Raw genomic sequence first — 272,218 nt, forward strand, 5'->3', positions numbered from 1 at the left:
CAGAACAGCTGTCTGCCACCATGAATTACCTGACCTCACATACCAACGGCACCAAAGTAGAGAAATCGTGCTTTGGGTGAACATGGTTCACAAAGTTGGATGTCCAGGCCAGCACCTATATATCCTGAAACTTCCATGTCCAATGTTAAATGTCCTGGACCTCTAAGCAGATGGGGAAGCCATGTGAAGCCACCTGGAAGCTGTTGACCACACATACCAGAGTTCAGCTCCTAAGACAGGAGCTGGGGAGGGAAGGTGAGCAGCTTCCCAAAGGAAATGGAACTGACCATAGAGGCTGAGATTGCCGGTCTGACTTGCCTCTGGCTAACCTTGGGGCAGCCCACTGTGATTAACCATGATTGCCCCATCTAGCCTATTCTGCAATCCCCCTACGAGATGACTTGAGAAGCTATGAGTGGGGCAGATTGACAAGTTCATCTATCACTGAGGAAGTCTGACACAGAAGCAGCAGCACAGGGGCCAGAACTCCAGCTGGTTTTATCAAGTTTTTTTGTTTTTGTTTTTGTTTTTGTTTGTTTGTTTGTTTGGTTGGTTGTTTTTTTTTTTTTTGCATCTGATCCCTGTACTCTCTGAGTTTGTAGTCCCTCTGTGAAGCTCAGTTTTCTCTTCTGTGAATTGAGAATACTAATTGCCAAGTTTTCATCCCTATACTGGGTCACTGTCTCAGAATTTTAGCACCAGTAAAAAGTATGGACACATCTATTGGCAAGGGAGACTTGGTCTTGGTAAGGGACAGAAATGGGAAATAAACTCAGATCAAACCCTTGACCAACTGAAGGTTAGAGATATGCAGGTATGGTGAAAAAAAAATGAGACCAGTAAAGGGGGCGGAGGGACTCATCCTTTCTAGGGATGGCAAGGATTTGGATACAGCTTTTATGGTTTCTCGCCATTGACAACTGTCATGGTGCTGGAGGTAGGCATCTTAAGAGGCTCGATAATGAAGATGGAGGTCGTCCTCTGTTCTGTCAGTCATTGTAGATACAGCCAGTCTTGGTAAAGTCACCTGAAGAAGAGATTGATTGAAGGCCTTTGAAAATCCGGTCTTTACAGATAAACAAGCTTATAATCAGGTAGGTAGAGTTGGAAATACAAGATTAGAGGAGGGTCCCACATTGGCTAGGATTAGTGAAAAGATTAGAAGTAGTGTCTATATATCCCCCAGTGGCTCTGGTTCTTGGTGAATTCTGATGCACAGAACCACCCAGCACAAGGCTAGGCCCACAAATAGTCATTTATCATACCACATTATTTGCTTTGTTATTAAATGCACAGTACATCGATGAGGGCTATGTGCTAGGTTCTAAGGAAATCGAGAGGAAAAAGACAGGCAGGATTCCTCACTCAGTGCGCGATTTAGAGCTTGACTGTTGTATTCCGTAAGGCCTAGAAAACACTGGGTGGTCACTGCTGGAGGAACTGCTGTGGTGGCTGTTGAAAGAACTGCTTCTCTCTTTAGGCAACAGCCTTGGTTCTGAAACTAGGGAGACTTGGAGGTAATAGGGAACTTCTGACATGGTGACTGGCATAGTAAATGTGGCTGAAGTGTGACAAACCACGACTGAGCCAGTCTAACTGTGGCTACTGTGTGCCAACACCTGGACCATGCTTTGGCTAGTCCGTGTCTGCTTGAGACCAAAGGACTGCAGCTGGTTGAGTATGTTTCTGGACGGGGATATAAAGTGTATAGTTTAATTAAAATCGTTATTCACAATTCGGGAAGTTAAATGAACCAGTAAGAAGAAAATGGCAGTGCTTTATCGTGAGGAACCTGGAAGCACGGGCCATTTCTTCTGAGACCGGGGACTCCGCCGGACTACTTTTTCTGTAGCACCTATCCGGCTCCAAAGCAGCCGAACTTCCGTCCAGTTTCCGCGGAGCCCGAACGTGAGGTAATACGGTGAGTGTCAGCTCTTGGTGCTCCTTTCGTCCTTTGGTTTCGTTAAATGTGATCGGGTCACCTCGTTTCTTGTCTCAGAATCGCGCCGGCGGAGTCTGAATTTGTGATCTGGTGTCTCGGGAGGCCTTTATTTCTGAAAACCCATCTCCAGGGACACCATGGTCAGGCTCTCTGGGGCTCACGAAGTAACTTTTCCCCCCTTTTAACTGTAGATCTTGGGAACCAGAGATCGTATACTCACTGGAGCTGGTTCTGCGTGGCTTCCTGTAAGTCACCCACCTGGCTTCCTGGCTTTATTTAAATGTATATTGTAGTAAGTAAGTTTTAAGCTTCGTGCATACGCTAGGGACCTAGGACTCGAGTTCTGGAGGCATGACAGTCTTCAATCAAGTACACAAAGTTACACACCAGTCACTGGAATTGAAAGGCTTCAAGGTATCCAGAGTATAATCACGGAACTTTTGACTTAGTCCTGGGTCGAGGAGGCTTTACAAGATTAGAAAAAAAAAAAAAAAGTTTGACAAAATGCTGTGGGTAGAGTTTTCTCTGGTTTGAGGGTCAGAAAGAAGCCAGTGTGGTTGGAACAGTCGTCGGATTGGGGTGGTATTAAGTAAGCTGAAGAATTGCCAAAAGTAATTCTTGTAGCATTTTCGGGCCATAGTAAGAATTTTATGTTCCCTAAAGCCAGATAGAGAAGGCATTGAGGACCAAGGACTCTTGCTCTTGGGAGTTGGTGAATAGGCTGAGGAGGTGTCTTTCTGTATTGCAGGGTTGTGAAGAATGCATCCCATTTGTATGTTCCAGACTTTTTTTGACTGAACTACAGTCACAAGACTTTTATGCAGTGACCACGCATAGAGGCACAGGCCTTCATGGAACCAGTCCTATCCTTGTTCCTTGTGGCATTTTGATGGCTTAAAACTTCTCTTCTCAGTGCTGGAGAGATGACTTGGTGGTTAAGTGACTTGCCTGCTCTTCCAGAGAATTTGGACTCAGTTCCTACCACCTTTATGGTGCTAAAACTACCTCTAACTCCAGTTTCAGGGAATTCAGCATCCTCTTCTGCTTTCGGTATAACTTTTTCCATTATTTCAGATTAGCTTTATGTCTAAAAATGATTTCTTAACTCAAGTTATGTCTTGCAGTTTGAAAAAGAGTGCTGATTTAGAGACCTTTCTTCTGTTTGTTTGTTTTTAAGGTAAAGACAATAAAGTGTACGCCTAATATTTTTTTAAAGATTTATTGTATTTATGAGTACACTGAAGCTATCTTCAGACACACCAGAAGAGGGCATCCAGCCCATATTTTTTGTAAAAGGATTTTTGTTTGTTTGTTTGTTTGTTTGTTTTAAATAAAAGAATAGGGGCTGGAGAGATGGCTCAGTGGTTAAGAGCACTGACTGCTTTTCCAGAGGTCCTGAGTTCAAATCCCAGCAACCACATGGTGGCTCACAACCATCTGTAATGAGATTTGATGTCCTCTTCTGGTGTGTCTGAAGACTGCTACAGTGTATTTATAATAATTAAATAAATCTTTTTTAAAAATTAAAAAAACAACAGCAAGACACACTTGATTTTCCTGATTGTTAATTTTGAGGCCACCTCTGTAAAACACAAACATCTGGTTTTCAGTGGTCTTATTCTGTGAATATTTCTTTTTTTTTTTTTTTTTTTTTGGTTCTTTTTTTCGGAGCTGGGGACCGAACCCAGGGCCTTGCGCTTCCTAGGCAAGCGCTCTACCACTGAGCTAAATCCCCAGCCCCGAATATTTCTTTTAGGGCCCAGTAACAATCCCGCACAGTGCCTGTAATCTGAGTGTGTGTCTGTTGGACTGGTGAGTGACTTCCTACTCAATTTAGTAAAAGTCGGAATAGTTGATTGGCTTAAATTGGTTCATGCTGAAAACATTCTTACAAATACTGCAGAGACAGCGTCTGCTACACAATTGTGTTTTACATTGTGTGCATGTGAGTGAATGATGGGGTGGTGGGTCATATGCTGGGGCAAGCATGTGAAGGTTAGACAACTTTGTGGGTTCTCTTTTCTCCTTCTACTTTATAGTATCTGGCCATCGAAGTGAGGTTGTCAGGCTTAAAAGGCAAATGCCCTTACTCACTGAGTATTTGCCAGCAACCCCTGATGCCTTTGTTTTTAACCAAAGGGTCTTTATAAGGAATTTAAATGTGGATAAAATAAAGAATCTAAGCCTCTCCTCAAATATTGTAGACCTGCCATGTCAGTCTTCTCTGGATGAATTGTGGCTCTGTGGGAAACTGTTTGATCCCTGGACTTTAGGTGGTTTTGTTTTGTGATTACTTGCTTGTTTTTAAGACAGTGTCTTGTGTACATATCGCAGTCTGGCTTCCAATTCACTGTGTAGCTGAGAATGACTTTAACGTCTGATCCTCCTGCCTCTGCCTCTCTCACAGATGTGTGTGTGTGTGTGTGTGTGTGTGTGTGTGTGTGTGTGCGCGCGCGCGCGCGTGTGCAAGGATCCTTTGTGTGCAATGGACAATCACTGTACTCAGTTAACTGTCTTCCCACCAGCTGCTTGTTTTCATTGTTTGATTTTTTTTTTTTTCCGGAGCTGAGGACCGAACCCAGGGCCTTGCGCTTGCTAGACAAGCGCTCTACCACTAAGCTAAATCCCCAACCCTTCATTGTTTGATTTTTGAGACAGTCTCTAGCAATCAAGGGTGATCTTGAACTCCCGATTTCTCTGCCTCGGTCCAGCAAGGGTTGGGAATACAGGTGTGTACCACTGCACCCTGCCATGTTGTCTTTAAACTAGGAAACCAGCCCTTTCTTCTCCCTCATTTTCAACGAGGTTGTTGATGAGTGAAAGAAGGGAGTTTGAAAAGCTCTCCTCCACGCCTCAGACTTTTTGTTAACTTTAGATGCTCATGGGAAATTAGGTAGCCAGTTTGATTTGGTCATCTTTGACAGATCTTGTGGTATTCTCCAGTAGCAGGTTTTAGGTAGAATTGTAGCTTAAGATGACTTTTGCATTGTTCTAGTTTAAAATGAGCCATTTGAACCTTTTCCACCTTCCCCTGCTGTTGAGAGAAAGACATCTGATGGGCAGTAGACACAAGCCTGCAGTACCAGCGGGCAGGTTTGCATTTGGTACTGTGTGGCCACCTGTCTTTAAGGGATGCCCCTGGCGTGGTGGAATGAAGACTATTGCTCCTTAAATCACACCCCCAAATCTCTTCGATCCTGATTTTCCTCATCTGTTAGACAGATGCAGGGTTGTCATGGGGATTAAAGGGAGTTAATTTCTGTCAGGATCTAACTCAATATTTGATATAGAGAATGTGCAAGTAATAAAATAGCCTTTCCCCATATTCTGGTCAACTCATATTCATTCACTCTCTCCCACCCCCTGCCTCTCTCTGCTGTTCTAGGAGACAAAAAAGAGTCCTGCTTTTGGTTACCCTCCACTGGCCTCATGGCTTCCATGCAGATGGATCCTGAGTTAGCCAAGCAACTCTTCTTTGAAGGAGCCACTGTGGTCATTCTGAACATGCCCAAGGGGACAGAGTTTGGCATTGACTACAACTCCTGGGAGGTGGGGCCCAAGTTCCGGGGTGTGAAGATGATCCCCCCTGGTGTCCACTTCCTTTACTACAGCTCTGTGGACAAGGCCAATCCCAGGGAGGTGGGCCCTCGGATGGGCTTCTTTCTTAGCCTGAAGCAGCGGGGGTTGACAGTCCTGCGCTGGAATGCAGTTCAGGAAGAGGTAGACCTGTCTCCAGCTCCAGAGGCTGAAGTAGAAGCCATGAGAGCCAATCTCCCAGAGCTGGACCAGTTTCTGGGACCTTACCCATATGGTACACTCAAGAAGTGGATCTCACTCACCAACTTCATCAGTGAGGCCACCATGGAGAAGCTGCAGCCTGAGAGCCGGCAGATCTGCGCCTTCTCAGATGTGCTTCCCGTGCTTTCCATGAGGTACACCAAGGACAGGGTGGAACAGAACCTACCGCTCTGTGGCACCGAGTGCAGAAGCTACCAAGAGGGCTTGGCCCGGCTGCCTGAGATGAAGCCCAGGGCGGGGACAGAGATCCGCTTCTCAGAGCTGCCCACTCAGATGTTCCCAGCAGGTGCCACACCAGCAGAGATCACCAGGCACAGCATGGACTTGAGCTATGCCCTCGAGACTGTGCTCAGCAAGCAGTTCCCTGGCAACCCCCAGGATGTCCTTGGTAAGAAGGAGCTAGGCTTTGGGGGAGGATGCTAGTGGGGGTGCTTAGAATAGAGGCTCATCTTGGCTTATCTGCCCAGTGTTCTTAAAGGAGGTAGGAGGTGGACTGCTAGTAGTCATTGGAATGCATCTTCACCCGTAGCCTAGAGACTTTAAGTCAAGAGCTCTAAAATGGGTCTAGCTGGCTGGCTGTCTTATCTAATGATTTGAGCATCTTACATGAGCCTGTGTACGTAATCCCATGTTTGAAAATTGCTGACATAGCCTACCCCTGCAAAGAGGAAGGATTTGACCAATAGTGGTCACGGTGAGATTGGAGCCCAAGGCTCCTAGTTGCTAGGCCTGATCTGTGTTCCTAGAAGCCTTCACCTAACATCTCAGTTTGCTTTTGAATTTTTTTTTTTTTTTTACCAGAGTTTATTTAGGGCATGGGGAGGGGAGTTGAGGGAATAGAGACAGAGAAAGGCAGAGGTGGGAGGGGAATGGGGAGAGAAGGCTGAGGAAAGAGAATAAGAGAGTACCTCGCTTTTGACTTCTTAAAATGTTTCTCTTTTTACTGGCTTAGACCAGGACTTTTATTTTTATTTTAATTGTTATAGTTTTATTGCTGCTTACACTCTTAATTTTAAAATAATATGTACTTATCACAGAATAAAAATAAAATTTACTCTAAGTCCTATACCTAGAAACAACTATCTTCATGGTTGAGTGCAGTTTTTCTTTTCTTTTTTCTCTTTTTCCTGTGTGTTTCTATGTATTTCTCTTATCCTTTGTATGCCAGTCTTTTCAGTTGAGGTATATTGTAGGAGTGTATGTGGGTTTTCTAGGGACAGGATTAGAGGGCAATGTCCTGTGCTGTGCTGTGCTGTGCTGTGCTGTGCTGTGCTGTGCTGTGCTGTGCTGTGCTGTGCTGTGCTGTCAGCATTTCCATCACCGCTCATCTGCTTTACAACTGTATAGCCCAGAGCTGTGCAACTAGTTCTCAGTGGCCACTCCGTAGACGCTCCTAGTTCCTGTTGTAAATAGAGCCTCTTGAGCACTGTGGTGAAGGTGCCTGGGTTCAGGGTTGGATTGTGCAAGAATTGCCAGATTTGCCTCCTCTCTCAGCAGGTGGTGGGAGACAGTTCATCACCTTTGACAGCACCCAGCATAGATTCTTAGACTTTTCAGTTCAGGGGTTGAAAAGCTGCCATCTTTCTATTTCTGAACATTAGTGACAACAAACATTTTGGCATGCTCTCTGTGTATGTTTGTGCACGTGCCACATATGGCAGCCAAAGGTTAGCCTCTGGGGTATTGTTCCTTAAGTTCTGCCGACCTTCTTCTTTTGAGATAGGGCCTCTCATTGACCTCGAACTCACCAAGTAGACTAGGTTGGCTGGGAGTAGACCCTGGGTAGGCATCTGCCTGTCTCTGCCTCCCCAGTGCTGGGGGTGAGAGCACGTGTACCACCACTTCAGCTTTTTAAATTCCAGTTCTGGGTCCGGACTCTGGTCCATGTTCTTTGCAAGACAAGCATTTCCCTGACTGAGCAGCTCCCCAGCCCCTGTAACACCTCTAATGCCAGTCCTTATTGTCTATAAACTGTCCAGGGCATCACATAACTTCCTAGTGGGGAAGGTTGGTGACAAGTTTGGTTATAGACCTTTTTATATCCCTGGCTGAACTGATGATAAAATGGATATTTTATAGGTGCATCATGGGGCTGGAGAGCTGGTTCAGTGGGTAACAGCACTGACTACTCTTCCAAAGAACCCTGGTTCAATTCCTACATCCACATGGCAGCTCACAGCTGTCTGTGGCACCAGTTCCAGAGGATCTGGCACCCTCACGCTCGGACAGAACACCAATGCACATAACAAATAAATCTTTACTAGGTGCATTGTAATGCATGACATACAATGTTATATGAGTAACCCCTGGATCTTGCTAAACATGATTAGGAATCTTGTTTTCTATCTCTTAAACATTTCAATATGCAAAATATATCCATGCCAGGCATAGGTGGCATACATCTTGAATCCCAGCACAGGGAAGGCAGAGACAGGTAGATCTCAATGAGTTCGAGGCCAGCTGGGACCTTGTTTCAAAAAAAAAAAAATATATATATATATATATATACACATATACATACACACACACACACATACATACATACGTACATACATACATATTCATTCTGTATTCATTTCTTTAGAAGCAGGGTCTTTGTAACCCAGGATCCTGGAACTTGCAGTGGCAGTGATTCCCCTGCCTCCTATCTCCCAAGTGCTGGGATTACAGGTTGAACCACTACATCCTGCTCAGATGCAGTCTGTCTGCCAGGCAGGACCCAAGTGGCTTGCACACGTACAGTGGCTTCCGGATCATTGGGTCTTTGTTGGAGACAGGTATCTGTTGGAGATTGGGAATAGGAGCTAGCATTCTGAGTGCTGCTGTGTGCCCATATTAGTCTGAACACAACATGCACTGTAGAGATTTACCCTTCATTATAACACTCAGATAAGAAAACGGAGGCACAGCAGAGTAAGTAACTTGCCTTAGGTCATACTGCTGCTAAGTGGGAGAGCTAAGATTTGAATCCAGGAAGTTTGGCTCCAGAGTCCATACTCTTAGCCCTCAGCTGCTCACTGAGATGGAATCAGAGCCCTGTGAGTAAATGAACAAAACAAAGCCGACTGGTGGGCTAGCCCTACAAGAGGACCTTAGGGATTTCCTGCTGTGGAGACTCTCAAAGTGTTCCTACCCAGCATCAGATCTGTTACAGCTTTCTTCCATTATTCAAAACATTAGTCATACAGTCTTGGACACACCCTTGACCCCATCTTAAGATGAGAAAGATGCTACCTTTCCTGATGACCTAGAGGAATAGGGCTAAGGACTGTGAGCGTGACGTGTGATGGCAGCTTTTCACCAGCTCTAGAGTTGTTCGTGTCATCTGGGAAACTTAGAAGAGTAGCCACTAAAGGGTGACCATGTCAGTGACTCAAATGTTAATTGTAAAATACTACACTTTAGGGGCTGGAGAGATGACTCACCAGTTACGGGCACTGACTGCTCTTCCAGAGGTCCTGAGTTCAAATCCCAGCAACCACATGGTGGCTCACAACCCTCTGTAATGGGATCCATGCCTTCTGGTGTGTCTGAAGAGAGAGACAGTGCACTCATATACATAAGATGTAAAAGCAAACATATAGACAAAAAACTTCACCCCGATCTTGTTTTTACAAATCCTGGACCCTGTGATCTCTGCTTCTTTCCCCCATATATGAATAACTTTAATGAAATGTGTACACGTTATGCCCATATGAAAAGACTAAAAACTTCTTTCAAAACTCTTGGCACATCACTGCTTACCAAAACCTCTGAGGTGACAAACAGAGGCAGCTTTACTTACTTTCTGTTTTTAAACTTTAGGATTTATTTTATTATTTTTAAGTTGTGTGTGTGTGTGTGTGTGTGTGTGTGTGTGCGCACGCGTGCGTGCGTGCGTGTGTGTGTGTGTGTGTGTGTGTGTGTTAGATATGTGTATGAGTGCAGGTGCACACAGAGACCAGAAGATCCCCTGCGGCGAGAGTCACAGGTGGCTTAGCTGCCTGTAGCAAGTGCTAGAAACTGAACTTCAATCCTCTGGAAGAGCAGCAAATAGTCCTAACCCTGGCTACCTCTCTAACTCGAGCAGCTTTGCTTTTAATGGGATGTAGTAATTCTGATGGGCAGGTTTAGGGCCCACATACTGAAGTGTGAGGTGGGTGTACAGTAGTTCCTCCTCTTCCCTTGTGGCCCAGTGTTGAGTATATACCTGGCCACGGTTCGGTGGCTCATGGTTTGAACCGATAGCAGTTCAGCAAGTGTTTGCCCAGTGCTTATTGGATGAAGACTCCCGTTCTAAGTTCTATTAGATGACAAGGGCCCAGGCTCCCTGGGACTAAGATGTGGTGTGAAGGACGGCATTGTAAATCATGTAGGGAAGTGTCGGCCAGGGTTTCATGCTCTGAGGATCTTAGCCCTTCTCTGTACCTCACAGGTGAACTCCAGTTTGCCTTTGTGTGCTTCCTGCTGGGCAATGTGTATGAGGCATTTGAGCACTGGAAGCGGCTCCTGAACCTCCTGTGTCGGTCTGAAACTGCCATGGTGAAGCACCACGCCCTGTACGTCAGCCTCATCTCCATCCTGTATCACCAGCTCGGTGAGATCCCGGCTGACTTCTTTGTGGACATTGTCTCCCAGGACAACTTCCTCACCAGTACCTTACAGGTGGGTACTCTGCGCTGATGCCAATGTGGTTCATCAGGAAGGCACCCATGTGAGACCACCCTCTGGCGGGTCACCTTTTTCTTTCGCTGTTTTCCATGACGGTTCTGATGTTTCCTAGTTCTCTATCTTGTACTGTGTTGTGAGCACCTCTTTGCCAGAGACCCCGTCTCTACTGTCTGTCCACATGTCACCCACAAAGGGCCCACACTAGGTACTTAGAATCCGTTTCCTCTCCACTGCCTAGCTGGTTGTTTTTTTTTTTTTTCCTTCGGAGCTGGGGACCGAACCCAGGGCCTTGTGCTTGCTAGGCAAGCACTCTACCACTGAGCTAAATCCCCAACCCCACCTAGCTGTTTTTTATTACTATAAGGGAGTATGTGAGGCAGTCTAATTTATCTTTTATTTCTTTTTTTTTTTTCGGAGCTGGGGACCGAACCCAGGCCTTGTGCTTGCTAGGCAAGCGCTCTACCACTGAGCTAAATCCCCAACCCCTATCTTTTATTTCTTAAATGTAGTGTATGAGGGTGGGCACATGCACCATGGGATGCATGTGGAGGTCAGGACACAACTTGTGGATGCCTTGTGGGTTCTGAGGAGTGAGCTCAGGTCATTATGCTGTGCAGTGAGCAATTTATTTATTTTATGTATGTGAGTATGTTGCAGCTGTCTTCAGACACACCAGAAGAGGGCGTCAGATCCCATTACAGATGGTCGTGAGCCACCATGTGGTTTCTGGGAATTGAACTCAGGACCTCTGGAAGAGCAGTCAGTGCTCTTGATTGCTGAGCCATCTCTCCGGCCCCAGCAGTGAGTGCTTTTAAAGGAAGAACTGGCTGCAGCCTCAGCCAAGGTGTATTTAGCTCTTGGCTTTGGAGTCTCAGAGCGTAGGACCTGTTGGCTCTACCAGTGACAACCTCTGTGAAAACCAACCAAGAACCCCACTGTTGCTACATCAATCCTTCCCAAGAGCACTACCCAGTGAGCTAAGAACCTCTCCCAGGCCCCACCTCTTACAATCACCAAACACATGGAACTTCCAAGGCAAGAAAAGAACCCAGGGGCATATAAAGCACAGTAAACCCGAGCGCCAGCTCCTAGTTCTTGCCGAAGCTGAGTTGATGCAGCTGGTGAGGCCGAGTTTTGAAGCCTGTTATTCCCAAAGAAGCATCTGCAGCTCCTTAGATCTCATTTAAGCATTAAAGCAACTTTGATTTCCTGTTCAAACAAAATGTGCCAGTTTCTGCAGAGATTCTCTGACAGAAACAGTAAAATTTGCTTTTAACTTGGCAATTAAATTTTCATTATGAGTGGTAATTAGGGAAAGAGCTTCAAACAAGTTAGAGTCTTCATCCTGTACTATTTCCTCCCTTGGCAAACAGATTCCATTCCTTTATGGACTTGGGACAGCCTCTGTCACTCACATTTTGTAACTCTCAAGTTTTGCAGAGACAGAAGCAGCTAGTTGTCTGTTCCCATAGCTCCTGTGCCAGCCATGTAGCTCTCCTGCGTGTGATGCCCCGTAAGGCCCGTTCCATCGAAGGTGGTGTCTGACTCTTATTATACCCGCCCACAGAAGAAGCTAGTATTTGTCAATGCCGTTGGGTAACAGACACCATGGTTATTGTGTTAGATGATGTCTAAGTTACTTGTTCTGCTGCTGTGACCAGATAACCTGATCAAAGCAGCATAAAGGAGAATTAGCTTGATTTATTCTTGAATTTATAGTTCAAAGTTCCATCCCATTGTAGTGGGGGAGTCCAGCAGCAGGAGTCTGAGGCAACCGCTCACATGGCTTCCACGGTGTAGAAGCAGAGGGTGGATGCCTGTGTTTAGCTCACTTGCTTCTCTGTACATTCCAGGATCCTAGCCTGGGATTACTGGGTCAATCTCTGTGCCTCAGTTAACCTAATCAGCAAAATCCCCACAGGCATGCCCGGGTGATTCTAGCTCCTATCAGATCGGCCCCTGAGGTTAACCATCACATGTGTCTGTTGGACAGATCAGATCGTTCTCATTTTTCAAATCAAGAAACAAACCTGGTAAGTGGTTGCCTAACAGTTTCAAGGCCCTGGGTTCAATTCTCAGCACTGGAAAAAAGAATTAGTACATAGCGCCCCCTGCCTCTCTGTGGATGCTGTTTCTCAGAAGGTACAGAACACTCTTCCAGAGCTGCCATGCTTTTGGAAGGGGCTCTAGTTAGGCAGCATTTGGAGGACTCACGACTGTAGTGATGGATTGTCAAGTGATGGCTTGAGCCTGTTGTGTTCTACTTCAGAAGAATTAAACTGCCCTTTTCTGTTCTTGTGGAACAGACGAGTTAAATCTTTGTTCCACCTCTAGGGGACCCTCCTCACAGCATCACTGAGCTGCCAGGCAGTGTGAGGCGGATATCAAGCGCTAACTTGTCCCCGTTGGTGCAGCTATGGGAAATGACGCAGCCCAGGGAGTGAGGTACTACCCTCACGATGTGAGTGAATACTGTCACACAAGCACAGGAAGGTCATGGGAATCTGCAAAAAATGCCCAGGGCCCAGCTGGATTGCTTGATGCCCGCGTGGGTTGTGTAGGACTGAAAGTTTGAAAAACTCTCTGAACAAGAAATGTAATGTCATTTAGTTGTTTGGGGCCTTTTATTTTTAGACAAGCTCTCTAGCTCTAGTTGGCTTCAAACTCCCTTTGTAGCAAAAAATGGCTTTGAATTTCAGATCCTGCATTGTCTGCGTCCCAAGTCTTGGGATTACAGGTGTGTGCCAGACACCCAGTTTATGGGATACTGGGGATAAAACGTGGGGCCTCACCTACTTACTGAGTTATACCAGCTGATGCCACTGCTGGAGAATGTTTAGGATATATGCCTTTATAACACCACACCAGTAAGTGTTCTTGAACAGCCGTTATGTACTGCATCCCACTGCAATTGTCGAGGAGTGCAAATAGGACTTAGCTAGGGTTCCTGCCCTCCAGGGCTCACTGATTTAGGAGGACTAACTGAGCACCTGCTATATACACGATTTTGTTCTAAGTAAGTACACTTGAACAAGAGTGTCAAAAGTCCCTGACAGCAAGAAGTAAACAGATGATTTAAGTGAAGAATTACCGGTAGTGGTGTTACAGGCCTGCCCTGTCCCGTGGTCAGAGCTCAGGCCTTGGTCTCTCCTAGACTACATCAGCCTCTGTGCTCAGCTCGTTAAACCATCTGCTTCCTGCACTGCTGCCTCTGTTGCTCCAAAATGTAGCTCTGATCCCATTTCTCAGTGGCTCTCAATTGCCTGGGAAGTGTAAGGTGCCGGCCTTGGCCCTGAGGCTTGTTACTGGGCTCTCGGCCTTGTCCCCAGCTACTCTGTTCTCTCATCACCGCAAGCCCCAGACAGGCCACACTGTTCCATGCCCCTTCCCTTCCTTTCCCTCCCCTCCCCTCCCCTCCCCTCCCCTCCCCTCCCCTCCCCTCCCCTCCCCTCCCCTCCCCTCCCTTCCCTTCCCTTCTCTTCTCTTCTCTTCTCTTTCTTCTCTTCTTCTGAGATGGGATCTTGTTTTGTTTCTGAGGCTGGCTTTGAACTCCTGGACGTACGTGACTGTCAGTCTAAGGAACTAGAACATACACACGAGCACTGTGCCTGGTCTCCCTTTGTTTTAATTTTAAAAAGCACGTCCTCTGAGTCTGACTTCCTCTGTCAGCACATTTGAAAATGTTCAAAGCCATATTGACTATAGCTTGTTTTTAGAGTGTTCCCTGGAACTTCATATAACTGAAACTTTACATCCATATGTCTGCCTCCTGGGCAGCACCTGAGTCTCCTCAGCCTGCCCTGTCCTTGCCCGTACTCTGTCTGTGTGAGGCCGTCCCTTGTCTCTGCCTCCTTCGGTGCCCTCAGCCTGTTCCATACTTGCCACTAGCATCCTGCAAGGATCTTGAAGCTAATCCAGCGTTTCCCACAAAACTATAGACCTGCAGTTTTTTCTCATTGGTCATTTTCAACACCTAGTCAACACCTAACACTTTACATTTGACCTGTGTTACTACTTGTTTTTTTCACATGTAAAGTGTTGATAATTCCTTTGATAATGCAGATACATGTGTAAACAGTAAAGTCTGAGTGGCACATGTCCTTAATTCCAGCACGTGGGAGGCAGAGGCAGGTGGATCTCTGCGAGTGCCGGCCTGGTCTACATAGCAAGTTCCAGGATAGACAGGTCTACAGAGAAACTCTCTCAGAAAATAAAAAGCATTCATACACAGAAACAGTAAAGTGTTATAAAGGGCATTGATGCATCAAAAGGGAGGGGCAGATTATGGCTGGGGTTAATATTGAGGGGCTTAAGGGATTCAGACGAGCTTTATGTGGGGGATATTGATATTTCAAAAGCACAGTTGGGACTAGGATATTACAAAGCTTTTTTTTTTTGGTTCTTTTTTTCGGAGCTGGGGACCGAACCCAGGGCCTTGCGCTTCCTAGGTAAGCGCTCTACCACTGAGCTAAATCCCCAGCCCCCCCCTTTTTTTTTAAATGCAGCTCAGTTGGTTCTTTCCTCACGAGGACAAAGTCCTGGGTTCCATCTCCGATACCACATTACCACTAGCATCCTGCAAGGGTTGCGCTTCTTGAAGTTAATACAGCGTTCCCCACAAAGATGTTTTTTTAACACCATCTTGGCAGTGAGAATCTGATCCCCCATGCAGAGGCACTCACTTGGGGAGTTTGTAACTGAATGAATCAGGCCTTAAAAGCTTCCTCAGCTTGCTGTCTCCTCTCTCCTCAGCTCGTCAAGTGGAGCTAACTTCCTTGCTTAGGCACATAAATGTCTGCTGTTTGTGGAGAGGGACTGGTATGTGTGTGTAAGCACTTACAGACATTAAAGACAGCCACATTAGCATGGATAAAATCGGCACCATAATGGCCTCAGCCATTGATTTTTTTTCTCCAACCTTCCCATGTGAGACACTTGAATAAATGCCACAGGCTTTTATAAATCCCTTGGATTTGGCTCAAATAAAAATGATTTGTTTTACAAAAAGGCTTTTTTTCTCTTTCATTTAAAGCAACTTAACTCACCATAATTTCTTTAAAGTCAATGAAAAGATAATCTGGAATTAATAGTGTGTTGGAAAGCGCTGTGCACAGAACAAGGGCTCTGCCCCGCCCACATCGTGTTTAGGCACAGTTACACACCTGTGACCTTGTGTTGTCACACGGCTCTACAGGCGAGCTTCCTGCTCTGCCTCTGTTCTGGGCGCTGTCTCCAGCAATTGTGTCTGTAGGGTTTTGTTTTTGCTTTGTTTTTTGTTTTTTGTCTTATTTTTACGGTGGGTGAGGTTTAGTTTATCTCATGCTAGCGTCAAACTCACTATTAATGTACACGATCTTTAACTTGTGATCCTCCTGCCTCCACCTCCCAGGTGCCAGGTTTCCTAGCATGTGCTACCATGTGCAGGTAATGTGGTATTGGAGATGGAACCCAGAACTTTGTCCTCGTGAGCTGCACCCCTCGTCTCAATAACACCTATAACGTTTTCATAGTAAACTTTAAAAAATTAATGTGTCTGGGAGTTTTGCCCACATGTATGTTTCTGTACCATTTGCATGCCTAGTGCCCATGGAGACCAGAAGAGGATGTCTGGTTCTCTGGAATTGAGAGTTATGGACTGCTGTGGGCTACCATGTGGGTGCTAGGAGTCACGCCAGATCATCTGGAAGAGCAGCCAGTGGTCTTAACCACTGAGCCATCTTTCCAACTTCAGATCATAAACCTTTCTACCTCCTTCTGCCACTGACTGTGGCTTTGTATGCTCAATGTGCATTGTCTCGTTTAGCTCTCAAAACAGGGCGAGACGTTGCATATACGGCCACATCATACGGTACATGCCTAATGTTTTCATTTACACTCATAGAACCAGGGCTGACAGGGCTGAGATCTGGATCTGAAGTCCATTGTAGGAGAGCACACATTTATCATTATAGCTCCAGTGGAAACAACCCGAGTTTTCTGAATTGAGCTTGGAAGACAAGATTCCAGGCTGGGGACAAGGCTCAGCAGGTAAAGGTGCTTGCCACCAAGGCTGCGACTTAAGTTTCATCTGAGAACCCCACGTGGTGACTCCACATGCATGCTGTGTGCACATGTAAATTAAGTAAGTGTAAGTTTTAGAAAAATCATTAAAGACATGAGGCCAGGCATGCTGGTACATACCTCGGGAGGCAGGGCAGGGGCAGGGGCTCTCTCTGAGTTCCGGGCCAGCCTGGACTACATAGCAAGTTCCTTGTCAGCCAGGACCACACAGAGACTTTGTTGTAAAGAAGCAGTGAGCCGGTGCTTTTCACTCTGACTCACCACTACCCCAGTGCAGTCGTCTTTAAAACCACTCGGGTCACAGAGATAACACTGTTCTTCTGGCCAGCTTCTTTTCTGAGTCAGTCACTTGAGCAGGTCTGTTATAGCTAAGGAAGTTTCTTTCCTGGACTAGCCATAAAACTAGGATAAGATAGACTCAGCTATCCTCTGTGATGCAGTCACTGTGCAGACCCCAAGCTTTGTGTTTGAAAAGCATTAATATGGGGTTGGGGATTTAGCTCAGTGGCAAGCGCAAGGCCCTGGGTTCGGTCCTCAGCTCCAAAAAAAAAAAAAAAGAGAAAAAAAAAAAAAAAGAAAAGAAAAGCATCAATATTTATCACTGGAGTTTTGGGGCCTTTTTTTGTTTTTGTTGTTTTTTCTTTTTTCAATTTCATAATAGATTTAATAATTAAAGTTCACACTTTATTTTTATTTTATTTGGGTTTGGGGGGCTTTTGGGTTGTTTTTTATTTGGTTTTTGGTTTTTGTTTTGTTTTAACACACAGTCTCACTGTGTAGCCTAGGCTGGCCTGGAGTTCACTCTGTGGACCAAGACTCTTAAACCTACAAATCCACCTGCCTCTGCCTCCTGAGTGCTGGGACTAAAGTCCTGTGCCACTACCTTACTTGGCCCAATTTTTTTTTTATTTTAGATAAATTCATTCATTTGCAGAATGTGATCGTCTTGTTTTAAAAGTATTCTAAAAAACAGTATCCAAGATTAATTAGCCAAAATTAAGATGATTCATTTTTTCATGGTGCTGGAAATTGTTACTTGATTTTACCTTAGGGAATAAAGTAACTAGATGATTACCAAGTTTTCTAAAGAGAGCATAGAAGTAATCTAAAAATTAAAAAAAAAAACAGAATAAATTATTGCTTGAATACACACACACACACACACACACACACACACACACACACACACACACACACACGGTATCCCCTGCAGGAGGGAGGGTCAGTGAAAATTGAGCCAAGGCCTCACCAGTACTAGGTAATCACTGTTACTGAGTTTTATCCTAAACCCTAACTAAATGTTCTTAAACATCTTTTCTGAATTGTTTCTGAACCATCAAGCAGTGTGGTAACACACTCTGTAGTCCCAGCATTTGGGAGAAAGCCTGAGTGAGGCAGGACTGAAAATCGGAGGCCAGATTGGGCCACAGAGTGAATTCAAGGCCTTGCTAAGACAGTGTCTTAGACAAACTATAAAGAAAAATAGGTGGTAGGGGCTGGGAATGGGAGCGGGGAGGGAGGCCAAAAGGTTTAACTGTACAAGGGCAACACCAGAGCATTTTTAAGGGCAAACAACCTGTTCTGAGACCTAAGTATGGTGAGGCCTCAACAAATCCACAGAGGCTTCCTGCCTGGGGACCAGATTCCGAAAGAAAAGCCAATGCCCATGCGTAATCGTCCACTGGCTGCATAGTTATGGGTAGTCTCCCAAGTCAGACAGTGCCATAGGAACACTTAATTGTGTGCAAGTGTACGTCAGTAAAGCTGGTCTGTCTTTAAAAATGACAGTCACTGTGGTTCTGTGGCCCAGGTTCCAGAGACTGGCAAAGGTGACAGTTGTAGAAGTATCCACAGAGCAAGATTAAGAGTTTAGGATCAGGGGCTGGGGATTTAGCTCAGTGGTAGAGCGCTTACCTAGGAAGCGCAAGGCCCTGGGTTCGGTCCCCAGCTCCGAAAAAAAAAAAAAGAACCAAAAAAAAAAAAGAGTTTAGGATCAGGGATGTATTTGCTTTGTTGAGAAAGAAGGAGGCTGTAGTGGAGAAACTAAGATTGACTGTCCCGGCCTGCTGGGATCCTGCTGAGCACAGTGTAAGGGAGTAGTGCTCGCCTGCCCTCCATGGTGTGGTGACCCAGCATCCTTGTATGAGGGGAGTAGTGCTCGCCTGCCCTCCATGGTGTAGTGACCCAGCATCCTTGCGTGAGGGAGTAGTGCTCGCCTGCCCTCCATGGTGTGGTGACCCAGCATCCTTGCGTGAGGGGAGTAGTGCTCGCCTACCCTCCATGGTGTAGTGACCCAGCATCCTTGCGTGAGGGAGTAGTGCTCGCCTGCCCTCCATGGTGTGGTGACCCAGCATCCTTGTGTGAGGGGAGTAGTGCCTGCCTGCCCTCCAGCCTTCCATGCTATAACGATAGCATAGATCTAATGACAACAAAGACAAAACACTTTTCAACCTAGAAGCTTAATAGAGAAGACCAGAGTCTTCGCTTGTACCTGCTGCTAGTTAATTTTATTCTCCGGCATGTTCAAAAAGGGGGAGGGTGGGTGATGACTCTGGGAGCAGTTTGTTCCAGTGTCTCACTTCCGGCATTGCCAAGTGCAGCTCAGTTTAAATCTGCCTGTTGTTCTTTCTGTTTGGTTAGCATCCCGGGGCCCCATCTAACTCTGTGCCAGGCTCCGGGTAATATTCTATGTTGGACACATAGGTAATTAGAATTCATTCCCTGCTCTTTTAGGCATAAACCACTGTGACATAAGACAGCATGAGAAATGCCATGGGAGAAGCCAAACCTAATGCTAGAGGAGCAGAGTTCAGAGCAATTCATTTCAGCTTAGGCCTTAGCAAGTCACATAAGCCAGCAGCATTCTGGGGCCTGGTGTGCAAGCTCATTCTAGATCATCTCCAGTGCTGTCACATAGTGAACAATTATTCCATGCCAGGAACTGCAAAAGAGCCAAAAATACATTTTCTTTGAGCCCACAGTCATCTTCATTCTTCTGTGCTTTAAACAATTTTTATGTTAGAATACCAGGAGTCCAGAATGCAGGTGTGAGAGAGCCATTATTTTGGAAGGCTTTTCTCTTGGATGAGATCGGCAGTAAATAATACGCCTGTTATTTCAGTGAAATTGAGGTAACCCTGGGCTCAGAGGAGCACACCGGAGCTTTGTTCCCCAGTCGTACTCCTCCAGGAAGTCTCTGTTCTGGCTTGCTATTGCAGTTGTGACCCCACTCCAGTGGAGAAGTTGGCGTTGCCACTTGGAATCAGCTGCAGTCTGTCTGTTGCCTTTGTCAGACAAGCTCCGTAAACCGAGTGGTGGGTGTACAGACCAGCTACAACTGGAGGACACTGAGTCATGGTTGCTATGTCCTGTTGTCATGTCTGCAATAGGACTGTAGGGTAACAGGTCTACAAACAAAAACCTTTGTATTCCCTTCTGGGTAACTGAATTTCTTTCCACCCCACATCCGGGAAGTATACATCCTGAGGGGGATTTGGTGGCACCCACCCTTAATGCCAGCACTTGGAAGGGAGAGGCAGGCTGATCTCTTTGAGCTCAAGGCCAGGCTGGCCAGGGATACATAGTAAGACCTCGTCTTTAAAAATTAATTAATCAATTAATTAAGAAAACAAATAATAAAACCACACTTTGGTGTATTTTTCTCAGAGCATGGAGGAAGTACGGTTTAATTGAAACTTTTTTGAGAACAGTAAGGTTGTTTAAGAAGTAGTAGCTTGCTCTTATTCTCAGGACCTAGACTACCCCTCAAATGTGTAAATATCACTGATCATTAGAGAAACACAAATCAAAATTACAGAGATAGCTGTCAAACCTATCTCATGACTCAAAGGTCATTGTCAAAAGATCAATAAATCAGTGAGGTGAGGAACCATTGAGCAGGCTGCAGAGAAACCGGACCCCTGGTTCTGCTGGTGGTGATGTGCTGTGGTACAGCTGCTGTGCAGTGTCCCTAAGGCAGGGTCGCCATGAGGTCTAGCAGTTCCATGTCTCGGTCTGCACCCACAGAACAGAGAGCAGGGACTCGAATATCTGTACAGCTGTGTCCGTGGAAGCTCTGTGCTCAGTGCCTAAGAGCAGGCACCCATGGCCATTGACAGGCGAATGGCAAGCAGTGTGGACTACCAGAGGCCCAAGAGGTGTTAGGGCTTAATTGCTAAGGATCTGAGTTCAGTTCCCAGCATCCATGTTAGGCAGCTCACAGCCACCTATAACTCTAGCTCCGGGGTGTTCAATGCCCACCTCCGTTCTCTGCAGCCATCATCGTGAGTATGGGTCTTCTCAGACACAGCGGCACAAATACACACAAATAAAAGTAAAACCCTCTTACAAGGTAAACGTGTGTATATAATATATATCACATGTATTATACACACATACACACAAACATGCCAGCCTACGAGTGTGTGTGAATTGGGGGTGGGGAAGCTTAGGGACAGGGTCTTACTGAGTAACCCAAGCTGGCCTTGAGCTTGAATTGCCTCTGCCTCAGCCTTCTGAGTGCTGGGATTACAGATTTACACCACCATGTCTCTTTAGTTTTAAAGAAAGGAAGTTCTATCATGTGCTTCAACATAGGTGAACCTTGAAGACCTGCTAAGTGACATAAGCCAGCCACAAAAGGACAGATACTATGACTCCTCTCTAGTCAGAGTCACAGAGACAGAAAGTTGCCAAACACCAGGGGAGCGGAATGAGAACTGGTGTGTGTGGGTAGATGTCAGTTGGAGAAGATGAGGTTTCTCAGGCTGAGCATTGGTAATGGTTGCACAATGGGGATTCACACATTGACATTGGCTAATCACTTACAAATAGTTTAAATGGAAGCTGCAGCTGTTTTACCACACTTTAAACAATGGTGATGCTTTTTAAAATGAACATTAAAGACACCTTTTAAGAGGAATAGAAGCCTCAAACTGGCAGTCTATGGCCCACTTAGAAGATCAGAGCAGCAATTCAGCCTTGTTGGCTGAAGGCCTAGGACTTTATGAGATCCAAGGGCTTATGGTCTCCCCGAACTTTTCTTTACAACGCCTGGTATACTGTGTTATCGTCTGTATTATTGCCCGGTGCCCTGTCGGTCTCCACACCCCACCCCACGCTGGGTGAGGCTGGAGAGGTAACCCTAGCGATATTACTTGTCATGGGGCATTTGTGCTCAGCGTGGTAATTTTCCATTCCAGTCCTGTTGCAATGTCTTCCTTCTTGGTTTGGGGGTGCAGAGCAGGTGTCCTGGGACGGTGCCAGCAGCAGCTGATCTACTGCCCCAGAGACTACACACCAGGAGGAAAATTCCACAGCTCTCTTGGTCCCTGTTCTCAGGAGTAACTTATCCTCTGTCCCCTGTAGGTTTTCTTTTCTTCCGCCTGCAGTGTTGCTGTGGAAACCACCCTGAGGAAGAAGGCAGAAAAGTTCCAAGCCCACCTGACTAAGAAGTTCCGCTGGGATTTTACTTCAGAGCCAGAGGACTGCGCCCCAGTGGTGGTGGAGCTCCCTGAGAACATCGAGACTGCCTAACTGCAAATCCTCAGGCCATGGGAGACCCCTTCCCTCATGGCTATGACCCAGGCTCTCCCACTCATCTGTCCTAGAATGCCGCAGCAGTGATCCAGTCAGGTCCTGCAAAGATGGACCCAGAGCCTGTGTGCACCAGCAAATACATTCCTCTACTACAGAAGTGGCCACTCGTGGGTCCCTGTAGCCTGGCCCTGCCGCCGAATTTCAGGGAAAAAAAAGGGGGGGGGGGGCTAGATGGAACCTGCCCTGGCAACAGTCTTATTCCTTCTGACAATGAGAAAATGAACATTAAATTCAGAAGAGCTATTCCATAGCTACTAAAGAAGAAAGAAACCAGATCCACCCTGGGGTCTTTGGTATTAAGTTAGTGAGTTTTTAAGTTAAATGTAAGTTTAAAGTTGAATGTGGTTTGTATAGAATTTCTGCCTGCTCCTGGTTGAATGGGAGAAACCTGCCAGAACTCAGGCCACTGACCTCTTAGGAGCTTAGCCTGGGAACGGGTGACAAGGAAGATGGTGGGTTGAGTCTGGCAGGTGGCCGGCTTCATCTACACCTCCTTCTGCCAGAAGCCCAGTGGTTGATACCTGAATTGGCTGCCGGCTGTGGGGCCTACTGCTGCTGTCACCATTGTCCTGAGGCCTCACACTGAAGCGGAACATGGAAGCCTCCCACGTAGCCCCATTTTTCACTAAGGCTACCATGACTCTTGTGATGACATGGAAATCAACAACAAAGGGGAGGCTCTCCTCTGAGCCTGCTTATTAGGCCTATTAAAGTCTGGGCCTTTTCTTCCGAGCCATGGAGATATCTGGGTAGCTTAATTCTCCCCAGTCCTGCTGTGGGGTTCTCATGAGTGCCGTCACGTCTCTGGTGTCAGGGAGTCTTGAGGACACACCCACTGTGCAGTGTGGGCAGAGTTCTGCCTCAAGAGGGTCTCCCAGGCCCTCCGCCCTGACCTCTGCCTCGGCTACTCTGGAATCCTCTTCTGAGGCTCGAGCTCACAGCAGGCCTCTGAGTGAGAGTCCTGCTGTTTAAGACTTGGTTCCTCTTGTTTCCTTGGAGATGTTTGTCCAAGAGCACAATGTACATTAAAGCCTTTGAGTTGGGGCTAATCCCCCTGTATGAGTCTCTTAGAGCTAATCTGCCTGGTTTCCAAAGTAGCCAAGCTGTTGGCCATAGACAACACTTGTACCTGCAGAACCTGCCCGGAAGACCCTGCTCACCCCCTGCAGTGTCTGGAGAAGGCAGGCAGCCAGCTTTGCCTGTGTCCAGTGAGAGAGACGCCCTGTAGCTCTACATTAACCTGGTTTTACCTTGTGGGAATTGCTATTCCTTTTTTCCCCACAAAGCCCACTCATCACAACTACCTGGGGACTGTGTTAAAAGTGCAGATCCCAGCAAATGAATTTCTGATTCGGGCTGCAACATGTGCCTGGGGCTGGGGAGTTGCCTCAATGGGTAAAGTGCTTGGAATACAAGCTTGAGACCTTCAGATCCCCAGAGCTCGTGTGGAAGCCAGGGCCACAGTGCACACCAGTACTGCAGAGATAGGGAGAGCCCAGGGGCTTTCTAGTGAGCCGAAACTTGTTAAGCTGCAGGTTCAGTGTGAGACCCTGTCTCAAAAATTAGGTGGAAAAGTGACAGAAGACATCCAGTATCAACCTCTGACCTCCACACGCTCGCACACAAAGGCACCTAACACACATACCACACATTCACTAACATACAATGTGCTGAGGGAAGGGAGACCAGACTTGTAACAAGCTTTCCTCACGTGCAATACCCAGCATAGGCAGATCCACAGGGTGACAGATGAGGACCGCCCACGGCGTGCCCTCAGAAGCAGAGGTTCGTGGTGGGACACTTGTCAAAGCGTAGACCCCTATCGCACTCCACACAGATTTAAGAGCTTTAGTTAAATTCAGTTTGTGTTTGGGGTGTTTTTTTGTTGGTGGTGGTGGTTTGTTTTTTTTGTTTTGTTTTGTTTTGTTTTTTGTTTGTCTTTTTGAGTGACATTATCAAGCAGCAACAGGTCACATTTGATGGAGGCAGCACCTCTGGGACAAAATGTGTCTCCCACAATCATTCTGAAGACAGCACCTTGCTGTTGGACCATTCCCCAAGTGTACCTGGGTTTGCCCAGAGGCCCCTCTATGAATGCTTAAAAATGCGTTGAGAAAGAGAAGCTGCTGCTTAAAGAATGCACTGTTCTGGGGCTGGAGAGACGGCTCAGCGGTTAAGAGCACGGGCAGAGGTCCTGAGTTCAAATCCCACAACCACGTGGTGTCTCACAACCATCTGTAAGGGGATCTGATGCCCTCTTCTGGTGTGACTGAAGACAGCGACAGTGTACTTACATAAAATAAATAAATAAATCTTAAAAAAAAAAAAAAGAATGCACTGTTTTGTCACCTCACTTAATCCTCACAGCAAACAGTGTGCAGCGAGTCTCACCATCAGTTATCCCTGTTGGACTTGTATGAAAGTGAACTCAGAGAACAATGTTTTTCCAGGGTCACACAACAGTAAGCATCGAGGATGAGAGTCCAGCCTGTGCTTCCGGGCACCCATCGCCCACTCTGTCTTGTGTTCACAGCTATGATTTCCCTTCACTACCCTTTTATGTGTAGGAGAGCCCTCCCTTCCAGCCCCTCCCCCAGGTGCAGGCCTTGGCTTTGTTGACTAGCAACTATGTGACCTTGGACAAACATTTTTGCAAAGGGCCTAAGTCTCTTTATATAGAAGAAAGTTAGCTTAGATAGATAGATAGATAGATAGATAGATAGATAGATAGATAGATAGATAGATAGATAGATTGATTTGGGGGTTCTGATAAAATTTTTCAGGGTCCTCCAAGTATTAAAAGTTGTCCCTGGGTTATCACAAATTTCAGAAAGGAAATTATATTTATACAAGGCAGTGTTCCTGGGGCCTAAAATGTTTGAAGCAGGGGTTGGGGATTTAGCTCAGTGGTAGAGCGCTTGCCTAGCAAGCGCAAGGCCCTGGGTTCGGTCCCCAGCTCCGAAAAAAAGAAAAAAGAAAAAAAAATGTTTGAAGCAGAAATTCTAGAACTCTGGGTCTTTGCATGTCCCTCTGTGTGTGTGTGTGTGTGTGTGTGTGTGTGTGTGTGTGTGTGTGTGTGTGTGTGTGTGTCTGTCTGTCTGTCTGTCTGTCTGTCTGTCTGTCTATTTGTCCCCCATTACATATGTGTGTTTGCATGTGTTTACATGTGTGTGGAGGTCAGGACAACTCTCAGGAATCGACTTTCTCTCACCACCCCACCATGTTGATCTAAGAGGTCAAACTCCACCATCCCGTGTGATAATAAGGAATGTGAAAACAAGGTAATTATTACTGAAAGTTTGCAGTGTTTACGGAAGAGAAGCCACCGAAGTAGAATCGTCAGGATAGCTGATCTCTGAACGCTTTTTTCCAGTTTCAACACATCCAGAAGTGAAGCTATTGGCAAGACCTGCCCTGGTTTCCAGCTCTCAAATGCAGGCCTCCTGGGGTCCGGCTCTTATTCGCAAGGCTGGGTTATCCTATTAACAGAACCAGCAGCAGCAATGACTTGCCAAACCCTCCTGCCGGCCTCCTTAACAACCCCTTCTTCCTCCAAGCCTAGCTGACACGTCTTACCACTTGAATAGTAGAAAACTTCCCTGCCGTTGATTGCCTCTTACTGTCAGTAATTATGTCCCTAACGTCATCCCTTGTAAATATTATTTAATATTCCCAGGGCACTGTGACATGCTGGGCTGTCCAACTCATTGGACTCAAGACATTGGCCTGACTGAGATACCATCCCCTGCTGAAGTGACTGGAAACAGCCGCGGTCAGAACCAACACCGAATCACACTTCCAGATAACGGCAATGCTCGCCAGAGCTGCCGAGGAATCCCCAAACCCTTGTAGTCCCTAACAGTCTCCATTTCCTGCCTACCACAGACATCTCAGACCTTGTGTCTCCCCTGGGCAGGCTTAGTCCCATTAGACCCATCAAGACCTTTCTTGCTGTGAAGCGGCCAAAGTCTGGGTCCTGGTTCTAGCTCAATCTCTCCCAGAGCTCCTGCTATGGGCTGTGGGGAGAGCAGGACACGAGGAGTTCGGGGTCTTAGCGGGGTGAGTGGGCGTGCTTCCATTTAAATGGGGTAATTTTTGAGCAAAGATTAGAAGGAACAAATGGAGTAGCAGAGAAAGCATTCTAGGCAGAAGGACCAGAACACAGGACCAGGAGAGTGGACTGGTCAAAGCAGGGAAGAGAGGACTTGCCTTGGAACAAACCAGACTGTCCGAGGCTCAAAGCGATGTTTGTCGTTGGGCATTGGGGTAGAAGAGAGACATGAACTGACTTGTATCTAGACTGCTGTGTTGGACACAACTGTAGTGTGGGTTAGAGACCGAGAAACCTTCGAGGAGTTAATACGACTCTCCAGGTGAGAGGTGCTCAGGTGGCCCCAACAGGGCAATGACAGACTCCACCTGTTCTGTGTCTTGATTCAGGAAGACTGGGAACCCCCAGAAGGCCACATCACCCCTAATTCTCTTAAGTCGCAGACTCCCTCTCATGGTTTTATTGTCTATTTGCTCTCCCAGTCTCTGCAGACTCTGACACCCTGCTGATCCTCAGGGATCCAGGCTCCACGTAGGATGGCGGGGAAGTGCTCAGATATGGGAGACAGGATGTCAGTGAAGGACTCAGGATGGCTCTGTACAGAAGGCCCAACAGGCTGTGGTCACACCCAAGGGGATGTTCCTTCAGGAGCACTGAGGAAGGCCTGTATGGGGCTAACAGTTAAGAGTGGGTGAATGCTCCTGGTCAGGAACCACTTGGGCATTTCTTGAACTAGCATGTGTTGGGGTCCCTGCTCACTGGACACTGCATGAACACTTTACCTAACTGCCCTCCAGGTCAGAGCACCCGAGATCCAGTCAGGACCAGTGTCTCCTTTCTTGTCCAGACAAGGGAGCCAGAATGAGCAGTAGGGGGACTCCCTCTCATCTGTCTGCCCTTGCCACCCTATAGCACTCCTCAGTCCATTCTAGTCTATCCCAACATTCCACAGGCTCCCAGTCTGTTACATAAGCGCAGAGGTTCTAAGGCCAGCAGCCTGACAATGCTCATGTCGCTTAGCAGGGTGGCAGACAGAGACGCCTGGCCTCTTGCTCAGCTTTCACACCAGAGTCTCTGTGTTCATACCTGACCTGTGGGGACACTGGACCAGACATAGGAGGAGGAGGGAACTCTTGGCTGCAGACAGACAGAAAGAAAACCAAACAGGACAGGTAACATGATTTGCTGATCCCCCTACATGGGAACAGCTCTGAGACGAAAATGTCTTCAGCCAGAACCTCAGCTATGTGCGTCCAATAAATCCTTGGCTACAAAACCCTCAGGACTTGTGCCATCATGTCAAATGGCATGGGTAAACGTTTATGTTGGTTTGGTTATACAGGCCATACTAATTTATAAAGAAAAGCAAAGGCCTCACTTGCTTGAACAGGGAGCAAAGAATCATCCTTAACTGAGCTGTGTTCAATGTACATCCCATACATGTGTTAATGCAGAAATGTATGTTACCTGTGAGAGTCCTATGCTTATGGACACTAGTGAAGTCAGTGAAGCCCTGACAAGATGCACCCTTCAGGCCTGTTTATTCCAGCATCCTGCCTGACCCGACCTCAGACTGCCTCAATAACTGTTTCTTCAAAAGTCTACATCCGTAACAATTTCCAAACCGCTAACTGGCTTGTTCAGCATCGCAGACTGATCCAGCCAGGATGCCAGTCAAACTTTGGACTTTCTCAGCATGCAGAGACTGGACAGCAAATGCCAAGGTAGATTTCTTAAGACTAGTCATTATCCCAAATCTCTCGGGCCTCCGAAAGAAAGACAACACCCAAACCAGTAAGGAAACAACTTAAAGATAATTATGCCCCAGTCTCAAAAGGTGGGGTGGATGTTTTTGGTCATTCTACAAAAGAGCATTAGTAAGCCCAGAACCTTACATTGGTATAGAGCTTTGTGTATTGATACAAATTAAAGTTATATTTAGTTACATTGGTGTAGAGCTTTGTGTATTGATACAAAGTAAAGTTATATTTAGTCACATTGGTATAGAGCTTTGTATATTGATACAGATTTAAAATCATATTTTGCTACAACATGCTATGGTATTTATTGTACCTATGGGATTTTTAAAAATGCAGTGTTAAGTTCTAGTGCTTTTGAAAGTTGCTGTTGCAAACTGATCAGGATAAATAAGAAATGCAAATTAGCTGTCAGGCAACCAAACTCATGGCCATGTTAGAGACTAGTTTAGTTAATTACAAGAATATGTTTCCTAGATTGAACAGATAGTGAATAGCTAGAAACAATTCTGATATACTATAGGTAGATAGATGGTCTTCAAAAACTCAGAGATCCACAGAATATGACATTTAAAGATATTTTTTATTAAAATAAAGCCTGCTTTGACAGCAAGGCATGCCTGCTCCTGGCAGCACCCCCATTCCACTTCAAAAACGATGATGAGCATCGGTGACCTGAATGCTGTCCAAACTAGACAGACAAGACAGGGAAGTCGTCTGCTGAACGTTGCAAGGACAAGATAGGCAAGTCCTTCATAATTTCTGCTTCATAAAAAAAGTCTGTCCGTTATTCAAGACTAGAAGGCTGAAGATGATGCTCCAGTGACATAGAGAGGACTTGGGGAACTGTCCAGGCAGCCAATGCTGTCATCTCTATAGTTTTGGAAGCTGCTTGGTGCATGTCCTGCAGGCTCCGGTGATTTTATTCCTCCTCAGGTCTCTGATGGGGTTGAAGACTAGAGCGTTATAGTCTCCCATGTGAGTTTAAATTGTCTAGGATTTAGAAACATGTTTTAAGGTCTATACAAGCTATGATACAGAATGATTTAGATGCAGAAGTTTATACTCACCAAGATTAGAATAGATGATAGAATACTCTGTCCAACGCTGCAAAGTAAGAAGAGCCTTTTATTGGGCGTAAAGGGGGAGCACAGGTGTAATGTTCTTGTGCCCTGTGTGAAGATTCTTGTATTATTCAAATGCAGGTGTCTGTGCCCGCATATCTGTTTGCAATTCTTATTCTAAGAATCTCATGTCTCAATGTTGTGTAAACATTGATCCCAAATAAAGCTAGCCGATCAGCCAATGGCAGAGCAGGGGAGAGAAGATCAGCCAATGGCAGAGAAGGGGAGGGAAGATCAGCCAATGGCAGAGCAGGGAAGAGAATGGGGCTGGGTTTCTTCCCAGCCCAGGGAGAGGGAGAAGGAAAAGGGGAGGGAGAGAGACAGAGACAGAGAGAGGGGGAGGGAGGGAGGGAGGAAGTGGGGATTTGCTACGGGGACAGAGTCCAGAAGACACCATGAGAAAACGCCTGGAGCCCAGAGATCTAGATCAGTACTAAAATGCAACTATCACTATGATTTGGACTGAGAGGTAGCCAAATTAGCTTAGAGAATTAAAGTAATACTGCTCAGTTGTTGCGCCCTTAAAGCTTATTAAATACATATAATAGTCCAATATCAATTATTTGGGAGCTAGCTGGGTTAAGAGGAAACACTTATTAAGCAGCCACTGACAGGAAGTAGCATCCGACCCAGAGGGAGCAATCTCTGCCCCGCTGCTGTGGGTCTCAGCTACCAAGGGGGTGTGCCTTTGCTACGATGTCCTGCACAGAAGCTTCTCCTCCCTCAGGCCTTGTCCCACCAGAGTTTCTGGAGAGTTTTGCTGAGAAATATATTGCCACCTGAGGGGCCGATTATTTCTTTACTGATGGGATAAAACACCATGGTCAAAGCAACTTCCTGGGACTTAGTGGTTCTGAATGGTTATGTCCATCACCACCACTCTGTAAGCAGGAATCAGAGTGAGCTGAAAATGGTATCTGACTCTTGAAACCACAAAGCCCACCCCCAGTGATGCACTTCCTTCTGCCACACCCCCTAAGTCTCCCCAAACAGTGTCACCAACTGAGGACAAAGTATTCACATGATGGAGACCACAAGGGACATCTTATTCTTTTTTTTTTTTTTTTTTTTTTTTGGAGCTGGGGACCGAACCCAGGGCCTTGCGCTTGCTAGGCAAGCGCTCCACCACTGAGCCAAATCCCCAACCCCAGGACATCTTATTCAAACCATCACAAGGGGCTTCTGAGGGCTGAACCGATGACCAGAGAGGCCTGGCATCTGCTGATCCTCAACAAGAGAAGCACTAATGATCCAAGTGCAGCAGCCCGGACATGGGATCTGTGTGCGCGTGTGCGTATATGTGTGTGTGTGTGTGTGCATGTGTGTGCACTCGCGCACGTGGGTGAGGGGTGGGCAGGAGGTCTAAGATGCTCTATCTGAAGCAGGCGGTATATTCTACATCCTCTTGCAAAATGTCTATTAGTATATTTTTGTCTGGTATCTTTGGGTGGCTTTTAAAATACCTTACAAATACCCTTCCTTCTTTCCCTTCTTTTCTTCTTTCTTTCTTTCTTTCTTCCTTTCTTCCTTTCTTATGTATGTGGTATGTATTTGGCTGGCCCCAAACTCAGAGATCTTCCTGTCTCTGCCTCTGTCTCCCAGGTGTTGGGATTAAAGACATACATCACCAAGCCCAGCATGAGATATCTTAATACTGTAAATATAAATGCCAGTTACTTTGCAGTTTTGTGACGTTTAGAAATGCATGCTTCCCCTTGTGCCACATGCCAAGATTCCCCTTTTGATCTGGTTTTCCCCATCACTTTAAATGCCTGAAAGTCCACTCCCAGTTCAGGATGAAATGCACAGTAACCTACATTTTGTTCCAGTTTTCCCCAGTGCTCTTCTCAGTTTCCACAGTAAAAAAACCCATTTCCACAACCCTGCCCTGCCCGGTCCAGTGCTGCCTCTCACACTCAGGTCCGGTCTCCATTTTTTCCTTCCTGCATTTTAAGTCCAATCACACTGTCTCACACCTCCAGCCTGTGCTTTCCTCAGCCACCAAGGACTTCTCACAAACCCTGCATCCCCTCGTAGTGTTTACACACAGCCAGCCTTTGGGAGTGCAGTCTGGAGGTGCACAGTCCTCCTGATGCTTCTCCACCGCCAAACCATTGCTCACGGCCTGCCTTCTGGACTCTAAGTGAGAAACCACTATACTGAATGGTGTTCTCTCTCTCTCTCTCTCTCTCTCTCTCTCTCTCTCTCTCTCTCTTCCCCTTCTCTCCCTCCAACTCCCCCTCCCTCTCCTCTCTCTCTCCCTTCCCTTTCCCCCTTTCTCTCCCTTCCTTCTTCCCCTCCCTCTCCCCCCTCCTCTTTGCACCCATGTCTTCACAGAGACCCCCAGAGTGTCCAGTGCCCAGTCATTGCTGTTACTGCAGGCTTCCCAGCTCACTTCATCAGATTAACTGGGACCGACCGACCCTGAGGACAACGAGGACAGTTGGCCTCTTCCATCGGATGAGCATTACAGAAGGCTCAAAAAGACCCAGCATCCCTTGGAATTACAGCACTAAAAGCCTCACAACCAGCTCGGCATCCCCATCACAGAAATCACTGTTCCTGAATTGAGCTTAAGGCCCACACAGAAGGAAGCTGACCCAGCTTCCTTGAGAGAGAAGAAAGCGCTAACAGCCCTGGAACACCTGGACTCACCCCTGTCTGCAGCCCACAAACCCAGGCTCCCTTCTCCACAAGCTCATGGGACACCGCTTAATTTAAGCCTCTTTGTAACAGGCTCCTGCTCACTGAAATCCCACTGTTATTCCTAGGGTGGAAGCATGGGTGAGATGTGGTGACTGTCCCTCTCATCCTTGGTGACACTGAGCAGAAAATTCTTCCTCAGCCTGAGCTCAGGGGCAAGGTGAACAGAGAGAGGAACCTGGCACCCTGAAGCCACAGTGCTCACTGGGCACTCAGCACAGAGGGAGAGCAGGAGCCCCAGAGAGACCCCTCCCTTGGAGATAGACCCTTTAGTGTCTGCCCGTCAGCACAGTCGGAGGATGTCAAGAGTCCGAAGGGACCTGTGACTAGTCCCTCCTGTGCAATCCCAGGAGGGAACAGAACTTTTGTCACGTGGTGACCATGAATTGTTCCTGCCCGGGGAAGACTCAGAGCTCCAGCCCTCCCATCAGCACCCTGGACATACTGCAGGCCCCTGTGATGGCTGGAGGGCTCAGCGGCTACTGATCTGTTGTTTGGGGTATGCTATCCAGACACAATCGGTGCTGCCACATACATGCCTGAAAGCCAGGCTGGGACACCAAGACAGCTGCTGTCCCCAACCTGTGGGCCACACAGGAAAGGACAGTGGCAGGCCAGGCCTAGTCCCTGCAGAGTGCTCCCCCAGTGCCAGCTGCAGACCCAGAGACGCTAAGGAACCACCCAGTCTTGTACAACTGAGTCACATGCCAGGTGACCCTCCATCAGTCTGACCTCACTGGCCAAGGTCTTAAAGCCTGCACGGAGAGAGGCAGAGTCTGATGACAACTAGGGCCTAGGCAGATGAGGCAGGCGGGTGGAGGGTCCTGTGAGGACAGAGAGTGAACACACTGCTGATCTCCACACCATCCAGGACAACCTGTTCAAGGCGAATTCCTGGGAGCTTTTAGTTTTTCAAAAGAAGCTGGGAATCTGGGTTTTTATGTGAAACTTCTCTATTTTTAAATGTTGGCAACAAATTGAGATTTCTTTAAGGAAAAAAAAAAAAACACTGCAAGTCAACCAAAGCCTCATTTGTAAGCCAGTGGGTTGCAAATTTCTCCCTAACTCTACACTCTTCCTGTAGCTCGTCCATCTGTCTGTCCTCCCTGTAGCGTCCAGCAGAAGACAGGCTTTCCTAGCTGTGGTTGGATCCACCCCTGGCCTGCTCTGGTGTATGTCCTAGAGGCCTGTGAACACAAGCCGTAGAGCAGGGCGGGGCCTTTGGGCGGGGTCTTCAGGGCGGGGTCTTCGGGGCGGGGCTAGAACAGTTTCAAAGGTTATGGAGGCTGAGAGCCAGTGAGGTGTTATCTGTGGCTCGACCCTAAAGTTTGCACTGACAGCTCAGTGGCATTGTTCCTATACCTTGTTAAGCCGTACATAATAGGCAAGCTCATGCAGTCACAGGTGCTGCTCATGGCCATGTGACTTGCTAGAGGAATCAGGTGTTAGGATGTGAGCCCAGCCCTGCCCTGATGATGATGGTGCCAGGGAATCCAGATTTCTCTGTACAATGGGAGTTGAAGCAGCTGTCGGGATGAACAGCAAGAACCAGCTGTGTACAGAAAGTGAAACATTCCGTACACAGGTAACTAAGAACCAGGACCCAGGGGAGGCTTTGGTGGGACTCTTGGGCTTTGATCCTCACCCTCTTTCTTTCTTTCTTTTTTTCCTTTTCTTTTTTTCGGAGCTGGGGACCGAACCCAGGGCTAAATCCCACTGAGCTAAATCCCCAACCCCCCTAACCCTCTTTCTTTTTTGAGCCAGGTCTCACTACATAACTCTAGCTGTCCTGGAACTCACAGTGTAGACCAGGCTGGCCTTGAACTCACAGAGATCTGCCTGCCTCTACCTCCGGAGTGTTGGGATTAAAGGCATTCCCCACTAGGCCCAGTTCAGCCTCTTTCTCAGGTCACAGTGAATCTTAGGCACCTGTCAGAAGAGGCTGGGAGAGGGCATGGGGAGCTAGTCATCACAGTTCTGTGGGACCAGATATATACCCAAGATGGCAGACCCAGCTTCCCTCAGTGGCTACTATGCTGGGCACAGTGCAAAAGGCCACTGATGTTTGATCTCATCTGCTTATTGTCTCCCATGAGGCAGGATGGGGTTTCAAGGACACTGTGTGAGGAAGGGGGCGGGGCTTGAGGCTCTCCTGCTCACAGGGTACCTCGAGTGGGGAGGACTCTCATGATCCTCTGACGTGGGCAGGTCATCACAGAGATCTTCTGTTCCAGTGAGGTGCCCAGACAGCCACGGCCAACTGAAGGAAGCTGACAGATGACCTGTTTCTCTTTCCCTCATCTCAGAAGTAGGGATATGAGCCCAGAGTTGGCACAGGCTATAGCTAAAGTCACCGGGCGCACTTGTTCCAGGGCCAGAGTCCAAGCCGTCCCCATTCAGAGGATGTCTGCTGCTAGCATGCTAAAGCCTAGGCATAGGAGTCAAGGCTGTCCTGCACACAAGGTCCGTGGGCTCATCTAGACTACCCCAAGCCAGAGACTTCTGCTTTCATCCAGAAGCTGCAGCCCTATAAGCATGTTGTAAGGCTGAGCCTGCACAATCCAGGGCCTCTTTGTAGTGTCCCTAAATTGCGAGGTTTTCTCTGCAAAACAGGACCATTGGCTCTACCTCTGGCTCCCATCAACCCCTAACTCTGCCTCTGACAGCTCCATGTACCCCTTCCTTAGGAGCAGGAGATCCTTGTAGCTCTTCAGTGTGGTAGGCAGGATCGAAGCACCAGGATGCATCGAGCTACAACAGAAACACCCCTGAGTTGGCTCAGTCCTGGGGGTTTGGGGCGTGTGGAGTGAGGAACCGTGCTTGCTTCATTTCTGATCCATGGCCGTCAGGTCTATACCCAGCACAGAGGACAATTGGCAAATGGTTGGCTGAAAAATATCCTAACAGCCCTCGACCAGGCTCCTGTGGATGCCAAAGTCTTAGCATGTCACCTGTCATTCCAATAGCAGCCCTGTGCCGTAGAGGGACCCACGCCCCCCACCCCCATCACCTCTTCAGCTGCCTGCACATCCCTTTTCCCTCTGTCTCCAGAGCCCAAGGTTGCCCTCTGGTTTGAGCCAGTCCCAGCCAGGACAGCCAAATGCTTCCCCAGCATCTGTGACCTAGTGGAATGGTCCTTCATCAGCCTCCCCCAGCTTAGCGCATCTGATACTTAACCTCCCTTGGAAGGGTCCCGGTTCAGCTCTGAGGGCCTCAGAAGGCAAGGCCAAGATGTGGGGTGAAGCCATGAGAGTTCACCTCCAGCCTCAGGAGGGTTAAACACTGACATCAAGGCTGCCTCTCCTAATGGATGAGCTCTGAGGAGTGCACAGAGCCTAGAAAAGCAATTTCTCTTAACTGTGGCTCTGAGGTTCGTTTCCTGTTTTTATGTTACAAGCCCTTCTAGAACTTTCTTCCCAAGCCATTCTCGAGCACAGTATTGGCAGACCCAGTTCAAAGCAGAGGAAGGGGATGCCCAAAGGCTGAAGGTCAATTGTGTGATAACCCAGCAGACGTAGGACCAGGGACCCAAGAACCAAGTCTCCTTCTTCAGAGGCTTCAACAGTCCTCCATGGATCAAGACCTAAAGAACTTCCTAAAACCAACCTGGATGGAGGCTGTAGCCCTGAGCTGGAGGTGGGAGCCAGGGCAAGGTAACTGTGGAAACTGGAGGCTGCAGGTTAGCTCACCCAGAGTAGGGCCCTGGGATCTTGAAGACCCAAACAACAAACCCAGGAGAAGGGCAGGAGTCACATGGGAACTTTCCACACTGTTTCTCCTTGCAGACTCTAGAGCATTCTGCCTCCCTCATCTGCTCCAGACAGACACCCCAGTACTCACAACAGAGCCAAGCGGCACCCACTTCCAAACCCCACACTTTAGGTGTGCAGGTCACACAGACACACACACACCCCTTGTTCTGGAGGCCCTTATCATAGAGCCATTCCTCCCTCTGCCCATGGCCATCCCTGCCCACGGCTTGGTGGGCAAAGCTCAGAGCCCCCTGAAGCATCGTGCCTGGCCCAAGGTTTAGCTGTATCACCAGGAAGCTGGGTACCCACCCGTTACACCTCTAAGACCCTCTGCTCTTCACCTGGAAGGCAAGCAGAAATGTGGGAGGAGCCCCTACTCCTCAGTAAACAGATGGTGGAGCCCGGCGTGGCGAGCCAGTGGTTTGTCACTTGGAGCCTGAACTTCATGGGGGAAGGGAGAGGACAGGACTTCTATGTCTTTGCTAGGAAAGACAGCCTTAAATCCCCGATGAAGACAGGGCTCACTAGAGATAGACTTTGCTGGATTGACTTCTTTTCGCTGGATGGAACTTACAAATTAGCTGAGATTGACCTTGAACTCCATGGGCATACGCCAACTGTACCCAGTTTAATTGGGTTGTTTGGAGACAGGGCCTTGATAACAGAAGACTAGGCTGGCCTCAGATTTCTGTGTTCTCCTGTCTTAACCTCCCAAGTGCTGGCATTTACAGGCTGCACCAGATAGCCTACAGGGCCAGCTCAGGAAGCTCAGACAGGCACAGGGAGCAGCTGCTTCGCTAGGGCTGGTTCCAAATCCTAGCAATTTAATGTCAGTGCATTCTCAAGCCACAATGTAACCAAAACCAGAAGCTCTTGCCAGCACATTTTATACTCTCCAAGACCTCCAAGTACAAGACTCAGAATCTCAAGGCTGTGCAGAGGCCTTGGAGACATCTGGTCCAGCTGACTTTCCAAGACGGTCCTAGAAGCCAGGGGCCTCCAAGTGGGAATACAACTTGGAGTCCATTCCAGTTCCATTTGAGAGAAGAAGAAAATGAGATTCAGAGAGGGTGAGTGAATGGTGCAAGGTTGCACAGCAAGTCAGAGAAGCACTGAGGGTCTTCGTCTTACAGGCTTGGACACAGCCTCTCTATAGGAGACCAGAGGAAGTGTGGGAGATGAAAGAGGAAGTGTTTAGGCTAAAACAAGGACTTTCTGGAGAGCTTTTTTGAAAAATCAAACCCGGGGAAAGCAGTGACTTCCCTTATTTTCTGCCCGCCTTCCTCTGGGCACTCACTGCAGCTCCTCACGGCCTCCAGCTCTGTTCGCAAGCTGCTTCCAACCACCCACGGGCTTCCTAAAAACGGTCTCTGCAAGCTAATTCCAGAGGGTGAATGGCAGAGAGTGCCCGTGGGGAGGGGCGCTGCCTCAGCTGGCGCAGGCACGCAGGCGCAGGGCACCACCACAGCAGCCCTGACCCCCCTCCTTCCCCAGAGGCTCCAGCCTCCCCCAGCCTGGAGGAGTACAAGGTCCTCCCTCTATTGCGCAAGACCTGACCTCTTGATATAGGTGATTTTTCTTCTCAAAAATAACTTAGGAAATTATGTTTTTAGACATACTTACGGTAAAATAAACAGGAAGGCAAAAAGAGAAAAATCTGTAAGTGAGCCCACTGAATGAATCGGCGTCTGAGCATCTCCAGGCTCTGGACCAAGCACACGTATAGATGGGCGGGTTCTGTACATGGTGTTCTAACGCCTGCCTTGCCTTGGGGTCATACATCTTTCCGGGTCCACAATTGCAGCTCTTCAACATGGCTCTCAGGGACTGTGTGGCATCCGGCATATGACTATGCCACTCTGTTCAACCAACCTGGAGCACTGGAGATTGCAGTGTGCGTCCTAAATCTTTGCTTAGGACAACTTCTTGCGACTTGAATTATGGGTCAGAAGGCCCCTGTCTCCAGTGTTTGTGTGTGTGTGTGTGTGTGTGTGTGTGTGTGTGTGTGTGTGTGTGTGTGTTCCTGTGTAGTGTGTACCTCTGCGTGTATTTGTGTATCCATTGTACATGCAGGGGCCAGAGGACCCTGGGCATCTGCTCTATCACGATTCACCTCTGGTTTTGAGACAGGTTCTCATACTGACCGTGGAGCTACATTGGCAGCCAGCGAGCCTCAGGGATCTTCTCTCTGCACTCCGCCCCCCAAGCAAGAGAATTTATCACTTAAGCCATATTCCCAGCTCCTGGTTTCTATTTTAAAAGTCATAATTCTATTACCTCCCTTTCTGTGGTGACCATAGAATAATTATGTAGTGAAGAAACCAGCTAGGTTCTGTAGTAGCCACCTATAATCGCATAGACTTGGGAGAGTGAGGCAGGAGGATTGTTTAAGCCCAGGAGTTCAACCAAAAGTTAAACAACATATTGAGACATTGTCTCAAGAGAAAAAAATTAGAAAATAGATAAGGGAAAGACCTCACATGTCTCCAAACCTTTTTTTAAATTTTATGTTACTTTATTTTATTTTATTGTTACAGGGTTTCTCTGTGTAGCCTTGGCTATTCTGGAACTTGCTATGAGACCAGGCTGACCTCAAACTCAGGGATCCCCCTGCCTCTGCCTACAGAGTGCTGGAATTAAAGGTGTGCACCATCACCACCTGGCTCACTTCTCCAAATCTTAATACCAAGATGTGGTTAATTATTCTGTTGTGATGCCCCCAAGGGTGTGTGTGTGTGTGTGTGTGTGTGTGTGTGTGTGTGTGTGTGTGTACGCAGGCACATGTAGCAGCACTGCACTATGGGGGCTTCATAAAACTTTGATGTGAATGTGCTATGTGTCAGTAGGTTGGCATTTCTGGCTTTATCGGTGGCAGTGTTGTGGGCTGTGACTACCCTGGTGTAACCACTCTCCTTGTTGGGAACTAGACCTCTTCATTTGCACAAGTACAAGCAGCTCGCTAATGAACGTGCTTGGAGAAGCATCTTCATTTCTCGTCCACTTCTCTTCTTAGACTCTATGCCCCTGACACACACTGGATCAAGGAGTTTTTCTACTGATGGCCTGCCCTATGGTCTTCCAGAAGTGTCTGTGGCAGCCATTGGAACTGAGAGAACAAGGCTTCTGGCAGCTAGCGCCACTCTCTCTGGCTCTCTCCCTTCACAGGTCCCCAGAGTCACCCTCCATTCTTGACCTGAGCAGCAGAGCTCAGGGCAGTCCCAGCACCAGTGACGGTACACAGGTACAATGACAAACCAGGCCAAGCAGATCCAGAGGCTGGCTGGACAGGCCCTGTGTTACCCAGACCTCGGCACTTCCGTCTCTGTATTCCTCCTGGCATTCTTTTTTTTTTTTCTTTTTTGGTTCTTTTTTTCAGAGCTGGGGACCGAACCCAGGGCCTTGCGCTTCCTAGGTAAGCGCTCTACCACTGAGCTAAATCCCCAGCCCCTCCTCCTGGCATTCTTGTGTTTGCTCATCCCCTCTGGAGTCAGCCAGCCAGTCCTTCTGAGATGGAGGGATGGTCACAAGGATGGAGCCTCCGTCTTTCTACCCCACACCTACAGACACCTCCTTGGACAGCTACTCTGTTCCCCAGCCAGGCTTCCCTCTGTCACTTGACTCAAATGGGTTCTCTCTCCTGGCCTCTTTCCTTGCCCTGACTCTGCTCTAAGCTGTTGGGAGAGATGGGAGAAGCCTGAACCCAGGCGTGACCATGGAGACAGGATAGCTTCTCATCATTCATCAGGGGAGACAGAGGGACTTAGGAAAAGGATGGGAAGACAGACAGCCTTGGCTCCTTCAGCCATGGAGAGAGAGCACGGCTCCTAACTGAGGTCAAACAAGAAAACTATTAATAGTCAGCACTTAGCAGTTCCCAACGTATGTGTGGTTGCTGGTATGCCCGAATGTCCCTGGCTTTCAGTCTCAAGAGGCAGTCTCTCCATTTCACAGATGGAGAGGTAGAGGGGGAAAGTCATTAACCTTAGGTCTCAGCCAGCAGGTGGCAGAGCTGGATTTAGAGCCTGCAATCGTCACCTAGAGCCTCTGTGGCTCTGCTCCTGCTTTCTATCTTTTAAGCCCTTGGCTTTCTAAAACCTCTCCTCTGGTTTAAACTGGAACCCATGGTGTCTGAAAATGGAGAGGTGCAGCCTGGTGCCGCTGTGTGTATCCAGTAAAGCATGCTCCCCAAGGAGCCTCTGTGACTGGTGTAAGTGTTTGCAGCATGGTTCTACAGAATGAGTGCGAAGAACAGTCCCCAGCAGACAGTGGCATGTAGTTGAACGGTGGCATAGTAGCTGGGAATGCAGTTCAGAGAGACTTTAAAGCAAGATGTCGAACCAGTGCCAGCTGTCCAGCTCTGGACAGGTCACCATTTACCTCTGAGCTTCCCTGTCCCCACCAGTAAAGAGATGACAGGTACCATCTTCCCTTGGTGGGCACTGTGAAAACCCTCTGTGCTTACAGTTGCTGTCACCCAAGGACACCAACAGGATTTGACCCTTCATCCAGCCAGAAGTGGCCCTCTTCCAACTCCACCTCTCTGCATGCCACTGGCAGACAGCATCAGTCCCCTTCAGTCTACATCCAGGAAGAGACCCAATGAGCGCCGTCCCTAGCCCCAGCCCATCCCTGGCTGCTATTCTTAGTCCCTCCCCAATCACTCATCGACAAGCGGTTTTTCCCTCCTAAACTCACTCCGTGTCTCCATAGGAACAGAGCAGGGGGAGGGGGAGAGTCCTCCCCCACGGAAGGGAACTTCATCTGGGGGTGGCTGGGAGTGGCTGGCTGGCAGCGCCCAGTGGAGCTTCCCCCACTGCCCCCTCCCCCCTCCCCAGACCCCTCCACGAACAGCATGTTCCTCCGACTGTTATTTTTAATGCATTTATCCTGATGCTTAATTTATCCGGCATTGTGATCCTATTTAGCGGAGAGCACTCAGTGCTGGGCTTGCATATTCATGAGCCCGTTCATTCATGCTGCCCCCGAGGATGGCAGGGAGGCAGCCACTGACCGAGCAAGAGTCCAGAGATCTTGCTGCTGCAAAGGCTTCTGCGGGCTAGAGGTTAAGTGCAGGAGCTGAAGGCTGTGAGTGCAAGAAACACCATGGTGTCAGGAGTGCCACTGTGCCCAGGCCCTGAAGCCAAAGTGGGTTTAACCCCCTCCCTGCAGAAGGGGTCGGTGTGCCTGCTGGCCTTGAAGGATCAGAGGGGGTCGATCATGTGAAAGGTCATGCTGGTTTCTTTTTTCTATGTTGGGGGTGTGTATGTGGGTACATGTATGTGCTCATGTATGTGTACATGCATGTATAGGTCAGAGATCAACCTCAGGTGCCATTCCTCAAGAATCACCACCTTGCTGTCTAACAGGGTCTCCCATTGGTTTGGAGCAAGCTGACTAGGCTAGGCTGGCTAGGACTCTGCCTGTCTTGGCCTCCCCGGCGCTAGGGTGACAGCACGCGCCACCACGCCCAGCTGATCATGTATCGGTTCTGGAGACTGAACTCAGGCCTCCGGGCTTACACGGCAGGCACTCTGCTGGCTGAGTCATCTCCCCAGCCGCACACGGTTTCCTGATACCTTCCCTGTCACTAGACAGTCACTACTGAATAGTGGTTCCTCGAGGGGTTTAGGCTGTACAAAGAAGGAACAAGGCGAGATGGGCACTCGGGAGTCTGAGGAGACAACGAAGACAGAAGCACCGGGACTTGGGCATGGGGAGTGTTGGGCCAGGCGCAGGCTGAAACACTGTGAACCCTGCCTTAGTTAGTTAGGGTTTTAGTGCTGTGAAAAGACACCATGGCCAAGGTATCTCTTAGAAAGGCCAACCTTATAATAGCTTTAAGAGGCCGGCTTACCATTTCAGGGGTTTAGTCCATTATCATCGTGGCAGGAAACACAGCAGCGTGCAGGCAGGCATGGTGCTGGAGGAGCCGAGAGTTCTACATCTTGATCCAAAGGCAAGAGGAGTCTGGACTTCCACATTCCACACTGGAAAATAAATAAATAAATAAATAAATAAATATATATATATATATATATATATATATTCAAAGCCCATCTCTACAGTGACACACTTCCTCTAATGAAGCCACACCTCCTCCAATAAGGCTGTCACACCTCCTAATAATGTCATTCCCCATGGGCCAAGCTTTCAAGCCCGTGAGTCTATGGGGGTCATTCCTATTGAAACCACCACAAACCCCAGAGGACGAACTTCAGTTCCTGTCAGCCATCCCAAGGCAAAGAGTTGGAGGGTCCCACCTCTGCCCTTCACATTGTGTGCGTGCACAGAGGAAAAAGCAGGGTTCCTGCCCTGGCCTCCTGGTGACTGTGGGAAGGTAGCATGAACTCCACTGAGCCTTGTCAGCACCAGAGCCCTAGTGAAGGCAGAGGGCAGTTTCTCTCAAACCTAGAGGCCTGTCAGGTGCCTGAGATGTGGCATGGTAGCCTTCAAGGGCCCAAGGTAGTAACAGGCCAGAGTTTCAACCAGGAATAAAAAATAAACAAATCAGCAGCCATACTTGGTCATTTACAGGGGTCCCCGCATGGTCTTGGTGGGTCTTCGCGGCCATGGCATGATGAGAGAAAAGTTACAGTTACTTAATTAAGATGGAGACCTGAGGCGCAGAGGAGCCAAGGGCTGAGTTAGCCTGGGGAAGCCCATGGGCTTGTGAAACAGAATGCCTTTGGTACAGCATCCTCCATGTGCCCTATGCCTGGTGTCCTCAGAGAGATGCTGTCTGTGCTCAGTGGCATCCCGTGCAGTTCAGGAACACACCTTACAGGTTCTGAGCAGGCTATAAGAGCGTGCTTGAGGTAACCCATGTGAACTTAGCAGCAACCGTGTGCTTAGCTGGTGCTCCTCAAACCCGCTGCTTCCCCTCACACGCCGAGGAAACCCTTGTTCCTTCTAGCCTTTTTCCCCCCACCCCCAAGACAGGGTTTCTCTGTGTAGACCTGGCTGCCCTGGAACTCACTCTGTAGACCAGGCTGGCTCCTCACTTGGTAGCATTTGCTAATTATTACTGTCAGGGGTGGCATTTGAGAAGCTGCACAGCGCTAAATAAACATTAGATACTATTGTCTGTCTTGGGTCTTCCTCTGTGAAGCACTCAAGTGTCGCCAACATCATCTTTGTCTCTGCTGTGCGTTGCTGTCCACCCGGCTATGCAGAACCGGCATAGGCAGCATAGGGAGGAATACAGCCTCTGTTCAGAGATGGCTGCTAAGAGGTGAGGAGGAGGCTGGGCTCCGGGAGTGGATATCACAACAGCTGTGGACACTTTTAGGCTTTCCAGTGAGACACAGCCTTGGGGACCCTGGAAAGATCTTTGCTCTTGTCACTTGGGAAGCTTTGACGCTTCGGAGACCAGAGAGCCTAGAGCCTGCAGCCTACCTCAAGTAGACTAGGGTAATAGAAGCCACCACCACCAAAGAGTCCCAGGACACATGAGGACCTCATTGCCTGTCTGATGGACAGTGGTTCCCAACCTCTCACCCAGACCTGCAGCTTCTTACAAGAGTTGCACAAATAGTCCCCAGAGCCCAGAGTCTCCAAGTGATTGACTTGGAACGCAAGGAGGCCGACTGCATCAAGCCTGACTGTCTGTCATACCACGTGCAGGAACATCGCTGGAACTCACAGAGCTGGAGCCTCCTTCACCAGCGCGCGCGCACACACACACACACACACACACACACACACACACACACACACACACACAACCGCAGAGTAACTGATGGCGGCTCACTCACCAGAGAGCAACCTGAGTTCCAGCCACAGCCACCCTGTTGATGCTCAGTTTCTGTGACTCCGCCCATCTCTGCCTAAGTGCACTAAGCCTGGGGTCTTCCTTCCTTCCATCAGTTACTCTGCGGTTGGAAAGCAGAGACCCTCCCTCAAACTCAGCACCTTGTGCCTCAGTCCTTTTCATTGACATCTGAAATGCAGGGTCCTGGGACTGCAGGGCAAGGAAGACAGTCAGAATCCCCTGGACAGAGTAAAGACAGATAGCGGGGAGGCAGTTTTGCTTCGGCTCCTCATCAGGAGCCTGCAGCAAATCCTGAGCTGAGCGCTCTGCATTGATCCAGGGAGGTGCTAACTTGTCTTCCGAGTCACCGGGTAAGCACCTGCTGTATACTGAAGATTTAGAAAGGTAAATAAGAAGAGGTGTGCTTATCTAGGAAGTCAGAGCCCACTGAGGAAGAGACATTAGTCGACCTGTAGGTGAAGAATTGAGGCATGTTCAGAACTTGACAGGACAGAGCCATTCATTTCTTTTTAAAGACACATTAAGCCCTTGCTGTATACAAAGCACTGTGGATGGAAGAGGAGAGAGGTGGTGTTTATTAAGCTCCGAGTGTATACCAGGCTGAGCGGGTGCCTCCCATCACTTACCTCAGGTTTTCTCACAAGAAGCCCATGAGCAGGAGCCATTGGTGTCCCCTCCATATGGACGAGGTCCAGGAGAGTGATGTAACTTACAAGATCACAGAGCTGGGAGTGGCAGAGCTGGCCTTCAAAAACCTACATCTGTCACATTCCTAACCCCCAATACTATTTTTTCCCCTAAAATCAGACTAAGGTCTGTGGCTTTTGTCTTAAACACCCACTGAGTGAACCAGTTTTAAAGAGAACAAACCTTGGAAGCAAACCAGGCCAGGCTCCCAGCAAGGCTTTACCTGGGTCCAGCTCCTACAGGAAGCCCTGATCCTCAGCAGGGGGTTGAGCCTGGCCCGTGACCCGCCTGCAGGAATACAGGACACCGGAAGCTGCCCTCATTTCACTCTGAAGGGTCAGAAAGGGGGCTCAGGAGGAACCCTGCTCTCTTTGCCTCAGGTGTGGACTAATTCAAGGTTTAGTAAAGTCCCAGGCTCAGCCACTCCCCATGACCTAGCCAACAGTCGTCATTGCTAGGCCTGCCTGATGGTGGGGGCAGAGTGGCTGGGGCTTTGTTGGAAGCGTCTGTGCCTAGGCTGGTTCCAGTCCCAGCACTGCATAAAACCAGGTATGGTAGCACACACATGAAACCCCAGGGCTTGGGAGGTAGAGGCGGGAAGATCAGAAGTTCAAGGTCATCCTGTCACGGAACAAGTTAGATGCCAGCCAGGGCAGTGTGGGGCTCTATCTTTAAATGACAGCTTAGTGTTGTAGTGTTGTAACCATCCAAAATGCTCACTGAGTCAGAGGCTATGGATTCGGGCAGGGCACAGTGGAGACCTGTGCTCTGTCATGGGTCTGCCCTGGGCAGATTCAGTAGTGAGAGTGACTTGATGCTGGAGTCAATGGTGTGTGATGGCGTCATCAGCATGTCTTTGCCCACATGTCTGACAGCTGCTGCTGCTGCAGGGACTTCAGCCTGGCTGTGGTCCTAACAGCTCTACCGCCCTGAGGCTGGCTCTTTCTGAAGAGGGCTGGTTTGAGCTTCCTCAGGGCACGGTGGGTGGGTTCCAAGAGTAAGAGACCCAGGGCATCATGGGAGTTGTTCGGCCTTCATGAGCTGATCCTGGAAATCACACGGCCACATGATTTCTGCCATCGTCATGGCTCACACAAATGCCACAGACCTCTGCTCAGCGGGGCAGCATGTAGAACTAAAGGTACTGCTGTGGCCTTCTTTGGTCACATAATTTCCTACAAATATCAATGGCCACTGAAGTCAGCAGGTGGTGGCTGGCATCAGATTTGGACCATGTGGGTAAGCAGTGGCCTCTAGGACGAGAGCAGCATTGAACAGGGCAGTCTGCTTGGATGCAGTGTGGCTTGCCGGTGACTTCGAAGATCCAGGCTAAGTGACTGCAGTAGGAAGGCACAGCGTGACCAGTGCTGGGAGAGGGACGGATGCTTCATTTGTTGGTCTGCTCCCCCTTTCATCCACATCCACCCACCTGACTACCTACTCACCCATCCATCCCTTCAGCCTTTCATTTTCCCTGCCCCATCTATGTCTCAGTTACTTATGTTTTGACTCAGTTTACTCAGCTGTAAAATAAAGATTGTTAACTAACCTCACAGGATCATGTGAAGGAGTCAATAAGCCAGGAACTATCAAGTTTGAGGAGTGGTCCCAGTATAAATAGTGAGTGTTAGTACTCAGGAGTGTTACTACCTTGTGAGTATTGGTACTCAGTGAGTATTAGTACTCAGTGAGTGTTAGTAAACAGTGAGTGTTGCTACTCAGTGAGTGTTAGTACTCAGTGGGTATTAGTACTCAGTGAGTGTTAGTAAACAGTGAGTGTTGGTAATCAGTGAGCGTTGGTACTCAGTGAGTGTTGGTACTCAGTGAGTATTAGTACTCAGTGAGTGTTAGTAAACAGTGAGTGTTGGTACTCAGTGAGTATTGGTACTCAGTGAGTGTTAACAAACAGTGAACATTAGTACTCAGTGGCTGTTAGTATTCAGTGAGTGTTAGTAAACAGTAAGTGTTAGTACTCAGTGGGTATTAGTACTTGGTGGGTGTTAGTACTCGGTGAATGTCAGTACTCTGAGTGTCAGTACTCAGTGGGTATTAGTACTTGGTGGGTGTTAGTACTCAGTGAGTGTCAGTACTTAGTGGGTGTTAGTACTCAGTGGGTGTTAGTACTCAGTGATTACAGTGAGTGTTAGTACTCAGTATGTGTTAGTGCTCAGTGGGTGTTAGTACTCAGTGGGTATTAGTACTTGGTGGGTGTTAGTACTCAGTGAATGTCAGTACTCTTGAGTGTCAGTACTCTGAGTGTCAGTACTCAGTGGGTGTTAGTACTTGGTGGGTGTTAGTACTCAGTGGGTGTCAGTACTCTGAGTGTCAGTAGTCAGTGGGTGTTAGTACTTGGTGGGTGTTAGTACTCAGTGGGTGTTAGTAAACAGTGATTACAGTGAGTGTTAGTACTCAGTATGTGTTAGTGCTCAGTGGGTGTTAGTACTTGGTGGGTGTTAGTACTCGGTAGGTGTTAGTATTTGGTACATGTTACTGATTATAATTACTACTATTATTCACCTTTGTTTTTTTTTTTTTTGTTCATATGTGGAAAACCAAGTTAAAAGGCATAGCTGGGCAGAGAGATGGCTCAGTGGTAAAGGCACCTGCTATCCAATGATTCATGTGTAATCTCCAGGACTCAGTAAGTGGAAGGAGAGAGCCAACTCCTGGAAGGTGTCTTCTGACTTCACATATGCACCATGGCATTTTCATGTCCACATATGCCTATGCATACACATGTACACACACACACTCACACACACACGCACACACACTAAATAAATACATAAATCTTAAAAAGTCACAATTTTTTTTTATAGCCAAGGCTACTGAAATACATGTCTATATAGAGTGGGCAAGCACTGCGTGGGGTGAGCAACAGGCAGGCTTCCGTTTGTGAGAGACATTTAAAGTCAACATCACCGGATGAGCACTTGCCTTAAACACACCCTGAAGTAAAGCTTGCCAGGAAGAACATGATGTCAGAGAGATGGAAAGACATAGGGTGCCGAGGGACCTCAAGGAGAGCGGAAGGAACGAGGGACACAGGTTGGGAGAAGGATGGAGTTCCAGTTGAGGGAACAGGGACTTGGCTCTTCAGGTGGTGTCAGTTTCAGACTTATGTGACTGTTACAGAAGAGGCTTCAGAGTAGGAGTCCTGCGGAGGGAGGCACCAGTACTTGGGGGATTCCTACTCTGGGTTTGAGAGCATAAAATATCCTCCAGGGTAGGAGTTAGAGCAGCAGAATGGGAGCCTCCCCCGCTGGTGGCTTCTGCCTGGCACTGGAAAGGGCTTCTCACTGGCCAGAGGCTCCTCAGATCTGTGTGTCTGTGGCAGGCAGTGCTTTGATTTCGGGCTCTCTAAGCTGTCCTCAGTGTTGTTTGTCCTTACACTGTCTAAATGCCATTTTGGAGTTCAATTCCTGAGTCTAAAGATTCTTGTTTTAAAGCAGTTCTGGAAAGTTCTCTCTGATTCTCTGTAGTGTCTAGAGACACCCAATACACATGTTAGACTGTTTCTGCCTGTCCTCCATGTCTATTCAAAACCAAAAACCAAACTCTCTCTCTCTCCCTTCACCCTCCTTCCCTCCATCTCTCCCTCTCTCCCTCCCTTCATCACTTCTTCCCCCTCCCCTCACCCTCCCCTTCCGCTTTCCCTCCCTCCATCTCTCCCTCTCCTCTCCCCCTTCCCCTTCCCTCCCCTCTCTGTCCCTCATTCCCTCCCTCCCTCCCTCTCTCACCCACCCCCATTTCAGATGGCTTTCTGCTGTTCACTGAGGTTCACCTGCAGTTTAACCTTTCAGAGCATTACATCATCAATCACGTTTTTTATTCTCGAAGTGTGGCCTGCTCTTTGTGCAGTCTCCTTCTGTTTTTCTGTCTTAACTTAAGGTGGCTTTGTGTGTGAGAGAGCATGTGAGGTGAATTTAATTTCACTTCCCAGCTAGACCTGTGCCCATGGAGGCTCACTGACCACTGCCCTGGTGCTTGGGGAAGCCATGACTTTGCCTCTGCTGGGCACCTGGGAATATCATGAGCTTCATTTTTATGTTTCTCACACTTAGAACAATTGAACTGTACGTTTGGTTTTTTTTTTTTCTAAAAAAAAAAAAATTCAAGCCACAAGTCCTGGACTAAGGAGTCAGTTCATCTTAGTTGGTGAGAGAGATAATTGGCATGAGGTTCGAAGCACCAGAGTGGAGGCCTGAGACGGAGCTAACACTGAAGCACTAGAATCCTAGCACGGAGGAAGCAGAGCCAGGAGACTCCGGTAGCACTCGGCCAGCCAACCCAGCCTATTTGGAGAGGGCTGGGTCCCAAGGGGGACACTCTGTCTCCACAACAAAACAAAACAAAAACCATTCAAGATGGGGTTGGGGAGATGGTCCGGTGAAGAAGATTGTGTGCCACACAAACATAAGGACCTGAGTTCATATCCTCAGAAGCCTCGTAAAAGGCTGAGGGTGATCACACATGCCTGACATCCCTTCTGCTGGGAGGGCCGGGCAGCTGGGGCTTGCTGACCTCCAGCCTACTCCAGGTTCAGAGAGAGATCCTGTCTCAAAGGGCAATGGAGATCCAGAGCAGGACACATGGTGTCCTCTGGCTTCCACACATGAAATGTTATACAAATAGGACCGTGTAGTGGTGTGTGTGTACACATGTGTATGTGTGCATACATTATTTATACCACGTATATATGTGCACCACAATGTAACATATATATATATACATATATATATCACAACATATCTGTATATATTCTATACATACATATGTACACCACACACATAACACATATATATTACAACATATGTATATATATATTGTATATACATATACACACACGCCCACACAGTGAACAGCTCTTAAGGAATGACACACACAAAGTCAATCTCTGGCCTCCATACAGCTGCACCACACACACATACACACACAGACACACACACACACACACACACACACACACACACACCCATATACATAAACATATAAACACATTCAAAATATACAAGACTTAGCCGGTTTGATGACTATTTGACAAAATATTTAAATTTGGTATTATGGGAGCCATACATATAGTAAGGTGAATTAATATCTTTCCCCAAAAGGATCTCGCTGTGTAGCCCAGGCTGACCCTGCACTCATGACTCCCGTCTTACCTCTGTGGATCACAGGTGTGCAGTACCCACTGGGTAAAGTGCAATGATTTTGAGTGTGCATTGTATTAGGTATATACACGTGTGTAGTAATTCATCTAAATCAAGAGAGAGAGAATTCTTAGCAGGCAGAGGAAATCTCCATCCAAAAAGGAAACCTCTGTTGTGATGCCTACCACGTCACTGATCTGTTACGAAATATGATACAAATTAGGCTGTGGCATATTGTGTGTCTGTGTATGTGTGTGTGTACATGTGTATGTTATGTATGTGTGTGTGGCCTAGACCAGCAGGTCGTTCTTCAGTGACAGATTCCTGAGAGAGAGGGGATCAGAGGACAGAAGATAAAGAAGGTAGGAGAGACGGAGTCAGGAGGTTGAAAAACTTTGCCTTGTGCCAAGTGTGTTTCTGGTTTAAGACAAGGACCTACATCCTTCTCCTCAGGGAAAGCCTCAGATCAGCCTGGCTCCCGACGTGTGTGTGTGTGTGTGTGTGTGTGTGTGTTTGTGTGTGTGTGTGTGTGTTTACATTGCATTTGGATACTCTTGCTAATGCAAGCATGTGGTATGGAAGCCAGAGGTCAGAGGTCAGGGCTTTCCCTCAGTAGCTTCTCCACTGGTTGTTTAAGACAAAGTCTCCCACTGAGCTTGGAGCTCACTGATGTAGGTGAACTGGCTGGGGTTACAGGCACACATGGTACCCCCTCATAGGTGGTGGGAATGTAAGCTCTGCTCCCACTGAGCTATCTCTCAGCCCCATTGCCTTGCATTCCTTCACCTGGTGTTTGTCTGTGAGACAGACTGTCAAGAGACTTCCATGGTGATCATCTGGCCTCCTGGTTTCTGAGCACACCACAGTTCATTCATACAGTTAAAGGACATTTGAGTAGTTTCTAGCTTGTCACTATTATAAATAAAGTTTCCACATAAGACTAGGAAGCACTTTGTGTGAACACGGGACTTCCTTTGCTTGGGTGGATACTCAGGAAATCACCCGGAAATGCAGTACATAGAAATGGGCCGGTGTCGCCAATATTAGTCACGTGGTCGGGCCAAATTCCTGAGACTTTCAAGGGCTCAGAGACCTCACAGTGCTCAGCGTGGCTGGGCTTTAATTCTTGCTATTCTGATGGTTCTGTAATGGGATTTAATTGCAGTTGTAATTTGTATTTTCTCATAATTAATGACACAGAACTGGTTTTTACGTAGGTCGGCGACGCTGACCAATTTGATGTGTTTATGTCTGTCCCCTCCCCCATTCCGTGAATTTTAGATTAAGTGGAATTCTCTGGAAAAGTAAAGAGGTTCTTTTCCCCATCTATGGCTCCCCCAGCTTCGCCAGGACAGTGGGTGTGCTTCTCTGGCAATTAGAAGGTCTGCCCTGTGGCACTGCTTCATTTGCAGAGCTGAAACTTGGAGTGTTGAGGCACTAACTGAACAGCTTACAGCATCTGCAAACGTTTAACAAATGACTCCTTCGACACCCAGCTCCAGGACACCCTTGTGTCTGGGGCAGAGCCTCTAATGAAACTAATTGATATTTCTGCAGCAAAACACGTAAATACTCACACTAATTGGCATAAAACAGCTTTGTATCCATTGAGGTCAGATTTTTGCCCACAAATGAGTCAACCACCAATTAACTGCAAAAGAACCTTCTGTCTGCAGGATCCTTGGGTTTTTCACGCTGCAGGAGAAGGGCCATGGGCTTGCGTCAGCCCCTTGTCCACTCGGCAGATGTGGGTAACTTGGAAAATCCTGTCAGGCTATGGTACTCTGTGGTGAGGATTTTGCACTACATGGTCTCCAAGAGCCTTTCGAGTTCTAGGAATCTACTGCCGGATTTTCAGGAAATAAACCGGACATGCAATGCTCACTGTGAACGCTGTACTAGGGAGGCAGAGCATGAGTATCAGGTCTTAGTGAGTTCAAGGTCAATCCGGGCTATGTAAGACCCTGTCTTAAAAACAAATCGGCAGGTAAGGGAGGCTGAAGGAAGGGGTGTCACTTCCTTCAGTGACAAGATGCAAACTGACATAATTGAAGAAACAGGGTTTCCAGTTCCTTCCCTGCTGCTGGTGGGGACTTTCTCATAACTGGGACCCTGTGTCCATAGCTCTAAGAAACCAGCAGTGGTTGTGTAGAGGGAGTTTACAGTGGCCAGCAGTGGGTCTAAGATCACAGGACTGGAGTTCCAGGCTGGCTCCCCTCTTTCCACCTTGCTCGTCCAAGCCCCTTGGGTCACAGTGCCTGGCTTCTGGAACCTTCAATGCCTCTGTTTTTACATAGATCTATGTTTACAATGAATCTCCTTTTGTGTAGCAGTCATCAAGATTTCACTTTCTGTAGGGACATCATCTAATTTTGGAAGCTTTTACCCCAAACCTCCATCTCCCAGTAGCCTCACTAGCCAGGTTGTGGGTCTGGGACTCTATTCTGCACCCCAATCTACTGCTTCTCCTTTGGACTGTTACTTCGCTAATTCACTTCCTGTAACGGTTTCCCCGTGTGCAGAAGTACCTGTGAGATGCCCACGTGTTGCAGGCGCACATGCTCGCACCGTGTGAGCAGAGGTCACAGGTGTGCAGGTGTACAGAGGCTCACTGTGGGTGTGCACAGCTCCACTACTCGCCCTCTCATGTTTTTGAGACAGGGTCTCTCACTGAACCTGGGGCTCACTGATTGCTAGACTGACCGGTGAGCCTTTCTCGCTGTCCCCCAGCACTGGTGTTACAGACATGTGCTGTCCTGCCTGGCTTTTTACGTGGATGTTGCAGATCCAAACTCGGGTCCTTGTGCTTAACACGGTAGGCTCTTTACCCTCTGAACCATCATCCCCCCAGCACCTGCTAGATGGTGTGTGTGCTTTAAATGTCAGCTTGAGATGATAGTAGATTGCATAGGAGCCGGGAGGGAAAAGACAGCACTCCCATGTTGTCTTTACCAACTGGCTCCCTAACGTCCTGCACACCCACAGTCTGAAATCACTCCGGGTGGTGACATCACTTGGGACAGTGGCGGAGGAGGATCTACTGGCCTCAGATCTCTCCATGTACTACTTTGCACACAAGTATGTGTGTATGGGCTTCCTCCCTTTATCCCTAATGCCCCTGCCCCACAAGTCATTACCAGTTTACCCTCCGCTTCAATGATTCTGTCATTTCAAAGATGTTACATAACTGGGAACATATTACATGTGACTTTTGGGCACTGGCTTTTTTGAAATTGGCATAAATTCCCTTGAGAGTTGCATTCATGGTGGTGTGTGGACCTGTGTGCCTGCTTTTGTTCCTTTTTTATTTTTTATTGCTAAGTAGTATTTCTTTTTCATTTTTCTTAGTTTTTTTTTTAAGTCAGGGAGTCAGGGTCTGATAATGTAGCCCAAGCTGAGCTTGAACTTGTGGTAATTCTCCTGCTTCAGTCTCCCAAATATTGGAATTATAAACATGAGGCATTCTTTGGCCATATAGCCTAGGCTAGCCTCAAATGCTGTGTAGTATGGCGATTGTATGTTTGTTTGTTTTGAAAAGACTTTTCTGTGAATGTGTGTCTGGTGCTAAGCTTGGAGCTCAGGGACTGGCGTGCTCTCGGGCACTGAGCTGCAGCCCCAGCGTAGCACTTTGATGTGGTTTTGTTTTGTTTTGTTTTGTTTTGTTTTGTTTTGTTTTGTTTTGTTTTGTTTTGTTTTAGAGCTGTTTAAGTTCACAGAGAGGTTGAGCCAAAGATACAGTGTTTCCAATGTTCTGTCCTTCCTGTATAGACGGCTACACTTGTTACAATCAAGAACACCGGTGCTTAGTTGACCCCAGAATCCACTGTTGACTTGCATTTCTCTGTGGGTACAGCACATTCTCTGAACCTGATTCATAATGGCCCACATCCGCCATTGTACCATCAAATGGAGAATTTTCACTGCCCTAAAAATACTCTGCAATTGTCCAGTTCATCCCTTCCTTCTCCCCCAGCCTCTGGCAACCAATGATCTTGTTACTGTCTCTATGATTTTACTTTCTACAGATTGCCATGTGGTTAGAAACATCCTAAGCCTTCTCAGATGGTGAAGAGGAATGGCCCTCATAGACTTGTGTTTGAATGCTTAGCCCATAGGGAGTGGCACTATTAAGAAGTATGGCGGGTTTTTTTTTGAAGTGGGCGTGTCACTGTGAGGGAAGGCACTTTGAGATCTCATATGCTCAAGTTATGACCAGTGTGGAACACTGTCACTTCTGCTGCCTGTGGATCAAGATGTGGATCAAGAACTCTCAACACCATGCCTATCTCCACGCAACGACGACTGAAGCTGTAAACCAGACCCATTTAAACGATTTCCCTTATAAGAATCACCGTGGTCATGGTGATTCTTCCCAGCGGTAAAACCCTAACTAAGACAGATGTCCTGTTTCACTTAGTTATATACATTGTAGGCTCCACTGGGTCTGCCTTTCATGACTGGATAGATCATTTCCTTTTTAACACTGAATACTATTCCACGGATTGGCTGGGTCACAGCTTTCTTACTCATTCCCCTCTTTGAAGAACATTTTGTTTGCCTCCCAGTTTTGGCAGTCATGGGCAGATCCACAGTAAACATTTAGGTACAGCGTTCTGCATGGTTATGTTCTTATCCCTTGTGGACGCGTACCAAGGGTGCAGTTGCCCAGTTACATGGGAAGGCTGTGTTGGGTTTTGTGAGACGTGCCAACGTGACTTACCACTTAGTTTTCCCATCAGGAGTGTGTGTTCCTGTGGCCTCACATTCCCAGCAGCATCTGACAGCAGTGCTCTTGATTTCTGTCATTCTAATAGATGTGTCTGTAGAGGTACACGGTGTTGTCATGTTGATTTGTAGACACTGAACCAATAAGGGACTGAGCAGTTCTCATGAACGTACAGCCAGCTGTCGGGGTGGTCTTAAGATCGTTTGCCTATTGAAAAACATCAAGGAAAGGCTAGAGTGGTGCACAAGCCTTTAATCCCAGCACTTGGGAGGCAGAGGCAGGTGGAACTCTGTGAGTTCAAGGCCAGCCTGGTCTACAGAGTGAGATCCTCACCACAAAAGTAGGGGAAATAGTGAAATGACTCAGTGAGTAAAGACACTTACTTGCCCCCAAGCCTGGTGACTGAGTTTGATCCTTGGCACTCATGTGAGGAAAGGAGAGAACCAATTCCCTCAAACTGTCTTCTGACTGCCACATGCTCATGGCACCCTCGAGAACCTATACACAATAAATGGATGTAATCTTTAAAAAACATCAAGCCATCTCTTCTCCCCCTAAACTCACTTAAATTTTTGTATGTATCTAGGATGTATGTGTGGTATATGTCTCACGTGTATGTGCATGTCTCTGTGGGCAAATAGGCATGTGCGAGTTGTGGCGGTCAGAGGACAACATTGCATGTCAGTCCACAACCTTCCACTTTGATTCAGGGTCCCTTTGCTGTTCACTGATGCTAGGCCAGGCGAGCTGGTCCATGAGCTCCTGGGGACTTCCTGTCTCTGCCACCAGTTTTTGCCAGAGGCATCCTAGAGTTACAGATATACACTACCAAATCTGCATCTGGCTCTCCATGGCTCCGGGGATTCAAACTCTGGTCCTATGCTAGCACAACAAGTGCTTCATCTTCTACACCATTTCCCCAGGTCCTCAATTCACTTTTTCATTGCTAGTCTTTTATACATTCTTTAAGGTTTTCCCACGTGCACAGTGTCACCTGTGAAAAATTGTGTTTTTTATCTTCTATTCCAATTTGCACATTTTTCTTGCCTTATTTCATTGACTATAACACAACACGGAATTAATGTAGTGGTGGTAGGCTATTAATCTAAAGGGGAAAGTGTTCTACTTCCCAGTGGTAAGTATGCTGTGGGCTGTAGGGTTTCTTATGTGCTCTTCATAAAATGAAAAAATGGTGCTAACCATTTTTTGAACTATTGATAGGTGTTGAATTTTACCAAATAAAAATTCCTACATCTTTTGAAGTCACTTTTAGGCCATTCTGTTAAAATGGTGATTCTGAGATGGTGGGTAAAGGCATCTGTCTCCAATCTGACAACCTGGGACCCACATGGCGGAAGGAGGGTACCAACTCCGGTAAGAGGTCATCAGACAGCCATATGTGTGTAGTCCCGTCACATCAATAAATACAAATGTAACTTAAAAATGTTACAAGTGTGCTGGGAATGGTGGTGCGCTCGCCTTTAATCCCAGCACTCTGGAGGCACAGACAGACACATTGCTGATCTGGTCTACAGGTCAAGTTCCAGGACATACAGGGCTACCCTAAGAACAACAACAACACAAACAAAACAACCTCTTACACTTCTTTTTGAATGGCAGACAAGTTGGGATACACCACATTCATCTCTGATTGGTATGATTTTTACCTATTCCCAGAATTGCTAATACTAACCTTTTCTTCAGTATTTTTGCATCTTCATTCATAAAAGTGCTATCTTGTAATGTTCAAAACTTCGTAACCAGTTAGGGCTGAACTCAGACACAGAATCAGGAAGTATTTGCACCTTTTCTTTCTCCAGAGGAATCCTCCCACCGCCAACAGGATTTCTCTGTGTAGCCCTGGCTGTCTTGGAACTCAGAGATCCACCTGCTTCTGCCTTCCAAGTGTGGGATTAAAGGTGTGGGCCACCAGTGCCCAGCATCCCCAGAGGAATTTGTGGGGTTGATACACTATTCTCTGAGGTCGGGGGGAGATAAGCCAGTGAGACTTCCTGGCTTTCTTCATGAGATTTTTAAGTCACAAATTTAATTTCTTTACTAGATATAGGGCTAGTCGGTATTTAAATTTTTTCTAAATCTATTCTAGAATGCTATGCTTTTTCAGGGATGTCTGTATCAATTAAATCATTCTATTTCTGCCCTTTAAGATGCTTGTGATATTTTCTCACTATCGTTTAAATGCCTGCAGCAGCTGTGCTGATGGCCTTTCCTCACTCATTGGGGTTAGAACTTAGGTTAGAATTTGTATTATTTTCCTCCCCTTCCCTCTGCTCTGCTCTGCTCTCTAGAACCAACTTTTGCTGATGTGAGACAGAGTCCCACTATGTAGCTGTGGTTAGCCTGGAACCCACTGCATAGGTCAGGCCAGTCTCAAACTCATGGAGATCCCCATTCTGCCTTCGGAGGGCTTGGATGATAGGCCAACCATGCCACCATGCTCAGCTTCCAGGGCCAACTTTAGATGCTCAGGTCCATTGTATTCTAGTTTATTTTTCACTTTAACTTGTAATCTTCAGTTCGAATGCTGTTTTGTTTTGAGACAACGGTCTCTCTGTGTAGCTCTGGCTAGTCTAGAACTCACGGAGATCCAGCCACCAGCCTCTGCCTCTTCTGTACTGGGGTTAAAGGTGTGGACCACCACACCTGGCTTCAGTTTAAATATTTCAAAACCAAATCAATTCTTAAAACTCAGGCATGAATTTGACTGGGTGCCAGCTCTCAGCTTCTTGGGAGATATTTTTCTTTAATCTCACTTAAGCCCAAGGCCGAGACAGATAGATCTGCCTCTGTGTGGCATGACTTCCTTGGGGCATCTACCCCTTAGCAACCTTATAGTCCTTCCCGAGCATACTTGGTGTTACCCCATGCCTTAGTCAAGGTTTGACTGCTGTGAAGAGACACCATGACCACAGCAACTCTTTTTTTTTTTTTTTTTTCCGGAGCTGAGGACTGAACCCAGGGCTAGCTAGCATAGTGGTGCAGGTGTTTATTCCCAATACTTGGGTGGCAGAGGCAAGCAGATCTTAGATCAAGTCCAGCCTGGGCTACGTAATGAGTTTCAGGGCAGCCACAGCTACATAGTGAGACCTTGTCTTTAAAAAAAAGAAAAGGAAAGACAAAAGAAAATTCAGTTTATTTTATGTTTAACTGTTTATGTGCCCATAAGAGTACCGGTACCAAGGAAGCCAGGGGAGGGTGCCCAGTCTGGAGCTAGAGTTACAGGTGGTTGTGAGCCATAAACAGTGTGGGTGCTGGGAACTAAAGCCAGATCTTCTGAAGGAACAGTCAGTGCTTTTAACCCACAGTCATCTCTTTCGACCCCTAGAGTTTGTTGTTGTTTTTTAATCTAACTTTGTGCGTGTGCGTATGCATGCGTGTGTGTGTGTGTGTGTGTGTGTGTGTGTGTGTGTGTGTGTTTCCCACCTTTAGACTTTTTTGCATAGGCCACGCCCTCTGCCTGGATTACTTTCCACCCACCCAGACACCCTTGGTCCCCTTTGCTTTTGCATTTTGTGGCTTACTTCTGTTTCGTTATCATTTTGATTTGGTCTTTGCGACAGAAGTCTCATGGAGTCCGAGCTAGCCTTGAATTGGCTTTGTAGCCGAGGATGTCCTTGAACTCCTGAGCCTCTTGCTTTGCTTCCCCAAGCTAGGATTATAGGAATGTCAGCACTGCTGGGTCCTTTTACCCTTTTCCTTAAACGCTGCCTTCTCAAGGCATTCTGCCTGCTTAGCCCCAGCGCCTCTTCTTGGTTCTTTTTTCTTTCCTTTTCTTTTTTTCGGAGCTGGGGGCCGAACCCAGGGCCTTGCGCTTGCTAGGCAAGCACTCTACCACTGAGCTAAATCCCCAACCCCCCAGCGCCTCTTCTTACTCATTTGTTTGTTTGTTTATTGGTTCATTTTTGAGACAAGGTTCTCTGTGTAGCCCTGGCTGCTCTGGAACTCGCTTTGTAGACCAGGCTGACCTCAAACTCAGAGATTCACCTGTCTGCCTGTGCCTCCCCAGTGCTGGGATTAATAGCTAAATTTGTCATTTCTTAAGGAGTTCAGTGATTTTCCTGGCTGTTTCCTGACTCTCTATCAGTAATCCTGTCCACTCCATGCCTTCAGTCTTCATCTCTGCAGGCCCAGCCGCTCCCTCATTGCACATTTTCCTGCCATTGTCTTCTAAGGTGCTGGATCATGAGGAGACTCCTTGAGAGCAGGAGGAAAGCTTTGGCCATAAAGATGGAATTCTAGCTTCCTCCTGGCCCCTAACCTTCCTCACATCACCCTGCACCTAACCTTCCTCATATCACCCTGCACCTTACCTTCCTCACATCACCCTGTGCCCACCCTGCGCCTAACCTTCTGAGGAGAACGATGGCCTCTCATCCAGCCCTCACAGGACATAGGGATGTTCCAGAGAGACTCCACATGGCTCCTCTTTCTTGCTCTGAGATGCAGAGCCACCAGAAGAATGAGCTAACAGATGAGCCCAAGACGTCATTCGCAGAAGTCTCCGAGTGGACTTTGGGGACTCCTTCCTGTGCCTAGACTCCAGTCCCCCAAACCAGAGCCTCAATTTCTGTCCTTTTTTCACCCCACATGCTCCAGAAGCAGCCATTGTGGACTTGGCTTCCTGGGCATCTCCCCCACTTTTGCCTTCCTCTCCTCACACAAGTGAGGCCTGGACCCCAGCAGCCTTCCTCACCATATTCTCCACAGCCCTTCTCCCACGGCCTCACCCCACAGCCTTATCCCCTCTCCAAAACTCTCTTCCCTATGGCCTCACCCCTTCTCCATGGCCTTCCTCCCTAAGGACTCACCCCCTCTCTATGGCCTCTCCAGGGCCCCATTCCCCAAGCCTCATGGTCTCTCCTCTATATTCCTCCATCCTAGCCTCTGAGAGATCTGGCAAAGCAGAACATGGCTCACACCCTGACTGGGTTTTGAGCCCTAGGCTGGCTCTACTCTGCTTCTGAGATGAAGGTCAAGCCCTTTGCCCTCAGCTGAGGGTCTTTCCAGAGCAAAACTACTGCCAGGGTCTCACCTCTGCCACTGACTTTGGGGATGCACTCGGACAACCTCTGCCTCATGCCAGCCTCTGCCCCATGCCAGCCTCTACCTGCAACCCTTTCCTTCTCTCCCTGCCTTCTGCAGACCCTGCAGTAAGACCTGTCATGCTGAGTATAGCCCATAGCCCTCCAATATGAAAGAACAGAAGGCAGCTGGGAGCCAGCGCACATGTACACACCGATGGGACTAACCAGAAGGGGTGGCTCAGGGTCCCCAGAGGACACATTAAGTTACAGTTGTGAGACTGAAACTGCATAACTCTGACAGAGGCTCGCAGGGTGCTCAAGCAGCTGGGAGATGGATGTTCCTCTGCAGATGCCTGTGTGTGTTTCCCTGGTGACATTGGCTTTAGAGCTGTCTTGAGAGTGTGGGGGCTAGAGAGGGACTGTGGCTCACACCCCTTTACTTCTCCCTTGCTGTGGAAGGGCAAACGGCCTCCCGCAATCCCACCTAGCCCTCCCACCCCCCTCAAGGTTTTGTGTTGGTCTGGGGATGGCAATCTGAGCAAGTGCTCTCTGCCTGAGAGAGTCTCCTGCCTCTGCCACACCCTGACTTTATGCATGAACTCACTTTTTTTTCCGGCCTCGGTTTCTTACTTGGAAAATGGGGTTTGTGAGTCCAGCTGGGGCCTTGGGAGAAGCAGCTGAAATGACTGTCTAGGGCCTTTCTTACTGTTCACGGGAAATCAGTAATAGGCCCTCACTCCTCCCACTCCCCGCCATGTGACTGCTCAAGGCTGGGGATGCTCCACCCAGCCCCACCCCTCCCCAGGACAGTCTCTCAGGTAGGCCAGGCTGGACTCAAACTCACTGATCCTTCTGCCTCCACCTTCTCAGTTCTGGGATTTGGGGTGTTCTGCTGTTCCTCATTTATATTGTGCTGGGGATTGATAGCACACTACCACCTGAGCTGTTAATGTATCTGTGGCCTGAGGCGACTTCGTCTCGTTTTAAACTGAGAAACTCCTCTCATCTCTGCCAGCCTAGGCCTTACAGGCCCACAGAGGTGTTTGGAACTGCATCAGGGATAAGAAGGAACTGGGGAGTCTGGCCATATCTTGGCCAGGACATTAGGATCTGGCCTGAGAACTCTCCTCATAGTCCCAAATATGTCTCTGCCTTTGGGTGCTATAGATCCTGGGCCTGCTTTCTTGCGCCTTGATATGGAAACAGGGACTGTAGGGCTTCAAGGCTTTCTCCGACAGCCAGGAGGTCAGGCCCCTAGCTCAGAATGAGTATAAAGACCAGGCCGGCACACAGTAGGTGCTCAGAATACAGGACTCGACCTCTCCCGCTGCTTTGCTCTCTCCTCCCAAGTTCCCTTTCTTCTGTGAGAGAGATGTCTCCAAGGAAACCGTAGGAATTATTTTAAGAAAAGAGCTGAGGCCTGGGGTGGGAGCAGATGGTAGCTTGGACCTCTGGGAGGCAGAGGCAGGCTGCTCTGGCTCCTGGAGGAGGCAGGGAGACCCAGGTTGCACCCACCACTCTCACCCCATCCCAGAAAGCATCAGGGCAAGACCTGGAGGGATATCTGTATCTGAGGGTAGAGGCAGAAAATGTTCCAGGCAACCCAAAGGACAATGTGTGGCCTCGTCAGAGTGTTGGTGGCCCCAGGTAGTGCCAGCCTTTAGCCCTGTGGCCTCTGAGTGAGCGGAAGGCCCAGCTGGGAGAAATGGGGCAGGAAACAGATTGGATTAAGGCTCGAGTCCTGGGCTCAGAACAGTCAGTATTCCAGTACTGGGTAGAAGTTCTTCACTCACTGGCTTATTCATTACCCTCACACACATGGGCTCCTTCCTCCCTTCATGTCCTCCTCAGAGCATCCTTCTGGTGAGATTTTCTTGTCCCGTGTATACCGACAAGGAAACTCAAGTATAGAGAAACAAAATGAGTTCTGAAGATCATACACAAAAGGCAAGAATTTCTCACTCAGACTCATCCTCAGTCTAGACCCCATACCTCAGGTTCCACCCTTCGTCTCTGCAGAGCAGGACTCCCACACTGTGGATGATGGGTTGGGGTCCCTCTGAGACAGCTGTGTTCCCTCTAGTCTCCAAAGGCCATCGCTTCTGAGGCATAGTCTAGCTGGGTATCCGTGACAATGCTGCGTGAGTGGCAGAATGAAGACAGGGAGCACCGGGGATTTCCCCTCCTAGCTTCAGTTTGTTCTCTAAACATTTTGCAGGCACCTCCTCCATGCCAGGCCTGGTGCCAGCCCTGGGGACAGTGACAGCTTAGCCTCAAAAACCACTTTGCTGTTAGTTTACAAAGTGCTTCTGTTGTGCAGCTAAGTCCCTGCCCCTGCCGGGCAGGTCTTTCTGCTTGTGTCTACTTTCCGTGGGAACTAAGGCCCAGCGAGGAGCTAGGTTACATTGTAGCCAGTTGTGCCATCATCAGGATTAGAACCAAGGTCTGTTCACTCCTCCCACACTCCTTCCACTGGGAGAAGCCAGGGCAAAACCAAGCAGAGGGATCTAGGAATAGTTGGGAAGTGCTGGTGAGGAGAGGGATAGGAAGAGGACAGTCCCTGCTCTCCCCCTGCTAGGAGAAATTTCCCTCATAGTTTTAGAATCTCCTGTTTGTAGGCAATTGAAGACGATCAGTTGGTAAAGCGCCTGCCACAAGGCTTGCCGATCCAACGTTCATCTTCAGAACCCAAGTGGCAGCAAGAGAGAAGGTATTCCTGCAAGTTGTGTTTGACCTCCACATACATGCTACGGCACACACGCACACTGACACACACTGTGGCACACACAAACACACACACACACACACACACACACACACACACACACACACAAATAAATAAATGCAATTTCAGAAGAATTTCCCCCTTGCTTTGACTGAGTCCGTGTCATGAAGTTACACAGACACAAGAGATCTGGTCATGATGGGTACCAAGTCTGACAAGCACTTCCATTGAGAAAAACTTGAGGTAATTCTGAGTCTCAAGGAGCTACTTCCAGACTCATGGAAGTATGTCAATCTGGGTCCCCAAAGCAGACCTCAAACGGAGCACTTGAGTGTCCGTAGTTATCTGGGAGGTGATGGGGGCAGCCTGAGGGACTGAAGGGGATGAGAGTGTGCAGGAGAAGAAGTAAATAAAATGTACCTTAGGGGGCAGGTGACCACCATGGGCCACTGGCCTCTATCCTACATCTTCTGAGGAACAGTGAAGAATATCCCAGAGTCCTGGCTTCCAGAGACTGGAGGCTGGGTCTTTACCTATGACTTCAGATCCTGGGAGCTTTCAAAGCTTATCCTGGGGGGTGTTGACCCTTCCTTGCACCCCATCTGTCTTGGGCTTAAGCTGGGCCAACTCCAACCTCAGCCAACGCTGTCAGGCGGAGAAGGGCAGCAGCATGGGCACCTGGGGGTCAGGGTCAGGAGCTGTCCCCGGCAGCTGCAGCTGAAGTCCAGGGTCAGTGTTTGCTACAGTGTTCCAGACAAATGTATCTTTATTGTATCTCCCAACTGAAACAGATCACCTCTGAGTGGGTGATGCTGAGGCTGAGTCTTAAAAGGCGAGCATGTGATGGGAGAGGAGGAAAAGAAGCAGGTGTCTCAGAGAGAAGCTCCTGAGTCATGAGGTGTCACCAAGAATGGGTTAGGGGAGCTACGAATGCTAGAGGCTCAGTGCTGCCATTCACAGGCTACAGAGTTCAAGCTCTATCCTGGGTACATTTTGAACAAGGATGCCAGAGATGTGCCCAGAACACTTCCTTGGAGGTGGACATGAAGAATGGATTGGAAGGGGAGCCTGGAGTGGGAAGTCAGGCAGGAGATGCCCTGCAGGATCCTGAGATGCAGGATGGCTTGGGAAACCCCTGTCTTCTAATGTTCCTGAATAGCTTAGCCCAGCCTAAACTCTTGTGGGGCTGGCACTAAGCATTCTCCAGGACTGTCTTGACCCATCTGGGTAGAACAGGCCATGCTATTATATAGGAAGACCACCACTGAAATCACCTGCTGCCAAGTGGGCTCTCTGCTGGGACTATTTCCAATCTGGGCCAGGCGTTCCACCCTCCTTCAGGGTCCTTTCCAAATCCCATGGCTCTGGTGCCTGCATGGTGGAAGCTGGAAAGTTCAATGGCAGATGTAGGGGCAATCCTGGAGAATCGGGGTACCATAGCCTCTTCTCTACCTCCTTGCTCCCTTCTAGTCTCTGGACTGGGCCAGACAAATGTCTCCTGGTCTTGTAATTACTGCGCCTTTTGCTCACAGAGCCCTGATTGTTCATGTTACCAGGCTACACTTGGATTGAACAATCCTCTCCAAAACACATATCTATCTGCCCTCACTACTCTGCTCTTTTCTTAGACAGATTTCATACAATAACCTAGGCTATCCTGGAATTTTCAGTGTAACCCAGGCTATCCTTGACTTGCCCTGCCACTCCTCCCCCACCTTCTCTAGTGCTGGGATGACAGATATAAGCCACCCTACTTGGTTCTTCCCCCTCCTTCTATTTCCATAAAATATTTTTAAATTTTTATTTTATGTGTATGAACGTTTTGTTCCCATGTGTGTACCACACGAGTGCCTGGTGCCCATGGGCATCAGGAGAGGGGATCAAATCCCGGGAACTGGAGTTATGGAGATGGTTGTGAGCTGCCATGTTGGGTCTGGGAATTGAACCCCAGTCCTTTGTAGAAGCAGTCAGTGCTCTTAACTGCTGAGCCATCACTCCAGCCCCAGCTCTGTCTCTTTTGATGACGCATTCTGAGGCAAGGGTGATGTGAGGCTTATGAGCACCTGTGACTCTTCCAGAAGATTAGAGTTCAGTTCCTAGCATCAATGCTGGGTGGCTTAGAACCTGTTACTTCAGCTCCAGGGCACGTAACGCTGTCTTCTAGCTTCTCGGATATGCCCACACGCACACAAATAAATATCAGATTTAAACTCACTCATTTATTATATAAATGGATTTCCATTTCAAGCGTTTTAATTATAACTTTGATGTATTTGCCCTCATTTGAGACAGGCTCTCTTGTCACTTGCTGTGAACGCCTGGCTAGCTGGGGCATGAGCCTCCTGTCTCCACCTCCTAGCTGGCTGTGGAGTGCTGGGGTTACAGACACACAGCACCTCACCTTGTTTGCATGAGTTCTGGGCATCTGTGGGACTTCGGTTCTCAAGTGAGTGTGGCAAGCTCTCCATCTGAGCATTCTCCCCCGTGTCCTGTTGTTGTTGTGTTGGAGGTTGCAGGGAGGGCAGGAGGGAGGGACAGAGAGAGACAGGAGATATGTCGTTAGTGTGTGAGGGTGCACGAGTACATGTGGGTGCTAATGTGTGAGCCTATATACGTGTGTCTTTCCTTAGTTAGTCTGTCTCCACGTTCCTTTTTTGAGACAAGGTCTCGCCCTGAACATAAAGCTCATCACCTTGGCCGGGTTGGCCAGCCAATTAGCTTCTGGGATCCCCCAACCTAGCTCCCCTCTCCCATTTTTTACATGGATTCTGGAGACCTAAGCTGAGGTCCTGTAGAGGAGGTGCTTTGCCAACTGAGCTTCCCAGCCCCCCCTTTTTTTAAGTATCTCAGACACTCAGAGCTAACAGCCCTGCCTTCACAATGCGCTTCAGCACTGGTGAGGGCATGGAGTTAGTAGGAACACACCATATTAAATGAGCTTCTCTCTCCCTGGTCCACCTCATTCTCAGACTCATTATGTGCAGGAGTACCCAGATAATACGCCTTTGTGCTTGCTTACTTGTTACTGTATGGTAACAGCTACACCTCGGGTGTTTGTCAAGTGACACTGTGGATGGGAATCTGTTTGTCGTGTGGGTGATTTTGATCCCCTCGCTCTATGGCCATGGCGTCTATACCACTATTTATTCATTCACTGATTTACCCTCCCTGCGGTTGCTCATTGGACTGCCTTCAGCCTTCTGCATTGCAAACAGTCTCTGTGCACCTTCCTGGGCATCTCCCACCTCTGTTCAGTGTGGCGTGGGGATCTTGGGGTAGTAGCTAGCTTCCTTAGGAACTTGGTGGGCAGTCAGACTCCCTGGTCCTGGGGGGGGTCATGCGTGGGCACTGAAGGGATACCCTGCACATGGCACCAGTGAGACTGGTGGATGCCCATGGGTGTCCCAGCTCCCCTTCCTCCCAATAGTATGTCAGGGCTGCTTCTGGTCTTCATCCTCGCTACCTTTTGGGATTGTCATTTTTGCTGGTCCATGGGCATATAACAACATCTGGTCATGGTCTTGGTTCATGACCCCAATAGCTAACAAGCCCAGGTATCATGTCTGCCCCGTGTTTACCCTTTGTGAACCTCCCGATGTTTTATTTCACTTAGCTCAACACTGCCTTTGTGTCTTCTGTGTTCTCAGCTACAGGCATCTCCCTGGGTCACTCCTTGTCACCTCCTCCAGGAAGCCTGCCTAGACTTCAGCTCCTTAACCTCACAGAAAGGAACATTCAGTGTCATTGCCCCTTCGTTTCCCTCCTGGGAACCCCGCCTTCACCAAGGACCTTGGAGTCCTGCACAGCTCAGTCCCACAGTGGTAAAAACATCCTAATTCATTTTCCATCATTTTAAGGAAATGTTTACATTTTCAAACAGTCTAAATTATGTATGTGCATATATATATACATATATATATAATGGTGGGATATACACAGTAGAGTTTCATTTAGTCACAAGGACAGTGAAATTATGTCCTTTGCAGGGAAATAGATGGACCTGGGGATTATCGTGGTAAGAAAATAAAACAGGCTCGGAGAGACAAACATTGTGTGTTTTCTCAAATAGGCAGAATCTATATTTAAATAATATGCACAGTATATGTATGTGATATGAAAGCAGAAAGGGGAGGAAGTAGGAGGCTGGCAAGGGGAGGGGAAGGGAGGGGGAGGGGAGGGGGAGGGAAGGATGAGGTACAGAGACATAGTATATAAAATGTCATCATGAGACCATTATTTTATATATGAACTAAAAATGAATTAAAATGTCTGAACTGCTAGTTTCTCTCAGCAAAATCAGAAGACATGACCTCGCGGGGACGTCTTTCCTACAGGGTGACAGTTTGCTGGTGCAGAGGGCAGCAGACCCCTATAACCCACCCTCACACCCTGTGCAGGCCCTGTGGCCATACTGGGCACTCACACCTGTGATTTCTTTCTCTCAATCCCTCTTCTCCTTCCCTTCTCCTCCCCTCCCACCTCTCCCCTGCACAGCCCCAGCAGTCTCTCTGGCCTTTCTTGACTCTCAGTCGCTGTCCACATCACAACCCTGCTCAAGAACCAACATCGCCTTGACTCCCCGTTCCCTTCCTAGACACCGCCTGACTTGCAACAAGAAGTATTATCACAATATAAATGTATCTGGTTTTCAAACGTCTAGATAACAGCACAACAGACACTCACGCCTGTGTGCGCTGGCTTCAGAAACAAGTCATTTCTGCACAATGAAGCCTCTCTTCCACTCCCGTCCCCTGTCCTCAGGCCACTACTTGTCAAAACCTGCCATTCATCACTCCTGTGCATATTCTTATATTAAATATGCGGGTGTCCCCAGATAATACATAGCCTTGTGTTGCATGTTTTCAAACTACGTGTCCAGCTCTTTCTGGTGCACCTTGCTTTAAAAAAAAAACCATATCATACAATTTTAAAGATCATATTGAGTTCAGGTGAAGCTTACAAATAATAAAGTCCATCTCTGAGTCGTCACAAGCAAAGTGTGGTTCTGTGACCCGTCCTAACAGATGTTTGAGGCTCATGGCATGGGGACAGCCTTCTGTGGTCACTGTTTGTCCAGGCTCCAGACAGCGGCTGTTTAGTCTGTGACCAGCTTCTCATTTATAGTCAGTGCTGTTGTAAGTATTGGTGAACAAGGCCTTGGAACCCTTTTCTGAGGCCTACACCTGCTCATTTTAGCCAACTACACAGTGTAAGGTTACACTGTCCAGCCCTGTCAGAGGCTCCAGAATCCATGAAGATCTTAGCTACCCAAGGGAAGGGCCCTTGTTCCTCTCTACTGACAGTTGCCTTAATCTACAGTCCCCTTCTCCTGCCCTTCACCTTCCACTTTTAGGACTCCAAGCTGACCTCTCCTCTGCCTGTCTTAGCTAGGAAGCCAATTCCGGCAGCATGGGTCAGTAACTGTAGTAGTTGATGGGAGTCCAAGTAGCTTAGCACAAACCCGGGAGGAAGGGATGTGTTTTTTTTTAAGGGAGGGGTATGGGTGGGCCAGTAGTGTGAGAAGCTGGTACATTAAATTGCTCTGGGTCTTGAGGGATGAGTAGGAGTTTGTCACTGAGAGATAGTGGGAGGGCATTGCAGGCTCAGGGAAGAGGAGAGGCTAGGACTAGAATAGTGGGCTAGAGATGTGAGGAGGGTGGGCAGGCAGTGGAAGAGAAGAAAGAGGTCTGGAGGAGCGAGGAGGAGCCTCGGTTGCACACCTAGTATTCTCCAGGGACAGCTGTGTGGGAGCCAGGGGAGGCGGCGCATCCATCTGACACCTACTGAATGCCATGATCCAGTAAGGAGAGCTTACCTAGTCTCGTTATCTCTTCGGCTTCTTAAGGAGGTAGATGTTATGTTGTCACCATTATGCGGGTAGGAAAACGGGCTCAGGGAGAGGCTTCCTAGTCTGTGATCCCAGAGCCCCCGTGAGAGGTAGGACAGGTGCCAGGCTACGAATTCCAGAGACGCGTTAGCCAGGTACTGCTGTTCAAAACAAGGGTTCTACAGGAAGCGGGTCACCGGGAGGGGGCACCCGATCCTAGAGGCAGGAACCCCAACGGGAGAAAGAGGGGTTAGAAGAAGCCTGACTCCCGCAGCGAGACCCGGACCAGCCGCATCTTTTCTGTGCCTGTTTCCCTACCCCACAGTGAGCGCAGCCAAAACACCTTCCTGCCGACCCACTCAACAACCAGGGTTTCCAAGTTCGCGCGCCACCACGGCCGGCGCTGTGTAGCCTCGCTCCGGTAGCCTGCCCTCTCTGGACGACCGGCCGCAGATTCCCAAGCGCTCTTTGAGCTACACACCCAGCGTCCGCAGCCGCGGTGCCCCTCCCTCCCCTCCCCTTCCTTTTCTCCGGCCGGCGGCGGGGGTGGCGCGCCGGGCCCTGAGCGGCCCCCGCGGTCCCCCGCAGCCCCGGGCCCCCGGCCGGATCCGCGCCTGGTTTTGGGCGCAGCCGCGCGGCCCCCTCCCCCGCGCGCGTCTCCCCGCCCTCCGCCCCCTCCCCGCCGCTCTCGGGGAGCCGGGGCCGCGCGGCTCCTCCTCCCGCAGCCGCATCTGGGGCGCCGCGCCGGCCGGAGGAGAGGCATGGGGCGCCCGCGGGCCGGGGCCGGGGCCGGGGCCGGGGCCTAGGCGAGCGACGCTGAGAGCGAGCAAGCGAGCGAGCGGAACGGGCGCAGCGCAGAGGCCGAGTGGACGGAGGCGGTCGAGCGCCGGGCACAGGTGAGCGCGCGGGGGTGGCACGCGTCAAGACCCTCCTCCGAGGCTAGATCTCGGGCAGCCCCCGGCCACGGGCAGCCCCGGGACAGACGCTCTCAGCGGTGGGGTCTCCCGGATCCTCCGACGGGTGGTGGCGCCCGGGCCTGGAGCCCGACGCCGGCCGGCCCCTCCGATGCTGCCGGCCCTTCCCCGGCCGGGGCGCAGGAGCAGCTCCCGGCCCTCCATCCGCAGGCGGCGGGTAGCGGCAGCCCCCTCTCGGCCGCGTGTCCGGCCGGCCCGGGTTCCCTTGCCTTCTGCCTGCCGCAGGCTCCCACTCCCTTCCCGGGATCTCCCCGGGACCGGGCATCCGGGGAGGGGGCGGGCGACCCCGCGCCGCATCGTCCCGGGCGGGCTCTCGTGCCCGGGAGGGGCCGAGCGACCCTGGCACCTGGGCTGTGTGTGTGTGGGGGGGCGCTCACATGGCCACCGGAGGCCCCCACGTGCGGCGCCCCGCGGGAACGGGGGTTCGCGTACAGAGCGGGTGGAGGGTAGACCAGGTGGCTGCGGAGGCCAGCTGGGTCCAGATGTGCAGGGCCTGCTGGGAGGGGACATGTGCTACCTGAGCAAGTGATGGTCCTTGGGCCTCTTTGGACAGAGCCTGCCTTGTTGGATTCCCCATCCAGCCCTTCATCCATCTCCTTTCTCGCGTTCTACGCTGCCTGTGTTGCGGAGAGGGGCTGTCACCGACTGTTGATGTTGTGGGAGAAAATGAAATGGGGGAAGGGTGGTGGGTAGGTGGGTGGGTGAAGGCCAGTTGTGGCGGAGGTACCCTGAGAATGGGGAACCTTACGCTTGGAGGACTGTGCTGATGGCGGGGGTGGGGTGGGGGTGCTGGGGTAAGAGATGTCCCATCACTTCCACCTGCTTGGAAGTAGAAATGGCAGAGGGGGAGGGGGCTGCAGTCCCCAGCCCTAAGGAGGCTGGACTGCCCCGCCTCATACTCTTGGCACCTCCTGCGCGGTGGGGGAGGGTCCGGTCCCTCTGCCTCTGTGGCTTCACTTGAAGGAGGTGATGGTACAGGACTATGTCAGAATGCCTGTTGGAGGAGTCTGTGGAATTCTTTCCCTCAGGTGGCTACCTCTCTCCCCTTCCTCTGGTATAAGGAACTGTGGGCTGCCTGGGCCAAGGGTGGTCCGAGGGGCCTGAGCCAGACTGTTAATGACAGCGGGACTGGGTGGGGCCGCAGAGCTGGCTTCCAGGCTGATGGCTGAGGCTCCGGTGTTAGAAGCCACTGTTGGGGGCCACCCTACCCCTCGGCTGGGCTTCAGCGACTGCTCCACAAGCTCCGAGTATGTTCCCAGTAGCTTCTGAAAATGCAGTCTGTGCACGTGGGGCAGGCGTGTGTGCCTGTGTCTGTATTGGGGTAGGGGTGGGATAGAGTGCGTGGGTTCTCCTGGAGCTGGGGAATGCCCGGTGTGCCAGTGAGTGGTGTCCGTGAAGCCCTCATCCATGTAGGCCAGGTGGAGCTGGGCTGGGCACCGGAGAGGTAGGTGGGCAGGGCCCGGAATCAAGAGAAAGTGCGGGGTAGGCAGGGCCTGGTGCCTGACTTACAGAACCGGGTACCCAGGAAGCATCCTGCTGGTGTCAGCCAGAGATGAGCTGCAGGTTTGAGGGCTGTGCCCCGGGCGCAAGGCTGCTTGGCAGTCGAGCCTGCTGTTTTGAAGGAAGCCTGCGCAGCACTTAGGGGCCGAGGGTGGAACGTGTACTTGGAGCTTCCAGAGGACTCAGTGACGTATCTAGTGTATGGGGCACCCACTGGCATCTTGTTAGGATTTTGTGGCTCACGGCATCTGGCTTCAGAAATGCCAGCGTATCTGCACACTGAGGGACGTTGTCCGCTGCTCGTCACCCAGCAGAGAGCAGGTGGTCTCGCCGCCCCCCCCCACAGCTGTAATTGATGAGGACTCATTCATTTCAAAAATAAAAATAATAAAAAATAGCGTTCTCGGATTCCAGTGGACTTCAGTATGTTCATTTAAACATTACGAAATGGGAATGAATAAAATCTGAATTCCGATTTTCTTTTTTTGGAAAGCATGTAGTTGGTCCACAGCTCCCAGCCTGAAGCCCAACCCCCCCCCACCCCCCCACCCCCGCAGCAACTACCTCTCCGCTGCATCTTGGTCCCCACCTTCTCTCACTTTGGCTCTGGTCTCCATGGCCTGCTTTTCAGTTCCTGGACTGCGTTCAAGTTGCCTTTAGCCTCAGGGTCTTTGAGCATGCTGGGTCCTCTTGCCATACTTACCCCCCATACACCCACATCACCCACTTAACTATTCCTTATCAGCCTGGCCTCGTCCTAAGCATTGCTTCCTCAGTGCCCAGGCCACTCCGTGTCCCTGTCAACGGCTCCACAGTCCGAAGACCTCAGCTTTACTTCCGTTACCGAAGTTGTACTGTGTGATTGATGTGGGAGGACCAGCCACACCTTCCCATTAGCCTCCCTGTGCTGAGGACTGGTCTTGACGGGCTGAGGGAACTTATTTTATTTTATTTTGGTTTGAATGAATGGGTGAGTGTGAACCGGAGCATTCCAAGTGGAGGGCTGGGCGATGGGCACAGAAGATACTTGGCCAGGTCCAGTTGCCCACATAACCATCCCCATGGGTTCCTCGGCCTCCAGCTGGCTCTGTACACCCAGAGGCACTTGGCAGACTTGTGGGAGTTATAGGTCTGTGGCATCTAAAATCCCATGTGTCCCTGGGAGTCCAGAGGTTCCGTCCGGCAGAGACTGAGGTCGTGTTTGGGTAGGTCCAGCGTCTTTGGGCATCCCTGTGGCCCTGTGGTCTATTTGTCCCTGCATCACATCATGGGTTCACATCAGTTTCCTACCTAGTTACCCCTTGTTGCATTTACGGGGGTGGGGGGAGTGCTGCTAGCTACTAGATTCTCGCCTGCCATTCCTTCTTTGGGCCACTAGTGTTTCCTGCTCCACTCAATGCTCAGTGCTGCGGGGGGGGGGGGGGGGGGCAGAGTCAAATCAGAGGAGATCTTCCTGTTCTGGGAAACGTCCCCAGAACATGTGCTGCTCAGGGGTTGGAGGCCTCAGGGATTTGGGAGAGTGAAGGAGCAGGACCCTTCGAGCCGAGGACCCCACTGGCATTCATAAAACCAGGAAGGCAGCCTGCATCCCTGATCAGAGAGGTGGCCCTCCTGAGCGGTCCTCAGGGACACTGGTTATGAAGGTGAGCTGCTTCCGTGTGCACTCTGGGATGCAGGATGGGGCTTGGTCTGCTCTGGTAGGTTTGAAGGACGGCGTGTGTACAGATTCAGGGACATGGTCCACAGAGTGAGAGGGGCTGGTGGTTTCTCCTGATGGATAACCCTGCCATTAAAGAGGTGAAGTGGGCTGGCTCAGGTAGAGACCTCACTGTTAAGTGAACTCTGACTGGGCACATTAAGGAAATAGCGAATACTCAGCAGGGCTTCCTGCGGTGAAGAATGCAAGGACAAATGTATGCTCAGTTCACTGGACTCTTGGTTGGTCTCTTAACTGCACGCGCTTACCTTTCTTCTGTATATGTGGTCTGAGGGAGGGGGCAGTTATTGGCTGATTCTCTGTGTCCACCTACTCAGTAGGCCCCCAGCAACAAACTCAAGCCAAGACTAGAGCCTTTAGGGTATGCTTGACACCCTGCAGTTTGCAGGTCATGTTTAATTTCCACTCTTTCTAGCTATCCCTTTGGTAGGAATGAGGAAGAAATACGTTAATTTGCCTGCCTGGTGGGGAAACTGAGGTGCAGGAGTTGCCCAAGGTCACTAAGAGGCTGGAAAGTGGGTCCACAAGTCCAGGAACCCCCAATCCCTGGGCCCTAGGGGGTAGCCATTGTGTCAGGGCCTCTCTGGAGTAGATGGCACATCACTTCCTGAGCAAGGAGCAGCCTGGATCCTTCTCTGCTTGGTTTCGCAATGCCGCCTCCTCCCCACCCGAGCCGTCTGACGTGGCCTTTTCAAAAACCCAAAATGAATGGAAGCACATTTTGTTTGGAGAATTTTGCTACACCCCTCACTAGGGCTGGTTGCAAAACCAGGCTTGGGGATTCCTGCTAATGTTGACAATGATAATAATAATAACAGCCGTTATCAGCAGCTGACAGTTAATAAAAAACAACTATCTGCTTCATAAAGCATCATTGACCATCTCCCAGAACTAAGAGCGTGGTTCAGGGCCTGCTACTTAGAACCACTGACTCCAAGCATCCTACATCTGCTTCAGCCTCTACCACACCCCATTCTTATTAGCCCCATTTTACAGGTGTGGAAACGGACATGGAGAACTTTTAAGTAATTGGACCAAGGCCACATAGATGGCGAAACCCTGGTACCGGGATTTGGATCTAAATTAGACAGTTTTGAGTCTCACCTTAGCCCCTTCGTCTGAGGATCCTGAAGTGTTCCCGCTTGTTCACCAGCAGGCGATGAGCATGAGGTTTATGGGGATCAACTGCAGTAAGCTCATTCCTGACTTTGGGGAACCAAACACTGGACATGGAACTGACCTGGCAGAGGCAAGCAGGCTAAGGCATCCGCAGAATTCAAGGATCATAGGCAGCAGCCGAGCCTCTCAGCCCTGTGATAGGCCTGGTCTGAACTTTGACTGGCCCCCGCCCCCCACCTGTTACATGCCACCATGTAAAGGAGGCTGTGAGCCACCCTTACAATGTCCTGGAGGTTATATGGATGGTAAGAAGTGACCAACACTGCCAGCCCACTATGGGGGATTTGGTTCCCAGGATCTTTAGGTTAAGAAGCAAGTTCCCTTCCTCTGAAACAGAGCAGCAAGCCTCTAGGGTCCCATCTCCAAGAGTGGCATAACACACGTTCAGAGGGACATTTGGCATTCTACAGGGTTCACCGTGAGAAAGCCCAGGGTGGGGTTAGAATGCATCTGATGATATAGAACTGGGGTAGGAACCCTAGCATGTACATGGAGCGAGACTTGCTGGTGCGTAATTGAGTGCCTACTGTGTACCCAGCATTGCGTGGGACCTCAGACAGGATTAGGAAACCAACCTGACTAGGACACCATGCACCCCAAGTTCCAGTCTTGGGGTATGGAGCAGTTGGCTTCTGGGCTCAGGCATATGTCTTTGTGTAGTGCCAGGCTCCTGGTGGGTCTTGACATCTGTCCGGTGTGCTGTGTGTTTGAGGGAGTGTAGGAAAGACAGTAGATTGCTTGCTGTTCTGTTGCTGTATTTCCTGACTCAGGACCTGCACCTCTCTGAGCTCCACAGTCTCCATCGCTTTTGTGGGGTGGGGGTGCCATCTGAATCCTCGCCTGCTCAGCTCTTTGGAACTTCAGGGGTGAGCTGAGCTGGACTTCCTTCCAGGAGGTCGCAGGGGTCTGGTGTTGTGTTCCCATCCTGACAGCTGCCTGGCTTCCCCACTACCCTCTGTCTCGGAACCCCTGCTGGGGGTAGGGAGCACTCCCACCTATGCAGGCTGACTGGGTGCTGAGGTAGTGACGAAGCCATGGACTGCAGAGCACAGCTTGGAAACGGGGATCAGGTTTGCTCAAAAACGGGGGAAAGTTTCTTCCCACCACTCTGGCACCCCAGCTGCCTGCCTGCCTGCCTGCCTGCCTGCCTCCCCCGGCTGTTGCTAAGCCCAACATCCTTAGCTCTGGGAGGCTAGAGCTCTCTCTAGGCTCTGAGTGCCACAGACTTGCTGGTCCCCAGGCTTCTGGACCCTCCTTTGCTCAGTAGCGTGAACTGTGTGGACTAGGCTCTGGATTCTGTAGCGTTGTGATGACCCCTCCGGAGGCTGCTTGTCTGGATGCAGCCTGCCTTGGATAGAGATGGCTTCTGGTCCCTCTGCCCCAATGTTTTCTATGTATGAAGTCCATGTTGAGGATGTGGGGTACTGTGCTCATCCCTGTTTATGAACAAGGAAACTAGGGCTCTAGGGGAGGCGCATTGAGCCAGAGGGTGGTGGGGTAGGATTTGAACCCAGGTACATGCACCTGACAGTCCAGGCAGGAAGCTAGGACTGAAACTGGAGGCCACCTGGTGACCAAGCGTCTGTGTAGTCTCTAGTCTTAGTTTCCTCTCTGGGTGAGAGTGGTGTGGAGTGCACCCATCTCCAGGCCTCACGTGACCCAGCTGTGGTCACAAGTTAGGAGGTGTCAGCATCTCACACCTTGCCTTCGCAGGGACTTGTAGGCTCTGAAGGCTTCCTAGAGGACCCTTGTGAAACCTCCCAGGGACTGTGTGGGAATGGCAGAGGCAGGCAGCTCCGAGTGGCCCCAGAGGCCCTGCTCAGCCTTGGACCCGAACTATTTTTGCTCATATGTAGGTTTCAACTGGCCTTCCAGGCACTCTGAGAGAGTGCAGTGTGATGGGGAGCTACCGTTGCCCTGGCTGCCTCCGTTGGATGTCCTGCATACAGTGTGCTTGTATGCGTAGTGCGTACATGCGTGTGTGTTTGTATGTTTATGTGTGTGGGGGGGTATGGTGTAGGTATGTGTGGGACATGCTTGCTATGTGGTTCATGGAGAACCTCTTTGAATGTATGTATCTATGGCATGTGGTGATATGTATGTATGGGGAGGGGAGGAGCGTGAGGAGATACACACAACATGTGTAAGGTGTGTGAGGAGGTGAATGTAGTATGGATGTATGGTGTGAATGTGTGGGGCATATGGGGAGGTGTGATACGTGTGTGTGGTGTGCGTATATGTGGTATGTAGGAAAGTGTTTGTTTATATGTGGTGTGTGGGTGAAGTGGGAGGAGACATGTGTAGTATGTATGTATGGTGAGGGGAGTAGGGGTGGGGGTAGGGGAGGGTGTTTGTGGTGTGCGATATACATGGTGTGCGTGGAGGCATCTATATGGTATGTGGGGTATGTCACGGTATATGTGCATATCCGTGACCTTGGGAGGAAGAGTGCCGGCGCATGGGGGATGTATGTGTGTCAGGTATGTGTGAGAGACACTCTGCCCTGACTCCGGCCAGGCTTCTCGTGGATTGAATCATTCTGACACGGGGACAGAGATATGTAGACATTGTCACCCCTTGGGGCTTCCCTTCTCTACTTCCCTTCCTTATTCGTGAGTATTCATTCAGAAAAACACATGTCAAGTGCCTGCTCGGAGCTGGGCTTACACAGTGAACAAGTGGCTGATCCCTGCCCCGCCGAGCCATGATCCTCTTGGGAGGCCTGCAGTCGTTACATAACCTTCCGGATGAGTGTAAACTGAAGGCAGTGACAGGCGCGCTACCGCGCACACCATAGTTAGTGTTGGGGATCGGGGGGCCAGCCTCAGGAACTACCTGAGGCTGGGAAGGCTGGTCCAGAGCCCTGAGGTAGGGGCAGTGTGGAATGCCAAGGTGGCAGGCTAGAGAGAGCAAGGAGGGACTTGGTATGGGTTAGACTCAGGCTGGCCACGTGGTCTTACTGGCTGCAGAAGACTGCTGGCATGTGAAGAAACCAAGGAACAAGAAAGCGAAGCCACCTAGGCAGATCTGAAACCTTGGTGGGATGTGGACTGGTATAGTCTACCATGGCGGTCCATGGCGGAACCCTTGTCTACCGCTGTGTCTGCTCCAAGACATTTGAATGGGTCTTTTAAGGTGCTGCAGAGACCTGAGGAGTAGCAGGACTCTCTCCCGCTTCGATGTGGATCTGGGGTATAACAGGACCCTCCCCAGCCTCCAGCCTCTCCCGGATGCATGCTTCTCAATGAAAGAACCCAGGGAGCCACGGATGACTCCTGAACAGGGCAGGCCCACAGCGCTCCCCTGGCCAGCAACTGCCAGGTTTCCCGGCACTGGCATGGATTGTTGGCTGCCTGCCCACCTGCCAGGGCCAAGACCAACACTGGCCAACCGCTGCTGACCCAGTCTGTGCTCCCTCTGCTGATACTGGCCAGGGCAGGGGCACAAACAGTGGGCAGCCTGGGAGCTGTCGCCGTGGCCCACTACGGCCCAGTGTTTCCAGGAAGCATTTGTAAGGCTTGATGAATGATGGCAAAGTGATTCTCAGAGCTTGGCAGAGAGGCACCCCCTCTCTGGATCCCTAACGGCAGGCCTGGGGTTCAGAGAGGAACCTGGGCTCCTCCTGCAGCCCACAGCAGCCACAAGGCTCCGTAGACTTCCACTGGGTCTGTTTCCATATCTTACACTCAGGTAATGTCTCTGATGGAGGACCACACCCAGCTGCTTCTACCACAGTGGGCCCACAGCCCTCAGTATGACAGTTGGTGTGCTCTGTCACCTGTCTCTTGCAGCCACTGTTCTCCTGAAGTTCCACAAGAAGACAAGGGTATTTGTAATATTCTGTGTTCTCTGGCCTCCCAGCTCCTGCCTCTACTGTTCCCTTAGTCTGTACCGGGTCTATCCTCATGCGTCTCTGCACCCCTCACAGGTGCAGACTGCGAGGGTCTTCGAGCATGCAGGAGCCCTTCCAATCTGATCGCAGCAGTCTCAGCACCAGCAGGCATCCAGTCAGGAGTGGTGTCCAGGCCCTGTGGAGCCTAGCAGTGCACGCAGCTGCAGGGGAGAGGTGGAGGATGGCTGCCATGGTGGGTATAGCACAACGAGGCCAGCGCCACACAGCTATCCGTGCCAATGTGTCCTTTGTAACCCTTTGTGTCCCTCCCTCTGCCTTGGGAACAGCATCCTTTCTGGAGGCCAGTTCCTCATCTGTCTTGTTGCAATGGGCTGGTCTCTGTCAAGCTCACCTAGAAGTCAGAGCTTTCTTTCCAACCTGGGAAAAGCCAGAGTCTCAAAGTCTGTTTCCAGGAGCAAAATATGTTTCTTCTTCCCTTTCTCTTCTTTTTTCTTGATTCCTTGCGTTAGTGTCTTGCTAGTACAGCCTGGGCTGGAACTTGCTGTTTAACTCAGGCGGGCCTGGAACCCGAGATCCTCTTGCCTCAGCCTCCTGGAGCTGGGATTACAGGTTTGTGCTTCCACACCCAGCTTCATTTCTTGTCCTTGTCCTTTGAGCCCTGTGTGTGGCCTGTCTGTTCTTGTGACTGCTACACTGTACGCTCTCCGAGGCCAACTCCCACTTCTGGCAAGGATTGCACCAAGGATTGTTAAAGGCCTGGCAGGGCATTCATCTTCAGCCTCAAAGGGTGACAGTCAAGACCGTTTGAAGATGGACACGGGCCACCTGTAGCTTGGTGCTGGTATGCAGTACTCTCAGAGGGTCAGATCTGTCTGTGTGTCTGTCCACCATCACAAGGAGTAACCCAGGATGAATAAAGTGGGCAATAGAACTCCTATGGTAGAACAGGGATCCTAGAAGTAGGACCTGTCTTCTCCTAGACCCAGGACCGAGTGCCCTCTTGGGGAGCTGATTCCCCATGCATCCATCCTTCTATCCATTCATATATTCTCTTCCTCATTGGCTATCTAGTACTATGGAACTGGACTCTGCAGCTGATGTTATACAAATGTCCTCTCACCCGGGACACCTCCAGGAGCCATCTGAGGGACTCAGTGGAGAACAACTTGGCCAGGCCAAGAGGCGGTGTGGCGCCTGGGTCAGAGCGTGGCCTTTGTCTCTTGAATGACTCTGGGCACGGGAGAACAGTGTCCTCTCAGGAGGGGAAACAGGGCAAAGAGAAAAGTCGTTCCTGGGGTCGCTCACTTAGCAGCTGCTGGTGTGGTGTGGATGGAGCTGAGCGCATTTGGCTTCAGAACCTAGCGGTGCCCCACCCAGGCTGAGAGTGGGTCAGGACATGGAGGCTGGCTGGGGAGACTGTGGGCACCTTCATGGGGTGTTCACCGCAGGCCATTTCTGCCAGGCGGTTTTCAAGAATAGGTTTGTTTGTTTGTTTGGTTTTAAATAGAGAAAGCAAAAAGGAACGGAAGTGGGTAGGTACTCAGTCCCGAGAACCATGGGCCGGGCCTCCGGGAAAACAGCCACATGAGTTTGACACCCTGAGGAAGTGAGGTGATTATGAGGGTCTAGGGGTGAGAGTCTAGTTAGACGAGCCCAAGCGACCGTGAACAACGCTCAGCCTCAGTTTCTCCTTTCGTACTCAGAAGAGTGTCAGAGCACTGCCTGCCTTGAAGGCCTGATTTGTGGGTGAAGTGGGGTCCCAGATACCAACGAGGTGTCTACAACAGAGCCTGGTGCATAGTGGGCACCCAAAAATGGCTGATATGCTCCGGTTCTTGCAGAAGGACCTGGATCTCACTGAGAGACCAGCCTGAGAAGGAAGACCAAAAAGTGAGCACACTGTTTGTAGAGTACCAGCACAAAGAGAAATAGACAGTGAGAATGAGGCAGGGTCAGAAAAACAAGATTCCCGACTAAATCCAGTACTCTGTGTAGGGGGTACAGTGTACGGACTGTGTAAGAGCTTCAGGAAGTAAAAGAGAATTCTTGGAACCACCAGAGTCCCTCGGAACCAGAATGCCTGTACTTTACCCTTCCCCCCAACCCCCAGGCCTCTCTGGGATCCTGCTAGAGTCCTTCTCTCCTTGGAACCCTCTTTTTTTGGCTGGCCTGGTTTCTGCATGGCCCACATTCCAGGTGGCAGCTTTGGGCAGAAGGGTAGGCTGTGAGTCTTTGATTGGAGGGTCTCTGTCAGGTCCAGCCCTGACCTTGGGCCCTGGGGACACCTCCCTCTGTCAGGAGATAACAGCTGTAAGTAGTGGGCAGGTGGTCCATCTTGCTGAGCACCCAGACCTGCCAGAAGCCCACTACACCATCTGGGCACCCAGCTTCGGAGAGCAGATGTATTTAGGCCACTGTACAGATTCTGTGTCAACTGTGCTTGTCACTGGGGAAGCAGGGCTGTGAGCAGCCACACCTGGTACAGTATCCCAGCCCTTCCTGAGCTGTTGACTGCTTGAGGGGACACAGGTGATAACAGTGTGGGGTGGATGGGGGGGGGTCCTCTGCTGAGGGTGGGAGATATCCTTTCTCCCTGTCTTCTAAGGCATCGTCTCCCTGACCCTTCATATTTAGGTCACACAAAAACCCAACTACTTGTTTCCTGCCCGTGCTCCACCTCTGAGCTCCCTGGGCTGCTGCTCCTTCTCAGAACCCAAGCACTTCCTCCCTTGTGAGGGTCCGTGTGGACCAAATGCTAGGGACATGAAGATGAAGGTCTCCGAGCTGGTCAAATCTTAGTCCAGGAGAAGGCTGGCAGACTTCTGAGACGATCCAGGACACCTGTTGACGTCAAGGAAAGTCCTACAAGGGGCACCAGGATGTGGTGATGGTGACCTGGGCCAATATTCTAGGGCAGTAGTCTGTGTTAAATCCTGGGAGTTGGAGACATCAGCCCTCCTGGCTGAGAGGACAGCAGGTGTGAAGACCCACAGTCGAGGAAGGGGCCTGGCTGCTTGCAGATGCGGAGAACCCTCCGGAAGGCAGGGAGACTGTCAGAGTGAGGGGCTGGGTCACCTCACCTGGCCATGAGGGAGGAACTGTGGGTGAGTTTTCAGCTTGCCTATGGCCGGGTCTCGTGCAAGTTTGCCTGGGTGATGGTCAGTCACTGCTTCCCCCTGCTGCTCTCCAGGCTACCCAGACTTCCACAGCAGATGCACAGGGCCAGGCTAGCCAGCTGGGAATCAGAAATAGCATGCACATGCTTGGCGTGCTCCCCCTCCTCAGCGCCTCTCAGCTGTGCCTGCCTGAGTCAAGGACGGCGGCTCGGTGCTTGCGAGCCGGGTGACCTTCTCCCTCCCGTTTATTAATACACCACCCGCTGGGCCTTCGGTAGTGCAGAGAGTGTGAGGGGTGGGACAGCAGGGAAATGCTGAAGCACAGAATTCCACCCGGACACCAGACAGATGCCCAAGATGGATGGAGAGAGTGTAAACAGCCTTCTAGATATCTCTACATCAGTCTGCCTGGCAGGTATACTTATTCTTGAGTCGCCCATCCTGTGCCAGGCTCGGTGATGGGTAGGGACCATGGACCCAGGCTGGCCCTTGGGGAACTCAAAAAGTAAGCAAAGCCATGATGAGGCTCAAGTTGGGAGGCAGCGGGAGCTGAGGGTTCAGCCTGTAGTCACAGAGGCTTGACGGGGGAGGCAACCCCCAAATGATGAAGAGTTAACTACACAGGATCAAGATGAACACTCCTACAAAGGGGCCCCAAATATTCAAATGCAAGTGAGGGGGTCCCTGTGGCCAGGAAATGGAGGAAGGTGGGTGAGGCTGGGTGAGTGTTGGGGGAAAGTGTACAGAGATGGTGGGCGGCCTTGTGTACTGTCGTCGGGGTTTGGGGGTTTACATGAGGGCTCTGCTTACCACCTGACTTCAGACAAGTTTCCTCAGTTCCTTGCCTCTCTGTGTGGAGAGCTCAGCGGCAATCCCCATTCGGGAGACAATTATGAAGGAAGTGCTTGGGGTGGCGCTGGGCCCTCAGCGGGTGCTCAGGAACGGTGTTTTAGGTGATGATTGGAGTTCTCTGTGGGCAAAGTGCAGATATGTGAGTGATCTTATATAAAATGGGACCACATTAGTTCAATTTTTCTGTACCTGCCTTTGACTCCACGTGGATGCTGACTTTTAGTCAGAGACTCTTGAATTTGGGAGTTGAGGTAGTTTGGGTCTTGCTTCCACAATCCCTGGTGTCCTGTGCAGTGATACACACACCTAGCTCTTTTGTCTGGCTACCTTTCCTCATCTTCTGTCAGGAAGCTTCCTCGCTGCTGAGTGAATGGCTACCACACCGAGTGGGTGTCTCCACCTCGTGTCCACCGCTGCTGACAGATGTTTGGGTCACTTCCAGGTGTTGACTGTGGACAGCATTCCTTTGAACTTTCCTCCGAATGCCTTTAGTAAAGTGCAGAGTTGTTTATGGCCAGTGTCCAGCCAGGGCTGGGCTTCCCCATCACAGAGGAGCACACCCAGCTCTGGTAGGTCTGGCCACAGGGCTACCCAAGAGCTTGTGCTGGTAAAATCCCGCCTGCAAGTGACTTCAGCGTTTCCATGTCCTCACCAACACACCAACTCCAGGTGTGGTGAGGTGTAGGTGAGGGAAGAGTCCCTCAGCTACAGGCACTCTCCAAGTAAATAAGCAAGTTTTAATAAATTAATTAATTCAGTGCGTTGACTGATAGAAGAATAAAAATTAAAAAGAAACCAGTAAAGTAAACATTAATAATAAAGCAATGATTGTAAGGATGCCCTCCAGTAGGTAAATGGAAAAACAAACTGTGGTATATCTACATACTGGAATATTATTTGGTAGTTAAAAAACAAAAAACACAAAACCAAAAAACAAGCTACCAAACTGGAAAGCTGGGGTCGGGGAATAGCCCGGAACACAATAACTACTAAGTGAGAGGAAATAGTCTGAAAAAAATGTAAACTTGTGACCACGCTATCATCTGTAACTTTCTGGAAAGGAAAGATTTTTAGAGACAAGGAAAGAGTAGTAGTAGTGGTTGCTACCGATGGGGAGGCGGGAGGAGAAGGATGGGAGGAAGCCCAGGTATTTTGGGGTGAGGGCAGTGAAACTATTCTGAATGATATTGTAGTCGAGGGGTCCGTGCTGCTACACGCGTGTTAAAACCCAGGGGATGTGCAGCTCAGAGGGTGTGGCCAACGCCAAGGACTGCACACGTGGGCTGGTCAGCTGGGGCAGCGACTGTGCAGCTCAGGGTGTTCTGAATGGGAGTGACATTAAATGGGGGATGAGTGTCAGAGGTGCCAGGCTGTGAAACCTGCACTTTCTGCTCAGCTCTCCTGTAAACGCCAAACTTCTCTGAAATACTGTTTATTTAAAGACAGACAAAATGTTAGAAATAATAAAAAGGAAAAAGACAAAACCAAAAGTCAGTGGCAGCGCCTGATGTGACTCGGGGCCCAGGGTTCCTGTGGGCCCATCCCTGTGGAGGTTTTTCTTTTTAAATTGATTTAAACAGCACGTTTACTTGATTTTATTGCGTGAGTCTGTGTGTGCACATGCCGTAGCATTCTTGTGGGTATCGGAGGGGAACTGACAGAAGTAGAGTCTCTCCTTCCGCTACGGGAATCGAACCCATGTTGTCAGTCTTGCTGGCAAGCACCTTTACTTGTTGGGCCATCTTACCTGCCCCAAATCTTTCTCTTCCCTCTCACTCCTGTTCCCTCCTGCTGTCTGCTGAAGAAACACATCCCTCTTACTAAGCACGGCTTTTAGAGCCTCCAGGGGGAGGCGATTTAATCCCGGTGATGGAGTAGGAGCTGTTGTGTTTGGGAACAGACCCGGAGATTGATAAAGCGACAGAGTCGTGGGCTCTGGACTCTGTGCGTCACGTCGGAGCTGACATGATTTAGAAAGGCATCACCCTGCCGTGTGTCAGCTTCTCAGTATAGTTATCTCCGAATGGCGGCGTGAGGCTTGCTGCATTCTGGAAATAAATGATTATGGATGTGTGAACAGATGAGTCTTAAAATTTCAAGGCAATTTTAGAACCTTTAAATTAAAAGAGCCCATGAAGGTGTGTTGCCAGTTTAATCTTTATTTCTAGTATAACCTTGATTTATCTCTCTTTTTTAAAAAAAAAAAGTTTATATTGAGGTATAATTGATGAGTTTCCTTGTCCCTCTGTGATCTTCCCCTCCTTTCTCCCCCTTCCCCACCTTTGTCCACCCTTCTCCCTCCCACCTGTGCCTCCCACCCCCATGCCCCCAAGCAAGGATCCTTTTGCATTTCCTAGCTCTCTATAAAAGTGGAATGACACACACTCTTGTTCTCTGTTTGTCAGCCAACCTTCTCCGGATGGTTCTGGACTGGAGACTTACTCACATCACAGAATCCACTAGTAGTCCTTCCTTATAGCCCTCGTGTGGGCGTGACATCTTTTATTTATTGATGGGCATCTGGGTTTGTTTCCATCGTGAGATGATTACGAAACGTCTTATGGACCATTATAGCTAAGTCTTCCTGTGAATCTGTGCTCATTTCTCTTAGGTAAATGCTGAGAAAATCGGCTAGACGGTATGTCAGGTATGTGCTTAGCTTTTAAAGAAACTACCAGATTTTTCTAGAGCAAGGTCGCCATTTTCGTTCCAGTTCCTCCTCACCCCCTCAACGCTGGCTGAGGTTGATGTGCTGAGACTTGTAGCTTTCGGCATTCCGTGGGTGCAGTACCTCACCACAGTGTTACCTCTCAGTTCCTTAAGGAGCAGTGACGTGGAACATCTTTTAATGCACTAAGTGTCTTCTCAGTTTAAATCTCTTCTCTTTGACTGTTTTTCTTATGGAGACCCAAGTGCCCTTTTTGTATTCTGGATACAAGTCCTATGAAAGGTATATGGAACACCGTGTTTCTCCCAGTTTGTGACCTGTCTGATCATTTCTGTAAAAGCGTCTTCAAGGAGTCGGTTTTCATTTTGATGGAGCCCAATGTATCAATCCATTCTCTGACAAATTGTATCCAGTCGCATCTAAGAAACTGTCTAATCCAAGATTATCATGGGGTCCTCTACAGGATTTTTGTTTGTTTGGTTGGTGGTTTGGTTGGTCGGTTGGTTGGTTTTGTTTGTGAAGTTTTAGAGGTTTTATTAAATTTTAAATTAATTTCATCCAAGCATATGGGTATTTTGTCTGCATGTATATCTGTGTGCTGTCTGTATGCCTGATACCCAGAGACCAGAGAGGGCATCAGATCCCCTACGATTGGGGTTATAGATGTTTTGTGAGCCACCATGTGGTTGCTGGGAGCAGAAACCTAGTCTTCTGGAAGATCAGCCAGTGCTCTTAACCACTGAGCCACCTCTCCAGCCCAGTTTTAGATTTCATAACTGTGGTCCATATTTTAACTGGTCTGTGTAACACGTAAGTCCAGTTGAAGTTTCATGTGTTGCATAGAAATATAATTTCAGTCTAGTGTTTGAGAGGTCTGCCGGGGATGGTGAGATGGCTCAGAGGATAGAGGAGCCTCCAAGCCTGACCACCTGAGCTCGACCCTGGGACTCCCATGGTAGAAGGAGAGAACGGACTCCCACATGTGCACTCTGAGTAAATCCCCAGCAAAACAAATACAAACAAAACAAAATGGTTGGGGGAGAGGAGGGAGGGAAGGATCGAGAGATTGATTGTAATCAGTTGATTACAGCTGGAGATGTCCCCCTGTTGGCAGAGGGATAGCCTAGCCTGCCTGAAGTCCCAAGTTTGATCTCGGAGTACTACATAAACCAACCATGCTTGTGCAAGACTAACTTCAACACTCAGGAGGTAGAGGCAGGAGGATCAGAAGTTGAAAGTCATGGGCTCCAGAGATGGCTTACCAGTTGAGAGAGCTTGTGGTTCTTGCAGAGACCCCAAAGCTCGGCATGCTACGCCTGTGTTAGCTCACAGCTGCCCGTAGCTCTTGCTCCAGTGGACCAGGTGACCTCTGTGACTGACACAGGCAAGTGCACACATGTGCTCGTATACAAACACATACATGTACGCATACTTTTTTTTGATTTCCAAAACTGTTCAAGGTCAGCTGGGTGTGGTGGCACACACCTTTAACCCCAGCACTCAAGAGGCAGAGGCAGGCAGATCTTGAGTTTGAGAACAGGCTGGTCTACAAAGTGATGACAGCCCGGGTTATTCATGCAGAGAAACCAAAAAGGGGTGGGGAGGTCAAAATCATCCTCAACTATAGCAAGTTTGAGGCCAGGCTGGACTATATGAGACCCTGACTGAAAAAAAAATCACCTATTCATGTGCGGGTGAGTCTATTTCTGGCCTCTGTTCTGTTCCATTGTCTGTCTTCTGTCTAGGGTGGTCTTGAACTATTTGGATGCTGGACCCTCCAACATTGCTGTTCAATGCCAGGGTTTCTTTGTCTCTTCTGTGTCCTTTGTGTTTCCCTGTGAGTTTGAGAATTAGTTTATCCATTTTTTGCAAAAGTCTCTGCTGACATTATGGTTGGGGTTGGCTTGACTTGTTGGATCTATTTGAGGAGAATGAGCATCTAAACAATTCAGAAAATATTTTTTAAGATTTATTTTTATTTTATGTGTATGAGTATTTGGTCTGCACATTTCCCTGGTGTCCTCAGAGGCCAGAAGAGGGAATTGAAGCCCCTGAAACTGGAATTATGGACAGTTGCAGGCTGCCAGGTAGGTGCTGGGAACCGAACCCGAGTTCACTCTTGCTGTAAGCTCCTACACCATTTGTCTAACCCAAACTGCATTTTTTTTAACCAGTGGGCAATATTTTCCATATTTTATTCAGATTTTATTTCACTTACTTAGTTGTTGGGGAGGGATCAAAGGCAGGCCCTGGCTTTGTAACTTCATTGTTACATTTCCATTGTTCGGTAACTCTTTCCTTTGCTCCTGCTTCTTCCTTATTTTGTTGCGACTCTAGGTGACTTTTAGACTTGTTTATTTTAGACACTTCACAGCCAGTATAGCAACAAAGTAAGTGTTTGTGTTCTGTGCTCTCCTGCTATACTGATGAGCTCACTGGCTTTTGTAGCCTTTTGTATGTGTAAAGCCCATAGCCCTTCCTTTAAAGCTGAACATGTCCTCCGCAAGCCTCTTTCTTCTAGCTCTGAATGTCTTTTTGCTCATTGTCTTGCTTGATTGCTCTGGCTAGAACTTCCAAAGCATTCTGAGCAGGAGAGATGAGAGTGGCCCTCTTCAACTTGTTTCCTGTCTTAGAGGAAGAGCGCACTCTTCACCATCCACTACAACGGTGGCCAAGTTTTGACATAGACTCTTTTAAAAAACTTTTCCGTCACTGAGCTGGAGAGATGGTTGAGTGGTTTGGTTAGTATGCTCTTGTGGAAGACCTGGGTTTGGATCCCAGCACATGCATGGTGGCTCACAACGGTCCATAATTCCATTTCCAGGGGGATCTGATGCCCTCTTCAGGGATGCTTCTGTTTCTAGCTACACACGTGGTGAACAGACATACTTGCCAGCAAAATGTGCATATACATAAAATTTAAGAAATAGTTCCAGGAGTCTATTACCAGCATTCTAGCAAATTGGAGGTCAGCCTGGTCTACAATGTAAGTTCCAACCAGGGATACATAGTAAGGATCTGTCTTTAAAAATGAACAGCTGGGGGCTGGAGAGATGGCTCAGTGGTTAAGAGCACCGACTGCTCTTCCAGAGGTCCTGAGTTCAAATCCCAGCAACCACATGGTGGCTCACAACCATCTGTAATGAGATCCGATGCCCTCTTCTGGTGTGTGTGAAAACAGTGACAGTGTACTCATATAATAATAAATAAATAAATCTTTTTTAAAAAATGAACAGCTGGGTGGTGGTGGTGCACGCCTTTGATCCTCTCACTTGGGAGGCAGAAGCAGGCAGATCTCTCTGAGTTCAAGCCCAGCCTGGTCTACAGAGTGAATCCAGGATAGTCAGGGCTATGCAGAGAAACTCTGTCTCAGTGGATAAATAAATAAAATAGAACTTTGTGTGTGTATTGTTGGTTTTGTTTTTATGAGATGGGATTTCATTCCTTAGTCCAGCATAGACTCAAACTCCTACTGACCCCTCCCATTTCATCTTCTGCAGTGCTGGGGTAACAGGCAAAGGCTCCCACCCTCAGCCTGGTAGGTTCTTTCCTGTGTGGAGCCGCTCTCTTCTGAGTTTGGGAAGATGCTCTAAGTTGTAGATCCTGTCGGAGTGTATTGAAGGCATTTTCCATGTCTATTGAGATGGTCATGTGGTTTTGCTCTGGGGTCAGATGATACCTTTCACTGACTGAGCCTCAAGCAGGGAACCAACCCTACATTCTCCACACAAATCCTGTTCAGTCAAGATGCTATTCTTTCATAAACAGTTGAGTTGCGTTTACTGGAACTTTGGCATCCATGCTCATGGAGGATGTTTCTCTATTTTTACTTCTTACGTTTTTAGATTCAAGGTCTGATCATTTATTTGCTACTCCTAAAGACTTACTTTCGACTGGACTTAGAAGTAGAAGCTCTCAGCGAGGACAGCCTACGTCTCCTGGCAATCTGTTCCTGGTGCTTTTCTTTAGCTTCCTTCATTCTCTTGGCCAAAAGTTTAGCATATTCTGCAGCCTCCTCGTTTTCTCATAGTGCCTGCTATTTCTTTGGAGCAATACGTTCACGTTGGTGTCTTGGGACACGTGGAGTAGCGGGATGCCGAGCTTGTGTGCCTCATTCCTGGGCTTCTTACATCTTTTTTTTTTTTTTTTTTTTTTTTGGTTCTTTTTTTCGGAGCTGGGGACCAAACCCAGGGCCTTGCGCTTCCTAGGCAAGCGCTCTACCACTAAATCCCCAACCCCGGCTTCTTACATCTTTAAGGGCTTAGCAGACGTATCTTCTTTAGAGAGGTTGAAAAGTGTCTGGATTCTGTTAACTCTTTTGGGCCCCAACCATGGATGTCACCCAAGCAGCATCTGTTAGCCCCGGGGATATTATTCCTCCCTTTCTTCACAATAAGTTGAGAACACTCAGATTGGCCTCCACAGTGCATCTATGAATGGACTTGTGCTTCCTCTCTCTGATTCCTCTGGTTTATAAGAAGAATGCACCTCACCCAACAGCAGCCTTCTAGTCCTTGGCCAAGACACCTTGCTTATGGGAAATTCTTATTTGTCCCCCATCTCAGGTGCTGACTGAACCACAAAACCCTTCTGTTCTTCACCCAGAACTCAAGCAGCTACTTCTGTGGCTTTCTCAGAGAAAGTAAGCGTCTGCATCCATTGTCCACTTCTATGAGTGTGTGGTGGCCGGTGGCTGGGAAGGAGATATGCAGCTGTATCTTGTCATTGTCAACCTACATTAAAACAAAGCAGATGTTGATCTTAATTTCCATGGATTGTGTTGGTTTTTCCAGTTTGAATATTGAGGCACCATTAGATGAGATAGAAGTGTTGCCTTCTCTTTAATCTTTTTTTTTTTAAGATTTATTTATTCTTAGCTTACGTGTATGGGTGTTTTGCCTGCATGTATGTCTGTGCGCCACATGTGTGCAGTGCACATAGAGATAAAAAACAAGACGATGGGTCCTCCAGAGATGAAGTTACAGTCAGTTGTGAGCTGCCATGTGGGTGCTGGGAGCTGAGCCTGGGTCCTCTTCGAGTACAGTCAATGCTCCTGGTGATGGAGCCTTTCTCCAGCTTCTCTTTAATCAGTTAGAAAAAAGGAGTATCTCTTCCAACGGTTGAGGTTGAATGAGCTGTGACATCTCTTTGTGGAGAAGGGTTTTTCGTGTTTTGGTTTGTTTGTTTGTTTGTTGAGTTTATGCGCTGGTTTTTTTCCCTAGCACTAATAGCTTCTCTCATATTTAAAATTCAAGTATTCCAACTGACCCCTGAGATTGTTTGTATGTGTGGAATATCATCTGAGAGTTTCACTGTGTGCACACTGTGGTTTGTTCAGGTCGGGACAAGTGTCTTCCTCCATACACGTAGGTCATTTTGTAGACTAGCATTCCACATCCTTCCTGGTCTTTAAAAATATGCACGACTGTGACTCTAGACAACGGACACCAGTGTACCTCAAAGTTTTCTCCTAAGTATACAAATAATTGTGTCCTTAAATACAGGGTGGCTGAGTCTGCTGGCTTACAGGAGCCTTGCTCGTTGGTACCTTTCAAAAATTGTCTCCTGTTGAGGCCAGCCGTGGACGGCTCACGCCTGTAATCCCAGCACTTGGGGACAGAGGCAGGCAGATCTCTGTGGGTTTGAAGACAGCCTGGTCCACAGAGTGAGTTCCAGGACAGCCAAGGCTATGCAGAGACTCTGTCTCAAACAAAGAAACAATAACAGCAAACGAGGGGGGAAAAGAGAAATGTATCCTCACTCTTTTTGAAATGTATCAGCATAAAGTTATTTATAATATTACTTTGCTTTTATTATTTTTGGTGTGTGTGAGAGGTGTGTGTGTGTGTGTGTTTGTGTGTGTGTTTGTGTGTGTGTGTGTGTGTGCAATGCAGGAGTACATGTGTGTGCATACGGAGTCAGAGGTTTGAGTCCTCAATTTTACCCCTGACTTGAGAAAGGACTTCTCTGCCCTGTAGGGGTCTGTGACCTTCCCGAGATTCCCCTGCCTCCACCTCCAGTGGCTTGCAGCAGTGCTAGGGTCCCAGATGCTCGAATGGCTCTGCAGTCTGGAGTTACCCATCTCCCCAGCCCTTGTTAAATAGAAGAATATTGCATTCATTTGCTTAGTGTTGTGTGTACACGTGCGTGGAGGTCAGTGAACAAATTTCCAAGAGCCGACGGCCCCCTCCCACCATGTCAGTTCTGAGGATGGAATACAGGGTGTCCTGCTCAGTTCTAGTGCCGGGCAGCAGCAGGGTGGGGGTCGGAGGTGTCCAGTGTGGAGTTACCATATTTAACAATGTATGGAGAGAATTTGCATTAGCTGAGAATAATATGGCACACCTGTAACCCCAGCATTGGCAAGGCAGAGGCAGGGGGATCATTGTAAGTCTGAAGCCAGTTTGGTCTACGTAGTGAGTTTCAAATCAACCAAGGCTTTGCAGCAAGACTCAGTCGAAACCATGGAGGGAGAGCAAGTGAGAGGTTGATTGGCATGTCACCTGTGCTCCTTTCTTTCCTTATCACTGTGAAAAACCACTTGACCGAAGCAACTGAGGGTAGGGCGTTTGAGTTACTCTTCTGCCCATGCTGTGGACCAGGGGTCCAAATGCGTTGCTGTGCACGTGAATAATGCGCTGCGCTGGTACCGTTTGCCAAAATATATTCTCTCTCTCTCTCTCTCTCTCTCTCTCTCTCTCTCTCTCTCTCTCTCTCTCTCTCTCTCTCCTATTGAATGGCCTTGGCACCTTCTTTGACAATTGATTAATCATAAATGTGAGGTTTCTTGTCTTCTCCAAGGCTCTCAATTTTATGGCATTGATCGTCTTACCGACAGAGCCGCGTACACTCGGTCTCTAGCTCTGCAGTCGGCATTCGGCTTTATTATCCGCTTAATATCTGTAGAGTTTGTAGGATGTCGTCTGCTTCACTCCTGGTATTGGCAATTTGTGTTTAATCTCTTTCTCTTTCTCATTTTTAATTTTCCCCATCAAGTCTGGGTATGTTTTAATGAATTTTATTGATCTTTTTGAGGGACCATCTTTTGCTGCTGATTTTTCTCTATTGCTTTTATATTTTCTCTTTTGTTGATTACAATTCTGATGTCGGTTATTTCCTTTCTTTTACTTAGTTCAAATTTAATTTTTTCCCCCCGTAATATTTGAAGGGGACAGCTAGAGTCACTGATTTTTAAACGGTTTTATTTTCATGCACTTGGGCATTTCGTGCTATCAAGCTTCCCCTGAGTACTGCTTGGACATTCCATACACAGACAAAAAACATTTTTGAATTATGTGTATACATGTGTTTTCTGCGTGAGGAGCTGCAGTTACAGGCTGTCATGAGTGTACCTGCTGAGGGTACTGGGGACCAAGCTCTGGTCATTGCAAGAACAGCACAGTCATAACCACTGAGCCACCAGTCCTGTCCCACCCTTTTGATAGATGTTTTTTGTTTTATTCAGTTCAAGTAACTTGACCTTTCCATTCTGGTTTCCTCTTTGTCCCCTGAAGTGACTTAGCAGTATAGTATTTGGTCCCCAAAGATTTGAGAATTTCCAGGGATCTTTCTGTAGTGGCTTTTAGTTTAATTCTGCTGTGATCAGATGGTGTATTATGTGACTTGAATCTTTAAAAATATATTAAGACTTGTTTAATAGCACAGAATATGGCCTATTTCTGCAAATGTTCCGCGAAAAGAATCTGCAGCCTGCTGTTGGTGAACAGAGTGTTCTAGGAATAGCGCTTAAGCCAAGGTAGTTGAGAGCGTGGTTAAAGCCCTCTGTGCCCTTCTTAGTTCTCTGCTCGTTTTTATTAATTACTGCAAGAAAGGTGGAGAAATTTGCAGCCCCAATTGGGGATTTGTCTCCTTCCCCTTGCATCTCAAACCCCTCCCTGCTTCCTCGTAAGTGTGTGCATGCATGTGTGTGTGTGTGTGTATGTGTGTGTGTGCGTACATGTGTGTGCGTGTGTGTACCCCTGCCTAGAGGCCAGAGAAGGGCATTGGACATCTGTTATTTATTCCCTTGAGACAGGCTCTCTCACTGACATGGAGCTATCCTGGTAGCCAGCAAGGTCCAGGGATCCTCCTGTCTCCACTCCCCTGGGTTGCAGACCAAGTTTGGAACTCAGGTCCTCACACTCACACAGTGGGTGCTCTCAGGTCCTTATGCACACACAGTGTGTGCTTTTATGCACTGAGCTGCCTCTCCAGGCCCCAGGCACATTTGGCCTTGCGTATTTTGAAGCTTCACTTTTAAATGCATAAATATTTGGGAATACTATTCTTAATGAATTGATCTATTTGTCATTACAAAATGACATTATCCCTGAAATATACTTTTCCTGATATTACTGTCACCAGCAGTGTTGATGCGGTCTGTGTTTTTCTACCCCTTTAACTTTTTTTTTTAAGATTTATTTATTTATTTTATATATGTGAGTACACTGTCACTGTCTTCAGACACACCAGAAGAGGGCGTTGGATCCCATTACAGATGGTTGTGAGCCACCATGTGGTTGCCGTGAATTGAACTCAGGATCTCTGGAAGAACACTTAGTATCCTTAACTGCTGAACCATCTCTCCAGCCTCCCTTTTAACTTTTGTTGTTGTTTGTTTTGTTTTGCTTGCTTTCTGAGACAGAATCTTACCATATAGCTTTGACTGACCTGGGACTCATTATGTAGACCAGGCTGGCCTCAGACACACAGAGATCCACCTGCTTCTGCCTCCTGACTGCTGGGATTAAAGCACGTGCCACTACAGCTGGATTAATTTGTAGTTTTTAAAATAAACCTATTCTCTTAAAATTGTTCTTACGTTTTAGTATGTGTGCCTGTGCGTGCACGTGTGTGTGCACATGTGCGTGTCACTATGTACCTTAGCGGTTAGAGGACACACTGTGGGAGTTGACTCTTCTCCGTTTGGGACACAGGAATTGAACTCAGGTTGGGTCAGAGACTGTGGCAGGAGCCTTGACCTGCTGAGCTGCCTCTTTGGACCCATCTTTGTTGTTTTATAATTGAAATGTGTTCCATTTTTCTTTTCCTTTTGAAATGGGTATCTCACTGTGTAGTCCAGGCTGGCTGTGAACTCTCAATCCTCCTGCCTCAGCTTCCTGAGTGCCGGGGTTACAGGTGTGTCTCGCCACGCCCAGCTACATTTCTTATGTGCAGCGTACAGTTGTATCTTTAAAACAAAAGCAAAACTCGAATCTGAGCGTCTCTGCCTTTTACTTGGGACAATTAGACAATTTATATTTAGTATGACTGGTGATGCATTAGGTGTCTCTGATGTATTTCCTGGTCTCTGCCTTCCTTAGATTTAGTTATATTTTCACCATTCTGCTTACCTTTTTGTTACTAGGTATTACTCTTTTAGTGGTTGCTAAATGATGTGTATTATACACGTTCAATGTCACAGTGTCACAATGTCACCATGTCAAGTGACGCCATATTGCTTTACATCCCTGGAGAATAGTGACTGGTATTCTTCCATTTCTCTCTCGACTGTGTTGTCTTGTGTCTTACTCTTATGGGTATTTTTTTTTAAGTTTTAAGATTTATTTATTTGTAAGTACATTGTAGCTGTCTTCAGACCAGAAGAGGGCATCAGATCTCACTACAAATGGTTGTGAGCCACCATGTGGTTGCTGGGAATTGAACTCAGGACCTCTGGAAGAGCAGTCAGTGCTCTTAGCCACTGAGCCATCTCTCCAGCCCACTCTTATGGGTATTATCATCGCACTCTATTGATGTCCTTGCCTTTGTTAATCTCACATTGTTTTGGCGTATGGGAGACTTGTCTTGTAGCGGATTCCAGGCTGGTCCATGACCACAGCTATTGCTGCTCCCTGAGGGCTAGAATTATATGTATGAGCCACAGTGCTGGCTACGGTTAATAGTTTTGCCCAAATTATCACTTGACTTTGAAAAAAGATTTAAGTGACAAGAACAGTAACATTCAGTAAAACCTCACATGACCGCTACGCCCAGCCCTTTCTGTTCTTCTTACAGAGGGCCATGTTTTCTCCACCCTTTACCCTTCAGCATGAAGGGTTTTAACATGTCTTACGCTGTGGGTCTACTTACGATGGTGCTTTACCATTTTTTCTGTCTAAAAATGCCACTATTTTGCTTTATTTGTTAGAGTTATTTTCACTGGTCATAGAAGTCTAAATTGGCAGCGTTTTCTCCCTGCGCTCTTACACATTGTCCCAGGGCCATCTTACGAGCCCTGATTGACAGGACACTGCTGTCTTTCTCTTTGCTCCTCGCTGGCACAAAGCTTCTTTTTCTGGCCAAGGTTTTCTTGTTCGCTGGATTTGAGCAAGTGGATTATGGATTATCCTGTATCGTTGTCTTCATATTTCGTATATGAATATGTAATTCCTTGAATTTAAGGGTTTATAACTACAACTCTACACATTAATTAAATGTAGTTCAGGAATGGAAAGACAGTATCAAGATCGAGATTTTGGTTGGTAGAGACGCTTCCTGACTAGGTTTCTCTGTCTCTCAGGTAGGTCTGTGGACATCGGCATTCCAGGGCATTCTGTGTCTAGCTACAACTTGTTTCTAAGTCAGAATGCACAGCGGCCGAGTGGCCAAGGTGTCAGGTGGCTAGATGGGTCATTTAACTTGGTCACTCAGTGTCTCCTAGCTACCTCCTGTCCTGAGACACGAGAGCAGGGCCTCCAGCTGGCAGGACATTGGCCCCTGACAGATTGAGCCACAGATTCAAGGAGGCGAAAAGCACACAGAGGAATGAGGCAGATGCCCTTGGAAGGGGCAAGCACACTCTTGCTAACGTGCACAGCCAGCATGGCCCAGCACACACAAGAATGTGGGGAGAGAGACCTGCCTGAGACCCTCCTGTTCTTGCTTGTTCTGCTTACGTTCAAGCTTAAGACTGTGTGTGACACTTCCAGCTCCAGGAACGTGAAGGAGAACAGTCCTGACCACTGGGGCAAATGATTGTAAGTTGGAACTTGGTGGCGTCCTTAGCTTTGTCCTGTGGAATAACTGGGGACTAGTTGCCTTCTCTGCCAGAACCTGTCCTGTGTGTCTGTTAACTGGGGACTTTAATGTGTCACCTGCTTGTAGTGAGGATTAAATGTGAGGCAGGCTGTTGCAGGTCAGATGCTCAGGCATGTATAAGAGTGGGTGTCCTCGTGATGATCTTGAGTGGAAAATTAGAAAAGTCCAGAAGGACATACACCAGGATATATAAAGTGTTTGCCCCTGGGGGAATAATTTCATTTCCCTAGTGCCTTTCTGGTTTCTTCTTTAAGTATATATTGTTTTTGTAATAAAGAAAGAAAATGCTGAGAACTAGGTATGGTGGCCTATGCTTGTAATCTCAGCACTTGAGAGGCTGTGGTCTGAGGATCAGTGTGAGCCCAGGCTAGCCTAGGCTCTAGGGTTAGTTTCAGGTCAGCCTGGGCTATCATGAGACCCTGTCTCTAAGAACCTGGAAGACAAAAGCCTGTGACAGTTAAGGCGTGTGGCCTGTGATAGTTAAGGCCTGTAACAGTTAAGGCTGAGGCACCTGACGGACCAGGTCATGAGGCTGCGTGGCATAGGGCAGGAGATCGCACCACCTCCTCCACCCCACCCACAGACATCCAGAGACTACTTTAGAGTGTGAATGGAGGCTGATGTGTGTGTGGTGTCTGGAGTCAGAGCTGGTTTCTCACAGCCTGACCTCAGCCAGTGCCTCTGTTCTTTACCTGTAAACCAGCCATGTGGTGGGCCTACCTCACAGGTGACCGCCTCCAGGCTTGACTTATTGTCTTCACAGACAGTTATTGTCACTGTTATTATATGACCTTTCTGTCATCACTCATTATTGAGTTAATACTAATCCAAGCTGTTCTGAGGGAGGCATGTGGGTGAGCCAGCACAGCGGAGAGAGCTGAGGCCCACAGGCAGGCAGGAGAGCCCCAGGATTCCCCCCTTACCTCTCTCTGGGGGACAATAACGCCTGCCTCGTAAGCAGGTCTGGTATCCAGGGCCAGCACACCAAAGCACTGACCAGTGTCCCTTCCATGTCCTTTGTGGTTGAGCCATGGTATTAGGCTTCAGGGAAAGAGTTGAACAAGCCAGCAGCTTGGTCCCCCAGCCTCCTCAGAACTTTCCCCTCCCTGCAGCTCTGTTCTCCCTTCCCCAGCACCCCAGAGGCCAAAGGGGGACAGGGCCCACACATCAACATTCATCAGTCTCATTAACTACTTTGCTTCAGAGTTATAGTGATTCCACGTACAGTCTGGGCAGCATCGGGAGCCAGGCAGGACTCCTGCCTGCCTGTCCCTGGGGAGAGAGGCCAGGGAAGGGGGGTTCCTTGGCAACTCAGTTCCCTATTCCATTGATGATGGTTTCAGAAACAGAAGCATGGAGCTGCTCTTCTACTCACTGGGTACCTACTGTTTGCCCTAGAGCAGATGCTGCCCCTGTCCTTAGGGAGCTCTAAGAAAGGAAGAAACAAATGAGGGCTAGAGAAAGGGCTTGGTGGATAGAGGACCAGGGTTGGATCCCCGGCACCCACTGGAACCCAGTGACTAGTTAGCCTTGGCAAATCTACGAACTCTAGGTTTAGTGAGATACCCTGTCTCAAAAAAACTAGGTCAAGAACTACTGAAGAAGACACCAGTGTCAGCCTCTGACTGCTACCTGTTCCAGGACACCTACACATGTACAAACACACACACACACACACATTACACACACACACACATTACACACACACACAGACACACATACACACGGAGACACACAGACATACACACACAGAAACACAGACACACATACAGACACACAGACACACGCAAACACACACACAACACACTCACACACAGACACATGCACACACAGACACAGAGACACACCACACAGACACATGCACACACAGACACAGAGACACACCACACAGACACAGACACACACAGACACTCGCACACACACAGACACACACACACACACACACTGACACACACTCACACACACAGACACAGACACACACACAGACACACACATACACACACACACACACACACACACACACACACACACACACACACACACAGCAGTTGTGACCAGAATAAGTGCTGAAGCAGAGAGCAGCAGGTTAGGAGGGTCTGCCTGGGAGAAGGGATGACATTTGAGCCAAAGCCTAAAGAGTTGACATAGGCGCCAGTTTTTAAAGACCTGGACTAGAGCCAGGCTGTGGTGGCGTATGCCTTTAATCCTAGCACTTGGGAGGCAGAGACAGGCAGATCTCTGAGTTCAGGGCCAACATGATCTACAGAGTGATTTTCAAGACAGCCAGGGCTGCACAGAGAAACCCTCCCTGTCTTGAAAAACAAAACAAAGACTTGGACTAGACTGGCCTAGAGCAGAGTTCAGGCAGAACAGTGAGTGCAGAAGCCCTGAGGCAGAGGAATGGCCTGATTCTGCCTGACATTTTCAGGGGTGCTGTCCTTGTTATTGTTCTATTGCTATGACAGAACACCATGACCAAAGGGACCTTTAACTGGGCTTATGTTTTCAGAGGGCTGGAGACCATGATGCAGAGCAAAGGTCTGGCTGCAAGAACAACTGGCAGATCACATCTTGATCTGCAAGCCAGAGTCAGATCTCTGGGGCCGGGTCTTTTTTTTTTTTTTTTTTTTTTTGGTTCTTTTTTTCGGAGCTGGGGACCGAACCCAGGGCCTTGCGCTTCCTAGGTAAGCGCTCTACCACTGAGCTAAATCCCCAGCCCCTAAAACCTCAAAGCTAGTTACACACCTCCTCCAGCAAGGCCACACCTCCCCAGTCCTTCCCAAACAGTTCACCAAATGGGGACCTGGTATTCAAAACTATGAGCCTGTGGAGGCCATTCTCCTTTGAAGTTGCACAGGTGTTAAGGAAGATGGAGCCTAGGAAATTAAGGAACAGAAAGCCGTGGGGAGTAGGATAGGCATCCTTGGAAACTTGGGAGCCTGTGGTAAGGTTAGCACACTTACTTTGCTGTGACTTCCCCCCTGGATGAGATGAGTCCACTCCTCCCTCCAGTACATCTACCCTCGTTTGTCTGACTCACACTCAGGTCATGTTTTCTTTCCTCTTTCTTGCTATGCCAAGGATGGAACCTAGGTCGTTGGTGTGCCGGGGCTCGACTAGAGCAAGGACCGTGTCTTCATCCTCCATTTGTCGTTTGTACACAAACTTCCTCTGGTCTATACCTGGAAACAGTAGTGCAGAAGGTACAAGCCACTAGGCAAAGCAGGCTGCGATGGGTGGCCGAGCCCAGCCTCTCCTCCCTGAGCATCTCCAAAATATGCAATAGCATATATCAGGTGTTCCCCCCACACATACACCCCAGTCCCTGAAACTTGCTACATTGTATTGTCCTTCAGGCATAGATGTTAAGGCCAGACTAAAGGCCAGAGGAGAAAGGTCAGAGCTGAGTCGCTGGGTCTCTAGTATCTCTGATCTTCCTAGCACCTCCTCCCTGCTCCAGATGCTCCTCAGTAGGGTCCCCAAAACTGGTGACCCCGATTTCACCAGCTAAGGCAGCTTGTTAGCATCTCAAAGCTGCCTGCCTGCTGCCATACATATTCACAGGGCTTCAAAGAAGCAGCTCCAGACAGGGTTCTTTGCTTCCAGAAGCAAATTCCCACCCTTCTCTCCCCTCCCCACCCCAGGCAGAAATTGTGGTCTGGCTGGAACCCCGCCCCCATTAGCTGGCTGGAACCCCGCCCCCATTAGTATGAGAATGGCATTACTTCTCGCTGTAAGGGCTAAACTCTGTTCTGCCTGGTCAGTTGGGGAAGGTGTGGGACTCAGAGTCTCTGGCCTTGTTCCATTCTGAGTCCATCTGATCCATCTTGGGGCCCATGGAGGATGAAGGTGGGGACCCAAGGCATGGACATGCTAGGGTCACCTGGACGTTGAGGCAGCTAACTCTCCTGGCTCACAAGTGTAGTACCGTCTTCTGGATGCCTGGGACTTTTCAGTCCAAGAAGTTAATAAAAGGCTAAGGAAGGAGCAGAGACAGAGCCCAGCAGCTCCTGGGTGCTAGATAAGGACTCCACTGCTGAGCCACACTTTGCTTGAAACTCTAAAGAACAAGGGGGCTGGAGAGATGACTCAGTGGTCAAGAGCACTGGCTGCTCTTCCAGAGGACCCAGGTTCAATTCCCAGCAACCACCTGGCCGCTCACACCCGCCTGTAACTCGGGGCCCAGACGCCCTCACACAGATACGTGAAGGCAAAACAGCGAGCACTGAGAATAAAGAATAAATAACGAGGGCTGGAGAGATGGCTCAGTGGTTAAGAGCACTGACTGCTCTTCCAGAGGTCCTGAGTTCAAATCCCGGCAACCACATGGTGGCTCACAACCATCTGTAATGGGATCTGATGTCCTCTTCTGGTGTGTCTGAAGACAGCTACAGTGTACTCATATATAATAAATAAATAAATCTTTAAAAAAAAAGAATAAATAACGAAGAACAACAAACCCTGTTTGGCAAAGGGACTGAGGGTGAGAATGCTTTGCACCCACATCCAGCCTCCACACTGGTGGGAGCGTCCCCTCTTCTGCCCAGCCACCTCCTTTGTGCCTTCTATGTTGTCTGTCTCCTGTCAGGTACTTTCACTGGAAGGCCACATCTCCCCTGGTCCCTTTCCTTATACCAGCAACCCCACCTCTTACTGTGCTCTGGGCCTTAGTATGACTCCTTCCTCCTGGCCAGCTCCTGCCTGGTCCCCCATTGGCCTGGATGACCTCTCCAGGTCACTCCCACCCCCCAAGTCTGTGTCCTGGGTTCTTCGCTCAGGGCTGAGTATGCACACGTGTTTGCCAAATAGAGGACAACTTAGAAAATGCTAGGGGCAGGCTTCTGCCCTTCCCACAGTGTGGAGTTGAGGCTCCCGGGATCTACCTTTGGGGATCTGCCTGTGTGAATGTCAGCAGCCTCAAACCCAGGAGCCCTGAAAGCTCTTGCCACACCCTCTACCCATCAGGAGCTAAACGTCTGGGAGTGGTGACTGTGCTGGGGGTGGGGAGTGGGGGACTGGGGAGTGGGGGTTTGGGGGGAGGGACAGGGAGATCGTGTGAGTGGTTCAGCAAACACTACTTGAGCAGTCACTGAGTGCCAGGCTTTGTGCTGTGGACTGGGGTTAGCTGTGCATAAGTCAGTTCCTGCCCTCACAGGCTCCTATGGGGTCAGAGGGCAAGCAGATAGGACTGCCAGAAGCTACTACATTGTGGGAAGGGCCTTTGGGGCTTCCGGCTTGGGGGAGGGGTGGGAGTTCTCAGAGGTTTTTGGGGGTGGGTAATTGAACCTGACTGAGAGAAGTGTGTGGGCCTCAAAGGTCTTTTCTGTGCTCTTTTGTGCAAAGGCCCTGAGGTGAGAGGAACTGGACTTCCCTTTTTTTTTTTTTTTTTTTTTCCGGAGCTGGGGACCGAACCCAGGGCCTTGCGCTTCCTAGGCAAGCGCTCTACCACTGAGCTAAATCCCCAACCCCCGGAACTGGACTTCCTTAAAGGGTGCGGGGCAAGGTGGCATGCTGGGGGCCCTGAGGACCAAGGTGGTGGGGTGGCAGTGGGGTCTGGTTTGCACTGTGGGAAGCCCAGTTTGCAAGGGCCCAGGTGGACATGGAGACTCCACTAAAGGGGAGCTATTTTTAGGGATGGTAAAGGTGACCTAAATCAGAATCAGGGCTGGGTGGAGGCAGGCAGGAGGCCCACTGAGCTCTGGGTGGGGGGAGGTGTTACCAGTCAGTGAGATGGGCTGGGGGCTGGAGACTGCAGCGTCCACCTGCTGAAGAGACCCCAGCTCTCCTGCAGTGTCTGGGACTGACAGGTCTACTGGAGGTGAAAATCACAGCTCCCTCAGAGCCATTCGCCCCCTGGGGGTGTCGGAACACCAGGTACCCATTTTAATTCTCCTGAAGTCTGCTGCTTTACTGGCCCTATTTGGAGGTTTATTATTATTGCTGTTAATGGTTTGAAAAGGCCTTTTAATTAAAGCTGCAGGTTGGAGCTGTGCCTGAGCCCCTGGGGTGGGCAGGGTGGAACCTTGCCAAGCCTTGTCTCGCCCCTTATGGAGCTGAGACTTCTGAGCTGAGGTCCTGTGCTCCTGGAGGGAGCCTGAGACAAGGGCCCTCAGTCCTCTCTGCGCAGCCAAATCTTTCCAGAACACATGATTTAGCATTCATTTCTTGATCTGAGCCTTGGCTGGTTCTGGGTGCTCTGTCTCGTGGAAGCCATGAGCCTGGGGGTTGAAAGCTTGGGCATACTGGCCGTAGGACAGGTGGCTTTGTGACTGCCATCTCAGTTCGCTCATGACTCCTAGGACCATTAAGAACAGTAAGGAGATGACTCAAGTATGTGGTCCAGGCCAAATACCCGAATGCATGCAGTCACACTGCTGTGCCCCCTCCTGGCAGCAGTGCTTGGTCCATGGTAGCTACTTTATCACGGATGCTGACAGTGCTGCCTGCTTCCCTCTTCTTCCAGCCCAGAGCACGTAGGATGCCCTCCACCCCACCTTTGAGCTGCCTCCTCTGGGAAGCCTTCCCAGATTCTTTCCAGGACCTGCTTTCCCAGCGGAAATAAGTTTCTTCGTAGGACCTGAGCTGCCACCTTGAGTGACTAACTAACTTGGGGTGGGACACAAAAACTCAGGGCTTAGAAGAGCGAGGTCACAGGGAATGCAGGAGAAAAGGAAGCACTCTCTCTGAAAGCCCTTGTGTGGAAGAGCAGCTCCTGCCCTGGGCCAGAGCCATTCTCCTCCTGTAGGGACCAAATGCTCTCAGGGACTTACGACCTTGTGTTTCCCCTGTATCTATAGAACAACTTGTGCAGGCCACCCCGAGCCTCACAGGACTTCTGCCGCCCCTTTCTCTTTCCAACCTTCCAGCCCTCAGACATCTTTCTATGCCCACGGAGTGTTAATGCAGACAAGTTTCTGGCCGCCAAGGTTGCCCAGCTGACTACTGTTAACTCTCCATTCTAGAAACTTCCAGCTTCCGGGATATTTGCACTGGCTTGTCCCTCTGCCCTGGACTCACTGTCCTTCACACCCACTGGGATCTTCCTTCATAGCGTTCGGATGTCACTCACGTGCATTTTGCTTATGTCTTTTCTGCAGTGAGTAGAAAAGTGTCTACTACGCCAGTGTCTGGGGACAAGTGACTTCTAGCATGTGGCATGTGCATAGGGTTGGAGTAGAGTTTGGTCCCACTGTCCCTGGGGAAGGAGAACAAGGGGGCATCTTCTTCTAGGGACACCTCCTCCCCCATTAACCTGCTCAACTGCTCTGGCTCCCATTGTTCCTTAAGTTCACCAACACTTTGTGTCCCACCAAAGTCAGCCTCGCCCACACCTCCTTGCTACAGCAACATTCTTCTTCCCCCTGGGGTCCCCGGAGCACAGCAGCCTTGCATGGGCCCCCTATTGCACCCAATGTCTGCCTTTGCCCACAGCCTGTGCTCTATGTAGCAGCACAGCTATTGGAAGCTTCTGAACTCAGGAGTAAAAGAGAGAAAGAGGGATCAGAGAGATGGCTCAGTTGGTAAAGGGCTTGCCTTCTAAGTACAAGGACCTGAGTTCGGTTCCCTAGAACCCACTTAAAAATGCTGGGTGCAAAAAAAATGCTGGGTATAGTGAGGCGTACAAGCACTGGAAATGTGTCGACAGGAAGATCCCTGGTGCTTACTGGCCAACTAGTCTTGCCTAATTGATGAGTTCTAGGCCAGTGGAAGACTGTCTCAAAGGAGGTGGGTGGTGTTCCTGAGGATGACGGCCAAGATCGTCTCTAGCTCTGCGCCCCCATCCCATCCACATATGCATACATTTCTGGGGGTTGAGGGAAGAAGATTCATTCTAGGGGCTGGAGAGTTTTGAGAGTAAGGCTTAATGTAGTGGTGTCCCCAAGCCGACTGGGGACACCCAATCCATTTCATAAGTTAGAAGATGATGCTTACTTAGCGTGTGCCAGGGATAAAGCTCAGACTGAACCCCCCAGGCTGACTTGGAAGCCCTCTGGAGGCAAGACTTGATCCAATGTTGAGGCAGTCAGAAATGACAGAACTTCCTGGCAGCACCCACCCATCCAGAAAGCCCTTCAAATGGCATGACCACCCTACCACCATGCTGGAGAGGAAGAAAGAAGCTGTGGTGGGGACAGGAATTGCTGGAGCAGACACCCACACAGCTGTGGAGGAAGGAGTGGAGGGCCAGGTAAAAAGGACGTAGCTCCAAGATGACAGCAGGCAAAACGGGCCCCTCTACTTGGGTCTTTGCCCCTGCCATGGTGGGTACTTGTGTTCCAGGATATAGCAGCTTTAGAAACTGCACTTAGCAGGGAAGCCCCTCTCTAGATGTCTTAAGCTCAGACTTAGCATGTGTTTCTGGGGAGGGGCCTCTAAGCCCTTATTACCTCTCCTAGTGAACAAGGCTCAGGCTGCTTGTTGCTTGCCACCTGGGCTAGGATTTAGGGGCTGCTGTGGTCCCCTCAGTGGCTTCCTGTCCTTTCTTTCTTTATCTTTACCATTACATCAGGAAGGAATGGAGCTTGGCTTGTCCAAAGAGGATGCTGAAGCCTTGAGAGGGGAGGGGGGGAGGGCGGGAAGAAAAGGTTTGGGGTCTTGGTGGTCTGAAGGCGTGTTGACCAGCAGCTTCTGTGCTTGAACCTCAGGGTCCCTGGCTGTCCAGGATGCTGTGGGATGGGGCGGGGGCTGTGAAGGAGGCTCCTCAGGCTATGTGACACACCGGAGCTGGACATGTGTGGGGATCCTTGTCTGCAGAGAGCTGGGTGCTGGCGGGGACCCAGCCATGAGTAACAGGGGGTGGCAGGGAGGCCCATCTGGAAGCTGCTAGAACGATAGTAAAAAAAAAAAAACCAGTCATTCATTTAGTAAACATATATTGAGTGTCAACTGTATGCAAGGCCCGGGGTAGCCTGGCCTCTGCCCTCAGAAATCACCTTCCCAGGTGGAGCCATCAAATAATTAAATGGAGCCAGGCAAACAGAGGACCCATGCTCAGGCAGGGTTTGGGGGGGTTACTTTTGGGAAGTGTCATTTGAGCTTCTCTCTGGAAAGCGTGTAACAGCTGCCCAGGTGAAAAGGCAGGAAGCCCCGTCCTGGTCGTATGGTAAAGAGGCACAGGGAACATCTTGTGTGTGGTAGGAATTCCCCTAGTAGGGGAACCCAAGGAGGAGGGAGGATTGTGCTGAAAGGGTGGGAACTCTGCAGCCTCTGGAGGTTCTGCAGCGTCCTTAGAGTGAGACCCCCACAGGGCTTGAGGTGTGCGGTTTTGAGATGCTCTGTCTGGCCACTGGGTTAGCGAAGGTAGCAGTGCAGGGTAGGTTGAGCACCAGCTCCAGTTGGAGACATCAGCAAGAACCATGTGTGGTACTTGAGGCAAGCTGAGGAAGAGCCTATAGAGAGCTGGAGCCCCAGTCATAGCTTCACCTCCATCCACAGCCCTGGCAAAAATGTCAGGAAATGAGTAGCGGGTGGGAAATCTCCCAGCGTCCCAGAGCAGGACAGAGGAGGCAGAGAGAGGAGGGGAGGCAGGAATCAGGAGTAGCCAAGGCTGTCCCATTTAGCTTATTTGTGGCTGACTGCCATTGTGAATACCCCCTCACCCAACCTGAACACGAGGAGACCTAGTTCCCAACATTCTCCAGGAAACAGAGCCTCAAACTGGAGCTCTGATGTCACCTCCTCCTTCTGGTTACCCACAAGCCTGAGCTACCCACAAGCGTGTGCTCACTGCCCCTGCCTCGGGAACGTCTGCCTGTTCTGGAAGTAAGGACAGGATGAAAGTGGGGTGTCCCTAGAGCACCCACATACACTCGAGATCTGGGCCAGGGCTACCCAGCTCTGTCTTGTGATTCACCTCACGTGGCTGTTCCCAGGGAGCAGGGGCTGAGTGATTCACCATCCCTGGGGCATAGGTGGTGGGAATAGGATGGCTTATGAAGGAAGCCAGTGGAGGATCCTTGTAAGCTACCTCACTTGTGTCCCTGGACACATGGTAGCCTAGGCCAGGGCTCAGTGCTGACTGGCTCACATCTTAGCTATCCAAAAGTGTGAGCTGCTGGGGCAGGGCTGAGAAGAGAGAGAAGGGCTTGCTTCTCAGAAAGGACCTCCCTCTAGCCTCCTAGGAGGGACCCAGGCCCTTGGCAGCTCTCTGGGGGCTGTTGAGAAAGGGGTTGGGTGTGAGCTGAAGAGCTCTGTTACTGGGACTGGGAGGCGGAGGGGGTGGCATAAGTGGCTGTCACTGAAGGGGTGAGTCAGGTACCACTGGGTAGCATTGAGTCAGCCCCAGGGAATGAGGGAAGAGACAACAGCCAAGGTCAGTTCCCGAAGGTTGAGCCCTGAGCACCTCTCACCTCCCTGCAAGCCTTCCGGACCTCCCAGACTAGACAACCAGTTTCACTGCTGGCTTCCCCTGAGGAGAGAAGGGAGTTTGAGGCCCAGTTCATTCTTCCCTAGCTGCAAGTGTCAGATTCTTGATGCTTCTCGAGGTGTGCCCAGCCATCCCTCCTCAGTAGGATCTGCTGCCAGCTCTAATCCTTCAAGCTTCTCATCCCTTGTTCCCGACAGGAATCTTGTGGGACCTGGGGTTTCCTCTGTCCCAGGCCCTTGGTACACAAATCACAACATAATCAGGCCAGTAGCTTAGAGAGTTTATGTGTCTCGATGACTGTCCTGCCCCTGGCTCTTGTCAGGTCACATTGTGTGCAGGCATGATGGCCCTACTGCACAGAACTCTGTCCCCACTGTTCCCTCTGCTCATAGGTTAGATATGAGGAAGCAGACCTGGGAAGCCCCTCAACTCAAAGGTCACTTTCTTCCTGCAGGAGGAGGTGAGTATGATCTGAGGCAGAGCCTGCGCTCCAGGTAGTCTACTCTGGTGCATGCAGTAGGCACTTAGTAAATACTGGGTTGGCAGAGATGGGAAAACCCTCTTTTTTAAGAGCCACCTAGTCTGTGGAGGAGGAGCTCCCCGATCCTCGTACTCTGACCTTCCAGTGTTTCCCAAAGCGGCAGGCACATTGTCTTTAGAACTCAGTGGGTACCATGGCAGCCCACCCTCCATCAGCTGGCAATTCACGCTCAGTTCCCTATAGACACCTCATCCGGTCTTCTAGTTTCTCTCTTTGAGAGCAGGCAGAGACAGAGCATTGGGTCAGAACATCAGGACCAAGAGTCTGACTGGGAAACAGACCTCTGAGGTTCAGGGAGTAGGTGGGAACACTCACCAGGCATCAGAACGAGTGATCCTGGGCTTGAGAATGTTCCCTGCCCTCTGCCTGAGTGGGATCTCCTCACCAAGAAGGCAAAGGTTAGAAGCCTTCAGGCCAGGAGCCTCACAATCTTTCTGTGTTTTGGGCAAGTTGCCCCTCTCTGGGCCTCAGTTTCCTCTTTGATAGAGTTGAGTGCAGTGTGGCTCTCTGTGTGCTGAGAGACACTGTGCAGTGTGTCCGCAGGGAGGAAGGAAGGGGCACACTGAGGGATAGATGGGATGCACCGGCCAGGTGTCAGGCTGGAGGCCTCAACCCGCCACCTTCCCAGGCCTTTCCAGGCCTTCAAGGCTACCCCACCCCCAAAGGCCGCATGACATCCTCCATTTTAGTGACGTTGATTAATGGCCATAGAGTACATGGGCAACAGCAGCCAGCCCCCCTCAGTAGAATCAGCTATGATCTACAGGATTGGGTCCCTCAGGGAGTAACCATCTGATCTCAGAGAAGCTCTAAAAGTGGGTCAGCACTGGGTGGGGCCTGGATGGCAGCAGCGAACTGGAAGGGAGGGGCTCAACTGTCACCTATGTCAATGAGGTCAGGTGGCAAGCCTTGGACCCTATGGCAGAGGGACAGTTATCTCAATTACTGGCAGGGGCATTTTCTGGCCTGACTGACAGAAGAGACGTAAAGCCAGCCAAAGCTAGTGTGTGGCACTGGATGCCTCGGACTCCGGGAGGCCAGGGAAAGCCTCTCTGGTGGGTGACACAGGTGAAGCCAAAGGATGAGAAGCCAGTTGTGTGAGTGCTGGGGAAAGTGAGCCTGTGGTAGCACCAAGAACTTAACTCAGCTGGGGAAGGAAGGAAGGGAAGCCTACCTCAGGGAGGGAAGAGTGGGAAGCTGGTTGCTGTGGGGTGTTGAGGGAGAGCAAGGGACGTGGTGCTAGGAATTGAGCAAGGGTGGGGAAAGTCCCTAAAGAGCCTCCTGACTCAGTCAGAAGTTTAGATCTCCTTCTTGGGAGGGAGGCAACAGCCCCCTCTCCAATTCACGAAGGCCCCTCCATCCTCCTCATGAGAATGAATTGGGGGGAGCACTTGGGGAAGCGTAGTCTGGAGGGGTAGCAGTTGTGGATATATATCCTCTGGCATGGGTGTGATAGAGGAGAACCCAACCCCGAGGGCTGGAGTGTAGTATGGCATTCTGTATTGCAACACTTACGGGGCTTCCACTGGGCAGCCACTGATTTAAATGGCTTGGTCCCATGTTCCCATACTCCTCACATAGAGCCAGAAGTCCTGTTTTATAAAAGTTCTATCACATGAGACAGACGCTCTTGAGCCTCTCATGGGCACTCAGCTGGGAAGGAGCTGACTTTTGGTCCCACCCACTTTTAATCTCCTCCCTGGATCCCATTCCTTTTGGATCCCAAGTCTATATCTCATCAAGGCAAGAATTGGATGTTTGAGGCTCCCAGGAGTCCCCAACTCCCAGTCTAGTGGATTTGAACCACACTTGCGTATGCATGCATGTGAGTATCTACTCCACTCATCAGAAACCGAGGGCAGGATCAGGCTAGGAGTATACTTGGGTCTGGAGGGGCCCTGCTGTGCTCCCCTCTGCTGGTCCTCAGATGCCTTCTGGCAAGGGTGCTAACAGGGACCATGTGGCTACCAGCCTTTGACCCACAACTGGTATGCACTGTTTCTGGACCATTCATGTCTCTGCCTTGACAGAGGACCTTCCAGCAGGGTAGAGAGACTGTCATGAAGAGAGCCGCTAGTCTGTGGCTCTAGCAGCATAGGTGGGAGTTCCTGCTCACAGTGCCAGGGAGCCAGGCTTGGAGTGGATTGAAGAGGCCTATTCTGGGAAGCTTTCCAGATAAATCGTGGTAAATTGGGCCCTTTCTGGCTTGAACTCCCCAGCAAGATACTGGCAACGGAGAGGGGATAGATTTGATGATTTTTAAGGTTAACTGGGTTGATTCCTGTTTTCTACTTCCCTAGCTATGTGACCTTGAATAGCTAGCTTTACCTTTATTTCCTAGGGACAGACAAACCCTTGGGGAACACAAGTGTCAATCAGTACCCTGTTCGTGTCACCTTCCCAACGCTCGTCATCTACCGCCTCACACTGAGAGCTGGCACCCTGGGCTTCTCTATCCGTTGAGTCTGCCTCTGCATTCCAACAGATGACCTGGTGCAAAATGTCACAGCCAGCTGTGCTTTCCTCTATGTCCCTCTGCGCAGAGCCCGCTCTTCGAAGTGCATTGGTTTCAGCACCATGGCCAGCGTCCAGATGCTTGAGCTGTTTAACTCGCTAGTCCTCACCTGCCTTGTGGAGACAACAGGCTCTGAGAGAGTCCCCAAAGCCAAAGGGTCGTTTTGCCCAGGCATAGAGTTTACTGGACATAGTGAGCCCCCTTCCGAGCTCCTCCTGGAGCCACCTACAGGCCCAGATACTGCCGCCCCCTCTCTAGGCCTTAGCATCACCATGGAGACAGTGCAGGAAAGCACTCCCAAAGCTCGGGTTCGTGTGGCCTTGGGAAGCCCTGGTGAGAGATTTGATGGGATTGATTCTGTTCCCAATCACTGTACAATTGGGGAAACCAAGGCCACAGGAAAGGGAAGGCTAGGTTCTTGGAGTGTCCCTGCAGTAAGGGAGGCTGACCTTACTGTTCCATTATGTAGATGGAAATGTTAAAGCAAAGTGAGCATCCTTGGGGACCTGCACTAGCTGCCTGGAAACCTGATTCTGGAAGAACCTGGCTTGCTTCTGGCTGGATATGTGACGAGCGTGTGGAGTTTGTCTCAGGACACCCACTCTATCCACCGTGGGTAGACACCAAAATCCAGGCTAAGGCTCATGGTCCACAGTACATCTTGTGGACATGGATACAGTTGGACTGGGTTCAGACCCAGCCCTACACTCTCCAGCTACGAGACTTGGCTGCTTGTCTGTGAAACAGGAGGAGCCAGGACTCACAGCACAGGGTGAGTAGGAAGATGGATTTAGACGGGACAGGCCTGAGCTTCGCTGGGGGGAGCACCCGTGGTGGGAGCGCCCGTGTCAGCAGTAGTTAGTGTCACCTGTTGTCAGCGCCTTGGTAAACGCGTGTGAGTAGCTGCATTAGTGAACAGCAGAATCACCTGCCAGGCCACCACCGGGGCTTTCTCCAGGCGCTCAGGACAGATTCCTGTTCTGTTCCACTCTTCATTCTGAAGATGTTTGCTCCCCACCTGCATGGCCAGAAGGCCTGCCTCGCAATTTATCCCGCATTGGGATCCTCTGGGCAGAGCTTGCGATGTGTGCAGGGCTGTGACCCCACACTGGATCCTGGGGAGAGCAGGACAGCTGCCTGGGAGGCTCAGGAAGAGCTGCTTACATCCCCGGGACTGGAGGGCTGATGAGATGGTTCTGCACAGTCCTCAGTGGCAGGCACTGAGAGCTTGGCACCAGCACCCTGGCCCAAGCAGAGCCACAGGGAAGGCCTCTGGCGGGCCGCGGCCTCCCACGGAGGGCATGCCGAGTGAGGAGGATGCTCACAGCTGAGATTGGCAGATGGCGCTGTGGATGAAGGAGCAGAGCCCACGACATGGTGCAGGCAGGAGAAACAGGTCGTGCCTGGAGTGTGGAGTGGGTTGGGGAGCTGCAGACCTGCGCAGAAGAGGTGGCTTATCTGCGGTGCTGTGTCTTACACAAGCCCCTTTGTTTTCTTGCTTGCTTCCCTGGTACACAGCGCGAGGAGTTCCAGACCTCTAGACCCCACCCTGACCCCAGCTCACGCCTGCCAGCCCCAGTCCCCAGCCGCCCACCTCTCTGCTCTGGAAACTGAGTCATACTCTGACCTTGAAGTCTGTCTCACTGAAATGAATCCCGCAGTGGGTAAAGGCAGGTTGATTATGGGAGGCACTGATTATGGAAACGAGGCTCCTTCTAATGGGATCTTTGATGATGACGCTGGAGCCTCTGGGGGGAGAAATAGGTTGTCATCAGGGTACCCTGAGAGGACATCCTAGCCCTGAGACCGTGATGTGTGGGGACCTTTGCCCCCAACCTTTTCTTTCCCTGAGCAGGTGCATAGGCCACCCTTTCTTGCTCCCGCTGGGCTCTGTGCGGCAGCCAGATGTGTGGGCAGTACTCATGGATGTTGGGACAGGCGCTTGGGAGGACTGTGCAGTCTGTGGGCAACACTGCCTGCCCCAGCCCAAGGCCAGGGCTGTCAGGAGAAGCAGGACCCTGGCCTGCTCACTGCATGAAGCTCACCGGTGGTGCTGGGTGAGGAGAGTGACTGCAGTGGGGAAGGGAAGACGAACTCTACAGTCCGCAGAGCAGGCGTGAGAGGAGCTGGGCAGATGGGCCAGGCGGGGAAGGGGGACTGAACATGGCCAATAGGATCTGTACTCTTCTGTTCCTTTGTCGTGTCTTCAGAAGGTGTGTAGTAAGCACGAGTACTGCGGGCTGGCCCTGGGAGTTATGGAGAACAAGTCAGATGTGGCCTTCTCTGGAATAGGTTTCCTGGTCAGAGCTTGAAGTGGCGGTTTTCATGGAAAAGCTGCGAGTCTCGGCCTCCAGGTGACAGGCTCCCAAATAACAGGTCAAGCAAGATAGAAATGTGCTCCTGTCCCACATAGGAGTTTCTAACTCGCAGGTGTAGGGATAGCTGTCCTATGCTAGCTGACTCCTTACCCTGTGACCATGAGGGAGGCCTCCACCAACAGCAATAGAGTGGCATCCAGGAGAGCCACCTCAGGAGCCGCTTTCCCCCATTGACAGTGTGGAGAGCAGCCTGTGAAGCCAGCAGCATGGTGGGGAGGGCAGAGTTCTGTGCAGGCCGGCAGCCGAGGCCAGCCTCTCCCAGGGGAGACACCAACCCCCTGGATCCCTGAGGCCTGAGGCTTCCAGTCCCGTCCCTGGACTCTGCCTGGAGATCTCCCATTCAATATCCTACCCGCTTAGATTGTCCTGAGTGACTTCCATGCTGGCCCTCAGGCCTCCCTGGACTGAACATGATGGCATCGTCCTCTGGAGCGTGCCCTGGACGCACCCCTCCCCAGGTACTTCCAAAAAGTGCCACTGACATACCGGCCGTTGTACGCACTCATCCTGAGATTTCACGTGCACGCCATGCAGCACAGTTGCCCGCGGCAGCCAATCCCCACCCCCAACTCCAGGCCATTGGCTTCTTTAGTTGTGTCTTTTCTAGAGAGGTCATTTAAATAGAAGCACGGAACGAGATATAATCTGGTGTTGAGCGAGCTTCTGGCCCTCAGCTTAAAGTCTTGGCCTTCGTCTCCATTTGAGTACCTTGGATCTTATCCCTCTCAAGTGCTCTGTACTACTCCATTCCGACCTGGATGGAGAATTCGGACGTTTTTGGCTTGTGGCTGAGATGAGCAGTACCGTTGACCTATGTGTCTGTGGTCACAGGGGAAGCCAGCCACTGCACAGCTGAGGTGTGGAGGAGGCTATCTGTGTCTGCCTTGGACGGAGGGCCGCTGGTCCTGTGAGCCCGGGATGTTTGCCATTGGCCCCTAAAGAAGGGTGCGCTTGACCATGTTATAGCTGAAAGTCAGGGGCTCCATGACCCTTATCCCCTTCTCATCAGAACTGAGGGCCAGAGGCTGTTCCCTACTGCCTCCTTCCCCTGTGGGCCACTACAACTGGAGTCTGAATGGTTTCTGTAGTTTTGTTTTTTTTTAAGTGTGTGCGTGTGTACCAGAATGTGTGAAGGCCAGGGGTTGATGTAAGATGTCTCCCTCAATGACTCTCCTTTCCTTCAGGGTCTGTCACTGAGCTAGACTAGCTGGCCAGTGAGTGCCAGTGCTATGCCAGTACACAGACCACACACCCCTCCCTCTGTCTCTGACACACACACACACACACACACAGAGAGAGAGAGAGAGAGAGAGAGAGAGAGAGAGAAAGAGAGAGAGAGAGAGAGAGAGCGCGCGCTCTCTGAGGTTACAGACATACAAGGTAATGCCTAGCTTTTACATGGTCCTTTACCATGGTCCTAAATCATCTCCCTAGTTTTTTTTTTTTTTTTGTTTTGTTTTGTTTTGTTTTTTTGGTTTTTGTTTTGTTTTTTTTTTTGTTGTTGTTGTTTTTCTATTTATTTATTTAGGTTTTTTTTTTTTTTTGAGACAGTGTTTCTCTGTGTAGCACTGGCTGTCCTGGAACTCACTCCGTAGACCAGGCTAGCCCTAAACTCTGAGATCTGCCTGCTGTGCACTGGACACCACCACCTAGCTGTTCGTTTTTGAAACAGTCTCGTGTATCCTAGGCTGCCTTCATTTCGACGTGAAGCTGAGAATTACCTTAAACTTCTGAGCCTCCTGCTTCTGGCAGGATTAGAACACACACCCCCAAGTCTGAGAACTGGGGATCCGAGGGACTCAGGAGTCTGCATTCTAGACTCCGCCCACTTCGTTGGCTTCTAGAGCTCAGTGGTCCTGCCTCAAACCCCAGATAGAGAGAGCACCTTCATTGCTTTCTGCCTGGTCTCACCACCACCTCCAGTCTGCCCCACTGAGTGGTGGGTTGCTTATTTTCCACAGAAAACCCACCAAGTGCTTGGGTCCCCACTGCCTCCAAGGAAGATTGAGTTCCACGCCTGTCCCCCTCCTTCCCTGAAGTCTACAGGCTGTCACCCCACTTTGTATACAGCTCCCAAATGTGGCGTTCATTGTCCCTGTTTGTTTCTACCTGGTGTCTTTTTGTGGCTCTTCCTGGGCCCAGTCCCACCCCCAAGCTGGCTGCTGGCTCCCACCACCCTGGGTTTCTGCCCATCACTGTGGACTGTGATGTGTTTACATATCTGCCACCCCCATAGGATTGGGTGTTCCAGGGACACTGCCTGACTCATCTTGTCCTCATTGTGGCCCAGTTTGGGGCCACGTACGGAGTAGGAGCCCAAATGTTTGTGTGCAGGGCACTGTGTTCTCTGTATTTGCGCCAAAGTCCTGAAGACTTGGATGAGGCTTCCAAGGGGTGGGGTGGCTGTGAGGCAAAACACAGATGAGAATGCATAAAGTGCTGGGTGTGAAAGGTCGGGGTGCCTGAGCAGTGGGCTTGCGCTCTGCGGCCTTCCGCGGCCCCTCCAGATCCTGCGATTGTCTTGAACATCAGTGTAAGGTGCACCCTCACCACACTGTTGCGTGAGAACAGAGTCAAGCACCTCTGGCTCTTGTCCACACCTGGCCCCAGGGCAGGAGGCTGCCAGCTGCTTCTTGAGTGACCTTGGGCTGTAGACAAGCAGCTAAGTAGAGGGTGTGGCTTAGCCTTGGAGTTGAAAGCCAGCCAGCCAGTGGTTCGTAGTGTGGCTTTCTAGCAACGTTTAGCAAATTTCGAGCACCCTGGAAATGGGGTCTGAGGCTGTGGTGCCAAAGACCACCCAGTCCCGAGCCAGCAGGAGAGTAGGCACAAGCCGTGCACTGTTGTCAGACTTTATTGATTTGGTTCTGCAAGCCATCAAGCTGTGGCCCCGTGTGGACAGCGTGGGTCAGAGTAGTTCTGTTACATACATCATCCTTCACGCTTGGACATTGTGCAACCATGGGATGTGGGAATTTGATCACAGGGGACACTTCTAACTCTGGGGAGAATCCTCGGGCCCAATTGTGACTCACGGGAGTTTGCCTCTGCCCAGGCATTCACTTACCATGTAAACCTGAGGTCACACAGTGCCCTCCGCTGCAGAATGGGTGACCAGCAGCCTTCAGAGCTGTGACGGGTAGAGGAAGAAGCAGGGGCCTCTGGAAGAGGAGTAACATGTCAAGCAAGATATGCTGTGACTGCTGACAGGCCTTGTTCTGTAGCTGTGAGAGGTGACAGGTATTCAGATCAGCCACTCAGAGGGGAGCCTCCCCACCTGGCTCTAGCTCCCATTTCCAGCTTGGGGCAACTGCTTCCTCTTCTTCAAATCAGGAGTGGCAGTTGGGTCTCATGGCTACTGAGCATGGATCTGGGACTCTGGCCACAGCAGGTAAGACTGGCTCAGGGCAGGAGGCAAGGAAGGGCTAGACAGAATTTAGAGCTGAAGCTGGCCTCTCTTCCCAGTCCTAGGCTCTAGCCAGTCCGCTGCATCCTACCGACACAATCAAGCCCCACCAGCCAGTGAACATGGAGTTAACAGCTAAGGCCCTGTGGCGCCTCCTCTGGGCAAAGCGTTCCCCTGGCTGCCAGCTGCCTGGTGGGTGTTCACAGTTCTTCACCCTCCTAGCCACACTGCTTGTGTGCTGAGATTGTCAAGACCTTCAGTACAATAAGATATTTTGAGAGAGGGAGAGGGTGCATTTGCATACCTTTTATTACAGTGTATTGTTATAATTCTACTTTATTATTAGTTATTGTTTTTAATTCCTGCTCTGCCTACTTTTAAGCAAAGCTTTACCGGTGATGTGTGAATAGGACCAAGCATGCTCTCAGTACTCCCTGAGGTTTGAGGGTTTACTAAGGGGTCTCTGGATGCCTCCCCTGGAAGAGGGGGAGGCCAAAGCAGCCACGGTGCTGGGAAAGATGGCTACGCAGGGGCTGTGACTCTCACATCAGACCTGAGTGAGAGACATTCCCATTTCACAGAGGGAACACTGAGGTCACCACCCCTCCACCATCAGTGGCTACCAAGTGGAACTGGATCTGATCACAGACTCCAGAGTTCATGCTTGAGAAGGTCCCATGCCTCACTTGGTCCTCTGGGTACCTTTGGAGTCAGCCACAGTGGACCCTTCCATCCTGCCCTCTGCCTGGTTGGGTCCCACCTCCATCCTGTAACATAGGCCTCCTTCTTATGTTTGCCTCGTTCAGCCCTGCGGCTACACAGGTTTCCTTCCTCACAGTCCAGCTCCTGAGTGAGAATCGTGAGACCAAGAATGAGGTCCGTGTCAGTTTTCATGTCATAATGACCTGTGAAGGAGACTTTAGTTATAATGGTGGCATAGAGAATGGGCTATGAGGATTTAGGGACAGCCAGTATGGACCAGTAGACTAGGAGCAGGTATCTTGGTGGTGAATGGTAGCCAAATGGCTTGTGTTCCAGTGCTCTGAGGGAGATACATGGTAGGAATAGGAGAGATGGTCGTAGTCTGGAAGATATGGGACAGAGGCAGGAAGCAGGCTTTGTGAGGAAATGGGCAGGAGGGAGTTGGAATGGTGCCTGTATTTCTGCTTCAGGGAATCCCATGATTGGTGACATCATGGGGAGAAGTGAATTGCAAGAAGCTGGTGGGGCACGTTTGGGTATTTGAATGTGTCCTGAGGAGCCTGAGGTGAGGCTAGGAGGCAGCTGGGAGAGGGGCTTGGTGGAACAGGCTGAGGAACCTAGGCTTTGGGTTGAGGGATTTGGGAGGTCCGTGTGCATGCCACTGAGCCGTGCAGGCCAGAAAGTCACCGCCTTGGCATTGAGTGAGAAGACCTGAGGACGGAGGGAGTGTCTTTCGGAGGCAGGCCAGGCCAGCAGAGTGCCTGGGACAGGAGGAGCTGTCTGGGCTGCTTTTAGAAACCACGTTCCCATTTCAAGTTTATTGAGCTAAAAGCTCCAGTGTAAGTCTGTTTTGCAAATTGAATTTTTTGGACAACAAACACTACTTTAACTGCATGGGAGGGTAAGACCAACAGCTTTGGAGGAAGGCTGGCCGAGTCTGTCGGAATGCCCTTGTCCCCGTGACCTGGAGCTGCCAAGAACTCGACCTCCCAGCTGTGGCACATGCCTCATTCCAATCAAGGTCTTAAAAGAATCCTTCCACAGAAGTGGGTGCGGGAGGCAGCGGGGCAGCAGGAGGGAGCAGTGCTTGGAGCAGAGGTGAGCCTGCAAGATGGCTCTAGGGGTCGGGATCATTTGAAAGATGTGTCTTCAAGACATGGGCAGAATTTTTATGTAGAACATGAAAGGTGAGGAAAAGGGGCACAAGAGCCCCTGGTCACTTGGTGGTAGCCCAAGAAGATGACCAGGTTAGAGGATGGCAGTCTGGGCTTGTGACTCACACAGGATTCGAGATGGAAGCAGGGCAGGCCACAGTTGCCATAGGGTCTCTGAGGTGTGAGGTCGGCTGGAGAGAAATGCCTGTGTGAGGGAAGCAGGAGAAACCCAGAACCTGTCAGGGGGTCAGTAAATATCCACTTACCATAGGAAATAATTGCTAATAATTAACCTTTGCTAATCAACTTCAAATGCCAGCTGTACTGGGTGTGGGACCTGGTGAGAACTCTGAGATGGGGGGGGGGGGTGTCTTGTGGGAGGAGCCAACAAGCTGCAAGGCCCCTTTGGTGATGACACTGCAGAGAAGGGCAAGCCACAAGCCTGGGTGATAAAACTTAGATACTAAGGACGTTCAGGGGAACGGCCAGAAAATAACAGCACCCTGTATTCTGCTGAACCTGGGTGGGGACTTCGAGTCACTCAAAGTCACTGATATCTTAGATATCAGCAGAGAAGTTAAGAAATTTGCCCAGAAAAGTGGGCAGGCCACACCTTTCAACATAACACTAGGGAGGCAGAGGCAATCTGATCATTTTGAGTTCAAAGCCAACCTGGTCTACATGGCAAGTTCCAGGCCAGTCAGAGTTACACAGCAAGACCTTGGGTCAAAGCAAAACCAAAATATGAAGAAGATTGCCCAGGGCCACTCAGCAACCGAGAGCCTGAAGTTTTATGTTGAGCCTCTGCTGTTTAGTTAAAACTCCTCACTGCGGGGCTATCCTGACAGCCATTGACCAGTGTGCAGGGAGGCCTGGCCCTCTCATCCAGTCAAGCTGTCAGTGCCAGAAAGGTTGTGAAGGAGGCGAGAGGAGAAGGCTTGAGGACATCTGGACCACTAACGTGCAGGGCAAAGGAAGAGCAAAGGCCCCAAGGCAAGCGCATGCCTGTATGTCAAGCAAGAACGTGAAGGTCAGTGGGCCTGGTGCACAGGGAAGCAACGGGGAGGGGATGCTCGAACTGAGCAGGGCTGCCTGTGGTGGCTGAAGGCTTGTGTGCTTGTATGTGAGGTGAAGTGGGGCCCTGGAGATTTTAGAGCTGAGGAGGGTAAGAGCTGACATGAATTCTCACTTGACAGCTCTCTGGTTTCTGTGTCTGGGAGCAAGAATTTTAAAAAGAAAAAAAATGAGGAACCCAGGTCAGAGCTTGTGGTAACCGAACCTGTGGCTGTACAGCTTCCTGCCACATGGCAGTGAGCCCAGGGCCGCAGCTTAGCCTGGATATGAGAAGAGAAAGGTGTCAGGAATGAGCCCAGAGCTTGGTAGCTGGAAAGATGGGCTTATGTGGAAACAGCTAGGGAGAAACGCTTCATCAAGAACTCACCACCGCCATGATTCCCGTTAATTCCATGCTCCCTCCGGGGTAGGAATTGAGACTCACTGTAGTTATTTGGTCTTCTGAGGATCACATGGTTAGAGGGGAGTGCAGCCCTGATCTGGAACCAACTCCGCACACTAGGATTTGTAATTCTTATTTGACACTCAGTTGGTAAAGGGCCTACTGGGTGTCAAGTTCCACAATGAGTGCTGCACTGTGGGTGAGGTGAGGATGCTTTAATCTGGTTGCATCCCAGTTGGAGGGAGCAGCAGTGTCCGTGAGGCTAGACATGAAGCCTAGGGGCAGACAGTGTATCCAGCAGTGAGAAGGAGATAGCCAAGAGGTCCTGGGACCAGTGGGAACCAGTTAGGGGTCTGGTGGCTTTCCAAAAGCACAGAGACCTCTGGGGCAGAGGACTTCTTGAGAGTACATTTGTGGGTTTTCCCCAAGGGGGCAAGAGGCTCCCAGATTACAGATGGCCACCGGGAAGTTCTGTGGTGTTATTTTCAGAGGGTCGGGATGGTTTTGCCAAGTGAGCCATAAACTCATGTGCCCTATGATTCGCTCATAAAAGTGTCCTGTTGGGTGGCCTTTAGCTCATCCACAGAGCTGTGTGTCCATTACTGTGGTCCATTTCAGAGCCTCTTTACTGCCCCAGAAACTGCTTCCTCCCACCCTCAGCTCTCATCCCCACCAGAGCCTGTGGCAGCCTCCACTGGACTTGACTCTCCTTTCTATCCCTACAGAGTCAAAGCCACCTGTGACAGTCTATGTCTGTGACGCTGGGCGCATGAGACCTTCTTTGTCTTTGCGTTATATGCAGATTGCCTGTGTTGGAAGTTCGGGGCTTAAACGGTGTCACAGCCAGCAGGGGCCTAGGGCCTGCTACCCATCTTAGAGAAGGGAAGAATGAGGGGTGGGGGACTTGCAGCCTTCCCTCAGGAGGCAAACTTGGGGACTTCAAGGGGACTTAGAACCCTCCAAGTCAGGATGCTTCCCTCTGTTGTTGCCTATTCCTTCAGCCATATGCTGGGAGGATTTGGCTCCGAGTGATAAGTCGGTGGGAACGGCATCTTCCCAAGCTGAAGCACTGAGTGCAGTGATCCCTATACCGCGCGATGCACACAGGGCTTCCATGCACACTGAGTGCGTGCCATTTCACTGAGTTCCATGTTATCTTTCCTGCTACCCAAACCTTTGCTGGTCCTGTGTGTGTTTTGCTTGGCGGGGGATGCTCTTCCATGGGGAGATGGGCTGCGTTGTCCTAGAACGAGGTTAGAGGTGCTGCCTGGGCCTCATCGGAGATCAGTGTGTGCTTCCTCATCAAAGGAGTATCAGGGTTCTGAGGAGATTTGGAGACACACAGACCTGGAGTCTTCCTCCTGCCGTGCCATGCTGTGTGCCTCAGTTTCTTACGTTGAGAAGGAGGAAAGTCTGTTGCACACGTGGCAGTGTGGGAGCTGGTATGTGGGAGGCGCCGTTTCTAGGCGGACCCTGGGGAGGTGGCAGGGAGTTTAGGAGAGTATCCTCAGGCCTAGGGATAACAAATGAAGACTGTGAACTTCCAACCTCTGCCTGCCCCTTCCTGCTTCTTCTTGTGGTGAACTGATCCCTTTGTCTCCTCCCAGGACTCTGTGAAGGGACTAAGTTCAAACCCTAGTCTAGCTGCTCAGATTCTGGCCCTTGTGCCAATGGTGCCTTGGTTTCTCAGTCTCAGTTTTGTGACCTTTAGAATGGGAGGGCAGAAGGGCGTCCTCTGAGGCCTCCTGGGTAGGTGTGCAATGGAAAGCTTACTTCCCGGGGTTGGGGATTTAGCTCAGTGGTAGAGCGCTTGCCTAGCAAGCGCAAGGCCCTGGGTTCGGTCCCCAGCTCTGAAAAAAAGAAAAAAGAAGAAAAAAAAAAAAGAAAGAAAGAAAGCTTACTTCCCGTTTACAAATGTCTAGGCAGCAAGTGTTAGGGGAACGGGCACTGCTCAGGCAAGCTGACTGGAGATGCCTGGCATCCCTCCGCTCTCCCAGGGAGGCACTCAGGCTGCTGAGACAGGAGAGGGACACCTCCCAGGGTTTTCAAGGCAGTACCTTATGCCAGCATCCTTCCTGCCTTGTCTTCTCAGACCTCCCAGCAGGCCGCAGAAGAGTACTCTTAGCAAGAAGAAAAACTGAAGCTCTCAGAGAGGAAGTTACCTGCCCGTTATCCGCAGCGAGTGAGGGGCCAGGCTGAGATTTGAATTCCGGTGCTGTGACTTTGGCCCCTCTCCTGACTTCCCATGAGAAGTAGGGAAGTGGGGAAGGGCAAGAGGGAGGAGCAAGCTGAGGAAGAACTGGGGAACCAAAGCTTCCCCACTGCTGGCTGTAGCAGGGATCCTGTGGGTGGTGGGAAAGGCATTGTAAATATGCATGACATGCAAATCTACCTCTAAAAACAACGTGGGCTTCCCAGGAGCTGGGGTGCCAGGGTTCTCTGGAAAATACAGTGTTACACAAACACTTGGGTTTCTATGACAACTATGCCGACTTGCCCTCTCCCTAGGCTAGCCTGAAGGTCTCAGGGTGTGGCACTCATTTCTGGCTAATCAATGTTCCTCCTGTGTCCTGCAGACACTGGTGCCACCACCCTCTGCTTGGCCCCACTGTGTGACCAGGGCCCAACCCATACCTCTGACGGCAGCGTGCTGGAGGGATGTGTGTCGCAGTCCTCAGTCCCACACCCGCTTCCGAGGTGTCATCTGCAGCATACTTGCCGGCTACCATTTTTCCTGTGCACGCGTCTCCCTGGTTGGTAAGTACAGCCACAAGCTTGGGCACCTCACCCAACGCTGTGCTTGCCAGTTTCAGGAAATGCCCAGCTATCCCACTGCCAGCACCCACACGCTGGCAGAGGACCTCCATAAGAGTGTCCCTGTCTGGGCACAATCACAGTTTAACCAACTGGGTATACCCCATCCTCCCGACAACTCTGGAGGTGGGCATGGTAAAGATGTTTCCCAGGGCCCTGCCTCAGTGAGGGGAAGCCCTTGCCAAGGATGGACGTCATCGGCAAACCCAGCACCACACATTTCAAATGCCACACCCAGGGCTGGGGTAGGTGCCCAGCATGGGCGCAGGAGGTGGAGGGGAGCAGGGGAGCTCGCTACAGGCTGTGACGTGACAGGGCCCACAAGAACACATTCTTCCTCCACCTGCTCCACCTGCCTAAACTCACACAATGAGGTACTGGGCTCAGCCTTATCTCTGACTGTCCCTCCACACCCACACTGTCTTCACAAAGCCTGGTTCTTCCGTCGTCCTTCCCTCAGAGCAGGGACAGCTTCCTCAGGCCCACATGGCGCTAACCACAGCACCTGGCTCACTTACCTCCCTGTTCTCACACAGTCTCTCCCCACCCCAAGGTCCGGCCGGTATAACAGGTCTAGTTCATGAGTGAGGAAACCCAAGAGCCCCCAGCTCATTCAGCCTGGGTTGAAGATCTGCTTTCTTGAGTTCCCTGTTTCCCAGGGGCTGGGATCAAGGAAGGGGATTGGGGAATGTGGGAATCCCTCAAGATGTCTCACCAGACTCCAGCAGGACCCAGGAAACCATCAGCTTTCTGGGGTCCCAGAGAGCTGCTATAATGGCCCTCAGCGTGGTGCCAGCCCCCTTTGCTTCCAACCCCTCCACTTGCCAACAGCTGCCAGCTTCCCTGAAGAGATGCTTATAAGAAGGGGAGGAAAGACTGGTAAATGTGCATAATATGCAAATACCGAGGATAATATAAAAACCCGAGAAGTTCGCTGTCAATAATGGACGTCTTTGAGAACCAGATGCTGCACATTTGTTCATTGCCAGTCTTGCCCCCCTTAATTAGTACCTACCCCCAACTCGGTTCCCCCAGCCTGGCCCCGGTCAGCCTGGCGACCAAAGACACCTGCTGCATTTGGCTGGGAAGTTGTCACCACAAAATCGATGGGAACATGGTGGTCTGAGAGCAGGGAGTGCCTTTGACAAACATACTGGGTTTGCCCAAGGCAGGCCCGGGGTCTCTCTGGGGACAGTGTGTGTCGCAGGGCCAGCCTGTGAGGCAGTGGGTATTTCTTGAGCAGTTACTACGTGCCTGGCATTTGGTGAATGCTTGGCACTCTTCAGCCTCTCGTTTCAACTCCCCGAGGCTCACAGAGGGCTTAGCCTCTCCTGCTGATGAGCACCGCTCTGAGGCCTCCGCCGCCCTAGGGCAGATTCTGGAGGCACAGCTGCCATCGCTCACAGCCCCCTTGTGTGTGGCCCAGTGACGGAGAAGGGATTCCTTGGCACCGGCAGGGAGCAGCCGTCAGGATCACGTGGAAAGATGGAGGCCGGGGTGGCGCGAGGGAGGTGTTACTGTTGCAATTTCGTTAACAAGCTGCTTATTTAAGGAACAGGGAAGCTCTGAGGGAGCCTCTGTGCCTGGGCAGAGGCGGCTGGGAGGACAGGGTCCCCAGGGAATTGAGGTCAGAGAGCCAGCCACGAGCACTGATCAATGGATTGATTGAGTCTTGTCCACTTACTGACAATAGTAACAGCATCACCAAAGCCTGGGAAAAACATCCACTGTCTGTGTCAAAGAGGACCAGTGAGCTGGAAGACACAAGGGGCTTGTAGGGCAGTAAACTCTGTTTGCTGGCCTGGGGGCGGGGTACAGCCCTGGCTGCTCGTCACTTAGCACACTCAACTTTTGTCTTGTGTACGTTCCTCATGTGACAGTAAATGACACACGCATCCTCCCAAAAATCCAGCTCTAACAGTAACAGTTACCATTTATTAATCAATTGTCAGGCTCCTTACTAAGGATTTTCCTATTTTTGTTTTAATATTATATATGTGTGTATGTATGTATGTGTGTGTATGTATGTATGAATGTGTATGTATATATGTATGAATGTATGTATGTGTGTATGTATGAATGTATGTATGTGTGTATGTATGAATGTATGAATGTGTGTGTATGTATGAATGTATGTATGTGTGTATGTATGTGTGTATGTATTTATGAATGTATATATGTATGTATGTATGAATGTATGTATGCATGAATGTATGTATGTATGTATGAATGTGTGTATGTATGAATGTATGTATTTGTGTGTATGTATGCATGTATGTGTATGTATGTATGAATGTATATATGTGTGTGTATGTATGAATGTATGTATGTGTGTATGTATGTGTGTATGTATTTATGTACGAATGTATATATGTGTGTGTATGTATGAATGTATGCATGCACGAATGCATGTATGTATGTGTGTATGTATGTATGAATGTATGAATGTGTGTATGTGTGTATGTATGTATGAATGTATGTGTGTATGTGTGTGCATGTATGTATGTGTATGTATGTATGAATGTATGTATGCACGAATGTATGTATGTATTTCATTCATTTACTTATTTGAGACAAGATCTCTCTATGTACTCCAGCCTGACCTAGAACTCAAGATCAGACCAGCCTGAAACTCAAGAACCTCCTGCTTCTGCCTCCAGGTGCTGGGATTACAGTTGAGTGCCATCCTACCTGTCTTATTTAATTATTATTTAATTTTGCTGGCTGGAACCCAGAAGCTTGTATGTGGTGGGCAGGTGCTCTATCACCAAACTAAACTGCACCCCAGCCTAGCATGTAACCTTTTTTCTTTTACTACATCAACTCTTCACAGACTTCCTTATTTTACCCTTTGTAGGGAAGGGGAAAGTCAGGCTCAGAAGATAAAGTTGCTTGGCATATGCTTAGAGGTAAGGCGAGAAACCAGACAGGAGCTCAAGCCTCCAGCGCAATGAGGGAAGCTTGAGCTCGGAAGCTACCCCAGAAGGTCGGGAGCCCTCTGTCTGTCTCTGCTGTGTCTGTGTCTCTTGCATGGTTGAGGTGCGGGGAGGTAGGCAAGTATCTGGAGTCACGAGCAGCTGGGAGGGGTAGGACCCTGACAAATGCTCCAGACAGGAGCCAGACATTGCAGGGGACTGCTGGGGAGGGGCTGTGGAAGACTCAAGCTCATTCAAGGTAAAAAATAGGTCACTCAGAGAAAGCAGGCTCAAATCCAACATCCAAGGCAGTGGTTCTCAACCTTCCTAACGCTGTGACCCTTTAATACAGCTCCTCATGGTGTGGTGACCCCAACCATAAAACTATAGCATTGCTACCCTATAGCTGTAATTTTGTTACTGTTAGGAATCATAATATGAATATGATAGACAGGATATCTGATGTGTGACCCCAAGAGGGGTTTTGGCCCACAGGTTGAGAACCACCACTCTAAACTCACTTCCTGCAAGCCTGCTATGCAATGAACCTGTTATTTTGTCAAGCACAGAGCAGCCCTATGGAGTTAGCTGGGCAGGCGATGGCTCTGAAATCAGGAGAGAAGTGACTAGGGCGAGACTCCACGGGCTCTGTTGGTGGAGTGGCAGAGAAACCCCACTCCTGGGAATAATAAACAAACAGACTGGACCTGGTGCTGAGGACCCCACAGAGCCTGAGCTGCTCTTGGCTAGGACTGCACTCAGACAGAGCAGTATGCACAGCTGGTGCTGGGGACAGCCCTAGAACATGGTATTCAGAAGCCTCTCCAAGGCCCAAAGCTGGCAGCCCCATTCTCTCTGGGCACCAGCCCCAGAGGCATCCATACATTCCAAGGAGGTTTATTGAGAGCAGTCAGACTCATTTATACCCCTCCCAGAGCACCCAGGCTTGAGGAAGGACTGGTATTACACAACCACCCACATAAACAGAGGGAGAGGAGATGGGACCAGTGCAGTGAAGTAGACTAACAGCCCGGGGCCACACTGTGACACAGGACTGCCTAACAGGACACAGATCAGCGCTCGGGGTAGTGTCGCTGGTAATAGCAGGGCAATTGGGAACAAGCCACTTGTCCATCTCCAGGGGACTAGTTAAATCTGTTTGCTGCAGCTGTACAGTGGTGCCTGCCGCGCCTGTTAGAAATGGGGCCGGGATCTAAATTTACTGTTGCAGAAAGAACTTCATAGTGTGGAGTTTTAAAAAAAAAAGAGGTTATAAGCCAGCATGGGTAACATGAGGCCATTTTCATCAGACTCGTGAATTTATAGAGCTGTTCCCAGTGCTTTCCCTGGTGCATGCGGACCTAAGGGATTGGGAAATCAGATCGGGCTGGGCCTCATTTCTATTCCTTCTTGACTGTGTGACCTTGGGCAAGTCACTCATCTTCTCTGGGACTGTTTTCTGCAAAACAAAGAGATGGATAGCATCAGAGAATTGACCTGGGCAGAGCTAGAATAATACCAGCGTGACACCGCAGGTGTTCAGTGCTACTGTGTAACGTCACATCCTGCCAGCCTCCTCAGGTTGCCAGTTTCCTTAGTCATGGAGATGACACCCAAGGAGGACAGCTTAGCTCTGTGCACAGGACCAACAAAGCCTCCCCCCACCAATCACAGCAACCCCACCCCAAACCTTAGCCATTCCCCTTGACCTACTAACCCGCCTCACCAGTCAACACCATCCCCAGAGAGAGAGGCTGCTGTTGGAGAGATGTTGGCCCTCGAGCCTCCACTAACCCTGCCTGGAAAGACAGGCTGTGCCTTCTGGATGCTCAGAACCTTAAATCTCTAGCAGAGAGACTCCAGCTGAGGAAGCCAAACTCTCCAAGTCTTGGAGCTCTCCGTCATGAATAATCCGACTCATGCAGACACAGGTACTTATTTCACCAGCAGCCTCACCGAGCCGCCCTTGATGATGGTGATAAATTAGAAATTACCCAATTATCTGTCTGTGAGAGATGGTTAAATACAGTCCGTCCAGCAGCTGACAGCATTCTCTGTACTGTGGAGACAGCACTGTAGATCTGTCCTTGTTGACATGGAAACATGTCCGCGGCACATCGTCAAAGGAAAAATGGGAGATTAAAAAAAAACAGGAGGTTAAGCGTTGGGGGCTGTCAAGATGGCTAAGTGGGTAAAGGTACTTGCCACCAAGACTGGCTGCCTGGGTTCAATCCTTAGGACCCACATGATGGATGGAGATGAGATAGCCGACTGTTACAAATTGTCCTCTTACCTACACACACACACACACACACACACACACACACACACACACACACACACAGAGAGAGAGAGAGGGGGGGGCAGAGACACAGAGAGAGAGAGAGGAGACAGAGACAGAGCGACATTGAGAACACAACACACGCATACAGAGACAGAGACAGACAGAGAGACAGGGAGAGCACAGCACACACACACACACACACACAGGGGGGGCAGAGACACAGAGAGACACAGAGAGCGAGAGAGGAGACAGAGACAGAGAGACAAAGAGAACACAACGAACATACAGAGACAGACAGAGAGACAGAGAGATAGGGAGAGCACAGCATACAGAGAGAGAGAGAGAGAGAGAGAGAGAGAGAGAGAGAGAACGTAGCACACACAGAGAGACAGAGACAGACAGAGAGACAGGGAGAGCACAGCACACACACACACACACACACACACACACACACACACAGGGGGGGGCAGAGACACAGAGAGACACAGAGAGCGAGAGAGGAGACAGAGACAGAGAGACAGAGAACACAACAAACACATACAGAGACATACAGAGAGACAGATAGGGAGAGCACAGCACACAGAGAGCGAGAACACAGCACACACACACACACACACACACACACACACACAGAGAGAGGGAGAGAGAGAGAGAGAGAGAGAGAGAGAGAGAACGTAGCACACACAGAGAGACAGATACAGACAGAGAGATAGAGAGCATAGCACACACACAGAGCACACACACGTACACACAGGACACACAAATAAACAAATGTAGTTTTAAAAATGGTGCACTGGTCTCTGTTAGTTCAAAACCAAGGCCAACCTGGTCTATATAGTAAGTTCCAGGACAGCCAGAGCTACACAGTGAGACCTTGTTCTGGGAAAAAAAAATGTGTTTAAATGATGCACTGTTGAAGGATCCTTAGATTTGGAGTCTTATCTGAATGCTAGGAGAGGAGGAACCTACTTAGATATCCACTGATTTTTTTTTCTTTTTTCTTTTTTTCGGAGCTGGGGACTGAACCCAGGGCCTTGCGCTTGCTAGGCAAGCGCTCTACCACTGAGCTAAATCCCCAACCCACTGATTTTTTTTTTAATAGAAAAATGTATATATTCATTCCCTTGGTTAGGGACATGTCTGGGTCTGGATGGACGGCCACTAAGCCATTCATAGTAACGTCCTCTGATGTGAAGCGAGGGGTGGGCTCTAATTTAATTTTTACTCACTCAGGATCTCTGTAGCTCAAGTGACAGGAACCCATACCTGCCTTTAGGGGGAGGGTGACCTGCTTTGTGAGATCCAGGCTCTCCTGGATCCAGAGGCATAGACAGTGTCACCAGGACCTGACTGCTCAACAGTGAATCCTCTGTGTGGCTCCAGCTCTCACAGAGATGCCCTGTGTAAGTGACAAGTTGCCCATCCAGAGGAGTCAGTGCGACGTCTTCCCAGAAGCTCAACCCAATTCCCAGAACCAAGACTTGGTGTGGATGTGGCCACCCCTCAATCAACTGCTGTTGTTAAGAGGTGCTCTGTGCTCTGATTGGCAGCCCAGGGGTGCTCTGTGCTCTGATTGGCAGCCTAGCCTATTTATAGCCTCCTTGAGGGGGGAGGGTGATGCCGCCAAGTCAATGGTAGGCTGTGACCTGAGGTGGCCAAGGTCTGAGGTGGTCGGACCCAGCATATTTCTCTTTATGAATATCTAAATCCCCCAAGACGTGTGAGTTGTTGTTGGTTTTGGGTTTTTTGAGATAGGGTCTCACTGTGTAGATCAGGCTGGCTTCAAGTTCATAATCTTTCTGTTTCAGCTTGTCTGTCTGTCTGTCTATCTACCCACCTGCCTGCCTGTCTGCCTGCCTGCCTACCTACCTACCTACCTAACTACCTTTGTTGTTGTTGTTTTCTTTTTTTTCGGAGCTGGGGACCGAACCCAGGGCCTTGTGCTTGCTAGGCAAGTGCTCTACCACTGAGCTAAATCTCCAACCCCTACCTTTGTTGTTTTGAGACAGGATCTCACTATGTAGCCCAGGCCAGGTCACTATGTAGACCATGTTGGCCTCAAACTCCCAGATATCTGCCTGCCTTTGCCTCTGAAGTGCTGGGATTAGTCTGTGCCTTCGTGCCCGGCACTTGTCTCAGCTCCTTAAGTGCTGGGGTTGCAGGCATGCAGCACTGCTCTTAGCCTGATGTGCGATTTTTATAATCAGACAAAACAAGGCAGCTGCCCATGGAGTCCTGAACCGGACCCCAGTGTCAGAGCCCATCAGGCAGCCTCACACAGTGAGTCAGAATTTGGGAATCATTGGGGCCCCAGTGTCATTCAGGAGGTGTCTCCCTCAGAAGGGAGCAGTCCTGGTTTTGGGAGGGGGCTGGGAGCCCACAGAAGACTAGCCTAGAATTGGGAGGAACTAAGAGAATATGCACAGAGGGCAGAGGAAACTCAGAAGCCAGCTTGGAAGCAAGAAAGGCTTCCAAGAAGAGGTGATGGCCAAAGCACCAGGTGCTGGATGAACACTGCAGTGGGAGGAACTACATGCCAAAGGACCAGGGGCAGGCGGTGGGTACAAACCGTCAGGTAAGACGTTTCAGGGCCAGATCACAGGGGCCTTGAGTGCCAGAGTAGGAGTTTGAATTTCATGCTGGAGAGGCGATGGTGCTCCTCAGAAGGATGCTGTAGGAGAAGGGTGGATCCTGGGCTTTCTGCCTTAAGCTGAGAGCTTAGTCTGAGAGGATTGGGTCAAGACTTTGTGTGGAAAATGAGAGAAGGGACCCAAAGGCCTGTCAAGGAATCCTGTATTTATCACTCTCAGGAACTCATGTCCCAAAATGCCTAGCCATGTTTGCATACCTTTAGAGATGGGGAGCTCACTCCTTGTTCCCTCACTGTGGGCTAGAAAACTATGTCACAGGACCAAGTCCAAAATCTTGCCAAGACGTAGGACACTGAGGGCTGTCTCCTAAGTGGCTGGCCAGGGGAGAGAGGTGGAGGCCTGCACTTCCAGATCAAGGTTTCAAGTTGATGGAACCCGGTATCCACAGCCCCTGCTATAAATCTGAATGAAGGGCAGAAGAGAGAATCTGACCCCAGCTGGGTCAAACTGGATCTTGGGACACACATCTGCTGATGCTGCCAGTTCCCTAGATTCCCTTTGCACTTTACAAACGAGGACACAGGAGTTCAGAGAAGCTAAACAATTTCTACAACAGCACAGAGCAAGCTAGAATCAGAGGCGGGACATGACCCATCCTCTCCCACCCCTACACCCGTATGCCTATCTTTCTTTCCACCCACTCCCATCCCCTTAGGTGAAGCCTGGCCACTTTCTCTACTCAGTCTTTATAATTTTGCTCTGCAAACCCCCAAGAGTCCCAGACCTTCTCAGATACCCTTCTAAATCCTCATTGATTAAACCTTATATGACTACTGTTTCTGATCAAATCCTCTGAGGTCTTCACCAGGCCCTGTAGCATCCCTTCACTCACAAGCTCTCGGCAGTGCATTGATGGACACCCAGCAAGTGTCAGACACCAGGTACAAAGATGGGTGAGAACAGCCAGGTGTCTCGCCCAGGCAAGGCCAGCCTCAGCTAAGGAGAGCAGTGTCTCCCTCTGTCAGTAATGACAAACAAGACACAAGAGATCAGAGGGAGTAGATGCTTGCTTGGAAATCCCTGTGGCCAGAGCAATTCATCTTGTCCCTTCCAGCAACGTCCTGAGAGTGAATATGGCTCTCCAGGAAGAAAAGTGACACTGGGCTCAGCCTGGCAGCACAGCTCTGCCCAGAGTTCACCAACCTCCTGGGTGAAAGGTTAGCTGCAGAGGAGGGAAGGAGGGACTGGAGAGGCCGGCTGAGATTGGAGATCTTAGGGCTGGGGCTTCTCTCTTACTTATCATGATCAAGACAGAGGTAGGTGAAGGGAGCCAAGGGGTCCTCAGGAGCCCAACTCTCAGTGGGCAAGTGTGTGAGGACATGGTAGGGGGCAGGAAGGGGCCCGGCTACCAGTCTCTGGTACTGACAGAAGAGCCACAGGGAAGGAGACTCTAACTTAGGCCAGAGAAACCTTTGGGACATAAAGAGCTCTCTGCAGATGGAGTAAGTGGGGTGGTAGTGAGCTCCCTTTCTCTGGGAGTATTCCAGCCACAGCTGACCCGGCAACCTGGAAGTGAGTCTGTTGAGCACTGTGACTCAGTTAAGGATCTGACAAGTCCTTCCCAACCCACATTTCATGTGCTTGCTCCAAACCTCAGTTTCCTCATCTGCGATATGGGGATAACAGGATCCCCTCTCAATATTGATTGCAGAGTTCAGATGGGGCCATTTAAGTCCCATGGATGTGGCCAGTGCTCCGTGAATGGTGACACGTTGTGGCTTTTAGGAGCCTTTGGGGTCCTTGTCACGAACTCTTGCTCACCACCCTCAAGACCCACTCTCTGCCCTGTGTATTACTGCTGTCTTGTCTCCAGCTCCCCCTCCCTGGGAGGTGATAGGAATTCCAGACCCTTCTGGGCCCCTTTTAGCTCCACTTGAGCAAGAGCTGGCAGGTTGGGGCGTTGGGCGCCATCCGCTCCCATATGCTTCCTGCTATTTAGGGGAAACTCTCCTCGCATTCCTCCAACCACACGGGCTGACATTTCCAGACAGACGCTGGAACCAGCTCTTTGGAGGATTGGCAGATAAATTTGGCCCAGGCTGTTGGGAAAATCTTCATCTTTGCTGGGGAATTGGAGCTCAGGCCGACTTCTGTTCACTCTGAGACTTCTGGGCCTCTCATCCTCTGTGGGGCCGCAGATTAGGGTAAGTTTGCCCGGCTCAACCTTTTCCCAGGAGAGTGCCTAGAGGGCCAGGATGTGCTTGCTGGCTTCCAGCTTCTCCTCAGATGTAGCAGGGAGACAGGAGAGAGTTCTCCATCGCACATCACTGGCCACCTGGGTGTGGCTCAGCTCACCTTGGCAGACGGCAGTCAGGATTAGAGAGATAGGAGCTCTAGACACTTCCTGTCTGTGTCATCTCCCAGAGATGGTGCCATTTTCCCAAGCCTCTCTTAATTCATCTGTAAAATGGGGCAAACGGTAGGTCTGTCTGGTGAAAAAGCCATGGGGGATGGGGTGGAGGGAGTGCTTGGCACATGCTGCATGTGCTCCACAAATATGGCTCCTTGTCGTCACCGTCATTGCAAGCAGTGACTCAGGAGAGACCAGCGGCTTCCCGTCTTCCCTGCAGCTCTGGCTGTGCTGTGTGGGCAGTCCCAAGGGGGTTCACACTTAGATAGCGGACCCAGTCGCAGCAACACATGCATCAGAACAGATGATAGAGGTGCCACGTGACCATGCCGCGCATGTGTGAACACGCTCCGTCTCCCCAGCCTGGCGTCTCATCTTACCCTGTTGGGTCTGGGACACTTGTCACTCGGTTCTGCCACGTGGAACCGGAAGGAGAAGGCCAGGCCTACCTGGAGGCCTAGTCTGGGGAGACCAAGTGGTAGCCACAGTAGGAAGCTCTGAGGAAGTGTGAGTAGTTCTGTCTGGCTAGAGTAGAAAGTGGGTGGTAGGAAGATGTAGGCAGCATTACTGAGCCTCATTCAGGGCCTCCCGGTGGAGCTCCATGCCAGGCCTCATGCCAGACTCCGCTGGGAGGATAGGCAGGCCTCCTGCCCTCAGGAAGCTCTATATATAATCAACCCATCAGTAAATGTCGCTAGCCTAAGCTGCCTGGATGCAGCCAGGATCCAGTAGAAATGGCAGTCTCCTGGCAGTGGGCACCTACTTAAGGCAGACTGTCGGGGGACCGCTCTGTACCCTGGAGAATGGGGCAGGGTCAAAGAACAGAAAGAGAGGGGGTCACAAGAGTGAAAGAGAGGTGACAAGAACCTGACCCTGATTGCCTGAACACTAGACCTGTTGGAAAGTCACTCTGATAGCGGCTGAGGGTCAGCCAAGATGCTTCTCCAGGAGAGGGGAGGATCTGCTGGGATATTGTCGCAGTGGCCAGTAGTGGAGTGTGGAACAGAGAGAGGGAGGTCGTGGTCAGAAGTGAGCAGAACCCTCGCACCTGGGCAAGTATGCTTTGGAAGGGCGAGGTATGCAAAGGCGATAGCAGGGGACCTTAGAGCTAGGAAGGCTTAGAGGAGAGGCAGGAGCTGTAGGTGAGGAGGGGAATCGACAGGCTTTGGTGGCAGCAGGCAGATAGCTCCTGAGCACAGAGCTCACAGACTGAGTGGCCACTGACCAATCTTTCCACTTGCCTTGTCACTTTGGGGAGAATCGTGTGACCTCTGTGAACGTTGCCCGTTCTAAGGCTGAGCTCTTCGGAAACCGCACTTGGTTACATGGAAAAGAAGAAAACAAACAGGATTTATATAAACACCACAGGAGGTTGTAACAAGAATCCAGATGGAGCCAGTCGTGGAGGCACACACCTGTGACACTGGTGCTTTGAAAGGGAAGGCTGAGCAGTTGTGAATTTGAGGCCAGCCTGGGCTAGGTTGTGAGGGTTCAAGGCCGCTCTAAGCTGCACAGGGAGACCCTGTATACAAACCACAACAACAATAAATTCAAGGGCTAGAGATACAGCTCAGCAATAAAGCACTTGCCTGGTCTGGCGAAGGCCCTAGGTTTGACCCCCAGAACTACAGAAAGCAGGAAAAGAATGGGAAGAATGGAAGAAAGGAGAGGGGAGGGAGGAAGGAGGCTGGGAGGGACTATCCAGATAAGCCAATCAGGGCCAATGCAGCAAGTCATGTGAGCAAAGGTCCAGGCCTCCACCACGCTTGGGCTGTGTCATTCTTTCTCGTGGCTACAAAGTGTCTGCTCCACTTCTTCATTGGCTGTCTGAATTCTAGGGAGGAAAAAAAAGTTTTTCTGAGGTTACTGCTTTCTGAGCCTGCCATTTTTAGCAGAAAACCAGTAGCTTTCCTGGAAGCCCCTCCCAGGAGGGCTTGGGCCTCCATTTCCAGCCTCCCACCCCACCCCCAGCCTGCCCTGCCACCATATGCCCATCCTACCTGCCAGGGAAACCAACACCATGGCCATTTCTAACAAGCAGCTTCTGTTAGGCAGAGGAAAGAGTGACTAACAGGAAAGCTGGCAAGAGCCACTTCAGAGTGTCCCTCAGAGATCCCCTAGGCACCAGGGACAGGAACTCCCTCTCGGAAGATCTGCACTTGTCTCAGAGCTGCCATGCATGCATTCACCCAATCCCCCCTTATGGTGTTTCTGACCAAACCGTTGGCCACAACGGGACAGTGAGCACCTTTGGCGCTCATGGTGTGTGTGGGAGACAGGTGAGTTAAGCAGCACGTGAGCTCCACTTGTCCATCACACAAAGGTCTGGGTGTCCATCACAGAAGAGCAAGTTTGAGGGTATCCTGGGTGATGCAGTGAGTGTTTGCCTTTGATGCAGAAGAGTGGTCAGGACGAGGATAACTAAATGGCTTCAGTGGTGTGATGACTGCTGAGCTGGAGGCTCAGACGAGTTTCTTCTTGCCTGAAGAATTAGAGCCAAAAGCCTAGAGAGGCCAGATGTGTAAAAAGGGCACATCAGGGACCTCTCTTGGCCTGGGGATGTGAGTCCCCAGTCAAGTACCCTACCACCCCCAGAGGCCTTTCTGAGCTATATCTGTCTAAGAAACTTCAGTGGTTCAGAGAACACAAAGTAAACCAGCCAGGAGGCTGGACATGTTTAGTGCATGCCTGCAGCCCCAGAACCCTGAATTGGGTATATGGCAAGTTTAAAGGAGTCTGGGCTACATGAGACCCAAAAGCTAATCAAAGGTAGGACAAAAACAGAAAACAGGCTGGGAGACAGGCATTTAGAAAGAGAATTGGGAAGGTCCTCTGAGGTCTTCCAACTGTGAGGTCAGTAACCAGCTGGAGAGAAAGGTGGCTTTAGATGACTAAATTTTGACGTTTTGACCTCAGCCCTGGGCTTCGTGGAGAGCCACGCCCTCTGCCTTGTCCTTGTGCTGACCACACGGGGGAGTTGTCCGTGGTGCTGAAGAGATGATTGGCCCTGCCCTGGAACGGGGCTGCTGTCCGTGGTTCTGTCTCCAGGAATTTTTAAAGAACCATTACAGAATATGGTTTTCTGAGAACTCAGCTGTGAGGTCAGCTTTTTGACCCTGGCACTGAGCAAACCTGAGAACTGGGTTTGGATGGTTCTCGCGTCTCTGTCTTCACGAGCCCTGCAGGAGCTCGTTATATAATGTGCAGCTCACTTCTAAACTTCTGCCTGCAGGGGAGGGCTGGTGTTATTCTCACATCAGAGGTGAGAGGACAGAAGCTTAGAAAGCCAAAGGGACCCATGGGCCGTGTCTCTAGTCTCAGTTCCCCTGACTGTACTAGAGAAGTTGCTGGTCGAGTCTCATGGAGCGAGGGTAGGGATATTTCCTATGTGTCGGGTTCTGTGACAGGTGCTTGACAACCCAGGGCTCTCTTCTTTATAGCTACCCTAAGGCAGAATGTCTGGCTCCCTTTCACAGACATACAAGCAGAGGTGAGGGGCTTCCCCAGGTTGCTTAGCTAGAAGGTGTTAGGAAGTCCTTGAGACAGAAAGTCACAAACATAAACATCAAGATCAGAAGGGATCCTGAGTGCAACCCAATCCAGATCAAAGGAGGGGTGTGACCTGCTAGGCTTGGCTGGTGTTGGCTTCCTATACCATTTCTCCCCTGGCAGCCATGGTCTCCTCGTAATACCTAAGCTCCACTGAGATAAGAAATTAGTATTGCCACAAACTAGGTGGCAAGGAGTCTATGGTTCAAATCCTGGATCCACCTCAACTGTGTGGCCTCAGACAAGTGACTTGCCCTCTCTAGGGCTCTTTCCTCTGGCAGAGCAGAAGCATAGTTATCTTTGGCCTCCAGGGCAGCTTAAGGCTCAGAAGAAACAATGGATGGGAAAGGGCTAGCAGGAGAAAACCACCCCCTCAGGTGACACAGTCAGAATTAGAAAGCAAATGAAGGCCCAAGACAGCTGCTCCAAGCCACCACTCCCTCTTCCCAGACAGACCAGTAGCTGTGGTCTAGGAGTTCCTTGGCATCTTTAATAGGGTTTGCTTTGAGCAGGCTGTCCCAGGCCATGGAGCCAAGTGTCCCTGTGGGGACCACTGGCCGAGCCAGCTTTGGCTGCCCAGCCTCCTCAGTTCCCCCGATGGCTTCAAGCTTAATAAGCCTCGTGGGCTGCTGTCAAACCTAATTAGGCTGTCCTTGGCCATTCTGTCTCCAAGGGCCTGGTGTGGCCATCTGAGGCCCTGGTCATGACCGTGGCTGGTGCCCTTGGCAGCCATTGGTTGCCCTGAGTGGAAGTAGCCGCCTTCTCTTACCCGTGACTTTGAAGGTACAACTCCCTGGCTTAGCTCCTGGACCCCAAGGAATGGCTATCCCCTCCTCCAACACCCAACTCTGGCCCCAAGGCCTGGCACTATAGCAAAGGAAAGAAGAAAAGGGGGAAAAGATAGTGGAGTAACAGAACGGGTGAGGTAGGGGGAGAAGGATGGCAGGGACTTAGCACAGCAGGCAGCCTGGTAGGACTGAGGACATTTGTGGGACCAAACTGCTTTATTCACAGTGAGAGCCTCCATCGGCTGTGTGGTCAGCAGCATGGCCCAGGGAGAGGACTGAACCCAGGAAGGGTTCAGTGTGTGGCCGGACTCAGGGTGGACTGCTGTCCGGGTCAAGGATAGAGCCTGGGGCCTTGCCTGCATTCCCTGGAGTCATCAGCACAGAGCAGCAGAAGGAAAGGAAGAGGAAAAGGAGGAAGGCAGGGGGAAGGGGGGAATGCGATCCGTGTGGAACTCTCCCAAGCCTAAGCCAGACTAGCCCCTAGATGCATCGATCATCATCAATCAGTCATCTTTGCATTTCACTGTATTACACTGTTCCCACCTACTCAAGAACAGGGGCAGCTGAGGTCATGGCTCTTCTTGATGGGCAGCACTCCCTGGCTGTTAACACACCTCGCCCGTCCTTGCAGCTGGCAGTGTAACTCCACCGTGGTGTGGGCCGTGCTTTGGTTGTAGGGATTCTGTGTTCATAAACACCGCGGAATTGCCCCACGCGGTAAACGTGCCACTTTGCACTCCTGTGAGTGATATATCCGAGTTCCCACATCCTCAGCTCCTCGCCATCAGTTGATTTAACACTCCTTAATTTTGCCAATCTGTTGGGAAAAAAAAACATACCTCCTTTTCATTAGCATCGCCAACCATTAGAGAAGTCGAATGCCTCATTAGGCGTTGAGTGGTCATCAGACTTCTGCAGGATGCCTGCCCATACACTTTGCCTGCTTGGTTTTGTTGATGTTTTGGTTTTTTGGGGTTTTTTGTTTGTTTGTTTTGTTTTGTTTCCTAATGGGTCATTTCTCTTTTTCCTGTTAATTTGGGGGAAGATATTTGAATGAACGGACATCTTAGCATTTGTCACAGGCATCCCCTGCCCATTCCCCATCACTTGTCATTGAACTTTGTGTGCCATGCTGGTGTAGTATCATGGAGCCCCTCCCTTTTGTTGACTTTTCTTCTCTGCATCTGTTTAAGAGGCTTTCCTTCCGAAGTCACTTCGTGTCCCTTCCTCCTGATGTGAGGCTTCTTCTTTTTGTGTTTTATGTCTGTGTCCTTGGGGTCTGCTTTGTTGCATTTTGGTATTGTGGGAGAGAGTACCATGTAGCCCAGGCTGGACTCAAGTCTCTGTGGCGAGGATGACCTTGGACTCTTCTCCCAACTCCTGGTGCTGGGGCTACAAACATACACCACCGCACCCAGTTTATTCCATGGTGGAGTCAGAGCTCAGGGTATCCCATGCTAGGCAGGGACCGTGCCAATTGAGCTGTGTCTCTGGGCCCGCTTTAAGATCTGTCTTCTGCCATCGCATGTGGTGTGGAGTGGGATCTGGCTTCCTCTTCCTTGGGCTGGCCTGTGGTCCCCGCAGTGTTTATGAATACTTAGTCCCTCGAGCTGTCGTGGAGTCTCATCTCCGACGTGCACTCAGTGCTGCATGTTTATGGATGGACAGTGGGAGTTCTCCTCATCTAATCCAGTCCTGTGTGGAATCTGTGCTGTCTCGGATTAACTGTTTCTTCAACGGGAGCACACTGGCATTTGGGGCAGAGTAATTCTTTTTTTTTTTTTTTTTTTTTTTGGTTCTTTTTTTTTCCGGAGCTGGGGACCGAACCCAGGGCCTTGCGCTTCCTAGGCAAGCGCTCTACCACTGAGCTAAATCCCCAGCCCCAGTAATTCTTGATCCTCCCTGAACCTGTCCATAGTTCCATGTTTGTAGCACTCCTCCTACGCATTACAGGAAAGACAAGGAGACAGCACACCTTGGGCGAGGACACCACAGCTCTCCCCATCGTAGTTTTGACCCCCATTTCCTGCCTGTTCCTTCTTTTTTTTTTTAAGATTTATTTATGTATGTGAGTACACTGTCACTGTCTTCAGACACACCATAAAATGGCATCAGATCCCATTACAGATGGTTGTGAGCCACCATGTGGTTGCCGGGAACTGAACTCAGGACCTCTGGAAGAGCAGTCAAGTGCTCCTAACCACCGAGCCATCTCTCCAGTCCCCGCCTGTTCCTTCTATCCCATGTTCTGTCCATCTACCCTCAGCAGAGTTGGAGTCCCCAGCATGGCACTGTCAAGAGTCTCAGATGCACCTAGCCCTTCCCACTGGGAGGAAATGCAGGCTTATGATAAATGGAGGTCAGCCTTCCTGTGACCCACTTCCTCCCGAATCCAGAAGCCCGCAAAATACCAGTCCTTCCTCCTTGACCTGCCCTTCATTGCTGTCAGGAGCAGACACTTGCCTCACATCTCCCCTTCTCTCTCTAACTCAGTCACCCCAACTCCCTCTGATGCCCATCAAAGCCTTGGCTGCAGGGTCAAGGTTCAACCTGGAGAGAGGAGCCAAGGCTCAGTCTGGAGCTGAAGTCAGGGCTCAACTCGAGGAGGGACTGAGGCTTGGTCTGGGTTTGGGTTTGGCATGGCACGTGGAGGACTTTCTTCCTGTTGCGTTGGTCTTCCATGAAACATGGCCTGGCATGTCTGAGCTGGAGTTGGACCCAGCGGCTTCAAATTCTCCTTCAGGCTTATTAGCTGTGTGACTCTGGAAAACCCAACTAACCTCTCTGTGCCCTTTGGTTCAGTAGGTGCCTAGATCTAGGAAAGGTGGGAGATGGTGATGCCAGGCCATGAAGTAGAGCCTATTACATACCAAGTGCCCTACATAACTTTAGCAATTATCATTTTAGCTCTGAGTGGTTTGCTTCTTTGTGTCTTTTCTTCCTCTCCTTCTAGAAAGTTCCCTTGCTTGAATTAGAAAGATAAATAAGCAGAGACGGGGAAAGGACAAATAGTGGCAGACGTGTGATAACCCAAGGCTGGGCGTTGCTCGAGTGAGTCTCACTCCGAACTCCCGAGCTTCTAGACAAGGGAACGGGAAACACACAATGCTCAGTGCCCTTGAGAGGAGAACAGGATAACGGGTTATTTAGGTTGTATAGATGGGCTGTGTCCTCAGAGCCATCCCGGAGTGGCTGTACTCACAGTGTGGCTGCTACAAGTGTCATCCCCAGAAGTTTGAGAGGAGCCATGACTCTGGAGCCCTGAAGGCAAGGACAGTGAGTGATGGAGCCCAACACTTGGTCTCCCAGTCTGATGGAAGAGGCAGCTGGGACCACATCCGTGTGGCAGAACGGGCTCCGGGGCAAAGTGCAGGTGGCGGGAGGCGTATAGGGGATGGTTCTTGTCTGAGGGGCTTCCACCCATGAAGGCAGCAGGTCAGGTCATGAGCTCTCCTTTGGTCATGGTTTGGAGAAAGAGCATCCGTCAGTCAGTCCTCGCCTGTTACAGATGAAAGGAGTTTAGAGATCCTCACACAGCCATATATCCTGAGATGGGACAATTGAGGTTTAGTGAGGACAGGGATGAACCTGAGGCCACAGAGGGCAGGAGCCTTCAAGATCAAGGCCAAGCCTCCTTGTCTCTTGTCCTCCTGCCTCCTGCCACACTCTTGCTCTGGGCTCTGACTCGCTTCCTGCAGGGTCATTAACCACCTACGGCCTGCCACGTGGTGTCCCCCTATATTTAACTCCCACACTGTGATTTACAGAGGCCTAGAATAGCAGCCCTCCTCTCTGTTCTCCCCCCTAGTCTCCCTCAAGTCATGCTCCCAGCTCCCACCCCAGGAAGAGCAGGTCTGGATCCCAAGGAGGCCAGGCCCTGGGGAAGACCAACGCAACAGGAAGAAAGTCCTCCTTGTGCCATGCCAAACTCAAACCCACACCAAGCCTCAGTCCCTTCTCTAGTTGAGCCCTGACTTGGGCTCCAGATTGAGCCTTGGCTTCTCTCTCCAGGTTGAACTTTGACCCTGGCTCTAACGTAAACCCTGATCTCCTCCTCCTCTTCCTCCTCCTCCTCCTCTTCTACTTCCTCCTCCTCTTCTTCCTCCTCCTCCTCCTCTTCGACTTCCTCCTCCTCTTCTTCCTCCTCCTCCTCTTCTTCCTCCTCCTCCTCCTCCTTCCTCTCTCTCTCTCTCTCCCTCTCTCCTCTCTCTCTTTGCTTCCTTCCATCAGCCCTTCTTCCTGTCCTTTCTTTTTTAGTTTACTCATTTATGTGTATAGTTTGTATATGTGTGTTGTCTATATGTAATCTGTTCTCTGCAACCAGAGTGACGGACGGATGGTTGTGAGCCACCATGTGGGCTCTAGGCCCTGGGTCCTCAGCAAGAGCAACAAGCACTCTTAACCACTGAGGCATACTCTTCAGCATTCCCGCTGGTCCCCATCCTTTTTCTAACTTGACCCCTAACCACTGGTCCCTGCCTTCAGTTGTGCCTGAGGGTTTTTATATAAGGGCTGTGACTCTGTATCCTAGCTTTGGCCTCAGGGGCTGGGGATCATTAGTGGCCGTGGACGAGAGACAAAGCCATCGACCCACCTGCCCTGACTGTGAACTCCTCTACATCCCCCACCGGCTGGCAGCAGTTGCCAAGCCTATTTCTCCTAATTGGCCTTCTATCTAATTCCCCGAGCCATGTGATCCAGGCAAGGGCTGTGATATTTATAAAATCTGTGTCCTTCTTGATAAAGCCAGCCTCGTGGACCAGGTTCAGAGCTGCTGGTTTCTTTCTCTGAACCCTGGAGCTTCAAACCACATCCGCCACAGAGGGCCCTCATCACGTTACATCTGTCACCCACTGAAGTCACAGCTCCTGCACATGGGCACCGCCCCCTCTCTGATACCTGCTCAGACTCACAAGGCTGTTTCAGGCAGCCAGAGCCCCAGCTGAGTGGCAGGGGCAGCCTGGGAACTTGAGGGTGACTCACCGTGGTCTCTGAGCGCCGGCTGCTTTGTCCTGCACGTGGAGCGGGGCCCTCCCCCGCAATCTGCAGCACTGGGGGTGGGAAGCAGTGGGCAGGAGGGAGGGCTCCTCTGGTGGTACCTGTACCCAGCACAACCAGTGTGGCTTAAGGAAGAGCCCCGGATTGCTGGTCCCAGTATTTGACCTGCACTGTTTGAATGATCTGGAAATCTGAATTAAAGCAGGCTGCCCTCCTACAAGGCAGAGCCCTCCTCACATTCTGCGGGCACCACCGCCCCCCCCCCTTTGCCTCTACTTATGTTCATGCTTTCCCTGTCGTGACAGATCCTCCTCTCTTGGGGTTGTTCTTTGATCATGCCAACGTCTTTCTCCCTGTATTTTCTGCCCTGACGTCAAAATGCTTCCCTTTGGAATGTTTGCTGCTAAGCCCGTGCACCAGGTTCTGCTGAGGAGGAGGGACAGACAGCCCTACAGTCCCCGCTATCAAGGGATGTCAGTTCATAGCTTTACAGTAGGGTTTGGGTTTCCTTTTCCTCTCCCCCACCCCCTTCCAGGATCTTTCTCCACGGCTCTTGCTTGCCTGGAACTTATGTACACTCAGGCTGGCTTCAACTCAGAGATCCACCCGCCTCTCCCACTGCCTCCCAAGTGCTGGGACTAAAGGTTTACACCACCGTGCCTACTGAGCTCCCCTGTTTCTTATTTGCTGTGACCTTGGGCAGATTGTTCAAGCTCTCATCCTTATGTGTTGTGCGGGTTGCTACACAGAGGCTCTGAGGTCACGTGTGGGTTCGAGATGAATAGGACACATAATCACAGCCATGTCCATGCCTGGGTAGAGGATGCAGTCTGAGGTTGGCCAGGGCTGGAGGAGACACCTGTCTAGGGGAAGGGGATGGCTTACCCTGAGGTGGGGCTGCTGGGTGGGATCCGAGGCTGGGGATTTCAGTGCAGTGGAAGCTCCTGAAGCCTTCTGAGTCTCGTCCCTAGGGGACCCTTACAGCCTATGGCCAGCTTATAGGTCTGGGCTTGGAGGTGGGGCTAGAGGAGATGGATGGGGGGGTGGGGCCGTGTCAGCCTCCTGGAAGATGACAGTTGAGGCCGGAGGCAACAAGGACAGGAACAAACCAGCAGACAAGATTCAAGGAGCAGATCGGAAATGGCCAGCCTGGCTGGTAGACCAAAGAAAGAACTGCTGGGACAATGGAAGAGGCAGGGAACACCAGAGTCCAGCTCAGGCGCCAGGGCTACCAGGACGGACATGCCATCAGCAAAGTTTCCCCGGGGAGGAGCAGGCCATCCGTTCCCTTTCTGTCAGGATTCTTCCTATCAGCAGACTCTCAGTCTAATGGAAGATACAGTGAGTTAAACAAGAGAGCAGCTGCACTGAAGAAAACGAAGTCGGTGACATGGGTTTGGGGGACACCTGATTAGACCTGGAGGGTACCAGGGAGGCTCTGTTATGAAGAGGCGGAGTTTGGGAGAATCCCTGAATGAAACAGGGATGCTGCCATGGGATGCAGCACAGCGCGCCTGGGAGGGGGAGCAACCAGTGCAAAGGTCCTGAGGCAAATAAAGTAGTAATAATAGCAATAACAATAACAACGCCAGCTCAGCAAGTCCAAGGAGGGAAAGGGAGAGCAGGTGGACTGAGGCTGTGACAGGGCACTGAGGATGACCAGGGCGTAAGGGCCTGGGGTTAACTGGTGGTTAATTTCGTAAGGATGGAGCAAGACCTCAGAACTGAGCGCAGGGGAAAGAATGGATGATTGGATGGGAGCAGTCGGGGGTGTGTCGGGACAGAATGGCTGTCTGGCTGAGAGGTGGAGGAGGCAGGGTGGGGTGGGGGAGAGACCCTGACTCTTCTCCTTTGCCATGTGGCCTGGGGCTGGCTCCCCTCTTGGGCCGTTAAGTCAGAGCTGGGGACAGAATATAGGAGATGATCTGTTTGGCAGGAGTCCAACCCTCCTGGAGGCCACAGGACAGGGCGCCAGCTGGGGCACAACCATGTTGTGTAACCCTGGTGCTGTAGAGACTGACCTTGCCCCAGTCCAACCTGAAGATGGGGCCACAGACCCTCCAAACAGATAAGCAATGTGAGGAACGGAGGCAGGAAGCTCCGTGTGTCCTGCGGTGACCACGTGCATTTCGTACACACCGACCTGGCATTCAACCGACTGGGCTGTCCGTTGTCCAGAGGAGGACAGAGGCTCAGAGAGGGACATGACTGACCCAATGCCACACGATGACAGCATGTTCCAACCCTGTCTAAGAAAACCCTGAGGCATCTGGGAGCAAGCCCAGGGACTTGACTCCTCTCCGGGCGCAGCCTCTGCCCAGCACTCCGAGGGCCAGCTCCCTGTTTCACGCAACACTCGCTTTCTTTCTCATTCTCTGAACCTGTGAGTCCTTTTCCAGCCTCAGGCCCTTTGCATATACTGCGCTCGCTGCCTAGAACTCCCCCTTCACCTGTATCCTTCTCCTGTCCTTGAGACATCGTCAGCTCAAACATAACTTCCTAGAGATGACTTAGTGTGGCTTTTCATCCTTCCTGACCACTCCTTTTTCCAGGGGTCAGTCTCCTGCCACCATTCTCATCCATCTGTGTGTCTGATCACTGGCCTCAGTTCTTAGGGTCCCTACTAGGCCAAGCACAGGAAAGAGAGGTGCTACCCTATGCCTCTACCTTGTGGGCTCTGACGTTGTAACCTGCCAGGGCCCTGACGCCTGCCTTCTACTTTCTGAGATTGACTTCATGTCCTCAGCCCTGCTGAGGGATGACGTCAGTCCTTAAGTGGCTTCCGAGCTGCTCCAGGCTTGCGTGGGCTCCGGGTGTGTGTGTGTGCACATGGCCCTGGGCACACGCACGTGTGTGCACGGGCCTCCGTGAGTAATTCCAGTGATACTTCCAAACGCTGTCTCCATGGAGAGTCCGCCCCCACCCAGCCAGCCCCAAGTGACTCCCTCTGCCACCCTTCTGGCTCCCCCACCCGCTCCTTCATGACCCAGATCCGACCTGCCTTGACTCCCACATGCCCGGGCTTCAGGTTTCTACAATCTCAGGGTTGGGGGCCTCTCCCCAGACACACCCACTCATTCAGAATCTGTTCCAGGTTCCAGCAATGCTTACTGAGGCCATGTGGAAAGAGAGTGGGTGCTGGTGGGCAGCTGCCTGGGTGGACCATGATTCCTTCACCCAGAAGATAAAGATGCTTTGCCTGGGTGATGTGGTGGCCCTCAGAGCCTCTATGTCCTCACTTTCTTCCACTACTCAGCTGCACTGGCCAACACACACACACACACACACACACACATACACACACACCATACACACACACACATCATACACACACACCACACATACTGCACACACACCATATATACACCATACACACATATACCACACACAACACATAAAACACACACCACACATACACACCACACAACACACACATACGCACACACCACACACACACATACACACACACCACACACATACACACAACACACACACATACACACACAACACACACATACACACACCACACACACACATACACACACACCACACATCACACACACACACACCACACACATACACACAACACACACACATACACACACAACACACACATACACACACCACACACACACATACACACAACACACACATACACACACCACACACACACATACACACACACCACACACACACATACACACACACCACACATCACACACACACACAACACACACATACACACACCACACACACACATACACACACACCACACACACACATACACACACACCACACATCACACACACACACAACACACACATCACACACACAACACAACACACACACAGAGAACACACAACGCACATACTCACCACACACAACACACACAACACACACACACACACACACACACACACACACGTGCACGGCATGCCTGCTTCTGTCCTAGTTACTTCACTACCTGGAATGCTCTTCACCATGGGTTTCAGATGTACACCTCTCACTGCTATCCAGAGACACTTCCAGAAAGCCTTTCTTCTCTTCCCTTTCACTTTGCCCAGAGGACATGCCCAGTGACTTACTAGTAGATACGGAGCTGAGTGAGTACAGAGCTTTGGCAGATGTTTGGCCTTCAGGGCACTAACCATTGCCTGTCACCTCCATTGTCCATCAGAAGTACAGCATGAGTAGGTGCCATCGCTCTGGACTAGAGAATCCCTTGTGGTCCCTCAGTGCTGTGGCTTGGGTGCAGTGGGTGATATTCCCATCTTCTGGTGAGGAATAGCAGGCTTCCAGAGGCTCAGGGTCTCAGCAGCTGAGCAGGTCAGCTTCCAAGTCCAACACCCGTTGCCACCTCAGGGTCACCACCTGCAAACACTGATATCAGGAGGACCTGCTGCCCACCGAACAGGAGGGACTCTGTAAAGGATGTGGGGAAGAGCTCAGGCCCCTCCGAGATGACCTCTCTGAACACCTGAAAGGGCAGCGCATGTTCAGCCAGCTCCAGACCTTCCCCAGATCTCACATCACTGCATCTAAGAGACTCCTAGAAAGCATGGACCCAGGGCCGCCAGCTCCCCTTGAACCACAACCCCAGAAAGGAGGGGAGGAGACAGGTAATTCCTGACCCAAAGCAGTCTTCCCCTGACCATCAAAGTAGCCTGGCCAGTCCTGCTGCTCTCTGGGTCTGTGTGCTCAGATGGGCTCTGAAGAGAGGAGGCTCATGTGCGCTATGCCTTCTAAGAGGGCACTGCCACCCCATGTCAAGAAGCTGGCCCATGCTCCAGAGAATGGGTCCTGGGATGATCTGGGACAGAAGAATGGCCATCTTTAGTGTCACACAGCACAGAAGTAAACTAAGGTCTGACTTCAAAGCAGTTTGGATCAGGTTCTGAAAATATTAATGTACTTGAAAGTCCCTAAGAAGAAGGTGAGTTCCCTTGTCCCGTGGTGGCCTGTGTCACCAAGGTCAGCACATGAAGTACTCAAGAGCTTGTTAGAAAATGAAGGGGTTGGGGATTTAGCTCAGTGGTAGAGTGCTTGCCTAGCAAGCGCAAGGCCCTGGGTTCGGTCCCCAGCTCCGAAAAATAGAAAAAAAAAAAAAAAGAAAGAAAAGAAAATGAAGCCCATGGTTCCACCCAGTTTAGATGTGTAGTCAGTCGGGGGACCTTACGTGGTGGCTGAGTCCCCACCCCCCACCCCCATACAAACCCAGGTAGCTGAGTCACCTCCCCACACACATCTGGGTGGCTGAGTCCCCCCCCCCCCGCACCTGGGTGGCTGAGCCCTTCCCCCCAACACACACACCTGAGTGGCTGAGCCCTCCCCCCAACATAAACACCTGGGTGGCTGAGTCCCCACACACACATACACCTGGATGGCTGAGTCCTCCCCTCCCCCCACACACCTGGGTGGCTGATCACACACACACACACACACACACACACACACACACACACCACCTTGAAACATTCTGATGGTGAGAGTAGACAAGGAAGCAGCCATATTTTCCACTAGTGGCTGGTTGTCCAATCTCCAGCCACCAGTCCTGGGCTGCCCAGTCATGGGGTAGTGATGTCCCCAGTGCACTGAGGGGACATGTGGATGTTGGCCAGGACCTCCTCCCTCACCGCCTTTGTGTTTCTGTCAGTCTTCCTTTCTAACATTTGAGGTCAGACACATACCACACTGTTTCCAGACTTTCCCCTTAATGTTGGCACTGAGCTGTGACTAGCCCTCTCAGTTCGTATGAGCCGTGTCCCAAGCACGCTGATGTTTTTGTTATTGTTCACTCCTAAATATTTTTTTCCTATTTGGCTTAGTCCATGACCTATTAGTTGCTTTTGATTTTTGTGAGTCTTAAACGAGAGGGAGGGAGGGAGGGAGGGAGAGAGAGAATATATGAATGTGTGAAATGCAGACACACCCAGCATGTGTGTGAAGGTCAGAAGACCTTTAAGGAGTCAATTTTCTCCTCTTCCAGTGGGTTCTGGGGATTGAACTCCGATTATCAACACCGTGTAACTCTGGCTGGCCTGAAGTTTGCTGAGTAGACCAAGCTGGCCTTGAACTCCTGATGAAGACAGCCAGCCTGTGTTGTGTCTTTGGTATTCATTAAGACTTGCTTAGTTCAAAACGTGGCCAATTTTCTTTCGTATATGTCACATGTTGGTTTGAAAAAGGACACCTCTTTAAGCAGTTTCTGCATTCTTAAAGTGCGATGGCACTTCTGTCAGGGAGAAGACCCAAGGGCTGTGGAAGCAGCGGGGCTGAGGCCATGAAGTCTGTCTCAGAGAGTGGGGGGCAGCGTCAGGAGCTGGTGAGTCTGTGTAATCAGGGAAGGCTTCCTGCAGGAGGTGATTTTCAGAGATGTAAATGTCAGCCTGGAAAGGAGGAGGGGAAGGGCATTCCACCCAGAATGCACGCTCAAAGCGATACGAAGGTAGGAGAAGTGAAACATCTTTTTGTGAGATTAACATGGCTGGGGTGCAGAGAAGTCTGAGGGTCAGAGAAGTTGTGTTGATTAGAAACCTTGTCCCCAACCAGGCCACAGAGAAAGGTGTGGCAGGAGCTTTGAGCATCATAAAGCTAATATGCTAATACCAGATAGAAGCCGCTAAACTCTGGCTGCGGCCCAGGCCCCTTGTTGTGCATTCTGGTTTGATTCATTAGTCCCCTCAAAGCTCTAGGCAGTTGGTATTCTGACATAGTCACCAAGAGGTTAAGTGAATTTATCACAGGCTCCAGGCTCCAGGTGCTGCCGCCCAGGTCCAGGCAATACTGGGAGTCTCCTGTCAGGAGTTTAAAGGAGACCCTGCAGAGAGGCTCCTACAAAGATTGTTCTTGGTGGGTTGAGAACTACTGTGACCCACCTCTGTTCAGATGAAAAGTGGGAGACAGAATTCACCGGAAGACCTGACTTAGGGGAGGCATGGGACAGAAGGTGACGCCGAGGGTAGGACCTGACAAGGGGGGAAGGGATCTTTATTGGGAATAGGAAGGGAGGGAGCTGCTTTATTGGGGAGCCAGAGTCTAATACCTAGACTGGAAGCCCCAGAATGTCAGGCCAGGCAGGCTCTTCTCGGCCAGCCCCGCCCCGTCTGGCAGATAGGGGATAGGCGGCACAGGCGGCACCCCTCAGCCCTGGGTGGCAGAGGCTGTGTGCTTGAGAAAATGATGTGTCTGTTCCGAGAAACCAAATGCCCTACAATGAATCCAATTAGATTTCATAGGCACATGAAAACGCAATCCATCTTAAACACACTCTGCGAATCTCCGGCCATGGATGAATATTTCATTCTATGTCAGCAGCCGGAGCAGATTAGGGAGCAGCCAGCACCTCCCTAAGGGGTGGGGCCACATGTCCCTATAGAGGAGGGGGAGTCCAGCTTGTACCACTTAGGCTAGTGGGACCTTAGGCAGTCTCTTTGCCTCCCAGATATCGCTGTAGCTCCCATCCTGATCCCCGACCCCCACAACCCGGGGCCGAGCAGGGAAGTTCGTGCTTGTTCATACCACACTGAAGCACCTGGGTGTCAGCGTGGCACTGGTGTTGAGGACACAGCCTTGAACAGAACAATCCAAAGGGACTCTCAGAGCTCTGCACATGCAAAGGTCCTGAGGTAGCAAAGTGCTTATGAGCTCAAAGGACAAGGAAGCCAGCAGACTAGAGTGAAGGCCATGGTTAGGGGTGGGTTCCTGCTATAGTCTCAGTCCTACGAACTGAGAAACTATGCCCAGCTGCAAATGAATGGCAAGCCCTATCACCTCTGAGGGCTCAGTTTCCCCTTCTGTAAAATGGAACCTATGCAAATCTGTCACATGGCTACTGTGTCAGGTGACTGGGTGGGGGTGCTATGTAACAGGGAGGGAAGGAGGTGCTGCTGTTCTCACCACAGAAGGTAACTCATTCATATCCTGCTGACTCTGAGGGACTCTGAGGTCCTGCAGAGGCTTGGAGTAGCCAGAAGAGGGAGCACAGGATGGTGAAGAACCAGGGAGATAGCTCTGCTCAGGGTTGCACAGCTCCAAGAGGGAGCCTGGGTAGTTGTTTTCTTCGTGCTAGGCAAGTGCTCTCTACCACTGAGATGTATCCCCAGCCCTCAAAACAGGTCTTAACTATCTGGCCCACATCGGCCCTGAGTTCGAGGGCCTCCTGCTTCCCTTTGGGAGAGCTGGGATGGCAGGCATGAATAGTGATACTTCGATTTATTTTTGTTTGGTTTTGTTGTTGTTGTTGTTGTTGAAGACAGGGTTTCTCTGAGTAACAGAGCCCTCAAGATCTGCCTGCCTCTGCTTCCCGAATGCTGGGATTAAAGGTGTGTAACCACCTCACTGGGCCACACTCCCAGTACTGGGATCAAACTCAGGGCTTCCTGCATGGCAAGCCCCTTACCAACTCCAGTCTAGGTCATTTCCAATGAGTAGAAATGTGTTGGCTCCCTGTTTTGGGAGACAAGATGTTCGGGGTCAAAGGGCAACCCCTGCTAAGGACCTAAACCAGTGGAGTGAGTTTGGGGGCTGAAGTGAAAGGGGGACCCAGCCTTAGGTCCCACTCCCAACAGCACCACAGTGGCCGTTAAATTCCAGTGGATATTGGAGGGCACACACATTCAGACCACAGCAGGATGCAATTCTGCTATAGCTGGCCCAGGATAGAGGGAACCCATGTCCCAGAGGGCCCAAACTGGGGCTTCAGAGAGCTCCAGTTGCCTAGAGGGTGGCGCCAACTGTTTGGGAAGTACTGAGTCCATCCATCTCTGGAGTACACAAATGAAAATCAACTTTTTCAGAAATAGGGGGTGATTATCTGTTGCTTTGTACCAGTCTTCCCCCAACCCAGTAAATGTTGGTTACCTCATGGTTTCTGTGGTTCTGGAATTTTGAGGAGTTAGTCTAAGACATTTGTGACTCAGTGCCTTCTGTTATGCTGTGGTCATCAGAATGGGAGACAGCTCGTGTGTGTGTGTGTGTGTGTGTGTGTGTGTGTGTGTGTGTGTGTGTGTGTGTGTTGGTTCTCAATGACCATATAAAGGGCCACACTTATAATCACAGCACTGGGGAGACAGAGACTTGGGGAGACAGAGACCACGTAGATCCCTAAGGTTTGCTGCTGAGCCAGCATAGTGTGCTTGGTGAGGTCCAAGTCAGTGAGAAATTCTGTCTCAAAAATAAACAAGACGGGGCTGGAGAGATGGCTTAGTGGTTAAGAGCACTGACTGTTCTTCCAGAGGTCCTGAGTTCAATTCCCAGCAACCACATGGTGGCTCACAACCATCTGTAATGGAATTCAGTGCCATCTTCTGGTGTGTCTGAAGACAGTGACAGTGTAGTCATATACATTAAATAAATAAATATATTTTAAAAAAAAAGAAAAGTAAAGCCAAGGTAAGCAGTACCTAAGGTATGTGAACTTGACCTCTGGCCTCCACACATGTATAGCACCTGCATACATGCATACGTTCAGACAGACAGACGTGTATACACAGACAGACATGTACACAGACAGACAGACGTGTATACACAGACAGACATGTACACAGACAGACAGACGTGTATACACAGACAGACAGATGTGTATAGACAGACAGACAGATGTGTATACACAGGTAGATATGTATACAGACAGACAGATCTGAACGGACGGATAGCATGCTCTCCCTTCCAGGGAGCTCTCCCATTGGCCCAGTGACTACTAATCTCTCCCCACACTGGGCTGTGCCCCCAGCTTTGACACTTTCTGAGGTGTGTTTTTATGTGTTTTCTAATTGCTGTGTGTATTTCTGCCTCCGGTACTTGCCCACAGGCTGCGGGCTGGGAAGGTATGAGTCAGAGCAGGCCCCATAAAGGCTGGAGGAATTGAATTAAATGTGCTGGCAGTGGCTGCACTCTGACCATTTCATTCTGTTGTTTGCCAGCTTGACCTTCCAGGATGGTCCCTCAGCGCAGGCCAGAATGAAACAAGTCTCAGGGTCTGCCTACCCCTAGCCAGAGCTTTCAGCCAGAGGGCAGGTCAGCTCGTCCCTCCCTGCTCCCTGCACCACCTTCTTCTCCAAACCCCTCAGACCAGCATGGGGAAGTCTTGCCTGCCGAATAGGCAGTTAGAGATAGTGTCCCCTGAGCATGACACCAACCAGAGGCTTTGTAAATGGTAGAAAATTAAAAACCCGAGGGGCAGCATGAAGGGTGGGCTGGGGAGTACCTGGGTTCAAATCTTAGCCCTGCCTGTGTGCCTTGTAAGGATGTGTGTGTGTGTGTGTGTGTGTGTGTGTGTGTGTGTGTCCCGACTCTCGATCTGGAGACAGAACTCAAAGACCTGCTCAGAGGGCTGCTGTGGGAATCCAGCTGTGTGTGCCAACTGCTATGGGCAAGCAGGAAGTGGAGGCGGGGGACAAAGCTATAGAGGCTCTGACCCTCAGGACTTTGGGTTTCCTTTAGCCACCCAGCACCTCTCTATGGGGCACCTACAGACACTTTATGGGTGCTCTGCATTCCTGAGGTGTTCTTTAAACAAATGGATTTTTGTTTTCATTTTGTGTACATTGAGGTTTGCCTTGCGCGCGTCTGTGTGAGGGTGTCGGATCCCATGAAACTGGAGTTTCAGATGGTTGCAACCTGGCACGTGGGTGCTAGGAATTGAATCTGGGTCCTCTAGAAGAGTAGCCAGTGCTTTTAACTGCCGAGCCATCTCTCCAGCCCCAGGGAGATATATTTTTAAGCCGAGCTAGATATACATAAAATGTACTCTGTGTGTGTGTGTGTGTGTGTGTGTGTGTGTGTGTGTGTGTGCCTGAGGAGGCCAAAAGAGAGTGTTAAATCCTTCGGAATCGGAGTTTTATGCATTCCAAGGTGCCAGTCTTGTTCTGTGGGTGCTGGGATTTGAACTCTGGTAGTCATGATCATGGAGCAAATGCTTGTAACTTGTACCCATTCAGCCATCTCCCCAGCTCCGCCCATACCTATACCTTCTTCCTACGTGTTGTCTTAATTCAGGGTTTCACCAAGCTGTTCCGGTTGCCTTTGAACTTAGATGCAGCCCAGGCAGACTCGAATTTCCAATCCTAGCTTCTCCAGCAGCCTGGCCACCAGGCCGGGCCGGCCATTTTAAAGCTGCCATAGGATGTTATGGAGCGCATTTCTTGTGCGGACCAACCGTGAACACCTCCATCCCAGGGTTCCTCCTGTACCCCTACCACCCTCACACCCATTATTAGAGTGTCACTCCCCAGCGCCCTCTCCCAGCCCTTGGCAAGCACAAAGCTGCCTTTTGTTCTTCAAGCTTGCTCTGCTCTGAAAATTGTGTGTCACGTACCCCACTTTTCTCAGGCTCTGTGCCCACTGTGGCTAAGCATCAGGACTTTCTCTCTTTTGACGGCAGAACGATAATAATCCACAGCTTGTAGGTAAGAGAACTGTGTGTGGCTGGGAGTGGAGAGGAGGGTGAGACCCGTGCATCAGTAGGACTGTGCCCGAACCTGTGCCCGAACCTGTTCTAGCCTGCCGTTAGCCTTAGCTGTATCCCCCTGGACCACACAGGTCCCTCACGGCTGAGGTCATTGTCAAACTGAGAGAAGTAGGCTAGGGAAGGTGACCTGTGTAAGAGCTCAGCAAGCCGGCCAGCACCCACAAGCTCAACAAACACTTCTTCACCATGGCAACCTAGAGGTGATAGGTCCAGCCAGGCCTGATGCAAAGGAAGAGGATGAGCCCTTGCTCACCTCAAGAGATGTCTCCATGGTGACCCCCGAGTTGCCCTTTGACCCCTGCCCTTCCAAAATGTCATTGACCCCAGGGTGGGTTTTGGCTTTAACTCCTCTCTCCCAACTGTCTCCAGGCCTCTCCCTCAGGGTTCCTCCCCATCTGACTTCCTCCTGCTTTTTTAGCAGCTTTTCACTGTCTCCTGTCCTGCCTGGGCTTGCTCTGTGCTCAGCACCAGAGACAACACGGGAAAAAACACACGTGTGTGTTCCTTTCCCTTATGTAGCATAAGAGAAAGACTCTAAAAACGTAAGCATCTCTGAGTAATAACCAGGGCACCTGGGGATGGTTTGAAGGAAGTCATTAAGGGCGTGGAGAGAGGACAGGGCAGAGTAGAGCATCCTTTGTAACGGTCCATTGGCGAGGAGGCCGTGCTTGCACAGAAACTTGAGGCAGTATAAATAAACAGCCAAAGATGAGGGGAGATGGGAGGGAAATGGCCAGAACTGCACAGATAAAGGTCCTGTGGCCACAGTGAACAGGCACCAGGGGAGTAACTCATGGGATTCCAGTGGCTGAGTCAGCATGAGGAGGCTGGAGTTATGTTGGAGAGCAAGAAAATACCTGAGATCCGGTTAGAGGAACCAAGGAAGGAGATTCTACCTTGATTTTTTTTTCCAAGGATGTCTGCCGTTGCCCTCTATGCCTGTGTTTGGTGTATTTAGGGGCTTACAGCTCTTATTGCTATTCCCCATGTCTTTTAGTCATCAGTGAAGAGATGGGGGGGCTGGGCATGGGCCCCCATGACCTCTGACATCTCACCAGAGGCCAGGCAAAGGTAAATAGGATTCGGTCACCCCAGGGCCCTGCTGGTATCAAGCTTCTCACCCCAGGAACCCGGTATCCACATCCTGGGCAGCCATACAGAGCTCACTCCCAGAAAGGCCCAGGGGTCCCTCTGTGACCATCTCAGAGAGGCCAGGGCCTGCTGTGGAGACAGTGTGAGCCTCGCAGCCCAGCAGCCTGCAATCCTGTCCGCCAAACAACTGGTTGATTGAATGTCACGCTTCTCAAACAGTTGCTATGGACACGGGCTCGGCAGGAAACAAGTGGGACCTGGCACTCATCTGGATCACACGTAGCTGTCAGAGGGGACTTGGAGCCTGAACCCCAGTGTGGTAGACAATAGCAAATACAGCTACAGAACCACACCTGCTGTCCCAGCTTGGGACTTCAGCCACCGGAGCTGTGTTTCCTCCGCTAACATAAGTGTCTGTGTGACCACCCACTCCAGAGTTAGAAAACCTGTATGTTGGCACACAGATTCTGGGGGTCAGGAGCAGCCTTGTAGCCTGGTTCTTGCCTGCGACCCTCAGGGAGCTATATTATGTCACCTCGGTAGGTCTCAGTCCCTCCCAGCCAGCCAACTGCCAAAGAGGGTAAAGCAGATGCTGCCTTGCCCTTCCTAACCTGGTGTGAGAGAACAGACAGAGCCACTGCCACAATGTCCTCTTGGTGACTCCCAGGAGAACGTGACAGGAAGTGAAGCCACGTTGGTGTGTTTGACCAGAGAATTGGTATCAGGGACTGAAGAGCTCCAGTGCACAGCGTTCGGGAGACAGTCAGAGCTCTCCAGCCAGCACTGGCCTGGCTTCCTGATTTCTTTCGTGGTACCCCAAGACTTCCTGGCACTCCTTCACCTCACACCCTCTTACTTGCTGTCTCTAGGCTCTAGGCAGAGGGCTAGGAGCGCAGAAAGGATGGTGACACTTGGTGTTCCAGCCCAGGAGCTGTGTATCTGGTGGCACAGCAGAGGGGGCTCCAGGTGGTGTGTGGAGACAGCCGTGATGACCAGGGCCTAAAGGGCTGAAATCCTGTCAGCGAAAGACAGAGCATTTCAGACAGGACCAGGCAGGGCAATGGGGAGGCAATGAAGTTACCAGAATGAAGACCCCCCCCTGGTGAAGGCAGAAATGAGGCCAAAAGTCAGAGAAAGCTGGTGTTCCAGGCGGGGCCCAAGGAGTCTTGGAAGGGCCTGAAGCATGACTGGGTGGCTCATGCTTCTTCTGATTCTAGTGCTGGAGAGGCTGTCAAGTTTAAGGTCAGCCCAGACTGGATAGGAAACCTTGGCTTTAAAAGACAAAAAAACAAACAAACAAACAAAAAATGTAGAGAGATGCCTCAGCAGTTAAGAGCATTGGCTGCTCTTCCAGAGGACCAGGATTCAATTCCCAGCATCCATTGAGAAGTTCGCAACTGTCTGTGAGTCCAATTTCAGGGAATCCCATGTCCCCATCTGGCCTCCACACGTACCAGGCATGCGTATGATACACAGACACATTAAATAAAAATAACAAATAAAGATTAACTGGCTTTTCTTTTGTTTTCTTTTTGTTATTGTTTTAAGGACAGAATTTGCCTGTGTGACTCTGACCCAGGCAGGGCTCTGAGGACATGGTGAAGTGTTTACTACTGAGCCCCCTGGAAGGAGGGAGAGCAGCATGTCCTGGCTTCTGACTTGAGCTTGTGGGAGGAACAGATAAGGGGGGTCTGTCAGACATGCAGAGTGAGATACCGAGGATGCAGGTCTGTGAGTCTGAAGTTTGAGGGGCACACTGGGTAGAGAGCCAAAGTGTAGAAGTGCCAGGTATAGGTGGCGATGTGCACCAGGACATCAGCAATGACAGAGTGTGTGGAGAGGTGAAGTTCATTCAGTCCCTGGACTCGGGGGTTGGCAACAGAAAAGGAAGGAGGGTGTCCAGAGACACTTCCAATAGCATCCAGGCCCCAGTGGCCCTGAAGAACCCATTTCCCTTTCACACATCACCCAACACATCATACCCCTCAGAGAGCTAATGGGACTGTGCTCCACGGTATATTGTGAGTGTGCTGAGTGTTTGGCCCCACTCACTCCTAGCCTCTCGTCATCCAGTTCATAGCCCCATTGTGTACTCGACTTCTCTCTCTGCCTTACCATGGAGGTTCAGCACTGAGTAGGACTATCCTTATTACACCTCTCCCTGTCTTTTTTTTTTTTTTTTTTTTTTTTGGTTCTTTTTTTTGGAGCTGGGGACCGAACCCAGGGCCTTGCGCTTCCTAGGCAAGCGCTCTACCACTGAGCTAAATCCCCAACCCCCACCTCTCCCTGTCTTAAGGCAACCTTAGAGGCAGCTTTTCTAAGACCTGCAGATACATCCTTTTTATACAAGAGACTGAGGGAAGAGAGGTCTGGAGGGGCAGAATGGAGACTAGCTAGTGGTGGTTTGAGGCTCCGCCTGTGTGGGTGTGGTTTGTCTGACAGTCTGAACTGAGCAGGGAAGATGGATCTTCAGAACATTCCAAACTAGAATAATGGTGTAGTCAGGTAAGCTTGGTTTCTTGAGGAGTCGGGCTGGGTTCTGTCCCTGGCCTCTTCCCTACTTAGCTCTCCCGTGCTCATGAGCTCCAAGATGATGTATGGCATGGCAGGGAGGGCCCGTCCTGTGGCTGGCGGCTGGCGGCGGGTGGTGGCTGGAGCCACAGAAGCACCACAGAGCCCAGAGGGCTCCCCAAGGCAGCAGCATCTCCCTCCTTTGAGTTTCCGTGAAGGCAATGAGGCTTGTATTAATGAGAGGCAATTATGGACACCAGGATGGGCCTAAGTATAGCTCATTGAGAAAGGCAGTACGCGGCAGCCAGCTGCCTCCCCTGCAAGGCCACGCAGGCCTATTTTAAAACTCCCTACAGTGGAGCTCTGCCACCCCTGGGTGCTGGGCTCCTGAGGGACTGCATGCAGCGAAGCTGGAGCCCTGAGAGACCCACTGTGAGCAGACAGGCCATCCGGGCTCAAACCCCTGCAGTTTGCAACTTCCTTCGAGACAGGAAACCAGTTTGAGGTCACAGAAAATAAAAGCAGACGCAGGATTTGAATTCATCTCCGGCCGCATGCTGCTAACACGCTGATGTCCAAGAGCACAGTGAAGTGGGGTGGGGGTAGCGGTGGGACTGATGTTTGGTATGGAAACACAGCTAGCCCTCATCAAAATCTCACAGAGCAAGCTTCACTTTGACTCTACTGAAGAGGAAACTGGCTCAGGGAGCCGATTTAGTCAATGCTGGTGCTCCATGATGAGGTGGCACTCCTCGGAGACACGCTAACACTGAACTTACATCAGGATTCACAGGAAACTGACTTGGGTGCAGTGTGTGGATGTGCGTGCTGAGGTTTTCTGGGAGTGTCTAGGACGACTCTGGAAGAGGCCAGCACAGAGAACCGGGTTGAGAGAGGGATTGGACCTCAGGACAGTCCCTGCGGGGAAGCTCTGCTCATCCCACAGAGAGCTGTGAGCAAGGAGCCCTGCCTGTAGGGGTGTCTGCAACAGGGACAAGGGCATCCTACTGGTAACCAGTTATTCCATGCAGGTTGCCCCTGGGGACAGAGTGAGAGGGCCTGCAAGGATTTCTGTCTGACTTAGAGCAGTTTGCAGCGGCAGTTTGGCTGTGAACTGTCAGCACCTGGTGATCGCGGCGGCTGGAGCCAGAGATGACAGTGCGGAAGGACCTGGGGCCACCACAACACACTGTGGCCACAGTGAGAAGCCAGGCGTGGTGGTGCGTGCTGACTATCCCAGCCCTCGAGAGCCTGGGATACGAGGGCCTCTCGTTCCCCTGCTTGGGTGGGGAGAACCTGCCCTGCTCGCTGCGAGATCATGACACTAATGAGCCACAGTACTGGTGGGTGAAGACCGGTGCTAACAAGGCATGGCCAGCTGGAAAGAAGGAAAATTCTCATCAAAAACCCAGGGGAGGGGAGTGAACTGGAGAAATGGCTTGGTGGTAAAGAGTACTGGCTGCAGCCTAGGGGATAGTGGTGCACGCCTTTAATCCCAGCACTTGGGAGGCAGAAGCAGGTGGATCTCTGTGAGTTCAAAGCCAGGGCTACATAGAGAAACCCTGTCCCAAATAACAAAACAAAAACAAATGAACAACAACAAAGAAAATTGGTTGTTCTAATAGAGGACCTGGGTTCAATTCCTAGTACCTACATAGTGGCTGACAGCCATTTGTAGCTCCCGTCCCTGTGGATCTAATAATTTCTTCTGTTCGTCTGGCTTCCCTGAGCACAAGGCATGCATGTGGCGCACAGATGCACTTGCAGACAGAACACTCATGTGTGTGAAATAAAAATGAATAGGTCTCAAAACAGCCGTGCACGGACAGAATGGGAGCTAGCATTTTCAAGCCGTGTCTGACGAGGGTTTAAGGTACAGAACACAAGAATAGCAAACAGCTCAGCAATAAAGTAGACAGAGGGTTTCAGGAGACATTTCTCCCAAGAAAAATACAGGAATGGCCGAGAGCCACGGTGACAGGATGCTGAACATGATTATGTATGAGGGAAATGCAGGTCAAAACATGGCGGTGGATGCTTGCGGTCCCAGCACTGAAGAGCCTGGGATAGGAGACTAGTGAGTCTGAGGCCAGCCTGGGCTACAGTCTGGCATTCTGACTACTCGAGGTTGCCCTCCCTGGTTCGCACCTTGGCATAGGGATGACCTCTGTTTCAACTGACTTTTAGTTCTTCCATCCAGCAGGGACCTCGAGATCAGGTCCTGTCTCCCCCAGCTTTGCCTTGATCCTCTCCTTAACTTCCCCATGTCAGCAAAGGACTTGGGTATGTTCCAGACCCCATCGTACTTGGCTTCAGGGATAGCCTGGTTGCCTCTGGACTCCAAGTACAGGCCACATGAAGTCTTGAGGCTCCTTTGAGCAGGACATGGGGCCTAGAAACCTAGTTGACCTCCATGATATGGCCAAGAAGAGGCTCAGAAATAGAGAGGACTGTGTCTAAGTTAAGGACTGGTGTTTTCAGGTTATACCTAGAAGTCTGCTGTCCAGCTGTCCCATTTTACAGATGGGCAAAGGGAGTCACAGTGACTCCATCCATTGGCCATTCTCTTGTGCGGCTTCATCTTGTCCCTCTTGTTCTAAGGCTGGACCTCCCTTGACCCTGAGTACTCTGCCCCAGGGCATCACTGTATCAACCCAGAGGGCAAAGATGGCCTGTGGGCTTGTCGGCCTCTTTGATGTCGGTGGCCCCAGCATCTGGCCTAGGGAATCATAGTCATTAAACATCTAGGGAGGGACAAAGAGTTTACAGAGGCATGAAGTTCTCTCTGCTGAAGTAGATCTGGACAGCACTGTCTTTGGCCACAGGTAAGGTAGTTCCTGACTAGCCCTGCTCTTTGGAAGTCTCTCTGGCCCTGTCAAGGGCCTGAGACAAGAATACTGAGCAGACCAGAAGACATACCTACCAGAGCACTGAGGATACCAGGAGCCCTGGATATGGAGACTCTGAGATTCCCTGTCTAGAAAACCCTCACCTGCTTCCAAGGCCTTGGGGGCCACTCCCGGGAAAGCCTCCCTAGGGGTTTCCCTCAGGGGTAGCTGTTGGGGGCAGGGCGCAGGAAGCTTGGGATGGGTACGTATGTGTGTGTGTGTGTGTGTGAGAGAGAGAGAGAGAGAGAGCGCTCACAGTGACAGTGAGGGTGGGAAGAACATGGAAGTAAGCAGCTCCCTGCCCCGCTGTCCACTGTGGAAATGGGAGGAGTCCAAGGACTCGGAGTCGGAACGTGGCTTTCAGGGTTTCCATGAGCACCTGTCCATTCAGCCACAACAGGAGAGCGTCCTTTGCTTAAAGCTTGGCTGGCTACCACTGTAGCTTTGACCATGTGCTCAGAGACAGTAGACAGGGAACCGTGGCTCTGCTGTCCCCTTCAGCAGGGGACCCCTGCCCAGTGCTGGCGTATACGCAGCAACAGTCACATGGAGGACTGTGATCTGAGGACACAGACCTTGACCTCCGCTCTTGTCTTTGGCCCTGTGATGGCCATTTTCCACAGGCCTCCTCCTGCTGCCGCCCTATTCAGTCCTGTTAACCAGCTGACCACTCATTGTCTTTTCTCCCCAGGACAGCTGCTGCCTGGGACAGGTGACACCAGTGCCCAACTAGGGCAAAGGCCCCCGCCCCGTGGGCCAGGATCATGAAAGGCCTCGGTGACAGCCGCCCCCGCCACCTCTCCGACAGCCTGGACCCACCTCATGAGCCCCTCTTTGCCGGGCCTGACCGCAACCCCTACCTGCTGTCGCCCACCGAGGCCTTTGCCCGGGAAGCCCGTTTCCCTGGGCAAAACACACTGCCGGGGGATGGGCTCTTCCCACTCAACAACCAGCTGCCCCCACCAAGCAGCACCTTTCCCCGGATCCACTACAACTCCCACTTTGAGGTGCCCGAGGAAAGTCCGTTCCCCAGCCATGCCCAAGCCACCAAGATCAACCGGCTGCCTGCCAACCTCCTGGACCAGTTTGAGAAACAACTGCCTATCCACCGGGATGGTTTCAGCACCCTCCAGTTCCCCCGGGGCGAGGCCAAGGCCCGGGGTGAGAGTCCTGGCCGCATTCGCCACCTGGTCCACTCCGTCCAGCGTCTCTTCTTCACTAAGGCACCCTCGATGGAGGGCACCACGGGCAAGGTGGGTGGCAACGGCGGCAAGAAAGGTGTCCTGGAGGACGGGAAAGGCCGGAGGGCCAAAAGCAAGGAACGGGCCAAGGCTGGGGAGCCCAAACGGCGAAGCCGCTCCAACATCTCGGGCTGGTGGAGTTCCGATGACAACCTGGACGGTGAGGGTGGTGCCTTCCGCAGCGGCCCTGCCTCGGGGCTGATGACTCTGGGCCGCCAGCCAGAACGTACCCAGCCCCGCTACTTCATGCACGCCTACAACACCATCAGCGGACACATGCTCAAAACCACCAAGAACACTACCACCGAGCTGACTGCCCCACCACCCCCGCCTGCTCCCCCTGCTACCTGTCCCAGCCTTGGAGTGGGCACTGACACCAACTATGTCAAACGTGGTTCCTGGTCCACTCTGACCCTCAGCCATGCCCACGAGGTCTGCCAGAAGACCTCAGCCACTTTGGATAAGAGCCTGCTGAAGTCCAAATCCTGTCACCAGGGTTTGGCCTACCATTACTTGCAGGTAGGGGTGGGGGCGGGGGCGGGGGGGCGGGGCAGGTGGGCGGGGCGGGGCAGGGCAGGTGGGTGGGGCGGGGCGGGGCAGGGTGGCTATGGTTTGGGGTCCCAGCTGGAGCACAGATGAGACGGCTTCACACTAAGCACCGCTTCTCTCAATTGTGGAATCAGAGGTTGGGGACCTTTTAATAAGAGGATCCCTGTGCTCACAATGTTCTCAGCAGGTGTGTTAATCAGGCCCTTGGGAACCCAGCCCCGGAGAGACTGAACTATGTCCCTGCCCTTTAGATGACAGATCTAGAAGCTGTACCATCCCTCCCTGCTCCCAGGACCAACACATGACATTTTCATGGTCATCTTCCTGCCACTCCCTTGAGACTGGATTTTCCTGGAGGACACAGACCACATTTGATGCAGCCATATGTCCCCCAATGCCCAGGACAGGGTCTGGCAGGGAGGAAGTGCTCAGAAAGAGTAGATGGACAAGTGGGTGCTGAGGCCACCACAGCTAGAAATAAGGAAGTCACAGTCCTGAGGGCCAGGTGGTTGGTGTGGGTAAGGGACTGCCTAGGGCCCAGCCCCAAGGCCTGACACACAGGGGTGGAGGGAGGTTTGTCCAGAGGAATTCACACAGTGAAGCTTTGCAGCCTGAGGGCAGCCAAAGACTCCAGCATTGGTGCTGCACAGTGAGGTGGGGCGGGGTCCTGCATGGTGGGTGTGTAGACGGAGTCCAATGGTAGAAGTGACAGGGACGGATCCCACACGGGAGGGGCTGCTCTTATAAGAAATGAGCACTTTGTCCCCAGGATGTGCAAGCACGGGCCTGACTGGCATGCAGAAGCCACATCAAATGCATTATGAAAAGATGAACTCCAAGGTGCGACAAGGCTCACCTTCTCGTCATTCTCTATACAACCCCAGGGACAGTGACACAGTGGGGGAGGGGTATGTTTTCACAGTAGCAGGAAATTGAAATTGAGGCAGCCTTTTAGATATATTGAGGGGTTTCGTGGCTGTCCATCTGCTACCTTAGTTTAGACGTTTAGGGGCAGTGTGTGACCTGCACTCTCCACTCTGTGTGGATTTTGTCTGATTGTAGGAAACGCTTTCGAGACACCGGGAGGGGACTCTGGGCCCTGCGGGCTTGTGCTGCCTGCTGGATAGCAGAGTGAACAGGGACGATCAAGGTCCGATTCCCTGGGGATAGTGTGAATGGGGTGACTAGCTGGCTAGGTGGTCGGCTGGGGTTTGAGGAAAGGCTGAGTTTGGGAAGCAGGTCCTTTGCAGGAAGTAGCTACTGGTATCAAGGGTACAAGGGTGGGTGTGGGACCATCCAACCATGCTGAACAGGAGTGCGCCTTTGAATTCCTGATAGAGGGCTTGCTGCATCCAGAAACCTGTAGACCCAGCATTCTCTGGGAGGAGAGCAGCCTCCCCATGCGGTGGCAATCTTATGACATAATGTATGTGCCCAGGTGCCGTGGCTGCACAGGGGTTTGCCACATGAATCATCTCCGTGTGCACATGCTGGTGTGTGTTCTTGCATAGGGGGGAAGTATGCTGGGAGTGTCTGTCGAGGAACATGAGAGCAGGCCAGGTGTGTGCCTGCTCTGAGTGTGCTAAGATGTATATAGGGCACGGCTCCAGCTTCTGGAGCATGTCCGTGCCATGATGTGCCCAAGGTGACCATGTATCCAAGAGTGGACCAAGGGACCGGAGTGTAGACTGCACATCCCACTACCCCAGAGTAGCTGACAATGACAGACATGGAACAGCCACTTGAAACAGGATCACCAACTGTGCACAGCACTTCCCTCTATCACAGACGGGTTTAAAACAAAGACTGTTGATTCTGGGACTTCACACTCACATTGATGTACTGGGGGGATCCATCCAGGGACCTCTAAAGACCATTGTAGAACCAGGCTCAGACTCCAGGTCTTGGGGGTCTCTCTGTGGGAGACCTCTTTCCTTTGGAACTGGTGTTCTCACCGTAGGCTCCTATTCTGTCTCCTGAAGTGTCACTAGAGGAAATGGGACACAAGGAATGCTGGGTAAAATGTAGCTGCAGTGAGGCCATCTCTGGGATCACGGGAGTGGGAAGTTTTGCTGGCACAAACCCAGCTTGAAATGGAATGGACTTGGGTAAGGTCAGGCGCTCGAGCCATGGCAGAGAGACTTCTAGAACCCAGGTAGTCTTCCCGGCCCAGGGCTTGCTGTTGCTGGGTGATCGAGGACGGGAAAGCCCACAGTGAAGGCTCAAGCTGTCAAAGTAGAAATGGGTCTGTGAGACCCTATTCTCTGACCGGCTGGAAACCTGGCTGGCCCCTAGGTCCCATCTGAGTCTCGTCTCTGGAAATTCCAGGTGCCCGGCGGAGGGGGAGAGTGGAGCACCACGCTGCTGTCCCCTCGAGATATGGATAGCACCGCTGAGGGGCCGATCCCGTGCCGGCGCATGCGCAGTGGCAGCTATATCAAGGCCATGGGCGACGAAGACAGTGATGAGTCTGGAGGTGGTAGCCCCAAGCCTTCTCCCAAGACTGCGGCACGGCGTCAGAGCTATCTGAGGGCCACGCAGCAGTCCCTGGGAGAGCAGAGCAACCCCCGCAGGTGAGTAGCCCATCCTCAGGTCTAGAACTACAGCCCTGCTGGAGCCCCACCCCTTCGTGTATGCCACGCCCCTTGGGAGTACTGTCCAGAATTGAACCCTGTAGGATCTACCACTTTAACTTAATGGGAGGCCTGTCTTAACAGTATATCCCGGAGGAAGGTCTCAGAACTTGTAATCCTATCCTTAAACCAGCTGAGTCCCCTGGGTGAGCCTCACACTGTACATACCCTATGTCTCTCCGGAGCCTGGCCCTCCTCCCCTTTGGCCACTGTAGCAGAAACCTGGCCTACAGATGGATCCTGTTTCTCGGCTCTCACTCAGGTCCAAGTGAATACCACCCCCCCCCCCATAAGAGTTTCCTCATGCTTAGGTAAGCCCTGCCTGCTAACAACTTGTCCTCTAAATAGCCCCACTTACAATTAAGCCCTGCTCAGTTGTAATTAGCTAAATTCTGCCACAGGAGTCATATGCACAAGTAAGTTCACTCCTGTGGCGGAGTTACCCCAGGGTCCTTTGCCCTTCGTAACTAGAGCCAGCCTTGGCGAGAGGGATCAGTTATAGGAATGGTTGCTGTCTGTTGACCCTGGTCTTGCTGGCTACTGTGCTTGCCCCGGTGCACTTACTTCTGCACCGTGAAGTCCTTACCTCAGGGCCAGCAATGTGTCATCCCCAATCCATAAATAAGGACCATGGCGTGGGAGCAAGAGGTGGTGACTCGCCAGACATTCTCTGCAGAAAGCTGGAGGCTAGTCCTAGCCCCATGTCAGGATCACAAACTGACCTAGAGTAAGGCTGGGGAGGAGTGGGGCAGGGGTAGGTAATATGAGAAAGACTGAGAAACTAGGTCTTCAGGGCAAACAGCAAACCCATATCTGGACATCACAGTGGCCCTGAGGACCTCCGGGCATTTTTTAGGTAAATACCAAGGCTATCGATCTGTCTAGTTTCTGGAATTGCCTTAGATTTTCAGTTTTGTAGCCTTGGACTAGGTTGCAAGGCCTCCAGTTTAAAACAGGCAAATGCAAGCATAGGCTGCCACCTTGAGGCCACAGTGCGCATGACAGGTGAGGGCTGTCTGCCACAGATTTTCTTGGGTCTCCCAAAGGTGGGAGTTCTCCGTTCGCTTGGAGCCCCCCTCCTGGCCTCAGTTCCCCCGGTTAAACAGTGGTGGGCTGAGCCCTGTCTATCATTTTCCCTGCCAGGAGCTTGGACCGCTTGGATTCAGTGGACATGCCGCTGCCGTCCAAGTACCCCAGCTGGGAAGAGGACTACAACCCCATCAGTGACAGCCTCAATGACTCCGGCTGTATCAGCCAGGTGAGGGGGACTAAAGGAGTCAGGGGGCTCAGTTCATCACCGTCTGTCCAGAGCTCTGCCTCCCTGTCTCCCTCCTCAGAAAGGCCTTTCCTGGTCACCCTGGATAGAGCAGTCCCCGATGCTGTTCCCAGGCACCAATCCCTGGAGTCACAGTAGTTTGCTGACGTCTGTGCCATTCTGCCTGCTGAGGCTAGGGTGTCCCTACACACTCCTGTTCCCTGCGGGTTCCTGTCACCTAGCCCAGCACCCAGGCAGGCAGAGGCTTATTAAGTGCTATCTTGATAGACATGTCATGCCTAGCCTCACCCATGGCTCCCATCTTCCTGTGTCTGTCCCCTCCACTCCCTTCCTCTCTTCCTGCCCGTCTCACCCTCCCTTCCTGCCTGCCTTTTTCTCTCCTTGTTCACTACATTTTCCCTGGGTGTTCTGTATGTCTCCATCTCCATAGCTCTGTCGCTCACACACTTTCTCCATCCCAGCCTGCCTGCCCCAGGTACCCAGAATACTTTGCCCTTAGTTCTAAGGCATCTGGAATCTTCCATGTCCTGAGCTACATTGGTGGCTCTAAAGTGACATTGTCCAGGAGATAGTGGTCCTGGGTACTATCTAGAGAACATGTCCTCAATGTCAGCCCTGGAAGTGAGCTTCCCATCCCTGAGGAAGTCAAGCAGAACTTCGAAACAGAATCTATATGGGGTAGGGAAGAGTCCTGAGTAGCCCAGACTAGGCCTGGCCCTCCTGTAAACTGCACCCTCTCTCTCTCCTGCAGGTTTTTGGACAGGCTTCCCTGATCCCTCAGTTGTTTGGCCATGATCAACAGGTCAGTATGTTTGCCAGGCTTGTACCCCAAACCAGAGGGCAGGGCTGGGCCTAAGCCTTCAGCTGAGGGGTCAGGTACCCAGTCTGGGTTAGGTTCAAGCAGAGCTGTGTTAGGACAGCAGCTCCCCTGAGGATGGAGGTGAGGCACACATCACTGTGCCCTGACCCTGAGCCATCACTTTACTGTGTCTTAGTCTGTCCTTACAACTGGGAAGGCATGAGCTAGGGTCTGTGGATGGACAAGAAGTCACTGCAGGGCAATGGGGAAGAAGCAGGGCAATGAAGGAGAACCCGTAATGTCCCCGCCTCCCTGCTGAAGCCTGGGTCAGCCAGGGAGACTCCATTAGTCAGTCGCTCCCAAGCTGGTTTGCTGTCAGCTAGATGCTGATGCACTTTTTCCTTGAGGAACCCCCTCACCCTCTGCTTCTCTCTCCCTGGATGAGACCAGGAAGAATTCTGTTTGGACAGGTTAGGGACTTTGAGGCATTCTCTGACAGGCTCAGGTCCCTTGGTTTTCTCCTTTCCAGAGCCCCAGTAACCCTTTAAGGATGTGGGGGTGTTGGCATAAATATGGAAACTTTTAACTTTGTAAAAGTTGTCAGTGTGACTGTGTCTGTCTGTGTGTCTGTCTGAATTATAATTCCTCTGGACACCCATCCCTGAAGAAGTCCCTGGCCTCCTAGCTCCAAGGCCAGAAAAGGGGGCAGGAAATGTTGATCCAATTTAAACTTATCCTCTGTCTTAGTTAGGGTTTTACTGCTGTGAACAGACACCAAGACCAAAGCGTCTCTTAGACAACATTTAATTGGGGCTGGCTTACAGGTTCAGAGGTTCAGTCCATTATCATCAAGGCAGGAACATGGCAGCATCCAGGCAGGCACGGTGCAGGAGGAGCTGAGAGTTCTACATCTTCATCTGAAGGCTTATAGGAGAAGACTGGCTCCCACATGATCAGGAGGAGGGTCTTAAAGTCCATGCCCACAGTGACACACTTCTTCCAACAAAGCCACACCTCCAAATAGTGCCACCCCACTGGACCAAGCATATTCAAACCACCACATCTCCCCCAACCCCTGTCTAGCTTACGAATGAATGAGATGCAGACCAAGGTTATTTTATTTGACTTTGACAATTACTTGGGGCTTACAATACACAGCAGCAGACCAAACTTCAGTAGAAGCGTACACAGAATTCAGCCTTTCACCTCGGTCAGGGGTGGGCATGCCTCCCAAGGCACTTCCCACATAGTGGCGAAGCTAGTTCTGGCTGTCTCCTAATTCCAGCCACAGTGTGTGCTGTATCGTCCTCATGTTACAGGACACTGGGTTACTCTGTAAGGAGTGTAGCCAGGCAATTCTCCATCCCGTGGCTCCCACAGGTTTACATTAAACATGTGACAGTAACACGCACAGAAGCGCCTGTACATGCCTCTCAGGGACACTCACACAGACTACTTGACACCTCCTACCGGTTTGGGAACATCCGCACAAACATTTATAAACACTGGTCATGCCACACAGCTTTTTCTGCATTATCAGGTGTGTGTGACCAGTGAGTCTTTCCTGGACTCTGTTCTGACCAGGTGATGAATCAGCTTGTGTAGACTTGGTTTTGTTTGAGATGGGGCCTCATATCCCAGACTGGCCTTAACCTTCCTATGCAGCCCACCTAGCTTTAAGGCCCTGATCCCCCTGCCTCTGCATCCTAAGCACTGAGAGAGGCAAGTACACCCAGCCCTCATTTAGTTTTGACAGCACTTTGAAATTAGGACTGTTATCAGTCCCATTTTATAGATGGAAAACTGAGGCAAAGAGTAGATGATCTGCCCACATTTGTATTGTCAGGAAGATGATGGGCCCACAATCAATACCTGGGCAGTCTGCTCTTGGGGCTCTGTTCTTTTTTTAAAAAATTTATTTATTTTATGTGTATAAGTACACTGTGGCTGTCTTCAGACACACATTAGATCCCATTACAGATGGTTGTGAGCCACCATGTGGTTGCTGGGAATTGAACTCAGGACCTCTGGAAGGGCACTCAGTGCTCTTAACCACTGAGCCATCTTTCCAACCCCAGAGCTCTGTTCTTATGGTGCAGATCCAAAGCAAGACCTTGTTGCCCTGGGCAGTCACAGAGGCTCTCAAAAATACATCGGTTTTCGTCTTTGAAAGATAACACAACACTTTAATGTCCTCTGTAGATGTATTTTGGGTTTGCCATGCGGCCTGATTTTAAGTTAACAGATTATCCAATGGAATGTCCTGCAGTGATAGCTAATGGTCTACAACCCATGTCTGTCCATGGTGTTTGACCCAGTGAAATGTGACTAGTATGTCTACCAAATTCACTCAGTTCTAATTGATGTAAACCTAAATGGCATGGCCGTGTGTGTCTCATAGCTTCCATGATAGCACAGGTTCAAACCTTTCCAAATGCCTTCCCAGTTATGTGAGGGACCATCTAGGCATTTGGGTCTGAAGGACACACAGGCTGTTACCCAGGTTGTTCCCTTTCACGCAGACAAGGAAATGCATTCTTTTTTTTTTTTTTTTTTTTTTTTTTTTGGTTCTTTTTTTCGGAGCTGGGGACCGAACCCAGGGCCTTGCGCTTCCTAGGTAAGCGCTCTACCACTGAGCTAAATCCCCAGCCCCAAGGAAATGCATTCTTAAGCCAGCCCAGGGCTGCTGAGGTTGTGCTGCTGGGTTAGAGCTGGCCCAGATCCATCGTCACTCCACAGGGCATTCGGTCCGCTGTGCCTCCCCCTCCTCTTCCCCCGTCCTCCTCCTCCTTCTCTTCCTCCCCGATCCTCCTCCAGCTCTGGGTCCCCCAGGCTTCTACCTAGAGTCCACCTGTGGCCAGCTGACTCGTTAGCTTCTGCTGCATGGCCCCTAGCTGCCAACATAGCCTGTAATGGAAATCAGTAAGGGCTACCAGAATCTTCAGGGTGTAGGTGTGGTGAGGCCCCTGTGTCACACCTCTAGCTTCCTGTCTGCAGGATCCTGGGTGGTGATCTCTGGAGAGATGCTTAGGAAGTGTGTGATTTGAAATGGCACAGATACCCATAACCACTCCCCCTATTGCCCTGGTAAGACATCATGGTGGTCACCATCCACCAAGCTGTTGCATCCGCTTGTCTCTAGCCTTTGCCTCCTTCCCAGACCCTTTCTTCAGACCACAGCATCCACTGGATTACTATTCCTTACATATTTGGATCGCTGGTTCTGCTCCTTCCTCACTAGGTACCCTTGACAAGTGTCTTCTTACTGTCCCTCGGGGGGGGGGGTTCTTGTGGTTTTTTTTGTTTGTTTGTTTTGTTTTTTGTTTTTGTTTGTTACTAGAACTTATTAAATGGGGGCTGGGGATTTAGCTCAGTGGTAGAGCGCTTACCTAGGAAGCGCAAAGCCCTGGGTTTGGTCCCCAGCTCTGGAAAAAAAAAGAACAAAAAAAAAAAAAAAGAACTTTTTGTTCTTTTTTTCGGAGCTGGGGACCGAACCCAGGGCTTTGCGCTTCCTAGGTAAGCGCTCTACCACTGAGCTAAATCCCCAGCCCCAAAAAAGAACTTATTAAATGGTAAATACCCAACATTACCAATGGCTCAGATTCTTTCATGATGAATTCAGTAGATTAGTACAGACAACAAGGTTTTATTAAACCTTATTTTGTCAGCATCCTGTAATATTCCAGCATTTTTCTTGTTGTAGATGGAGAAACGGAGGCCCACAGAGATGTTTAATCCTAAGGGCTGTTTAATCCTAAGGCATTTGTGCCCTGAGTGAGGTGAGAGGAGGAGAGATAGACTAAGGGACAGCCAAGGAAAGCCTCTAGCCCTGGAGCTGAGCTAGACCAGCAAAGACTGGCAAAGCCGGGCTCTGATGCCTGCCTCTGTCTGGACAGGTCCGGGAGGCAGACCTGAGTGACCAGTATGAGGCAGCCTGTGAGTCGGCCTGCAGTGAGGCTGAGTCGACAGCCGCAGAGGCGCTCGACTTGTCGCTGCCCAGCTACTTCCGCTCACGCAGCCACAGCTACCTGCGAGCCATCCAGGCGGGCTGCTCGCAGGAGGAGGACAGTGTCTCCCTGCAGTCCCTCTCCCCACCGCCCAGCACCGGCAGCCTCAGCAACAGCCGTACACTTCCAAGTGAGTACCGTATGCAGGAGGTTGGCGTTCATTCCACTTCGGGCTGTTCACCAGGGGAGGGCACAGGAAATATCCGGGTGGGCAGCCTAGAGGGATGCCAGGGAGGAGCCATAGGTCACCACAGGAGGGACGGTGGAGAACTAACAGCTAACTGGTGAGGCTAAACAGCTAGCAGAAACAGACCGTCCAGTGGGCAGGGATGGAGAGTGTGGGAGCCCAGAGATCCCTGCTTAGAGCAGCCTCTTGCTGATAAGCAGGGCTTACTAACCCACTTGGGGTTAGCTGTGTAGACAAACCTATAGGAAAGGCAAGAACTTTCAGGGAAGGCAAAGAGTGGAATGAGGGGTTAAATCCACTCCCAGCCTTCCCAGTGGGGTGAGTTTGTCTCTTATGTTCACAATCAGGGATGGCCCTACCGTCCTCAGGTTGTTCTGACCCTTGTGTGAGCAGAGGAAGGAGCCACACTGTGTGCCCAAGCCAGGCAGAAGCAGAAAGTCAGACCAGGGGCCACACTACAAAGTGTGGACTGGTCGAGACCACCCTGAGTCTACTCTTCTTGCCCTTTATTTTCTCCATGACTAAACCAGACCCTAGAGTCCTGGGGTTGTTGGACCATGCAGGAAGCTACCTATAACATTCTCGCCATGTACAGACCCTAAGTAAACACCATTTGCTGGGACGGGACAGGTACTTTCTGTTATAACTGCTCCTTAGCCTCAACTCTGAACCTCCATGCCAGTCCAGGGCAGTGGGGTTGGGTTGTAAGAAGAGATGGCTGCTGGTTTCCGATGTCACTAAGTGAACTGAGCCCCACAGATGTTGTACGCAGGTGGCCAACATTGATTAAATGAACTGGTCCCTTCAGGAACAGAGCAGAAACGGTGGTCCCACTGCACTGCCCATTACCCTTGCAGACTTCCCATCCCAGCCCGAGTGGGTACCCCAAGGCAGATCCCTAAACTCTGGCCCCTTTTACACCTGGAGGAACAGCCTGGCTTTTAGCTGTGAGGAGTCCATTCCAGTCTAATCTCTTAGACCAGTCTGCCGCAAATCTCGTGCCGCTGCACCTGGGGCCTGACATGGCTGGAAAACGCTGTCAAGGAGCTAGGTGTCGTGGTCTGGTCTTCTCTGAGTCTTGTTCACTGTTGTTTCTGGCTCTACTGGTTTGGGGACTTTGAACAACTGAAGCCACAGTCTGGTTTCTTATCCTATCGGGAAGAGGCTTCCCGGCATCCTCTGTCCCAGGGTGAGCAAAGCTGCCTCCCACCCCCTGGGCTTCACCATCTGGCAGTCGGTCCTCCTCACTCGGCCTTTTAGCTGGGCAGTTTGTCCTAGGACAGAGCCTTCTAAAGACAACTGCAGCCCCACCCCGTACCCTGTAACCATTTTAACCTGTTTGAAAAGCAACATAGTTGCCTCTTGGAGGCACTGCTTCTCTAGTGCCTTCCTTCTCCGCTCATGGGTGACCCGCTACTCTACAGAAGTCTCCAGGCTGGGGTGGAGGTTGCTGCTGTTCTGTGGCTTCCAAATCCAGAGAGCTCTGCCAGGCTGTCCCAGAGCTCTGCTGCACTAATGGGAGTCTCAGGTAACATCACCTTCTCCACATTCTCATGCCCCAGAGACGTTCTCTGGGTGTGTTGGGGGTTGGGGGGACGTGTTTTTGAGACAGGGTTTCTCTGTGTACTCCTGGCTGTCCTGGAACTTGCTCTGTAGACCAGGCTGGCCTCAAACTGAGATTTGCCTGCCTCTGCCTCCCGTGTGCTATTGAGATGGGCTTAGAAGGACGCAGGACATCTATAGAAATTCACTGCAAATAAACCCTCGACTTCCTCCAGCCCCCATCACTCATGAGTGCACAGACCCATAACTGCACATCCCAGAACCCAGGCCATGTGGGCCCCTCTTTGAGATAGCTCTTGCTTCCGTAATGCTGCACAACAAACACAGTACAACAATAGACATCCCCAAGTTTGTCAGCCTCATGCTTCTCCTGGGACCAGAGGTCCTCAGAATGAGTTGTTCTCAGGAGGAGGGCAGAAGGCAAGAGAGCGAGCCTAACAGTACAAGCACATTCAAGGCCCAACATAAGCAAACATCCCATTGGCTAAAGCAAGTTGCACGACTGAGCTCAGAATCAAGGGTGAGGACCCTTTTCACTTTTGGAGAAGAGATTGTATCCCTGTGGCAAAGGGTGTGCACGCAGAGGGTTGAAGATCAGCCTGCTGTATCCCACACATGTATGCATGCCTCTCTCATACAGAACACTTATCCTACCCAAGATCCCCCTAAGTTTCATACAGCCACAGTGTTGAGATCCATGATTTGTGCTAGATCTGGTTACAGCTTTTCTTTCCTTTTTTTTTTTTTCAATTTATTCATTTATTATATGTAAGTACACTGTAACTGTCTTCAGATACACCAGAAGAGGGCATCGGATCTCTTTAAGATGGTTGTGAGCCACCATGTGGTTGCTGGGAATTGAACTCAGGACCTCTGGAAGAGCAGTCAGTGCTCTTAACTGCTGAGCCATCTCTCCAGCCCTACAGCTTTTCTTGATCCATCAACCTATGATCTAAAAAGCTGTGTTACCTGCCCTGTCACCCAACACCCTCTTCCCCTAATGGAGACCTTTGACTTAGCACAAGGACAGGGCAGCTGCCACCCAGACTCTGTTGAGCTGGGACAGGAGGGGGCTCACAGGTTTTCTGACTTGGGCGATTCTGAAGTCCTTCTGAGCAAGCCGATGAGCCCATTCTGTGAGATAGGAGACTCGTTCTGAAGATTTCCTGCCCTGAGAAATGAACTTTGAACCTTTGCCTGCTTCCTTCCTAGGAGCAGCAGAAGGATTCACCTTCCATAGCAGAAGCTGACTGAGTTGATTGACCTAGATCAAACACAGTTCATTTAATTTAATTTCATGTCACTTTGTGCCAAAGTCATATCCACGACCACTTTGAGCCCCACCTCCCTTCACTTAACTATTCCTATACTGGGATGCTGTGGGACCACACCACTGAGCTTTCCCATAGCTCCTTTGCCCACCTGAGGGGTTTGTATCAATGTGTGTGCCTGTGTGCCTGCTTTTCTGTATATGCACCACCCGCATGTAGGTGACCATAGTGGCCAGAAGAGTGTGTCAGATCCCCTCGAACTGGACTTACAGGCAGTTGTGAGCCAAACCCCACCCTCTGCAAAAATAGCAAGTGCTTTTGTTTTTCTTTCTCCCTTCCTTTAAAAAAGAATTATTTATTTTGTGTATATGAGTACATTGTCTTCAGACACACCAGAAGAGGGCACTGAATCCCATTACAGATGGTTGTGAGCCACCATGTGGTTGCTGGGAATTAACTCAGGACCTCTAGAAGAGTAGTCGGTGCTCTTAACCACTGAGTCACTCCAGCAACCCCCCTCAGCCTATCTTCCTTCCTTTCTTTCTTTCTTCCTTCCTCTCTTTCTTTCTTTCTTTCTTTTTTTCCTTCTTTCTTTCTTAGAGGATCTCACTATGTAGCTCTGGCTAGCCTGGAACTATATGTAGAACAGGTTGGCCTTGAACTCACAGACATCAGCCTACTTCTGCCTCCCAAGTGCTGAGATTAAAAGCCTAAGCCCTAGCCTGTGTGGTATTATAAATGGCAATGACTTTGTTTTGATCTTTATCTTAGGCTGTATCTTAATTTGAGAATGATCTACTGACTGGAGACTAAAATTGACTGATTTCTTTTTCAGCTCAGCAATTCCTAGGCCTTTTATATTTCCCCTAAGTATCCCTAACAGGTTGTGAGTTCTCGCTTTACTTCCTTATCCAAAGGGCCCAGGTCTTCAGGTCTTAGCCAACTACATCTGCACACTTGAAGTCAGCACAGATGAATCTCACTGAGAGTTCTGAGCCACACCCAAACAGAAGCCAGGCTTCTTCTCCAATCCTCCCTAACAGTTTGCTCATCCTTCCCTCACTGCGTGATCCTGGGGCCAAGATGCTAGCTCTTGGTTGTTATGAAGTCACACTCTATGTCATGTACCGTCTCAATGGCACCTGGGGATGAGCAGTGGGGAACAATAGCAGACATTTATGAGCTTGCTGATCAGCTGTCTTTGCTCTGTGTGTCCTATACCCTGGGCCCAAAGGCTGTTCCTGAGCCAGTGTCCCAGCCAGGCCCTGTTTCCCCCATGGACATGGCAGAAGGATAGGAGGACGAACTAATTTTGTAAGACATCTCAAGTCTCTTGGCTTCGCATCGGCAAAAACAGTTAGTCAAAGCAAGTCACTAGTCCAAAGCTGATGGTGCCACAGAGATTTTTGTGAGACATAGCAAAGACGATAAGTCCAAAGAACTGAGAACTGAGGTCACTGATTCAGTCTCAACCTCAGTGTCTATCAACCGATCATCTACCTATAATCTATTTCTCCTTCAATCTGCATTAAAATACCTCTCCTCACTATGTGTATGTATGTGCATGATGTGTGTGTGTGTGTGTGTGTGTGTGTGTGTGTGTGTGTGTGTGTGTTTGAGCCTGCAAACAGTGCCCCATGCATGGTTTCTCCCTCTTCTTTCCCCTTCCTATAGGGCATCACTGTGTAACCTTAGCTTGCCTGGAATCACAGAGATCTGCCTATCTCTGCCTCTCAAGGGCTGAGCCATCTCTCCAGCCCTTCCTTCTACCTCCGTGTGGGTTCCAGGGATCAAACTCAGGCCATCAGACCTCATGGCCAGCTTTTATGTGATGAGCCCCTCCCAGCCCCCAAAAGACCCTACATTTCTAAAGAAATAAATTCCAACTTTGCTTCAGTAATAATAATTAAGGCAATCACAGCGTGCGAAAGCACGCACACACACACACACACACACACACACACACACACACAGAGCACATTCTGGATGAACCAGCATTTGTTATCAAGTGTAAGGATGTAGGCTTCAGTTAAACAGTTCAGGGACTTTTGCACAAATATAGTCAAGAAAGTATTGTGCAACACCCTCTCGTACCTGCCCAGACACACGTTACACAGTCACAGAAAGACCTGTATACAGTATGGTACAGTTGGTATAGTGCAAGCATGAGGACCTGAATTTGGACCACTAGTACCATGCTGTTGGGGGTGGGGGGATCCAAGCGTGGTAACACACCTTCTTAGTGTTCTATTGCTGTGAAGAGACATGAGTAACTCGACTCTTCATTTGATGTGGGTGGAGGGTGAGACAGGGTTTCTGAAACTAGCTCTGCAGACCAGGCTGGCCTTGAACTCACAGAGCTCCACCTGCCTCTGCCTCCCAGGTGCTGGGAATAAAGGCGTGCACCACTGCCCCCTCCTGGCTCAAGGAAAAGCATTGAATTGGGGGCTGGCTCACAGAGGCTCAGTCCATTATCATCGTGGTGGGGAGCATGGCAGCAGGCAGGAAGGCATGGTGTTGCAGAAGTAGCTAAGAGTTTTACATCTTGATCCTCTGGAAGCAGGCGGAGAGAGACACAGACAGACAAGAGAGGAGAGGCAGACAGTCAGACAGACACTGGGTCCGGCATGCACTTTTGAAACCTCAAAGACCACATTTCCTCCTTAGCAAGGCCACACTTCTTAATACTTCTAATCCTTCTCAAAAATCCACCAGCTAGGGACTAAATCTGCAAATATAGAAGCGTATGGGGACCACTCTCATTTAAGCCATCACAGACATCCTATCTCTGAGGGAGCAAAGACAGTGGATCCCTAACCAGTCAGCCAGCCTAGCCAACTTGGCGAGTTTCTCAAAAAGAAGGTACAGACTGAAAATGACACCCAACATACACACCCACCCACACATGGATGTGCACACACACAAAGAAAGACGTGAAGACAGATGTGTACCAATAATCCTATGCATACATGTGCATACCTAGTTCGACACACCCTGCACACAAAGTACAAGCCTGTGTGTCTCCGTCAAAGCTCACACCCACACTTGTGAAGAAACACTCCGGGCTTCCCCATTCGCCTTCACTATAGGTTCCCATGGTGACCTCCACATACCTGCTCTGGTTTGACCTCTGCTCCTCTTGTGCTCTGCAGATATACTCACCTGCCACCCAGGAAAGCCAAAGGCACCAGATTTCCAGGTTTCTGGCCAGAGCTGCAGCTGGTCCGTGTGGTAGTTTTGTGCCGAGTTAAAAAAGGGCACTGTCTCCTATGACACTCTGCCACCATCTGCTGAAAAGTCACCATGATACAGTGGTTTCTATTAGAATATGGTCCTTTACGTCCATCTGCCGGGGGAAAAAAAAGTCATAGTAATTATATACTTTGACTATGTCTATATTGTGAGTAGCGCCCTGCATGCACACACGGGGCATCCTTAATCAGTGTAAAAACTTGTACAACCATACATGGAGGTCCAGCTTAGAATCACCCACCTCTACACAGGCACGCACCAGCACACAGCCAGTCCCCCTACTCAGAAGGCTCTCCTCTTACTTCCCAGCCTTCCCGTGTTGGTTCTGAGTTGTTGGCTGAGAGGCATGTAGCTCTGTTTGTTTCTCCACCCTGAGCCCATGTGCTCACAGGACCAGATGCAGGCAGGTAGGTGGGAAGATGGGGGTGCAGGGTAGCTCTTGAGGCAGTGGGCACCTAGGCAGAACCAACTGCTCTCGTGGGGGCGGGGCGTGTAGCTGCCCACCCACTACTCACAGCTTCCCAGCTCTGGCTCCAGCACTGCCACCCTCCCTCCTCCTTTCTGACCCAGTTTCCACATTCCAGAAATAGCTCTGGCAGGTGACTGGCAGGCAGCGGGTCAGCAGGGGCTCAGCTTCTACAGCCCCTCCCCAGCCAGAGGACACCTGGGAGGGGACATGAGGGCCATGATGCGACCCTTTGGTCTGCCTCTTCTTTCTTTATGCTTCTGAAAAGGAAGCAAGAACAGTGACAAGCCTCCCTCCCATCTCTTCCCTCAGCTCCCCCACTCAACCGTCGTCGCCTTCTGTTTCTCCCTCAGCCCTCTGTTTCTCTTCCTTTCCTTCCTCTCAGTTTTGGGCTTTCCCCTCCTCCCTCCTATGTCTCTCCCACTCCCTCTGAATCACATCACACAGATTCAGAAGCCGAGATATCACACAGGGCCCACAGCAAGTGGTGTGGGGGTGGGGAGACTACTGTGTGGCACCCTCCCAATTACATTCTCTAGATCTTCAAATGTGGATACGGTCACACACACACACACACACACACACACACACACACACACACACACAGGTACATAGACTTAGGGTCATTCTTCACCCATACTGCAAGCTCCAGGTTGAGCTGGACAAGTTCCAGTCCAGAAAACATTCCACCTCCCTGCTCAGAGGCCCAGGGTACTTTCTTCAGTGCTGATAGGTCACTGAAGAGGTGGCCGTCCCTACCTGGGCTTCATATTGTTTATCTAGACTTTGGTTATCTGGACCATTTAAGTCACAGGCTGCTCTCCCTCTCATTTTGTCCCTTCTCTCATCCCTTAGAACTCTTCTGATTTCTTTGATTCCTTTCCCTTCCCTTGCACATATACATAGGTCTTGTCTCTCAAGCCTAGTCCACCCTAATCTCCAGTTATTACACAGCAGAGCCCTGTAACCTCAGCCCATTCAGTCCCCAGAGTGTCAGGGCAAACATTCTGTAATTTGAGTGTCATTTCTGATTCCTGAAGCTAAGGTTTGAGATTTAATCTGAGTTAAACAGATTAAGTGAGCCACCACCAATTAGTGATGTCTGCTATGGCCAGCGTTACACATACCTGCCATTCCTGACTTAACCCCGATACACACACACACACACACACACACGCACGCACACGCACACACACACATATACTCAAAAAGTGGGCGTGGGAAGGTTTACAAAGCCTAGAAGTGTCACAGTCAAGGTTATTCAGAAAATAGGTCAAGGAGATGTTTCTCAAAGCTTTGAGCTCTTCATTGTCCTATGGGGTTAGGAAGGAAGCAACCCAAGGATGTGACAAAGAAGAAGAGAATCATCTGGCAGTAGGAACAAGATTAGAGGCTGTCATACTGGTCAGGCAGGGGACAGCGGCCCTGTTAGGGCCATAGGGTCAGTGGTAATAGGATTCAGGAGGCCTTATCCTGGATGACTGTCAAATTTCCTACTGTTGAAGCAGGCACCTCTCCTCAGGGCACTGGGTAGAAGGCAGGCTTCTCCTTACGTTCTATCATGCCCTTGTCCCAGATTGTCTTAGCGAGGGTTTCTATTTGATGTGACGAAAACACCATGACCAAAAAGCAAGTTAGGAAGGAAAGGGTTTATTTGGCTTACACTTCCAGATCATAATCCATCATTGGAGGAAGTCAGGACAGGAACTCAAGCAGGGCTGAAACCTGGAGGCAGGAGCTGGTACAGAGGCCATGGAGGGTGCTGCTTCCTGGTTTGCTTCCCATGGCTTGCTTAGCCTACTTTCTTAAAGAACCCAGGACCACTGTGGGCTGGGCCCTTCTCCCTTGATCACTAATTGGGAAAATGCCTTACTGCTGGATCTCAAGGAGGCATTTCCTCACCTGAGGCTCCTTCCTCTCTGATGACTCTAGCTTGTGTCACGTTGACACACAAAAGCAGCCAGTACAGGGACGTTCCTAGGTATCTGAGAGCCTACTATATGCGGACTGCACGGATTTTCACTGTCCACATTTTTAAAGAATCCACAGAAATGGTGACTCAAACTCTAGCCAGTTGCTGTTCTGCCACCTGGGACAGGACAGCAACTATCTGGAAAGGACCATTTACCCTCCCCTAGAAGCCCAGGTTCATGCAGGAGGATCTGAGGCCAGTATTACACCTCAGGCCTGGGTCCAGTCAACTCCTTTTTGCAGAGAGGCTAGCCAGACTTGGAGCTCCTGGGTGAGGACCCAGTCAGTACACAAAATGGTCCCACCCACCCCCCAAACACCTTACAGGACCTGAGGAACGTGTGTGCGAGCGCCCGCAGGTGTGTGTGTGGGGTGGGGGGAGTACCAATAGAGAAGTGTGCTGACATGTGAACTCTAGCACCAAGGTCCAGACTTGGTGAAGTCCAGATTGAAGCTGCCCATGAGTTCTTCTGTGGACTGGATTTAGAGGGTCAAAGACTTCCTTTTTAAAATTCTGTTTCTGCCTGGTTTCTCTCCAGGGAACACTCAGCACTGGCGAATCCCAGAGAGAAAGGGGGGCCTTGCCCAAGGTTAGACAAGGAGTGTTAACTGAATTGGAAGGGTGCAGTGACACAAGGGTGACTTGGGGTGTCATAGTCTATCAAGATTTTACTTTGTCTTTTCACTAAGTAAAGCAAATGAAACCGAAGAGCACGATGTAGCCAACTCCTGCTTTTAAAGTGCTTAGCACAGTGCTGCCATCAAATAAGTTTGTTGCTTTTGTCATTATTATGTCTTAATGCAAAGGGAAGACTGGAAACAGTGTTACCTTCTTCATTCCTCACAGCCCTCTGTCAGATCCAAATACAGAAAGCAGGCAACCGGCTTGTCACGCTGCAAGGATCAGTGCCTGGCAGAACTTGCTGTAAATGGACTGCCAGTCTGGGGGAGGGGACTGGACTCACTCAGTTGTCACATTTTACAAAGACTGATGAGGCACAGAAAGGTTGAGCATCTTGCCTAAGGTCACACAAGTGTAATACTGAACCCATCCACAGCAAGGGATAGCGCGGAGAGACAACTAGACACTGCCAGGCTGAGTATCTAGGACCTGCGTGAGGGACGGAAAGCCCACGGTGGCTCCTCTCCTCAGCCTGTTTCCCTACCTACAGTGAGGCGTCGCCACCAGGGTGAGCCCGTAGGGACGGACCGCCACTTGGCCTCCCGTACGGACCGTGCATTAAGTTCCAGCTGGAACCGGTTTGGCAGGGCGGTTCGAGAGGGCGGAGTCCCTCAGCTCGGGCATGCGCGAGCCGGCGCGGGCGCGCACTCCCTTTCAAGACCGGCCGGCCAGGGCGTGGGCCGCGCGGTACGCGTGCGCGCTTGCGCTGTGTCCCGGCTGCGCGCGCCCCCTGGCGGCCCCGGAATCCCGGGCGACGCGCGCGCGGCTGACGCGAGGGGCGGGGCCGGCGCGGGGCTTTAACCCGGAGGCCCCGCCTCTCGGGCGTACAAAACCGGAGCCTCGGGCCGGGCCGCGTGAGGGAGGAGGGTGAGTGCCCGCCGCTGGCCGCAGCTGCCGCCAGTCCATCCGTCACTCCGTCCGTCTGTCCGACCCACGTCGTCGCCGCCGCCGCCTCCTCAGCCCGGACGCCCGGGGCCCGCCCAGCGCCGCCCGGAGCAGCCGCGGCCCCGCGAGGAGACGGGCGCCGCCTCCGCCCGGCCCTGCCCTGCCCCGTCTTCCCGTCTGTCCGTCCGTCCGCCCGCTCGCCCGCGCTTCCGTCCTTCTGTCGGGCCGCTGGCCCTCGGGCCCGTGTCTCTGTTGAGCCCGCTTTGTCTCTCCCTAGCTCGCTGTCTCTTTGTCTCTGCTCTCGCGCTCTCGGCCCCTCCCTCGCTCCAGGATCTCGGGTCCCCTCTCCCAGCGCTCCTCTCCTCTCTTACAGCCACGGGTTCTGGCACCCCCATTCTTTGGGACTCCCTAGATCTTTTGGGTCCTCTCCTTCAGAACACACTCCACTCACCCAGGCCACCCCTGAGCTTACCACACATCCTGAGGGTCCTTCTTGATCCGTGTGCCCCTGATTCCTGGGGGTTACCTTCACCTAGCCCATATTTCCCCACGGGTTAACCACTTCTCGGAGCCTCCCATATCTACAAGAACCTTTTACATCCCTTAATGGTCTCCTTAAACCCCCGGTATCTCCCCAGCTCCCTAACTTCAGAACCTCTGCCTTTTCTAGATTTGTCCGCTGTCGCTGTCACTGTGTCTCCTTGTTCTCCGAGCGCCCCACTTCTCTGGACCCGGTCCCCGCCTTGCTCTCTGCCTCTTCCACGCATCTGTGTCGGTGGTCTCATTGCTGTTTCTGCCGCCTGCCTCTGAGCCTTCTCCTCTGCCCAGAGATCTTGCTCCCTTGCTTCTCTGCCCCATCCCCTGTCGCCCCTTCTCTCTGCTCCTTGTCACTCCCTCTCCCTTTTCTGTCTCTGCCGGGTCTCTGGGTCTCTGACCCCCATCCGGCCCTCATGGCTTTGTGTCTGGAGCTCTTGAAGCAATGTGAGTGGTGGGGTGTCCGAGTCGGGCCGGGCGGAGTCATCCCGCAGGCTGGCCGCGGCAGAGGCTCCATGGGGTTGGCGCTGGGGCAGGGGCTGGCGCTGGGGCAATGAGGCTGTGGGGCCTCTAGACCAGGGGGACAAGGATGGTGGGGCCAGGCTGTCTGGCGAGGGGGTTGGGGGGAAGGGCCTTCCTGCCCTGAGGCTTCTGCTTTAGTTGCTTGAGTGTGTGGAGGGCGCCCTGGGCTGGGTATCCCTGCTGGTTTGGCCCTGCATGGCCTGGCACTTTGTGATCGCTTGTGGGCAGGCCTGGGCTATTTTGGAGCCTACAGCAGGATGTGATATCACTTGGGCGTTTATTTAGACCCAGCTGGGGGTGGGGGCTGCGTTCTTGCCAACTTGAGTAATGAAATTTTGCAGGGGGGTGTGGCTTCTTAGACAGCTGGGCTATATGGTTGTGGTCAGAACTTTTTAGGTTACCCTGAGTGGCCAGGTGAACCGAGGTCTGTGAAACTTGGTCTTGCTGAGACCGGGATGAATTAGAGAGGAATCGCCCTTACAATGACCACCCTTGATTATTGTATTTGGCTGTCTCAGTCTCTGAAATCTTGACTAGACCAGCTCCAAAAAGTTTGACTTCGGGTGTGCCCCTTGGACTTAAGTCTCATGTGTTCCATCTGTAAAAGGGATAATGAGGGAGGTAGTACCAAGGGTTGTCATGAAGATCAAATGAGGCATATCTCGACATGCTTTGTAAACTGTCAGCCTGCCTTTAGACAGTCCCAGAGAGAACTTTCCTCAGAGTACAGAGCTGAGCAGGCAGAACTGAGTCCAGGCCCAGGACTCGTCCACTTCCATCTGGTTAAGGAGTGTGTCTACCTTTCCAGAATCCCCAGTGCCATCGTGCGTCTCCTCAGCGTGTAAAAATAAGTGGGTATATACGCCCAGAGAGGTGCCTGTGCTGGGGAACATTTGGATTTTCTGTCTGCCATTTATAACACCTGGAAACAAAGTCACCCAGTACCTGGTGAGCCACGGCTGCTTTTCTCTGTGTGGAGCACAAAGGTCCCAGTTGAAAGATTCCGCTGAGAGCTGGGATCTGCTATCAAGGGCTCTAGGATGTTCTAGAACTTTCAAACAGGGAGTGAGACCAGATATCCTAGTCCCTGCATCTTTCAGATAAGGTGGAAGTCAAGAAGGGCCAGGAGGACCCATGGAGGCTTGAACTCCTAGGTCCGGTCTCATGGCCATGTCTTTAGTCACTGCCTTGCTGGGATAGCCTGCCCCTGGTGTGTAAAAACGACCTCTAACACCCACAGATCTTTTTCTGTGTGTGCCTTGCAATAGGCAAAATCCATGGATTGCCTGCATTCGGGAGGTAAAAGGGGCATGATACCTGGGCCAGAAGTGGAGAAGTCAGGATTCTAGTCCTCAAATCTTAGGCAGCGACTGTCCCTTTAGTGTCAGCCTCCTAACTTGAATTAGAATAACAAGTCTTAGCCTAAGACTGATTGTTTAAAGTTGCAAGGCAAAATGCCAAGGTTTTGTCCCCAGTTCTGGTGCTAAACTGCCATGTGACTTCAGACAGTTGGTCTCCTGCTTTTCCCTCTGAAGAATGGGGGTGTTGGGTGTTTCTATCTCTTGGATCTTTGTAGCTGACATTTGAGATTGAGGCCACCTGTGCGCCCCTGTGCCTTGCCATTTATAAGTATGCCTGGTCAGAGCGAGGAGGGGGATTAGATGCGTGCTGTCAGCTGTATACTCAGGACAGCTGGGGGCTTTTATGGGCGAGGTCGTGCGTGGGTTGGAGAGGTTTCCCAGAAGAGGCAGTGTTTGAGCTGAGTCAGCATACCAGACGCGACCAGGCGCTTTCCTATACGGGTGCAGAATAATGTGGGTTTTAAAGCTCTTCAGACTTGGTTCTGATCAGTCTCAGCATTCGATACCTGTGCTTTCTTTGACCTACAGTTTCCTCATCTGGACTCTGAAAAAGTCATTTATGCCATAGGATTGTGGAGACAATTAAACAAGATTATACATATATAAATAAAAAGCCTGTACACAGTAGGCCCTCAATAAATGTGAGCTTTTCCCACCTCATACTAACTGGTCAGATTTTTCTTTGTGGGAACAAGACAGTGCCAGCTTCTTCCCTCACCCCTGTGGTTGCGATTCAGGTAACAGGGGACGTAGGAATGTACCTTGAACTGTATGTAAGCAGTAGTAATAGAAGTGGCATCCCCAGGGCCAGGTGAGGCATCATGTAATTCAGTCAGAAGCCATCGAGATTCTCCATTTCACAAGAGAACGCAGAGTAAGGGGCCCACAGAGGGACGTGGACCCACTCTGAGTCTCGCAGCATGGCAGTGTCCGGGCATTCTCCAGTCTCTCTGCTTCTTTTCCCTGCAGCATTACTTCAAAGGTTGCTGCTTCTGTCTGGTAGCCTGTCACTCAGTGCCTGTTCTGTCACCTGTTCTGGTTGGGTTTGTTTGACATTTCCCCAGTCTCTGAGCTCATCTCACATTTAAAGGCTTGAGGTGGGGCGGGAACTTGAGTCATCACCTTCTCTGGCTTTTCATCCTGAATAGCAACCAGACACTCCCTGAGGGCCATTGCCTGATGTAGATGCCACATGCCTAAAAGTTTTCTTCCCAGAAGCTCCGGTGGACTTGGGAGTATTTCCTGGCTCTTGGCAGAAGGCTCTCAGTCGTAACTGCCCAGGGCTCCACACCGAGAAGCTCTTGCCTGGCTAAACCAATACTAGTGCCTCGCTGTTCCTCTGTAGTACAGACTGCTACTCCTTCAGGTTCTCTACACTGGCCCCATCTGTAAGCACAGTTCTACGTTCATATACTTGCCTAAAGTGTGAGTCTAGCCAGTCACTTCATCGTCCCTGCTTCCTCATATATCACATTTTGATTCTTTATATTTAGAAATTTCAGTTTCCTGAGCTCTCTCCCTAGAGATCCTCTTTTATCAGGTGTGGTGCAGGAGTGAATCCTGTCAAGGAGTCTGAAGCTGAAAGCCTGTTGGCAGCACTCTGAGAAAAGCTGAAGTGGGAGTAGCCCACAGTTAGTGATCGACTATCTATTCCTGTGGTTGGACCCTGGACCGTTCTCTGTGCTTTGGTTTTCTTCCTGCCAGAGTTGGATGGAAATGCCTGCCTAGGTTGCGTGCTTCCTCGAGAAGCGATATGCTACTAGCAGCCTTGTTTGGAGCAAGCCTGGTTATTTGTACTAGCATGTCTCCCTTCCTAGCTGAGCCCTCACTCAGGGCAGGGCAGGCTAGGCTCATGGCTGTGGAGTGGAACCCCTGAGCAGCAGTGGAATCCAGTCAGCAGCAATTTAATGAGGTGCAGGAGAGGTGTGCAGTGTGAAGGCCACTCAAGTTCCCAGGTTTCTCAGTGCTGGCTGCGGCTGCCTTTCCTGACTCAGCCTGGGCTGCAAGTGGCTGCTTTCTTCCCTATCCGTTTCTGGAAGCCAGGGCTGCTTTAAAGGCAATAAAACCAAATCTAGAGCTAAAAGATGGTTGTTTATTGCAACTTTAGTAAGGAAGCAAGCTTGGAGAGTAAGAAAGACGAGGGTCCCAGAACAAGGCTGACGCTGTGGCTTATCTCCCCCAGACCTCTTTTCACCCGCAGTGACTGGCCTAGTTTGAAGATGAGCAAAGAGCTCCCAGGTGGTTGGGCTGGGATGAGCTAGGAGCTGACTTGTGTGATGGGAAACCCTCCCTTTCCAGGGGCCTGCCCTCTCAGCCTGGGCTGGCTCTCTTGGAGTGAGACGGGAAGAACAGACAGGCAAGTCCTCTGCTCCTGGGAACTTGGGGTCTGATGAGAGACAAGGCCTACAATTATGAGAGACTGTGTGACAGTCTGTAATTAAGTGGCTGCTGAGGAAAGGCATTGTCTGAGAAGGAAGAAGTGAGTGTGAACAGGAGGAGTAAGAGCCCTTTGAGGGGGTTGAATTGGCAGAGGCAGAGGGTGGGGCTGGCACTCTAGAGAATGACTTGTTCAGGCAGAGGGTGGGGCTGGAAGTTAAGTGCGAGTTTGGAGAACTGAGTGTGCTTGCTGGTTTTGCTGATGCCTCGGGACTGACTGAAAGTCTGAGGGGGACCAGGCAGTTGTAGGTTGCACTGAACTTCTGTAGGGTACAGCTGCTTTTGCGGATACTGGGATAATGCAACTGGGGGACTCTTTAAAGATGTTGATTCAGGCTAGGAATCCACTAGGAATGAGTGAAAATGACGACTGGGAGGAGGACCGAGGGAGAGGTCAGGGCGGGGCTCATGGGAAGCATCGATAGAATAACAGGCTGTGCTCCTGAGGAGACTCCAGATCCTGGGGGAGGATGTGTGCTTGGAATTTGGAGAAGGAAGTAGCACTCTGAGCATGCTCCTGCTGCACCTGCCTTGGAGCAGGCTCCGAGCCAGCGCCTCCATTGGCAGCCTCATGAAATTCGTACAGCAAGCCAGAGGCAGGTGGACTTATCGAATCCCGTCCTACAGATAAGGGGAGTGTGGCTCCGAGTCAAGGCTGGCAGACTTCAAGCCTTGGCTCTTCCCCTGCTACTTAGAAAGGAAATCTGTGCCTTGAGGGGACAAAGGATCTGACTGAGCTGCTTGCCCCCTGAACAAAGGGAACGGTAGTCACTAAGCTCAGCTTTGTGAAAGACCAGCTCGCTCTGCATAGCGAGTTCCAGGCCAGCCAGAGTAAAACCCTGTATTTAACAAAAGAAAAGGAAAATTGTCACAAAAGCTGCTTTCTGACAATCCTTGATGTCAGGATTGGGTACCGGCTTAGAATCTCCATAAAGTTAGAGGATCCTTACACCTTTTAGGAGCCCCCAGAGCTCTGCTACACGTGTGCTCCATGTCTGGACCCCTTGGAAATCCCAGCCAGAGGAGTCAGTCACTCAGAAGCTAGGAAGAGACAGGTCATGAGGTACTTCACACAAAGCAACCAGATGCTAGAGCCCAGGTCCAAATTCCTAGGCTTCAGGTCAGGGACGGTAGGAGAGAGATCGGTTCTTACCAAATGGCCCCTGTAGAAAGCATCAGTGTTGGTTCCTGTCATGTAGCCAGAAGGTTGATGACCTGACCAGAAGGTACCCTTATTCTCTTGGTGTCAGCACCCCCACCCCACCTACCTCCCAGCATTGAACTTGCTCATAAGGCAAAACAACCCCATGCAACCCCATCCCTGTAAGCCTTCCTTTGTCACCAGTAAACACTCAGCATCCATGTGCCGACTGTATGCTGGGTATGACGGCAGCCATGTCTTCACACCTTTTTTTATTTGTTTGTTTCGGTTTTTTGAGACAGGGTTTCTTTGTGCATAGCCTTGGCTGTGCAGGAATTCATTCTGTAGACCAGGCAGGCCTCGATTTCACAGAGATCCACCTGCCTCTGCCCCGAGTGCTGGGATTAAAGGAGTGCACCACCACCCCTTGGCTTCATCCCAAAATCTTAACAGAGGTTGTTTACAGAAGTTTTTCACAGTTCTCTGCGACAGACAGCCTGAGAAACATCACTTAAGACAGCGGGCTAGAGTGACCGTGCTGTCCCATTGAGGTGTTGTAAGTTTACTAGATTGCTGTTTGTCAGGTGCTCTCACAGAAACTTTCAGAGTTCGTGTGTGCTCAGTCCACTTTCTTTGCAGAAGGTTGCTTCTGGATCTTTGATATTTATCTAGCCTGTTCTGCTGTGCAAAACTTGTATCCACTGTTCTGCCAACAGACCCTTATATGACCCGGTAGAGCCTTTACAGTTGTATCTGTTTATTCCAGAGGAGGAAACTGAGGTTCAGTCACAGAGAGTAGCTTGACCAAGGTGACTGTGAGCTGCTCATTTATTCAGCAAGTTTTTAATCAAGTGTTACTGTGTGTCTGGCAGTGAGCCAGCACCAGGGATACACTGGCAGGCAAAGCTTCCCTGGAGACTTAAATTCTAGAGTATGGCGGCATCAGAATGTAGTAGGACCTACCTCAGAACTGTGGCCCCAGGCTCTGTCACTGAAGACCCCTCTGACTTGAACCCAGGGCTCCAGAGTTGCAGCCTATGCGACATTAAAGCTAGTCAAGGGACAAGTTTCTGCAAACTAATCATCAAAAATGAAAAGAGAGAATAAAAGGTTTGCTAAATTATTAATGGGACAGTGAGGAAGGGTATCTCCCAGAAGGCCATCTGCTAGTGCTCATTAAAGGGAAGTCACCCAAAGACAGAGAGCTCTCCCTAAGTTCTTGATCTGACTTTTCTTCAACCTCCAAATATTTGATTACAGTAGGCACAGGTGTGGAGCCCTGTGGCCATGTGCAGAGCTGGGGACCCTCCTACCTCCTTTAATATTAAATGAGAGGAGATAAAGGCTGGTCCTAGGGTACCAAGTCCAGGAAGCACTGTAGTCCACCCCCTCAATTCCCGTGAGTAGAAAACAAACCTATGGGGAAAGGGACTTGTTACAAACACATGGTGAGTGAAAGGGCCTTGCCTTCTCCAGCAAGCCTGACTTGGCTTCCCCAACCCCTCCTGGGAGGAACTCCCTTCTAAAAGTCAAGCTGTTTCTGAGAGTCTGTACACTTATATTTTTTCCCCAGATATTTCTAAATTGCCATCTTTTTCAACAAATTGCCAACTTTTTCAAACACAGATTTTTGCTTTTTTTTTTTTTTTTTTTTTTTTTTTGGTAGTTAAAATGCAACTCAGGCTAGCCCTTGAACTCTTCATCCTTCCATTTTAGGCTTTCAAGCACTCAGATTACAAGTGTACACCACCACACCTGGCTAAAAATGTTCACATTTGTAAAGTACTCCACAAGTGGGGTTCACATTCTTTTTCTTTCTTTTCTTTTTTTTTTTTTTTTTTTTAAGAACCACTCTTGCCATCATGGTGCATGTCTTTAATTCTAGAGAATTCAAGAAGCAGAGGCAGGTAGATCTCTGGAGGCTAGCCTGGTCTACAAAGTGAGTTCTAGGACAGCCAGGGTTATATAGTGAGACTGTCCCAAAGCAACCAGCCTGCGCTCTTCTAGTCCTGCACAGGACTCTAGGAGTAAGGCCCAGAGAGGGGAAGAAGTTGGCCAGTGTCACTCAGCTGTTCTCACCCAAGGAGTCACCTTTCACTAGGCCTGTCGGAAGGAAGTAAACAATGGAGGAAATTTGAGGTGGGGCAGCAGAGGACCAGAGCCAATATTGGAGGGAGGGAGGGAGGGAGGGAAGACTCTGTTGTGGGCACCTTGGGGACTGTTGGTTCCAGGAAGAACCCTTGCCCACCAGAAATCTTGTCTCCCTGTGTCCTGGCAACATCAGGTCACATAAGCTCCTTCAGACACTTCCCCTTGCAGGCTTGGTCACTGTACCCACCCCCACCCCCTCTGAGTGTCTGCTTTTCACTTGTTCCTGGGTTACCGGGAAGATCTGGTGAAACAGCCCATAGGGAATAGAGTGAAAAGGCTAAGAGTGCAGCAGTCCCAGCCATTGGGGATCCCAGAGTTGGTGCTAGCCCTGGTTGGGCCGCAGTCAGGCTCAGCAAACAGCTAGTCAGCCTACCATCCAACCGCTTCAGAGCACCCCTTGCTGGTGTTTTCCTTCTGTGCTACAGGGCAGACTGTGCTGAGCTTCCTGAATTTGTTCTGTCCCAGGTTGCTGGGATCTCCACTGTACTTGTGGAACAAAGGCGCTTAGATATCAGATGAGGAGAGGGAGTCAGGGAGACCACAAGGCTGTCTTTGTGCTACCTCTGAGGTGGGTCCCCTGATAGCTCATCTCTGCAGCTTCTTTTCAACCTATCCCCACCCCCGCCTTCCACCCCCCAATCTGAGGAAGTAGAGCTCCTCCCACATTTGATTGTTCAGAAGACTGGCCTGGAGAATCTTAAACCCTTAAGGGGCGGAAGCTGGGGGATTGTGTCCCCTCGGCCTTATCGGCTTTCCCCGTGTTCCTTTTAGTTTCACTTTGGGTTTAAAACCCAAACTTAAAGCAGGAAGCAGCCACCTCAAGCCCTGCCTGACTGGGAAGGTCTAGGGGAGCCTCAGACCTCACTAGAACGGTATGGTGTGCCTCATCCCTGAAGGGTCCCACCCGTGTTCCAGAGGTCTGGCTCGTGGGTGGGGCCCAGTGGGGAGAGGCGCCAGGCAATAGACAGTGGCGCCCTGGCTAGGCAGTCTGGGACTGGGCCAGTAGGACGGGTTCCCTGGTAAAGTCAGTTCACTCGGGTGTGGTCCCAGCATCAGGCCCCCCAGGTGGGAAGCTACTGCCTTTTAAACACCCCATTCTTCTGGGGCTGGGCGGAACAGAACTGGCCCTGGGAAAGAAACCAGGGCCTCCGAATTTACCTTTCGCAGAGCTGCTCACTTTCCCTAAAGGTAAGACCAAATACCAGCCTCTGCCTTGAAGCAGTTTCTTCTGAGTACCCAGCTTGCCTGAAAGCCCCTTTGCTCTGTTCAGTTTATCCTCTCACCTCTTTAAGTCTCGGGGTAATAGGTACCTTCGGCTTCAGGCTAGGTCTTCCGTGCTCAGAAGCGCATAGGGCGTCTGTTTCTCTGCAGGGGTGGGTCCCTCCATCTCTGTACGTCTTCTATCCATACAGTGGATCTGCATTTTAGGAAAGCTAGCAAGAGTATCTAACTCTGTTTTCTGGGATGAACTCTACTCCCTAAGGGTACCTTAGGAAGTGTTAGGAAGCGCTCTGAAGAAGGGCTACACCCCTGTATCATAGAAAAGTGGCACACTGATGAGCCCATACCCCTAGGTTCAGACAGACCTGCAGCTCAGAGTCGTGCTATTTGGACTCAAACACCTGGAATCCTGTCACCTAGAGCTCTCAGGTTCTCACTTACAAATATAGTGGTTCCTATCACCTGGTTAGTCTCACCCTGAAGGTAAGAGAGGCGTTTAAGGAGGCCCAGTGCAGAGACTATACTATTACTCAAAACACTGACTCCATCCCCCACTCCAAACCCCACCCCCAGAGGTGTAGCTGGACTGTGGGCTATTTGGAGGGCAGCCATTAGCTGTCTGTTTACAACACAAGGCTCTGGTTGGGGATCTGAAGAACTCAAGGAGAAGGACTTTCATTCCCCACAAACTGGTAGGCTCAAATAAACAGAATTTTTGAGAGGCAAGGGCAGCTTCTGCAGAGGTCAGGATTGGCTGAGCTGGAGAGATCTGCCCTGCACAGGTATTTGCCTGGCATTGAGAGCTGGGCCTTGTCTCCACAGAGTGCTCATCTGGGCAGTTTTCTGTAAGCTGTGGCTGAGAGCCTGTTATGCGTATGTTGGAAGCAGATTGAATAGTTCCAGACTCTCCTGGAACCTTCTGCCTTCCCAGGCTTCCCACGCTTCATGACGTGGCTGTTGCTCTGCACAGAGGTGTGGTCATAGTCAGGAGGTGTCTGCTACCTGTGCTACCTGTGCCAAGGGGTGGGGCTTGTTTGACAGCACCCAGTAGAAACAGGATTAAACTACCCTTTACCCAACAGCTTCCTCAAAGGAGAGAGCTCATGTGATAAGAGTGGGAGCAGTCCAAGAGGAGGGCAGTTAGTCAGCCCTCGGCTCCCCTCCATAACCTTTCCAAACAGTCATGTGTTGAGTACCAGAGGCTGAGCAAAGAGGCAGGGAAGACAGAACCAGCTGACTTCCATCCAGCTTGGAGACTGCCCAAGCAGGTAACAGATAGACAAGATACCATGTGATTGTGTTAAAAGGCAGAAGGAGGCAGCCAAGTGCAGAGAGGGACCTACTTGGGAGGCTTAGAGGACATCACTGGAAGTAGGGAGGATGGGGAGCAGCCCCAATTAAGACCCTGGAGGGCTGTATTTGCTAATTTCCAGAAGGTCTGGGCACATTTAGATGGGAGAGTAAACCTGGTTAGCCCTGAAGTGAGCACCTTTTTTAGCTCCCTGGAGAGCCAAGGATCCTGAAGTATTACTAGTCCGATAAAGACAGGTTACCTCAGAACTTCAGACCAGGAATGGAATTGTACTCCTGTGATCTCAGCACTCCATCCAGAGGAGCCAGGGGCGCAAGAAGCTTTCAAGTTCAAGGCCATTGTGGTTTACATAGCAAGCCCTAGACTACCTTTAAAAAAAAATCACAAATACCTACTGTTTTTCATAAGTCACTAACTTTTCTTCACCAGTCCCAAATTATTGCTAACTTTCTTTAATGCACTGCACACTTCATCGTATCCTATTGCTGAGGGAGGCAGGTGCTGCTTTCACTGATGAAGGAACAGAGAGGTAGGTGACTTGCCCAAACTCACACAGCACAGTCAAGAGTTGAAGTCCTGATTCATGGCGCTTTTGGTCTAACCACACTGCCGCCTTTGTTTAAGAAACAAGAATGTTTCTTGTTTCTGTTACTTTTATTTCTTTTTTGAGGGGAGGGAGGGGGCAAAGTTGCCATCCCCAAATGAACATTTTAAAAGTTTAGGTAAAAGAGTATGAAGGCTGGCAAGATGGCTGCAAGGATGAGGGTACTGTCAAGCCTTATGGCCTGAGTTTGATTCCTGGGATCCATTGAAAAGTGAAGGAGGGTCAACTCCAGAGAATTGGTTTCTGACTTCCCCCTGGCATGGCCACACAAATAAATGCCTTTTTAAAAAGCAACTGTGTGGGGTTGGGGATTTAGCTCAGTGGTAGAGCGTTTGCCTAGCAAGCGCAAGGCCCTGGGTTCGGTCCCCAGCTCCAAAAAAAAAAAGCAACTGTGTTACAGCAGTAAGGTCAGGATAATCTTTTTCTGTTTCCTGTATCACAAGTAGATCTGTAATATATTGGTTTTTTTTTGAAGTTTTGTTTTAATCTCTAGACATGTTGCTGTCTAGCTGCTTCTGAGAGTCCTGTGATACTAATAGAAATATCACTGCCCCTGTACACCTCCAAGCTTTATCTCCTATTTGAATTCATTTTTCTGTTTGCTAAATTTCTGGAAAGATAGGCATATTACAAACCAGCACCTGTTCCTAAACACATCTCACTCAGGTCGGAGATGTGTGTGAGGACATTGATACCTGTCAGCCCATCACCAGGAAGGCAGCGGCTGGGAGACTTAGTAAGACCTCAGTTTCCAAAGTCAACAGAGGAAGAAAAAGTAAGTAACAAGAAGTAACAAGCCGAATTACAGAGTCAGGCCTAGAGTTTTAAATCTGTATTTCTCTGACTTTGGATGTGGGGTGGACGTGGTAATTGCTAAGTGGGGCTCGTGGTAGGAACGAGCCCCTCAGTGTACCACCCACTAGCTCATTCCTCAGAAATTATTAAATTGACTAGCAGCCTGGGGACATTAAGTATATTTTCATTGTTCACACTCCTCCCTACATCTGTCTCCAGAGCATCACATCATCCCAAAGTGAAACTACATAGAACCACTCCCTGCTGCCCTTGCCTGCCATCTGTGTCTGATCTGACCAGTCTGGGGGCCTCATCTAGGAACCCATTTTAAGATGGAACTCTTTGAAACGTGGGGGCTCACGGGGGTCTGTGAATAATTAGCTCCTGTGATGGCAACTAAATCTTCTTGTACCCTGCGGAGTTATTCGTGTCTGTGCCGGGGCTCCAGCAACACTGGTAAAGGACCTCTGCTCTCCTGGAAGAGTACCCTCTCCAGAGTCCATGGAAACCCCACCCTTTGTGGAAGGGACTCTCACTTAGTCACTTGCAGTAGGATCTGAGCCATGTCTGTCCCTTTATTTTCACCAAGACTTCCTTTGGGAAGGGACAATACTTCCCAGAATTACTGGGACAAGATGGTGGCTTTCTCTTTTCATCCTTAAAGATTTAGCTCAGTGTCCAGATATGTTGGATACAAAGTAACCAGGGCTCGGTTTCTCCTTTCTGGAAGTAGTGAAGACTACAAGTAAGATGACTGGCCTGAGCCTTGTAACATATAACTGCAATGTGGCAGAAACCCAGCCATGCTTGCTCTGTGAATTAGCTCTCCAGCATTTTTTTTTTTATTGGCCAATTTTTTGAAAATCTGGTCTGAGGAGCAATGAGCTGTTTTACTGTTTTACTGCATGTGAGACATTGCCTTAGAAGCTCCTGGGTTGGTCCTGTAGACGGAAGGATAGGGGTCAGGATAAAGGTTCTGGTAGGTGACCGAGGACGATGGCGCTGTGTCATAGAGTAGTATCCTAAGTTATTTCCACTGTGATTGTCTTCTCAAGGGACAGCAGATCCTTAGGCTTGGAAATTGTTCTTCATATTGGACCCAAGACAGGCAGCATCAGTCATGGCCTTCCCACTGTGCAGGGACACAGCTTTAGGGTCCTTCTCAACACATGAAAACACCAGTCCCCTAGATGTAGCATGTCCAGTGGGACTTAGGCCACCCCTAACTTGGGCATTCTCCTGTTTTTCCACATAGGTGTCAGTCCTAGGAGGGGAAGGGACAGTTCAAGAGGCAAGTGATGTCACAGGTCTCTTTGTGAGAGTAGAAGAGTCTAGCAGGACAACCAAAAGCCTAGGGACAGTGTTGGCAGAGCGCCTCCTAGACGGGTAGAAGCTGTCCAGGTACAGTCTGTCTGTCTTCTCGAGGTGCCCCTGGGGTGCGGCTTGGGTTGTGAAAGCTCCTGAGGAGGGCAAACTTACCTCTTCTAGACTCTGGGATGTGTCAGTTTTGCCGACGAGCTGGTATGCTCACTATTAATGAGACTGGATGCCGTGAAGTTGGGTCTTGTAGAACAAACATGGGCCTTGTACTTAGCAAATAGAACATGACTTGCTGTGTAATGCTGAACAAATTCTCAACTTCTCTGGGCCTCAGTTTTCCTTAGCAGTATAAAAGAAGAATGTAAAAGATATCTTGAGGGGTCAGATTCTGAGATTTCGTTTTAGGGCCTCACACTGTGGCTTTTGAAAGCTGTCTTCCCAACTGTCACCGTGCTGTGATTTCAGAGGAAGGGAGCTCGGACAAGGAAGGCTATGGCAGTGTGAGGGAGCAGCATGGAGATGACCCTTGTTCCCGCACCTCCATCTGCCCACCGTGCACCTCTCTCAGATTCCGCCTCCCTGTGTTCCTGGGCCTGGGACGGAGCCAGAGGAACACATGGGTTTCCATCTACAGGAAGCTCAGGGTCTGGAGGAGCAGCGCAGTAAACGAACAGACCAGCAAAGCTAGAATGGCAGCCGAGACCTGTGCTCACCCAAGCAGGGGAGCGGGGTGAACCTGGGGAGACTGTAAGAGAACTCTGGGGGAGGAACACTCAGGTGTCCTCCTCACCAGAGAAGGGCAGTGCAGGCAGGAACAGCGCCCAAGGACCTGAAACTGTAACTGCTGTGATTTGGCAAAAAGAATTTGTTGGAGGAAGGTGAAAGGACGCTGGAGAGCAGTGCCAGCAATGTGGGCTGGGCATGTCTGCGAGCACATGGACAGGGACTGAACCCTCAGCCTGCTGGCCAATTGGAAAATGTGACCCTTCACTTCTGGCCGGTAGAGTTTCTGGAAAGCCTGGGACTGAGAGCCGGTGGGCCCCTGGAGCCATTTTAGTGACAGATACTCAGTTACCATTCATCTTCCACCATAAATTGGGCCTAGCCAGGGATACCTGGCCTCTAGGCAATTTGACTTAGAGCCTGTATGGTGGAATATATCTCAGGAGGGGTAGGTAGGATAACTACCATCTCTTCTCTGACAGGCTTCTATGCTGGGGAATCTAAGGGCCTTATACTTTGTGACCTTTGGGCATCAGAGAGAGACATGTAAGCAATTCTTCCTCCTTCACCTGTCTCCTGCCCTCCACGGTACCCCTCAGAGTCTGCTCCGTGTGTCCCTGGGCCTACAAGGCCATATTAGAGATGGCATCCTTCCTAAGTGTCAGTAGGACTCTGCAGGTGTGAGCCTGTACACAAAGCTACTTTTTAAAAAGAGAGTGTGTGTGCCCGTGTGTGTGTGTGTGTGTGTGTGTGTGTGTGTGTGTGTGTGTGTGTGTGTGCGCGCGCGCGCGCGCACGTGTGTACACTAATGCAAATAACGCAAATAACTTTCAGGAGTTCGTTCTCTCCTTCTACAAGCTGTAAGTTTCCAAGTGGGTTTGGAAGTCAGTACCTTTACCTGCTCATCTAAGTGACCTTTTCACTAGAAACTAGCGCTCTACTTATGCTCCATAGCGCTAACCCACACCCTGTGTGTCCCCTCTGCAAGCACTTCCTGGAATGGGATAAGTTGAAACTTCTCCCTGTGTGGATTGCCCTTTTGTCAGGCTCCAAGGTGACTAAGTCTGTTGTTCAGGAAATGCCTGAATCTTCTGAGTGTTGCCTAGCATTCAGAGAGCCAGCTTTCTCTGGTCTGGGCCTTTCCCTGGCAGTGAAGTCTGACATATGTCTGTGGTCAGCCAGAGTCACTAAGGTATTTTTCACACAGGCTGTTTTCTTGTGTAACTGTGTCACTTGTGATTCCAATCCCAGGATCACAGTGCAGGCTCTGAGGAGGGCCTCTCCTTCCTGCGCCGCTATCCCCAGGGCTGTCTGAGTGTTGTCTGCTGACCTGGATTGAACCCCTGGTGTTCCCCAGTCAGCCCTCCATTCCTTTCATCCTCTCCCAGCTGCCCAGGGTTTTTGGCTTCTGCCTCTGTTACTCGATACACCACCTGTCACCCCAGGCACAGTGAATGAGCCTTGTTAACACCGCCTTTCTATTCTGGGATGCACTTGGTCATTCAGAATGATGCAGAGAACCCAGCCATCAAGGTGTACAGGGCCTGGCAGTGTCTGGTTTGCACACTGGCTTCAGCCTGTGACAGTTTAAGAAAAGCCTGGGTTTTGTGACCCGTCACCAAAGTTTGACTTCAGTCAGCTCTCTACAAGTGAGGTGGTTTTCTGAGCCTCTTTTCAAGTAGTACTTTGTACGTAGGACTCCTGGGAAATTAGTGGCAATTATGTCAACATATTTGACATAAACCAATATTTGACAAGCCAGGACTTACTCTGCATCAGTTTCCCCCCGCCCCCAATCTCTTAACAGGTGGGGCAGGCTGTTGCATATGCAAGGTTGGTGCTGGGCTGGAGTGCTGGCATCTGTTAGAACTGTTGCACTAGTATCTGTAGCTTGTGTTTACAGCTTGGTGCCCAATACGACAGCTATGGTTAATTACTACAGCTTGGAAACTGGACCTCTTGCTTTAGGACTGCTGCTGGTGGTGGTGATAAACATACCCTGCTTCACAGAACATTGCCTGCGAGAGTGCTCTGAGCAAACCGGGCAAACCGGGTGACGGGTTTGAGCACAGGGCGAGCGAGGGGGAAATGTTGCCCCCTTAGGTTGCTTATTGAATGCTGTGGTGGAAGTGGGTTTTGGAAGACAACTTACTTTGCTGGGGGTCCCTGGTCAAGGGCTGGGGATGAGTGAGGTGAACAGGCCAAGGATAGAGCAGGAGGTGGGAGCTCAGATAGGTGATGGGAGAGAGGAGCCCTGGGCTCTGGAAGGTGAGCTTTTTGTCTTAGGACAAAGTTTCCCTGGTGGGGGAAGGAAAGTCCCCAGGCTTCTGGAGTGGGCAGGGTGACTTCTGGGAGGGCAAGGCTGATGGGAAGGAGGGGAGGATTCGTATTCATTGTGAGCTCAGTCTACTATGGCCTTGGACTTCCCTGTGGTGCTGCCAAGCACACTGCGGCTGTTGAGATAGTGGTCTAATGTGCTGTAATGTCCTCTGACCACAGCCCAGCTCTGAGGGACTTCACAGGGGAATCTGTGGACAGCAAGGAGCCTCCCACCCTGTGAGCGGCCCTGGGAAGTTGAGGTCCCTGTCGAGAGGAGGCCACCTTCTATTTTTTTCTAGACCCCTCTCCTAGCTCCTCTTCACCACCTAACATTTTGCCCTGCTCAGCGTCTGTCCTGCTGTACTTTGCCCTGCCCTGCTCTGCTCCTTGCCAGTGGGTCTAGCCCTCCACCCAAAGTTTGTCTCCCAGAAAGTAGGCACACTCTTTTGCTCGGAAAGCATGGTTTCAAGAGTAGCTGACCCCATGAGTAGTGGAGAGCACCCCATGTCATTACCTTGGCTCCTCTCCGAGCATCGAGTATCACACCCCTTTTGTGGATGGTCAGCTGTGGCCTCTGTATGACCCTCACAGAGTGCTGTAGAATGTAGGGAGGTTCTCCTGGCTCTGGACTTTGTGTGTGCCCCTCTGTGAAATGGGACAATAGCAGACATGGCCTGTCTTATGTCTTGGTTGAGGATCCCATCAGCTGCCACACAGCAGAGGCAATGCTTACGGCTCATGGTAATTGTTGAGTCAATACCATATGAATCATAATCGCAAACCTTGACTCCTATGGGAAATATGGGCTCTTCTAAGCCTGTTGCCATAATTTCTCCCAGTCAGTACACAATCTTATTTCCACCAAAAGATTCAATATTTAAAGTTGGTTTATTAATTTCGAAGTCATGACCAAGAGCAGCGTGATTCATGCCTGACTGAAGTGTATCTAACACCTCTTCCCCCATGGACATTGGGGGGCCCTTCTGCAGCATACTTGGGATCCATTAAGCACACCTCCAGCAAACCAAGAAACTGGAGAAGCAGTAAAGAGCACAGAAGGGCACTTGCAGCCTGCACGAGAGCCAGTGTGAGAAGGCAGTGTTGCCTTTATCTGCCTTTGTTGGGAGTGTGAGTTTCAGATACTTATGTCAGAATGACTATGAAAAGCCCCCGGGGTCTGTGGCTGGAGCTGATTAAGTGTTGAGAGTGAATCCGTGAAGGCCAGCTGACAGCTGGAGCCCTTGCGAAAGCATGGTCTCAATCACCCTCGTAGCTGAGGACAGGACCAGCTTCAGACATTTTGTGGCTTTCGCCTCTGCAACCTGTTGGCTTCTGTGGACACTGAGGCCCAAAGCAGGTGCAGATACTGGAGTGCCTGGGTGGGGCTGGGTAGGTGAGACCTTTGCAGTAGAAAGGGCTCACAATGTGCCATGAGTTGGAGACTTTCTGGGGCCAGGATGGAAGGGGGGACAGGAAGTGCAGAACAGGAGGTGAACATCCAAGGAGCAGCAGAGTGTGGATGATGCAGGTGAGGGCAGCTGCAGATGGAGAAAAGACCGTTGGGAAAATGAGTTGGGGACACTCCACTATGGGCACCCTGTGATTGAAGAGCATCTCGTGTAGTGCCTTGACTCCTCCTTAACACAGTGGGTATCACCTTGGGCTGGGGAGGGTGTCGCCAGTCCTGTGTTGTTAGCTTGAGATTCCTCAAGGGAGGTGGTGCTTCTACACAGCGGCCGGCGGCCGTCAGCAGGACAGTGGCTGAAGGGCATCTGTCACTGAACCTAGATTTGCTGAATACAATTCTTCCCTCGCTTCCCTCCCCGCTTTTGAGGTGGAGACAAGGAGAGAGAAACCTGGGATGAATGGTGGCATCTGCTGTAGTACACAAAGGAGTGTGGAAGAGGGAATGAGCTCGTCAGGCCTGGCAGCACCACCAAAGGGGAATGGGGGAAGTTTGTGAGGCCAGCCCTGTCTGCCCATGTGGAGCCTGAAGCTGGGTGGTCCCTTCTACATTCTCTAAGGTTTCCTTCATGTCCGAGACTCCTGGCATCCAGTCCTTGAAATGTCTAGGCCCTTTTCTTCTATCCCCACCATGCCCCAAGAGCCAGTAACCTGAGGACAGCAATGGCCTTGGCTTCACCCAGCCCAGAAGCAAAGCACTTGTAGAAGCTCACTTCTAGGGGCACTGTGGCCCCCGGATCCTTAGGAGGTAGAGTCCCAGCCACCCCTGAGTGTCTGATTCTCTGTTTAGCTAATATGGACACTTGGGTTTTAAAAAGCGTAGTGTAGAAACGTTCATCTGATCTGATAGTAAAGAAAAATGTTGTAATGTTTTGGTTTTTCGAGAGAGTCTCTCTGTAACCCCAGCTAGTTTTGAACTTGCTGTTGTAGCAGAGGCTTTGACTGCTTCCCACGTGGTAAGTCACAGGCAGGCACCACCAAGCTGGATGAAATCTTGAAACATAAGGTAGAAATGAAATATACTAGTCACCTACTTCAAAGGAATGAGGATTTGCATGCTGCCCATCAAGTCAAGGATGCTGGCTGCATTGAGACTGTGTTGCAAATCGGCTTCTGCCTTGGCATGTGGGTCCTGCATGGCTAAGTGGCATGCAGGCAAGCATGTGACTGGGTGTACGTATGAGTCTCTGTGCTGACGTTCAGCAGACCCTCCTCTCAAGGTCTTTGAGATTAAGTACAAGGCTGAGCTGGAGCAGACAGTTACACTGAAGGAGTGCTTACATAGCCTCCTCAGGGAAAGCTAGAACTCTCAGTGATGGCCCAGGGTTAGCTGTTAGACACAAGCTGTTATAACCCCTGGTACCTATGGCATCTCCGAGGGAGGGCAGCGAGGCTGCTGTCAGTCCCACGAAAGCAGAGCTGTGCTGCTCAGTTCAGCCTCCTTAGGTCTTCAGGCCGTTTGCTTCCCTCTGAAGTGGACTTGACAAGTGGTGCCTCTCTGGCATGTAGGCTAGGCAATGGACCACCAGTGCACAAGCACCACGACTAATTAATCATGGACACTACTCAAGCCCTGAGTGCTCCAACTGATAGGCAGAGGGAAGAGACAGGGCAGAGGGGCTGATAGGACAGCAAGTCCAGGAGAGGGAAAGGTTCCATCTGGAATAGGCACACTTGTGAAAGCACTGGAACGAGTGTTGGAGGAGGCGGCTGACAGTGGGAGGAGTGGAAGCTGAAGAGAAAGGCTAGTGGGGACCAAAATGGGCCCTGAACCAGGGAGGTGCTTAGAACCTTGGATACTAATGTGTTAGGCCAAATCAGTGTGTGTGTGTGTGTGTGTGTGTGTGTGTGTGTGTGTGTGTGTGTGTGTGTATGTAATGTGTTAGGCCAAATCTGTGTGTGTGTGTGTGTGTGTGTGTGTGTGTGTGTGTAATGTGTTAGGCCAAATCTGTGTGTGTGTGTGTGTGTAATGTGTTAGGCCAAATCTGTGTGTGTGTGTGTGTGTGTGTGTGTGTGTGTGTGTGTGTGTATGTAATGTGTTAGGCCAAATCTGTGTGTGTGTGTGTGTGTGTGTGTGTGTGTGTGTGTGTGTGTGTAAAATGTGTTAGGCCAAATCAGTGGGGGGGGGGTGTGGATGTGGAGACCAGAGGAAGGCATCAGGTATCCTGTTCTATTTTTCCCCTTATTTCCATGAAAGTGGGGTTTCTCGCCGTGCTAAACTGCCTTCCTTTTGTTTCGTTCTTTGTGTCTCTTATTTACTGGTGTGTGCACACACATTAAAGTGCACATGTGGAGGTCTGAGACCAGCCTGTGGATTCCTGGGATTGAACTCTCAGGTATTAGCTGTAAGCACCTTTGCCAGCCGAGCCCATTGCCAGTCTGGGTGGGGCTCAATCAGTGAGTCTCTTCCATCCCTCAGCACTGACGCTAACAGGAGGGCATAGGCACACCCAGCTTTTATGGGGGTGCTGGAGATTTGAATTCAGTCTTCATGCTTACATAGCAAGTACTGTTACCCACAGAGAGAGAGGGGGTCTCCCTGGGCCCAGGCTGGCCTGGAGCTCCGTGTGAGCCAGGCTGACATAAAACGTGTGGAGTCCCTGGACCCAAACAGGTTCTGGGACGACTGGTGCGTACACTGCATGCAAACAAATGATTTTGATTTTTGGAAGTTGAAGGTTTTGGGGTAGCAATAATGAGGTTCGTTTTCTCATTCAACAGTTGTTTATTGGCAGCCTTCAGTGCTTTCCCGAGCCTGTGCCAAAACGAAGTCCCCACTACTGCCTCTGTCGAAAGTGACAAGTGAATCCTTAACGGTGGGAAAGGTGCTTTGACCAGGTTCCTAGGTGACAAGAGAAGAGGAAGTGACACTTGAACCCTCGAGGAGCTGAGGTGGGAAAGGTGGCCAATGAGGTGCTGGCAGCAGCAAAGGCCAGGACCTAGCCTCGTTCACACAAGGGTCCTGTGTCAGGTCAGGGCCCACCAGAGGCATGCCTTCCCCTAGGGAGCCCCAAATCCTCCCTGCTAGTCTTAGCCTGTATTTAGCTGTGACTTGTATTCCAGAAACAAAGAATCCAAGATAAGCTTCCTCTTCCTGTTGTCTGTCTGTTCAGCCCTTACTGCCTTTGGCCAGCCTCTCAGGCATTCATTGTCCCTCTAAGGCCAGGGTTGGGCCTCTGTCCTGGCCTCAGTGTGCTTCAACCAAACCCTGACCCTCTGCACCCCTGACAGGGAGGCTAGAATTGTCTCCTGTTATATAGACTTTGGCTATGGTAACCACCTTGTCTCCTGGGAGAAACGACATCTTTGTAACTATCATACTGACTTAGCCAGTGTCTGCAAGGACAAAGACCTTGTCTGCTTCTGAGTCGCTCCCACCCGTTAAGAGTTGGCTCCTTTCTTACCATTTTGAACAAATTAGGGCTGCCTTCATTGTGTGGATCCTCACCCTACCCGACAGAAACCTGCTTCCTTTGGGACTTGTAGGCTAGACATTCCCATTGCTGAAACCCTGTGTACGTCAGCCCTGTCTGCTGGGCTCTGGTGGGACTGGCTTGAATAATTGTCCCGTATGTTCATCTTGTTATGGAATCCCTCTCCCCATGCTGGTCACAGACTCAGTAGCTGGGGACTTACAGATCTGGTCTAGTTCCCTCTTTCTTCAATGCTAGTAAGACCATTCTGTGCTCTGGCCATGCATAGCCTGGCTTCTGTGGTATAGCCTATGTCGTCATTTCCCACAAGGTGACTGGACAGAGGTTTGAACTTGAGCTTGTCTGGTTCATGCTTCCTCCTGGCTTCAGAATAGGATAACTTCACATAAGTAGAAGAGATCCAAGCAGGGATCTTGCCTTCAGTCACACTGTCCAAACTGAGAGTATGGGTGGGGCGCTTTGAATTTGCCAAGGGCTGTGTGAAAATGGTATGCTATGGCCAGATGGAAGCTCTGAATAGGCGAGGGCACTGGAAAACCCAGAAAGCAGACTCTTGCCTCTGAAGCCAGGTCTCTCTGCCTTCAGTCTAGAGCCTTCCTACCCTAGCTGTAGGATCTGGGCTTGAGAACACACCTGCCTCTGGTCTCAGGTCCCAGCAGTGGGACCTCAAACACCTGCAGCTGTGCCCGGCTAGGAGGGTCCCAAGGCCTGGGAAGCAGTGAGGAGGACTGTGCTGTCCAGCAAATGTGGTTGCCACTGAGCACTGGTAACTCTAGGCACATTCCCTAGCCTTTCTGAGCTGCATGTACCCACCCATCTGTAAGGTGGGTATGATCAGTACACCCTCTGACAGCCCCAAAGCTGCCAAGTACAACTACACATACGACCCAGCCTGTGTAACAGGGCCTGCCCTTTCTTGTATGCTGGGGAGGACAAAGAGATCCGGAAGGTTTTTTTGCATTTGTTTGTTTGTTTTTAAATGACTTGAACCCTTCCCACCTCTCCTATAGTCTCTCTCCTAGCCCAGAGATTCGGCTGTCTGCCACATCCTCAGTGGTCTCCCTTAACTTAGTGACAAAGACTGCCTTGGGTGCGTGTGAGGAAGCCCTGTTTCCTCCAAAGACCTGAGCAGAACTGGGAAGTTTGGGAGTGGGAAGTGAGAACTCCTAGCTGGAAACCCCCAGGTCCGTCACCTCCACTGCGCAGGCTGGCCACCAGGGTTGACTGACTCAGTTGCAGGTTTATGTGCAGTGCAAGAAATTACACAGAAGGTATTCTATATTGCCTGGGAGCCAGTTTCCCAGGAAACCTTCCACACTGCAGCATCACAGCGGGATGCTGGCAGAGACACAGACTCACTTGGATTCCCTGTTTGTATGCATGTGCTTGTGTGTGGTCAGCACTTGCAAATCTCTTCTTCCTCCTCCTCTTCTTTTTTAAAGAATTATTTATTGTATGTATATGAGTACACTGTAGCTGTCTTCAGACACACCAGAAGAGGGCATCAGATCTACAGATGGCTGTGAGCCACCATGTGGTTGTTGGGAATTGAACTCAGGACCTCTGGAAGAGCAGTCAGTGCTCATAACTGCTGAGCCATCTCTCCAGCCCCGAATGCAGAGTTCCTATATGTGAATCCCTCTAGCAGTGCCATTGTCACAAAGGCACAGAGAGCTCCTTCACCACATGAGTCAGTCCCTTTTATTTTACTGCCTTCCCTGTTTATCTTCTTGCCAAGCATACCCTGGCGATTACTGGTCTGTTTTCATTTCTAACAATGCAGTAATTTCAAGAATGTAATATAAACAGGCTCATTCAGTGTCTGGGGAATTGCTTTACCCGGCAGGCACAATGACCTGAGAGTCTTTCTAGTCCATCACGTGGTGGCTCCGTCCGTGTCTTCTCACTCCCTAGTAGCACTCCACAGTAGAGGTGTGTGTCCACTCAACCACTCAGCTGCTTGTTTTCAGTCTCCGGCTTTGCAAATACAGTTGCCTGAACATGCATGTTTGTTTCCGTGTGCTACCTGCCTGATTACTCTCGCTGGGTTCTGTGATAATTGCATGTTTAGTTTTATAAGAAAATGCCGATCTTTTTGCAAGGTGATCATGTGTTTCTCCACAGCCTTGTTGTTCAACTGTGTCACTTTCTCATAGCCATTCTACCAGGTTGTGTAGTGATGTTCTCCATTAGCAGATAGAGAACTTTCTTCTGTGTCCAGCCTCTGACACTGGGCCTTGTCTTGTGGACTGTCACCGAGTGGGTATGATGAGTAGATCCCGCTCTCAGGTGGGGGCTTGCTCAGGTCTCTATAGGAAGGAGAGGGCGCCCTGGACCTGGTTAAGGACTTGCTTTGCTAAGCCCTCATAGCAGAGGGTGCTTAGAGAGCAGCACAGAGAGGTTCCTGTTGAGGTGTAGCACTGCTGTGGTAACTAATCTGGTCCCGACAGTGCAGCCTGAGAAGCAAACACTAGCTGTGCTGATGTGTGTCCCACTGCACGCCACCCCAGGTGACAGAGCTACTGCAGTGCCTGGCTTCCTGAAACTCAGGCACAGAGGGAAGGGTCAGACACAGTACAGTCCCAGGCAGCAGGCTGATGTGTGGGGTCTTTGTAGGAAGAGTAAGTGGGTTGAGAATGGCAAAGAGAGTGTATTGTGTTGGCCAGATGGAACAGATTGTTCACACAGAGGATGTGAGGAGGGACAGAAGAAAAATGGTTAAGAAGCTGTAGGACCCAGAGGTCCCAGAGTGACCCTGGGAAAGCCAAGATAAGTTTTTCTGCTGTCATTGCCTCCTCCTGACATTGGTCAGGCTTTGCCACAGCCTCGTAGAGAGCATCTTTAACGAGGCTTCCCTACTAGATTGGGCCGTGCAAGATGGGTAGAGAGGACCTGGGTGCCCATGTTGGTCATGACTGTGTATGACTCTCGTTCTCTTGCTTCACGGTCCTCTAGCTGAGGTCAGGCGTGGCCTCAGCCCAGGAGCGGCCTTAAAGGGTTCGAAGCCTCACCTTCACTTTCCTCTCACCTGCCTACAGGTTCATCATGCCTAGTGGCATATAAGAAGACCCCACCACCGGTCCCTCCACGTACCACATCGAAACCGTTCATCTCAGTTACCGTTCAGAGCAGTACTGAGTCTGCTCAGGACACCTACCTGGACAGTCAAGACCACAAGAGTGAAGTGACAAGCCAGTCGGGCTTGAGTAACTCATCAGACAGCCTGGACAGCAGTACCCGGCCACCCAGTGTGACACGGGGTGGAATTACGCCAGGCCCTGAGGCTCCAGAGCCACCCCCTAAGCATGCAGCTCTGAAGAGTGAACACGGGACACTGACGAGCTCTGAGTCCCACTCCGAGGCCGTCCCCAAAAGGAAACTGTCATCAATAGGAATACAAGTAGGGGTCCCTTTTGCACTGTCTTCTGTCTACTCCGTGCACCGGCCTGCGTGTAATTACATCTAGTGGAGGCCCACTAGGTCTCCCGGGAAGAGATGTTTGTCTGTCTATTCTGGTGCATCTGCCCCAAGTGGCTAAACCAAATTCTCCTGTAGCCACACTCGTGTGTCCAGCTGCTCCTGCCGCAGGTCCATAGCTGGACATCCTCCAGTGGGTTGTCCCAGTGAATGTAGTTACACTCAGCCAGCAAGCTCCTGTACACTGTTTGCTGTCTACTGTCTGTCTGTCCACTCCATCCTTTGCCCTGCCAGACAACTCCCGGGAGGTGGGGCTGGCTTAACAGTTCTCTAATCCAAGGTCAGCTCGGTACGGAAACCATGGCCCCGCTTGGCAGCGGGAGCATCGTGGAGCATAGACGCTGACGGGCTAGAAGCCTGGGACCAGGGCCCTTGAGCCATGGGGTTTTTCAAGGGGAACTTGACCCAGAGCCCACTCAGGCCTTGGGGACAGGTAGGTCGCTTGAAGCACCAGACCCATGGCTAACTGAGAGTGTGATGGCAGATTATGCCTCCCTCATAGAAAAGGGTTCAGATAGGTAGGGCCCTGTGGCCCATGTCCTGTCTAAAAGCCAAACCCGGTGGGAATTTATATCTGAGGTGCCCAGCCTCTCCTCCACTACCCATCAGGTATCTGTCTTCTGATAGCTGAGTGAGGCAAACTTGGGCTCAGCCTCACAGTTTTCAAGAATCAGTCTAAATCCAGAAAGTTCTCTGCTATGGGCTGAACCTCCAGACTGCAGTAGGAGGCAGTGGGCGAGGCGAGGCCAGCTGTAGTGGACAGAGGTGAGGGCAGGGGGCGGGGAGGTGGAGCACTTCCAAACCGGCGAAGGGCAGAGAACCAGGCGGGTGTGGTGCAGGGCGTCAGGGCTGCCAGCATCTCCATCTCCTCTCCTCAGCAGCCAGGTGATAACAAAACACAGAATGCAGAGGGAGCAGAGCAGGAGATCCAGGCAGGGCCTTGTCTGAGACGGCTCTGGTCTTCTGTCCCCCACGTACAGGAAGGAAGTTGGACAGATTCTCCTCGGCTCTCCTCAGCTGGGTTTCTTCATGAGTGCCCGGCACTTGCCCTACAGCCTGTCAGTGGGATTCTTACAGACATAGGTTCCTAACTGCCGTGTCTTAGGGAAGGCCACCTTCTTGTTGGCCAGATCAGAGCCTCTTCCCTTCCTAGAGGCCTGAGAGTTAGGCAGGACCAGCCTTGATTCCCTTACTCAGACAGGACCCTGGGAGAGGACTCTGGCTCCTAGTGTTTGCTGAGCATACCTGGGTCCACCTGCTCCGTCCCCGGAGACGTCACAGCTCCTTGGAGACGGCTGTGCTTCCTAAACTGGCTCTTGCCAAAGGAAGTGTGACTACTCCTGTCCCAAACAAAAAGTTTCCCTGACCCCTGCACTGGAATCCCAGCTCCCAAGGCTGTCACTTCATCTCACCCTGACACCCCAAGCCCCAGATCAGGTGTGAGCTCCCCCTTCCTTGTACTGGGGTCATGATGGGTGGGTTTAGCTGGCTGCCCCACGGTTGAGCCCAAGGCATGGCTGCCACCATATTGGCTCCTCTTTACAAAGCAAGTGTGACAGGTCCAGGGGCAGGATCCCATGGCATTGCTGGCTCTGGGTTTTGGGTCTGAGAATTGCTGTCTGTGGTTGGCACTGGCGACAGGTGCCACCGTTCCCCTTTCAGGCTGCACCACAGGGTTAGGGGAATGATCTTTACCTCCAGACAGCCCTCGGCTTCAACTGCACCAGATAACGGCTGTGGCTTTGTGTGTGTTCTCTCCCGTCGTCCTTTTTTCTCTCTGATCGTGTAAAGGAGAGGACTAGAAGGAGCGGTTCCCACCTCTCGGAGGACAACGGACCAAAAGCGATCGATGTGATGGCGCCCTCCTCAGAGTAGGGAAAGCCAGTCATCTCCATCCCCTCCCGCCTCCTCGCGAATGAGCAGTGCCCGGCTTAACCTGGCCCTTCTTGGGCCTACGTGCAGTGTCTGCATGCCTCGTGTCCGTTTGTCCACATGTCTGTTTGCGTCGTCCCACTAATGTGGATTTCAGCAGCAAGTGTGGTGTTTGTTTTTATTCTTGTCTTTGTCTCCGTGCCGTTGCTGTCGTTGTCCTTCAATAAGGTTGACTGCATTCAGCCAGTGCCAAAAGAGGAGCCCAGTCCCGCTACCAAATTCCAGTCCATCGGGGTTCAGGTAGAGGACGACTGGCGGTAAGTTGGACAGAGGTGTGGTGGCTGCTATTCCCCTCTCCTCTCCCTCCCTCCGCCCTCACCTCTCCTGCTCTCCCTAACCCACTTCTCCTTGCTGGATTTCTAATAACCCAAGCTGGGTGTGGGTGTGGGTGGTGGCTCAGGTGTGGGGGCTGGGCAGGGCAGGTGGGTGGACACACGAGCGCTTGCTCTGAGACCAGTCACCCCAAGGGGAGCAAGGCCGTGGCCCCCAGCACCCTGATCCTGGTGGTCTTCCTGGCCCCACTGCAGTAAACAGACAACCTTATGACCTTGTCCTTGTGTGTGGTGTGTGTGTGTGCGCGTGTGGGCATGGGCAGGCGGGCAAGGGCTGAGCAGAGAATGAGCGGGGGCTGTGGGACCCGCTTCAGGCGCATGGTGAGCAGATGATGCATCCGTTTCTCTGTCTCCCCGTGTGTCCGGGTCAGGCGGCTGCTGGTCTCTGGCCCTCTTGGTGACTCTTTCCTTCCTGTCCCCATCCTCCCCCCCACAGAAGCAGCGCCCCCTCTCACAGCATGTCCTCCCGTCGGGACACTGACTCCGATACCCAGGACGCCAATGACTCCAGTTGTAAGTCATCTGAGAGGAGTCTCCCAGACTGTACCTCACACCCCAATTCCATCAGCATTGATGCTGGCCCCCGACAGGCCCCCAAGATTGCCCAGATCAAGCGCAACCTCTCCTATGGAGACAACAGCGACCCTGCCCTGGAGGCATCTTCGCTGCCCCCACCCGACCCTTGGCTGGAGACTTCCTCCAGCTCCCCAGCAGAGCCAGCTCAGCCAGGGGCCTGCCGCAGGGATGGCTACTGGTTCCTGAAGCTCCTTCAGGCTGAAACGGAGAGGCTGGAAGGCTGGTGCTGTCAGATGGACAAGGAGACCAAAGAGAACAACCTCTCTGAAGAAGGTGGGTGTCACGAGGGCGATCCGTCCCCTGGGTGCGCTTGGAGCCTCTCAGGGAGGACCATTGACCCTGTTCTTGGGCTAATTAGTGAGCTTGCCTTTCGGTGTTCATTCTTTCCGCCTGCCTCACCCGGCCTCTGCCCAGATGAGCCTTAGGATTGCACTGCCTTTGTGCAGGCTGTGGGCTTGGTCAGACAGGAGCCCAGCTCAGCCACCTGTTTTTGATCTTATTCTGCCTGCAGAAGAACCTTGTGAGGACTGACGTGCTGGACGCGAAGCTGCCCCCTAATTATCCCTTCCCAGTTCTTTACTGCCTGTTCATTGCTCCCTAGTGCAGACATCTATCTGATCGGGCCCCAGCAGGACAGACCTGCAAACGGCAAGACAGTTTCTGCTTCGCTACCCATTTCTGTCAGTACTCTAGATACTTACTCAGAAGTTACCTCCGGCAGGGAGGCCTGCAGTGGTGCTGGCCTGGCTGGCACACAGGAGCCCTACTAGCACTACCAAACAGAAAGGGGTTGAAGAAAGGGATGAGTGGTGTGCAGGGAACCTGAGTCACAGCATGCAGCGAGAGGCAGCCTCTGGGAGCCTTCAGGCTGTCACCCTGTGCTGACCAAGTTCTACCAGAGCTCAGCTTCTCAGGTGGTTCCTCTACCCCTGAAGGTTCAGGAAGGACAGGCAGGATTGACCTGTATCCCAGATCATGTGTTCTGAGGACACCTTTGATGACTCAGGGTGTTGGTAGAGTCAGTTTTCACTGCCCTCGGGGCCTCTTCCCAGCTTTGATGTCACACCCACCTTGGGGCAGGGAACTCTTGAGGGTTCTACCCAATACACTTAATTATGACATATTAAAAAAAATCAAACCAGTGGCAGAGACCAGAAGGCACCAAGTGTCTGACAGAAGGCAGCCAGCCGGTGCTCCCGTGGCCACGCCGTTGGTCTGTTCTGTATTCACCCGCACACTTCTTTTTTTTTTTGGTTCTTTTTTTTTTGGAGCTGGGGACCGAACCCAGGGCCTTGGGCTTCCTAGGTAAGCGCTCTACCACTGAGCTAAATCCCCAACCCCTCACCCGCACACTTCTTCAGTGCAGTGTGATTGCCTTCTCCTACTTCTCCAGAATTAAGTCACTAAGTATTGATTTCTTAGGGTTTCCTATCTTTCCTGGTTCCCTTGTCTTGCTTGGGCCTGGCCATGTCCTCTAGATGTTTCCAGCTGCAGGCTTGGTTCTTCTTCAGACACTCCCTCAGCCCTTCCCCGCCGGGCCCTTCGCCTGCTGCCGCTTGATCTTCCACTCACTTTTCTCTCTATCCTGAGAGAACTTTTTGGATACTCAGCATGTCTTTCAGACCTCACACTTTAGGTATAAAGTTGAGGTTAATAATCACATTGACGTAGATAGCTACCTCCATGTTAACATGCGAGTGACAACACAGATGAAAGTGTGGGCCGAGGTCATCTTCTCCAACCGGAAGGGCCCTGCCGTGCTCTGTGTGCTTCCCTGTGATAAGAAGTTGGAAGCCATTCTGCTTCTCTGTCCTTGGATTTTATCATGGAAAACTTGAGGATCTTTATTCTGTCTGGTGAAACTTGTTAGCAGTGTGCCTGTAACTCCAGCACTCGCGGCAGAGGCTGGGGAATCGTGGGTATCGCAGTGCAGGCTTGCCTGGGTTGCAGAGCGACACCATGTCTCACACAAAGTAAACTACTACCACTAATTTCTCCCTTATGTTTGTTCTATTTTTTTTTTCTCTTTGAAATTCCTTTCTGGTGTTAGAGTTGCTGGGTTGATTTTTCATCTTTTCCTCTCCCACTAGAGTCTTGCTTTGTAGCCCAAACTTGAAGTCCTCCTCAGCCTACTAAGCCTGGGACTACAAGAAATCATCGTCCTATCCTTGCCTTTCCTCTTGTCTGCATAGTACACAGTACCTTATCTTTGTGTGTGTGTATGTGTGTGTCTGTGTGTGTGTGTGTGTGTGAGAGAGAGAGAGAGTGTATGTGTATATGCATGCGTGTGTGCGCAAGTGTGTGTACGAGTATGTGTGTGTGAGAGTGAATGTGTGTGCGTGTGTGAGAGAGTGTGTGGTATGTGTGCATATGTGTGTGCATGTGTGTGTGAGAGTGTGAGTGTGTCTGTGTGTGTATGTGTGTGCAGGCGTGCGTGTGTGTCTGTGGATGTGTGTGTGTGTTCCTTGAATTTTTTTTCTTTAATTTTTCAACTGCTTTAGTTACTTAGGGCCCTCCACCAAGCCATACCCTGGCCCTGAGCTTTACTGAATTATAACTCACATGCTGTAAAATTAATCCTTTTGAATTCATAATCCAGACTTGCTAGTGGTTGCCATCCAGCCCTCAGGCCACCACCAAGGTTTATCCACGTGTTCGTGCACCATGCCTCATTCCTTTTTGCTGCCAAATGATGTTCGATGTTGATGGGTGTGCCTTATTTACCCAGTCCACCTGTTGACGGGCACTCAGGTCATTTCTGTTTGCAGGCTGTTCTGACCAGTGCTGTAGTGAACAGTCGTGTACAAGTCTAGCACACTCTGAGCCCATTCTTTGTGTATATAACTCAAAAAGCTCAGCTTTTTGAGAATCAGTTAAACTACTTTCCAAGGCAGCTGCACATGGGCCTTCTCCTTTCCCACCCTTCTAAGTGACTGAGAGTGCGCTGTGTATCACAGGCGCTGTCAGTACCCATGAGCCCGGAGCTGCTCCATGGTGTTTCCAGTGTAATTGCTGTACACCTTGGAGTATAACACTGCTGTCCATAAGAGTCCCAGCACATCCCCTTAAGACCCTGACTTCCCCGTGTGATGAAGGGCTGAGGTCAGAGGACAGCTTAGGCAGCATGCACGTCACCTGCCCTCTCATCAGTATACCTTGCTTATTTTACTTCCTCGCACTTCGGGGCTTGGGGTCAGGGGCCTTGCAAATATAAGTAAGGAGAAGACTGCCATGGGGCTACATTTCTCTTACCTTTTTAGTTTTTGAGTCAGAGACTCACAGAGCTCCTCTTACCTCTGTCTCAAATGCTAGGATTAAAGGCATATGCCACTGTGCTTGACCTTTTAAGTCTGGAGACCAGGTCTGTCCCAGGCAGACCTTGAACTGGTGATCCTCCTGTCTCAGCCTCTCCCTTAGCTTGGGTTGCAGGTCTGTCCCGGGCCCAACTTTGCCGAGTCTCGAAGACCGAAGTCTATAGGGTCCTCATGCTCCTGGTGGGGCCTGACGGGTTGTTCGTTAGGCTGCGTATTTGGTTTTGCTGGAATGTTGCATTTTCTCAGTGTGGCTACACATGCACGCACACATTTCTTCGTGTTTGTGTACTGTCTTAGTCTTTCACTGATTTGAGTATCCCTTTAATCCACACACGCTGGGTTGGTTCACAGAAGTGTAGTCCTTTATAGTGTGTGTACTTGAGTTTCTCCCCCCTGACCAGTTTGAATCTGGTTTTAGGATGCTTCCTGCCTCGGCAGTAGGCGCTGTTAAGAGTTTGTACTGTTGCCATCTGAGGCATCCCTAAGGAACATGCATGTTGTAAAATTTATATTAGAAGCATAGGATTTGTCTCCGTTGTTTTATGACACGGGGGTTTACTGTGTTACTAAGACTAGCCTTGAACTCAGCCTCCTAAGTGCTGTACACCACACTCTCGCACTTGGATTTGCTTTTTATATTTCTGAGGTCTGTGTGGGCACGCATGTGCCACGGGTGAGTGTGAACCAGAGGGTAATTTGCCCGAGTTCATGCTTGGGATGAAACTCAGGTCATCAGGCTTGGGGAACAGATGTCTCTACCCACCAGGCATCTCACTGGCCCCGAGGAAGGCACCGATACACACCTGTAATCCCAGAATTTTGGAGCTAGAGGTAGGCGGGGCTTAAGACCTGCCTGGGCCACACGTAAAAGCCACTCATTGTTCTTCAGACCCAGCAGCGCTGTTAACACTTGTAGTTCCTTCATTTCATTGATCTGAACGGCTCAGCTGTGTGTACCTCTCTCTGTCTGCACCACTGGTGAGCAGGGGTTTGTTTGTTTTTTTCTCCTGTTATTTAAAGCATGATATAAAGGGGGGGGGGGGCTGGTTTGATAATTAAACCCAGGGTCACATGCACAGCACCACAGGGCCATATTTGCAACCCTGAGATATTAGACACTATAAAATTCACCCCTTTATGATACATAATACATGGAGCCTTAGCTTTCTTATTCACAACATTGCCATCACTATATAATAATCAATATTCTAATCACCCCAAAAGGAAGCTCTGCCTGTTTAGCCCACACTTTAATAACAAGGTCTTAATGAATGGTCCAGGTAAGCCTTGAACTTGTGATCCTGCCTCAGTCTCCCAAGCAAGCATCACACCTATGGACTGGAGAGACACCTGATAGTTAAGAGCAGTGGCCGTTCTACCATGGGATCTGGGGTCAGTTCCTAGCACCCACATGGCAGCTTCTTGTTTTGTTGTGGGGTTTTTGTTTGCTTTGAGACAGGAACTCAATGTAACCAAGAATGTCCTTTAACTCCTGATCTTCCAGCTCTCAAGTGCTAGGATTTCTGGCACTACCACCCTACCCAGTCACTATGCAATGGGTTTTCTCCCTGTGTGCTAGACAAGCTCTCTATCACTGACTATGTCCCCAAATCCCCTGACTTCGGTTTTCTGGTAAATGTTTGCGTGTCTGGGCCCATAGCTCCTATGTTGGTTCCTCTTCATGGTTCTCGGTAAGATTCATTATTCCTCGATGAGCTCTTGTAAGGTCTTTGTGGAAGTAAAGTCAAGATATGTCCCAGGTCAGTGAGGAGATGCTTGGATCTGGCTGCAGAATAACACTGGTAGCCATTTCAGATGTAACACAGTTGACAGTCCCCATCATTCCCCTGGCGCTCAGTCCACCGTCCTTTCTTATCTGAAATAAAAGACACATATAACAATATTTGTGCTATTTTGGAAAACTCAACCTTGCCACCTTCATTTGGGATCTACATCTGTCACTGCCTAGTGGCCTTACATCCAGCCACAGGGTCTTGGCCTTGTTTTATTGAGTGTCTTATACGGTAGCCCAGGCTGGTCTCACTGTATTCTCTGTTGCCCTTGGAACTCACTATTGTAGCCCAGGCTGGCCTTATAGGTGTGAGCTACCACACAGCTGGCTTTGAGCTTGATTGTCTAGCGTCAGTTTTCCCTTCCTGCTTTTGTGTTGCTTCCCATTGACTTCTGCTGTGACTTTCACACTGGAATCACACTGCAAGTCTATCTGCTCACACTCCCGGACTAAACGCTTCATGGTTAGGAGATTTGTTCTGAAACTTTCCTGTTTGGTTCTGTTTACGTTTTATTAAAGACTTCCATGTTAAGAAAGCTTCCCTCCTTGACCATGTGAGTCAACCAGCAAGGCTCTAGGAAGTCCTAGCTGCTCAGTCTCCCAGGCAGCGTGAACATCAGGGCACACACTGTCTGCTCCTGAAAGACTGGGACCAACCCCTTCACCCACGCAGACCCAGCAAGGTTCCTCTGACTTCTGATTCAGTCACTTGTTTTAAACACTGTTGCTCTGTACTCCCCACACCACCCCAAGGCTAGCTTCTAGCTCCCTGTTCCAGCACCTTCTACTTTTTGCTTCCTAAAAGTATTTAAAATGTTTTTTATTGGGGTTGGGGATTTAGCTCAGTGGTAGAGCGCTGGCACAAGGCCCTGGGTTCGGTCCCCAGCTCTGAAAAAAAGAAAAAAGAAAAAAGGAAAAAAATGTTTTTATTAGCGCGCGCGTGCGCGTGTGTGTGTGTGTATGTGTGTGTGTGTGTGTGCGTGCGTGCGTGCGTGAGATGGGGAGGACATGGAGGTCAGAGGGCACTTGGTAGCCTGCCCTCTCCTTGTCTTACACAGGTCCCCTGAGTGACAGCTGTTCACTCACTGGGCATTCTCCACAGCCCCTCTCCGTTCCTTCTCGAGCCCATGATAATTTACATTTCTCTCCTGCTTCTGATTTACTGCCATAGCATGTCCTTAGAAACTGGGATAAGGTTCCTGATACAGCTGATAAACTCCCTGTCTTGGCCTCCCAGTGCTGGCTGGGATGAATGGTGTGAGCTCCCATACCCCCTTTCTTCTGACTCTTTAGAAGACAAGGTCTCACATAGCCCAGGCTGGCCTCAGATCTTAACCCCCTGCCTCTACCTCCAGCCCTGCCCTCTTCTGTTTGTCTTCCTTAATAATGGGTTCATGTGCAAATAAACATACTAGCTTGTGTGTTTGTGTACATAAATACATGTACACACATGTATACTTGACCTCCAATTCCACTTCCACCCCAGCACAGCCCACATGTTGTTAACACACACGTGCGCGCACACACAGACTCACACACACACACACACACACACACACACACACACACAGACTCTCTCTCACACACACACACAGACTCACACAGACTCACACACTCGCACACACACTCGCACAGACACAGACTCTCACACACACGCACACACACACGTCCCCAGGCCCACCCTGAGCAGGTCTGTGCTGGCTGACCTCTGTCCAGCACCACCATGTGTGCTGAGCTGCTTCCTCTCTCTCAGTCTTAGGAAAAGTTCTCAGTGCTGTGGGCAGCGCCCAGCTCCTGATGTCCCAGAAATTCCAACAGTTCCGTGGCCTCTGTGAGCAGAACTTGGTGAGTGACTCCCCCTCATCAACAGGCCTTCCAGCCAGTCCCTTGGCTGCCCACCTGAGTGCAGGGAGGGAGCCCCTTGTAGCCTCTGACCTCCACGCAGAGGAGGTGCTGCCCCCTCGTGGCACTATGAAGATGGCAACATTACACACCAGTCTCCATACGGGGAGGGTTGGGGCAGTCCTCCAGATCGTTAACCCTGGTATAGAATAACTGTATGAGAGCTATGTCAGTTGGTCCTGACTTACTCATACCTTTAGTCCAGTATCCAAGAGACTCCTGCAGTGAGACCTCAGGAAACACTACTACTGTGCCAGATGGCTGTCTTCCTCCCTTGCCCATTCTGGGGCCTCCCTGCCCCTAGGCCAGGCGCAGAGACCTGGTCAGAATGTCCTGGGAGAAGCGTGCTCTCCAACCAATTGGGAGCATGCGTTCCCAAGGGTGAGCACAGTGGGAAGTGAGTCTCCAGGGCCTGTGTGAGGAAAACAGCAGAGTCTGATCACAGCCGGCCTGACTATGATGTACCTTCTTCCTACCTCACCGGGAAACACACTGGTCAAGAATGGGTCTCTTCCCTACACAGGAGGACCAAGGATTCCTTACCACAGCCCTGTGATAGCCATTCTAGCGATGGCCACAGTCATATGCAGGGCCTACTCAAGATAAAACTGGATCCCTGCCACACACACTGGCATGACCAGAGCCGGCTTCATTCACAGATCCTGGCCACAGAACAAGGAAGCGAGGCCCTACCCAGGGCCAGAGCCAGAGGCCCATGTGTGTGGTGAGGGAGATAGGCCAGGTTCCTGCATTGCTGCCCCACTGACCCCCATCTGCCCCACAGAACCCTGATGCCAACCCCCGTCCGACAGCCCAGGACCTGGCAGGGTTCTGGGACCTGCTGCAGCTGTCCATTGAGGACATCAGCATGAAGTTCGATGAGCTCTACCACCTCAAGGCCAACAGCTGGCAGCTGGTGGAGACCCCCGAGAAGAGGAAGGTGAGCATGGAGCAGTGCGGAGGGGAAGTCCAGGGACAAATTCCTGGTCGGCAGTAACGCTGCCCACATCGGTCAGTGCTGCTTGGCTCCTTCTCCATGTGTCGTCTTTGAGCTGGGGCTCACGTCCATCACCTTGCGGGGTCCATGCCTGGCACCTGTCCAGCATGCTGCTCGCTGTGTAGTGGAGGCTGTCCCTAAAGCATGATATCATGCTCTGCATGTCTAGCGGAAGGGTCACATGTGCTAGTAGAAGACGCAGAAGGGCCCTTCTAGGGCCTTGCTGTCAGGGGCACTGGGGTCTGGCCCCAGTTCCGCCTCCCTGAGGCACCTGTGCTTCTGTGAGGCTCAGGCGGCCTCCTGTAGATCAGTGAGCCCAGGGCCTGTCATGATGGTCTGAGGCCCTGGTAAGTTCTCATGCAAGGACAACATGTGAGATACGGGATAGACGCCATCAGTGGAAGTCACTGCTCTGGCTGGGAGACTCAGGCAAGGTACCTAATGGCTGAAAGCAAGGGTGGGCACAGGTGGGGTTGTCCGTCCTGTTCTAGAACGTTCTAAGCCTAAGCTTGCTTTTTGCTCCTAAATCCTTTGCTCCTCCCACTATCATTGCTTCTGTGGCTTTCAGATTCTAGTGTGTGTTGCTTGTGCCAGTCTGGCGTGGAGACTCGGGGTGGGGCATTGCCAGCTGCCTGCATAAGGAAGGGGCAGTGCCACACAAAACGTGGCACCTTTAGTTTATTTCTGTCCCCTCCTCACTGTCTCAATAAAGGAAGAGAAGAAACCACCCCCTCCAGTCCCGAAGAAGCCAGCCAAATCCAAGGCGGCAGTGAGCCGCGACAAGGCCTCAGATGCGGGGGACAAGCAGCGGCAGGAGGCCAGAAAGAGACTCCTGGCCGCCAAGCGGGCAGCATCTGTGCGGCAGAACTCGGCCACAGAGAGTGCAGACAGCATCGAGATTTATGTCCCTGAGGCCCAGACCAGGCTCTAAGGCCACAAAGGAGAAAGCACTCATTTTAAATCATTAAAAACTCAATGCAAACGGAACAGCGTTTCTCACCCTTTGGTATGGTTATTATCTCTAGAGACCCTGAGCCAACTTTCCAATTGACACGTACAAGGGCTCACAAGGTGGCTTTTCTGGGTCCCTCCAAGCTTTAGGTTATGAAGACTTGACTCAAAAAAAAAAAAATTCAAAAACCACAATCTAGAACCTTTTCCCTTGGGCTGCCATGGTGGACCAGACGACGACTTGGGCAGCCGTGGCCCGGCCTCCAGATTGCGGTCATTTTGCTTGCTCTGTCTGCTGAGAACTAGCTTGTTTACAAGACGACGACAGTCCAAGGCAACCTTGGGCCCCTGCCATGTCCCTCCCTTCCCTACATCCCACAGCTTTTCTGTTTCCCTGCAGAACTCACAGGGGTCACCACTCTGTGGCTTCTGGTTCACACCCTTTAGGGCTGAGGGCCCAGAGGACAGAGAGAAGGGCAGCATCCCCTCCTCCCACCCTCCCCACTAAGTGCTCACACACAGCTGGCCCACCCTCCCTCCGCTGCCGTCCGCCAGCCTGGGCAGTGTCGGGCTGGACTGGCCTCCGAGCAGATAGGAAAGTACTGGTCCTCGGGGTATGTGGGGAGCCCACGCTTACCATGCTCCAGCCTCTTCTTCAGCAAAAGAAAATGTAGGACTCCCAAGTGGCTTCCAGGGGGTTGTCTGCCCTTGGCCGCACCTTCGTCCAGTTCCCCCAGGGGCAGGTGGCGGTGTCTGTACGTATGTGTACATATGCACATAGACCTTAGAGTGTATATTTAATAAACGCCCATCTGCTCACCCAAAGCCCACCAGCGCCGCCACCGCCACCGGCTCTCGGGGTACCTGCAGGAGGCGGGTGTGTGAATAGCATATATTTTTACATGTACTATATCTAGGTGTGTGTACAAGTGTGTGTAAAAATATACCTTGTGTGTAAGCAGTCCCGTTTTTGGTTGTCCCCCTAACCTGTCAGCCCAGCCTCTTGAATTTTTTATTCTGTTGTGATTTTCATCCCAATCCTCCTCTCCTGTCCCCCACCCCCATCCCCAAGGTGTTCTGAGCCCTGAGCTGCAAAGGCCTGGGCCCACAGAGCAGGGTGGAGAGGGCAAGGATGGGTCAGGCCGCCTGGAGGGGGCCCAGTAGACAGTTTGGCGTGCCAGGGGCTGTTCTATACTGTGCATATGATTCAAGGGCAGTGGGGACATCCTCTTGTCTGGCGCATGCTGCAGGGGTCCCCTGGATGAAGCAAGGGCCTGCTCTGGGGGCCTGTTCCAGCTTGGCCGCCCCCTCTGTGACCTTGGGCAAGTCATTTGACCTCTGTGTGCCTCAACTTCCTCCTCTGTAAAATGGGGACAGTCCCTGCCCCTCCCTACCTCACAGGCATGTTGTGAGAATAAATGAGGTAACGTGTAACCAGGCCTCATTGGCATTATTGCAGTGTGGTGGGCTGGACTGGACCGGGATAAGGAGCGTGGCATCAGATGATCCCAGGAAACCCAGCTAGATCCCCCTCCCAAAAGGCAGCCTTGGGAGACAAGGTGTTCAGAGAGCATCCCTGGTCTGTGAGCCTGGGCAGTAAAGCAAGGGAGCACCTATGTGGCATTCAGCCCACCAGACATCAGAACAGCATACTTACTTCACAGGGACCACCACAGAAGAGAAGGCAGATCATTCAAAAACCTGACCTCTGTACAGGGTAGGAGGGGCCCCATGACCTGCAGCGATTGCTCCCTCAATAGCCTAGGGATCCAGTATATTAGGGAATGCGCTCTGCTGTGCCAGGAGAGGGGCCTGGGCTGCCTAGGAGCTCACCAGGAAGCCAGTGTGGTGTGGATTAGACTCACTCTGACAGGGCAGGAAGTTTATGGAAGACAAGGAGGAGCTCCGTGGAGTGTCCAACCGAGGTGGAAGAGGCCTGCTACTGACTGAGACAGGAAGTGAGGAAGATGCCACCCCCAGTGGGGTCAGAACATTGTGTTTAAAAGGTCTTGGGCCAGGCCTTAAAATAACATATGTCCCTTGGCTCAACCCAGCCAGGATTCCTGTGACCCCAGGCCCAGGGACCCTATTCATCCCCCCTATTCAGGAGTTTGACCCCAACTGGACCCCTTAAGAAATAAACCCCTGTGCTTGGATCCCAGCATGCGTTTGTCAGTGTGGCTGAACAACAGCTACCATCGGAGTCTGTGTGACAGTACTGTCCTTCACCTACCCTAGCCGTGGCTGACTTGAAAGGCAAGTGGCTGCCTGTTATGTCAGACTAAGACTGTTTCTGCATCCAGCATCTAGCCATCCATCCAAATGTATGAGTGAATGGAGAGGGCAAGCTAGACACAAGGACCAGAGGTCAGACTGCAGCCTAACACTACCCCCTGGGCCTCAGGGACCCGAAAGCAGAGGAACTTAGCACGGGAGAATCTTGATCCGGCCTGGGGAAGGTTCTTGGAATCACAAGCAAAAAGGGTGGGTGTCCTGTGTGGAACATCGGGCTCTACACCTAGACAGCATAGTGCAGCACTAAAGGGACCTTCCCCAAATCTATCCGGCACCTCCTAAGAGCAAGGATGGTTTCTGCCTGGCCACAGCACCCTCAAATAAACAAATGTTCCAAGCCACACTACCTTACCTGGACGTTTGGACCCTAAAATATCCAACGTCCTGCAAGTCGCTCAAGCCATGGTCCCCATGATGTCCCCCTGGTCCATTAAGTGCAGTTAGGGGCTCTAGCTGCTTTTAGACCAAGTTTCTAGTCTGAAGACCACAGCAACTGCCCCTGCTTCCTTGTGTTCTTCTTTGCGATCATTTACGTGCCCAAGCAGCTTTCAGAGGTTTCTTGGTTTTGGTTTTCGAGACGTCTTACTACTTAGCCCAGTCTTGACTTATAATCTGAGTCCGCCCCCCAAGTGCTGGGGTGGTAACGGTGTGCTTCTACACCCGGCCCCTCTCTGGCTGGATTTGAAGCAAATAGTCTTGACACGAATAGTACTTAGATGATAATTCCACCTCCTTTGAGCCTGTCCCATCAGAAAACGTTTGACAGGTTTCAGAAAGGCTGACAGCGGTTTCTCGAAGAAGCCGGGAATGAGTCTGGGCTTCTGTGATTCAGAGCCAAGGAATGCCGTTCCTGGAGGCTATGGGAAGGAGTGCAGGGAGACCCAGGAGAACAGACTAAGCACCTAGAGTCCTCAGAACCCCCACAGGGTTATAGATCTGAGGGTGTCGAGCCCATATATTCCTCCTGGAACCCCAAGCTCCCCCAGTGTTGTAAGTCCTCGGAGTTCTGTAGAGTCCTCACGGAACAGCCTTGCAGAGAGCAAGGGCCATCTTCTGCCATGAGCAGCAGGGGGACCTCAGGACAGTCGAGGAGGAGGAAGCAGTTGCTACTGGAGGCCATGAGGAGCCCATGCAGGTAAGTCTAGTGGAAGACAGACCGGCAACCAGGACATAGCTTCAGTAGTGGGGTAGGAAGTGTACATGGATCTAAGTTGTCTCCAGCCCTGCTGAACCTGCCACTGTACAGAGCAGGGAACCTGGGCCTTTTGCAGCCTGTCCTCTGCCTACTGGAGAAAGCATGCTCTCTTACTGACAAGAGGTGACAGGCTCCTTTCAGTTGCATCACTATCAAGAGTCCATGGATTCTTCCCTATAACAACCTGACTCCTGCACAGAGCATGGAGGCTTCCCACTGTACCCTGCACCTCTCTCCCCTGCTCTCAAGGTGGACAGCAAGGCCTGGAGAAAGCCTTCCCCTGCACTTAGCCCAGGTTGGGCTGGTGCCAACCTGTGCTCCATGTGTGTGCACTAAGACTTGCTTTCCGTTGGCTATGATGACTTCCGTGTCATTAGATGTGCCTGCCTCTACTGAGGGAAATGGGGGCTCTGAAGGAAGAGAGTCGGGCTCTTCCCAGTGACTCAGGACCCAGCAGGGAGCAGAGCCCCAAGGACCGAAGGGCTTAGTGATAAAGCACTGGTCTAGCATGTGCTAGTCGCTGGGTGTCCTCTCCAGAACTGCCAGGACATGGGTAAGAAAAACTAGGCACAGTTCTAGCTACATGGGAGCTGGGGAAGATGAGCCACTTGAGTTCAGGAGTTTGAAGCCACCCCAGGCAACACAGTGAGACCTGTCTTAAAAATGAAAATGAGACAGGGAATGTAATTCAGTAGGAGAATGTTTGCCTGGTATACAAAAGGTCCCGGGTTCAAGTCCCCACCCCAAAGAACAACTTCCTAAATGACTGACCTAGGGAGAAGAGGCAGGTACTTGACAGAGATGGCAACTTTCACTGGGGCTTTGAAGGACAGAGGCTCCAGAGGCTGTGAAGGGCTCAGCCAGCAGAGGCAAAGACCCATGTTGCTGCTCAGACATGCTGTGCTGGGGATGTCTTGAGTGCCAGATAAGGAACAAAGCTTCCAGCAGGACCTGCTCTAACAGAACAGGGACATTCACACGGAACCCTGCCTCCTGGCTCCAGCCTCTCTGGATTGGTTCCAGCCAACACCAGTTTTCTCTAAATGTGTCGGCAGAGAATAGGCCTAAAGCAGCAGTAGGGAATTCGGACCCTCGTCTGCCCTTTGCCTAGGAGCAGCCTGTACATCTAAATCTCCACCTAGACCCATGCCTTTCCCTGAACACCACACTTCAGGCAGGCATTGCCTTAACTAGGTGGCCACAGTGCACACTGACAGCAAGAGATATGTGCAGGTGTGCGCACGCACGTGCCACTGCACCTATCGGCATCTAACATCCATTTGGCATTTCCGACCAGATACACCGAGAGGCACAACATTCTGCTGTGGTGGTGCTGGCCAGCAAGACGGGTCAGTGTATCCATGGGAAGAGAGAAACAGCTTCTAAGAATCATACTCTCAGATCTCCGCTTATGTGCAGTGGCACATGTGTGCACACACATGGCACGAAATCTCATATACACACAAACACACACTTGTAAACAGGCACGCATGCACACTCTCATGCACACATGCGTGTATACACACACAAATAAGACTGCTCAATAGGGGCTGGAGAGATGGCTCGGCGGTTAAGAGCACTGACTGCTCTTCCAGAGGTCCTGAGTTCAGTTCCCAGCAAGCACATGGTAGCTCACAACCATCTGTAATGGGATCCAATGTCCTCCTCCCTACTCATACATAAAATAAATATTAGATTATACTTATGTACTCATACATAAAAAAAACACCTTTTTTTAAAAAAAAGACTGTTCAAAATAGGTAAAGGGGCTTTCAACACAAGCTGGATGACCTGAAATCAATCCCCTGAACCAGGAGGTAAAAGGAAAGCTGTTCTCTGACCTCCACCCGTACCTCATGGCACATGCGTGTGCACACACACATGTATCATGCACAGAATGGTGCATAAGTGTATGGGTGCTTTCCCTAAGTTCTGTGAGATACTCTCGCAAATGAATATTTTAGGGAAATGTTTTTAGGAACCAGGTTGGAAAGATGCAAAGATAATGCAGGACCCAATATTCACAAGCGATCTGTGGCCTATGGGCAGTCACACGGGTTTCAGGAGCTCAACCCGTGGGCGTCTCACAGGCTGTCCAAGAATTGGTTGTCACATCCAGATCCTGGCATGAGAAGTATTGTGCAGGGGTTGGGGATTTAGCTCAGTGGTAGAGCATTTGCCTAGCAAGCGCAAGGCCCTGGGTTCGGTCTCCAGCTCCGGGAAAAAAAAAAAAAAAAAAAAAAAAAAAAAGAAGTATTGTGCAGGCTGCAGAGATGTGGGTCTTAAACTGTCACTTCAATGATACTCAAGCTACCATCCATAGAACCAGGGAGGCTAGGTTCAGAGCAGGGGACTAGGGAGTACAGATAGATCTAATTACAAAGGCAAACAGGACAGAGAGCTATGGACGAGTGCAGGGACTGGAATGGGAGGACGAGGTGACAAGGGGAGAGGAGGATGAGGGAGGGAATACAGGGAGAGGCAGCTAAAACCAAGGATCATTTGAGAGGAAGTAAGGAAATAGCAGAAGCTTCCTAAAATGAAACTGCCAGATAATGGAGATTCAGAGTCCCAACTAGCTGTGTGTTGTTACCAAATGAAGCTTCTGGTTCTGGGATTGGGAGCATCTAATCAATTTGTTGGCCAAAGGGGTCCCATGGGAGTCCCCAACCCACGCAGGCTGTTGCCAAGGCTGTGGGTTGTCCTCCACAAACTGGCTACAAGCCTCCATGGAGAAGTCAGGCGGAATCCTTCAACCCCTGCATTCTAGAGTCTTCAATACATGAAGGTATCTGGCACAATGCCAAAGGAGAAACAGAAACACCAAGCCAGTCTCAAATCCTTTGAACTACAATGGTTTCCCGCCTGCAAGATATGCTAGGGCAAAGTCTATGGGAGTAACTAACCAACTGATACCTGCTTTGACCTAAGGCTCACTCCAGGAAATGGAGCCCATCCATACAGACAAGGGACCTAGAGTAACAGCAAATACTGTTCTGGGAAACAATAGCAAAAAAAAAAAAAAAAGAACAAAAAACATGTAGCAAGAAAATGACTCCCGATGATTCTGCTTCAACTCCTAGATCCATCAGTGCCTTGCTCAGCCATCATCAGAAACGCTTCCTCCTGCAGCAGATAGGAACAGAGACCCACAGCCAGACACCATGCAGAGTGAAACACTCTGGAATACGCAGCCCTAAACACGAAGTCTCCCTCAAACCCCTCCCCTCGGCCCAGGGAATCTTGAGGGAAAAGGGGCTGAAAGGGCCCAAAGGCCCGAGGGTATGGAGGACACAGGCCCTCTAGATCAACATGCTCAAAGCTCACACGAACTCAGACAGGCAGCAAGCGCAGGTCTGCACCGGGTCCTCTGCCGGTTATTGTAGCTCCCAGTTGAGAGGTTTCGTGGGACTCCTAAGTGCGTGAATGAGCGGATCTCTGATTCTCGGGCCTTCTCTTGGGCTCTTTCCCTTCTGTGTGTCTTGTCCAACTCCAGTGTGTTCACTACTTTATTACTGTCCCTCAGAAGAGTATTTGTTTTACGTTTTTATTTATCCTTCTGTCATATATTACCTTCAGAACATAGTTTCCCTTCCTGCTCTCCTCCCAGCGCCCCCCCCGCCCCCCGGCCCGTCTCCTCTCCCTTAGATCCCTTAGATCCACTCCTATTTGTAGGAGAACCAGAAAGGAAAGGGATCCACGTGGGAAGAGAGAGGAGGAGGAATTGGGACAGGTAGAGGAGGGGAACCTTACTCAGGATATCTGAGGGCAACAAAAGCCCGTTTTAAATGAAATGAAAAATTATTTAATTAAAAAAAATTACAATATGATCCAGCAATTCTACTTCTGGACATGCACTCAAAATAACTGAAAGTGGGATTTGGGTTTATTGGGACAGCCGTGTTTTTTGTTTCTTTTCTTTTTTTTTTTTTAGATTTATTTTATTTTATTTTTAGATTTATTTTAGATTTATTTTTTTATTTATTTTTTAGATTTATTTATTTATTATACATAAGCACACTGTAGCTGTCTTCAGACACACCAGAAGAGGGCATCTGATCCCATTGCAGATGGTTGTGGGCCACCATGTGCTTGCTGGGAACTGAACTCAGGACCTCTAGAAGAGTGGTCAGTCCTCTTAACCACCAAGCCATCTCTCCAGCCCAAACAGCTGTGTTTTAAATATCGTTATTGCCAAGCATGGTGGTCCATACCTGTAATTCTAGCACTCAGAAGGCTCGTAAATTCAAAGCCAGCCCCAACTACAGAGTAGACCGTGTATCTAAAACAAAGCAACTAGCCATGTGTGGTGAAGCACGACTCACCCAGCACTTGAGAGGCAGAGGTGGGCAGATCTCTCTAAGTGTGAGGCTAGCCTGGTCTACGTGGTGAGTTCCTGGCCAGCTGTGGACTACGTAGTTGAAGCCTCTCTCAAAAACAAACAAAAAGATAAATCACCAAAAAGCAGTATTGTGGATGGAGATGAAGCTCGGCAGGTGTAGCACCTGCCTAGCATGCATGAGGCTCTGGGTTCAATCCCAAGCCTATCATAAAACCAGGAGTGGGGACGTGTGCCTGTCATCCTAGCACTCAGACACAGAGGTAGTGTGATTAGAAATTAAAGATTATCCTTGGCTACATTTCACATTCGAGTCCAGCTTTAGCTGCCTGAGACCTGTCTCCAACTGTGTATCTGTGTGTGTGGTGGGGTGGCTCAGTGGTTAAGGACACATGCTGTTCTTCTCGAGGACCTTACAATTCCCAGTACCCACACAGCAGCTCACAACCATCTGTAATTCCACTCCTGGGGGATTTGATAGCCTCTCTGGCACCAAGCAGTCCAGGGATACACAGTCATGCAGATGAAATGCCCATACACAAAAAATGAATTTAAACAACATTTAAAGACAGCATTTTTTTTTCATTTATTTCTTTTTTCCTTTTGCATTGCTAGGCCTCATGCATGCTAAGCAGGTGCTTTATCGCTGAGCTATGCCCCCAACTTGAGCCGTATGCTCAGTAATTAAAACAGGAAGACAGCCTAAGTGTCCATCCAGAGGTGGGTAAGCAAAATACAGCATATTCAGACACTGAGAAGCATTCAGCCTTAAAAGGTAAGGAAATGGGTGCTGGACATACAGCACAAGGGTGCTGACATCCCTCGTGTTTTTGTCAGATGGGACCTTATTCTGTAGGCCTCACTCTATAGACCAGGCTGGCCTTGAACTCACAGAGATCCACCTCCCTCTGCCTCTTGAGTGCTGGAATTAGAAAACATGTGCCACCATATTCAGCTCAACACTTGTTGTAAGTACCTTTGTGGGTCCAATTCACAGTGTGTGTGTGTGTGTGTGTGTGTGTGTGTGTGTGTGTGTGTGTGTATGCGTGCGCGCGCACATGCATATGTGTCTGTCTTTCTGTCTGTCTGTCTATAAAAGAAGTTAAAGATGTAGCTCACTTAGCAAGAGTATTTGCCTAGCAAGCAGGAGGCCATGGGTTGACTCTCTTAGCACTTGGGAAATAGAAGTGCAAGATCATAAGGCCAAGGGCATCATCCTCAGAGCACAGAGAATCAGCCTGTGTTACATGAGACCATCTCAAAAATACATGTATGCATGTGTATATGTGTGTATAGTTATAATATGTATCACACGCACGTGCACACATACATGCACACGCACACACGCACACACAGAGCAAATAAACTTAGAGAACTCGGGAAGCTGTGCAGTTGGTACGACCAGCCAGCAAATCGTGGAGTTTGTGCCAAAGGCCTGGTGACGAGTTCTATCCGCAGAGCTCTTGTAAAGATGGAGAGGACCAGTGTTTGAGTTAGGGTTTCCATTTCTGTAAAGAGACACCATGACTAACAAGTCTTATAAAGGATAGCATTTAATTGGCCCTGGCTTACTGGTCCTGTGGTTCAGTCCATTATCATCATGGCAAGAAGCATGGCAGCATCGGGCAGGCGTGGTGCTGGAAGAATTGAGAATTCTACATCTTCATCCAAAGGCAGACAGGAGGAGACTGGCTTCCAGGCAGCTAGGACAAGGGTTTAGAGCCCCCACACAGTGACACACCTACTCCAACAAGGCCACACCTCCTAATAGAGCCACACCCCTGGGCCAAGCCTTTACAAACCACCACACCCAGCTCCATAACATCACCTTCCAAGCGCCATAGGATGATGCCCTTGGCACCTGCACCTCACCCATCACATACACCCTGAACCAAAACAAATTTCCATATAGGATATTACTGTGACACTTGTTGCACTTGGAATATAGGTTGTAAATTAGAAGCCTAGATCAAGGGGTTGGGGATTTAGCTCAGTGGTAGAGCGCTTACCTAGGAAGCGCAAGGCCCTGGGTTCGATCCCCAGCTCCGGAAAAAAAAAAAAAAAAAAAAAAGAAGCCTAGATCAATGTTAAATCTTATGACTTTGATAATTATGCTATCAATACATAAGGGAGCCCTCCTTTTAGGATATGCTAAAATATTATATGTAGTGATAAAATGCACATTATGTACAGGTCGATATCAAGTATTGGGCAATATGCATAAATAACTTTGTGGGTCCCTGGGTCCCCTGTCTTCCCCACAGGGAAGAGTGAGAAGCCAAATGTCAACTGGAGACTCTCAAGGAAGTCAGTTTTCTATGATTCTTTTCTCTCTCTCTCTCTCTCTCTCTCTCTCTCTCTCTCTCTCTCTCTTCTTTTTTTCGGAGCTGGGGACCAAACCCAGGGCCTTGTGCTTTCTAGGCAAGCGCTCTACCACTGAGCCAAATCCCTAACCCCTCTATGATTCTTATAACCTTATCTGTTGCTTGAAATTATCTGAAAAGAAAGTTTCCAAAAATTAATACATCTAAGACAAAATGGATCCCTCCCAAATCTGTTCCTCCTGTGCCCGCCCACCCTGCCCAGCTAAGAAAATGGCAGCTCTCTCTTCCTCCAGCTGCTCGGCTGAAGTCCTTGAACTGGGCCTGAGAGAGGCTCGGTAGAAGTGGCACTCGCTGTCATATGTGGCCCAGCCACATATGGAGGAAGGAGAGAACTGACTCGCGCAATTGTCCACTGACTTCCACACCAACTCTCTTCCCAAATAAATATATTTTTTAAAGGAATTTAATTCTTGGAGCCAACTTTTTTCTTTCTCATTCCACTCTGATCCATTTCCAAGTCCTATTGGCGGAAGCACTGAAATGTTTCCAGAGCCCCTCCCTTTCTCTCCCAGTTTCTCACTGCCCCATAAGCCCAACCAACATCTCCTCCACATTCTGTCTGCTCTCTCGTCCTTGAGTGTGCGCTCTAAATCTCCTGCACTGAAATCCACTAGTCTTTCCTTTGTGACTTCTGGACTTGACGCTAAGCTAAACTCGCCAAGTTCTAGTTCTGGAAGTGTTTCAACTGTTACTTCTAATGTTGCCCAGGACAGATAAAAACTGTTACCTTCTATTTATTTAGACCTTCTTGCTCCATAGCCCGGAGCGGGCCTGGAACCTACAATCCTGCTGCCTCAGCTTCTCAAATGCCGAGATTACCGGCATGAAGCACCGCATCTGGCTCCATCTCGCCTCACCCTTACTCCATTTCAACCCGGTTCACAGAACCCTCATGCTCAGAACTGTCCCGAATCATAGTCGGTTTCAGGCCTCCCTCCCAGGGCTCCCTAGGCAGATGCATCAGTTGCCAGCCCCATTGCAGGGGGCCAGGCAGCTATTTACAAAGTAACCGAATGCCGAATGCCGGAAAGTTCCCTAGGGAAAGAGTGATGGCCGCTGTTGTCTGTGTCTCACTGGAAAAAAAAGACCATACTTGGCCGGGTGAAAGCCAGCCTTCCACCAGACACAGCAGGGGCCTCTGGGACAAGAGGGGGTCGGAGAGCTGGGAAACCCTGAAAGCTCCGCCCTTCTTGCCAGTCTGAACACCCCAGTCTGCTTCCATGCCCCAGCCTGGGCCGACCCAGGGAAAGGCTGCGTCGAGGGGGGCTATTCTAGGGACACCCCAGCCTCCTAGCCAGCAAGCGGAAGCCTAATAAGGCCGGGCTGACTGCCTCAGCCCCGCCCCCACCCCACCCCCCGCACATTCTTCTGCCTTGTAAGGCCCGGCCGCCCCGGTCCGGCCAGCCCCGGCTCCGCCCCCAGAGCTCCGGAGAGCGGGCGAGCTGCTGCAAGCCAGCTTTCGAAGCACCGCAGCAACGCCAAGGACTTTTCTTCTCTGCAGCAGGTGGGAGCCCGCTCAGCGCCTGGGCAGCTACAGTAGGTGGTCAGGCCGAACCTCACCCGGCCTTCAGAGGGCTGTGGCATGCTTAGTGGTGTGGGCTGGGACTACTGCCTTGTTCAGGTCTTACAGGGGACCCTGGCCTGGGACTGAGCAACTGATGGTTCTGCGCCCCCGGAAAACTGGTTTTTGGGCAAGGAAACAAGGATCTAGAGTGTCCTTTTGCTAAAGAGCCTAACACACCAAGTCCAGAAGCTCCAGGCTACCTGTCTGTAGAGATGCCAGTAGGAGGTTGAGGGAGTCACTGACCGAAGAAACTGTGTGTGTGTGTCAAGAGGAAATTGAGCCCTACGGAAGCACAGCACACACACACACACACACACACACACACACACACACACACACACACACACAATTTTGCAAACTCTACCGCAGAAGGGATAGTGACCACTTCACACCTCCCTTATCCTCAGTGCTGTGTGCATCAGAGAACGGTGGGATGAGGGGGTCTTGGTCTTGGCTTCTTCACAGCCCTCCAGCTGCCCTGGTTGCTTCCAGGAAGATAGAGTATTTAGTCTCTAATAAGCTGGTTCGAGAGCAGGGCATCTGGCACAGCCCAGCTATGGAGACTAGTAATGAGTAAGGGGACCCTGTTGGCTTCTACCTTGGTGTCAGCTGTTGCAGTAGGAAGGAATATTCTAGCCATGACAGCCAAGGTCCAGCTGTCTGATCCTTGGTGTCTAGGACTCAAGAAAGGGGAGACTATGGCTTCAGGGTTAGGGGCCAGCTTATTTCTAACTTCAGTCATTCAACCAAGTCTAGAAAGTGCCTGGCCACAGCCTTTGGCCCTTTAAGAGCCAAGCCTGCCACCCACTGACTCCAGCCTAGCATGGTGTCCTGACTTGCAACCCTCTCATGGGTATGCACTTCCCTTTTGGGGGGCCATTGCCTCTCAAGGATGAAGAAGGCTGCGATACCCTAGGGGAGCCTGGCTGGGTCTGCTCTAGAGGTCTGCAGACAGGAGGGGCTACAAATGCTGATGGCCACAGGAGGTGGGATGGCAGCTTCAAGGGACAGCATTTCTGCCCTCAGTTCCTACCAATGCCCACCCAGCACTTCACAAAGATACACCAAAGCCTGGTGCATGCTGTAGGGCCCTTGGATCTTATACAGCTCGAGTCTCAAGACTACAGGCAGATGTGGCCCTGGGACCTGCTGGAGCTGACCATGATCCCAGCCCAGGGGGGATTACAGGGAAGGACATAGGCCCTGGGCCGAGGGATGCAATGCATAGGGCAGAGAGGGGCCTTGGCTAGTTTAGGGGAAGCAGACACTAAGTCTTGAGATGTATTCTCCCCACAAGCTGTGATGGGGTCAGGTTGAGTTCTTTCCCTGGCCTCAGTTTCCCCATCTGTAGAGTGGAGCTCTGACGACCTTTCACTAAAGAGCCATCTACTCGCCTGCTGCTTGTGGGCTGCCCTAGTGGTGAGGGATGAGGGAGTCTGCAAGTGTTTGTTGTCAAGATAAGGGCGGAGAACAGCACCCTGGGACTCCAGAGCTCCCCAGGATGACAGCTATAGAAGGAGGGAAGGAAGGAAGGCCTGGGAATGGCTGTGGAATGCTAGAGGTCAGGGATGGGACAAAGTGGATCAGTCGGAAGCTGGGAGGACACTAGGTCCTTTCATGCCATGCTGTGGATGTGGAGGGCTTTTAAGGAGACAAGTAAAGGTCTGAGTTTTGAATGGGATGGGGGAGACCAGCCCAAGGCCCAAATGCCAAAATGCCAGGTTTAAATGATCTGTAGTTTCAACTTGAGGGAACTTCAATGTACAGGAAGTGACAGAGAGCCCAGAATGAAACTCATCCACTAGGGACCAATCAGGATCCTTGAGAGAGAGCAGCTGTGTTCCACAGACAGTGCAGAAGATGGGGAGGGTTGGGGGAGGGGCATGGAGTGAGAGGGTTGGGGGGGAGGGGGAACAAAGGTGTGGAATGAGAGGGATAGGAAGGGCTGCCGGGAGGGGTGCAGGGGCATGGAGTGAGGGGGATGGGGAGGGTTTTGGAGAGGGGTACAGGGGCATGGAATGAGGGGGATAGGGGAGGGGTGCAGGGGCATGGAGTGAGAGGGATGGAGGAGGGGTGCAGGGGTATGGAGTGAGGGATGGGGGAGGGGTACAGGGGTATGGAGTGAGGGATGGGGGAGGGGTGCAGAGGCATGGAGTGAGGGATGGGAGAGGGGTGGGGAAGGGTAATATCAGAAGTACAGTGCTGCTGATCTGCCCCCTCCTAGGAGAGCCCTACCTCCCTGCCAGGAGATGGGCACATGCTATCAAGAAGTAACATAGACAAAGCACATTAATGGTTGGCTCCAAGCCAATCCTGTTATACCCAATTGCAACAAAATTAATTCTTTCCATGCTCAGCACCACTCAGTGGCTCTCTAGATACTAAATTAACTAATTCCTGCAGCAGGATGCTCTGTCTTCCCGATTTCCAGATGAAGAGAGATAGAGGAATACAGCCCACAGGCTGCACTCAGAGAGAACTGAATGGCTGGAGGCCCAAACCTGTGGGATGCCTTGAATAGCAAGCTTAGCCCTAAAAGCCCTCAGGGGGAGGCAGGAAGGTTCCCTGTCCATCATGATCCCATGCTCTTCCCTGTAGGGAACCCCCAACACCCAAAGCCAAGATGTCCAGCAAGAGAGCCAAGGCCAAGACCACCAAGAAGAGGCCCCAGAGGGCTACGTCCAATGTCTTCGCTATGTTTGACCAGTCCCAGATCCAGGAGTTTAAGGAGGCCTTCAACATGATTGATCAGAACCGTGATGGCTTCATTGACAAGGAGGACCTACATGACATGCTGGCCTCCCTGGGTGAGTGGAGCAGGTACACAGAGAGAGAGGTGCTTGGCACCTACAGGGCACTTCCTGTGAAATGAGAGTTACAGTGCTACCCTGAAGGTCATATTGCTCCAACTCTGCCCACTCAACAGAGAGGCAGACTGAGGCAAGGAGCAGGTTTAACACGGGATTTGAACCTAAACAGCCTGACTCCCCGGGGAAAGTCAGATCTATGCATCGGGCTATGTGGTAAATCTTAGAAAAACGTGCCAGTATTTTGAGTTTGTACTGATGGGAAAACTGAGGCTTAGTAGGGAGGCCAGAGCACCCCTCCATACTCCCAAGACACCTCCAAGGTCAGGGTCTTAGGGCCAAAAGGGGTCAGGGATCAGGTCCAAAGTGCCAGTGTTCAGATGGGTATACTGAGGCCCAGAGGCAAGGCCTCCAGAGTGCACCTCTCTCCATGCGCCGGCCACAGCCAGCCAGCCGCAGCAGCAGTTCTCAGCATGGCCTTCAATGGGGCTAGAGGATCAGGGCTAGATGACAGATAAGAGTAGCACTGGGAGAGCTGCCATACCATCGAGCTTGGCCATCCCACTCGACCCCTGGCTCTGTTTTGGGCCTACTACTGCCTGTGTAAAAGGCCAGTCACCCAGATTAGAAAATGGGGTGCCCGTCCTTCCAGCCAGGCTTTCTTGAGAATACCCTCTCCCAAAAGAAAACCCAACACTCCAATATGGATCCTCTGAGTATCCTGGAAGGGAAAGACTGTCCAGGTGAGGAGGGCTGGTCCTCATGGGCTAAAAACTCCTCTGGGCATCTTCTGAAAACAAAGCAAGGGAGTGGAGGCTCAGAAGGCACAGTCATAAAGGCTTCCCACATCAGTCAGGCTATAATACAAGGCTTCCCACCTTGTATTTCACGTCCCAGAGACTGGATGGGTCTAACTAGGCAGCCAGAAAAACACGTGCCTGTGTATGGTGGGTCCACGGATCAGATGTGGTTTTCAAGTTAAAGAATATGGCCCACAGAATCAGCTAAGCAGGACTCATGGGGGCTCACAGAGACTGAAGCAGCAATCATGGAGCCTGCACGGGACTGTACTAGGTCCTCTACATGTGTAGTGGTTGCTAGCCTGGTGTTTTTATGGGACTCTTAACAGTGGGGGTAACAGTGGGGGTAACAGTGGGGGTGGGGGTGTCGCTGACTCTTTTGCCTGCTCTTGGGACCCTTCCCTCTACTGGGCTGCCTCGTCCAGCCTTGATATGAGGGTTTGGACCTGGTCTTATTGCATCTGGTTAACCCTGTTCAGTTACCTAGGGAAGCCTGCTGCTTTTTGAAGGGAAAACGGAGGAGTGGATCTCGGGAAGAGGGGAGGTTAGGGGAGGGAACTGGGAGGAGTGGAGGGAGGGGAAACTGTGGTCAGGATGTATTGTATGAGAGAAGAACTAGATAGATAGATAGATAGATAGATAGATAGATAGATAGATAGATAGATAGGCAGACAGGTAGGCAGACAGACAGACAGACATGGTAGTAAGCTCTACAGCCATCACCCTAATTCTCCATGCAGCTCCCTCTTGGGGGATGGCAGGCAGAGACTCAGAAAAAACAAGCAATCTGCCCAAGGTGGCACAGTAGCCCCGAGCACAGCTGGGTCTGAACCTAGCAGAGGACAGCATCCCAGAACTGTGCCAATGACTGCCGGGAGACCAGTGGAACTGTGTCTTACCGTCACAGTCCTGAGGCACAGAACTGGGACTTGAATGTAAGCCTATATGTCACCAAAACTCACCCATGTAGGCACTTGTGAAATGTTTCTGGAACCTTGGAACAGACTGCCCAAGTTTAGCTGCTGACCCCTGGGCCTCACTTGCTTTGTGACCTTGGATAAGCTGCCCTACCTCTCTATACCACAGTTCCTGGCCTGTGAGAAAAGAGTATGCTGTTGGCACAAGGAAGGTAGAGAGTGCACCAGGTGGCCTGGCCCACGGGAGCAGCTAATCTTACACCGTAATGGTGGAGGAGCCAGGGGCTTGTGGCATGCCCTCATACCTCAAAAGCAGGCAGGGACAGGAGCTGGATGCCCAGGAGAAGGCAGGAAATTGGCTGCCTGGCACCTGCTTCCCAGTCTACAAAGGTCACTGGGAATGAGTCACTCAAGTTGGGGACAGAGAACTGGGAACAGCAGCCGCAATGTCCATCCACCACAGGGAAGAACCCCACGGATGAGTACCTGGAGGGTATGATGAACGAGGCCCCGGGACCTATCAACTTCACCATGTTCCTCACTATGTTTGGGGAGAAGCTGAACGGCACAGACCCCGAGGACGTGATCCGCAATGCCTTTGCCTGCTTTGATGAGGAAGCCTCAGGTCAGTGTACATGGGAGACCTGGGCTAGGGAGGGGGCACCAGGGTGCTACAAGGGAAGGAGCCCAAGTTCCCAGTGCCCAGGACACACTACTTAAACCTTCCAGAAATTTAAAAAAAAAAAAAAAAAAAAAAAAAAAAAACCTTCCAGAAATCAACTGTGCCTTCTCATTTTTACCCCAGCTTCTGTCACAGATAATTAACCCCTCACGGTGTCACGGTCTCCACAGACACTGTGCATAGACCCTCTGTAAACTCTTCCCTCTGGACCCCTCCGAAAACTCTCTTATCCACAGCCATGTCCCTCAAGTGGCTGGAAACCTGAGGGGGGTCTTCTAGCCCCACCCACTATGAGGTTTCCAAGGTCTGGGAGGGGTGGGTGGGCGTGGCCAGAGCCTGCTCTTCCTAACCGCGTCATGCCACGCCTCAGGGTTCATCCACGAGGACCACCTGCGGGAGCTGCTCACCACCATGGGCGACCGATTCACGGATGAGGAGGTGGACGAGATGTACCGTGAGGCGCCCATTGATAAGAAGGGCAACTTCAACTATGTGGAGTTCACTCGCATCCTCAAGCACGGCGCCAAGGACAAAGACGACTAGGCTCTTCTTAGCTGTCCCAATGCCTACACCCCATCCCAGTCACCTCCTCAACACATACACTCTACCCTCCCCATGAGGAGTTAGGGTCCCGGCTCCCAGGGCAGGAAATGAGCCATTAAGACGCACAGGGTGAGGCAGGGGTTCCACCACGGACCCAGGCACTAGAAGGAAGGGCCACAGTGGGGAGGTGAGCCAAGGGTGGGGCCAGCTAGCACCAAAGTGAAGGAAGCCACTGAAGATGGCCACCCTCAGCCATGCCCTCCCATTCCAGGGCTACCCTGAGGAAGAAAACACCCATGTTCTGGTGTTGGACACTAATTCCCAGCATCCCCACAAAGGTACACACCCATTCACCATGTCCCTTCAGAGGATGACAGTCTGCACTTACACCTATGGAGTTGTCCCAGCACACCCAGAATGCATAGAGGGACGCTGCCTGAGGGACAAATTCTCTAATACAAGGCTGAGCACCACCTCTGGTCTGTGTGTCTGTGATGGGGGCAGGGAGGGGGGCAGATAGTGTCCCATTGTGCCTTACTCCCGTTCCAGTGGCTGCCCAGATGCACCATGCTTACTGTCCAGGGGAAGAGCTTGGGGGTCTGCCAGCTATGCAGTTCTGAAGCCTCAGAGCCCCCAGGAAGGGTGCTGGCTCCATGCTCAGCTGAGACCAGATACAAATGGAAGAGAAATGGCCCTCTGGGAAGACAAGACAGAATCGTAAGACCCTTGGGTTCACCAAACCCCATACAACAGATGAGTTTTAATCTGGGGGATGGCAGGGTATCAGAGGTCAAGGTCACAGGCCTCAGGACTAAAGCCTGATTTCTAGGTCACCTCACTGGGGGACGCTTAACATTAAGGGAGACTCTAAGAACAAGAAGAAGTAAGGGGGCCAGTAGTTCACTGATCACCAACTCAGCTGCCCCCCTTATCTAGTCCAGCGCCAGGCAGTCAGAAGACCGTAGGCACATTCAAGCATGCGCAAGTGCTTGAACATACGTACACACAGACATTCTATTCCAGCACACAGGCAGGGCTGGGCTCCACCACATTTGAATAATGGGGTCACTGACAGTGATCCCTACAGTGTAAAGGGTGGGGACTGCCTGGGCTCTCCTGGTAGTCTATGGGTAGAGAAGGGGGCTTCACGTGTCCCACCTAACCCTGGCAGAGGTCCCGGACAGATTCTGGATCCAAAGCGATCCTTGAGAGGTAAGCCACAGCATGCACACAGCAGTGGGGGGCGGGGTACCAACCCAGCCTGGAGGCTACACTCAACTACATCCTCTGTAGCAAGCAGACACACACACTCACACACACCACACACACACACACACACACACACACACACACACACACACACAGTTCCAAAATGAACCTCACAAGTTCTTGGTCTCCGCTGTGGGTGGGACTAGGCTGGTTAAGGTGCAAACCAGCCCCAAATAGTATTCTAGAATCAATACCAGCCCCACCTGCAGAGCTGAGTGACCTTTGGCCTGTCCCCTGGACACCACACCCTCTTGCTAAGCCATCCAAACACCAAAGGCCTGCTTTTAGTGTCTGTTCCTACAGTCCCTGTATGTCACGAGTTCGAGGCTTAAACTACAGAGTAAAGCCATGAGTCAGGAAGGAGGAGGGCGGGTAAGAAGAAAGTTCTCGGGCTGGAGAGATGGCTCAGCGGTTAAGAGCGCCCGACTGCTCTTCCAGAGGTCATGAGTTCAATTCCCAGCAACCACATGGTGGCTCACAACCATCTGTAAAGAGATCTGATGCCCTCTTCTGGTGTATCTGAAGACAGCTACAGTGTACTTATATATAATAAATAAATAAATCTTTAAAAAAAAAAAAAAAGAAGAAAGTTCTCTGAGATCCATGTCTCCTCTAGGCAGGAAGGCTTTCATAGCCGTCATGGGCTGGGAGGATGCCAAAAGTATGGAGGGAGCAGAGGTCTGCAGAGGAGGGAAAGAAGGAAGCCCAGGCATGGCAGAGTGCACCCACGGCCCACAGTGCCAACCCCCCAGCTCTGCAGCTGGGAGGAAGGTGGTGTCTCATTCCCAAATGAGAGGCAGCAGGAGCTCGGTGACGCTGAAAGATTGCCACGAGCTCAAACTCAGGGCCAGCCTGGGCTACAAGGGGAAGGCCTTGTGTATGAATAAATACAAGTCAGTGGGTTGTATCTTCTCAGCTAACAATTAGCGATAAAGCGAAACCTTCCAGAATCAGAACTTTCCAAGGTTTGTGCAAACCCCGGAAGCCACAAAGGAGAAGCCGGATGGAGTTGAGGGCAGGAGAGTAAGGAGGCTGGATAGTCAAAGCTGGTGCATGCTGGGAAGCTTGCACGTGTGGACAGCGCTGAGGGGTGTGGCCCGGCTTTGCTCTGAGGAGGGCTATCAGTATTCACAAGCTTACTTTATGAACAGGATCGCCGACAGGAAATAAGGCCAAGTTTTTTTCTCTCTTTTTCTTTTTTTATTAGTGATTTTATTTTACATTCCATGCACCCCCTTCCTGGTCCCCCATCCACCAGTTCTTCACCCCATTCCCTTCCCGCATGACCAGAATCTAAACGTATCTCGTGGCCTTTTTCCAAAACCATTTTAGGCACTAAAACTGAGCAGAAAACAAAAACAAAACAAAAACAAACTTTTCCAACTTTCACTTTTAAATTCCAGAACAACCAGATGCTTTGCTTTACCCCAGAACGAAGGACTTTTTTTTTTTTTTTTTTTTTTTTTTTTGAGATAGGGTTTCTCTGTGTGGCTCTGGCTGTCCTGGAACTCACTCTGTAGACCAGGCTGGCCTGGGACTTACAGAGATCCACCTGACTCTACCTCCCTAGTGGTAGGATTAAAGACGTGCTACCCACCCCCCCACTTCAAATTACCATCTTATTGAAAAGCGTTCACCTGTTCCAGGACAGCCAGGGCTGTCACACAGAGAGAACCAATCTTGAAGAAAAACAAGGAAGGAAGAAGAAAGGAGGGAAGGAAGGAAGGAAGGAAGGAAGGAAGGAAGGAAGGAAGGAAGGAAGGAAGGAAAAAAGGAAGGAAGGAGAAAAGCAGACACCAAGTTGTTTGTTTCAACCTTTAGTGGAGAGATAGGATCTCACATACCTCAGGCTAGCCTCAAACTCACCATGTAGTAAAGAATGACCTTCAACTCTTGATCCTCCTGCCTTTGCCTCCCAAGGCATGGGCTACTAAGTCTGGTTTTATAGAATGCTGGGGATGGAAGCCAAGGTCCCATGCATGAGCCCCAACCTCGGCCCATCTTTTGTTAGATTGTGTGTGTAACACACACTATGGCACAGGGAAGGCAGAAGCAGCTTCACAGAGTGGGTGCTCACCTTCCAATTCGTCAAAGCAGCAGGGCCTCTAGTTCTGAGCTGTACCGTGTAGTCCAGGCTAGCTGGCCCAGGTAGAGTCCAGGCTAGCGGGCCATAGTGCTTCTGGCCACCTGTTTGCTTCCCTTCCCATTATGACAGGAATTCAGAATTTACAGACACACACCCAATTTCTGTTATTTTGTTGGGTTTGGGGAGAAGCTGAGAAAACTTGCTTCAAGGACAGAAGCTTTGGGCTGGAAAATGGCTCAATGGTTAAAAGTGCTGACTGTTTTCCCAGAGGTCCTGAGTTCAATTCCCAGCAACCACATGGTGGCTCACAACCATCTGTAATGGGATCTGATGCCATTTTCTGGTAGGTCTGAGGACAGCTACAGTGTACTCATGGAAAATACACACATACATACATACATACATACATACATACATACATACATACATACACACACACACACAGAGACATACATACCAAAAAAAACCACAGTCCCCTCTACCAAAGAGGAGGTTTAAAACAAAACAAAACAGAAGCTTTATTCTCTGAGTGTTCAGGGAGGTGGCCAGCTTGGGATCTGAGGGGGGCCGAGTGAGCCTTGTCTAATCATATTTTGACATGGAGGTTGAGCGAGGGGTTTCCGTTGAGGCTTGGCTGGACTCAAGGCTGGCAGTCAGAGGAAGGGAGTAAACACTGGTGACCAGGCCTTATCTGGGCCACCTGGCTTCAAGGTCCTTGACTAAGAGCTTCGGTGATCAGCCTGATCCTGGACGCATGGTCCAAAACTGGGAGATAAGGGAACAGAGGAGTGAGTAAGCGGCCATAGTCAATTAGGTTATGACAGGCAGCCAGTCGCACACACACAGGACTTGTGTGCCTTACTTTAGATAACAGGAAACTCCTTGATGTTCTTTTATAATTTACTGGTTAGCAGACAAACAAGGAACATCTAGAGAAACAGGGTAAGAATTGATTCCTGGCCTGGGAATAGGAGCTTTAGCTTGACCCTGGAAGAAGCTGACCCTGAGATGGCTGGTTTCAGAGAACTGTGTCCTTATATTCCCCCATCTTTATTTATGTACCCAAATCAAGTCTTTGATGTTACACCTCCTGTCCACTCCTTAGACAAAGGATTGATTGTATTTTGCCCTCAAGACTGTAAGTTTGATCGCATTAATGTGGTCTTGGACAAAACATGAAATGAAGTTTATCACACACACGGGGCACAAAGAGAAACAGAACTAAGGACTCAATCAGGCTGATGACAAGAGTGGGCAGCCATGGGGACCAGTTGAAAAGAGGCGAAAGCCAGTTTTGATCATTTAGCCTGTCCCATTTCCCCTGTAAGAGATTCTTAACCTTGGAGAGAGCATCCCCAACACTGAGCGGTTAGTATAAAAACAACATCTCTCTTCTAGGGCTATTCAAAGCCCTCCTTATCTTGAAAACAATAGATTCTCAAGCCAGGCTGATTCTAGAGGACCATTTCCAGTCAGTAAATCAACTTGGTTTTCCAGAAAGGAAATGGGAGAACATAAGCTGAAAAATGTCCTATCCACTGCTCACTTGGAAGCCTTGGATTCTGGTTCCCAGTTATCAAGGCCATTCTGAAAAGCCCAGAGGACAGAATAACAGCAAACATTGGTCCACCACTCCCATTTTACTGCTTGCCCACATTCTTTTCAGTTAAAGTAAAAACCATCGGGCTGGAGAGATGGTTCAATGGTTAAGAGCACTGACTGCTCTTCCAGAGGTCCTGAGTTCAAATCCCAGCAACCACATGGTGGCTCACAACCTGTAATTAGATTTGATGCCCTCTTCTGGTGTGTCTGAAACCAGCTACAGTGTACTTATATATAATAAATAAATAAAACTTAAAAAAAAAACCCATCTGGCCTGTTAAGGACTAAACCCCAATCAACAGAATTCTTCTTTACTACCCCTGAACGTCTGCCTATCGGTTTATGCTTTAAATGGTGCCCACTCTTCCCCTTGGGGCCAAGGTCGGCTCCAGAGTTTGGCTTCAACCCTAGCTGGCTAGAAGTGTTTTCCCCGTGAATGAAGGTGCTTTTGGTTTATTTCTGGCTTCTGTGGTCCTGTCCTCATCATTTGCATACCCTATGACCCTAACATTTTGGTGCGCTGGCCGGGAAGCACACAATTTGAGAATGAGATTCCCCAAGTCTCAAGAACTTTGTCCTTTTGGTCCTGACCAATCGTTAAATTCCTCTTTGGTTTCATTTTCTGGTTTCATTCACAAACTGGGGCTCAATGGAGAATAAATAGGTGGATGCAATAGTGATCCCAGAGCCAAAAGGGCCCGAGGGATGCCTCATCCCTTCCTGTGGCTATCAGGTCGCCCCTTTGAAACCCTCTGGGATTGGTACTGGTCCACCAATTCCCGGTGGACTGATGTTCAGTGCTCTCCCTTCTGTGTCGGCCGATTTTCACTGGTGGCGTTTTCTGGGTTGTTATGTTCACTGTGGATCTCTTTGTTATCTTAACTCCTGGCCTAGTTCTAACACGTGTCAAGCCTTTTCACACCCTCAGACCCACATGGAACTTGTTCTTTCTCATTTCCAGGACTTTAAGGACACTGCCTCAGCTACCCATGTCAAGATTCAAGATGCTGTTTTTAGTCATCCTGGTCACCCGGATCAGGTCCCCTTCATGTGTGGCGTGGTACTATTTAACTAATTGACACCACCTTCTTGGTTAAAAATCTCTTATCCTCCCCTCCGGGAAATGAGACTACAATTCCTGTTCAGCCAAAAGAATCAGGAAGGAAATCTAGCCAATCTGCCATCCCTGTGGTGTTTACCCCCATCACAGATCCGGAATTGGAGAACCATACCCCTCCCTACACCCCCTGACCTCGAACATGGGTGAGACCTCCAACCCCTGTTAATTCTCCTGAATCCTCCTCCTCCTCTTCCCCTACTCTTACCTCTCTTCCCAAGCCCTCTGCTTCATCAGAGTAATTCCTCCTCCTCCTCCCCTTCTTGTGGGCCAAGCCACCTCATATCTATGATAGTTTGAATATGCTTAGCTCAGAGAGTGGCACTTTTAGGAAGTGTGGCCTTGGAGGAAGTGTGTCATTTGGGATGTGGGCTTTAAGCTCCTAGCTGCCTAGGAGCCAGTCTTCTCCTGTCTGATTTGGATGAAGATGTAGAACTCTCAGTTCCTCCTGCACCATGCCTACCTGGATACTGCCATGCTCCCGCAATGATGATAATGAACTGAACCTCTGAACCTGTGAGCCAGCCCCAATTACATGTTGTCCTTTATAAGAGTTGCCTTCAAAAAAAAAAAAAAAAGTTGTTTTCATCATGGTGTCTGCTCACAGCAGTAAAACCCTTACTAGGGCAAGACCTCAAGCTCTTCTTGCTGTTCACCAACCCACCGGGGACAACTGTCAACAGCTCCTTCAGGTTGATTTCATGACTGAGGAGAGGGACAGGATCCAGTGGGAATACTGGAAACTGGTCCCTGGGACAAGACAGTCACCCTATGGATAATAAGCCGTCATCTGTGAAGCCTTCCCCTCCCTGTGGCCCAACAAAATATGGGATGACAATATGGCTAAAGGTCGGGTGAAGCTGCAGGTCTCCCCACTCTAGTGGATCTTGGGAGCAGAGATGTCGAACAAGATGGCGGGAAGCCCTGCGAGTACGTATGATGAATGACCACACCAGAACTGCTTGTCAATAAGCAGATCAACTTTATTTAGGGTGACTGAAGGCTTATAAAGTTTTGGGAGGCTGAGAATAGGGACATATAAGAGGAACAAAAGTCCTTGGCTGTGGTCTCAGGGTACATGGAATGCTTCGTTAGCATGGGAAAGCATTTCAGGAATCTCAGGAGCTGGCTGAGCAGGTTTTCTCAGGAGAAAGGAAACTAATCCTAGAAACTACTTGAGGCTGCCATTACTCACCGAGCCACAGAAGGCGATCCAGTCAATGGGAGACTCTCTAATTAGCAGTTTTCCCACAAGAGGCTAAAGGTCCATTGAGCCAGATTCTTACTGGGGGAGGGACATCGTTGAATGGCTGCTAGATGGCCCCCAAGTTTGTTTAAGTCAGGCAATGCAGGAACAGACTGAATCACCAGACGCATTCCTTGAGTCCTTACCGCCTCTACACTCAGATGGACCTCGACCTCAAAGCACCTGAGAATCAGGTGGCAGTCAACATGGCTTCTATCAACCAGACGGCCCCAGACACTGAGGTAAAACCTGGTAAATATGGATATAAATACCTTTTAGTCTTTAAAGACACTCTTTCAGGATGGGTAGAAGCTTTCCTGACCACAAGGGAATGGCGTCCACAGCAGTCAAAAAGATCATTGATGGACTCATCCCAAGATATGCACTTCCTTCAGTAATAGGATTGGACAAGGGACCCACCTTCGTCTTAGGTAAGACAGAACTTAGTTAAGGCATGGAGACTAATTGGAAACTGCATTGTGCTTATCACCCCCAAAGCTCAGGACAAGTAGAGAGGATGAATTGGACCTTAAAGGAGACCTTGAATGAATTAACCCTAGAAACTGGCCAGGACTGGACAACCCTCCTACCTTATGTCTTGTTCCGAGTACAGAACACCCCCAACTTCAGAATCATGTCTGGTAGACCCATTCCTCTGGTTCCCAAACTCCCCCGAGAGGTTACAGTAGGATGTCTGAATATAAATTTCTTAAGTCCAGGCACTTCAGACAGTACAAGACGTCTTCCCGGCTCCTGCAGCATGTTCATGAGCTGCCGCCGGGAAACCTCGTGTGGGTCAAGAGACATCACAAAAAAGACTCTTGGGCCTCACTGGAAACCCTGGGCCCCACATGGTGACCCTGACCACCCCAACTGCCATTTAAGGTCAATAAGATCAAAACTTGGGATTCATCACTCTCTTATCAAGCCCGTTCCTGACAGGAAACTGCATGACCCAGACATCAGACGGAAAGCCTCTCAACACCCCCGAAGACCCATTAAAGATAATATTCAAAGCCCAATGTTCCATCGGTTCCCTCCTTTTCTCAGCCCCACTATCCCTACTCCCCCCTGAGGGGACTCGGCTAGTTAGCAGAAATGGGTTAATACCTTGAACACATTCTCAAATCTTCCAGGAAGAAAAGATTTTGTTCTACTGGTCCAAATCGTTCCTCAGGTTTATTATTATTCCCAGGAGGCTATGGAAGAGCACCTGGCATTTGATAGCTTTTGTGTTAGGCCTGCGATAATTGGAGCTTCTGAGTTAGGAATAGCTGCCCTAGTCACGAAGGACAAAAACCCTGAAAACACTATGTGTGTCAGCTGATGTTGATCTAGCTGCATTGTAACACCAAAGGCCCCACCTGGAGAGATCCCTCGACACTCTGACTGGGGTGGTTTTATAGAACCAAAGGGGCCTAGACCTTTTATTCTTACACTGGGGTTGGGGACTATGCTTGTTTCTGAGTGAACGATGTTGTTTTTAAGCAAATCATTCTGGAGTGATTCAGAAATCTCTTTCCTTGGTTAAAAAAAAAAAATCTCCAAGACCAGTCCACCAAAAACTGGTTCCAGTCCCTCTTCTCATGGTTCCCTGGATTTACTACCCAAGTCTCAGTAAAAACCAGACCAGTACTCTTTCTAATCTTTCCCTGACTTGTGGGCCCTACCGCACAAATGCCCTCCTTCAGTTTGTCCAGGCCAACATTTCAGCAGTAAAACTAACAGTCCTTAGGACTTAATTTACCCCCTTGGCCAATGAGTCAACCTTGAGGAAATTGATGAATCAAGGGTTTGATTCAGTTCCACTTCGCTGTGGGGGAGCCCAGAGTAACTCCAAGCACTGGGCTGCAGTCCCCATTTTACTGCACGCCCTTAGTCCTACATCTCTCCAGGATACCTGGCCTGCGTCAGCCCCCATGCATGTTGAGATTAGACTGCTGCCTTGTTAGAAGAACCTTGAACCTGTACACACATCCTGCTATCACAGACAGCCATATCTTGAGACAGGCTGTTACTCAAGGACAAACCCTCAATTTATGAATTCCTTCCTAACCATCCCCTGAACATCTGCTTGTGGTTTTATGCTTTAAAGGGAACTCATTCTCTCCCTTCAAGGCCACAGTTTCAGCTCCCGAGTCTGACTACATCCCTAGCCAGTAGAAGTGCTTCCTGTGGTGAATAAAGTCGCTTCTCATTTAATTCTGATTTTGGTGGTCCTGTCCTCACTGTTTGCACAACTCCAGACCCCAACACCCTGAACAGAGACATTGAAAACCCAGATTTCAAGGCCAGAGCAAATTCTATAATGAAACAAAAAACTAAAAAGCCACAAAATGAATACTTTGGCAAATGTCTATAGAGGATCAGAGGCCAAAACTAAAGGTATGTATGAGTAATATTTAAATTGAAGGAATGGTAGACACTGGAGCTGATGTAACTATAATCCAACAAAATATTGGCCACCAGATTGACCTCTTCAAGCAGTGGATATCCGATTTAGAGGAACTGGAACTTTATCCCAGGTAAAACAAAGTATCAGATGGCTTGACTGCATAGAGCTAGAGGGCCAAACAGGAAGAAGGCAATACATTGCTGATATAACCATAAACTTGTGGGGAAGAGATCAGTTTCGTCCGTGGAAAACACTGATTAGCATCCCTCCAATTTCAGGACCAAACTATAAAATAGGTGATAAAATTCTGATTAAAAACATCTTTTAAGTGTTCTCAAAGACAGATACAGACTGCCCAGGCTGTCCATAAACAGAGCACAGCAGAGGCTGGCTCTTCAACTTGAATTGGGGGAGCCTCTGCTGACAAAATGCCGACAGCCTTAACACTAAGGTGTTTGACTGACCGACCTATTTGTATTGAGCAATGGTTATGACAAAGGCAAAATTACAGGCACTAGAGCAGCTAGCCAGGAGCAGCTGCAGGCTCAACATACAGAGGCCACCAGCCCTTGGAACTCTCCTGTATTTGTCATTAGAAAGAAATCTGGCAGGTTGGGGATTTGGCTCAGTGGTAGAGCGCTTGCCTAGCAAACACAAGGCCCTGGGTTCGATCCCCAGCTCCGAAAAGAAGAAAAAAAAAAAAGAAAGAAATCTGGCAAACGGAGGATGTTAACAGATCTGAGAGCAATGAATAAAATTATACAGCCAATGGGCTCTTTACTGCCTAGAATCCCAGTGCCTTCCTTGCTACCTAAGGAATAAGTTCTCATAGTGATTGACTTAGAAGATTGCTTTTTCACAATTCGTTTACAAAGACAAGATAAAGATTTGCTTTCACAATGCCCACATTTAACCACTCAATGACAATCAAAAGGTACCGATGGAAGTCTTACCACAGGAAATGAGAAACAGTCCTACCTCACGCTAATATTTTGTACAACCACCATTGGAAATAATTCATAAGCAATTTCCTCAATCCATAATTTATGATTAGATGGATGGCATTTTGCTGGCTGATTACAATGGAGATACCTTAGAAAGAGTGTTTAATGAAGAAAAATTATTGGGAATTACAAGTTCCTCCTAAAAACCTACAAAGAGGAGACTCTATTAATTACCTAAGATATAAGATAAATCTGCAGGAAATTCGACCACAAAAGGTACAAATCAGGAGAAACTAATTAAGAACTCTTAATAATTTTCAAAAATTACTGGGAAATATTAACTGGCTATGGACTACAACTGGTTTGACTACTCAAGAGCTAATAATTTACTTCAAACCCTCAAGGTGATAAACAGCCCTAAAAGATCCACCTTCAGGGAATGCTGAGATGCTGGGGCATTTTGTTCCAGCACCCTGCCTGATCCTAGCCTCAAACTACCTCAATGCTGTTTCCTCAAAAAACTGGCTTCCACAGCAACTTCAAAACAGCTAGCTTACTTGGCTGTGACAATCAGGAATAATAAAAATGACACACAGTAAGAGCATACCACGGAGACTAACTTAAGACTATTTCCCCAATCTTCTTGCCCGCCCCCAAAAAAGAAAAACTTCAACCCAAATCAGCAGGAAGCAATTTTAAGAGAGCAACACCCCATTCCCTTAAGGTAGGGTGGGTAGGTTTTAGTCATTCTATGGGGTGATGGATGCTTGTTGTTATAAAGGGGTTAGATACAAGTTATCAAATGGTCTTAATGGGGGGGGGCAAGGTATAGGAGGGTATACTCAGGGATTTCTCTCCTTTCGGTTTTTTTTTTTTTTTTGGTTCTTTTTTTTCGGAGCTGGGGACTGAACCCAGGGCCTTGCGCTTCCTAGGTAAGCGCTCTACCACTGAGCTAAATCCCCAGCCCCCTCTCCTTTCGTTTTATCCTTCTTTCTTTCTTATGTAGGAGAAGAGGGGTTGAAAATATAGAAATCTAAAAAAGAGAAAGAAAGAAAGAAAGAAAGAAAGAAAGAAAGAAAGAAAGAAAGAAAGAAAATATAGGAATCTTATAGGAATAATAGGAAAAGTGGGTAGATTATTGAATCTGCTCTTAAACCAAAGAACATTTAATAGCCAATAATCTTATATTGATACAAATCTTTGCATGTTGATACATATTAAGATTACATTTTGTTACAACTTATAAACCTTTGTATAGGGATACAAATTTAAGTTTATTTTTGTTACAACATATTATATATACATAATTTCAACTCTTTTTTTTAAAGAATTATTTATTAATTGATTTATTTTATATATGTGAGTACACTGTAGCTGTCTTCATGACACTAGAAGAAGGCATCGGATCTCATTGCAGATGGTTGTGAGCCACCATGTGGTTGCTGGGATTTGAACTCAGGACCTCTGGAAGAACGGTCAGTGCTCTTAACCGCTGAGCCATCTCTCCAGCCCCATAATTTCAACTCTTACTTGAGGTATTATGTCTAGATGCCTTTTAAAATTTATTTATTTATTTATTTATTTATTTATTTATTTATTTATTTATTATAAGCACACTGTAGCTGTCTGCAGATACACCAGAAGGGGGCATCTAATCTCATTACAGATGGTTGTGAGCCACCATATGGTGTTGGGATTTGAACTCATGACCTCTGGAAGAGCAGTCGGGTGCTCTTAACCGCTGGGCCATCTCTCCAGCCCGCACTAGATGATTCTTAATGATGTAATATGAAGCTCTAGTCCCTTTTAATGCTGCTATTCAACCTGTTTAGAATAATTTAAAAAAATGCAAGTTAATAATCAGACAACCAAACTCATGGTCATCTTAGATATTGAACTAGTTTATCAGAAAATATGCTTTCTAGGTTGAACAGATAGTAAATAGCTAAAAATAAACAAAATTTGCCTATTACTCAGATATGCTATGGATAAATAGCCTTCAAAAACCTCAGAAACTTAACAGAATACAGCGTTTTAAAATGTTTTATCAACTTAAGCCTTTTTTTTGGACAGTGAGACAGGTCTGCTCCTGGCAGCAACCCCATTTCTACTTCAAAAAAGATGATGAACATCAGAAAATCTCCTTGTGGAGTTTTCTTCAAATGGGGCAAGTTACCCCTGGGCAAAAACTGCCCTAGCTTCAACTACAGACAGAATGCTGTCCAAAGGGGACAAACATGAACACTAGAAAGTCAACTGCCAAGCTTTGCATGGACAAGGTAGGCTAGCCCTTCATAATTCCTGCTTCACAAAAGTCTGTCAGACATACTGGGCCAGAAGGCTGAAGTTGGATGTTCCAATGGGGAACTGTCCAGGCAAACAGCTCCTCTGTCATTTCTATAGTTTTGGAAGTTTCTTGCTGCACTTCCTGCAGTTAATATTTATTCCTTCTCAAGTCTCTGATGTGATCTGAGACTAGATAGTTATAGTCTAGCAATTAGGCTTAATTTGTTCTGGACTTACGAAGATGGTTTTGGGTCTAAAAAATATTTTAGGTTAGTAATACTACAAGTTATGACAAAAAATGACTTATATACATAACTCTGAACTCTCCAAAGCAGGACAGATAGTAGAGTGCTTTAGACAAAGTGGCCAAATATGAATGGATGGATATCATGAATATAACTCCTACCTAACAGTTTTTATAACAGTTTCATATTTGTTCTTATTATACATCATGCGGTCTAGCATGGCCTTGCGGAAAGGTCCCAATGCCCCAGTACAGAACAAGCCAGACTCTCCAACATTCCTTAACCACGGTCACTACCATCCCTCAAGGAACTACAGCTTCCTTAGGCCCATTCCTGGGTTACAGTGACTGTTTCTTCCCTTAGTACCATGTATGGCTACTGCAAACCTCACTCCTTCTGCCACCATGGAGCCTAAAACTTGTCCTAGATGCACCACTCCAACAGCTCCATTGCCTCCTAACTGCATGGCTCTAAAATGGCCCTCTCCTTTCAACCCAACCACCCCTCTGTCTCCCTTCCTAAAGATAAATTCTCCACTGCTGGTAACCAAGCAAGCTACAATTCAAGCCGTGACCTTGTGGTCACAGCACTCTCAGACAATGTCCTGACTACTTATTACTATTTATTAACCCTTTCCTGTCCTGACACAGCTTTGAGCTTAAACTTATACACTTATTATAAACCCTTAAACATAATTAAAACATATAACCTATTAATTAACAATAACAATTAATATATAACTATTAGTTAATATCAACATACTAATTAACTCATACCAGTGGGTCATAGCTGGGTTCACAGTCCCTTCAAGGCTTGGCCTGAGGGACCCTCGTTCTTACTGAAGTGTATGAGCTATTAAGAGGCTTGGCCCGGGGGCTGGGGATTTAGCTCAGTGGTAGAGTGCTTACCTAGGAAGCGCAAGGCCCTGGGTTCGGTCCCCAGCTCCGAAAAAAAGAACCAAAAAAAAAAGAGGCTTGGCCCGGTAGGTTATGGGGTTCATGTGAAGGAACCTAAGGGCTTTCGCCAGCTTTACACCCACCGCCACAGATCAAGATTAGGCAAAGTACCAGCTTCCCACCATATTTGGCCCAGGTCAAGGCTAGGCCAAGTTCCAGTCTCCATCCACAGTTCTGGGAGGCGCAGGGACATTCTTGAAAAACTACAGAATATACTGACTGATAGTCACCTGATAGAGTTCGAGTCACCTGACAGGTCCCAGATAGAGTACGAATGCATGTCATATGCTTGCCAGCCAATAGATTCAAAGGTCAATATGCTTAGCCAATAAGTTTAAACTGTAACCTTGCTGATGTAACCTGTACTCCTAAAAAGTATAAAAACTGCTTGTCATATCCACTTGAGGTCGCCTTCCAGTCACTCCCCACAAGGGGCTGATTGAAGGTCGACCCCAACGTGCCGAGAAATAAACCTCCTGTGTTTGCATCAAACTCTGAGCCTTACAGGCCCATGTGGCAGAGAACAGTTGTCAGACAGAGAAAGCCAGGACCAGACTGAGAAACTCGTAGATAGCAGCATGGAAAGACCATCTTCCTGGAACCAGTGATGTATTAAGTTTGAGCAAATAGAAACATTTTGAAATGTGCTTAGGTGCTGAAGAGGAAAAAAATGGTTAGTTTGAAAAAGAGAGTTAGAGGAATTAAAAAATATTTTCTGTGTTAAAACAGGAAAAAAACACCATGGAAGAACATTGAATTGATTTTTAATAACTAAAGCCTGGCGGCAGGCTCGCTGCCCACCTCAATGGTTTGTGTTTCTGAATGAAAGATACGCACACAGCTTTTATATCTTTTTCTTTGAAGATTTATTTATTATATATAGGTACACTGTAGCTGTCTTCAAACACACCAGAAGAGGGCATCAGATCTCATTACAGATGGTTGTGAGCCACCATGTAGTTACTGGAGTTTGAACTCAGGACCTCTGGAAGAGCAGTCAGTGCTCTTAACCACTGAGCCATCTCTCCAGCCCCAGCTTTTATATCTTAATATACCTTAAGCAGCACAATAGCTCAGCCACCAGCTAACCTCCACCTGGCTAATCCCGAGTTAGTACTTATTAATTCTATGTCCCATCTTGGCTGCTCTGCACTCAGAGGGCTGCCCAACTGGGCCACAATCTGAGCTGTGCTCTCCCAGCTCCTTGACACAGCAGCCATGCCCTCTGTCCTGCACTCTTCTCATGCATGGCATCCTTCCTCCCTCCACACTCCCCAGGCATCATGGATCTCCCTCCTTCCTCCTCCTCCAGGTCCCAAGCCCAGGAATCCTATCCACCACCACTCCATGTCTCTTCTCCCCTGCTACTGGCTGTTGATGTCTTAATTTACCAATCAGAATTAACTGGGGTCAGAGTCCCTCAGTGTCTTAGGTGCAGACTCTCTCATGCAAACAATTTTGAAGACCCAAATTCACATTAGAATACAAACAGCCTTAGACTAAACCCACTACATATCCCCCCTTTCGCCCAATTAAAAAAGGCTTTCGGATATGAATTGAACATAATTATAACAATTATGCAAATTATAAGGTAGATATACACTTATAACATCCAGCCCATCTTATTTGTCAATTTATGTAAAGTACTTGATCATCTATCCTAACTTAAAGAATTTACAATTCTATACCTCAATTATGTTTGATTTTAACTTTTTTTTTTCCCCTATTGCCAGAAGCCATCAGCATTTGGCCTCAGGAGAGCAGAAGAGAGTCATTGCCAGAAGCCATCAGCTTTGGCCCTCACAACAGTAAGAGAGAGTTAACTGCCAGAAGCCATTAGCTTTTGGCCTCAGAATTGCAAGAGAGAATTAAATAGCCAGAAGTCATCAGCTTTTGGCCTTCATCCAATGCTGCACCCCACCTCAGTCAAGCATGAACCTTGACATGTATCATTTACAAAGATAACCCAGGGTTCAAATGAATCTTTCACAGACTTTTTTTTTTTTACAAAGATTAACTTCAGCTCTAAGTAGAAAAATGTCAGATCCAGATGCTAGGGGATTTTTAACTGAATCTTTAGCTTTTGAGAATGCTAATGCTGAATGCAGAATGGCAATGAGACCTTTAAGGACCAGATCTGTAACTACTTGCAAATAGATTAAAACAACAGCAGATATTGAATCTAATGCTCACAATTCAGTTGTAGTTGGACAAAAAAATGTCAACAGATTTGAAAAATCAAAATGTCCATGGCTGTGGCAGTGAAAGATCAGTCCATTTTCTCAAGGACTGCAGATATACAGTTCTGGGGACAAATTCCTCCCTAATGATAATCCAGGGAGAAAGTTCCCCATGTGGAAGGAGTGGACACAGGGCTTATGGATGTAGTTCATCCAGGGATATTTGAGACAATCACTTACTGTCAGACAACAGACTAATGAGCCTCACTTAGGGCCTGCCAAAAAACAGCACAAGTTATGTGTTTCCTGTCAGAGGAGGAAAAACTGTTCTGGAATGTGAGTAGAAAAATTAAAACCTGGGCTGGAGAGATGGCTCAGTGGTTAACAGCACTGACTGCTCTTCCACAGGTCCTGAGTTCAATTCCCAGCAACCACATGGTGGCTCACAACCATTTGTAAGGGGATGCAATGCTGTCTTCTGATGTGTGTGAAGACAGCGACAGTGTACTCATATAGAATAAATGAATAAATAAATCATAAAAAAATTAAAACCTGACAGGACAAACGGCGCTGCTCAAAACTTAAACATTTACCAGAGAAAGAGCAGCACCTATTGATAGAAGAAGAGATTCTGAATATAACAGATATTCTGGCAAGCTACTATAAATGATAAGAGAACAAAGTTAAAATTACAAGAAGATGGAATTGAGGTGGAAGGCGTAGTGGATCCAGGAGCTGATGTAACAGTAATTTCATAAGATACCAGGAAGTCAGCTTGGCCACTTCAAAAGGTATCTACACAGCTTCTAGGGATTGGCACAGGTAAGATGAAGTTCACAGTGTATGAAATGCATACGACCATTAGGTCAGATTAAAGCCATCTGTGGCAGATACAGCCATGAACAAATGGGAATGAGATCTTTCTGCAATAGTGGGAAGCACAGATCAGCATTCCCCCAACTTCAGAGAGAAGCTACAAAACAGGTATTGAAAAAATGTTATCAAAGACAGTAACAGACTGTCCGTAAGGAGGACACAGCACAGGTTGGCAATCCAAATCTATGAGGAGGCCCTCTGCAGACAGAGTACCAACTGCCCTACCATTTATATGCTTAACTGACAAACCTGTTTAGGTAGAGCAATGGCCCTTAAATTTTAAAAAGTTACAGCCACTAGAACAACTGGTCCAAGAGCATCTGGAGGCTCAACATATAGAAGAGTCCAGAAGATCTCACTGTATTTTAAAGGGAATGCTCATAAAGCAGAAGAGGGGTATGGGATTTCCCAGAGATAGATTAAATAATGCCTCACCGACCTCAAATTTTTTAAATGTCAAAGAGACAGGTAGCACAGTCGCTGAAAAACACTGGATTTCAGAAAGGACTGTGGAATTAAGTTGGTCCATATATTGTAATAATATGTTAGCTTCAGAATGGAAGCCAGGAAATGCATCGCTTTGGGGGAGAGGATTTGTTTTTGTTTCAACAGGAAGTGAAAAGCTATGCATTCCTTCTAAGTTAAGGGAAGACCTCCTGGAAATCCTGACTGTAAACATGGGAGAAGAGACCCAGAACAACAACATAACAGCTGATAGAATTGCTAGCCTTGTTACATGGGAACAGAGACTGGTGGAGACACAAACGTCTCTACAGAAGCCAATGAATCTTGTTGGCTCCCTAGTCCTCAGGGCTTACTATTACATGCCATCCTTTCATACGGCATGGAAGGAGATTTATATTATCGTTTTATTATGCAGTACAAACGGACTTATAAAGTTTGATACCTTTCACCTGCTCAAACACATAGACAAGAATCATGTTTACCTGATTTATTGCAACACACATTCAATACGTTCATATTCAACACACATTCAATATGTTAATGCTTAAACATATGTTAACTTTAAAAGTTTGTGTTTTCAGAGCTTCCAGGGACTAAGCCACTACCTAAAGACTATACATGGACTGACCCTGGACTCTGACCTCATAGGTAGCAATGAATATCCTAGTAAGAGCACCAGTGGAAGGGGAAGCCCTGGGTCCTGCTAAGACTGAACCCCCAGTGAACTAGACTGTTGGGGGGAGGGCGGCAATGGGGGGAGGGTTGGGAGGGGAACACCCATAAGGAAGGGGAGGGGGGAGGGGATGTTTGCCCGGAAACCAAAGAATAATTATTAAGTATTAAATAAATTAAAAAAAAAAGTTTGTGTTTTCAGAGCGAAAAGACCAGACACCAATGAAGAAGATAAAGCCCAGGTGATTCAGCCTCACAGAGTGCCTTAGCTGCTGTGTCAGGACAGATTCAAAGCAGCTAGCTCAGAGGGTCCAGCCTCACAGACTGATCCAGCCAGGACTGCAGTTAAGCCCTGCATTTTCCTATCCCATAGCTCCTGGACAAGTGAAGCAGTCTGCTCTCCCAGGACTTGGCCAATATCCCAATTTTCTTAGGATCCTCCAAAGGATGCCATTGCACCCAGAAAGTAGGAAGAAATCATAAGAAAGTGACGCCCCATTCCTGAGAGGAGGGGTGAGTGGTTTCAGTCCTTGGTTGGGTTATGGATGTTTGTTGTGTTTAGGGGGTTGGTTACAAGTTACTAATGGTCAGGAAGGAAGCAAAAGAAAGAGGTTAGACTCAGGGATCTCTCTTTCCCCTCCATCCTTCTTTCTCTCTTATCTACTGTTAAGGGAAAAGAGGGAAAAGGGGACAAAAAGAAATAAGGAGGGGGATATACGGATATAGGGAAAAGAAAAGTAGATTATTGTATTTGCTTTTGGGCTTGAAAGCAACATTAAGTATCAAATATTTAACACTGGTATGGATTTCTGTATGTTGAAAATTTAAGGTAATGTTTGCTAAAACATACTGGATATATTTCTCAACTCTTATTTAAGGTATTGTACATATCTCAAATCTCATTACAGATGGTTGTGAGCCACCATGTGGTTGCTTGGATTTGAACTCAGGACCTTTAGGAAGAGCAGTCAGTGCTCTTAACCACTGAGCCATCTCCAGCCCTTCTAGTGCTTTTGAAAGCTGCTATTGTAAACTGTTTAGGATAACTAGGGAATAATAGGAGTGGGTCATCTATAAATAATCTTACTTGTAGTCATGTTAGGTACTAGTTAATTACAGAAACAAGCTTTATTTTGTCTCCTATATAAAGTAAATAGCTAGAAACAATGTTTGTGTATTAAGATATACTTTAGATAGACAGATGGTCTTCAAAACAGAGATCTGCAGAATATGGCATTTAAGATATTTTAATAATCAAAGAATTTTCTGATAGAAACATATATGCTCCTGGCAGTACCCACAGTACTCTAAAGAAGATGATGGGTACCACAGAGCCTTCACCTGGAGTTTGCTTCCACGGTGACAAAGATGGCCACTGAGAAAACAGACAAACTAACAAATACCTCTGACCTCAATTGCTGACAACATGCTGTTCAAACTGTGGACAAGCAGGACACTGGGAAGTTGACCAACTTTGGTGAGACAAGGTAGGTTAGTCCTTCAAAGTTCCTGTTTCACAGATAAACATCAGATCTTCTTGACTTAGCATCTGAAGATGAATGCCTCAACAATATAGAGGAACCTTGGGTGACTGTCCAGGGAGCCAACCGTTCCTGCCATTTCTTCAGTTTTAGAAGCTGCTTGCTCTGCACGTCCTGTTTTCTCGGGTAACATTTATCCTTCTCAGGTCTCTGTTGGGGTTGAAGGCTAGATAGTTATGAATCTTACAGTCTTCCTTATGAATGATTAAAAATGCAAGCTATAAGAGTCATAGGATGTGGGCTGGAGAGATGGCTCAGCGGTTAAGAGCACTGACTGCTCTTCCAGAGGTCCTGAGTTCAATTCCCAGCAACCACATGGTGACTTGCAATCATCTATAATGGGATCTGATGCCCTCTTCTGTTGTGTCTGAAGACAGTGACAGTGTACTCATACAAATAAAATAAATAAACCTTAAAAAAAAAGAGTCATAGGATGTGAGCGCTTGGCTAGTGGATAGTGTTAGAAAGAGCTTTAGACTAACCAAGACAGAAATAAAATGGAGTATTTCCTCCAAGGTTGACACATACAAATGGACTGAAAACTGCATCATTCTTACCTGATAGCTTTCATATTTGTTCTTAATGTATATAGGTTTTGATGTTAGAGAAAAAGTCACTGAGGTATACTGTGCAAAAGTGCATCTCTATCCTTCCTCACCTGCCTAAGGCATTCTCTGATTGGCTTTAATAAACAGCAGAGGGCCAATAGCTAAGCAGCAAGTGGAAGGTGGGACTTCTCTGATAAAGAGAAAGGGATGATGGGAGAGAAATCAGAAGTAGAGGATTCAGCCAGCAAACACAGAGGTAGATGGATGTGAACACAAGCAGAGAGGTAGATCTGGCCACGTGGCAGGATGGAGGCAGAATTGGTTAGGTCAGAGGAGATGAGAGGTATCCCAAAGGCCTCAGCTTTTAAAATATGCAAATGTCTTTGTGTCTTTATTTACATACCCGGCAGGTCTATGAAAGTTCAGTTATCCTTGTCTGAGAGTCCCTATAAGGAAGATAAGCAGGCTCTCGGACTCGCCAAGCCGTCAACAGATACCTGAAACAAAGAGAAACCAAGTGAGCTGCCCAGAAGAGGTTCAGACCATCCTGAGCCACCTGGAAGGACACTCTCCACCCTGTTGAGCTGCCTGCGGCTGTCAGGCTGCTCCAGGTTCCCAGCTTTACTGAGCTGTCTGTGAGTCATTTCTGCTCCTGTGGCCCCTCACACATACTCTTGTAAGGAACCCAGTAAACTCATTGGGTCACCAAGTTGGACTCTGGTGACATCGCACTGGACTGTTGTGGGTTCCCTGTCTGGGGTGAGTAGATGGGTGTTGCGTGTCTTCAGGACATGTTTTTCTCATCCAACAGAAGCCAGCCTGGACTAAGTAAGACCCTTTATTTTAAAAATGTAGGGAGGAGAGGAAGGCAGACATTTTAAACTGGGAGGAAATGAGGGAAAAGACCAAGCAATCCAGTTATAAGTTAAATCTTTGGTTTTTGTTTTTGTTTTCTTGTGTGATGGGTCACAAACTCCATATGTTAACATATGTTCAAACTGACTGGTGTACAGGGGTTGGAGGTTGGGGGTCGGGGATAAAAAGCAAGCCACTGGGGTTGGGGATTTAGCTCAGTGGTAGAGCGCTTGCCTAGGAAGCGCAAGGCCCTGGGTTCGGTCCCCAGCTCCGAAAAAAAGAACCCCCCCCAAAAAAAAAAAAAAAAAGCAAGCCACTTTATATTACCACATTGTCAAAACTTAAAGCAAGAGACAATACTAAACACTGGCAAAGGTGGACAGGAAATCATCTTTTGCTGAGCAATGGGAAGAGAGACTGGACAGGAGGTAGCCATGCACCTAAGTGATTTACACCCAACTCATGCAGAAGTAAGCAGAATGGGGAGCTCCAGCTCTAATGCCTAGGGAGACAGAGACAGGAGGATTGCTCCCGAGTTCTGGGCCAGCTAGGGGCTACGTAGTGATACCTTTGTCTCAATAAAATAAAATTAAATTTAAAACCAGTGAAGAACCATGCTTTCCCAGGTGTACCCTGTTATTTTCTGAGACTCTGACAAGCAGATAGTAGAGCTGTCTGCAGTCGGGACACGTCCTAGCTCCCTCGTGCACTAAGGATGCTGTCAACCCCTTTGACTCTGGTTTCATCCCATCATGCCACAGTCTGTCTAAAACACATCGGGAGCACCTAGACTCTAACTCAATACAACAAGAAAGTTCTCTAGAAACCTTTTGAACACTCAAACTCAGAAGCCACCAAAATGGTGGGTGTTAATGCCAAGACACTTAAGTGTGGCTCCTGAGGAGCCCGGGGAGTACTTGGATGTGAGCTGTCCTGGTCCTGAGCCCCCTCTCGCTCTCTGACTAGTTCCGAAGCCCCTTCCTTGGCACTGCTGAGGTGGAGGCAGGTCAAGGTCATCAGCTACATAGGAAACTGGAAACCAACCTGAGCTTCCTGAGACCATTTCCAAAATCAGCATCACGCCAGCATCAGCATCACCCTTAGGGGTTTCCCTCTCTGGACTCCACAGGCTAAAACAGTCAGCTGAGTCTTCTGCTCCTGACAAAACTGAGGAAAAGACGGGAGGCCTCTGAATTGGAAAAGGACCACAGAGAAAGATTACCTGATTAAAAAACAAAGAACAGTAAGATGGACCCTACCTGGGTGGCAGAAGCGTCAGGAATTCAAGGTCATCCTTAGCCGTAGCAAGTTCAAAACTAGCCCAGAACACACGAGGCACCATCTTTTAAAAAGAGAATATGAGCTCTTTTTCATGATGTTGAGATGAAGCTAAATACCTTCTTCCCAGCCACTGGTCATGCGAAACACTGAAGTAAGCACACATTTCTACTTCTCTAAGAAGCACACAGACCCAGAAGTAGCTGCTCGAGCTCTTGGAGAAGAGTGCAAAGGGGCTGTGCTCCCGTGTACACACAAGATAAGGGGACTGTAGCAGTAAATATTAAATAATGAGTATCTACCATCCCGAGCTATAGCCCTATGGCTGGCACCGGTGGGCCACATGGCATCTGCAGGGTATTTTCATCTCAGTCAGCAAAGCGTCTCACCCACTAGGCTCCATCCCATCTCACACTGCCGACTGCTACTCTCTGAGCCTGGCAGCAATCTCTCCATCCATCTAGTTCCCAAGGTGGGTCACTGCCACACCAGTTTCATAGAGAGACCACCTATCTCTGCTCACATTCCCAGCATCCTCCCCCTGTGGTTATAGTCACTCCTCCCAGTAACCCGTTAAAATCAAAACTCCATAAGCTTATAATTTAGCAATCAGATTTATATCTTAAATTCTCAGTCCATAAAACGTCCACATAATAAAACTCACAACCAATTGATAGTGATATAAACTGCCCACCTAGATAAGACAGATTGTCCTATAAAATTTCATCCCTTAAGAAATAGTCATGGGGGGATTGGGGATTTAGCTCAGTGGTAGAGCGCTTGCCTAGCAAGCCAAGACCCTGGGTTCGGTCCCCAGCTCCGAAAAAAAAGAAAAAAAAAAAAAAAAGAAATAGTCATGGGGCTGGAGAGATGACTCAGTGGTTAAGAGCACTGACTGCTCTTCCAGAGGTCCTGAGTTCAAATCCCAGCAACCACATGGTGGCTCACAACCATCTGTAATGGGATCTGATGCCCTCTTCTGGTGTGTCTGAAGACAGCCACAGTGTACTCATATACAAAATAAATATATAAATAAATTTTTAAAAAAAAGCTCATAAAAAAATAAAGTGAATAAACCTCATAAAAAATTCTAAGACAAGTTTCAGGAACAGATGACCAAGAGAGAGAGATTGTCCTCCCTGAGAGTTTTTACTTCTAAGGCTGAGTCCAGTCAAGAATAAGACTCTTTAACATGAACAAATAAATGATCAGACCTTGAAGAAAAAGAACTAAAACCAACATGGCCCTGCCTAAATCCTCAGGGACAGCCTTACATACAGTAAGTGCACAGGAAATGACAAGCGTGTATGGAGTTCTGAGAGGACAGGGGGGGGGGAGTGTACAGCTCAGAGGCAGAGAGAGCACTCAGCTGTCTGATCCCCTGCCCGGAGACAACAAACAAGAAAAAGACAAAAGAATCAGTTCCTTAACCTCAGGTCCACCCTCACTGGCTTACAAAAACAGAGGATGCCTCCGGATGTCCTGTGCAGAGAGGAAAGGAACCCTGAAGCCAGAGGAGCCCAATTAGCAGAACTAAACTGGCCAACACCCTGGCCTGGTGCATGCTGGGTAAGTGCTCCACCACGGGGCCACTCCACTGTTCTTGGGTAAGTTAACTTTTGTGAGGCTCAGCTTTCATCTACAAACCCAAGATATCAATGTGTACGGCAAACAGTTGTTATCAGTACTAAGTGAGGTCGGCTGTGGAGGTGCAATCCCAGCCCTCAGGAGGCAGAGGCAGGTGGATCTCTGTGAGTTCAAGCCCAGTCATTAAGGTTGCATAGAAGAGGGGTTGAGGATTTAGCTCAGTGGTAGAGCGCTTGCCTAGCAAGCGCAAGTTTTCCTACGGAGCTGGGGACCAAACCCAGGGCCTTGAGCTTGCTAGGCAAGTGCTCTTTTTTTTTTTTTTCTTTTTAATTTTTTAATGTATAGGTCCACTGTAGCTGTCAGACACACCAGAAGAGGGCGTCAGACCCCATTACAGATGGTTGTGAGTCACCATGTGGTTGCTGGGAATCGAATTCTGAACGTCTGGAAGAGCAGTCAGTGCTCTTAACCTCTGAGCCACCTCTCCAGCCCCAACCACAGTTTTATAAGAGAAAATAATAGTTTGCTTAATTCAATTCAGACAATTCCTTTTTTTTTTTCCTTAAAGATGTATCTATTAATATGAGTACACTGTCACTGTCTTCAGACACACCAGAAGAGGGCATCGGATCCCTTTACAGATGGTTGTGAGCCACCATATGGTTGCTGGGATTTGAACTCAGGACCTCTGTAAGAGCAGTCAGTGCTCTTTCTTTTTTTTTCTTTTCTTTTTTTCTTTTTCTTTTTTTTTTTTTGGAGCTGGGGACCGAACCCAGGGCCTTGCGCTTGCTAGGCAAGCGCTCTACCACTGAGCTAAATCCCCAACCCCGCAGTCAGTGCTCTTAACTTCTGAGTTAGGACCTGAGTTAAGGAACTGATCCTTTTGACTTTTTCTTGCTTGTTGTCTTAACCTCTGAGCAATCTCTCCAGCCCCAATTCAGATAATTCTAATAGGAATTCACAAGCTTTAAAATGGGCAAGAATTCCAAGAATTTAAATAAGGGTGTGTGTGTGGGGGGGGATCAGGGTGAGCAACAAAACATTCAGGATTCAATGGCGACCAAAGCTGCATTCAATCTAGGAGATTAACCTGAGCATGGTAGGGCACATCAGTAATCCCAGCAATGGATGCCAGCCTGTGCTACACAGCGAATCCAGTATACATCTATATGCACGCACACACACACACACACACACACACACACACACACAAACACACACGGGACTTGCATACAATTAAAAGCAAATACTGGTAGACCTTACTGAGTAAAGGAAATACCCAGATGTTCTTGTATGCTTTCTGGTGCTGTGATAAAGCACTGACCAAAACAAACTTGGGAAGAGAAGAGTCATCTGACTTACAGGTTGCCGTTGGCCACAGAGGGAAGCTGAGGCAGGAGCCTGGACCAGGAACTGGAGCAGAGGCCATGGAGGGACACTGCTAGCCAGCTCCCTTCCCTGTTCACACTCAGCCTCCTTTTCTCATACAACCAGGACCCCCAGCCCAGATGCCGCTCACACTGGGCTAGACCCTCCTGCATCACAAAAGTCAAGAAAATGCCATACAGACCCGCCCAGACCAATCTGAAAGAACCCATTTCTCAGCCGAGATGTATGCTTTCCGGTTATACCAAGTTGACGGCAAGAACAGCCATCACACAGGGCCTGTACGGCGCACACCTTTGACCCCAGGACTCACGAGACAGAAACGGGCAGATCGGGGCTACAAAGTGAGACCCTCGTCTCAAAAAACAAACAAAGCAAGCAAGCGTGAAGGAATATCCTTCTAGGACTTGTATTGAAAGTAAATGTATCAGGGCTGGAGAGATGGTTCAGTGGTCAAACAGGAGCTGAGTCCAATGTGTAGCACTGACAACAACTATTGTAACTCCAGTTCCAGGGAAAACTGACGCCCTCTTCTGGCCTCTGAGGCAGCAGACACACATGTGGGGCACAGATATGCATGCAGACAAACCACCCATATCCATTAAAATAAAATAAATAAAAAGTAAATGCATCAGGAGGCTGGAGAGATGGCTCAATGGTTGAGAGAACACGCACCACTACTGCAGAGGGCTGGAATGAGAGGACCGGGATTGAGTCCCATCTCCCATACACACTGGGCCACTCACAATTACCCCTAACGCCAGCCCCAGGAGCAGCGGATGCCTCTGCCCTCCAAAGGCACTGGAGTATATGCGCACACACACACATGTGCACTTAACTGAAAATAAAGTATTAAAAAAAAACAAAAAAAAAAACTAAAGGTATCAACAAAACCTGGTACAAAAGTACATTCTAGGCAGCAAACAGACTGGATTTGCTGGTGAACGGAGACACAGTCAATGGATGCAGTTAAGTAGGGTGTGGAGGAAGACACCTTTAATCCCCAGTACCTAAGAGGAGGAGCATGAGTTCAAAGCCAGCCAGGGCAACAATGAGACCCTGCCTCAAGAACACAAAGCGTTGGGGTTGGGGATTTAGCTCAGTGGTAGAGCGCTTGCCTAGCAAGCGCAAGGCCCTGGGTTCGGTCCTCAGCTCCGGAAAAAAAGAAAAGGGAAAAAAGAAAAAAAAAAAAAAAAACACAAAGTGTTACCATATTGTGCCACTAGGGGTCACCCAAGGATACTGCATAAACTGGAGACCTCAGTCACAGAATTCCCAGCTGGGTTGATGCTCTCAAACACCAGCTTCCTCTTAGGAACTTGCGGTCCATGCAAAAGGCAAGGATGCTATCTTTTTTTTTTTTTTAAGATTTATTCATTTATTATATATAAGTACATTGTAGCTGTCTTCAGACACACCAGAAGAGGGCATCGGATCTCTTTACAGATGGTTGTGAGCCACCATGTGGTTACTGGGAACTGAACTCAGGACCTCTGGAAGAGTAGTCAGTGCTCTTAACCGCCGATCCATCTCTCCAGCCTGCAAGGATACTATCTTAAGGCCTCAGTGGCTACAGGCCGAAGGAGCCCAATAACCACTGAGGATTCTGGGAGAAGAATCCTCTCCCTTCCTCTCAAGGCCCATGTGCCTGACCCAGCTTCCCTACTCAGCCCGGATGCTTGAGAATGGGGTCTGAGGCTTCCACTTGGCCCTCCTCCTAACCAGGACCCCTGTCCAATTCATTCAGCAAGGGCTCCTAGCATCCCATCAGAAATTCTTGTGGCCCAGAGTCTGGCACGAGGTGAGTGACCGATGTCTGCCACATGCCCCACCCTCATCCCCATCTGAACCCCACATACCATGTTCTGTCTCACCAAGAATCAGAGCTAGGGCCTATGAACTGAGATCTGTGGCCTCCTGTACATAAACAGGTCTTTCCCTTCCTGAACTGGTCATGTCAAGTACTTTGGCAAAATGACACAAAGTAACTAACAGAAGGACAGACTCTAAGACACCGGGAACACACTACTGGAAAGATCTGACCACGTGGTCCAGAAACCCTGGGAACTGATTTGTGGTGAGAATGTGGAAAAGCTGGAGTTATGAACCAGAGAAGCCAGAGAGGACTGCAGGCGGTCGGCGTTTGTCCACGCCACACGCTGAGACTTTGAAGGAGGCTGAGTTCGAAGGTGAGGGACTAAATCTGATGAATTGATCGGCATTCAGGCGGTGGCACTGTCCGCTGTTGTCATCCAGGTCTACAGTAAGAATGAGGAACAAAAAGAGAACAGAAGACTAAAAGATGTCATTTAGTCAGAAAAGCCTGTGCAAGCTGGAGCAAGGAATGACTGATGTTGGAGTGTTGAAAAGGAAGCCCAGTTTGGAGAGACAGTTCCAGTGGTTTAGGAGCACAGGCTGCTCTCCAGAGGATCCAAGTTCAATCCCCAGCACCCACATGGCAGCTCACAGCCTCTCCAGATAATCCAATGCTCTCTTCTGACCTCTACAGGCACCAGACAGAACTGCAGTACACAGACATACACACAGGCAAAACATCCAGACTAATAAAGCAAAAATACATATTTTATTGTCAAGTATGTGGGGACGTGGTGGTGCGCACCTTTAAACCCTGCACTCAGCAGGCAAAAGCAGGAGGATCTCTGAGTTTGAGGCCAGCATGCTCTTCAGAGGGAGTTCCAGGACACCCAGGGCTACACCGAGAAACCCTGCCTTAAAAAAGATAAAAGCCAAGTACTTTGCATCTCTGCAAGAGAAAAGATGTTTCAAGGAGCCAAAATATGATAATGAGGGATTGAGAATGACCACAGACTACTGCACACATGTATAAAATGTCATAATGAGACCCATTATTTTGTACAATTAATAATCGCTAATAAAAATGAGGAAAGGATGCCTTGAGGGCATCTCAGGAACTGGCAAAACCCCAACCATGGCATGCTCAAAGCCATGCAAAGAGGAAGCTCATTTGATTGTCCCTTGAGAAGGAAGCCCTCTGCCTAGGGGCACCTTGCTTACATAGGCAGTGTACCGGCTGGTTTTGTGTGTCAACTTGACACAAGCTGGAGTTATCACAGAGAAAGGAGCCTCCCTTGAGGAAATGCCTCGATGAGATCCAGCTGTAAGGCATTTTCTCAACTAGTGATTAAAGGGAGAGGGCCCAGCCCATTGTGGGTGGAGCCATCCCTGGGCTGGTGGTCCCGGGTTCTATAAGAGAGCAAGCTGAGCAAGCCAGGGGAAGCAATCCAGTAATCCCTCCGTAGCCTCTGCATCAGCTCCTGCTCCCTGACCTGTGTGAGTTCCTGTCCTGACTTCCTTTGGTGATGAACAACGTGGAAATGTAAGCTGAATAAACCCTCTCCTCCCCAACTTGCTTCTTGGTCATGATGTTTTGTGCAGGAATAGAGACCCTAAGACAGGTGGCAAGAGTCCTTTCCCCAGGATCTGTTTCCCAAGCTTAGTCAGATACCTGGGCACCCGGAGGCCAGTGAGGCTGTGCTCCAAGATGGCCAGACAACTGCCAGCAGGCACCAAGAGAGCAGTGTGAGGCCATGAGAGTGCCACTAAGGACGGAACGGGGACCCCAGAAAGGTAAAGCTGGCAGGAATGAGAAGTGTTTACTATGAAAAGCTACAAGCAGTGAGCAGAGCTGACCCAAAAGGAAGCCGGATATCGGACGTGAGAAAGCCCGGGGCTTGGGCTGTGCGGTTGTGAATTCCTGCACCCTGGATGCTGGTAGAATGCAAGACTTAATGTTTTCCCTAATGCGTTTTCTTACTTTTTAAAAAATATTTGTTCTTGTTTATTACTTTGTGTGTGTAGTTGCTTTGCCTATGTCTGTGTACCCGGTGTCTGCGTGGTAACTGAGGACAGACAGGAGTTTCAGACCTGAACTCATAACTGATTTGTGAGAGAGCTAGAGTTGTGAGCCCGAAAAGCCAGAGAATGCTGCAGGCGCCCCGGCCGACATGTGTCCCTGTGCTGACGGTTGTGAGTCACCACGTGGGTGCTGGGAATATAACCTGGGTCCCTGGAAGAGCAGCCACACCATTGCTCCTACCTCTCCAGCCCCGTGTTTTGTTTTGTTTTTTTGAGTCAGAGCCTCACTGTGTAGTCCTGACTGGCCTGAACCTGCTATGTGGACCAGGCTGGACCAAACTCTCAGATTAGCCTGTCTCTGCCTCCAGAGTGCTGGAATTAAAGGTGGTTCTCATTTTCCACCCTGTTGAGGTGGGGTCTCCTGTATCCCAGGCCAGCTAGCTCCTAAGCTTCTGAGCAGCTCTGCTGTCTCACCACAGGAGTTAGTAGGATTACAGATGTGTGCACCTCTGACTCTTAGGTGGGCTCTGGTCTTGGTCTGAACGCTGTCCTGGGGCTTACACAGCTAGTGCTGGGTTTTAGTCTTTCTTTGGTCTGAGCTTTCCTTATTCTACTCCTCAGTTTGGGCTTGGGAATATTTATTGCCTGTTTAGGTTGTTGTTTTTAAAGACTTATTTATTTTACTTATATAAGTACACTGTAGCTGTCTTCAGACACACCAGAAGAGGGCATCAGATCCCATTATAGATGATTGTGAACCACCATGTGGTTGCTGGGAATTGAACTCAGGACCTCTGGAAGAGCAGCCAGTGCTCTTAACCACTGAGCCATCTCTCCAGCATACACACCCCATCCCTAGTTGTATGTTAAAAGTAAGTAAGCTTCTTTTTGATCTTTTGTGGGCTTAGAGCTCATGTAAAAGTCTGGAGGAGAGTCTGGACTTTTGAACATGGCTTGGAAAAACATTAGAAAAAATTTTAAAAGATGACTTTGGAGGCATTTGGATATGAACTAAATGTATTTTGCACCAGGAGAGACACACACACACACACACACACACACACACACACACACACACACACGGGGAGTGGGGACACATACACCCCAGCCCTCAGTTCTCAAAAGCCATGAGCTTTTGGGGTAGAATATTATGGTTTGAATATGAAACGTCTCCCCCATAGGCTCATGTGTTGAATGCTTGCTCCCCAACTAGTGGCGCCATTTTGGAGTGTTCAGAAATCTCCAGAGGACTAGCTGGAGGAGGCGGATCATGGGGAACATGCCTCCAAAGGTTACACTTGTTCCAAGTCCCTTCTTTCTCTGTTTCCATCTGCTAACGTGAGCAGTCTTGGCTGCTTACCACCTCATCCAGAGCCCAAACCCAACAGAGCCAGACTATCACACTGAATGTCAGTGTCTGAATCATGAACTAACTTCCTCTGCAACACACAGACACAATACACACACAACATACCCACACAACATACCCATACAACACATACACACACACACACACACACACACACACACACACACACACACGGGGAGTGGGGACACACACACCCCAGCCCTCAGTTCTCAAATCTGCCCTGATTTTCCCCTCTGCTGACCCTTACCCTCTCCCAATACCTTCCCTAGCCTCTGTTGGTTTTAAGATCAGATTAAAATCAAGCTGCACCCAACTGGAGCCTGAGCTCTTACCCCTAGCACCCTGGGCTTTATGTGAACCACCAATATTAGTCTTTCTTTACAATCTGAAGATAGAAAAATTAAGGCATCTGAAGCACACAATAGGATGAACGCGCCCCCCACCCCCCAGCGAGCAGGACTCCTGGTACTTCCTCCCCAGACAAGCCTCACACCTACCCACGAGAAATTTTAGATAACTTACTGCCAAGCTTCTGTAGCCATGACACCACCCTGACCAAGACCTAGCAGGTTCTTACTTTCATAGTAAATGTTCTTTACCTTTAAGGGTTAGACAGAGGACTCAGTGATTTACAGCACTGGCTGCTTTTCCAGAGGACGCAGGTTCAATTCCCAGCACCTACACGGTAGTTGACAACTGTCCTTAACTCCAATTCCAGGGGCACCAATGTCTTCTTCCAGCCTCCTTAGGAATCCTCGCACATGTGCCCACATAACATGCCATGCAGACACTCACACATACACATAAAATATATATAAATCTTGGGGTGGGGTGGGGGACTTCAGATCAAACTGGCTTTCTGGGCTGGGGAGAGGGCTCAGAGGTTAAGAGCACCTGCTGTTCTTGCAGAGGACCTGGGTTTTACTGTCAGCCACTGTATCACGAGGTTATCCACCTAGAACTCCAGCTCCAAGGAATCCAATACTCTCTCTCTTCTGGCCTCCTCAGGTATCAAAACATCCCATGTCATACAAACATACAAACACACATAAATCAAAACCAAACCAACAACAAAAGTCAGCCGGGAGTGGTGGCACACGCCTTTGATTCCAGTTCTCCAGAGGCAGAGACTGCAATTCTGTGAGGGCAAGACCAGCCTGGTCTACTACACACATTGAGACCTTGTCTCAAACTAATAAGTAAAGTCTAGAAATATCAGAGGAGTTAAAGGAAACCATCAGGCACAAATACTTTAAACGACTGTTTATTCAGATGCAAATCTGTATGGTCTCCTCCTGGGTTTGGAAGACTACAAACTCATTAGCCCTCAAGCCAAGAGTGCACGTTACCCCGGCCCGGGAGTCTCTGGTCACTCAGCTGATATGATTAAGTTTAATCGTCTGTTGCATTTGCCGCTCTTTATTATCACTTCGTCTTTGTCCCATGGTAGTTGAGTGTTTTTCTTTTGCTTGGAAATTCGATCTCCAGGAATGCAGGCTGTGAAGACAACCTTGACTGTACCCTCCTCTCTCCAGCAGCTAAATTTTACTGGATTACTAGTTTTATGCTGGATTACTGGTTTTATACTGTGAGCACAATAGTTCTTCAAAACTACTGACGCCTACAGCTTTGCCTCCTGCTTGTTTCTCTTTGCTTGCTTTTTGAGGCAGGATCTTATTATGTAACTAACACTGGCTGTCACCTCATGAGCCTCCTGCCTCAGTGTCCCGAGTTGGAAGCGCCTGTCCTTAAACAATGCAATTTCCCACCTGAAGTACAGAATGGCAATCACTTTTTACGTCCTTTTTACTCAAGTTCTTCAACGCAGACAGCCACTGATCTCCGTTTTCAGATTTCTTTGCTTTTCTTTTTTCCTGGAGTTTTATTTGGGAGGGTCCTATAATTAGTATTTTTTTTTTTTTTTTTGTAACCAGCTTCTTTCATCTGGCCTGTTAATCACCGGTGACACTGCACATGTTTGCAGGACAGTTTCTCTCCTGTATGCACAGAACTCCCTCGAAGTGAATAACCATGTATGGTGTTTATAGCCTGGGGTCTCTTAGGGCCAGGGCGGCGGTGAGCACTGCTTTACAAACACTTGTGTAGACTTATGCTTTGCCCTCTAATGAAAAACCCACACCTTTGTCTGTGGTGCTTCCTGCCGTTACATACACACACACACACACACACACACACACACACACACACACACACGCACGCACCGACTCTCTCTGCTGTCAAACTGACTTACTACAGAAGAACGTGTTTCCGTCAGAGACACACACACAGGCTCTGTAAAACATGAATGCAGTCACTGCAGGAAGCTGTAAAATGTGAGGGGGGGAGGTTTCCCCTGTAACTTTCCCTGACCATCTGCCAACGTCCACTGAGGTATGTATGACCTAAGCTTTCTTTTTATTTTATCCAGCTGATTTTTAAAAACAGGTCTCCTGTGGCCAGGGATGATCTCAAACTTCTCCTCGTCCTGCATCCACCTCCAAAGTGCTAAGATTCCAAGTACTGCTATACCTTGTTTGTCTTGGGAACTCAATCCCAGAACTTCTCTTAGGCCAGGCAAGCACTCCACTGACTGAACTCCACCCCAGCTGGGTATTTTCCTCCTTTTTACATTTTTTTTTTTTTTGGTTCTTTTTTTTTTTTTCCGGAGCTGGGGACCGAACCCAGGGCCTTGTGCTTCCTACCACTGAGCTAAATCCCCAGCCCCGCTATTTTCCTCCTAATACAGAGATGGACCCATGGGCCACCTGAGAGGCAAAGTATCAGTCAGGACAGCCTAGGCAGGAAACAGCATTGTTAGCCCCGTTTCCTGGTTGGGAAACTGAGCTGGGTGGGAAGGGAAGGACCAAGGAAATACATCCTCGGTCTGCCAGAGTCCAGGTAAAGCCCAGGGCAATGACTTGAGGAACTGGCTCCACCACTCACCGGCTGAATCCTTCCCTGCAGGGAGACTCACTCTCAGCTTTCAGCCTGACTTCAAGCAGTCTACACCCATAAATAATCCAGATGGCCAAGAAATGTCATTCCGTCACCCACCCACAGCAGACAGGCAAAGACCCCCTGCTTGTGCAGGATGGCAGGGAGTGTAAAGTTTCAGAGTGGCCTTTTGAAAAGCAATAAAAACACAACACAAAAAAAAAAAAAAACAAAAAATCGCCACGTGGACAGCCGGAGGGGATCTTTCCTGCCCACCACCTGCTGCAACCAACCCTGGCTTAAATTATTACGAGTCCGCCCCACCCCCACTCCCCACCCCCGCCTTAAATTACTGAGACCTTAGTCAAAGAGGACACTAGAGCCTGAAGCTTGGGGGCCCAAAGGGACAACGTTGACAAAACCTTAACTGGCTCTGCAGGGGGAAGAGTGTAATTTGTGTCCATTGTAGGGAGGCTGGACAAGGAGAGGGAGGAGCCTGGACAAGGAGAGGGAGGGGCCTGGTCAAGGGAGGCGGAGCTGAGCCAAGAGCAGGACAGCAGGCCAAATACCTTCAGACAAAGATAGGCCTCCCAGAGGTAGGGCATCAGGAATCCAGGCCCACGATTGAGAAGGAAAGGCCAGCCAGTTCCTCCAGAACACAAAATTCACTCACTCTCCTGAGGCCAGTGTTAGCAAAATGTGGTAAGGATGGGACCCGAGAGGAAACTGGGAGCAGGCTGCTCCAAAGCCCGAATGGGCATCCTGAAAAGAAAGGGTTAATCACAGCACTAAATGTCAAGATGCAGGACAGGAGGGCACCTGTTAGGTTAGGGAGGGAGCCTAGTAGGGCTAAGCCTGAAGGCACTGGAGCAAGACCTCAGCAAACATCTCTGAGCCCTCAGAGCCAAACAGGAGCTTGGGCCCAAAAGCCAGTCTCCATTTACATATTTTAAATTTTATTTTTATTACGTGTGTGCATGCATTGCATTAGGGTCATGAAGCACCTGAGAGAACAATCCTTCCTTCCACCATTTGGGTCCTGGGATCAAGCTGTCAGGCTAGGTGGAAGGTGTCTTTATCCACTTTATCCACTGAGCTGTCTCACTGAAAATAGTGTTGTTCACTAAGAGACATTCATGATGAAAGCCAATATGCATCTGCCAGGTACGGTGACAGATGCATTTAATCCCAACCCTTCAGCAGAAGTACGTGGGTCTCTATGAGTTCCAGGACAGCCAGACTACATACTGAGACCTGTTTCACAGAACACTCAGTAATCAAACAGTCAGAAAGATCAAGAAGACGGCCCAGGCTCCAGACGAGTGCCAGGCCAGCCGGAGCAAGTTAGTTGGAACCTGTCTGAAGTGGGAACTTAAGGGTTCTTTGGAAAGTCAGTTGTGTTGGACGGTGTTTTGCTGGGGCGAACACGTGAAGGAGTGTTTTCCTGAAGTAGACACAAGTGAAAGGATGTTTTGCTAACTCAAGCATGAGAAAGAACCCATGATAAGGACTCTTGGCTAATGGAACGCAGGCATTGGTCCACCTTACATGCATCGCTGAGCTCCATTTGTCGGAACTCCATAGAGAGAAATGCACCAAAAACACCTCTGGTGGGGTGCCGCGGCTTCTGGCCGCTTCTGAGGACTCAGGCTGATTGGCAGAGTGATGTCAGCTGAGGCAGACTCACATGCTGACGTACAATGAGGCAAGACTCGCAGAGGGCACGTGATGTTTGGCGGGAATATAAATAATACTAAACGGAAAGGGTCAGAGGTGAGGCTTGGCTTGCTTGCATAGCTAGAAGCTTCTTGATATCTCGTCTTCACTGATCTTTGCTTCATCAAGAGATACACGGACAAGAATGAGACCTTCTCCTGGTGTTCCTGTTGGCCCTGGTCCCTCCTGCTGACAAGTTCCAATTCCGCTGAGGCCTGGCTGTCTCTGTTAGGTCATGCCACCACTGCTGATTTGTAGTCGGTCTTCTGACTGCCCAACTGGACTGCTAGTGTATCCCTGAAGTATATTCCAGTGGACCCAGCAGTCGCTGCTGACCTGTGAACTGAACTGCTAGTTTCCTGACAACGTGGATGGGAATTAATCCAAAGAGCTATTTCTATCCTTTCTTTTCCACAACCTCTGGTGGGTGGTGGGCTAGAAGGGAGGTTAAAGCATGTAAGAATGATCATTAAAAAAGTTACGGGCTGGAGGGATGGCTCAGTGGTTAAGGACACTGACTGCTCTTCCAGAGGTCCTGAGTTCAATTCTCAGCAACCACATGGTGGCTCACAACCATCTGTAATAGGATCTGATGCCCTCTTCTGGTGTGTCTGAAGACAGCAACAGTGTACTCATATACATGAAATAAATCTTAAAAAAATAAAAATTAAAGTTACACCTGCCTCAAAATTCAAGAATGCACAAAGCTCTGTGTTCAATCCCAGTACCTCATAAATAAAACCAGACACGGCAGCGAACAGAAATTCAAGGTCTTCCCCAGCCACAGAGTGAGTTCGAGGCTAGCTCATGGGAAAATTATGGTAGCTCATGTCTGTAATCCCAGTTCTTGGGAGGCAGAAGCAGGAGGAATGTCTCAAGTTCAAGGCCAACATGGACTACATAAAAGTTCCAGGACAGCCAGGTCCACACAGTGAGACCCTGGCTGAAAAAAAAAAAAAAAGCAAGAAATAATAGTAAATAATCTTTAAAGTAAATAAATAAACACGGGAGGGGGACTTGTGTTGCATACCTGCAAGCCAGCACTCAGAGATGACACGGGCTTTATGCTAGTCTGGTCTACACAGTGAGTTCCAGGATAGCCAGGGCTACACATAGAAATCCTGTTGGAAGAAAAATGAAATTTGGGTGTTTTTCTGTTGCTCTTTTGAAATGGAGCCTTGTGTCGGCAGACTGCCTTGATCTAGTTTGCTGTGGGGTGAGGATGACCTTGAATTTCGAATCCTCTTGCTTCCCAAGGCTTTCGCTATCAGGCCTGGGTTTCTGGATTCCGCTGTTTGTTCGGGGCGTGTGTGTGTGTGTGTGTGTGTGTGTGTGTGTGTGTGTGTGTGTGTAAGATTTTTCTAATTCTGAGCACACTGTCTCACTCATGCTAGGCATCCTCAGCCCCAAACTTTAAGGCCTCAAGCACTCCTCGTACCCCAGCCTCCTGAGTGGCACGGACCGCAGACACACACACATCAGCCCAAATGGACTCACTATTAATCGACTTTTTTTTTTTTTTCCATTTCTTTTTTTTGGAGCTGGGGACCGAACCCAGGGCCTTGCGCTTGCTAGGCAAGTGCTCTACCACTGAGCTAAATCCCCAACCCCTATTAATCGACTTCTTATAATGATGGTTTTATAATATCACGTTGTACAGAGAAAAGGAAGGGAATTCCTTCTACTGTTTGTAATGGCATTTGTTGTGTAACTACGTTCCTGGCGGGAGAAAACTTTAGCTTTTCGGTAATTATTGTGTAAGAACTTAAGTCCTAGGACTGGAGAGATGGCTCAGTAGTTAGGAGCACAGACTGCTCTTCCAGAGAATCTGGTCTCCACTCTCAGAACCCACAAGTCGGCCCATAGAGGGTTGTAACTGGAGTTCCGGGGATCTGATGCCTTCTTCTGGTTTCCATGGGCACTGCATGCACATGGTATACAGACATACATGCAGGCAAAACAACCATATACATAAAATAAATCTTAAAAACAACAATAACAACAACAACAACAATGAAGTCCTCTAGTTAGCGTGTGGAAGCTCACAGTAGTCCTGGCCTTTGGGGGGCCACAGTAGGGGGTCAGGGTCAAGGCCAGCAAAGTCAGGTAGCATCTGGTCACAGAACTTTTATCCTTTTGTTGCTTTTTTTTCCTGAGACAAGGTTTCTCTCTGTAGCCCTAGGCTCCTGGAACAGGTCAGCCTGTGTCCTGTGTCCTGACCTGTAGCCTCTGCCTCCTGAGGCTTGGGATGAAAGACACAAGCCACCATGTCAGGCAAGAATATTTTTTTAAAAATTAAATTTAAAAGATGGTGCTACTTCCATATTTATTTGTATAATTTCATGTTTAGATGAATTTTTCACAGATTAGCTTTTTTTTTTTTTTTTTTTTTTTTTTTTTTGGTTCTTTTTTTCGGAGCTGGGGACCGAACCCAGGGCCTTGCGCTTCCTAGGCAAGCGCTCTACCACTGAGCTAAATCCCCAGCCCCCACACTTTTTTATTTAAAAAAGAAACTTCCTTTATAAAGAAACTATAGTCCTTGGTATGGTGTATATTCTCTTACTCTATTCCTGACACTCCACTAGAACAGCTTGTCACATAGCAGGACATTCATTTCTGAACTGTCTATGAAAGGAACTGCAGATTCCATAAGGAACCCCGCTAAATGTGCTTCTAACTCAACCTTGGGCTAGATCAGCAAAAATGACCTGGGCTGAAAGCCACCAGGTAGAGGGAGAGGGACTCCCAGACAGGAGCCACAGCAGGTCAGGATAATGGAGTGGAAGAGTTGCAGTGAACACTTCTAAGACATAAAAACATGCCACTCTCTTCTTTTCCAGTCTCTTTGGCCTCTCTGACAGAGGCAAGATGACGAAGGGAACATCATTCCTTGGAAGGTGTCACACTACGACACTACCGGGACTGGCAGTGAGGAACCTAAATTTGTCTGTCAGATTCAGACTCGGATTCCATGATGGAGGGACAAACAAACAAACAAAAAAACCAAAAATATACCACCCTTCCCCAAGGCCTTTTAAAGACACTTGGATCACCAGTGTCCTTACAATTCAAAGGTCACTGAGTTCACAGGAGAGAATCTGTCACCCTCACGACAGGCTTTACTGTCTATGTACCCACTCTTTGGATGAGGACACCCCTTGGGTTTTGCGGTGAAATGAGGTTTAAGATAAAAGAGGGGAGGATAATTAAAAACACACTAATAGCTGAGCGTGGTGGTGCACACCTTTAGTCCCAACACTCAAGGCTGTTGGAGTCTAAGTTCAAGGCCAGCCTGGTCTACAGAGAGAGTTCCAGGCTACACAGAAAAACCCGGTCTCAAACAAGCAAACAAAAAAGGAACAAACAAACCCTCATAAACCAAACTATGTACCATGATTCTTACTGCAAACTGCAACCCAGACTGCATGACCAAGGCAGTGAAGGATTAATCGCTATACAATACGCCATTAGTAAATGAGCGGAGGTGTCTTGGGGCAGGGGTTCATGGATAGCATATACTTTGAGGTATGCACGACTCTTGCTTCTATCACAAGCACCTCCAGAAAAGAGAGTGAATACAACTAGGAGTTGTAACACCGCCTGCGATATCGGCACTGGGGAGGGAAGGGGATCGGGAGTCCACAGGAATCCTTAGGTACACAGCAAGTACATTAGACACTGTCTCAAAACAACATCCACTCACCTCCCACCCCCCAAAAAGGAGAAAATAAAACTCTGATATTAAGTCTCCCTGACTCAGGAGCCCATTCCTGTTCCATGCCACCTACAGCCATGTTGGAGGGGTTGGTTCCCAGTTGTGGACAGACACAGAAGTAGAATACTACAGGGATGGAGAGCTCAGCCATCAGTCAGTCAGAGGACCCGAGCTCATTCCCAGCACCACACACAGTGGCTGCCTGTGACTCGGGAAAATCAGGTTCCCTTTTCCAACCTCCATGGTTATCGTATTCACATGCACAAACCCACACTCCAACACAAACATTCACACACACACACACACACACACACACACACACACACACACACACACACACAGGCATGCTGGTGCACGCCTTTAATCCTAACAGTCATGAGGCAGAGGCAGGTGGATCTCTGAGTTCTAGGCCACCTTGGCCTACAGAGCGAGTTCAACAGCCAGAGCTACATAGCCAGACCCTCTCTTAAATAAATAAAATTGTTTTTTTCTAAATCCTCCTTTTTTGACGGTTTATTTTGTGTGTCTGGGAGTTTTGTCTGCATGTCTGTCTGTGTACCATGTGCATGCAGTGCCCACAGAGGCCAGAGGAGGGCATCAGATCCCCTAGAACTGCCACGTGGGGGCTAGGAGTTGAACCTGGGTCCTCTGGAAGAGCAGCCATTGCTCTTGACCACGGAGCCATCTCTCCAGCCCTCTCTAAATCCTCTTAATTAACATTTACTTATCTGTTTACTTATTGAGGCCTTCCCTCCCCTCTCTGGAAGGTTGTGGGGGTGGAGCATGGAGGTCAGAGGATAGCTCTGGGCATCAGTTTTCTGCTTCCACCAGATGGGTGTCAGGGACCAAACACCGTCGCCCTTGGCAGCAGCAGGTACTTTTGTCCTTTGAGCCACCTCAGCAGCCCCTAAGTCCCCTCCAATGCTGAGGAAGATAGTACCTGGAGCCTTCTTTTTTTTTTTTTTTTTTTTTTGTTCTTTTTTTTCGGAGCTGGGGACCAAACCCAGGGCCTTGCGCTTCCTAGGCAAGCGCTCTACCACTGAGCTAAATCCCCAACCCCTACCTGGAGCCTTCTACATGCTAGGTAAGCACTCTACCACAGAGCTAC

General features: G+C 49.9%; 3 protein-coding genes and 2 long non-coding RNA genes across 32 annotated transcripts; 4 read left to right on the plus strand and 1 right to left on the minus strand.

Moving 5' to 3' along the window:
• Nucleotides 1-1,884: 1,884 nt before the first annotated feature.
• Nucleotides 1,885-24,378, plus strand: Aar2 (AAR2 splicing factor). Of its 6 annotated transcripts, none has more exons than XM_087651098.1 (5): nucleotides 1,885-1,921; nucleotides 2,134-2,356; nucleotides 5,328-6,128; nucleotides 10,155-10,384; nucleotides 21,818-24,378. In XM_087651098.1, exons 3-5 carry the CDS (start codon nucleotides 5,372-5,374, stop codon nucleotides 21,983-21,985), a joined length of 1,155 nt encoding a protein of 384 aa, XP_087507224.1. In that variant the 5' UTR covers nucleotides 1,885-1,921; nucleotides 2,134-2,356; nucleotides 5,328-5,371; the 3' UTR covers nucleotides 21,986-24,378.
• Nucleotides 24,379-27,065: 2,687 nt separating this feature from the next.
• On the plus strand, nucleotides 27,066-32,703 carry LOC147995774 (uncharacterized). Its single transcript, XR_015684744.1, has 3 exons — nucleotides 27,066-27,823; nucleotides 30,552-30,636; nucleotides 31,318-32,703. It is a non-coding gene; the product is annotated as an uncharacterized LOC147995774 (long non-coding RNA).
• A 35,384-nt stretch (nucleotides 32,704-68,087) lies between these two features.
• Dlgap4 (DLG associated protein 4) lies at nucleotides 68,088-215,913 on the plus strand. Of its 19 annotated transcripts, none has more exons than XR_015682152.1 (13): nucleotides 68,088-68,262; nucleotides 119,357-119,537; nucleotides 157,779-158,847; nucleotides 161,206-161,450; nucleotides 162,654-162,768; nucleotides 163,538-163,588; nucleotides 167,482-167,722; nucleotides 202,245-202,606; nucleotides 204,475-204,872; nucleotides 205,384-205,796; nucleotides 212,383-212,474; nucleotides 213,316-213,471; nucleotides 214,241-215,913. XR_015682152.1 is itself a non-coding variant. In XM_087650118.1 (13 exons), the coding sequence occupies exons 3-13, from the start codon at nucleotides 157,852-157,854 to the stop codon at nucleotides 214,457-214,459; spliced, it is 2,970 nt and encodes a 989-aa protein (XP_087506244.1). In that variant the 5' UTR covers nucleotides 68,088-68,262; nucleotides 119,357-119,537; nucleotides 157,784-157,851; the 3' UTR covers nucleotides 214,460-215,913.
• LOC103691945 (uncharacterized) lies at nucleotides 167,213-177,608 on the minus strand. Of its 4 annotated transcripts, none has more exons than XR_015684740.1 (3): nucleotides 174,107-174,359; nucleotides 173,776-173,959; nucleotides 167,213-167,808 (listed from the first exon to the last, which is right to left on the minus strand). It is a non-coding gene; the product is annotated as an uncharacterized LOC103691945 (long non-coding RNA). The 4 variants fall into 4 exon arrangements; XR_015684741.1 differs by having other exon boundaries at nucleotides 167,214-167,808; nucleotides 173,776-173,900; XR_015684742.1 differs by having other exon boundaries at nucleotides 167,215-167,808; nucleotides 174,168-174,359.
• A 10,240-nt stretch (nucleotides 215,914-226,153) lies between the features above and the next one.
• Myl9 (myosin light chain 9) lies at nucleotides 226,154-232,478 on the plus strand. 2 transcript variants are annotated; one of them, NM_001430178.1, is given in 4 exon segments: nucleotides 226,154-226,228; nucleotides 228,855-229,063; nucleotides 231,244-231,405; nucleotides 231,833-232,478. In NM_001430178.1, coding segments are annotated over 3 exon segments (519 nt in total). In that variant the 5' UTR covers nucleotides 226,154-226,228; nucleotides 228,855-228,879; the 3' UTR covers nucleotides 232,006-232,478.
• Nucleotides 232,479-272,218: the final 39,740 nt, after the last annotated feature.

Source organism: Rattus norvegicus, chromosome 3, assembly GCF_021556685.1.
Source record: "Rattus norvegicus strain SHRSP/BbbUtx chromosome 3, alternate assembly SHRSP_T2T, whole genome shotgun sequence".
Lineage (NCBI taxonomy): Eukaryota > Metazoa > Chordata > Mammalia > Rodentia > Muridae > Rattus > Rattus norvegicus.

Excerpts from the sequence above, each read along its gene's own strand:
- Aar2 (XM_087651098.1), top strand. The coding sequence starts at position 5,372 with ATGGCTTCCATGCAGATGGATCCTGAGTTAGCCAAGCAACTCTTCTTT. Across the intron at positions 6,129-10,154 it reads CAACCCCCAGGATGTCCTTG|GTGAACTCCAGTTTGCCTTT; the intron begins GTAAGAAGGAGC and ends TGTACCTCACAG. Across the intron at positions 10,385-21,817 it reads TCCTCACCAGTACCTTACAG|GTTTTCTTTTCTTCCGCCTG; the intron begins GTGGGTACTCTG and ends TGTCCCCTGTAG.
- Dlgap4 (XM_087650108.1), top strand. The coding sequence starts at position 157,852 with ATGAAAGGCCTCGGTGACAGCCGCCCCCGCCACCTCTCCGACAGCCTG. Across the intron at positions 162,769-163,537 it reads ACTCCGGCTGTATCAGCCAG|GTTTTTGGACAGGCTTCCCT; the intron begins GTGAGGGGGACT and ends TCTCTCCTGCAG. Across the intron at positions 204,873-205,383 it reads CAGGTAGAGGACGACTGGCG|AAGCAGCGCCCCCTCTCACA; the intron begins GTAAGTTGGACA and ends TCCCCCCCACAG.